General features: G+C 38.8%; 6 protein-coding genes and 2 long non-coding RNA genes across 19 annotated transcripts in view; 3 read left to right on the top strand and 5 right to left on the bottom strand.

Moving 5' to 3' along the window:
* The window catches only part of LRRC49 (leucine rich repeat containing 49), a 53,594-nt gene extending 26,517 nt beyond the window's left edge, over positions 1-27,077 (bottom strand). Inside the window, exons 1-9 of one of the 2 annotated variants that reach the window (XM_087743829.1) lie at positions 26,954-27,077; positions 25,965-26,027; positions 25,314-25,401; positions 24,191-24,388; positions 22,526-22,625; positions 21,287-21,490; positions 19,636-19,702; positions 9,561-9,704; positions 5,469-5,530 (exon numbers count right to left, since the gene is read on the bottom strand). In XM_087743829.1, coding sequence (XP_087599955.1) covers positions 5,469-5,530; positions 9,561-9,704; positions 19,636-19,702; positions 21,287-21,490; positions 22,526-22,625; positions 24,191-24,388; positions 25,314-25,401; positions 25,965-26,027; positions 26,954-27,007 — 980 coding nt within the window. In that variant the 5' untranslated portion in view covers positions 27,008-27,077. The remainder of the gene's footprint in view (positions 1-5,468; positions 5,531-9,560; positions 9,705-19,635; positions 19,703-21,286; positions 21,491-22,525; positions 22,626-24,190; positions 24,389-25,313; positions 25,402-25,964; positions 26,028-26,953) is intronic. The other variant, XM_087743830.1, reaches the window with a different exon arrangement.
* A 49-nt stretch (positions 27,078-27,126) lies between these two features.
* On the top strand, positions 27,127-29,662 carry LOC148050257 (uncharacterized). Of its 2 annotated transcripts, XR_015701599.1 has the most exons (3): positions 27,127-27,274; positions 27,407-27,615; positions 29,342-29,662. It is a non-coding gene; the product is annotated as an uncharacterized LOC148050257 (long non-coding RNA). The 2 variants fall into 2 exon arrangements; XR_015701598.1 differs by lacking the exon at positions 29,342-29,662 and having other exon boundaries at positions 27,407-27,898.
* Positions 29,663-29,825: 163 nt separating this feature from the next.
* Positions 29,826-38,208, top strand: LARP6 (La ribonucleoprotein 6, translational regulator). The gene is made up of 3 exons (XM_087745186.1): positions 29,826-30,073; positions 34,830-35,022; positions 36,157-38,208. Exons 1-3 carry the CDS (start codon positions 29,826-29,828, stop codon positions 37,225-37,227), a joined length of 1,512 nt encoding a protein of 503 aa, XP_087601312.1. The 3' UTR covers positions 37,228-38,208.
* A 2,332-nt stretch (positions 38,209-40,540) lies between these two features.
* MAPDA (N6-Methyl-AMP deaminase) lies at positions 40,541-50,393 on the bottom strand. 3 transcript variants are annotated; one of them, XM_087743542.1, is made up of 10 exons: positions 50,236-50,393; positions 48,349-48,479; positions 47,754-47,814; positions 46,886-46,973; positions 46,229-46,310; positions 45,317-45,443; positions 44,531-44,611; positions 43,401-43,539; positions 42,795-42,895; positions 40,541-41,466 (listed from the first exon to the last, which is right to left on the bottom strand). In XM_087743542.1, exons 1-10 carry the CDS (start codon positions 50,287-50,289, stop codon positions 41,275-41,277), a joined length of 1,056 nt encoding a protein of 351 aa, XP_087599668.1. In that variant the 5' UTR covers positions 50,290-50,393; the 3' UTR covers positions 40,541-41,274. The 3 variants fall into 3 exon arrangements, with proteins under 3 accessions (XP_087599668.1, XP_087599670.1, XP_087599671.1); XM_087743544.1 differs by lacking the exon at positions 50,236-50,393 and adding an exon at positions 49,935-50,102; XM_087743545.1 differs by lacking the exon at positions 50,236-50,393 and having other exon boundaries at positions 48,335-48,460.
* Positions 50,394-50,592: 199 nt separating this feature from the next.
* On the bottom strand, positions 50,593-56,877 carry TM2D3 (TM2 domain containing 3). Of its 2 annotated transcripts, none has more exons than XM_087743547.1 (6): positions 56,694-56,877; positions 55,453-55,548; positions 54,440-54,597; positions 53,706-53,880; positions 53,050-53,125; positions 50,593-51,758 (listed from the first exon to the last, which is right to left on the bottom strand). In XM_087743547.1, exons 1-6 carry the CDS (start codon positions 56,779-56,781, stop codon positions 51,593-51,595), a joined length of 759 nt encoding a protein of 252 aa, XP_087599673.1. In that variant the 5' UTR covers positions 56,782-56,877; the 3' UTR covers positions 50,593-51,592. The 2 variants fall into 2 exon arrangements, with proteins under 2 accessions (XP_087599673.1, XP_087599672.1); XM_087743546.1 differs by having other exon boundaries at positions 55,453-55,551; positions 56,694-56,874.
* Positions 56,878-58,545: 1,668 nt separating this feature from the next.
* On the bottom strand, positions 58,546-74,992 carry TARS3 (threonyl-tRNA synthetase 3). The gene is made up of 19 exons (XM_087743541.1): positions 74,727-74,992; positions 74,018-74,110; positions 73,040-73,230; positions 72,375-72,498; positions 71,140-71,261; positions 70,175-70,292; positions 69,470-69,534; positions 68,683-68,761; positions 67,317-67,463; positions 65,587-65,685; positions 64,513-64,679; positions 63,805-63,967; positions 62,781-62,918; positions 62,255-62,332; positions 62,055-62,155; positions 60,705-60,809; positions 59,813-59,885; positions 58,957-59,071; positions 58,546-58,841 (listed from the first exon to the last, which is right to left on the bottom strand). Exons 1-19 carry the CDS (start codon positions 74,970-74,972, stop codon positions 58,693-58,695), a joined length of 2,373 nt encoding a protein of 790 aa, XP_087599667.1. The 5' UTR covers positions 74,973-74,992; the 3' UTR covers positions 58,546-58,692.
* A 38,887-nt stretch (positions 74,993-113,879) lies between these two features.
* TJP1 (tight junction protein 1) lies at positions 113,880-279,697 on the top strand. 6 transcript variants are annotated; one of them, XM_087743535.1, is made up of 29 exons: positions 113,880-114,046; positions 123,289-123,421; positions 234,007-234,063; positions 240,992-241,116; positions 241,331-241,433; positions 242,882-243,161; positions 243,738-243,841; positions 244,598-244,766; positions 245,129-245,273; positions 251,611-251,747; positions 254,192-254,297; positions 255,133-255,283; positions 255,823-255,931; positions 256,578-256,797; positions 257,208-257,392; positions 257,531-257,626; positions 258,071-258,153; positions 259,196-259,406; positions 259,946-260,046; positions 261,228-261,581; positions 262,000-262,251; positions 263,031-263,930; positions 264,265-264,359; positions 264,874-265,098; positions 270,323-270,498; positions 271,232-271,673; positions 273,115-273,332; positions 274,643-274,726; positions 278,129-279,697. In XM_087743535.1, exons 1-29 carry the CDS (start codon positions 113,880-113,882, stop codon positions 278,221-278,223), a joined length of 5,523 nt encoding a protein of 1,840 aa, XP_087599661.1. In that variant the 3' UTR covers positions 278,224-279,697. The 6 variants fall into 6 exon arrangements, with proteins under 6 accessions (XP_087599661.1, XP_087599660.1, XP_009467971.2 ...); XM_087743534.1 differs by having other exon boundaries at positions 274,643-274,747; XM_009469696.2 differs by having other exon boundaries at positions 274,643-274,786.
* LOC148050256 (uncharacterized) lies at positions 173,653-204,156 on the bottom strand. 2 transcript variants are annotated; one of them, XR_015701290.1, is made up of 5 exons: positions 204,072-204,156; positions 184,380-184,614; positions 180,346-180,575; positions 177,045-177,147; positions 173,653-174,768 (listed from the first exon to the last, which is right to left on the bottom strand). It is a non-coding gene; the product is annotated as an uncharacterized LOC148050256 (long non-coding RNA). The 2 variants fall into 2 exon arrangements; XR_015701289.1 differs by lacking the exon at positions 184,380-184,614.
* Positions 279,698-288,358: the final 8,661 nt, after the last annotated feature.

Here is a 288,358-nt window from a genome sequence, read left to right as displayed (position 1 = left end):
CTGGCTGTGCCCCCTCCCAGCTGCTTGTGCACTTGGCAGAGCAGGGGAAGCTGAAAAGTCCTTGACTAGTGTGAGCACTACTTTGCAACAACTAAAACACCCATGTGTTATCAACATTATTCTCATACTAAATCCAAAACACAGCACTATACCAGCTATGAGGAAGAAAATTAACTGTATCCCAACCAAAATCAGGACACTACCTTTATCATTGGTATCACCCAAGTTTCAAAAAAGCATACAATAATCTGCTGAGGACTAACATTCAGCTGCAAAGGGCTTCAGGTCTACCAGAATGTCAGGTTTTAAAATCAGCTATCCCCGAAAGATTCTAGGCATTAGATAAAACAACTTCTGGAAAAACAACAAAAACAACAAAACGGATAAAATATAAAAATAGTATCACCAAGTAGCAATCAATCTCAACCAGCAGAAGAAAGGCCTGGATAACAGCATAAGAGATCAGGAGTAAAGAACAGAAATCACCCAATACAAATCTCAAAGAAACCAACACAACTAGCACAGCATGCAAGTAACTTCTACACAATATACCCAATGGATGCAGCAGAAAAATGACAGAGTGAAGTGGAAGATACTACTACCTTTCTGCTTAGTGTATTAAAACAACATAAAAACTGATGGAAAATGAACTATGTACAGATTCCAATGAAGGCAGTCAAGGTGCTTAGCGTATCTGAAGAATTGGGTGTTTTGTACATGTGGTTAAGATGACAAGTTTGATTATCATTTTCTGCTTCTTTTTGTGATTTGGTTTCCTTTCCATAAAACAGCTTGCGTAACCACATTTTTGGAAGATCAGGCTGACATATTACTTAAAATACATACTCACTATGTCCTGAAGATAAAAGATAACCTTCCCAAATGACACAGAAATTAGTAAAGCAAACTTGTAAACATGTTAGAATTAAAAAAAAAAAAAAAAAAAAAAAAGAAGATAACTACATTTCCATTGGGCTAGAATAGATTTTGCTTGACAAATATGAAAACTTTCTGGTCTTCAAAATGAGTTTCAAATAATGTAAATATATTTATTAAAAGCATTAAATATATTTACTCCAAGTACTTCCCACTAAACATTTAACCAAACAGTACTTCTGCCATTACACAGGATTTACCTATTTTTAATAAAACCAATCTCTTCGGGAAATGACAGAAAAGTTAAGTTTGCTAGTGTTTTCAAGACCTTCCACTTATACATACCACTGTGCTTTGAAATTCTCAGTACTTCAGCATACCAGAACCTTCATTCTGGAGCTAACACACATGTGCTTGCTTTATCTTGCTTTTAGCTGCTCAATTTTAGAGCAAAACAGTAGTGCAAAACAGCTATGTTTTCACACTTTTTTATACACATATGAAAAAGTTTTAGAATTTCAATGTAGAAAACTTAATATACTGTACTTGTCACACTGGCATCCCAATCCTAAGCCAAGCAAAGCTTTAATGTAATACACTTACCAAACAGACTGCATACTTTACAACCAAGCTTCTGTCTGCTTCCCAGCACGCACACTGCTGTGACAGAGCCAAGTGGTGACCACCCTACGGGAATCAGAGGCCATGTCTCAATGTTCTCTGTAGCCTCTGTTCACCACAAAGCAGTCTTTAACCTGCTCATGAAATACAAAGCAGCTGTGGATGATGCTGTTTCAGACTGCCTCAGTCAATCTTCATGAGTGGAATGTCTGCTTCTCTTTCCAAAAAAACCTTCTCCTGCAGGACTCCCACCAAACTATGTCAACCACCTCTCTTTCCCTGTCCTTCTTTCTTCCTAGATGAATTTATCTTTGCTAAAATTGTAGTTTCAGCAATGCAGAAAGAAGCTGTGAATTTGGGCTAAAGTATCAGTTTTCTGGAAATCTTTTCAAAATAGGTCAGTTTTACACTTTGTGTGCACGCTCAGAATCCTGCATCCAATTCTCCCCTCTGCCAGAGGGGATACAAACCCACTTCTGCTGCCTCATACAAGAACATGGCAATCACTAAGCATCAGAGTATTCTGGAGTGGTGTAAGCTCAACCGCCACCAGTTGAGACGCATTCACATTTACACATTTAGTAGGCAAGAACAGGACACAGGAACACTCGTCCTCTGTTCCAGCCTACTTGCTTAGGAAGACAGTAGTTCCTTCTCTACACATTTGCATGAATGACTTTTAAAGCATGTTCCATAAAGGGGAAAAACTCTGGAGAAGAGAAGGAAGGCAACATACTTGCTCGTCCGATAGAACACTCAAGAGGGAACTGTATGTTCAAAATATATTCAGTCAAAGAAGAACTTGGGTTTTCCCAGGTTTCTAACCACTAAACTACTGATGAAAACCGATGTTACCACAGTCAACCTTCCATTCCCCTTGTACTGCTCTCGTTCATGTATTTAACAGTGTATTTATAAATTTTCATTCTGCTAAGAATAGAAAGATATTTTCTTGTTTTTATTAGGCTAAGAACATTCCTTCTCTCAGGTTTCCAATTCAGCAACCAAACGAAGGAAAACAATTACGTGTCCTTTGAGCTTGTATCCAACTTTTTCCATATGGCTAGACAACCTGCCTTACTAAATGAAAAAGCCAACATAGTGCTGACCTGGACAGCAGTGTAACAGTGAAAATATGTATTTTGTTTCCAAGATTAAAAAAATGGTCTTCCCTGGTTTCACATTTTGAAATATGACGGATAACTCTCTTTCTGAATCTCAGTGGCATATCTTTCCTCAAGAAAGGTTTCTGTAATCTCTTCCCAGTACCACATGACAAATTTAAAATGGGATTTCTCTCCATTCTTTATAGCTAGTTCTAGAGATATATAGTATCTTCAGCCATCAGGTATGAATGCCTTCAGTTTGTAACTGCTAAATTTTTTTGGGCTGAAGCAAGAAGTAGGACTTCTTTTGTTTCAGATCAGCATCAACTTCTACAGCATTTGGTTTTACATTATATTATCTTGCCAATACATCTTTTTTTACTAAAAGCTCTGCAGAGAAGCAGCAGCATTTTGAGGCCTCCTCTGAAGCATGAGGGAAAAAGAATGTCAGTGATTAAACTCATGATAGATTCTCAGCCTTAAATAGTGACAATTTTTAAAAGGGATTCCCAAATCTTTTAGTGAAGTACTAATACATATATGTCACTGTTTCAATTTAAGACTCAAGAATTTTTGCTGACATACAAAAATAGGAAGCAGTAAAACTTTCCATGGGAGCACTGCCTCAAAAATGCTACCTTTTTTTAATGATCACAAATAAAACAGTTTAATGAACCTGTAACATAAATAAATCCATGTTTTGGCAATATACTTTGTTGTTTGTTTCCATTTGCAGGTTTTCTCTATGCACCTACAGATAATTAGAATATCTGTGTATCAATTTGTCTGAAGAAAAGTCAGTTTTATAGACACAGCTGTCTCTAGGAAAAATAACTTTAAAACTACCATTTGACACACAGTAAACCCAGGTAAGTGACTCAAAAACCACACAAAATCATTTAAAAGGGTCGTAGGAATGTTCAGATGTAGCACAGCAACTCACTAGTACTATGATTGCATATAACTTCTTTAGTCAGTTCAAACAGTATCAAGCCAAGTATCAGAACACAGATGGTCAACAGTATACTTTTATATTTAATCATTTTCTTGTTAGAAGACTTATCTACTACATAACTCAAAATTGGGAATTAATGGGGTTTTTAGCCTTCAAAACTGCTATATGCAATAGAAGGTTATTATTTAAAAAACCCAAGCTAAATGCGATCATCAAAAGCAATTTTTCATTAGTTTGGTTTAGAATAATGTCTAGCAAATAAAGAGTTAAACTGGTCCATCCACCTACCTACCCACATGTGTATACAAAATTTATAGAAGAGCAGTGTCTTTTGTTTGACGTTAAGATTTTAATTTTTATACCTATTCCAACTACATATTAAAACCAAATTATATATTTACATGAATGTTCTAAATAAGTATTTCTAGCTTACATGAAAACTAAGACTAGATTTATCAATAGCTCAACTGAAGTCCCAGTGAATAAATGACAACAATCATGATAAAGTACCAAGAAGCAAGCCACTGATGACAAAGTTTGAGAAATCTACTTTAAAACCTCACAGAAAAACATTTTTCCTTCTTTCAACACTGTAAAAATAACATGAATTTGCATAAAACAACATGAGAAAGGAGTCAGAAAGCTACACAAAATATACCAAGTATAGAAAAAGATACAGAAATTCTGCTGACTGCAGTGATGCTCCCTGATGGCAAGGGAGCCAGCTACTGCAGTCGCCTCATTGTTCTTGCCAAGCTAAGACATTTTTTAGAAAAACAGAAACAAAAGGCATGTTTCAATTCTGGAAATTATTCCAGAAAGGCAAAATGCTAAGCCCCTCTCTAGCAGATTAATTAAGGGAAAGGGATATTAAAGCTTCCTGCAGTTCATCGCTGATTTTTTTTTAAATGCTTAATACCCCTGAGTATTTAAGGGGATCTACTGCATTGGTACTTTAAGAACCTAAGGAACACAGACAAGTAGGTTGGAGCTGTCTGCAAAAAACATAATGCAGGTCAACTTAAAATGTTCAAGTAGCTATTACAAGAAAAGCTCATACTAAGTATAACATTTTACAGAGAAAGCAGATACCAAAAGAACAGCACAGTATTTCCACTAATTAGAGCATGAAGCATCCTTCCTCTATCCCACATCAAATTATTTGATTCTAAGCGAAGGTGGCTTGTGGTGATTAAGGGATTTAAAAAAAGGACATACGAAACTGAACATAATGCAGGCACTTTTTTTTTTTTTAAATATTGTCACTAGTATAAATGCAGACTCCAGAAATACAGGAATATGAAAAAGCATAGAAGACAAACATTTCTTTCTATTCATAACAAAATGCACTGAGTTACTTGAAACTATAGAAGCCCTGCTTTGAAAGTTGAGCTATTCTGCTTCTGCCATCTGGTTTGAAAGAGAAATAACCGTAAATATACCTTTCAGACTTTATTAATATATGGACAAGTAAAATACAAGCATGAAATAATCTAATCATCGTAAGCAGAACCTGACTCAGCAGTTTGTGTAACTCCATAAATGCAGTGACGATACAGTAAATATAGTATGTACCTTGTGTAATGTTGCTTTGATATCTAGTTTAACAGTAAAACAACATACTTAAAGCTATTTTTAATTTTGATCATCATTGTAAACAGTATATTTTTTAAATTAAAAATGTAAGTTTCTTGGTAGAATATTCATAGTACAACTACATTTAAATGCAAAGGGTTTCAAGAATTTTTATGTTTAAAGTAGAAAATACACAAAGGCTTGATTATGCTATCTGATATGTTAGGAAAAAAAAAAGTATCTGCACTCAGTGTTTGAATTTAAATTTTAATGAAATACAGCTCTAATAGGATACTTCAAATTACTGATAGGAAGCAAACTGCTATTTCCCTTACCTAGATATATTGTTGAAGCTGAGGAAGAGACGCTGGAGACAGGGCAAAGTATCCACATCTTTCTAGAAGGAAAGATAGAGGCATAAATTCAGTAGCTGAAAGTAGCTTTTGAACCTCTCTACTTTGCCTGATGAAATGCTTTCATTTCTATACGCTATAACCTTGCTGCAACATTGATTTCTGTTGAACGTGCAGCTCCATTTCTCCCTAGTGCAGACTGCAAGGGAGTGTTTCAGTGCAGATATCCACTCTGCAGAACAAGCTGCATCACTTGCAAAGCAAATGATGTTAAAGAAAAGAGGATAAGGCTGCTGCTGGTTTCTGAACAGGCTTTTGGGAAATAAGCCAAGGTGCTGTCTCAGCATTTAAGCTGCAGGATAAATACACTGCAAAAAAAAAAGTTTATTTTGCGACCACGCTGAAATAAGGTTTTTGAAGTGCAATATAGCAATGCCATTAGCACTACCGAACAGCAGTGACTCTTCTACCAGAGAATGATCTGAAGGACTCTGTCACCTTTACAATTAAAATTTATAAGAAGGAATTAGTTTCCAGAATGACTAATTGTGAATTTAATATATGCCTCTAAAGACCTTTGCAGAAAACCTCTAAATAGCAAACAGCTCAAATACTAGCAAGATGAAACATATCAAGTAAGATCAAACTTCATTTATGAAATACAAATCCATAATGGCCAGACAGCACAGTCTGCAGTGATTCATATACCATTCCGACTGCACACCTAACCCCTCAGTTATAAGTCTGCATCTCCTTATCCTACAAAGGAGCACACTCCAACTTGCAACCAGTGGACACAAACCTGTTACTTACAGCATGGGGAAGTGTCACAGGGCTCACTACTTTGATTTTAGCCACAAAATCAACTCTACAGCCCTTCCTCCCTCCATTTGAGTTGTGACATGTCTACATAGCATTCCAGAAACAAAAATAGTTCATTCTATCCGAACAGGTGAACACAAGGCAGCTCTAAACAAACTGTCTAGCTGCTATTAATGAAACACTAAATGTAAGCTAGCAAGCACTGCTAAGAGTCACAGCTCTGTATACAATAAGCAGGGCTTATTAGCTCAGGTCTGCAGTTGCAAAACTCCTGGTTCAGAGCTGTTCTGAACCCTCCCAGATCAGACCATGGAAAGACTGAGTTCACAACAGAATTACATCTGGACATCCCCTCTGTCCCTAAGACTACTTAGTGTGGATGCTTAAAGGGGTGGGTGCGCATGATACAGGTGGATATACACATGAAGACAGGCGTTATAGGGTTGTGCACAGTAACTCCTAGGCAGCAAGGATTTTAACTAATCAAAGAATTGTGCATTGGAGAATACAAAGTGATTTCCGCTGAAGACAAATTTCCATAACTAGCATAATACATCAGAAGTCTCACAGGTGTGATAGCAAACACCTTACGTAGGACAGAAAAAAAAGCCTCCAGCTACTTCAGTTTTGACACAGTCATATAGGGCAGTGGAGATACAGGGCAGGAGTTCTTTTGTGAAAAGATGGTGAACACCTTGACCAGTCCTCCTTCAGGTCTAAGGTCAAGCTGCAGATGACAAAACCCAAAATTATAAGCTTTTAATACCTCAAAGCAATCAGGCAGGTCCGTCTTTCAAAAAAAAAAAATACAGTTCACCTTCCTAACAGTGGACCCTAATTCACAACTGGATGAAAAGTAAATAGACATTCCATATGTGCTTTTAATGCCATACGAGACACTTCGTAAGCATTTAGTCTGTCTGTTTGCTGTTCTTCAGAACAGTCAGACTTCTTGAAGACACTTCCAATCCTATAAGAGATTATTCTGCTATAAACCAAGCCTCAGGACTGCCTTTTTAAATCCTACAGCTTTGGATAAACTACAGTTCATTCTTACAAAAATAACTACCTGTCATTCAAGGATTTCAGTCTCTAATGAATACCTCAAAGACAAAAAATGGTCCCCAAATTGCTAATCTAAGGCCAGTGGATTGTAAGAGATGATTATATGTTTAATTGCTCAAACTATAAATCTAGCTGGACAACTTGAATTACTCAATATAGTTAACTGCAACAAGTATGGAGTTCAGTATGGAACCTCATTTTGTTTGACAAAGGAGAATATTATCTTTCCTACACAAGAATAACACACTTGGTGCCAGTGTGTGTGTTTATGTGTGTGTGTGTGAAAAATAAGGAAGGTTCACAAAAAATGTACTGGAAGTTATTTAAATTATATTGATTTTATTTCACAATTTTGCAAGGGCAAACTTTTTACAATTGAGGTTAAATTCTTTCATTTAAAGCAATAATCAAGTTTAAAAAGCTTGATTCATGATAGTGTTGTCACAGTAACTGAGTAACTAAAACACTGTCCAAAAACTAAAACACAGAAACCAAATTCTTTCAATGAACTCAGAGTAAAAATTTTGCAGTTAAGTGCTACATCATAACTATATCATGATTAAAATGACACACATCCCTGCACAGTCAGTCAACCATAAGAAAACCTAAACCTCATCTTAAAGGAAATAAATCTAAACCCCCTTCTTCAACTACGCAAGTACTCCAGCAATAACAACAATATCTTGGATATTCTTTCCATAAAGTGACACATTTTTTTTCTATGTTTCTGGATTTTCAGTAATTTCATATTGCAGCAGATTCTGAATTTCAATACAAAAGCAGTGCAGCTTTCATTTTTTCAAAAAAATTAAAACAAATTTAAGTAAAGAAATACATGTACATGGTTGTGCACAGAGAAAAAGACAATACCTATCATTAAAGTAAGAAAAAGATTTTATTGTAGGAAGATGACATATTTACTTTAGGTTTCAGACAGTATGACGTGTCCAAGATATGACTTAATATGATTTAAGAGTCCTCTAGAGGAAGGAGAGTTAGTGTCATCCTTGCTAAAATTACCATCCAATTAACAACAACAACAAAAAAAACCACCACACACACAACACACCATTCCATTAGAATTTAACCAGGGTAAAAAAAACCCAAAAAAACCCAACAACAAACAAAACACCAAACAATTAGACAAAATAAAGTACTTCCCTGAACAGAACATCATCTTCTGAAACACTGTCCAGGAAAGACTAAAACACTGCGATACAGCCCAGAGCCCAAGCCTGTAACTTACTAATTTAAATTTCATGCTGACTCTCCGTTTGTGACAACAGAAAGCAAGGAGAAAGTACAAGCTACACCTGAGAGGAGTGAAAGGACAATAGCTACAAGCAAGGAAGAGAATTACAGGTAACATAACTGATGTAGGGGGAAGGTACAGTAACAGAATCAGCAATGAGCAAAAGTTTCTTGTTTTTGAAGTGTAAAAACAATTCATATGGCAAGTAACAGAAATTCGAGAAAGGAAAGGCTCAGCAGCAATAAATAATCAATCAGTTCCTCAGCCAAGAACTAAAAATATTTAGGGCCAGAAAAATATAGCTATTTAAGTAGATTTACTGTATTATTTTAAAAAGGGCTTGTTCAAATAATCTACTTGCCATACTTGAAGTACAACTCAAATCGCAAAGTGAAAAGCTTTATTTTTTAGAACAGAGAGACTTACAATGCTAAGTTAAAGCTTAAATCAGGAAATTCTGCTTTTAAGATCAATACTTATTTTCTCTGCATTTGCCCCAGAAATATTCATAAGGAGATGAAATTTAAAATGGTCTGAACTGCTTAGCTGAGCTACAGAGATTGAGAGGGTTTGTTTCTAGGAAACAAACTTGTATGGAAGAAAAGTATCTAAATTTGTATGTTAGAACCACAAAGCTTCTTCAGAATCTCCCTCCGCCCTCTCCCAGAGAGCCATCATGAGCTATCAAGATTTGAATCACTACAAGTGATCATATTTAAACAAAATAACACCAAAAAAAATTGCTGTTTGTTTCACCTTTATCTTGCAAAAGTAAGTATTGCAGCAGAACAACATAAGCAACACAAGACAGGAAAACACATGATTTCACAAATCTGAAATGCTGATATGGTTTAAACAAGTTACAGTAATAGTGCATTTTGTTAAAAAAAAAAAAAAGAAAAATATAAGAGAAAAAAAACAGTTTTGTTCCTTACTATAGCAGAGACTTGATTATGACGAAGGTTGAGCTCTGTGAGCGAATCCAGTCCATTAAGGTTTTCTACAATGGTTAGAAGGTTCCTGGCAAGGTTTAAGACTCTCAGTTCACTCAAATGACTGATGTTTTCTATTTTAGTAATCTGTGAAAGAGGTATAATTATAAACATGTATACTGTGTTTTATAGATATACAATAGATATATGTAGCACAAACATGTTCTTTAAAAAAGTATACGTGAACAATCAACTTAATACAACAGCGTGCTTCTTGTGTATTTTTCTAAACCATGATAATCATGTCGTAAATTGCTGAAAACAAGCTACACTCTGCTAGAGGTTAGGTACTAGTATTCACTTCACTAATACCTTTCTAGTCATACTGCAGTAAAAATCAGTCAACGCTTCGTTCCTTACCATCAGGAACTAGGTTACTTCAGCTGCGCTGTTCTGTAGCAGCAACCTCAAAAACACTATAAAACTAAGATGACACTGATGATATCATGGTATGCCAAAATGGGGAAATTTTGTGCACAGTTGATCCTTAATCTGTCTGCAAAGGCACTCAAACACACATCCAAATCTCCTGGTACCTATGCTACAAGAATATGCAGCATCCTATCTCCCTACCATCACAGAACTCTGCACCAATTTCCCTTCACGCCTCTTAAGCCAGTAGCAGCATTCACAGCTCTATCTACAGGAGCTCCACAGACAGACCTTCAGCAGGTCATGAGGGCAGGAACCTGCTGTGAGTCAGGGGCAAGGAGCAGCCACAGCCCTCTGGAGAAGAAAGCAATTATTCTGAAATTGGAACTTGTAAGGAGGTTTTATGAGCAGGTAATTGCTAGAATCAGTAAGACATACTCAAAAGAGGAAAGAAAGCAGCAGCATCCTTAGTTTGGATACACAGCACATTTGTTTGACAGTCCCCAGCACTTCTTCAGCAACTCATGGCTTCCTGTGATTAGAAAATGGAGGGATCAAACAAAGCGACTAAACTAAACAGCCAGCCATCCAAGGTTTGTTTTTATACTTAACACCCTATTTTAAAGATTCAGGTGATATTGGGGGAAAAAAAAAAAAAAAAAAAAAAATCAAAAGAGTAATAATAGCTACTGCCCCTTAATTTTGACTTCTAGACATGCAACTGTGTTTTACCAAGGCATTAATTATTGCTCTGTCGACATAATCTGGGTTCATTTTCTGCTGTTTGTATTTCTCAGTGATCCACTCCAGGATCTCTATCCAGATACTTATTTCTCATAGTGGTCTGGGATCTGTCCTCTAGTATTTATCCAGACTTTTATGCAGGACTTGCATACAGCAACCTATCACGGAGAAGATGAAGTATTCCCACTGCACAGGGCGGATATTCCTATCATATTCTTACTGAAACCCAGGCTGTATGGCAGAAAGAAGGCAGCAGGTTTTCCTATGGAAAAGGCTTCAGCCTTCCACCATGTGTGGCAGTGCATCCAAGGATACAGTGCACAAAGCTACTAACAAGTATAACGAACGCTGTTTCAATTGGAAAGATCATCTGCTGGGCCACTGTAAACTCCCTTCAACACCCTCTACTCAGGCAGACTATTCCTCCTCAAAGCTGCCAACAGCACTTAGATGCAGACAAGCAAGACAGCGACTGGTGTCACACACCTTCCCAGTGATAATGAACTTTCTGATGCTTTAGACCAGTACAAATCTGGCCATGCCAATTTCCAAAAAGTGTCTAGCAGCTCCTGGAATGGGAGAAGAGGTAAGGTAGCTGTTATTTAACAGTTTCAGAACATATAATGTGGTTGGTGATTTTCATATATATACACACACACATATGTACACATATATATGTATGTATATATCTGTAACTGACATATAACTTGAATATGCTGCTATAAAAAGTATTTTAGCATTTATTCCATTAAAAAGCATACAAAAATAGCAAAATAAAAATTAAATAACATAAAACCAACTTTTGATTCAACTGCTAATTAAACTATTATGCATCATCCATTTATTTGCATTATATACAGAAATTAAAAATTATCAGGATACAAAAATATTACAGGAAAAGGAACAGAGAATGCCACCATTTAGAGCAATATATTTAGACAGAAAGACTTGTAAAAGCAAAGCCAAGAGCAGATGGTTAGCATGAAGAGCACAGACCTCTGCAGATGTCTGCTTAGCTAGAATTACAGTGTGCCACAATGTAGAATATTAATCCTGGAATTTTACTGCTACTGCAAAGATAATGATTTCATCAGCAATATATAGAGATACTCTTTATCACTTTGCTAAGTTTTAAGATTAACTCTACCGGATTTTCTCTTTTTCAATTATGCATGCACGCATGAAGATACACCAGCTTTTAGTACATTCTATTAGGTGCGGATTAGATAACAAACCATTATCGCGTCGTTTTAGAGTATTAAAATAATATTTCTTCTACTAAAAATAAATCATATCTATGACTATTTTCTATTAATTATAAATAAAGAAAGATTATTATTAACCATTTTTAGTTGCTTTCTCAAATACAAAAGTCAAAGACTTGTAAATATCGAACAGAAACACTATTACATTTTCTTGTTTGCTTGGATGTTTGAATACTTAGCTATGAAACAGATTTATTTCAGAAAAGATTGTTATGCACCACATTAATTATTGATGAGTGATCAACTGCACAAAAGTTGCATCCTTTAACACACATTTCTGAGATTACTGAAAAGAAGTCCATGCCTGAAAAAAATCAAGTTGCATTTTTTTTTTTCCTTTTACTTACAATCCTTGAACTTTTGGCAAGGAAAGTGATTCAGAGAATTAAACAGAACACAAAAAAATAACTCTAATGACTTTTTAAAGTTTAAAGCGTTATAGAATAAATTTAATTCTAAAAGTTAGAATGAAATTCAAGTTCAACTTGACTCAACTTTAATGCATTAGCTCATTGGAAGACAAAGCCAACCCTACCTAAAATAAAAAGGTTTTAAAGAGATTTATATAGAACATATACCATTTATACTATTTACCTTGACAGCAACGATCAAGCCAACCATCAGTGGTCTCTCCATAGACTATTCAGAGTGCTTGGAAGCACACTATTTAGAAATTAAATGTTTAGTTCAAAGTAAAGTGTAAGTTGTAGTGCATTAAATATACTGTGCACACAATCATGTGCAAGGTCTCTGAATGATGTAGTGTTTATGTCCATATAAGCATATTAATAACCACAGAAACAGTCTCTACGTAAAAATTCAATTAAATGTTATTAAGATGCTGCATTTTCTTACTTTTTTTTTTTTACTGGGCTGTATTAAAAGCAAGAGCCTTACTAAATCATATAGGAAAACAGGCAAAGAGTAGTAATATCACCAGGGAATTCACATTTTGTTGTTTTTGTAAAGCGTAGGCATTGAGTGCAATATTTCACTAGGCATTACATTGATTTTCTTTTTTTAACCTTCTTTTGGATAGTTATTATTTGAAGGGATTTTCTTTAAGTAGTAACACATTTAAAAGCTTGATTTGGGAAAAAAGAAATCACACAAGGTTTATCATTAAGCACTGTGGAATACTATACCTCAAGATCTTCTAAAGCACATCCAGTTCCCAGTACATTTCTCACTTGGGTGGGAGAAGTCTCAAAGTTCAGACCAAACCGTATAATCCAAAAAACCCAGCACCCAAGTAAATAAAAATGTTTTCCCAAAAAGTGAACAAAAAGGAAATTTTCCTCCTCCTGTATTTCCTCACCTCCAACCTCTTGGAAACATTCCAGTCTTAGAAGTTTCACAATCTGCATTCCATCTATGGGACTGATTTACACCCCAGGAGGGAGGGAGGGAGGGACTAAGACTGAAACAGGAAACCAGCTTTCCTCTTAACTGCTACTACTCCATGAACATTAACAAAAAAAAATAATTTCTAGCTAGGCTTTAGCACTATTTTTGAAAGATAAGATTGATAATACTGATATTTTGGCCATAACCTATTTGAGTATTTATATTCTGCATCTATTGAGAGTGAGTGCTGAGATTTCTTACCTCATGTAGAGCTACTATGTATAATGAAAGAGTTAACATTTTTTTGTTAGTCTAATGCATTTCAAATACCTTTAATATAACTTGTACACAAGATTTAATTGTTCAGTGATCCTCTGGGATCACAGGTAACATAAGAGATACTGTGCATTATTAACAATAGCTTTGAACACCAAAAAAATTAAAACTATTGCAAGCACCTTAGAATATTCCTGTAGTGAATTAAACTACTGAACTAAGAATGAAAACTATTTGGTCAGATACTATGTAATGGATACTACACATAAGATATTTTAGTATTTTATTGTAACTATGTTCTATAACACACACAAACCATAAAGGGGAAAAATGGTAGTTGAAAGAATAATACTTTTTTCTTGCCAGATACGTGAGCACCTTCAACGTCCTCAGAAAGAACTGTGGAATATCACATTCACTTAGGAGTCAATCTGGTAAAATGACTTGGCAGAAGATATCAGGAGGATTTACTGGGTTTTGCTATAACCTGCTTCATTGAATTTTATGGCTTTTATTGAATGACATCAGAGAAGCCAAACCATGAAAAAAAAGGCTATAGAAAAGCTCTGTTCTGTATCATAACTCAGAAGTAGTAATACTACTGTAGCAATTTATATTCCATAGTCTATTGTTGCCAAGCAATATCATTTAAATGGTAGCATATTACTCATATGACTCTTCTCATCTACTGGAGTCTAACAAACATGTTAAAACACCTGGAATTGTCTGTCTGACTACAGAGGAAAGCTGATGATACCAGAATCACTGAATGCAAGTTAGCTCATATCTCAAGTAAACCATACTCAAGCAGCAACTATTCAGCTAATCCTCTACTGTGAGAAGACTGCTCACTAGATTTTCTCCCCTTAATAGAACTGTCTTTATTACCAAAAAAAAAAAAATTATGTGTCCTCATCTTCTATTAACTAAGACATGGCAACTTCAAAAGGCAAAACCCCCAGTCAAAACAGAGCTGCTATATACATTAATACAAAGAATAAAAAAAAGTTGTAAAATAGATTACTGTTCTAATACATATATAAATATGAACCACAGAGGACGTCTCTATAAACAGACAAATCAACAAGCTTGAAGAAAATTCAACTGTCTCATTTCTCAACAAATAAATCACCAAAATACTCTATACAGCCACTTGCAATCAACCTTTACTCTCAAGCAGTAACAGAATTGATGAATAGAAGCAATCAGTGCAAACTGCACAGAAAGTGCTCTCAAGACCAACAGATTCAATGCATAATTTCATCAAATGTGCGGGATTTATGAACATCAAAACCACAGGAACACTCCTGTCCTAACCCCAAATACAGAGTGCCATTCAATCAGTACTGTAGTAGAATGTTGATTCAGTGCACTACAGCTCAACCAACTGCCACATTCATCCAATAAAGAGGTTTTTCATGGTTTTACAGGGGACAATATTGCAATAAAGAATTGTTACTTTATTAGTATCCTCAAAATAATTCTTCTCTCTTATTGTTTTCTTCTTCTTCTATTTCCCCTACCACCAAAAAGGGAAAATAGGAAAAGGAAAGATAGTGAATTTAATCTGAAGTAACCCTAGCCAGAGAATCAGAGCATCAGTTGAGGTCAGAAGGGACCTCCGGAGATAGTCCTTTCCAACCCCCCAGCTCAAAGCAGGGTCAACTACAGCAGGCTGCCCAGGACCACGTCCAATCAGGCTTAGATCGCCTCCAGAGATGGAGATTCCACCACCTGTCTGGGCAACCTTCTCCAGTGTTCAGCCACCCTGACAATAACATTTTTCTTAAGTTTGAACAAGTTTTCCTTTTCAGTTCATGCTCAATGATTCTCGTCCTTTTGCTGGACACCACTGAGGTAAGTCTGGCTCCATCTTATTTAGACCCTCCCATCAGCTATTTACATACATAGATAAGAACTCCTTGAGGCTTCTCTTCTCCAGGCAAAGCAACTGTCAGCTCTCTCAGCCTCTCCTCGTATGAGAGATGCTCCAGTCCCTTCATCCCCTTTGTGCCTCTTCGCTGGACTCACTCCCCTAAGTTCATGTCTGTTTTGCACTGGGGAGCCTGAAGGATCACCTCCCACAACCTGCTAGCAACATTCTTCCTAACGTAGCCCAGGACACTGTTGTCCACCTTTGCCATACAGGCACACTGCTGGCACGTGGCCAGCCTGTTGTCCACTGGAGCCCCTACGTTCTTTACTACAAAGCTGCTTTTCAGCTGGTGAGCACCCAGCCCGGACTGGTGCGGGGCATTATTCCTCCCTAAGTGCAGGACTTTGCATTTCCCTTTCTTGAATTTAATGAGATTTCTCTCAGCCCATTTCTCCAACCTGTCAAGATGCCATTGAATGGCAGCACAAACATGTCATGTATAAAGCTCTCCTTCCAGTTTCTTGCATTGTTAACAATGCAGGTCATCAATGATGGTGTTAAAAAGTACTGACCTAGTATCAACCTCTAGGGTACAATGATAGTGACTGGCCTCTAGTTAGACTTTGTGTCACTGATCACAACCCTTTGAGCCTGGCAGTCCAGCCAGTTTTCATTTCACCTCACTGTCCATTATCTGGTCCTAATTTAATTTAATTTAAGTTTGTCTATAAAGACGTATTGGGACACAGTGTCAAATACCTTTCTAAATTCAAGATAAAAAACATCCATTGCGCTCTACTCATCCACTGCACTCGTCATTTTGTTGTAAAATACCATTTCCTACATGAATTCATGGTGACTACTCCTGGTTGCCTTCTTGCTGTAATATGTTTGGAAACAGTTTCCAGGACTATTTGTTCCATCACTTTCCCAGGGATTGAGGTGAGGCTGTCTTGTTTCATAGCATCTGACATATACTCATTTATATGTCATCCCTGTTTTAAGCCAATTACAGTCTACACAACAATTTGCTCATTGAGCAGACAGCATTCAGGCAAAACTTATATCCAAGTTTTAGCTTATCAATAGCTTTCCTGAAAGAATCTATTATTTCTTCCTGGAGAGTTTGGTATCAAACCCCCTTCTACTAACTTACCTACAATGACAGATTTTTGTAGTAAAGTTACAAATGTTTTCTTCAAAAACGTCTTTTTAAATTAATACAATCAAAAAATAAATACAAACCCAAGTGTGCAAGTCTGAGTAGTGCCTTTAACAGTATGAATTTTGCATTGTGGCCCAAGAATATCACATTAAGAAAATCTTGAAAATATTCATGGCAACAAGATATAGGTGACACCACAAAGACAGCTGTCTTTTCTAGAAAATAGCCTTGAAGTTTTGTGCTGGATCAAGAATATCTGTTTTCCATGTACATAGCATTAAATAATTTCTCACATCTGTAAGAAACACACAACTTTGAATGTAAAATGAAAACAGAAGTACCATAAAAGTATCCATAAGCATAAGAAATGGAGTATGACTGAAAAGATTGTAACATGAAGTAACCTATACAGCCTGTTTCACAGCTACTGGAAGTGAGCAACGGAAAATGATGCCCAGAGGAAATCTCATATTCACACAGCACATACAGATATTCATACTACACTAGGAGTCAATGACACTTTTGTACACCAAAAGTGAATTACATTTTTCCATCGTTATAAGAAAAGAAGACGTAAGTGATGCACACCACAAAAGTGCCGTTACACCTTTTACTTGAAATAAGAACCATCCTGATAAAGGAAAATTGATGCCCATTGCTGGTTCCAAACCGTAAAACTGACCAGATTTATTGTACAATTTTTTACTTTCCTGTGAGAACTGAGTCCAAGATAATGCCACAACCAATCTAAGGAAACAGATATATCAAGAGCTTGTTAAGATAAAGCAAATCCTGTTTTCTACTATTTTTCATTATGACTGACAATCAGGATATTCTGTTTCTGCATTCTTGATTCTAATTGCTCTGTACTGAATCAAAGAAAAAAAAATCACGTACATGTTAGAGACAGGACATTATATCAACAGAACAATGATCAGAATCCACTGTTTTGAACTATATACCACCACTTCATTTTTAATTCTACTGATCTGTTGAAGTGGTCGAAGTCTGTTCTTGGAAAATTTATGGTGTGGAAGAAATACCATTTAAGGTAGACTAGAAGGCTGCCATAAATAAAGATCCCACAAATCTAAGAAAAGTTAAAAGACAGAGCCCCCCCATTCATTATTAAATAAGCAAACAACAACCCCTCCCCCCCGACTTCAAAACAAGACACTAGTACACTAAGCTGATATGTCTTAAACTCATCATTTCTTCCTTTCTTCATTTCTTCCCTTACGCCTTCAAAAATAATTAATAATATGTACAGCAGATTGGTGTTTTAGTTTTGAATTCCTCAAAGACAGGAAAAAAAGAATGTTAATATGAAAACTTGCATATCTTTAAATGGAAAGGAATAGAAAGATAATTTATTAATGGAAGAGAAGTTCATAGTCTTTATTTGGTCTTTCCATGAAAAATACACTAAACCTACAAAAAAATGCCGAAAACAATTAATTCCATTTCCTAACATTTGTGCCCTTCACATGTACATTTATGATTAAAACTTTCCAAAAAACAAAAGCACTTATGATGGTCTAGAGATTTAATATTTAACTCCTGATACAGGATAATTTGTTGTGTTCTCTAGACCAAAGTAGGCCTATTATTATGACGTTGATCTAGCAGCAGCCAGCTGGGTACTATGACCAAAACTCCTAATAAAGTTCTAATTAATATAAAGGGAGTTGTACAGACACTTGAAGGAAAAAAAATAAAGAAAAAAAATTGGATCTATTTCACAATCATCAGTAAGAGTTGTGCATGACCTATGTTTCATTTCCATTAGTGATTCCTCCACTTGTGCTACAAAAGTGTGCTGACTGGCACAGCTACACGTCTAGTCTGCAAGTATTTTTATCAAAAACATACCCCCCCCCCCAAACTTAGAACAGCAATAAGAAAAGGATCATAACTACACAAACACTTAGCCATCTCCAAATATAGTCACTCTAAGACTCCAAGGGCAATGTCATTATCTGTTCCTATACTGCCCCTGTCACTGTACAACATGCATACTGGTGGACTAATTTTTTTCAAAGAAGCCACAAACTTATCACATCACATAAAACAATAAGTCATTATAGTGCTAGCTTGTCTTTTTCTTTTCCTAAAAAAAAAAAAAAAGCATTCCCATTCCCCACTGTCAAGCAATTATATAATAAAGAACACACACAGAGAGAAATCAGCAAGACGTCAAAACTGTCAGAACAGGAATCCAGAAAATTCACACATTGGTCTTATATAGGCACAATAACCATATGTTGTTTTAAACAGCTCAATTATGGAACATTTTGTATCATGTGTTTTAAATTTATTTTACAAAAGAATACTATATCTGGCTTGCCCGTAATACTCCATGCTGCTTCTGACATACCCGTTAAGCCAGAATCTTTCCTCTTATACGTACTACAGCTAAAACTTTATGCGCCACTTGAAACAGAAATGACTTCTTAGTCTCAAATTGGGGAAGTTGAATAGACATTAAGTGACTATTCAGAAGAACGAATCAGTCAAGAGCTTGGACCCATTCTGCTTTTTCCTGTACAAATTTAAGTCTTCTACAAATATGTAAGGGATCTTGTTTTGCAAGATCACCGATAGTAGAAACAACACAACAATCAATGGGACCTTAAATTCTTCTATGACTTCTAAGACTGTGTTACTTTAACTACACCACAACTACTTATGCTGGGTTACTATTCTGTAGGTGCGAGTGCTGTTATACTCTGTTGACTCAGCATTTCAATCTCTGTAACTTTCCAAAAGTACAATGCTGAAAGTGCAAGAGACTTGATACCAAGATTCAGAACAACTTCATACGGTCTTTTATTAATTTACTGATTTCTGTGACCTCAAGAGTTGCAAAATTTGCTACCGGTTCTCTTTCAAAAAGCAACAGTTTGGTAAAAGACACAGGAAATGCATGATGCCTACACAAGAAACGTAAATAATAAAGTTATTGTACTGTACCTGATTTCCATGAAGATCTAAAACATCGAGATTTTTTAGGTTCTCCAGATTTGAGATCTTCTTTATTCTGAAAGATTTCAATTATGACATAAATTATTTTTCATATTAGATAAGAAGTATCTTTCATTTTCCAGCTAATACAAAACTTAGCCATTTGTTCCTGCCTACCAAGAGTAACAGAAGAATAACAAAGTTCTGAACCATATTAAAAAAAAAAAAAGAATAAATGAATAAGTATGCCTTAGACTATCACTTTCCTTTCTGACTGTCAATAATGCAATAGCAGCAGTATGTACGTGGCTCTTCTAGGAAAATGAAAAGGGAAGGAATACTTGCACCACTAGAAAACAAAGTCAACTACCAAATAATCAAAAAAACATTATTACTGGCAAACGGCTAATTCCAAACCAGTTCAAAGACAGACTACAGTGACACAGGCTTTTGAGAGTTTGTTAGAAGAACACAGAATAAAAAAACCTGAAAGCCACAGACCCTGTCTAGACAATACAGATCTCTAGATCTGGCAGTATTTCTTCTCCTCCTGTACAACTTCACTGTCTTAAAACTTTTCTGTCCTATCCTATTTTCTCAGATTCCAAACCTTAGTTATCACATACTCAACAGCATCATCTACTGGCTGATGATATTAAACATCACGCGTATTACGCATTTGCTTTGAGAATAATCAAAGATCACATATAGATCAAGCTGGAAACAAGTTGCTAGCAACTGTGTCTGACTTGTAATCATTTATGAGTATGTCTTGTCCTAACTACCTACAAACCATACAGCACTCAATGTAGTTATGATTTGGAAAATAATTCTTTAAAGCACCTTAAAATTATCATTCCCACGCCCCAATATTTTGCTATAAACAAAACTACTTTATACAAGTGAGATTTTTAATATAAAAGCTATAAGCTCTAGTAACATACTGCCCTATTGAAAGTTGTCAGTTTTGAATACAGGCTGAGTTAGGAGATACATTCTTTGTCATGCGCACACAACTGAAGTTTGTTTACCAGTTCTTCCTTTACTGAATATAAAGCAAATAAGGAAACTGAACAAAACCAGAGCATAACCCTTAGATGTGTGAGCAATTCCACAGATACTTCTATTAAATTATTAGAATTAAAGGCTACAGGATTTGAACTGTATTTTTAAAAAAGTAATACAACTAGCAAGTTGTATCTCCCAACAGAATAGAATGTATAAATAAGCAATAAAATCCATGATTCATCTGTCTCATTTTTTTCCGAGCTAAATACAACAGGCAGAAATACTTTTTACAGGTTATAAAGAATCAATGAATACTTTATGTAATGTGAAAAGAGATTCCACCTGTCACACAAATCTAAGAACACATATTTAATAGCCGATCAGAACAGAAGATTAGATGGAAACACATAAAATACTTCAGAACTGTTGCTAAAATTTACGTAAGAAAGTAAGTTTCTGAAGAACATTACAAGCAAAAACTGTGTGTTTCCTCAGCGGGATCCCTAACACTTGACTAGTGTTAGGGTCCAGCTCACTGATCTCACAGCCAACATCACAATCTGAAAACTCTGTAAGTAACAGAAACAACAACAGATCACAGTTGTTACAGCATAAGGAAGTAAGGTGTTTAAGTTAGTCTTATTATTTTTACCTGTTCTTTCCCAACAAAAGGACTCTCAGGGATCTCAGAGTTGAAAGCCCACTTATTTCCTCTATCTGATTATCATATAAATCTAAGAAAACAAGATGCTGCAGATTAGAAATATTTTGGATCCGGGTTATAAAGTTATGTTGGAAATTCAAAAGGCGAAGATGATCTTCCCCATCAATAACTGGGCACACTGTGAGCTTTTGCCTGGAAGGAAAAAGAAACAAAACCAAAACACATGTAAGTAACAAATTGGTAATTCATCTTCCACTCACCTACTCTGATTGAACCAAGGAAAGCATATTATCTTGATTAAGGTAATATTAAGAGCTAATTAAGCTCTGTAAATAGGGCAGTAACTCCTATTAGCATGAAAATACAGCAGAAGTGCTTCCAAAATTCTCTGAAAGTCTGTCCTCTTAATCAGGGATGTGCTTGTTACATGGAAACTACATGGAAGTTTTGTGTTGTGACCATATTAAAATTTCAATAGACACAGCCTGCCAATTTTTTAATTTTTTCATCAGACACCACATAAGCAGCCTGTTTAGATCAGAATTCAAAGTATTCTACATCTATGCAATTTTTCTTTGGTTTATAGAATTTTACATTTGAAATATAAATACATGAAATAGTGTTAGTGTGAAAAGTAAAAGAGATAAGAAATTATGCTGGAAATGGTTATTCTTATTTTGGGATTATTCCAGAAGGAGTCCTACTGACCTGACAAAACTTTTTGGACTGTAAGAACCTTACTCCCAGAGAAGAAAAAAAAAAAAAAAAAACAAAACCACAACCAACAACAACAAGACACCACCTAAAAATTTAATGTTAAATGTCTTTCAGATAAAACTTTTTTCTGTGTCCTGGTTAAGGAAAAAAAAAAAAAAAAAACCACCAAAAACCAAAAACCACCATTCTACAGTCAATGCATCAGAGTAGAACTAATGGAGACATCGCCTCTTTCTATAGATTACTTGCATGACCTTGCATTCGACTCTTAAGCAAGCTCCTTACTTTACAATGAAAAGCCCTAATTGCCTTAGATGACTGCTGTATGGATATATTCATCACAAGGACACACAGAATTTCTCTATGGGACACAGTTCTTCTCTCAAAAACACACACATACAAAACCCAAACCATATCACTGACCACAGGCATTACTGGGTTACTCATCATTTTAGACCATCAGACACCAGAGTCGCAAGCTATGGTGCGTGTACTCCATAACCTTCTCACCTTTCCAGGGTAAGTCTATCAGAGTTCAGTATCTTTTCTTCAGCAGTACGTTGCAATACAGGAAATGTTATTGATGAACTACTCCCAAAATTCGTGTTATCTATCAGAAAATCATATGAACATATGAACTACTACTTTGTAAAATCATTTAACTACAGATAATAAAAGCAGATTTTTCTTTCTTATTAAAAGTAAAGAGTTACACAGTACATGAAAGTGCATTTTGCCTCCATTCAGTACTTTGAGTCCCAGTTTTCTTTCCTGCCATTTTTGTTTACATCTCTCCATATCCTCTTTCCAAAGTACATCCATTTGTTTTATTTCTGAGAGCTTTTTAACAAGTTTGTTTTAAGCAGATATTTTGTAGATGCTTTTGTTTTGATTAAAATCACCCAATTATGTTTTAAGGTAAGGTTGTATAATTGTTTCACAATTTCAGTATCTGAACTTAAAAAAGACATAATCTAACTTAAGATGAATTTAAAGACACAGATCAAGTAGATATTGATAGAACTAGAAACTAAAGCACTAGAACATTGAAACAGTCCCACTGAGCCACAAACAAATGCAAAGTAAATGCATGCAATACCTAGTAATCATTGGTATTATATTTCACTCCATTATCAAGAAAGAAACAGGCAGCACCTAAAACATATTTACAAAGCTATCCATCTTTACCCATTTTGTTAATATAAGGGGGAAGAGGGAGGATGACTAAAAATACCTGCAAAATAAATCAACAAACATGTCTCTGAGCTTTGGCTTATTTGGAAAATGATCGACTGAAAAATATTGGTCAAAAATAAATCATAGAATATTTAGGTTGGAAAAGACCTTTAAGATTGAGTCCAACCACAAAAATCATCGTGCATGCATGCTACCACAAGAATATAGGCTCAACTTCCACGTGTTTGCCCCCCTTTTTTTTTTTCTTCCTTCAAATAAATCAAATATGTTAACAGGAAAACCATTAATTCTTCAATAAACAAAGATCAGTTGCTCTACTACTACAGAGAATAAGTTCATTGTTGTCTAAAATATGCCATTAGAAGAGATACCTATATAAGTAAAACTGTTGTTCAATTTAGAATCTTTTCAGTGCTACTCTAACATTTTATCACTAGCTACTCTAACAAACCAGTATAACAACCAATATTCTCTATGTATTCTTCAAAGTGAAAAAAACTGTGAAGGAAAAAAAATAATCATTGAGACCAAAATTAATCAAATCACATTGTTGCAAAAGTCTTAAATTAGTTGCGTCTCAGGTTTTTAAGCCAATAAACATAAACCCAGAGACTTAAAAATCAGTCTGAAACATGACATGATGGTAGTACAGTGACTTTTTCCTTCTAACGCCATCCTCCTAAAGACATGCACGAATGATCCCTATTACTGCCCTTTTGTTAAAGAAAGGTGTATAAAAAGCCTATATTTAAATGCCTATATTACATTTTGCAAAATATTTCTAGTGGTTTACTGACAATATATCTGAATACCCAAAGGGAACAGCAGGCAACACTTGCTATTCAGTCATACATTCTGACAGCCAGAAGCAGCTCATCTTGCAGATCATCACTTTTCAATGAGACATCCTGTGAGGGGCGGGGGGCGGGGGAAGAGAGAGAGAGAGCGCGCGCTAACAAGAGAAGTTTTCACTGTTACCTGAAGCATGTGAACTAAGACTGTGGCTGCTTTGTCGGGATCTGGATTTTGTAGGTGTGTGAATAGAAGACTCGCCAAATCCTGATAAAGAACCTGTATTCTGCTTCAACTCCAAACCAGAAAGTTCTGTCAGACTGGATGGTACTGGAAGATATATCTGCTTATTACGCACCAAAGGACTTAATACTCTTTGGTCTCCTGTAGGGGGAACAAAACCAAACTGCAGACTTAAATTTACTCCATAAATTGCGTAATATGTCTAAACATCAATCCATTCTGAACAGCTGTTGGTCTTTATTTTTTACCAGAATGAATAAAAAATTGCCACAATAATTAAACTGATCTCCTATCCTAAGCAATCACTGTTTTTATATGACAGGCAAGAAGCAGCAGTGTGGCAAGAAGTGGTGTGTTTCAAGGGTCTTCCAGGCTTCACCACAGTTAGCAGTGATATCACCAAGTATCTTGCTTTTCAAAGCCAAAAGCACACAAGCACAATAGAATCACAGAATGCTTTGGGATGGAAGGGACCTTTAAAGGCCATCTAGTCCATCCCCCCTGCAATGGGCAGGGACATCCACAACCAGATCAGGTTGCTCAGAGCCCCATCCAGCCTGGCCTTGAATGTTTCCAAGGATGGGGCATCCACCACCTCTCTGGGCAACCCGTTCCAGTGTTTCACCCCCCTCATTATAAAAAATTTCTTCCTTATATCGAGTCTGAAATAGCAAAACTCTCTCTTCATATCAGGGTTCCAAATTAGAAACTAATTTTGTCTGAATACATTAAAATGTTAAACATCCAATAAAATGTTACAGTAGAGAACTGTGTGGCTTCTGAGGGAATGTATAATAGGGCACTTGATAGATTGTGGTTTTGTAGGTAGAAGAAAGGATGCTCTTCCACAGACAGAATGAGGGACAAAAAGCGATCAAAAAAGCCATCTGCGCTAGGCAGTAGAAGGATAGCAGTTTCAGGACATAATGCAGCAGTAATTACACTGAATTACTGTAGCCAATTAGGAAAAGCTGTCACTCTTACATATTCTAGTCATAATACAGTCTTTACTGTTTAGTTAATAGAGATACAAAAGATAAACAAACCAAACCCTGCTGAATATCACCTTGCTTTCCTGAATAGTTTTTTTCCAGGTCATGCTGAAGAAGCCTATTGTGGAAAGATGACTGCTCTTTATTTATCCTGAATTCAAACTGTAACACAATATTTAAAACAAACGTTAGAAGTTTTCAAATGCAAACAATGTCTTTACACAGACAAACACAACCTTAGTAACAACTACAGTTCTCAGGGAACTCTGCAAATGCTTTGAAAAAATAAAATAATTGCTCCAATAAAAAGAGTATTCATTCTATTAAGATCCTACAACTGAAAAGTTTCACTGTTGGAAACCAAAATGAAAATATGGAAGTTACCAGCACATTTATCTGCAGTTGACTAAATAAAGAAAAAAACCCCACCCTATAAGGAGTACCGCAATTACAGGAGAAAGAGAGGTACAGATGGAAGCATAAGAAATCATATACATATACACACTAAGTTTATGGCAGGCTATAGTACACCCCTGTGTTTTTACCTTATACATCTTTAATAGGATGAAATAAATTACCAAAAGACTACCAGATACATCAGATATTACATTAAAAGTCAATATATTACTACTGAAAAGGCAATTCCTATGTGAAAGCATACATATTTGGCTATACCATACAACTGCGTTACTTAATGTAACTATTAAAGAAAAAGTAATAATTACTGGTTTGCTTTTATCTGTTATTGATGAGGTCTGGATAACCAGCTGAAGACCACAATTATTAACCTGCAAGTTGGAAGAAAAAGAAATGAAATATTGCATTTTTCAAAAACACGTATCAATACAAAAAGTTGGATGTAACTTTTTTTTTAAACAATAAAGGTATTTTCAACAGCAAAAGCTGCCAAGAAAGGAACTATTTTGCAAAACTAAGAATACGCCACAGCACTAAGTAACACTAAATAATTTTTAGTTAAAAAAAAAAACACCACTGGTTTTAGTTTTAAAAATACACTGAAAGTGTGACTTTCATGGGGATGTTATCCTCATTATGAGGAAAAGAAAGTGCCTACATTTAAATATAAGAATTTTTTTTAAAAGCAAAACGTGCTGGTCTTTTAATTGGATTTAGATGACAAAACGTAGCACCTACCTGCTAAATAATGAAGCCATTTAACAGAAATATTTAACCAAATAGCTTATATATCCACTTCCCAGCAAATAACAGGAGGCATACAAATAACGTCAAGGAAGCTTCCACACGCCAGCCACGGCACAGAGAAGACCGAGCTCCCCTCGCCCGCTTTTGCCTGGCTGCCGCTCCCCTGGAAGCGCGAAGCGGCAGGGGCCGCCCTCCTCAGGGGCCTCCGCCAGCTGCGAGGCACCCACCGCGCAGGGCCCGCGCGCCGCCGCCCTCCTCCGCGCCCGCAGCCCCCACGCGGCCGGTCACACACAGCCTCAGGGGCCGGGGCCGCGCCCTCACAGACGCCGCGCCCTCACAGACGCCGCCACCCCACCCCGCCCCGCCCCGGTCCCGCCCTGCCGAGGAGCGGCGGGGCTCGGCGGGGCGCCCCGGCCCGGGAGCGGCACAGCGCGAGGGCGCCCGGCCGCGCAGCGAGGGCATACCGCCCGTCCTGCCGCCCCACCCCACGCCCCGAAGGCTGAGGAGAAGGGGCGGCTGCCGCCCGCCACCCCCCAGCGGCAGCACCTACCGGGCCGGGCGCGGCCCGAGGGCCCCTGCCGGGCCGGCACTTGCTGGGCACCATGTAAACCTGCTCCCTCGGGGCCGCCGAACACCTCACACCTCCGCGCCGGCCGCCGCCCCTGTCGGAAATCGCTCCGCTGTTACCGGGGCAACCGCCGCTTCCGGCCCGCTCCCGGCGAGCCTCGCTCGTGCCCCGCCTGCCGGCCGAGGCGGCGCCGAGCGGCGGGAGGCCGTGAGGGGATGCCGCCCCGTGCGGCCGCTCTGCCGTTCCCCGGTGCCTGCTCCGGCAGCCATGCTCGGCACCTGCTGCCCGGCGAGGCGGCCTCAGGTAGGGGGCCGGCGGTAGGGTTCGTGGAGGCGCGGGAGGGGGCCTCGCAAGTGCGCGGCTCTCCGCCCGCCCGCCTCCCCAGGAGTAGAAAGACACTAGTATGATTGTATTTTTCTGATTCCTAAATGCAAGTGACTACGCATGAAAAACCGTGAAAAGGCAAGAAGCTGGACGTAGCTTCCAGGTTCCTGTTCTGCTCAAGAAGCTGACTTGCAGGCACATAATTGTCACAAAATGGGACAACCTGACTGGGAGAGCTTGGGTGCAGCCGTGGTGCGCCGAGGGGCCCCCCTGTTGCCTGATCAGTACTTCGCTCTGGTGTCAGCTCTCGCTGCTGGCAGGTCAGTACCCGATAACCCCAAGCAGCGCTTGGAGCCCAGAAGCCCCACGGACGGGTAGTGGATGCTTTTAAACACACACATCAAGGACTCAGTAGCTAGAAAAGCAATGGCGTGACCGTTGTGGAAGGGCTGTGAATCGCCTCACGGTGTCTTCCCCACCCATACCCCGGGTTTAGCTTTGTGTATTGTCATTTTAGTTACCGTTTGCTGAAAGGCTGACAGAAAAATAATGTAATTATGGCTTACTTTGTGAGAAATATAAAATATGCATGTGGTTTTTTATGGTATGTAGACAATACTGCACCAACAATGAACACGCCAGAAGAAATCTGTGGAAGTTTTGCCCAGTTGAGGTTCATGGGATTATAATCCTAACTGGGTATCGGAAGCTCAGCTGAGATGCGAGTTCCCCTCTAAGGGGCTTGTCTACATTATTCATTTAGTTTTAAGTTCTCCCACGGTTATAAATACTGCTTCATCTCTGCTGGTAGTTAAGCATTATAGAATATTGCTATATCAAAAAAAAAGAAACATTAACCTGGTAATTTCAATGGAGATCTAATCAACACAGTGTTTGAAATGACATCAATCTTCATCTACACTAATTCTCTCAACATTAGTAACATATTTGTAGCAGACTAGATGATAATGATAGCAGGACTCTTCAAAGAAATGAGCTAAACATTGACAAGGCCAAAGGCCAATTCTGTGCAGCGACTGCTGGTAAAGCAAAAAAACGGATCGAGTGTCCTTCTCTATAAAATCAAGTTCACTTAACCTCGACAGGAGGAGTCATCAGATATAAACTGAAATGTCTCTCTCAAACATCATTTAGGTCCGCTGTGGCACAAAATAGTTCTTTATTCATACTGGTCCTGATCTTGTTCCTACCCAGGGAGGCAAACGACTTGCATGAACTCAAATACAAAATCAGACCCACAATCCCTGTACGTACTCTCTCCTAGGCGTATTTTGTGTTCACATTTCTGCTCCCACTGAAATCAATAGCGAAGTGATGCCCTACCCAAGACATTACACAATGCTGTTCCGTTAGCAGAGAAGTAGAGATTTGGTTAGTGATGCATGTGAGCGTATTTCATAAACAAAATATTTCATTGCTTAAGGCACGTTAAAAAAGAAGCCAAACCCACTGAGGCAGAGCGGTACTCCCGTTACGTGTTCATGCCAGCAAACCTGACTCATGAGGACTGTTCGTCACAGTGATGAGAACTGGCCCCTGAGTGCAGCCTCGCTTTTTGCCAATCCAAATTTTTAAGAAGAAAACATTGAAGCAATACAGTGGAGTACACTTCAGACAAATTGTACAGACAAAAACAAGGATGCCACAAATGAGGCGGGGACTTAAAGATCCTACCCCCTTTCAGCAGTTCAGGTTTGGATAGTATGGAAAGAAAGATCTTCCCTGACTGAAGAATGAATATTTACACAGTAGATTGAAATGCTTGAGATTCTAATCCTGAAAACATGAATGTTAATTTCACTTTAATAGCTGAAACAGTCCACTGAAATATAGTGCAATAGTCTCCAAGTTCAAAATAAATCAATGCATACGTGTTTCAGAAAAGGGGCCTCTGTATTTTAAGAAGTTCTTATGGGGGAATGTTTTTATTCTGTTTAAGTAGTGTACAGAATTATGGAGAAGTGCTCTACAAAAAATAACATATATCCAATCATATCCTCGTTCACTCGGTTTTCTTGTTTCCAGTTCTCATCCTCGGCATTTAAAACCGCACTTACCCCCGCGTAACCTTCCTGAATTCCTTGAAACGCAACGCTCAAGTCAGGAGGCAGCAGCGCAGCCCGGCGGCTGCACGAGGAGATGAGCGGCTGGGACGTTGCTCTTCGGCGAGGACCCAGTTGTCTTCTGTTGAAATAAAAGCACTCCCAGTTCAGTCGTTAACGGGGAAGAAACTTTAGCTGGCCGGCGGGCCCGGGGGCCTGCCGCCGGCCCCGCAGCGGGGCAGCGTCGCCGGAGGAGGGACGGACCCTCCCGCTGCCGCTGCCGCGCCGGGCCCCGCCCGGGGGAGTGGAGCTGGCGGCGCCGCCGCCGCAGCGGGAGAGCGGAGGAGCGGAAAGGAGGGGCGGCGGCGGCGGCGGCGGCGGGTGCCGCAGGCCGGGGCATCGCTGCTGTCGCGGCGGCGGCGGGCTGAGCCGGGCCGGCGGCACGGCGCGCTCTCCCGCCGAGCGCCATGGCCCAGCGGCAGCCGGACGCCCCTGGGGACCCCGAGGCGGCGGAGCCCGGGGCTGGGGCCGCCGGCCCGGAGCTGGCGGCGGGGAGCGGCCCCGTGCAGATCCGAGTGGCCGTCCAGGCGGCCGCGGAGGAGGAGGAGGAGGAGGAGGAGGAGGAGGAGGAGGAGGGCGGCGGCGCGCCGTGCCCGGCGGCGCGAGGCGGCGGCAGCTGCAGCGAGGAGGACTCGGGGCGGTGCGGGCGCTCCAGGTGAGCCGAGCGGCGGCGGAGGGGGGCGGCCCGGCGGCAGGGAAGGGGCCCCGGCCGGCGCCCGCCTCTCTCTGCGGGCCTGGCTGTGCGGGGCGAGGAGCGGGGCCGCCGCGGACACCCACGTAACGGTGCGGCCGCGGCTGATGCAACGCCGGCGGGGAGGGGTGGGAGACGCGGGAAGCCTTCCAGCGGGGACAGCCGGCAGCCGCCGCGGTGACTCCGCCCGGGCTGCGAGTCCCCCCGGGGGACGGCCGGGGCCGGGGCCGGGGCCGGGGCCAGGCTGCCTGCGGCTGCCCAGCGCGGCGGCGCGGGATGTGGCTTCCCCACAGCGAGAAGCGCCGGGCTGTGGTGCCCCCGACTTTTCCACTTCACTGCCTTTTACAGACAGGGGTTTAGGGTCGGTTGTTGTGGTGGGTTTTTTTTATTTTCCTGTTTGGTTTTTATTGCATAGAACTGTAGAGATTTTCTTGAGTAGAATTAAGACGTGGACAAGCAGACCTGTTCTATGCCTTTGGAAACAAGTTGACCAGACATGAAACCAAGGCCAGTTTAAATGCAGAAGAAACTACCACTTTATAATCTGCTCTACACTTCACTGTTTGATAATGCCTATAGTGTTGTCTGTATTTAATGATAAGTTGCAGGAATTATTACTGATGCCTGAAGTTGCTTTGCTGTCTGCCACAATCTCTTACTTGTAAAAGGAACGTCCAGGATTTTTGGGCCAGAAAACTGCGGAGAGACAAAGCACGCTAGTTGTAGTTCGTGTTGTGTTTCGTACTAAAGCTGAAGATGCAGTAATAAATTCAGTCCCATACAGATTAGGTACAGTAGCATGAAAGTCAGTGTTCTGTTTGAAGATCAATTGTTTCTAATCGACTCTCTAACACCATATCCTAGCGCTGACTCAGAATGAAGTGCAGTGCATTGTTTTAAATGACAGAGGGGTAATTGGGGAGGGGGCATTTTCTGCAGCTGCCAAAGTTGTCAACTCTGTACGGCAGAAGCAGGAAGCGAGCGTAGCTAGGCACAAGTAAAATGTTTAAACTGAGTCTACTTAGTCCTTCCACAATCATATGTCACTGTTGTATTTTTATAAATCAAATGCGTACAGCAGTCTACAGCGTTGCATTCCAATTACCGATTTCTTAAATTCAGCGTATTTTTTACATTTGTTTTCTTTACAATGTTACTTGTGTCAGAGCTTCTAGCCCTGGCTTAGACTAGAAAAAAGGGTGGTTGTTTTTTCAAGTTTTGTAACACATAATAGCTAACTCTTAAATGCCGCTTATTTAATCCTCTACAGTAGGTGCTACCTTCAGAAATGTTTGCTGACAGTGCTGATGTATATTCAGTTCTTGTGGAGGTTGCCTTTTTGTAAATGGCCTCTTCCTGATCCAGGAAAGGCCAGAGGTATTGCCATGGAGAGAACTATAAAGGCTCTGCATCAAAAGTAGGTGAGTGGAGTTCACACATGCTTTTGCCGTTTACGTGTAATCTTAGCTAAGGATTTACTTTTGGGAATGCAACATCTGATAGGAAACTATTTACCCAAGCATTTGGAAAATTGTCAGTGATGGTCTAAAACTTCTGGGAATGAGCCATTTCACTCTCCAGCTAAGCTAGCAGACAATTTAGATTTTTTCCCCTCAATTTCTAAGTTTTACAACTTAGGAAATGAAAAACATTTCCTCACGGTCAAGACACCCCAGTTCTTTGGGAGGTATCTGAGTATTTGTGACATTCAGTCCGCAGCCATTTAGCTGCCAGGTGCTTTAGGAAGATCTTCAGACTTGATAACAAACAAGTGGTTCTCCAAAGTAAAGCTACTTCTCGCTCAACTTAAGTTTATTTTGGATGCAGACAGATACAGGAAGAATCTGAGCTTGAACGGTGAACGTTTTTATGATGTCAGTCTAAAATGTAATGCTTCAGAATAGAAATTGAAATTTAATGATTGCTGCAGCCACACGTCCCGTTAGTAGGCACCCAGTATTGCATCCGCTAGTTTTTGGTAACAGACTTGCACTGCCTTTGAGTGATCGTACTGTTGGAACATCAACTTTGTGCTGTAAATTGTATTGCCACATAGTGCTTATTAATACAATACCTTATTCTTTTTGAGACTCAGCAAAAACTTGTCAAAAGGTTAGACTCTATCCAGACAATTTAATACAATGTTTGTGAGTTTCGATATTTAAAACCCAAAATCTATTCTCTATGCAGATACGTGTTTAGTTTCTCGTGTGACTAACAGCCAGATGAGTCACCACGTTAGAAGGTTGTTTTTCAGTCTATCCTAACTGTTTTGACAAGCATATCTGTCACAAAGCTCTGAATAGAGAAATAAGTAAATGAAAGTTGTGAATAACTACCAGGCTTTTTTTTTTTCAATGTTGACTGACATTGATTTATCAGCTACCTTTGTAGTAGAGTTGATACCTTAGAGGTACTACCAGTTGATCATTACTATCAATTAATATGGATCTAGTTACAAATTTCTGCACTTGCTGTAGGTAGAATTTCCATACAGTACTTAGTGACAGCTGTTGTCAAAGCCCTAAAGATCTTGTAAAAGCTGAACCATCTGCCAAATATAGAAATGGTGTGTAGTTCAGACTGTGACCAATATTTAATTTAGAGAGGTGAAATGAGACCTATTACACTCTGATTCAGTGTGTTAACACTGTAAGTAAGGATGGTACTGAACTTTGCAAACATGCAGTTCATTTTTATTTTTTTCCCAAGCATGATGCTCCATTTTCTTTGCATCCGAACCTTCCAAATACCTGCAAATGTCTGTACTAATAAATCCTCTAAAAAAAAAAATATATAAGCTCCATCCTGAATTGAAGGTAAGCTTTTCTTAGCAGAGTGTGGATATGTAAAAATGCTGAAATGTTCTAAGTTTCTCGTGCACACGCTAGTTCTGAATCGGTGGTGAATGAAAAATGAGAAGTAGTGGGGTAAGGGAATATCCTGAATGAAAAATAAACGCTTAACCTTGTTTTTTCTTCCTTCTGAAACCAGCACCTACAGCTGGCCATTAAATGTTCTTTACTATCTTAATCATAACTTCATCTATTATCCCTTAGTTCTGGCATTGTCAATTAACTTGAATTCTTCTTCTTGCTCTCTCACTCTTCTCATTCCTTTGGCCTGTACCCCATTAAGTGGCTAGGGAGATTTTAAGCGGGAGATGAGGATTGTGTGAGTGAGTATCCATGTATATCTGACACGTTGCCCTATCATCGGAAGAACCATAATAAGTAAATAAATTGTTAGCTTCAAAAAGGCAGGTCCCAGAGAACTGCCGTGACTTGTCACACCTGGGAGCATGTTCCCTGTGCAGAGCCCGTTGACCCGAACAGTATCTTCAGACGTACAGAGGCACCTGCCCAGGCAGCGCGTGGGCGGCATGCCGGTCAGCGTTAGGATCGCAGCCTGCAGTTTGTCTCCGGGACAAAACTGCCACAAGGCGAGGTGATTCAGTAGCCTGCAACCTCCCTGCCAGATTGCCCTCGGAGGACTCGAGTGTGATGCCTGCTCCCTTTTTAATGACTTCACAAGCTCTGCAAGCGTCATTTAAGACAATTTTGGGAAAATATGTGGCTCCTCCTTTTTTGTTGCTGAGGTACATGGGAGACCAAAGTAGTACATGATTTAAAGGATCTAGGGAGCTTAGTGGATGATTTTTTAATTTGTTTTGTTTTGTTTTGTTTTTTAACACAAACTTTCATGATGGTCCCACAGCAAGACTGCTAACAGCTTTAAAAAAATGGCTCTGGCTTAAGGTAGACTTATGCATTATCGTTCTTATAGCAACATCTGTGGCTGTAGTCTGTGGGTGAACTATTTGCCTCAATGCTAGATAACAATTTAAATGGTCGCTTGTATTTCAGCAACAAACATGTTGCTGTAACTGTACGTGGCAAGAAGTTTATCTCAAATCCATGGTTGCAATATCTTTTTTCTGGGATAGGATGCTCAGTAGTGCTCCAATTTGCAGAGGTACCTAGACAACGCGATGGAGGGGCAGAGAGGAAATGAGAATGACTTCTTGGCAACCTGCGTATGTGTGCGTACCCAGCTGTTCCTGAGGTGCATGAGCTGCCACTGCACCAAAGTCCTTAATCTGAGACGTACATAGAGTTTAAGCCCCTTGGTAAACTTCTAGTTAAGTTACTCTTGTCACTCTGGAAGTGACCTGTAAAAACTGCAATAGTCCTGCCAGTCTTTCTTACTCCCTGGATACTGGCTCCTGCATTCGCGCAGTGACGAGGCTTGAGAAATCATGATTGCGTCGTGTTCCAATATTCATTCACGGGTATGTGACACTACTCACGAAGCACATAAATGTCAAGCCTATGCTTGATAGCTTCGTACTGAAAAATAAAACACTGTCACTGGAGGAACTTTGTATAGCACCAAGTGCCCGTGCACCTGCCTTTCACATTTTGGTGTAGGATTTGAGTTGGCAGAGTGTTTTCAAGGTGCTAGTGTACATGTCTCATTGTTCTATGCTGAGATGAGCTTCTGGAATGAGCTCAGGAACTTGACTCCTTATGCTGACTGGAAAGCTTCATCCTCTGAGCTGGCCGCCTGCCTCAGATGGATAGGGCGATACCTGTTCAGTGCCTACATATAAAGTAAGTTGGAATCAGCATTACGGTTATGCCTTTTCATTTTGAAAGACTATTTGAATCCACTAATAGAAGATGAAGATCTGTTAGTAAATGATTTAACTGTTTTCCAGTGGTGGGGAAAATGATGATGACTCTGACCAGAACTGGAAGCCACCAGAAAATGACCTGATCCAGAAGTTAATAGCACAGATTGAATATTACTTCTCAGATGAGAACCTTGAGAAAGATGCCTTCCTTCTAAAGCACGTGAGAAGAAATAAGATGGGCTATGTCAGTGTTAAACTCCTCACTTCTTTTAAGAAGGTAAGCTAACTTTTTAAGACTTGAAGTGCCTTGTGTAAGCCTCATGAATCTAAAAACATTAGGAGAGATTAGATGAAAATAACTTATTTTATAGAGGCGGTTTTACAGTCTTCCTCTTTATGTACCTCTCTCGGGGGTTGATTCAGTTTTGATGTGATGGTTACATTTGTTCTCATCCAGAACTTCAATTACTGAACTCGTTCACGATTGGCTCGGGAACTCATAGGCTTTTAAGCAACTACACTTTTAAATTACCATTCTGGGAGAGAGTAGGGCATAGTAAATGGGACATTGGCTAAAATTCATTTCTAGATCAGCTACTCATGAGTAGCTAAGTAATCCTGGTAAAGTTACTTTCTTGTCTCGGAGAAGGGATGGTGAATCTGATCTTTGCAAATGTATGGAGATCCAAAAATTAAAGAGTAGTAGAAAGTATCTGGTAACTGAAGTCACTTAAAGGTGAGGTGGGTTTTATTCTTTTTTTTTTTTTTTAAACATTAGGAGCTCCTATGTAAATATGCGTATGTAACTGATTTCTAAAATTACGTTAGAAACACTTTGTCAAGTTTCTAAGTCTGACAGTTTTGCAGAGCTATTCAGTCTAGAAGTTCAAGCACTCCTAGTTTCTTCAGACCACTTCAAACATATTATACTGGTAACATAAAGTCTTTAAAACACTCCTTGGAAATGGAGAAGCTTGGGTTTTTTTTTTTAAACTAAGATTTTTATGGGAGGAAAAATCAGTTCAATAAAGTGAAGTCCTAAACTTGGCAAAACTACTTGTTTGGCAAATTTAACAAAATAAAAACTACGGAACAGGCATTTTGTCATGGTTCAGACCTAGATATGGAATGACTGAACATCACTTGAGCAGTCTTTAAGATAATGATTTTCAGTTTGAGATTTAGTGTCAGTTCCTATTTTCAGTAGATTCAACAGGACATGAGCTTTACAGGAGCTCACCGATGCCCATTATAGCAGGAAAACTGTTTACTTTTTCACTCAAGTCTGCTACATAAAACTTAAATCCAGGTTTCTGTTCGGAGGCTGGAGCCTGCAGCTGCCTTATGCTTTCTGTACGTAGTTTGAGTGGGTTTGATCAGTTGTGCTGCTTAAGCTGTGTCTGTCTTCAAGGTAAAACACCTTACCCGTGACTGGAGAACCACAGCCTATGCACTGAAGTACTCGGAGACTCTTGAGCTCAATGACGACAACAGAAAGGTTAGAAGAAGTACTCCAGTTCCAGTGTTTCCAAGTGAAAACCTCCCTACCAGGATGTTACTGGTGTATGATATCCACATGAGTTCTGAGCTGCAGGCTCTTAACAAACAACAAGAAAATGGATGTGTGCAAGAAAGGATAATGGAACATCTCCTCAAAGCCTTTGTAACTTTTGGTGTAATTTCATCAGTTCGTATTCTCAAGCCTGGTAGGGATCTACCACCCGATATCAGGAGGGTCAGCAATCGGTACACCCAACTGGGAACTCAGGAATGTGCAATTATAGAATTTGAAGAAGTAGATGCTGCCGTACGTGCTCATGACTTCATGTGTGCTGAAAAGAAAGAGACTGGCATGAAAGTTGTCCTAATAGGCATGAAACCTCCAAAGAAAAAAGTTCCTAAAGACAAGAACCGTGATGAAGATACCAGCAAGAGTCTTAAGAAGGCTAGATCCCTTAATAAGAGAGTTGAGGAACTTCAGTTTGTTGGTGATGAATCTTCAGCAAATAGCTCTTCTGACCCAGAGAGTAATCCTACGTCACCGTTGTCAGGACGCAAAAGTACTGCAACAAATACAAGTAATTTGAGCCCTGTCATTCACCCAACCAACCATTTGAGTCCTAACGTGTCACCCAGATCAAGTCCTTGGAACAGTCCATCTTCACTAAGAAAAGTAACCAAAAAGTCTCCGCTGGCTGAAGACAGCAAGCTTAACCCAAGCACTAGCCCTGAAATGCCAAGGAAATGTACAGATTATTCCTCGGATAGCAGTATCACTCCTTCTGGTAGCCCCTGGGTACAGAGAAGAAAAGCTCAAACTGTAACACAAGAGAAGAGTCCCATCAGTAGCCCCCTGTTAGCTCGGAAAATACAAAATGCAGATGGTCTGCCTGTAGGGGTGCTGCGGCTGCCTAAAGGCCCTGATGGCACTAAAGGATTCCACAGTGGATGGGAAAGAAGGAAGGCTACGAAGAACGAATAAATCATTCTTTAAAAACAATTTCACAAGTCAGTCAACTGCTTTTGTTTAAGCCTGGTGAAAAGCTGTCACAAGAGTGACTGAGTTAAGTCAGTATTTAATTTTTAAAGTTGTTTTTTATTCATATAGAGACTTTATCATTTGTATATTTGTATATTCACTTCACAGACTCACGGAATAGTTGAGGTTGGAAGGCATCTCTGGAGATGTCCAGTCCGCCTCCTTGGCTCGAGCAGGGTCCACTACAGCAGGTCACTTAGGGTTTTGAATATCTGCAAGGACAGAGACTCCCCAACCTGTCTGGGCAACGTGTTCCCATGTTCAACCATCCACACGGTAAAAAAGTGTTTCCTTACGTTCAGGTGGAATTCCCTGTTTGGGTTTGAGCCCCTTTTCCCATTATTGGGTATCACTGAGAAGGGCCTGGCTCCATCTTCTTCACTCCTTCCCATCAGATACTTAAAGACGTTGATGAGATCTGCCCCCTGAGCCTTCTCTTCCCCAGTCTGAACAGCCCCAGGTCCCGAAGCCTCTCCTATGAGAGATGCTCCAGTCTCTTAATCATCTTATGCACTTACCCAATGCAATGCCCTTATCTGCATTATTATTTCTTTAATGTATTAGTTTGAAACAGGCATATAAATCATTCATGTAACTAGATGATTTGCAGAGCTGTGATCCTGAAGAGCAGTGTGTAAATACTGAGGGTTTAGCGGTTGTGTTAGGATAGGCTGTGGTATGTTACCAGCCTAACCATAAGGAACAGAGGTTTTGAAGACTCTGTTTGTCTCAAAAGGAACTCTGAGAAACTTATGCTACAGTGAGCAGTTGCTCTCTGCTTGCATACGTCTCCAAAGACAATATTGTTTAGTAGGACCAAGGGGTGTATTTTCATGTGATGTGAATGAAGACGGAGCATTGAAGACTGTTCTGTGTGTGTTATCTCATATAATCAGATGGAAATAAACAAAACTATTAACTCGGGCTAGATTTATTTTGTTTACTTAAAGAATAAGTTGAGCTGCACCTGAATAGACACTTAAACCTCATCTTATACCATATGAAATTCTAGAAATAGTTACTCGGAATTTCCACCGCATTCAGGGGGAGAAAAACTGGTCCTCTGCCCTGTTACCGATGGTTACTTCAGTGGTGATGCTTCACTCTGACTGTATGTCACAGTCACTTTAATACAATATTATAAACTAAATAATGGTTATCTCACCGTTAAGTCTGAATTTAACAAGCAGGCTCAGCAAGAAGCACTTAAATTAAAAGTAACTATAATCCTCCCTGAAGCCAAATAAGGAACCCCTGTGGTTTTACTTATAAAAGTTATACTCCTGAAAAATAGCCCCGCGATAGTAAGAAGGTAAGGTTTCAGCTTCTAATGTGCACAACAAAGTTCCAATCAGATGATGATTCTTCATTCCAAAACTTTTCCCCATCCTTTCCAACTTTCATTTCCACGCTAAGCGTAACGCCTCTGCAGTGTAACTAACTGCAGTAACACACAGTTAGAAACCAATATACGGAACTCCCCCGGCTCTGTGTATCGTTCTTTAGCCACCCAAATACGTTCCTGGTTCTTTTACTTCACGCAAACGGAATCCTCCCAGTTACCTCCTGACTCCCGTTACCAGCGGAGTCACTATTAATACTGTTAAACGCAAAGGGGGGGGGGGGGGGGGATTAAATCAGCAGTGGATCTGCAAGTATCTAAGTGACAGGGTAAGTACACAGTCTTCAGAAGAGTGATTCCGTAACTCTAGATTACGTATAACAGCACTGCTTCGCTATGTATCCAGAACACTGTTGTTTCATTAACAATCGGGGAAGTTGGTTGTTTTTTTCATTACAAAACTACGCAGCATCCATGTGTCATCACGTACCACGCTGTTTGGGGGCAGTACTACAGCTGATGCAAGGCAGCATTTTGATGAAACACAGAAGTCAATTAAATGGAAATATTGAGAACTGTTAACAGTCCATAATGTTAAAAAGCTCAAAGACTGCTTGCAGGAAAAATAGGAAGTTGAAAATGGCAGCATTTACCAGGGCTACGCTCTCTGAATGAACACGCCTACACGTTACGTTCCACAGGTAAACCTTAAAAATCAAACTTACTTCTGTATGACACCAGCAGTTTGAAACTAAAAATCTCACCAGGCGCTAATTAGGAGTCTTTTTTTGCTTTGGAAAGTTTTAGACGCGACAGATAAAACGAACGCTGAGGATGACCCCTTAGTAAATAAACAGGAAGTCGACAGTTTTTCTTCACTGATAAACCAAATACTATGTTATTGAAGAGTTATTAGAAGACCATAACTTATAACACTATAGAAGCTTATTTTACAAGAGAATGCCATCTCACTTGCGCGTAGGCCCACTTGTCCTGAGACTAAGATATACGTAACTGTAACATTCCAGAAAGCTGCTCAGCCTGTCTTTGCAGACCTTTCCAATAAGAAAGGAGAAAGAATTTACTACATTTACTGCAATAATTATTTTTGTAGAAAGAAAATACAGACAAACTTTATCCAACAGCAAGCGATAATGCAACTTGATCAAACAATGAAAGATACCGTGATCAGTGAAACTATTTGGAAAGTAATTTAAAGTACCGTTTATAAGTAGAAAGTCAGCAGGAGGTCTTACTCCGAGTTCAGATAAGAATATGTAAAACCACAGTTCTGCTTCACATAATTTTCCCCGCCCCCCCATCTCCAAAAGTAATGCTTTCTGCTTGGAAAACATTCTGTGGAAGCCTCAGGTAGCCAGACAGACATGCCAACTTCTTTGCTATCCTGCCCCCTGCCTGCCTTTTTTTTTTTTTTTCCTCTTTTTTTTTATTTTCCCTTTTTGTTTCTTACTGCCACTTTGGAGCCAGAAGAACTGCTTTGTGCTCATTTCCCTAAAAAAGACCAAAATGGAAGTCATGAACAGCTTTTGTATCATTGTATTTATCATCAGTATTCCTTGTAGAGCCCAGAATGGTTGCTTGCTTAATCAATCAATGTGAAAATATTCCAGGTATGAAATACCCTCTCTCCGCATACTTCCTATGCTAGCTACCAATATCTAGTAGTAGATACTGTTGCACGTGTGTGTTCACGTGCATTTGGATATCTCGGTATGAAAACGCGCACGCGCAGAGACAGGCGGAGCGAACCCTTGTCGCTGCCGGAGCCAAGGAGCAGCCTCTGCTCCCAGAGCAGACAGCGGGTGCGCCCCGGGGGCTCCCCCTTACAAACCCTGCCGCAGGCTCCCCGCGCTTCGCCTCTGTGGAACTCACGCACACGCGCACTGGAAGTAGTGGTTTTGAAAACATGGAGACTGAGGCTATTTTTATTGCTTTTTTACAAGAAACAAGCAGCAATTGTAAAAAGCATTTTAAGAATTAGACCATTTCCCCCAAGTAGCTCACAATTTGCTGAGGCGTTCGAGATTCCTAACTCCGAATACTACGGGTGCCGAGTGCATCAGTAGGCACCACCGCATACGCTACACAATCCACAGCAGGCTTCAGTCCTACACGTACGCCAATAAAAACAGATGCAACATTTCCTTTGAGACAAATATTTCATTCTCCCTGAGTTTGTTTCTGTCTTCACATTCAATCAATTGCTCAAAACTTCTGCTTAAAAACAATACAAAACCCCAAATATACGCACCATACACACAAACTGCTTGGCGCAATGTTGCCAACGGAGGCATCTGAAACCTTAACAGTTGTGCCTTTATTTTGTTCTGACTCTCAAATGTTTGTATTATGATGACACATTTCAACTAAGTTTTTTTAAAAATTGTCGTATCAACTGGAGAGGAACGATGTGACGACACATTTGGGATCTTAGTGACTGGCTGACAGCCCTTCCCAACTGCGAAAGCACGCTAAGAGAGAATGCATTCCTGTCGTCTTCGTTTTGCACAGGCACTGTTTATGGGCTGCATTTATAAACCTGAAGTCTGAAAAAAGCCAGGGACTTCAGTAAAAAAATGCTTCTTAACTAAGCTAACACACCCGAGCTCTTTAGAACAACACTTCGATTAATCAAACAGAGTTGGCTTCAGTTTACACCACTGTTCCCTTAGCTTTGATTTTACTACACTTGAAGCAAAGATATAGTTGATTGATTCATAGGAAAGATCCCACATCTGTGATCGAGTCAGATTAAATGTTTCTGCAACCAGCTCGTATTCTTGCGACAGATCTGTTGCAAAGACGCCTTTATCATCAGTCTGGAGTTAAATTGAAAGAAAAGAAAAAAAGTTTAAATTAGTTCCGCTACATCAAAAAGGGGTTTTTCTACACATTACAAACCAGTTTTATCTTGCTGTTTCACACTTTATTCCATGGTTCTTTCATCTGTTGGTAATTATTTCATACTTTATTTGCCCTATTTTCACTAAAAAAACTCTTAAAGTGATGGCACAATTTATCAAGAAAATAGGATTTCCTGTTAAAATTGCTAGAAAGATGGCTATCAAATGCTGCACACATGCAAGCTATGTCAGTATATGTGCGTCTCCTTATTCCTCTCTTCCCTTTCCTCAGACCTGGGAACTAGAGCATACTCTGTGTTCTTGCATCTTCAGGGACGAAACTGTCTCACTCTCCGTACTTGGTGTCAACTAGAGTAATTTCTTGATACTGACTGAAGTACTGGGCTAGCATCAAAAACATGATCAAAAGCCACCTAAAGATTATTCATCCAAAAGGAGCAAGTTAGGATTATTTCAGGGTTAATGAGATTACCCATCTGCAACTCGGAGTCCTTGTGTCCCCACAGAGAAGAATGCTAACTATGTCCTGGTAAACATAAGACACTGTATTATCTCCTCCTTCTACTACTCTTGTTTTTATAGGCCTTTGTGGGTAAGCTGCTCTCTTACGTGACTTCATGGGTTATCTAGACTTTTCACAATTGAAAATCTCAGAAATAATCTCCAATCATGAATCAGTTTTCACCTAATACAAGAGAGTTCAAACGCAGTAATAAATACTTTATACAATAAAAGATTGACACTTACTTGAATAATAAGCACAACGCTCTAATATATATACGCACGCTTGAACAATGCTACAGATTACAGGGGTTAAACCAACAGGATGATAGTGAAATCCTGCCAATGCCGGCAAAAGTACTTGGCACCTCAACATTTAAGGACCTTAATTAGCTGTCAAGAGAACACAGGAACTCTCATCCAGCACGATAAATACCCAGGTAAGCACAAGCTGAAATGCAAGCATGGGACCAATACGTTTAAGAGAAATCTGTCAGTATGCAAACAGTTAAGAAGTTCATTGCATGCGTAGCTGATCATCTTACCTATACAGAAAAAAAGGTCTTGCTTTACGATAAAACCAAGACAAATACTAAAAATTCCCATTTGTATTACAAGCATTTCTCAAACAGAACATTAGGATTTCCTATCAGCAGATGATTTGCTGCAAGGTCAGAAATTGTTAGTAAGTCAGCTCTGATCCACAAAAGGAGATATACTTCTCCAGTTTCACACTAGTTTGGCTCTTTGCCTAAATACGTGGTTAAAATCAAAAAACTTACACAAAGCACTGCCGGGTGGCCCATGTTGTACCAGTATCCAAAATGGTGTTTGTCACAGGAAGGCACTGTCTGAGTTTTGATGTTTGATGTCATGCAAAGTTCTAAGGGAAAAAAAGAAGAAACAAGGATACATGTATCAAAACAAAAGACATGTTATGTTTTTGACACATTAACTGACTTCTTTCTGTTCCTGAATGAAAACTAAAATCAGCTATTGTTATTTCCTTGATTTTCTATGCTTCAAATATTCAGTAATGTGTTCTGAGGGAAGTTTGGTAATCAATTTCTTTTTAACTACTGGCTGGGTATAAAATTTAGGGAGCTTACAAACCAGACAGAGAAACACCACACAGCCTTGCACGGTAAGTGAAAGTTATGATTAGGTTTTGTTTTCATCTGAGACATCAGTTGTTGTCTGCTGCCACAAATACGTCAAATACACAAAAGCGTTACCAGTGTACCTTTACAGGCTGTTCTCTCACGTACACTGCCACGTTTTTCTAAGTCACCTCTGGTCAAAGACAAACCAGAGTTACTGGATCAGCAGTACAACGATATTCTGAAACCTAGAGATCGCCAAGTAACTTCCTTAACTTTTTTTCTTACCAATAGGTATATGATTCTGTCGAACAAGAGGCACTAACTCTTCTGAACCTGTTGTTGCAGAGTTGAGAAATGTTCCATGTCCAATTCTGTCAGGAGGCAGGCCCAGGAGAATTTTGGTCTCCTCTTCTTGATTTGGAATCTAGAGAGGATGTATTTTACATTTCGTCGAGGCAGCATAAAACAGCACATTAAATAATTACAATGGACTTCAAGTTCTATTTTCACAGAATATCTTATCCAAAAGAAAGTGTTAGTGAGACTATCTGCATTACTACCCTGTAAAGACAGAAGTAGTGCATGAAAGCGACTCTCAAGTTGGAATTACAAACCGAAGAAGCCATAATCCTAAACTGTTACGTAAAAACAGATAATTGCTATTTGCAGTTCTGAAGTACTTTCAGTTGGAGCCCTCAAATCAGCTTTGTATGCTTCAGTTTCAAAACGACCCTGTCAAGACAACCTTTAACACTTGTTTTACACAGGGATTAAAAAAAAGGGTGCATGAAGAACTTAGCCAAAACCAACCAACCAACCAACCAAAAGGAAACAAAACCAAAAGACCACCGAAGCATTAAGAAATACATTTTCAGAGAAGCATGCAGGAATATCCTGCAAAAGCCTCCTTAATGAAACAGAAACAAGTATAAATAGGCCTCTGACATCAGATATTATGCTTCATTTCCTGAAGAAATAAAAATATTTTCAGTATTTATCAGACTCATCAGAGTAAACTTCAGCCCTTTCTGCAGATCGTATGGAGAGGCCCAACTCTTTCCACTGATACAAGCAGAGCTAACAGAACTACTCGTGAAAACGGGCGAGTTTTACTATACGTGGCTTCTGATAAAATACCCGGAAGAAAACAGTGCGTCTCTTGGAATGTTACTCATTTTCAAATTCACACCTAACCCCCCCAATAGATACAGTACAGTAAGAAATAGCTTGCCAGTTCTGATTCAGAACAGATTGTTGAAGATTTCTCCTTGTTTTCTAATCTCTTGTCAAAACACCCCAAACCATTACTACTTTGGCCTGAGAAGTTCAAAAGGCATAGAAGTTAATTTTAGTTTCATCAAGGTTTTTATAAAATGGGAATTACAGAAAAGGACCAAAATAAAGCAAACTTTTACCTCTGAAAGATGCAACGCCAGCTTTAGACCTGCTTTTTTTGCTTCTGAAAGTGGTTCCAAAAAGTCTTGACCATGTCCTGCCTTGAAGACAGAAACACATCACCATTCTACAGCTTGCTTTACAAAACTCCTCCCGTTACAATAATTAAGAAGTCTAGCAGTATCAAAATACTTAATTCAAATACAGTTACACTGAATTGTTTCTCTTTTCCCATTACTTCAGTTTTGAATGCAGCAAGTCACATAATGTCCCGCTATATGGGCACAATTTAGACCAACTGGTCAAATGTCAGTAGTTCAGACGACGCCCAACGCTGACAAAGCCAATTGTCTTGATTTTGATATCCTTTCTACAACGATCACCTAGAGCTATTTCATTTCAACTTGACAGCTATCCTCAAACATTTTTGCTTTCTTAATATGTAATAAGCATTTGGTGTGTCTAAACAAAATTTAAACTAGTGGCAGCTTGCAATATTATTTAACTTGCCTCAGCCCAGTCAATCTGACTGGGACAATCTAGTAATGGACACTTCCCAGATAAACACTGCTTTTCAGTGGCTCTTTTTTCAGTGTCATATATTAATCTATTGATTTTTTGTTAGAGTGTCTGTCCCTTACAGCAACAGGGATTAACCTGGTATCAAGATTATGAGCAATCCATTCAAACTAGCAACAAACATCAGACAAAAACTTGTAACAACAGAGCATGATTAGAAGCGCTTGCTGTTACACAACATTATGTATTTCTCCTCAAGAACAGACCAAAACAAAACAAAAACTTACGGTGGGATCACCACTGAGGTCAAGTCCTACTACAACCCCATCAGTGGAAAGAAGGAACTCTTCAGCAAGTTTAACAGTCTGCTTCGCAACTGCCGGGCCACCTCTTCTATTTATGGCTATTAACAATCTAGGATAGAAACGTACGTATTAAGTTAAATACAAGCTGTAATATCAGGAGACCAATAAATCTGATACCAACAAAAATGGCACTTCACATCTTTCACAGCTGAGCATAAAACAGTATTTGTATAGGAAACTGTTCAAGGACTGAAGGTACTGGAGTGCAGAGGGACACAACTTAGATAAATCCGTTAGGCTGTGAAATGTGATAGCCACGGCGAGAGGGAGGGAAGGGAACAACACACTGCGCATTTGCTGCCTGCACTATAAGGCGAGCAACCTCTCGGAGGAGCACACGTGAAGAATGAGAGCTCTTCAGCATCCACAAATAAATCTAACAAGGGTTGCTACTGAGAGCGTAAGAGACAGGCAAGCAGACTGCCTCCCACAACCACTGACACCTTCTGAAACTTTCCTGCTGGTTAGGACCCCCTCTCCTTTACAGCAGGCTGCCTGTACAGCTACTCAAGCAAAATCTTTGCAATGAATCTAGGCTGTGAGAAAGGACTCTTTAATGCAATTTCCATCAAAAACACTGCTTTTCCTGAAAATGTTGCAGAGAATGGACAGTCTTAGAGCTGAAAAGCTTTACCCAGTTTCATTCTCTATCAGGAAAAAGGCAAGATAACAATCTGGGTTTCCATGTGAATTACCTGTTTCCGTTCCATGTAGTCTAGTTTAAGCACAATTTTCCTTCCTACAGTGATGGTTTGTAAACCTCTCTGCAAACCACGACCGAGCATCAGGCTACGCAAGACCTTGAAACAGAGGTACTCCATGGGCTTTATTTACCTTACATCTATATCCAAGCCTTCTTCTTTACACTGCTTTATACCCTCAAGTACAGTTTCAACATACATCCTTTTGGTCATACCTACAAACACATGTACACATTTGGAATAAACATATTTGAATTAATTTTATTGTGTTGCAGACCCAGCTCTAGCCTCCTAAGTTTCATTTTGCACCTTTGATTTTAGTCCATAGTCTTCTAATCTATACAGTTCTGTTTATAGCTTTACTTTCAAGCATACATTTGAATTAAGCCTCCTCCTAAGCATCTGGAAGAAAGACAATAACTTAGTGCCAACCAAAGAGTAGCAACAGGACTTCTCTTATGTGTTCCTATCAAACCACATCTAAAAGAAAATAAAAAACAAAGTAACAAAAAGAAATTATATCAGCTATTAAAAATATTAGCAGACTCAGATGTCATACTAAAGTGAATAACCCAAATTCTTGGGTAGTAGAGTTATAACCAACACATTTTTGTCCTCAAAAAATCTAAGAATAAAGTGACATGTTTTTACATGGTTAAATCTTTGCTTTTGTATTTAAGGTAGATTTTTATTGAACCAACTAAATTCGACTTTACTTGTTATTAACATAGTCTTAACTAAGTTTTATAGCACATCAGACTTACGAATTAAAAACCAGAACAGACTGTACCTGTGGACTTTTCTTCTCTAGGAGTGCTCCTCAGTTCCAGATACTTGACACCATCATCAGCAAATTCTTTAATAACATCTTTAGTTATCTGATCAAGAAGCAGCGTGTTCAACATCATGAAAGTAATGCTGGTAATTGGTTATATTTTCCTTTACAACTAAAAGACCCAGATATCTTTTGGCGTGAAACACTTGCAAAATTTTCAGGCCCTATGTGTTTTCAGCGCTCTCCACCTCTGGCAATACTGCCCCACAGAGGGTACCTTCAGTTCCCTCAGTGATACTAAAGAGAGTTAGGACAAATGAGAATTTCCTCATCTGAACAAGAATACCCCTCAACTGCTGCAGTCAAAACCCCTTTCACAGCTACCGTACCTTTCTGTAAGTTTAACAGGCTGCCTACAGGCCCCTTTACAGAAGGAAAGAAGATGACACTACACCACTTTCTGCTCCCTATTTTGATCACACAACAGTTCTCCTTGACGCTTTTGTAATCCGAGGTGAACAAAGGGCAACTCTAGTTCTGTAGTTTTGGTATGTAATGAACCACAGAAGAAACAGGAGACTACGGTAAATCGAAGCTTTGGTAACAATGAACAGACATCGCACTTTTCAGACATCATCAGCCCAAGCATGTCAGTGGTCATAACGACCACCATATTGGAAGCTCACTGCTTTCACAAAAATTAAATGTAGAAGTTATATAAAATCCTGTGTTTCTAAATTAATGTGTTTTACAATAATAATTCTGACCTCTGATTGAAGGGACCGTTGTTCATATTGTTACTTGGAATCCAATGCTGTTAATCCAACTAATTCTGACTGCGTGTATTGCTTGCTTGTTTTAAGTGAACTTTTAATTAACTTACCAGTAAAATATCTTCAGTCCTAGTGGTAATCTGATAGATGATCTGAAACATCTGAAAACATCTAAAATAAAAAGTTAAAAAATAAACTGGACAAATGTTGAACAGTAAAATGAGTACTCAAAAAAAAAAAAAAAGCTACACTTTGAAAACATGTACTCATTATGCTCGGTTAACCAGCTTGTAGCTTAAAGTACAAAGACCATCTAATGGCGATTTCTGATTTTAGATGCTAACGATGCATTTGCAACAGAAATTATCATTATTACCACAAAGCTTTTTGAAGCACAAAGGAAAACCTGAAGTTTCCAAAAAAGGAAACTATACGAGTCAATTTTCTCTGAAAAGCATATGCTACAAGTGAAAATTTTCAATCCTTTAAAAAGGGAATTAATCAACATGAGATTTCCATTTAGTCTGCAAACATCTAAGAAGTTATTCTATAGATACAAGTAGCAAAAAATCTGACAGATTGTACTGTAACTAAAACTTGAAAATGTATTTTCTGCAGTCAGTGTATAAGGCCGTACATTTCTCTGTTTTGAACTTCATTAAAAGACACTCGGTAAATGTTCATCACGCACAGGCATACACTCACTCATCTAAGGTTCTCTTCTTTCCTTTGTCAATCACAGTCATTCCATTCTGGATCTGAAGGTACGGCTTCTGGGCCATAAGTTTCTTCATAGTGGCAGAACTGATACAGCCGTTCAAATGAGCATGAAGTTCCTAGAGAAAAAATAAAATCCTATGGGTTTCTGTCTGGTGAAAAGGACGGCTTCCACATCTTGTTTGTGTTACTGTTCTTGTATCCTACATTACTGCTTCACTCTGAGTTTGAAAATAAGACAACAGTTGTCTCTGCGTTTGGCTAATAATTGTTTCCTGCAGCTTTTGCCCGCAGCGGTTCAACTGGGACTGTCCTCTTTGTGCCTTCTCCCTCGGCGGGCTGCTGCTAGCGCTGAGCTCCGGGGGAGCACAGCCGAATCTCCCGCTCACTGCCGGAGCGGCGCGATTCAAGGCGACGAGGAAGTGAACCGCCGCCTCAGCGTTAAGAAAAGTATAATAAGGATTCAAGAACTCTTTCCCCGTCCACTGCAAGTTAAATGTACGTGGACGTTGTTTGAAAATAGCAACATCTGTATATCCACTCACCTTTCTTTTTTTCATACTTTGAAGTTTTAACTCACACCAGAAATCCAACAAGACGCTACCTCTACCCATTAACAGCAACTGGAGTAATTGCCCTCCTTTGTCGGGGACTGCTTTCTGCCTGACGTTCTCTTGACAGCCCACCTTTGGGGTCCAAACCTGGGATCCTCAGCTCCATTCCTCACCTCACCTTTGCTCCTTCTGACCATCTCTTGGCTCCCAACGTACGGAACAGGTCCCGAGTGCCCTCCCAGCTCCTTCAAAACCTATCTGCAAAGCACCTGCTTTGTTACCCACCCCCTCGCCCCCCTGGGACGCATCCCTTCTCACTGGGAAAAGAAAAACCGGAGAAATATTTTTTCAAGCCTTTGACTGGAAAACATGTTGAAATTGTAACTCCTTCAAAATTTAATTATTTTGTGAAGTAGTATATTTCAGATTCCCATTTCAAAGTACTAAGTTGGCAAGCAGAGGAAAAGGGGCCAGATTATCTTAAACTGGGAAGGTGCACAACTCCAACGAACCAGCAGGAGCTATGGCTGCTTACCGCGTGGGGAAATCAAGCCAGGTACATACTACTACCACATTAAATTCTTCACAGTCTGACAAGTGAAATACCTCACAGAATTCAGTTAGACATCAAACATGAACCCTGAAAAACACCTTACAGAAAAGGAGCATGAGAATACAAGGATGGTGTGATTTGATGTGGTTTTGATTCTGCACCTGTGCCTTTACTGGATCAGCTCTCCGCCAGAGTACGTGCCATTTGCTGTTTTGCAAGTCCAGAACGGTCACACCGATAAAAATGCAGTAACACGTACCAAAGGATAGCACAGATACGCTAAAAGTAAGGCACACCCTTCGGGACGTGGTAAAAAAAGGGTTATCTGAGACAGACTTCTTGGGCTAGCCTCGGCGAAAAACAGGGCAAAAAAACCAAAACCAAACAAACAAAAAAGCTCAATTGATTTAATTGGAAGAGGACCAGACACGAAGAACCGCAAACGAGCTGGCCAGGCAAGCACCTACCGCATTTTCCTGTGGGATAAAGGACCTCAGAGAAAGTGCCCGTTCGATAAAAACTCTGAGAAAACGGCAGCTGTCTGTCTGTGTCCGTCTGTCCGCCCGCCCGCCAGCTCCTCAGCCTCAGCCCCCGCTCCCGCCCGAGGCCGCCGGCACCGCGGGCTCCCGCACCGGCGAGCAGCGCCCGGGGCCGCCCGGGCCCGCACACGCGGCACAGGCAGGGCCCCCCCCCGCCGCCGCCGGCTGCTTCACCGCCCCGCCGAGCCGAGCCGAGCCGAGCCGAGCCCCCGCCGCCCCCGCCGCTCACCACTTTGGGCAGCTGCCGGTAGAAGCGCAGCTCCCGCTCCCGCTCCGCCGCCATGACGGCGCCCGTGCCGGCGGAGGGCGGGCTGCGGCCGGGCGCACGGCGGAGGCACCGCCCGCCCCGGCCCGGCCCGGCCCCGCCCCGCCCCGAGGCTCGCGTTCCGCCCCCGGCGGCAGCCGGGCCCCGCTTCTGCGCGCCCCAGCCGGGGGCGGCACCGCCACGGGGCGAGCCCGCCCATGCGGGCGAGCAGCCGCCGCTCCCCCCGCCCCGCCCCGCGCCGCTCCCGCCGTCCCCCAGCGGCGCACGGACAGACGGGCGCAGCAGGAGCGAGGGCGAGGCCGTACGAGCCACCATGAGTAGTACTGAACTCCGTGAAAGCTTCAAGTACAAGTTTATTCAAGTGATAGGATTTTCCGAGTGACCGCACCTTAGTACGACACGAGCGACAGTGCAAGCCCAGCGGGAGGGGGCGGGCACGGCAAGAGGCCGCCGGGCCGGGAGGCGGGCAGCCACCCTCGGGGGCTTCGGTGAACTCCACGAAGTTACTCTTCCTAATGGCACTACAGCATGCTACGTTATCTTGTTACGAAGCCGTACGTGCATAAACGCATCGACTATATTGCCAACCCTTTTTTAAAATGAGCTTGGCAAGCTTACCAGCACAGGAATACGAGTTGTACCTTTGACTGATATGCAGGTCAAACCCAACCAAAATAAAGACATTCTGGAACAATCCCCAAACCTATTTCAGGTATTTCATATTTAGATTTTAGTGTTACCTGCAATCTAATTCTAAAAACCCCACCGTTTTAAGCCAACAAGTCACTACGCAAATGTTAGCTCTTGCTATATCCCGGAAGAGAAATGAATGTAATTAACATCCTAAAGCACGGTGATCTGCATACTGCTAGAGTAATTCAGGCAAATACATTATCCTCTCACAAACATGAAAAAAGAATATATTACTGACATATTTAGGTAAGTTAGCTTTCAAGTTAAATTCAAGCATACAAATATGAAGTAATCAACTCAATGTCCAAGTTAGTTTGCATCTCTTTGGTGCTTGACAGGTCATCCAAGTTCAAGCACAGTGCAGAATTTGGTTAGCTGTTCAACTTTTTTCATAGAAAAATCGCATGTCCATAGAAGGAAGAAAATGAATTTCAACTTACTCGGTGATCCACTCCTTTATTTTACCTTAGTTAAAGGCAAACTAAGTACAGATACTGTACATTAAAATATATGCACATAAAAAGAACAGTCGTTCTTCATTCTACCTTAAAGGCTCAAATCTCTACAGTCATCTATTTAAAGCCCTTTCCAAGCAACTACTCCCCTCTGAAAGGTCTTGCACCCACATTTAAATATAAAGAGAACCATCTGCAGGTCCCACATAGCCAACACCTATTAGCAGCACATCAATTAATGTCCATATGCCCAGTCCACCAAAGCTGAAGAGTTTTCCCAGACCTTCCCGCCACTGGCCCAAATAGAAACGATCGGCACCAAATCCACCAAGGGTGATGCTGTAAGAACAGAAACACGATTTGTTATTATTATTTTTAGATGAACTCAGTTTGGGTATGCATACACACTTCTTTCTGACATACCCACAAGGTGACGATAGTTTTGCTCTACATCAGTCAAGAAACTATACAGTTTTTGCACAAAAAGAGCCGACTGGGTTATTAAATGAGAACGCTTTTGATGAAGTAGCGCTATTTTGTAGCTAATTAATACTACCCAGAGACTTGACAGTTTTTCATTCATGACAAGCAATAAAAACCACAACTCTCACATTTATAAACGTATTTTGACTTTTCTAAGCTATCAGAAGCTAAAAAAACCCCAACAACCAAGCTATAGAAACAGACCCAAACGCTCTATTCAGCCCCACGCAGCAGTCAGGCAACAGCAGGTTTCTCCGGCTGGCGGCAGAGAGAACAACTCTTGCTATAAAGGAAAGTGTGTTACATCGCTTTCTTAATCAGAGTCTTATTGTATCTTTGGCTCCAGGAACAGAGAGTCTTACTACCTAATTGATCATATTAACCACTTTGGAAATATTAAAATTTAATGAAAAAGGTCTCACCTCCAAGAGAACTTCAGTTACTTTCAAATCGCTATTGTGGTGCTCTAGTGGCTTAACATTCCAAAAATAACCTAAATAGTTTCTTTCAATACTGCTACACTGGTCTCTTCCCTAATAATTTAAAATGCAAGAAACTCCATCTTAAGGCATTTCCAGCTGTTACAGTTGGGAAGGAAGCCATAACAAATGTTACGTATACCAAATAGCCAGCTCAGCGACATCTATCAAATTCAGAAACTGCTGCATTCATTTCAGATGCCAAAAAGTAATTTGGACAATTTTCAGCCCTCATTGTTTAAAACATATAAAAAACTAGGAGAAAAAAACCATAAATCTGCAGATTTTTTGAGCATTTCCACCTCATTTGATACCATACAGAATGAAAGCAAGCGTGCCCTCTCTACTCGGCAAATGGATCACTTTGTGAAGCCTAAGAATCACTGGCGTTTACTCTGAAGAAAGTACATTCCGTGCAGAAGCAGGGTAAATGTTTTCTCTCAAGCTCTATTTACTGAAGACAGCTAGTATCGCCGCATGAGAGATCTTTGGCCATCCTACACCTCCAAATTCTAAACTAGACTATATGAACTACTGGTTACTCAAGTACACCAGTAAAAAATACCAAGCAGAAAAACACACAAACTAAAGATTTTATAGACAATTAATTTACTTCTAATAATATTATCTATTTTAGCTTGATGTTATCTAATAGAGTTCTCATGTACCTTAGTGCCAAGGCAGTAGACCACTTATAACCTCCGGTCCAGTTGCAATACAGCATCTTAGGAAAGACACGATTACCTAAACATTAAAAAACATTCAAACCTTAATGTAACAAACAAAGAGCACATAATGAGTAAGAAAATGACAAGCAAGAAGATACTGCATTTCTCTAACAAGAGTCTAAAAGGGTTGACATTAATCGAAACAAACACCGTCAACACAAAAGCGTATATATACTCCATCAGTCTATGTCCCGCATCAGAAAACATGCAAGGTCACTGAAGAAATAGGGGAAAAATTAAACTAGTTGGGTGAAACCAGCATGAATTTTGTTTAATTACCCCACTGAGACATTTGATATTGATTCTATTAGTGGTGTCCAAATTAGTTTTATTCATAGAGGCTGACAAAAATGAAACAGATCTATTTTCTCTCATGTGAAGGTATACAACAGCATTAAAAGCCAATGTTTACAGTTACATGTCACTATTATGCTTAAAAATCAAAATGTAACTATAAAAATGTCAATAGATTAATCAAGGTGCAGGCTGTTACTGCAGTGGACATAAAGAATCGTTGTTTTGACCCATGACAAAAAATGTTCGGAAATTCTTTAGGAAAAAAGCTTCTTTACAGAATCTGTCTCAGCCCACCTTACCTAGACAATGAATATGATCCCGTACTGTACAAGTGGCATTATATCGTTGTCGTGGACAAGAAACCGTCATGCAGTTTGTAGAATTGGTACATACATAATCAGTTGTTGCAAGCTGCCAGCAAAACTGGCATGTCATGTTAATTGTAAAGTTCTCCTGCTCGTGGTTATTCTGATCCTATAAACGGACAGCATTATCACTTCACTAGTAATAAAAAAAATTCACAGTGTGCAGTACCAAATTACATTTAATGGAAAGACATTTTGGGAAAAATAACAATTACCCTCTTTGCTACTTCTATGTAATCAAGTAAAATAGAAAAATCAACATTAGAAAACAGACAGAGTTATTAATGCACAGTTTAACATTACTGCTTCCTCCAGTGTAGGGCTACTGCCAAAAGGAGGACTCGTTCAGTCTCACCTGTAAAGATCGGCTTGCAGCTCTGACAGATATTTAGCCTCCTCACTCTCAAAATGGTTCAGTTTTGATTGGTCAACAAATTGATTCAACTCAATTGCATGGCTGCATAACAAAAAGATCCAACGCCAGAAAGGGAAAACAGAGAAGGGTAGGTCTGCTTCTTCGGCAATGGCCTGCAGCTGAATGATTAACTACATCGCAGACCTGCAAACCTGCCTATGTAAGAACGCGGAAATCCATTTCTTATATTTTATGACAAGATGCCACAGTTTAATTAAATTAAATTTGGGTTTAAAAGTAACAGGTTACTTACAACACAATGAACATGCGGCTTGACTTTGCAATCAAAAGTGGCCGGCTTCCCATATACACAGGAATAGTTTGTGTTACATGTCATACAGTCTGGTGGCAATCTACTGCAAAGCCCGTTGCTAGGACATTTAGTCACATAAGGTGGAATTTCTGTACTTTCTGAAAGGTGAAACACGTGAATAAAATTAAGAAAGCGAATAAAAAAAGCTATATAAAGTATATATATACGTATGCTTTCTTTTATACATACGTATAGACACACACGCACCGACACTGCATAAAGGGCTTTCCTTCTACAGTGAGCGGCATTAGGAGTTTGTGTTGTGGGAACCACTGCGTCCGTCAAGTGAGCTACACGACGCAGCAGGGTACCCTGCAAGGGTCTCTCGGACGTCCTGACCAGGACAGCACAGCAGCACGCTTCAGGACAGCACCAGAACAGAGCTCAGCACGGATTAGTGCCGCCTCCGCCAGTATTTCTCAGCGGAAGTGATCAGTTTAGGTATAGAAGCAGGTTGACACACATAACCTACTTTTAGTTCAGATCTAATTGTTTACAGCTAGTTCAGCCATTGCTGTTTGTACGTGCACAGAATCACCTCTTAAATTACTAGCAAGAACAGCGTTTCAGCCAATCCTGACGCATCCCTTAGCTAAAAAAACTGTATTTATGTTGCACAGGGAACAGTAACAAGTTCCTGCAGAATGCTGGAGTCTTTCGAGAACTTCCACCATCCAGACAGGGTGCAAAACACGTGAACCACAACGGCAGTTTAACTGGTCGTCTTCTAGTTGTAAGATCTTACATGGACCAATTTTCTAACTACATAATCCAAACTAGTTGTTAAGGTCATTGAAGAGTAATTCATAATGTGTTATACTATAATGTGTTTTACCACTGTGAAAGCATGTACAGGTTTCTAAGACGTAATTCAAGAATTTTACTATTAAACTCAAGACACTGAGGAAAAAGGTCCACAGAAGAAAAACGAAAGAAACAACATAACATTGTACCTGCGGTTTTAAAATAGGGAGTATTTGTACTTGTTGAAGTTAGACTTTTTGCAAATGTAGACTGTGGCTGTGAATGCTTTGTGGTCATCAAAGATCCTGCTACAAGAAAAAAAGATATGGAGAAAGTGATATTTCTAGAATAAAATTAGTCTTCAGACACAGTTTGATTTCAGCACGCTGATGTGAAATTACAAGTGGAAAGTGTAATGAGAATAAAAAAAATTATAAGCATTTGTTTCCCTATTCTATAAATAGCAGGATGTTTACCTTAAATATTAAAATGAGCATTAGAATTAAATCTCTCCTCTTAGACAAGAAATCATGTTTATTTCAATTCAGTCATATTTTTTGATTCTTGAGAATTAAAAAACACTGCTCAGAAAGCAGATTTTACACTGTATTCGCTACTGAACAAAACCATTTAATCAAGCAACGCAGCTAGTTCTTTGACAGAAAGCCAGAGCAGAAGGACTGGCGGGCAACCGCGGCTGTATTTGGGCACGCACTTCGCGTTTGTCTCTGCGCAAATCCCACGATTCCAAGGACTGGGGCCGTGCAGAGCCGAGAGGCGGGCGGATCCGTGCCCGAGCGCGTAAGGCAGCGCACACGCACAGACACACAGACACACATCCCCCCCGAGCGGGCCGTGCCCGGCTGGAAGCAGGAACGCAGGTTCATCGCGCCTGCCTCCCCAGCTCCTCGCCAGGTCCGCTTTGGATCGCAGGCCGTTCAGGAGAAGGAGCGCGCACAGAAGACGCTACGTAAGCCCGGAGCAGCAGAGCAGCGGGTGAGCGCGGCCTAGCCCGTCTTTTGTCCTAGCACCGAGCATCTCAGCACGAAGCACCGGCGCTGCAGCGCACGACTGAACCCAGCCATGCCCCAAGCACCCGGTTCCCCCCCGCCCTGTGAGGGAAGCGGCAACGCTTCTTCCACAGAGCGAGGTGACGGCCACCTCCCCAGCCCGGCCGCTCAGAGGCCGGACCCGCCAGGGGCGCGCTCAGCCCCCGCCCCGGGGACCGGCTGCAGGCACCGGGGAGAGCGGCCCCCACCCGCAGGCGAGGCGCTGAGGCGCGGCCGCGCCTCCCCCGCCGAGCCGGGGGCTCGGAGCGCCCGGCCCGCCCGAGCCGGCCGCGGGGCCGCGGGCAGGCGGCCGCTCCCTCCCCTGCCCCCCCCTTCTCCCACCCCACCCGCCCCGCCTCGGCCTCGGGGAGCCCGGGCAAAGCGGCGGCGGCCGCGCTCACCGCGGCCGGAGAGGACGTAGAGCTGGGAGAGGAAGAGCGCGACGCCGCAGAGCCGCCGCAGGGCGCGCAGCCCCGCCAGCGCCGCCATCTTGCCCGCCGCCGTCCGCCGGCTCCGCCGCTGCCGGCCAGGGGCGGGGCGGGGAGGCGGGGAGCCCCGCGCGGGGCCCGGCCCCTCGGCAGACCCGGGGAGCGCGGGCGGGACCCCCGCCGCCGGCCGGCAGCGCCACGGGCGGACCGGGCCCCGGCCTGCCCGCCCCTGCGCCGGGCCCGCCCCGCTCCCCAGCCCCGCTAGCTGCGGCTGCCGGCTTTGCCGGCCGCCTGCGGCTTTCGAAACGTCACCCGTCACGGCGGCGCTCACCTCCTCAGCCGCGCTGCTTCCCCCCCCCCGTCCTGCTCCCCGCGCATTTCTCCCTGCAGCCCATTTTAATTTATGCTATTTTTATTAATTTATGTCCTTCAGTGACGTCTGTCATTGCTGCAGGTCATCTGAAAACTTAGATGGCGACAGCACAGACACAAGACTAACTTTTTACCATGCATGTGTTCGCAAAACCTAGAAATTCACTGTAAAAAAAAAAAACCCCGAAAGTGTTAATTCTGCAGTCTGAATACATCACGTGTATCGTGGAGGCTGTAGTCCATGAAAATACGGTATTTTATATATAAAATGTATTATTAATACTAAATACACATAAGAAGCACCCTCCACAGCACATGTTAATTCTGTAAAGTGGAACAGAAAGCTTTCCCAGCACTTGCTCCTGCAAATTTTTCTTTTTTTCTTTTCTTTTAAAAGCAGGGGATAATCAGTTGGTAAAAACAGATACACAAAACCAAACTAATACAAAACCAAAAATAGGCCTATTGAACACAAGCCTGTACAAGTGTGTCAGGCAGAAGGAAAACGCTAGCTTTGTATTTGTGTAACATTTCTGCACTAAATAGTATTTTGTTTCATTTCAGTGATATTTAAATCACAACTGCAGTTGTATAGCTTAGCATTAAATATGTTACTCAGTTACCTATCTAAGGCCTTGTAATGAAAAACGGTATTAAAAAAGTGAAAAAAATCATGGTAAAAATTAATCTCAAAAAATCTGATTCAATTGCCTGCAACAGTAACTTTAAAATCATTTATAAGCGTAAAGAAGTCAGATAAATATGGCGAATTTAAATTCCAACATGCTGTGTTCCAAAATGAAAATTGTCACCTGCACCTTTTCAGCGTTCTCAGTATCCCAAGCAAATACAGCAAATAAATTGTACACGGGAAGTTTTTTCAAAGGTGGATTTGTTTTAGAAAAAAGCCAAATCAACAGCAAACACAGGAAAAAATAAAACACTTTCCACACACAGATATGGTGAGTAATTCAACTTCATTCTTGGCAATCACCTTTACAGCAACCAATTATCACACCAACTCAATCAGTGCCTTGTTTCACTGAGACTTCCAACAAAGACACCAATGTATTTGTAGCCTGTGAACATAAATTCAGAAAGAATCAAGCTATTCCCTCCCCCCAAAAAAAAACCCTGACATAATCTGGAGTTAGAAAAAAACTAAACCAAAAATGCTCCTGATGCACCTAGCAACTGCCAAGCTTTGGACTCCAGGCGACGCCAGTTATGCAACGGCTGCGTGACTGAGGGAGCTGGGCAACCGCAGCAGCAGCCAGCGCAATTCCCAGCCTCCTGTTCCTTGACTTCCTGCAGCCCCGATTTACTTCCACAGCAAACACAACATATTTTAGCAGAGGTGTAGGACTTTTTAAATAAGCATTCTGCGACTCGCGCAGATTGGAATCCCATGGGATTGTTAAAGGAGTTGGCAGTTGCATCTGTCCCCTCATGCTATTCCTGGAGCACCAACATTGCTACGTTTGCTTATTTTGTGTATCCATTAACTGAAAATTCTCTCAGATGAGCATTACTGCTGTACAGGAGGAAAGAAACACCGTTTCACTCGGGCAGCTAGTAATTTTTTTTCCTAACAGCAACATCAGAATTCTTCTTCTGCATTTGGAATATGTGACCTCTTAAATTTCTTGAGTTTTTCGACAGCAGAAGACACCGAAATCTCTCCGTGAACTTTGTTGTCTCTTGTTCGCACATTGACAGCATGATTTGCTTTCTCCTTTTCTCCAACCACTGCAAGACACATCAAAAACAACGTTAAACTGATTACCTACCTTACAAAATGAGAGTCTAGACGCCCAACATTAAAACTTAAATAATATTCAGAAATGTAAGATGCTGTAATTACCTAGGATAAAGTTATACTGGGCCAGCTGTGCATTTCTAATTTTCTTGTTTAATGTGCAACTTTGATCTAGATCCACATCTGACATAAATCCTGCTTCAAAAAATTCACTGCAAACCTAAAAAAGAACACCACACCGAAAAACTGTGATTTAATATTACAGTGTATGTTCTACAACATAAATTTGTACATGCTGTAATCCCTGATCTCTTCCAATAATTAATTAATGTAGGTGCATAATTTTGCTCTTGTGAATCCTTGTAAGGAAGTCCATGAAGTTATTTGAAGAAAACTGCACACACACTTAAGGGCTTAGCAGGACTCCAGTTAGTAGAAAATACAAGGTAACATCCATATCAAATATTTGCTGATCTCCTCAGACAGCTACGCTGCTGAATGTCAAAAATGTTTCTTCAGTCTGAGAAAGGAGAAAGAGGAGAAGGAACAAAACCGCTTATGCTTGCATTAAAAGAAAAGCAGGGGAGAGGGGTAAACACAACCATGGTCAAATGTAATGTAGTCAAGAGTCTACATGCTGGGAAATGGAAGAAACCGGCTCTGCCCCTACTTTAAGCAGGTAATTCTGTAATGAAACATTAGTCAGTATATAAGGTTTGTCATCCAGAATGTTTTTTCCTTCAATAATTACTGAAGTATGTACATAGTAACAGAACCCAAAACACTTAAAGTTACATATCAATTTCTCAGGCTTTTACAAATTTTAGACTATATGGAAAAATTTACCCTCCCCCCCCCCCGCCTCCAAAATTATTAAAGCATTCATTCTTTGTTCTAGGACAAGTGCTTAAGGAGCTATTAAAATCACTTGCTACTATAAAAAGGAAGGCCCTACTCTCACCTGCCGGGCATACTCTTCAGAAGTAGGTCCCACAGGCACAACCATGACCTGCCGTGGAGACAGCCAGAACGGCCTGGCAAGCAGGACAAGAAAAATATGAAATACACGTGGATTTTACATTCACATTCATATCCATAGTCACGTCCCCCAATAATAATTTCTTTACTTTATAAAAATATTTATGTTAGCTAAGCATGTTGGATAATATGTTATCTTCCTCTTTTCAGGTTCACATAAAATAGCAAATAGATTGATTCCAGTAAAATTACATACACAGAACTTTGACCTTCTGTTCACTTCCTAGCTGACTTCACAATTTTAAACAGAAATGTATTTTTTCACATAATTTCCACTTTTATTTATAACTTTATAGTGAAAGGTGGACAGTCAGATAGGTGGCTGAAAGTAAGAATTAACTCTTCCTTAATACTTTAAATACATTAATAAAGAAATATCTTCAGAGCTTATTCAAGATGAAACAATACATCTTACAAGTTAAAAAAAATATTTGACATATTAGGACTAATTAATGTCTGTATAAATAATTGCTTTACATATGTCTAACATCTTCCCAGTACAAAAGCATGATTTTCAAGAAAGAAGGAACAAGAATAATGCAGCACATATACATTCAATTACAATTCTTATTTCTGCTTTATTGTATAATTTTCCCTGCAATCTCATGAAATTGAATTTCTAATAATGAACTATTAATAAAAGGATATCATACAACTCGGACCACAAAATTAGACTTCTTTTCTTGTAATCTTACCTACTAACTTTGAGAAAATTCTAGGGATATTATTTTGCATTATAATACATGGGACATTAGGGAGGATCTGTATTTTCTACATTGTTAAACATTTCTTAGAACTGCATTTGTGCCACATACCATTTTCCTCCATAATTTTCTGCTAGAATAGCTATCATTCTCTCCACAGATCCCAAAATAGCTCTGTGAATAATCACTGGCCTTTTCTTATCATCGCCATCCTTACTGAAAAAGAGTAAGTAAAGTTTTAAAAAAACAAAAAAATAAAAAAAAACCAAAAACCCAAAACCCAAACATCTCTTAGCTCACACACAGATAATCCTACTAATATTTTTAATTCTACTTTTCATGGAAAGACAAAACTTAGTTATTTATACTTACGCAAAAGCTATCATTTTTATTTAAAATGTACTTTCTTTAAGTCACCAGGGCTTTTAAAGGAATACTGAATAATCAGTGACTTAAAATAATCATGCCTCTAGCTAGTGGCACAGGCACACACTCGTAAGTTTGAAAAGATGCTCAACTGACTCAGCTCCATTTCTGTGCATTTTATGTTCTTCCTTGCTCTTTCTTTTCTGCTACGTCTTGCTTTTATTTTGTTGCACAGGATCTTACCTGCCTTCTCTGTTCATTTCTTGCCTTAAATTACAATCCTATGATTAAAAAAAAGCCAGCTGCTGTTCATAACAGAATTATCACCTACCAAAGAGCTATGACATCTACTGTAGAACATGCAGCAGGACCAAAAAATAACAAAGATTCTTATTCTATCTTCTCTATCAAACTCTTCATAATACACAAAAACAAACACAGCAAGAAAAATAACCCAGAAAATGTGTGTTCAAGTCAACATGGTACTAAGATTAATTAACTCAGTGGATAAATATCCCTCTTCCTAGCTGGAAGCCAAAGTGAGATTTTCATTAAAAACTGTTGACATTTGGTTTATGTTCATCAAAGTTAACTAACTTTATCTGATAAAAAAAATGAAGTACTTATTACAAACATACTAGCTCCTAAAGACATGTTTGAATTTGTATGCAGTGTCTTCAAAGGAGACACAGTGACTAGGCTGAAAATGAAAACTGACTCAACTGAGTTTTCCCTTAGCATTATATACGATCAGTTGTCTTCAGAACTGGCAGACAAGACCAATCATGAAATTTTCCTGCAATCAGTAGCATTTACAATTAAAGTGAGCTAACATTACATCGAGGAAATATCTTCAAGTTCGTGACTGTCCTCTACCAGGACCAAGTCTCTCTCCTCTCTGTCCTCTACTCTGTCCCTCAGCACGGATGTTTCCCCTCCTAACCAGGCTACTGATACACAGGCTAATCATTTGTTAAGTGAGCAACAGAGCATTAATGCATCTCAGTTTAATGGGAATTACAGATAATGAAAGTAAACAATTTAAAAAAAAAATATTTCATTTAAAAGAGGAAGATATTTAGCTTAACCACTCACCCAACATAAGTAAGATTAAATCGAATGGGTAGTTGGAAGTCAAGTTGGATTGTAGCACATTGATGGTACCTGCCAATAGCATCTTTGATTTTAATATCAATCTGTGAAGCAAAATAACACAATTACTAAATACAGTTTGCCTGCATTGTGTCTGTATTCTTGTCCATCCCAAAGGTGTATTAAAATGCTGATTCACTAACCTTAGGACCATAAAATGCTCCATCTCCTGGATTCAAACTCCATTGCTCTCCAAAGTTATTCAAGCTGTTCTGAAGTTGCTAATCATAAATATGAGAGAAAAATTAAAAAAGGTATAGCAGGACCTTTCATTACTGTAAGTCAAAGCATTTGCCTTTGAAATACAAAGGGAATCAACAGGCAGCACAACTCCTATTGTTCAAGCATTTAGTCATTTATGATAAATAATCTTGAAATAAGAGTGGTTCCTTGTACAAATGTTGTGATTAATTGGAAAAAAAGATTAATAAAAATCACATCAGTTCAAGATAGGGGGCTAAGTAAGAATCAGAAAGTTCTCATTTTATACAGAAACTTCACCTTTAACATGACGTTTTTCAACAAGCATTTCCACTAAAGACAATAATTGGCATCTGATTTAAGCAATTTCACTAATTTCACTATTCAACACGAAAGAACTTAGTTAAATATCCACCTCTGCAAATACAAATATTAAGGCGTTTGCTTGCTTACTTTTAAATGAATTACCTTTTCTGCATGATCCCAGATCTCTAACTCTCCTAGATAATTTTCTGGTCTTGTAGAAAGATGGAGTTGAAAGGTAAAACCAAAGACAGCGTAAACTGACTTCAAGAAATCAAGACAGCCTTTAATTTCTTCTTCAATCTTAAACATAAAGAAAATGTATTAGTTAAAGTTTACTTACATAAAAATGTAATTGGATTTACTGAATTCCTCATAATCAGAATATAAGAGTCCATTAAATAAAAAAAAAAAATTAAAATCACATGAAAATTACATCCTACAAACCCAAATCTACATAATAGGTGAAGAGAAAACTGAGGTGTTGTGGCTTCAAAGCATGGCAAGAAAAGGAATGTTCTTGTGGAGCCAAGTTGCATGAGTCAGACTTGGCAAGAGTACATTGCTTTATTCATATACCTCTACTAAAATCTATGGCATTACTGGCAAAATAAAGTATTTATTCAGCATTACTATGGAAAACAAAATGTGGTCAACAGCTTTTTTTCTTTGCAGGGGGAAATGGGAGATGCAAAAGATTTTACCTCTGGGGATTTAGTTGCACAATATATCTTTCTAAAGGGAAAAATTCTATACAGAAAATCTTATGTAATTCGCAATCAACAATGTCCCTCAAATAACACTGTTTTCTTCTTTTGATATAAGCATTTTTTAATTTCAGACAGAAAAATAAGTAATACAAACTATGGCACTGCTATTTGAGAAACTTATAACAGGGAAGCTAAGTTCAACAGGCTGTTGACTTAAGCAATATTGCAAAAGGTTAAGAAATATGGAATACCACATGACTAAGAAAGAAGCACCTAAACCTATCAAAAAACCACATCAAAAGCAGCATTATGCTACAAAGCAACACAATAGAAAAAGCCAGAGTTTAAGTACCTTGAGGATTTTTTCTTGTTTAATGTTGGTTTGCACTGGGAGGGAGGGGAAGGGGTTCTTTTTTTTTAGTTGACTGGTGGGGGGAGGCTTGTTGTTCGGTTTTTTGGGTTTGTTTTTTTTTTTTTACCTGTTCTATTGTGCAAAAGATGTGAGCATCGTCTTGTTGGAAGCGCCTTACACGAGTCAAGCCACTTAAAGTCCCAGAGAGTTCATTTCGGTGAAGAACTCCAAAATCTGCAAGTCTAAGAGGCATTTCCCTCCAGGATCGTGGACGATGGGCAAACATCAAGCTAGAAGGAACGTGAAAGAACCTTCCTTTTATCTTTCTTATAGAAGCTTTAAGACAACACAGAAACTAAAACAACATCAGTACAGACATTAACCACGTTTTTAAGTATTTATTCATTCAGGTTGTCTGCATCCTAAAAGGCAGGAGAACAGAAAAAGTGCAGCACTCAGAACGTATTGCTAAAGCCCACCTAGAAAAAACACTGAAAGTAACAATCAAGACTGGTTCATCTGTACCTTCTTTTGGTACACCACATCTGATGTCTATCTCTATCCAACATAATTTGTACTTACTAGTGGTACAGACTAGTATTAGCATGCACAAACCTAGCTCACTTAGTGCAGACTTACTGAAACATCCTCCTACAATAATTATATTTCGTCTGCTTTCGGACACAGTCAGGGGAGCTCTCTGGACACACTAGTTGATTAGTAGTCTATTGCAAACATACATGATAACAAGTATTAATACTCCCATTTATTTCCCCTCAGCCCCACAAAGGATAAATATAGTAAAATAAGAAGTTTTTCAGCTGAGAGTACAAACCAATGTCCTGGACAATTCATTGGTTTAAGGGCAAAAGTTTCCTTCTCGATCTCAAAAGAGAACATATTTTCACTGTAGTGCTGCCAGTGTCCTGAAGCTTCCCAGAGTTTACTGTTGAAGATGTTTGGAGACACGACTTCTGTAAAACCACGCTTGTGATATTCCTCCTATAAAACAAATTCAACATTTAAAATGTGACACGAGCTATTGACAAGCGTCCTGGTTTCAGCTGGGATAGAGTTGATTTTCTTCTTAGTAGCTGGTATAGCACGGTGTTTTGGATTTATTGTGAGAATAGTGTTGATAACTCATTGGTGTTTTAGTTGTTGCCAAGTAGTGTTTCTACTGGTCAAGGACTTTTCAGCTCCCCGTGCTCTGCCTGGTGCACAAGAAGCTGGGAGGGGGCACAGCCAGGACAGCTGACCTAGACTGGCCAAAGGGCTATTCCATATCATATGACATCATGCCCAGTATATAAACTGCGGGAGTTGGCTGGGGGGCAGCGATTGCTGCTCAGGGACGGGCTGGGCATCGGTCAGGGGGTGGTGAGCAACTGCACTGTGCATCACTTGTTTTGTATATTCTTTTACCATTATTTTTTTTTTTCTTCTGCTGTCCTATTACACTGCCTTTATCTCAACCCGTAGTTTGTTTGTTTTTTGGTTTGGTTGTTGTGTCCCCCCCCCCCCCCCCCGATTCTCTCCCCCATGCCACAGGGGTGGAGAGAAGGTGAGTGAGGGGCTGTGTGGTGCTTCGCTGCTGACTGGGGTTAAACCAAGACACAAGCAAAAGCCCGATTCTTCTTAACTGTGTTCTTATGATGGCGATGTAGTGGGACACTAAAGGACTACTGCACATGTAGGTTTTGCACAACTGGAAAAAGTCCAGGCCAATGCCTTACTCTGCCCTATTTTCAAAAAGGTTAGACCTGTATAATCGTAACGAAAATCTGGTATATGTTTACATACACAGATGTTTCTCTTTCTGGGGATAGCTCAGTGCTATAAATGGCCTATCACTTAAGATCAACAACTGATATTAAACTTGTTAGTAGTTACATTAGTATATACTCACTCGTATGAAATCCACAAGTGTGTTATAAAGAAAGGCACCTCTGGGGAGGAAAAAGCAGCTTCCAGGACTCAAATCATGAAAGAAGAAGAGTTCTTGCTCCTAGGTAAATTAAAACCAGAATGCTGTAACACCACTTCAGATAGAACTGCAGAACTGCAGAACTGCAGAACTGCAGAACTGCAGAACTGCAGAACTGCAGAACTGCAGAACTGCAGAACTGCAGAACTGCAGAACTGCAGAACTGCAGAACTGCAGAACTGCAGAACTGCAGAACTGCAGAACTGCAGAACTGCAGAACTGCAGAACTGCAGAACTGCACTTGCTTCACACATGTTGAGACTCTGTTCACAAAAATGAAATATTACAGCAACAAGATGATTTCCAGAAGTCTACAAGTTCTCAGCAACAGCAGTTAATTTTTCCGTAGTTCTTACTCTTAGAAGTCTGTAATAACACTGGAATTCCATTTGACTCTGTGACTATGTAAATATACATTTCTTCAAAATCCTGAAGCCTTAACCAATCTTTCCTTTAGTAACCAAAGCAGTTAATATAATAATAAACCCATCAGATCTGAGGGTTGATGGCTGAAGCTTGTGAGCCAGTCATTCTTTAATCAGAATTCTGCCTCAAAACCAGAAGCTCAGCAGTATGACTCTGATACATCTTTGGAGAACCTTAGCCTCTTCAGTATCATAGATATTAGATACATAGACACTAGATAAGTTGTTTGATTGATACTAGATAATTTGTTTTTGAAAAGGCATAGAAGTAACAATCAAATACTATACAAATATTCAAGACTTAATGAGTTAAGCATGAGCACTTCTGTAAAGATCATTTTTCTGCTTCTTTGTCGCTGTTTTCTGTAAATTTCTCATTGGCTCTTCCTCTTCCGAGTCACCCTCAGTTGTTCATCTTTGCTTATGAAGGCCCTTCACAGTCTCTTCTTTCACGTCTGCCAGTAAGTAGTGAGAGGTTCATGCCTGCATCCTCTTGGCCAATGATGCTGACCTTCACTTACATGAGTTTTTCAAATAAATGTCTCCCTGCTTTCACCTGTACTGCCCATTGTGCCTTTAAACATCCACAAAGCTTCTTGTCTTCTCTCAAATACCCTCCCTGTAACTCCACCTTCTCTACAGAACTATAGCAACGGTGACAACAATTAGGAGGCAGCATGTCAACATGACCGGTATTAGGTCACAGTCTTTCTCTGTGTCAATTTAACGTCTTTCAACTTACACTCAATTTAAGATTAAATCCATTAATTTAAATCTAGTAGAGGAATATATGAACAACATGCACAACAACAGCTGAAGTACTGCACGTACATACACTTAACTATTACCTTATTTATGCCTATAACAAAGAATGACCAAGCCATACTATTTATACAATTTTCAGTAATTTCTCTCTTGTATGAAAAATATAGTGGTTTAGGTAGGATCTGAAAAGACTCTACATTAAAAGGTTTAAGATACACTTCCCTACACTGAGGGACTACGCCATTACTTCTTCCCAACATTAGTTTAACATTTGTATATAAGTGACAAGTTGAATTTGTAGAATTAAAATTTTAAAATACGACACCAAGAAGTTCATAGAACTGACTCCCATTCAAAGTGTCAAAAAATGGAAGAAAAAAAAAATACCAAAACCAGACCAACAAAAGAGAATTAATTCCATTACAGAAGCGTAAAAGAGAAGTAGACCATGAAATAGTGTACCTTTCCAATTTTCCTATGGTCCCGGTTTCTGGCTTCTTCCTGGAATTTTTCCCATTCCTTCATCATTTTGTTATCAGGAAAGGATATTCCATATATTCTCTGCAGAGTTTCCATGTCAGATTTTCCCTCCCAATACGTAGAGGAATTCTGATGCACAAAACCCGTACTTTAAGACAATATTATATAATCTCAGGGAAAGGAGGAATAAACACTAATGCACTCAAATGTTGATTTTTTTTTTTCCCCCCCTTGGAAACAGAGTTACATGCAGTCATCCAGCATTTGTTTATAATACAAAGATACTTGCACTGCCTTTTAGTCAGCATACTAATGCAGAAGACAAATGAAAGTGCCTGGTCAAGTCATACTTTTATTTTACTTAGGTATCTTGTTTTAACTCACATTATGGCATGTTTTATTATCTCACATTATACCTTCTGAAAAAGCAGTACTTGTTTACATTCAAAGCATAATGCAGTAGGAAAACACAAAAGACAAAATGAAACTAACTCACTCTCACAGTTAAATCCTAGCTGTTTTAACAATCTAACATTTAATCCCTGGAACTCAGAGTTCCATAAATTTCAGTGAGGAAGCTAGCAAAAGCAACTACGATGAATGTTCCAAGGAGGTCAGTCTAGTAAGGTTGCCAAAATTAGCATTTGCAAGTAACTTAAACTACATCATAACCAGAGGCATCTGCAAACACTGTCTCTGGCTTTCCTGTAAGCAATGCCATTTTTAAACAGCAGCACTTGCAGATCTGCCAGGGTCTATTTTGCCTCCTGTACCTGAAAGATGCCATCTTACAAGGTCAAAATACTATTTTCTGACCCAATGAATATTTTGGATGTTCATTTACTGCAGAACAGAGCACACACACACAGAGCCCACATCTGACAGCTAGTACAGACTCAGACTAGGACATATGCACTACAAAGTGCAGTGCTGGTTGGAGATATTAGCGCAGTTCTGCCACGTTAGCTTAGGCACTGCACTTCTCTACTGTGCATGGTATAATTGGTTCCACAGCTAATCCAGTCACTACTAGCTTGAGTATTTTTGCAGTGCTCTTCATTATAGCCTAAGCATGCATGTTACTGCACCAATACTCTGATCAAAAAAGATGCTGTTAACTTTCACTGATGTACCATTGTGATGGTTAAGAATCAGTAAACCTTGGAAGCAGATGAATTATGAGTCTGTGGGAGCTAGGAAAGAAATTAAAGACTGTTTTCAGAGTAAGTAAAGAAAACAGTACAAAGGACCCTAGCATAATCACTTCAGGAGAAATAAATACATAAATATATCAATCAACTGACCCATTGTTTAATTAAGTTTTAATGCACAGTTAATTTAAGCTTACCTTAAATATTTTAAGGGCCTTAATTTTTCCAGTGTGTCTCACATGTGGACCCCTGCAGAGATCAATCAGTGGACCACATCTATACACCAAAAGAAAAAAAGCGTTTATTTCAAAACACTCCAACATGTTTAAATACACTCACTAGTGGCATACAAGTTAATGCTTGACATGTTTAAACATGCTAATAAGTGTACATATGCAACACTCAGCAAATTCAGTGCTTCTTAAATGTAATTGTGCCTTCTACCTGAAGCAGAATACTCACTCAGTAAATACTCAGCACACTTGATCCATTATCAAGAGCGTCGTAACACAATCAGCAATTCATATAGTTGCATATGTAAACTTTGTTAAAGTTGGCCAGGAAATTTCAAACTATGCACATCAAACAGAAAAAAATGTTTTTGCCATTTTCCAACTAACTAGTTTTATCCCTGCCTGGCAATTGAATAAACGGGTTCCTCACCCCACACTGAGCTAAGAGTTAGCTTTACCCATTATCCAGCGATTCAATGTCATGGGTGGTAACTTATTTTAATCTGCTTATTGAAGCCAGAGGGAATGAGTGAAAAGTGGATTTGCCATTTGTCCGCAAATTGAGACCTAATCTGTCCCAGCAGAGAAAGATCTGATTTTACATAAATAGCAATGTTAATTGCAAACTTAAGTCCCAATCACTCAAGTATTCAGAAGTTAGAATAAAAAAAAAAATTCTCCTCTCAATTTAAATGAAATATACCTAACTACAGAAATATTTCGTAATACCTTTTAACTTAATTTTCTTTACCTGTATATTGTGGTAGTTGGTGTGTCCACCTTCTCATTAAGGATACGACACTTAAACTTGTTATACTGTGTGGGGAAACATGAAAAATCAGAAACATCAACCAAATAGCTAATAAAATTCTATTTTAAAATTACATATTAATAATGCAAATGCATCAGTAAAAGACACTCACAACTGAAAAAAAAAAGTCACATCATCACATGTATGTATGCAAAAGTTCAACATCCTTTCAGAAGAGTTATAGAACAACAGGAGAAAGAGACAAAAATATCTTAATTTCCCTGAGGGTGTGTTAAGCATAGCGATTACCACCTGAACACCTCAAAGCACTTCTGAAAGGCAATTAAAACACAGTACAGTGAGACTGGTAACACTCACTGTATAAAACACAGGAATAGAGGACCAAGTTTTTTTTGACTTGTCTCTGCAAGTGAGCCAGAATGAATGTAAGCCTTTTGTGTACTAATTTCTTTGTCATCTTATTGAGTTCGAGGTGTTCTTGCAGAATAAGAAATTGGTTTTATTATTGCCTGAAAACATCACGAATACTTGAGAGGGATATGGAGAGGGGGAAAAGAATGTTGCTCTTTTTCTTTGTTTTACAAGACAGGTACTATTCTGATGAGTCAGTCACATGCAGTATTTCATAAAAGTTACATTTTAAAAAATGACTGCACCAGAATCACAGCTACTCCAAAGATTTACCTTAAACATGTCTAACAGGATCTCCTTTTTGACTTCCAGTCTTTCAAAAGCCTGTTTCTCTTTTATGATATTTTTACAGCGGTTCTCTAGTAGTGGGAGTTCAGTACTAGATACACATCTAAACAAAAAGACACAGGCAAAAGAAATATACATTAATTATTTTTATATTCCCATTTTTTAAGCGACCACTTTCTAGTGGTCTAATCTGAAAAGCATGGGATGTGTTGTTGTGATTTGTCACAGTATTTTCTTAGTTTCTTATAATCCACTGTACTTTCAGACACTAAACTCAAACACAAATGCTATCACCCTGAACAAACCCACTGCAATCACTTCTAGAACAGTCTTTGACATGTTTAAAAGTCTGGAAGATCCGTAGCTGAAAGTATATATGATTTAAGAAAAAAGAAAAAAAAAAAAAAAAAAAGCTCAACCCAGTTGCACAAGCTAGTTTATCAGCTGATGCAGATTCAGTGTTCTCCCTGACTACAGAAAGATAAACAAGGAAAAAACAGAATTGTAAAGCTGTGCACAAGGATTAGAAAAGTAGTAAACACCTATACGAGTCACATGCATACGTGCCGTTTCTACAAGTGACTATGGCACTTCGAAACCAAACTCCCATGATTCTTCAAGGAAACCGTCTCCTATATCTCCCTGGAACTTCAGAAAGTTTTATGCAAACACTCTACATTTTTTCACAGAACATTCAACAGCTGCAAGTCTTGTGGAGCAGGTGTCTGAACACTGCTCTTCAATTTAAATATACGCACACACTCAATATATATGTATACACAGATCAGTACTATGAAGAAGACTAACCTGATACACAATTTTACTTTTAACATGCAGAATACCAGATACACAATTTTACTTTTAACATGCGGAAACATGACTGAACAAAAATAATTCTAGTACTGAGCTTCAATATATTGTATTAAAATTCTCAGACGCTGAAATTTTACCTGTCTTCAGTGTACATGTCATAATAAAATCCGTTCTCAATTGGTGGCCCATAGCATAAGCAGCCCCCAAAATAACCTTCCATGGCCTCTCCAAGAATATGAGCACTTGAATGCCAATAAACCTGCAAATAAAGTCAGGTAAGCAAGTCATGGGGTCACTGGCATTGCGTAACTAAAAAGAAAAAAAACAAAACAGAGGTGCATCTGCAGATGGGAAATACACTGCAATCAATGCTGTTTACATTCTGTTAGAAGTATAACGATTTTCTGTTCTCATTTTGAAGTACGCTAAATGACTAATATAATGGCAGATGTAGCAATAAAGCCCCATCGTATTTCAGTCTGAAAGGTGATCATACCGCTGTATGATTCCATCACCTTAGTACTTATTGTACCTTGTTCATTTGTAAGTTAGTTTCCAGTCAGTTAAAAGGCCATGCAATACTAACCGCATCTAAAGCAATGTAGCCAATTAAGTTATCATTGTTCACATACAGTATATTTATTAACAGGACTGTAAACCACATTACCTGAAATGTCAGAAGAGGGGAGTCAACAACCCAGTAGATCAATATAAGTCTTACGTTCTAAGTCCCTATTAGTTCAGACCACTTCATAGCCACTGCTACAAGATAAAGCCTTTACAGGCTCCTGAAATGCCTCAAACAAGCTTAATCACATGAATAATTCTTTGGCAAAATGAAGTCTAACTCTAGTGCATAAAGATAAACATAGGCTTACGACTGAATCCCATAAAAAAAGATCTTGGGTGTGTCGCTAAGTATATTCATAGCTAAATTGACTAAGATATGCCTACTTAAGTTTCTAATAAACAGTGTCGGTACAAGGAGGTGTAGATTTCATTTATGACTCAAATCTGAGATTGGACAATTTTTAGAAAACTGTAAGACAACCTCACTGTTGCTTTCAGTGTCTGATCTTCAAACGCAGAGTCAAACCATAGAACATGCGTCTTAGAAGACATCAAACTATTTCAAGTTAGCATACAAATCAAGACATTCCGTATGATCTTGTTTGAGAAATAACCTGTTTATGTAAAAGAGAAGGGAAGGAAAGAACACTAAGATTTTATTCATCTATAGATTACAGGTACTTAGTATCTAATCTTTGTGGATTTTTTTTTTTAATTCAAGATTTTAAAAGCATAAGGCTGCAATCAATTTCACGTCATTAGTTCCTGTAATCAAGCAGAAAGCAGTCAGTGTTCTACTCACAGCTTTTGCTTCTTCATTATCAAACATAAGCAGCTCCAGAGTACAATCTCCCTCCAGTGGACGATCCAGGTCCCACAATTCACCATTCACTTTGGCTATGACTGCATTTGAAGCCAACACTTGACTAAAAAACACAAATGATGACAAAAGACCAAAATATTTAGGTTCAGATTTGCAAAAGTGCTTAGGTTTCTAAACCCTATGAGACCCCACCCATATCTCGTAGCACCTAAAGACCATTCATTTTTGTTTCTGTGGTCGTCTTAAACACTTTTGTACTTTTAAGGTACAGACCCTTAAGGTCTTAAAGTTTCATCCAACTGTTTTCAGTGCTGAGGATCTGGAGGAAAGACTGCTTCTAACAACAGTTTCTACTGTTATCTGGTAACTCACAAAACTTCATCTGTCTCTGTTAATTCCTAGCAGTCTCACTGGTTGTTATATTTTTTTAATTGGAAGCAAGCACTATGATCCCAGCACAGAACCTCAAGCATCACTCAGAACAGTAACTTTACCCAGCTGTTTCTTCTGCATCAAGCTGAAGTTTCGATGCTTTCCAAATAAACCAACTTGAGAGAGTCACCATCCACTGACCGTGACATATGACAAATGATAGTAACAGATTTATCCCTGCAAAAGTACAACTCCTTGAATCTGCAGGTTACCTAATTCCTACAGCTAATTGATGTGGCGTGGTTTTCCAAGATTCCCCTTCAGCCGTCTTTCCATCCGTCAGAGTAATTTTGATAGGTTTGCTCTGGTTGGCCGCTCTGTAAGCTAGCAAAGCATCATGTTCTTTTTTCAGTACTTCGTAAAGCTTCAGTCTGTCTTCTATGAAGCTTGGCTCAGACTGTAGCTGTAACAAATAAATTAAATCACACACATATATATTTGTGAGAGAAATGGAATACAAGGATTCACAGTGTTCATGCAATCCTAGAGGTCCCAAGTAAGACCAGATTTCACTGTACTAGAATTTATACTAATATGCAGTAAAGCATTTGTAAATGATTATACACAGGATAGTCCCATCCAACTTGCTGACTGTTTTACAGTGATTTTCCAATGCACCTTCATCAATCTGAGCCTAAATGGCTTTGTGAGTTTGACCTCAGAAAGCAGCCTATATTCCTGCCCCAGAATTTGTATTGGGCTGACATCCTAGAGAAGTCTGGATCACTCCAACAAGCCCTCACTTCTGCCAGTCCATTCAAAGCATCAGATTCAAATAAGAGAGCTCACGGAAAGCTTCCTTTAGTTTAGCATAAGGTGAATTATTAAGATCTATTGAACTACAGCTGGTGCTGCCAAGATCCTCTTTCAGTCATCATGCACGCTGTTTAACTATTCATGAACCATCGCTCTCTTTAGGAAGCACAGTATCCCGACCCTGATTTCCCCATACCCCAAATCCTTTTGTTACATAAAAAGTAGAGATCTAAGAATGTATAAGTAACCCTACTAATTACATGCAAGATGAAGCTCTTAGATAATGATTTTTGCTATATGCACGCTATAGCAAGCCTTCTTCCCAAAATCTGGAATTTCAAAATACAGCAAAGTATTTCAGATTTCAGCACCTTTTCTGAACCTAGCCAAACAATACTCCTTCTATTATTACGTGGTATAAAATAACCACTTACATCATTTCGATGTTGGTTCACAACTTCATTTTCTTTTTTCTTTTCCGCTTTATTCCGATTCACTGCAACAGCTGGACTTGCACTGGAGACTTTCTGAAAACAGTGATTATATGAAGGATACCCCTATGTCTTTAAGACTCTTCCCAGCAATCATTGAAAAAAACCAAACCAGATCAGTGCAATATTGGGCTACGAAGGCAATTACAGTCGAATACGAGATGTCCTTAGTAGAGAGGAAAGACTTCTCATGACACATCTAAATTGCGTCCCTTTGATGCTCAGCAGACACAGCAAAACCGCTCACCAAGCAAAATCTTGTCAACACAATTTCCCCAATTTTACTACTGCGACCATCACCGGCAAAATCACCCCAGCGAGACCCTGGGAGATTAAAACGGCCTAGTGAGCAATGAAAACAACTTTCGGTGGTCCGATAAACTTACTCCACCTTTGCGAAAAGGCAGGAACTACCGGGAGCAGCACTGCTCGGTGCTCCGGGCACACGAGAAGCGCGGAGAGAAACCGCGACAGGCTTCCGTCCCGCAGGCCACCGCCGACCCCGCTGGCCGGGGTCAGGCGTTCCGCCGCCGAGACCCTCCTGCCCCTTCCCTCCCCGCAGGGGCCCGGCCCACCCCAGGGCGATGCGGCCGCTCGCCCCCGCCGCCCTCCCCGCCAGGGGCCCCGGGGCCGTCCCCGCCGCGGGCGCTACCTCGCCGCCGGCCGGGGGCTCCGCCGGCGCTGCCCTGCCCAGCTCGGCCGCCAGGCTGCGGCGCAGGTGCAGGAGGCGGTAGCGCAGCTTCTCGTTCTCGGCCCTCAGCCGCTGCAGCTCGGGGCTGCAGCTCCCGGGGCAGCACGGCGCCTCCTGCTCCTTCAGTCGGCCGACCTCCGCCGTCAGCCAGCGCAGCTCCTGCTCCTGCCGCGACAGGCGCAGCGCCGCCAGCTCGGCGGCCGCCATCTTCCCCCGGCGGCAGCGGGCTGCCTCCGCCCTCCTGCGGCGCGACGCCCCCGGCCCGCTCCGCCTCCCCGGTCCCACCCCGCAGCCGCCGGGTCCGGCCCTGGCCCTGGCCGCCCCAGCGGAGGGGCTCAGGCCGCTCGCTGCGGCGGTGACCCCGCCCGGGCCCGGTGGGGCTTCAGGGGCCTTGCGGGAGGGTTAATTGTTCATTCTTCTACGTGGGTAAAGGCCTCCCTGTAGCCCTCGCTGCTGTGGCGGTAATAAAACACACCCGCCCATCTGCTCCGAGCCGTGAGCAACCGGGGAGTGTCGGTATCCACACTTCCATGTACCTCAAACTGAAAACCCCCATAAACAAGCAGCTGAATAAACTGGGGCTGCAGTGAAGAACCACATCACTAATTGTCAAAACCCTGATCATGCCATTTTGTGGAGAGCATGACAGGCACAAGTAGTTTGCAATAGGGAGAGGAAAAAACACATCAAAGTTTGCTTTATGTTCCCAACTGTCCAATTTAGCATCTGTGGAGCTCATTTGCTATTAAAATGCCAGAAAAGCAACAGTTAAACAATACTTAATATTGCAGTACGTACATACTTTCGAAGGACCTACATGTAACATCACCAATGTCTTGGTCCTTGAAAGGATTGTTCAAACAAAAAAGGAGGATAATTACCAGGTGCCCTGGAAAGACAGAGACATTGTCAGAACACGGAAAATATGGATGGCACGCCGCTGAACGCAGCCCCACAGCCCGCTTGTCAGCATAGGCCACAGGTGGCCCCCCCTCCACGTTGCTGAGGCCCAGCTCCAGGGCCTTGTCGGCCCCGGCACTCAGCTACGGCTGGTTTATTGTCCTTTCTCGCTGATCGCCAGCCATTAAACACATCCACCTGTGAGAGTTGCCTACAGCCACACTTCCTCCAAAACCCAGCTTGGATCCAGGCATTACAATGGGAACTGAGGTTTGCAGACAAGAGAGGCACATTGGAAAATGAATAAAAAGTGGCAAAAGCAAGCTGGGCAGAGGAATTAAACCCCAAAATACTGTCACATAAGCAATAGTGAGTCACATAAGCATAGTGAGATCTGTTGATCTCACTCCAGCCCAAGCCACCCTTCCCTGCCACTTCTGCACGTCCTGGTACAAGCTGGTCACTTACACCTCCTCCTCTGCAGGTCCACATAATCCATCAGGTTCACCTTTTTGCATAGTTTTCCATCGGGAGATAGGATTACGTGAACATTGTTTCAAAGAGGGCATTTTTCTTGCCTTTCCGCAAGATCCATTGCGCACGCTTTAAAAGAAGTAGTTTTAACATCCTGGTGTTGAGCCGAACAATTGTGCATCTCAGGGAGCCGCAGGGGCCAGCTGCACCCCACGGGACAGGGAGCCCAATGCCCCAGCGCAGCTGGCAGGACAGGGGCTGGCCAGCCAGGGCCCAGTGTCACAGCACTCAAACAAGGCAGGCAGGCCTGCGGAGGGCAGTCAGGACCAACCACCAGTCCAGACTGCCAGAAAAAGTTCATGGTGATGAGGCAGTTCTGAGGTCAAGCCAGGAAAGCAATCCACAGGTCCCATGGTGGCAACTGGGGCCAGCCACAGCAGTTACCAGGCAGGTCCATGGTGACATGGCAAAGTCAAACCAGGAAGCCAGCCCACAGGTCACAGTCCAGGGCAACAGGAGCCAGGGACAAGCGCATCTCTGATAAAGCTCAGGCAGGGACTTATGGTCCAGGGCTAAGCTTAAATGGAAGCCCTGGGCCCATGGACAGAGGTGTGGGTGGAGGTCCCAGGTGAGGTCAGTCAGGGCAATTAAGGCCAGTTAGTGCTCCCAGGGCCCTGACAGTCTGTGCTGCGGCCCCCGTCGCTATTCTCATTACGAAACAATGTCAATGTCAAGAAGTGCGGGTCAGACTGCATCCTTATTTCACTACAATGTCAAATAAACACTGCCAGAGCTTATTTCTAGTGGATGCTTCCAGTTTGACACCAATCCTTACGAGATTAGGCTGTCTGAACTAAAGAGCATCTTTGCACAAATTGCGGAACTTGGCACCAAAGTAAATCATTTGAAGAGGTTTGAGTTGCTAGGCAGTTAGGACCCAGAGCTTGGAAAGATTGTACATCTTCTATTGCACAGCCAGTCTGCATTCTATCATGTACGGGTCATTGCAGTTAAATCCCTCAGTTCCTTGACCCTGGGAAAACAATAGTTCTCCATCACAAATCCTTTATTTCCACCGTGTATTTTGAGGTATCCTTTTGTCTCAAATACTTCGTCATCTTCCATTTCTCTAGTTTCCTCCCTTGATTATACTTTTCATCCACTTCTCTGTTTTCAGTTTCTCAACACACACTTTCAAATTTTTGCCTTTACCCAACACTCAGATTTTGCAAGGTGTGGATTTTTATTAGAATTCCGGCAATTACTACATCAGAATTTTAGCATTTTATTCTCTAGCTTACACAACTGGAAATAACTACATGGTATGTGAGAAGGTAGAGAGTGAAGTTTTGTATTTGTCCACAATTTGATACGTTTCCTACGATGTCACCCATTTTTCTTTGTGGTTTTAAGATTTTATAAAAACATATTTTAGATTAAGAGGATATATTCTTTTACCAACAAAAATAATGGGGACATTTCTGGCTCAAAACATTGTACCTCTTTCGAAAAAAACCTGCAAATTATTCAGTGCATGGAGCCCAAAGACACTCCTATGCTGTATACTCACAAATTTCAAGCTGTCATTTATGTCTCCCGTTACCCTGGATGACCACTGTGGGTAGTACAATTCACTGTCTCTATTAACCATTTCATATCATACCAACTTTTCTTCTCATTTTCATTGCAGAGTACTGTTTTCTCTCTCATGAATGCCCAGAATTTTCTAACAAACAGCTTTGTAGTTAATTCTTTTAGTAATTCTGCCCCAGCAAAACTTTTAAATTTTTTTTTTAAAAACTAGTTTTGTTATGTAATGTGTATTGAGAATATCCCTCAGCAAATTGATACCTTTGTATGTTTTTCATTTGCACCAATTCTTCCTTACTTTTCTGAAGAGATGCATCTTACCAACACCTATGTCTATCATTTATTATAGCAAGGTTACTCTTCTTTGAGGATGGGCTGTCACGGGCAGAACTGCCGTGGACATGTGTAAAAACAAGATGTACTCTATAGCTTCCTTTAAAAATTCATTTCATGATTGATCTGACAGGTTACCTGGTTTTTTAACTTCTAAATTCACTACTGTGCAGAATTTAATGAATCCTCCATTTAGGATACTGATGACAATCAGTGTGATCAGCACAATAAAATAAACACAGATTTAATTCTGAGGTTATACTCTGAGAAATGTATTGAGGTTATATCCCCTGTATCTCATCTTTGGGCACTGTCTTATGAACCCCAAACCTGTAACTTTGGGCTTGCTGTAGCATTTATTGAAGTAATGGAAAATACTTACCATCAGAAGTCTTAGTGGCTGAGAAAGCTGATTCGTAAGATGCTGTCTAACATGTGGAGCACTAGGCTTTATCAGGATCTTTTACCTGCTGAGATATTGCGGCATTAATATTAGTAGAACTTCCGAGAGAGAAACAACTTGGAGAGAAAAAAAAACGCATGAGGTGTCATTGAGAATATGGAAAGAAGGGGTGTGTGTAGTATTTGTACTACCCCTATGGAGGTTCAAAAATCAAAGGGAATCTTAAGAATTAGGCTTACAAAGGAGCCCTTACTTTTAAAGGTTGCCTAGAAGATGTGCCAGGCCTTTCAGATAGGCTGGCTGCTTTCTCTGCCTACTGCATATTACCCTTGTTTAGCTGTACTACCTGACTAATAGGATAGCAGATGCCTTTCACCACCTATCTTCCCCCTAGTGGGTCATCTGTCCTGTGGTGTGTGATGCCATGCAACGCATAGGTAGCTCTACTTGAGTAGATTCAAGATGATTACAGAAACAGCACGAGAATCTCACTGCTGTGGTCAATAAGCCATAACATTCTAAACTGGGACCATTAATATGGCTTAAAATAACACTTAATTCCACTCGTCCTTACTCCAGATAATGGGTCACATACGAGGCTTGTTGTATCTACAAGCAACCACAAGGTGACAGGCAATGCTTCCAAACAATTCTGTGAAGCCTGGCTAGTTTATTGTTTGGATGGTGACATACACAATAAAATTCCTGAATTATTATATGGTCAGTGGTCAACTTTAATGCTGACTGATGAATGCTTGAAATTTCAGAAACAGAAGCAGCCTGGCAGGAGGATACAGTGGTTACATCTTAAGATCATAAGGACTAAAAATATGAAACTTGTTTTCCTAAAAGCTTGGCAAAATATTTTTGTCTGCTGCACAACAGGTAAAGTACCCTTAAGAAAACTGCAGATAAGGCTGCACGAGTGAGGCCATGGATGGCCTGTTACCATCAGTTGGAGGTAATGAAAATAATAGAAAAAATAGACTAAGAAACAGGAGGAGGAGGAGGCAGGAAGTACTCACAGCTTCTCTATACAGGGAATTTATGTTGACAGAAAGTATGAAAACAAGACCACAACGTCCACGTATTAAGCAGCGTTTGCATAAGGGAGGTTATATAATGTGTGATCCTCAACGAGTGATTATCGGTGGCAGAACACCTCCACTGGGATTGCAGTAATCTCCACTGTTAAACCTGGTCCGTGAAATGGATGCTATATGGTGTTTTATTTTGCTTGGACGCAACTTAAAGATCTAAACATGCAGAAATGTTGTTATTCTTAACAGTGACATATTTACCTTCACAAAAAAGGTCTTATTCTGTAACCTTTTCTTTACCTTTTGCATATAGGATTACAATATATTTACAGAAACATGCTTCCTAAATGTGTAATTCCATTGCATTGTAAAGCTAATATTTTATGAAAGAATAAGAAGTGGAGGGCATTTATACTGTGGTTTGGGTATGGCCTCTGAGGAATACCAAATTAAAGGGTACAGAGGACTCTTTATTTTATGTCCTGTACTAGCTTGTACAGATTATTTCAGTTTGATCAGCTGTCTTCTTGAATGAATGATTTTTTGCAAAGGAATATCTTTGAAGATCAGTTACAGAATTAAAAAGTAACAGTAACTAAGCAATTTTCAGTCTCATCATTACGGTTCAGAAGCTGTTAACAGTTGTAAAGGGCTAATTAGTGTAATGTAATCCTCTTAGGAGGCTGCAGGCACTGAGCTAGATTTCTTTAGAATTTGTATGTAGGCCTTCTTTATTGCATTAGAATTACAATAATTACAGACAGCAGTATGTATTTGCATTCTATCCATCCACGTTATGTTTACTTTGCATACTGAATACTGCACAATAAATGCAGAAGCAGAATTTTCTATTTTCTATTTAACTATCAAAATGTTTGGAAGAACAGCCAAATCTTGGTTTTATAACTGTGCAAAACCTACCAAAAGAGAAAATGAAAACAGGAATAAGTGGCTTTCTGAAATCCCAAGCAATCAGAGAGAGAAAATACTGGAAGAGCTGGATGTGAACAAAGTGCTGTCATATTTGGTTTACAAGAGAGTCTTTTCCTTGGAGGAATACAAAGACATTTGGTCTCAGGAGAGCTACAAGAAAAGAACTGAATATTTTTTAGATAAACTCTCTTTAAAAGGCCCAAGTGCTTTCTCTGCTTTTTATTCCATTTTGGAGGAGGTCTGTCCTAACTTACTGGCATGCTTTCTCCTTGGCTATGAAGGTAAGGTCACTGTCTGCTCTGAAATGCTTAAGTGTATATTGGTAATGTCTTGGAATCCTTTGACACTAATAGTTATTTGCTATAATTAGTGTTTACTTTCTCTCTTACACTAAACAAGAGAGAGTATTTGCCATCTTTATGGTTCTTTATTATACAAGAGAAAATAACAGGAAGGAAAAATTATTTTAAAAATATATGTTATTGTTATACTTTGAACATTTAAATTGATAGCAAAATACTGTATATTAACGTTGCTGCTACTACTGAATAAGAGTCAGGATAGGGAAAAGGATTCCTAAGTACTACTGATAATACTTAGCTCAGACATGTAACACTGATCTTTTACTTTCCTTCCCATTTCTGAAATATTTAAAAATAGATGGAGAAGTTCTGTTGTCATAGTGCCTGAGTGATCCTTTTCACATTTTTCTTCTAAGTCACATTATTTACTATACCTGTCTGTAAACAACTGCATGAAAAAGATTGCATTACTAAATATCAACGATACAATTGAAGTTAATCAAAATGTTATTTGGTCATCAGGCACTATTCATACCTATTTGAGAAACAATGTTTTACTAGATATTAGCAAAGATAATGTGAAAAAATACGTGCAGAGTGTTTACAATTATATCGTAGTGACCTATTTTTATTTTTTGTGTCTGTTATATTCCAAATTTGAGTCTTTCAAGTCAGCTAGAGTTTTCTCAGCAATGACTGCAGGGTTGTGCTGAAAGGTTATATACAGAATGTCCTTTTAGGATTTAATTAAAATAGTCATGTCTTTTACCAATCCATTCAGTAACAGGTTTAAACACCTTAGTATTACAACTATTTATAAATAAAAACCAGTAAGTCTGAGTACTGTAAGAATTTTAATACATTAAATAAAAAAAATTAAAATAAAAACCAATTTTGACCTTTAAAATAGCTGTAGTTGGTGTCCTCTCTTGAAAACCTGATTACTTTTAAAATTGACAGTTAAGAGAGCCAATTACTCAAGAAGGCAACAGATATTTTACCCTAATTTACTTATGAACAGATGCCCGTTTAATGTATCTTTTCAAGATCAATTTACAGTCCGGTTTTATGGCAGTTACAAGAAAATCAAAGGAGGTTCACAAATGTTATTGTGGATTTTAATGCATGTAGAATGTACTTCATGGACAACCATGTTATGAAAAGGCTACTTAGGGCCTCTTTACACTATCATTTTTTTTTTTAAAAAAGCATACAAATATAAATGAAATTGATTATAAATACATTATAAAGCCAGGTCTTTCAGAATACACATTTTGGAGTGAAGTTTTGGCTTCCTCTGAATTAACTGCAGAGACGGTGCAGGGAGATTTTTATTCTATACCACCTAAACATTTCATGCAGGGGCCTGTCACAGAACAGACTTAAATCTTCCGGTGGGTACAAGGTTTGGGGGGTAGTATTGTTACAACGGGTGATGGCCTCGGCAGCTGGGTGCAAGTCAAGGACTCTGTCTCCCTGACAACATCATAGTAGATACTGAGAAAAAAAGGAGAAAGCCATTGCTGCACATTTCCAAAAGAGTAAAGGATACTGTTGGAACAGCGTCCCCAATCCATTCTGTCTGTCTGTGCCTCGTGTAGGCAGAAAAATGCCTCGGGCCGCCTCAGCTCAGCCACTATTACACTCTTTCCTCCTTCCCCTCCCCCAGTAGCATACATCAAATGTGCAAAGCTAGTTTTAGAATCCGTTATTGCTAATAATAATCTACTAGATAGCAGGGAAAGAAAAACACATGCTATATATTCACATTAGTTCATGCACATAATCTGATTAAATTCACGCACTCATATGTTGCAGATTCAGTTAAATGGATTATGCACTGTGGATTTTCATGCATTGTGGATTTTTATAGATTGATTTCGATAAACCCTGTTACAAGGTACACAGAAAGGTATGATGAAAAAGAGCATTGTTTATTATTTCCATTAAAAGAATATTCTTCTCCACTCTATAAAAGCTGATTGATAGGACAAAGGAATCAAAATGGAAGGAATACTATCTAGATGAATGATGAGAAGTTGCTATGCCTGTGCTATGTGGCTTCAACACCCCAGCTAACATAGCAGTTGTGTGCCATCCCGTCCACTGTACTTGTTAAAGAGACTCTTTATGGCAGGCTGACTGAGCACACAGAATAGAATCAATCCCTGTTATTGATCAACTGCATGTACAGCAGGGGCCAATTTCTGTTTTCTGGACCTGCCCATGTTGGCAGATATGGGTATTTTAATGTGTTTCCGTTGTCTTCATGCCTTACAGAAAGAACCATTTGACAGGTACTGGAAATGCGGCAGGGTTCCAAGAGGCCACTTGGTCCCTGGACTAATGTAGTTCACTGCAAAAACTGTAAACTGTGCTAGTGAAGTGTGGCCAGTGAATGATGTACTGTCACTTGCACACAGTTGATTTAACACCGTTTTGAACCCTTCCATATCATTATTTCAAAGAATTACACCCACAGTAATTTAAGGGGTGTTATAACAGTATTCTTCAAGACACAAGTGACTTGATTCTTCTACTCTTCTCTTATAAAATTCTCATTATAGCATAAAGCAAAGCTCCTAGTGACTCCATGTGGAGAAACATTTGGTTGTTACTTGTCCATATTGTACAGTAGGAAATCAATTCTTCATTGGCCAGGCAGGAGTTTATATGGAATAAGAATTTCAGGTTTATTTCCAAAATTCCTATAAATTGTCTGACCTGTACCTCTCAAGTCTATTGGAAATATGAATATGGAAACAACTTTATCTATAAAAGGTCAAAAGAAATTATGTTTACCTAAAAGAGCCACTTACACAAATGCAACATCACAGAGAGAATTACATCAAGCTGTAGGTGTTATTTTGAACTATGTATCAGCTATTAGAGAAATTTCTTTATTGTTATCCAGACCGTCTGCATAGATGTTTCCCAGCGTTATCAGAGCAAACAAAACTGAGGGCTGTATCAGAGATGGAGCCACATGAAACCTGTCAGATGAGTGACCAGGAAGGAAGCCCTTCTGCTGAGGAGCGACTGAATCAATCATTCAACAAATACAGGTTAAAATTATCAGTGTCATGATGTCTTTAATGATCACAACATTTCCTGTCGCTTAGTTTCCATGTAAGTGAAGTACACCACTGATGCTTTCAAGAAGTTTTTCATTGGCATCTGATTTTACTTGGCATTTGTAAACTATGATTCTATTTTGTATAATGAACATCTTTTGATGCTGATGAGTGCTGGGGGTCACCTCTGGTGTCTACTACAGGTATTCAGTAGTGATGTAATGCACTGATGACACTGCTAGTTTTCAGTGTTCGAGGACTACGTATATACAGAGAAGTACATTTTACTCGTAAACTTTCTTGGAATGTGAGACACAACCTAAGTTAATATCACAGTTCCTGTTATTTTTATTTAATTTAAGAGGAATAGAATCTGAGGAAGACCTCTGTAAGAACAGCATGTAACTTGATAGATGCTGGGATACTGGGATTTAAGTCCCTGCTTCAGAGATTTGAACCTAAAAAGAGGACACAAACAAAACTTTGGAAAGTCCTAAAATGCTGCATTTTATGTAGATAGTATTCAGTTCAGGCATTTGCAGTTGTGTGTTTGGAATCATGTTTTGCTTGATTCAATAAGGAATCTGCCTGAGAGTAGACTGGAGCTCTCAATAGCTCATTAGCTGTTAAGAAATACAGTAGACAATTTACATATGTCCAGCTAAGATACACTTACAATCTGAGAAAAACGCTTGAAAAGTAGTTAAAAGCTGTACTGCTGCTTTGATGTGTCAGTAGCATATAAACAGTAAATTATGAAGCCTCAATATCTTTGCATGTCTAGGTTAGTTTTGTTAAGTTTCAGCTAGGGACTGGTTACACTAGCTTGTAGAACTGTAGTAAAACTTAATGACTGTGAAGTGGTTGAAAAAATTGTGGTCATAATAGGTTAAGTTCATCTTGAGTAGCAGTGAAACATGAAATGGTAGAATAGACAGACACTTGATACAATACAGTATGGGCCCAAATTGTACAGTATGGGCTGATCTATACCCACAACTATTTAAATCCCAGTCAGATCTCCTTTCTCCATATACATTCACAAGAGTTCCAGGAGACTCGCAGTCATTCATAATCTGAATATGTGCCATTTGGTTTTAAAAAGATTAATTCTGTAGCACTGGTCCTGTAACATCACAAGACAATTCACTTACGAAACCAAACCAATTAAGAAGTGCCTGCAGCTAAAGAACCACATTAGGGAAGTAGTAGACAAATATGGAAGCTTTCCTGAAGCTAGTCTATGCTGGAAATACTTGATAGCTCTAAAAAATCGACCAGGTATCACAAAACGTGACAGTATCAGTATTTGCAGAGTCAGGTACTCTCACTATAAGAACATTAAATACATTCCACCTGATAAGAAAGCATATGGTGTATCAGTCCTGCATATACCCTGGAAGAAGAAAAAAAGATGCTGGGGCTATGCTCTCCCGGCAGTGTATCGGTGGTAAGTGTGGAAGTTGATGTAGCCCCAGAAGTCACACAGCAAGAAGGGAACAGCCACCTCTATTGGAAACAGAGAACTCAATGAGAAGACAAACTGGTGTGCAATAGCACACAATTTACTTCAACACCAGTGTCCTGGGGAAAAAATGTACCTCGACACTAGGTTAAAAAAGCGCCAATCTTTCCCCACCTTCTGTTGTATGTTGACACTCATCTCCTCCATCCAAGAGAAGAATATAATAGGTAACTAGCTTATGCTAGTTTTTTCTTAAGTACCACACTTGTGTCAAACACCAGAAAGAAAATCTTACGCAATCAACGTGGTATTTGTGGAGAAGAGAGTCTCAAGTGCTTGTAACAATTCATGAAAATGACAACCCCACTTTTGAAGAAAACAATATAGCTGGAAACAATGCAAATGTGCCGCCCACATGTATCTTGCATAAATTCACACATTACTAACCACAGTTGCAGGGACCCGATCAACAAGGCAACCAATCAGAGACAGAAAGTACCATCCATAAATACAACAGTGCACAACTACAGGATGCATAAAGACAACTAGAAATATGTAGCAGTAGTTAGAAAAGAAGAGATGAACATAATGAGAAAATGGAAAATAACTTCACTGCCCTTTCCCCAATATTTGTAAATATTCTCAACCATTTGCAGAGTATTTTTTCCAATGCTAGAAAAATGTCAGACACACAGACACTCTAAGGACAAGAACTTCCTGTCTCTGAAGTAAATGACAAAATTCCAGACAATGTTAGTGGGAGCATCATGGTGAGCTAGAGTACTTTGATAATACAGATAATAATAGATGTTACACAATTACATAGCAATTGTAAGGCTATGTTTTTATATTTTTGTTTATACAAGTTATCAGAGTCTTACCACTGCAGAATAGATGGTACATATGGTTCCTTTTCATGTCTGGGAAGAGCAATATCACCTCAGTTCTAAACACTAAGATGGTCCTGTTAGTTAAGAGTCAACCAGCTATAGTCATTACAAAGTTCAGTCAGTAAAGCACCTTGGGCAAAAAGAAAACAAAATGAAAGATGCAAAAGGTGTGTGGATTCACACTCAATTTTAAAGGTGAGAGCCCTAATAAGGATACCGTGCTCTGCTTTCACAATTTCCCCTCTTGAGACAGCTCCAGCATCTCTGATGAATACAGTAAAAATGTGATCTTTAACACAAGTGAAACTGAGTAAGTTTGGGGTTTGCATATTGTGATTTGGTCTAGGACTTCACAGGGCAAGCAGCTTGTCTACAAACACCCTCACAAAGAAGCCAGACAGAAGTACCATATCGCATGTCTTCTACAAATCAATGTTAAGGACATGTTCTTGGTCTGGTTTTGGATCAGAAAACGTTGTCCCTGGTACTGTTTATTGTCCTCTCTGTACTCAGAATACCCTTTCCAGAAAGGACAATCCCTATTAGACAAGTGGATGGAATTATAGGTTGGGTCAGTAATTGCCTGAATATGACCTCAAATTAATTAGTACTGCTTTCAACACTTTTTTTTTTTTTTTTTTGCTACTTTCCTTTATCTCTCAAGCATCACTAGACATTTGATGCTGGCCCTGTGAAAATCATGCAGATAACAAAAAAGAAAATCGTTAATTATTTTCCTCAGGCTTTCTGTTTTCTCCTCCAACAACAGTTTTTATTCTCTTATTGATTGAGAACTAAAATGCTGAAGCAGACAACTCTCAGTAGCATTAATAGTACATATATGTGTTACTTTCCCATCTATTAAGATAGTGTCACAATGTCTGTCAAATAAATTATCAGAATAAGTAATACCCAAACTGTGAAAATCAGATACTGTTTTTGCAGTTGTTATAACACAGGCCATTTATTTTCACACTGCGAGCAACAACAAATTTTTGCATGCAGCTTTTCCATTTTCATGTAAATGGATTATGTTTGCGTGTATACATGCTTTATAGTGCATGTAATTAATTTGCATTTGAAGTCTGCTTTATGGATTTCCCATTATATTTAAAATTTTGGAATGGCTCAGTTCTATTGTAGAATATATCTTGCTGAATCTGTTGGAATTGTATTTTACAGCTCTTAAATAAATCAGTTTTCAACATTCGAAATTCAACATTTTGCACTGGGAAAAAAAGTGTGGCAAAGCTTCACTGCTTATTATAAGTCCTGTTGGAAATGAGAAAGTCACTGCTTTGCTTCAGATAATAAAAACCCATGTGTACAAATTGTGTAAACAGCATTTATTCAGGAAGAAGTGAAGAGCTAAGCCACAGCACCACATTTTTACAATTTATTTGGACAGCGATATACTGGCATCTGACACCTCTAAACATCATTATTAATTTAGGAATTAGAATGTTTATAGCATTTTGGCATGTGTTTTGTGTTCCTTCAGAAACTTGGGAAAAGGACAGAGATCAAAATCCAGAAAATTAAATTCATGCCTTAATCTCAGCACTGTTGTGGACAAAGACCCGATTATCTGACAAGGCACTATAGTCTAGCAGTCACGAAAGAATTACTTGTCTTTTTCTGTAAGATGGCAATCTGATGCTTTTAAATGTAAGTTTCTATTTAACTTCTTAATATTTCTTCATATAAACATCAGATTATCTATGCTGTATGGTAGGCTGAAAAGCTTATGGTCTGGCTAAGTAACTACAACATCTTGTTTTCTAACAATTAAAAAAACTGAGTTACAAAAAGTAAATTCACACTAAGACAGGATGATTGAGAAGGTGTTACAGTATCAGGCTTATTGAATGGCTGTAGTAAATTGGCCTTTTCTCATTTGCCATACTATTTGCAAAGTAATAGCTCAGAAGTGCCTTAAACTTTTTGCTTTAGAGATAGAACTTACTTTTCTTTGCAATGAATACTCAGTGAAATAGTAACTGAAAAAAGATCTCAAAAAAGCAATGTTGGATTTAAAACTGCAAGGACATTTTTTCTAGTATCTTCTGTCCTCCCCAACCAAAATCACAGGATTCAAAAAGCTATGTCTGAGAAGAAGCTGGGTGCACAAGCCAGGGCAATAAGTAGCCTTGTTATATTTAGATTTGCAAGGTTATCCAGTAAGTTACATACCTATTAAAAGTAGAAGGATGTTTTCTGCACCATAATAATAAACTCAAGCAGCAACTATGCAGGATTTGGCAGTTAATACTGAAAACTTAAGGTATGTCTCTGATAAAGTCCTGTTCAATTTGGCCAGTAGATGGTACTATATCACAGTTGTTAAAAAATCCCTTGGCTACCTAGTTGAAATTATTGCTGTGAATGATTACTTAGAATTGTAACAATATCATAACATTTAGTAGTGATGATTTGTTTGCCCAGTTTTCCTCGACATGATACACACACACACACAAATATAGAGGATACATATAAGAGGTTTAGAAGCATTTCTTGGTTTGATGCGTTAATATCACTTAATGAGTCTATGTTCCTTACCAACCCATACAATTGTAACTATGATATTTCAAAGGCATAGTGACAAATACTGCCTTTCCTTCATTGCATGTGGTAAACAAAATACTGTTTTGGAGTCTGTGCTCCCCAGATAGGAAGAAACGGCATCCAAACACAAGCCAGTGAAGAATACAAGCCCAAATTTGGAGATATGATAATTTTCACACGTAAGGAATTTGGAGATGGTTCCTTACTGACTTGGAAACATTCATTCCCACTTTCCCATATACAAACAACAAAATTAAGTGCATTGTAGTGGTAAATCAAGACCATGAAGTCCAAACCAAATAAAAAACAATAGCCATTTAAACGTTCAGGTTTTGTATGTTTTACTTACTGCTGCTGGTATACTCACTCACTTCCAACAGATCATATATGGTTCCTTTTTTTTGCATGCTATATCAAACCGAATCATATTTCCATGGACTTTCTATTTCTCTTTTACACAGTTTCCTCACTAAACTGCTGTATTGGGTCCTATGTTATTGGGTCACGAGGCTGTGTACTGTTAAACTTCCTTTGCTCTAAAATACTTTTGCTATGCCCTGATGCATTCCTTTGGCAAAGACTATTAGCATCCTACCTCCTACTAGAAGTTAGACTTCCAAAGTTTATTCTTTCTTACATGTGAGACCTTGTGTATCTGATCACATGAAGGGGGACATGTAACATGGGGGTTAATCACATGACAGGTAAAGGCCATAGGGCTGGACTGCATATAGAAAAAATCCCTTTCAAGAGGACTTCAGTGAATGCAGAGTCTTGGCAGAAAATGCACAGTCCTCCACTGCTGGGAAATGCTAAATAATCCACTCACTTCCTGACCAGTGTGTCCGGCACAGATGAACCAGAAGTCGCAGATCAGGTTGATTAGCCATATACACCACAATGAATACCACATTCCCCAGCACCATAATCATGCCCCCTCCCAAACCATGAACATGTGAGCATAGTGATAATACAGAGAGAAGTCATCAGTGGAATTCTGCAGGGAATTGATTCTTCTTAACAAACTCAAAAATTGTTTGGAAAAAGGTCTTAGCAGCGAGGTGGAAAAGTTTGCTGAGGATACACATTTATTCAATGTAGGAAGTGTGAGGGCTGAATGCATAAAACTGTAGATGGGCCTTAAGACTAAGTGACTGGGTAACAAAATGGCAGAGGAAATTTAGCGTAGATAAATGTGAAATGATGTACGTGGGCAAAAGTGTTCTTGGCTTTATGAATAAAGTGATGAGCTCTGAGCTGCCTGTTACCACTCAGAAGTGAAAGTTTGGGATTGTGACAGATAGTTTCATAAAAACATCAACTCAGTGCATGGAAGCAGTCCAAAAATGCAAATGTTTGGAATTGTTAGGAAAGGAAAAAAGAACAAAACAAAAATATAATTATGTCAGTCTACAATGCCACAGTTTGCTCACACCTGGAATACTGTGTGCTGTTCTGGTGCTTGCATCTTGAAAATGTTACATTAGATCTGGAAAAAGTTCAGAGAAAGGCAACAATGCATGGGACAGAATGGTTTCCATAAGAAAAATAATTGAGCAGGCTGGAATTCTTTGTTCCGGAAAAGAAATAGCTTATGGAAGGAGATAAAAACTGAAAAAAAGAGAATTAAAGGATCAGATATGCAGATATCAGATATGTATGGGAAACTAGGCTGAAGTAGGGTACACTGAACATGACAGCACCCATTGCTTCCAAAAGGTGTCCAAGGAGCTGTTAGGTCTTGCCTAGTTGTGCTTTGTTCAGCGACATAACAGGATAAGGAAACAGAAAATGGCTTCACAGTGAGTTGGATCCCCCTTGTCAAGCTTCCCCCTCTTCTTGGTGTGGTGAAAAGCCAGGCCAGGCTGGCAATAGCAGTAGGACATTGACAAGGAGGTCCTCCAAATTAGAGGGTCCTTAGATGCACCACTGCTCATTCATTTTTTGTTAGTAAGTAGTTTGTAAGATGAATGAAATCAACCAACCACTGAGCAGGCAGTTCAGAGTAACCAGAGGCTCCATCCAAAGAGAGAAATTAGGGCCACTGTACTGTTAGAACATGTATCAGAATGCACTAGCTAGCACTTTACAGAAACCACACTTCTAAATCCTAGTAAATACAGTAAGTCCATGCTGTATCAGGCAGGATTGTCATGTTGCTGTGATTCATTAACTTTATAATATTTAAACAAATGTGTAGGGAATCCGAAATAGACCCATTTCTAATGAGACGCCTTGAACTATGAACAGGAAATATCATCACTGAAATCCAGACACGACAGTCTTCAAACATAATTGTAATTTCTTACCTGTAATCATCTTTACTGATGTAGTAACTCTCTTCTAGAAATGTAAAGCAGCATTCCAGTCAACCCTCAGTGCTGACAATAACATGCAGTGTTTTTAAAAAGCAGGATTGATTGTACCCCATATTCTGTACAGAACAATTCTGTATGCACAAATTTATTCCCTTTATTCTGAAAGTAGGCTCACAGGCTTAAATGATACTACTCTCCTTCCTTCCCCCTCCCAAACTCCTATGTTTTGTCTGGGGAAAGAAGTTGGGAGGATAGGTGTTTCTGTAAAATAGCAGCTAGAAAGAAAAAAGCAGAGCCTGGTGCTCTCGTTTATTCTACCTCACACTTTCCTACTTCCAAGGATTATTTAGAGAAGTAGTTAGTCCTCAAAAGAGCTTCTAAGGATGTGCTTGGTATGGAAACACAGAGCTCCTTCATGAATGGTCATGTTTTTCTCCACATCTGAATGATTCAGAGTGGCATTGGAAATAGAAAACAAATCCTGCTCTCCTGATGAAATTTATGTGGGAAGAATCTATAAAAGAAAATTGTCATGGATTATGCACCTCCTCATAGAGGATATTCTGCAAGAGAGGATGTATTGAGCCAATGCAATCAAGGATCAAGAAAAGCAGGAACAGCCATTTCTTGCCAGCAATTACTGAGACAAAACCTTGACCAGCTTTCTCCAAACATCTGCTACTTGGCATGCCCAAGTCATTGCCAGTATTACTGCTGTGAGGGTGCCATCCCTAGTTTTGCATGTATTTTTAGTGCAAACATGTTTTGTAAATTAGGAGCTAATACAGCAGGTAATATGCATATGGAAAAGGTTTTATTCACATTATGTCTGATCCCAAATGCTTATTGAGGTTCAAGAGGATTAGATTTTGATGAACCAAGGGACTGCATTGTTGTGCTTCTTTACCACCTGATATTTTTATGACATGCATCGAAAATAAAAATTAGTGTTGACGTACCTAACAGTTGTTACCAGTTAGCTTGTGGCTTTTGGCATCACAGCAGTCATGTCAAGGTCAATTCGTCCAGTAGCATTGGCTTATTTGACAGGAAGCTGCTCATCTCAGTTTGGAACCTGGAACAGATAAGCCATGGCCATAGTCAGCAGTAGAAAGAAGTGTAAAAGAGAAATGAAGGATGAGAAAAGCAAATAAAGATGTCAGAACAACTGTCTTTCACAAGTCATTTTGGAGATTTCCATTTTAGAAATACCATAAAAAGTACTTTCCAGTCTGTTATTGGAATTTCTTGCAACTGTTGGCACATCAGCAGTTATCAGATACTGTATTTAATTGTATTGTAAGTACAGTACATCATAATAAAGACAAGACTGTGTCTTTAGTAGCCTGCTCAGCTCAGGGTAATAACCTGCAATATCATCTATATAAATTGTCACTTCTGTAAACTGCTACCATTGCTACACAAAATGTAAAATAAGACAAGTTCTAAGATATTATAGATAACTAAAAGGCACTTCTGACTAAAGTAGGAGTTGCTTATGTAAGCTAACTACACTTATACAGAAGTATTTTTTTTTCCATAAAAGATACCAACTGTGGTAACCATTACCATAGCAATGCATTATGCGTGCTTCCTGACACAATATCGTATGTCTCAAAATATCCAGAACCAAGTTATCTATTCTCGCTGGACTCTGCTTGCAACAAAACCAGAAAAAGGATGAAGGTAGCTTTTGGCCTTGAAAACGTTTTTTCTGATCTCTGAACTTCCCTAATTTCTGGCCTCTACAGTTAATCAGTTCAGCCTCAGACTACTCTTATTTTTGGCTATTCTTGGCTAGGAATGCCTAAAAGGTTGTTCTTTGTGTCAGAAAGAGTCAGGGTACAGCAGTAATCCAGCTAAATACCATACTCTGGGAGCTGTGATGGGGCTACTATATGCATATTAAGCCATCTCTTCACCATCCAGACAGCCTTTTTGCATTACATATGCTTCCCAGGTACACTTTGCAGTGTTACAGTAGCCCAAATACAGACAAGGGGATCGGGCCTTACAGCTTCCTGTCCATCCATCCATCCAACAACCCAGCCAGCCAGCCACCCACCAACCCAATGTTCTCCTCTTAAGATGATTCTTCCCTTCTGTAATAGTTTCCTCTTATAGAAGTGAGGGGGGTTGGTAAAGATTAATAAAATGGAAGTGTCAGTTTTGAGAAGGGGTATGTGTGAGAGGAGGTGGACTTGGTAGTATGCATACCCACTGTTACTGTGCTGATCAGTCACTTGGAATATGCATATATTCTTGCCATAACTTAATTTACATTTAAACCAGTCCTTGAGTAAGAGATCCTAACAAAATGACTGCATCTTAGTAAAAACCTCTCACAGAAGCATTCTGTCTTAAGGCTTGGCTGTACTTAGAAAGATTACCTCTCTGTAAATTTACATATTCTTTGCTACAGCTCCACCCCAACAGCACTGAATCATAAAATTGCCATAAAAATATTTCTTCTAAGAGTGCTGTTGGCGTATGCTCTGCTTGCACACTGAGGAAAAAAATGTATTAAACTGTATGTAATAACACCATTTAGATCTTTCTGTCATAGCAATACTTCCAAAAAGACACACTTAGATTGTAAACACTTCTAGGTTGGAATACACATTTATTAGTCTCACCTGGGAACTCCGGGCACTGAAATCACACAAATAACACTAGTAACAATATTACCAAGAAACAGATACTCAGTTTATGGAAAAAAAAATTATCATTGTTGTTGCTTTTGGTATCATTCACACTTTATATTGTACAGTGGTTTGGAAACTTTTGTGTTGGATATTGCATGAATAGTCATGTGAATCTCAGCACAAAGATTTTAGAGTTCTTGCAGTGAAAGTATATGTAGGTGTTTACTGTGCAAGCTAATGATTTCTCAAGAGGCAGAGCGCTGTATACACAACCATTTAAAGCAGCATTTCAATCAATTAAATTACATTTTTTTCACATCTTTTAATACTGAGCTATATAAGAAATTATACTATCCACAGATCTGCGAATAAGGCAAAGCATTAAACTTAGAATACTTTTTTATACAAATATATTGACCCTGATGCCCATTCTTCACTACACTTTTAAATCTAAGTGGAATGTTGAACACACAACATATACAAAACTACAGTACAGGCACTGCAGTCTTCAGGATGTTTTACAAAGCCAGAAGAAAACTGACAAATGCAGACACAGGATTATGAATTGATTTTAGAAGGGGTCAAATAATTTGTAACCACTGTCCAATCTCAAGATTCATTTAATGATTTTTGAGAAAGCTGTATGTTAGTCTACATTGGTGATGCAGCACTTGTACAGAAATGGCCCAAATGAATTTTCATTAATTGATCAAAGAGATTATTAACTTCTACTTGCACTTTTTTCTTTATGATGCATATGTCACAGCCATAAAAATGATCTTGAATGCTAAGATTCAAGACAGTTTCTTTTGACAATAGTCTGCCCCATAGCTTAAGTTTTAATGGTAAATACGGATGAAGACTTTCACCTCCTGTTTAACCTCATTTATTAACATAAGTAAGGATTTGGGAAAAAAGTCTTAGGGTAATAACATTCAAGTCTTGGTGTTTTATTAAAGAGTTTGGCATCAAAAGTACTGCTTCTATTTTAAAAGTCTTACTTTACTGAAGTAGTAACCATGATGGTTTTATTCATTGGTTTGTCGGTTCATTTATGGACACAGTTATAACTGAGATGAATGGCATTGCCTGCAAGTTAATTTGGCCTATTATCTTTATTTCTAAATTTATAGTTACCACAGGAGGAAAAAAAAAAGCACTTGCGAGTAATATAGAAAGCTCAGTAAGAACTGATGATTGGTGGTCTACAGCAGCCAAAAGAGCATACAAAATATTAGGGTGCAGAAAGAATATATTGGAAAACTCTGTAATACTGTTCACTGTTCTTTTACTCTATCAGAAAAGAAGAAATAAAGAATCAATAACAGTGAAATTAAAATTATTAGACAATATCTATTATTACTCTAATAAGCAAAGATATCTTTCTATCCGAGTTTGAAAAAAGGGACTGTTTGATTTAGACTAGAGAGTAGGAAAAGGCAAAAGGTAAGTAAGAGAGGATAGGAACTGAACTTTCAGAGAAGCTGTATCAAGAATCCCTTTTTACTTTTTGTCCTGAGACAAGAAAAAATGGAGCTTGGAAGAATAAAGAAGAACATTGAAACTAAGTATTATTTTTAATTCTTTTATCAAAATCATAAGTAATCTCTAGAATTCATTGCCACCAGACATGATCAAAATAAAAATTTAATGGGATTCAGAACTGGATTTTATTTTTGCATGGATAACATACACTTCTATAATCTCACTAACAGTAACTAATTTTCCTGCATATTGTAAACCCACGTCTAACAAAAGAGTGTTTAGAAGAAACATCTCCTAGGAAGAGTTTACTCTTACTAAAATCCAAAGATAAGGCAGCTGTGGTTAATACAGGTAGTGCACCCTATAGAGTCTATAGGGCTGGTGCAGGAAAATAAAATCTATCCTATTCTGCACCATCTGCACTGCTTTATGAGAAGATTAAAAACAACAAAAAAGAAGTTGGTAAAAAATGATGGCATATGAATGACCATAACCTACGCCATATTTGCCAAAATAACCCTGCAGCATCACCTGAAGAATTTCAGAATGCAGTGAATCCTCGTCTACTGGTTCTGCCTTCTATCAAGATTTATGTTCCACTGTGCCAACTAGTCCCATGGCTGTAGTAAGACACAATCAATCAGCTATTCCAGGAACAGTTTGGTCCTTTATGTGCACTGGTTCCTCTCTCTTCTTTTCTTCTCAAGGCTACTTTCTCAGCTCTAAATAAAAGGAGTAAAATAAAAGTACTGATTGGAAGTTTCAGTATGTTTCTTGAATTTATAATGTCCCTATAAATCATTGCTGTGATTTTGCATAGAAAATAAAAATACTTTGACTTTTTACCACATTATATTTAAAAATAATATAGTAAGGTTTAAATTAGCTATTTAATGTTAAAAAATAAACACTTTTTGTCCTAGCATTACTGAATAATATTTTTTTATGATTTAAATACCACAGAATATCTTAAATATGTTTTCTGATAGATCTGGGGCAGCAAATCCCTTCTGGACATTTATCTCTGAAATTACATTGAGAGGAATAAACAGCTGTCGGGAATATAAATGCTAACTCATCAGAATGCTGACTCAGTGCTGTAGAAATCAAAATATGTTCATACGCTGCAGAGGTAACATGTCATACACCAACTAGTCATATTTTATGTTGGACAACCATAAAACCAGTTGAACTAGAATGCTGGAACAAAACTAGGGAGTAGAAATCAAATTATAAATAGGGAAAATTTTAAGGTCCTTGTAAAGACCTGCCATATGACGGAAAAAGTAGTAAGCATCAAAGTCAGGATTTGTTAATCTGTCACCTTCAGTGGTAACAAACCTACTCTTTAACAAGGATTATCTCTTGAATCATCATGTGAGTAAAGGCCCACTTCTGCTTTCCTTGCAATTAATAGTATTTATAATTTTATGGAAGCAGGATTTAGCAATGAAGGAACTGGACAATCATTCTGCAATGCCATATTTATGCTAAGCATCCCATTAGAGACATTGGTCCCATTTTGTCACTAAATATGTGTTAAATGCTAGTGACTTTTTGTACTAAGATTTCTTAAGGGTAGAAATTTGTTGCAGAAGAAAATGATTGTGTTTTACTAAAATATCTGATGTTCTGCCAAGAGATGTGAGAAGATTTTTTTTTCAAGTAAGTTTCTTTCTGGTAATAAATTCTCTTAGGAAAATAACTGCTATCTAGGCATTATTTCAGGACTCTTTATCCAGACTAAATTTATCTTTGATACCTTGGGTCAACTATTTTGACTTCAGCTGAAGCTCTCTGCACTCTGTGGTGAAGATTTTGGCTCAGTCTGGAGTTTTGTCCAAGCAAATAATGATCTGGACTAATAGCTCACTGTATATTTTCTGGTGGAACAAATGACCTTACATTTAATGAATTTCTTGCTTAATATTCCAAAATTGTATATACATATGAATGTATGTGTATATATTCCTAAACCCATTTCTACAGTTGTTGATTTTCCCTTTCATATTTCTTTACCGATCTGCATCTAACTCCTGTGCCAGATACATCCCTTACAGAGTTCAACCTATATCTTATAAAAGGACAAGTGCCTAGTCCTCTGGATATAGGCTCTGCCATAGGTCCTGCAGCAATGTTGCAAAGGAATAATTTGCTTTTCAAAAGTATGACCCTGGGCATTACTCAGCAATGATGGCTGTCAAAGGGAAAGAGCAAAAGACAGCAAGAAAATTTCTTTTGAAATATGACATTAAAGCTAAAGATTCTTTCCACTGAAAAAAACCCACCCCTCTGCCAAAAAAGAATCTAAAAGCAGAAAATCTTAAGCACTTCATACAATGAAATCTTTCTAAAGATAAATGATTCTTAAAGAAATCAAAATATTCATAAAGACATACTAAAGCATAGAAGCATAGACTTCCATTTTTAATTTTGTAACCTCAAGATTAATTCCTTTATTCATTTCAACTCTTCAAGTGATGAGGATTTCTTAAGCCAGAATCTTTCCAGGCAGCAGAATTTCTCTGCTGGGCTCCTTGATCCTGTGGCATCTTTGTCATGACTTAAGTTATCACACCGTTTCACAAGGGAGCCCCAGGTTCTGCAAAATCCAATCTAGAGGCATTGTTTTATTGCCCTAGGTAAAGTAGTCTTGTTTCATAAACTGAATGAAATTTGCCCTGCACTGGCACGTTAGGCCTTCTGGTTCCAAATCATCCAGCTGTTACTAATTTGTTATGTAGCTAGTATCTCTTTGTGCTGTATGATCTATGAACAGCCAACCTTTCTGCATATTTTTAGACATCAACATGCTTAATAACCTATAACATTATAAAATACTCATGCCGATATTATAGAACAAGACTGCAACTTGGACCTACTTAAGGCTTACCATAGCTTATTGCATTTGGTTTGAGAAATTACTTAGTCGAGCATATTTCTGTATTTAGTCTTTGGACATATTTTGTTAAAAAACTGTGAAGCAACTTGTAGTTACTTTAAAATAACTACCATAATTTAAACTTTTGACTTGTGCTCAGTATCTTTTGTCTCTTCATTAAAAAAAAAAAAAGCTGTACCTCCCTCCATATTATTTTTTTTCTTTTTTCTTGCAATCATCTTATATGAGAAGATGTACCTCCCTCCATATAATTTTTTTTCTTTTTTCTTGCAATAATCTTACATAAGAAGAACAAAAGGAACTTTTTCTTATTATACTCCTAGATACAATATCTGTGATGTTGCCTCCTAAATTTCCTCGTTTATGAAAGATTTGGTGGTTTGGAAAGATGGTTATCTCACCCAGACTTTCACATCTGGCACCGAGATCAGCATAGACAGAAAGAATCTGAAGCAATTTAACGTCTTGCTCTAATTCCAACTTCTGTTGAACAGCCTTTCTTCAGCTGTTCTGCTTCCAAATTAGCTTAGGATTTCTTACGTCATGGTAATTCTAATCTTTCTAGTTAGGGACATGTTATCCAGTGGCAGCCCTGGGACAAGATTTTCACTTTAGCTGCATACATTCTTTCTGCAGAATTCAGAGAAAACGATGGGTTTATATGTTTATTTTGTATTAGCAACTTCATTTTCATTGATGTTGTAACTATAGATGGGATAGTGGATTATTTCTGAAATGGGATTTTTACCTTGAGTAGTCCTGCCAAATAAAACTTCATTTATCCAGACTTGGCCCATGGCTTCTGATTCTGTGATTTAGCTTTCTTGTTTGTATTAACAGTAAGCTTTGGATTTGCTATCGGTCTTAGTGGGACTTTGAAAGGCTCCTCTTCTCAGAGCTCTGACTGGATTATGCAATTCTCTTCCATCTTTCCTCCTGACTTTCTCCTGCCCCTTTAATTTACCTCTTGCAATCATGAAACTCTGAGAGTTTCATAAATTTTCCAGGTTTCCTAAACCTTCTGTTGTGAACATTCTGTCCTGAATTTCCCATTCTCTATATCAGGTTTATTCCCTATCCCTTTGACAACCTAGTCTCTCCTGGGAACATATATCTTGGGGAATTTTACCCTTCACAAGAGCAGTTAATGACAGTGTCTAGTCTCAGCTTCTGGCACTTCTGTTTGGGACTCTGGAGTATGCAGTAATGAAGCCTGATTAAGTATGGTTGGAGCTATGTGGTATTTCTGTATGATAAAAATAAAGATGGAGCATCGTTATTTGGGATTGGCTCCTCGAACAAATCTGGTGCCTTAGATCTTTCCTTCTTTAAAAGTGACTTGTCTTGAAATCCAGTGAGTCTTTTAAATAGAAAATGGGGTTGATTCTCACATAAGGTCTGACACTAAATTTTCTGTGATAGCTCTCTTTATATCCAGCAAACAAAACTCCATTTTAAATCAATGTAAACTCTCTGAGTAATAGGAATTTTAAGAGTGCCAGTGCCGCAGGATAATAAAAACCTGGCACAGAGACGTTGCTGTCATGGAGAACTGTTAGGTTGTTGCATTAACTAATAACAACAGATGAATTAATCTGTTTGCTTGCTTTTCTTTACTGCCAGCCTGGTAGACTGTGATTAAGTTCTCTATTGCTGGCCAGGTTGAGGGTTTTATTTTTGTCTTACTTGCTTATATGTCTATTTTTCTATTGCCAATACAATCCCCATTCTATTCTTAGGTCTCCATAGACATCTCCCTGTAAGTGTTACACTTGTGATAAAGAACAGTGTCAGAACAGCCACAGTCTCCCTTGGGAGGCATTTGCTCATTCTTTTTATCTGGATCACTTCTTAAAATCTTCAAAGACCAGCTGTACCTGGGTATTAATGCTCTTTCAGAACCATATGTTTCCTTTCTGCATAAAACCCATGTAAGGGGGACGCTTACATAAAAATCTTGCTGCAAATTATTTCCGCGTGCTCCTTCTGTAAGGGATAAAGGATAAGGAACAAGCAGGAACACATGATTTTAATTAACCCATGGAAGACATAAGAAATCCTATAGGATATTTAAACATGGGTAGACCTTTCTCTTGCCTTCCTTCAACACTCCCCCAAAGTAATGGTAAATACTGCCTGCAAATAACCTCTGTCTATTCAGCTAAGTAGATATATAGGCAGCTCTTCTAGAACTAGGCGCAGTTGGTTTTTGCTTGATGTGTTCCTCAGTTACAGAATGTATATGTTATAACTATGCTATCTGTTGCTACACACAGCATACAGACACATGATAGTTACCTGATAAAGGAAAATTAAATTACATACCCACCTATCCCACTCTGTGTCATTTTGAAACATATTCTCCATATGACTTTTGCCCATTGGCTTCCTCTACTTTACACACACAAATATACCATCATCATTAGTAGAGACATAGAAAAATAAAGGCAATATGCAGCAAGCAGGCACAAGAGGATAATTTAAATTCAATTTCGAAGCTGTCTGATTTCCTGAGTTTGTTCAACCCTTTAATATCGTTCTCCTGTTCTTTATGAGAATTTCCTTATAACTTTACCAATAGTTATTACTGAAACATAGGTAAGAGGATGTATATTCCTTCTACAAACAAATTTGAAAAAAGTAACAATATCTTTATAAACTACCTGTAAACCTCGTTCATATAAACAGAGCTCAATTATGCATGTTATTCATTATGCAATTATTCATAAGATTATGGAAAATTGGCATGTGCAAGCCAAGTGATGGAACTCCTCTTTTCTCTGGGTTGACAACGGTACATAAAAATAATTATATGTACCACAGTAACTAGTAGTGTCTGGTAAATACAATGAAGTTATAGAATGAAGGAATAATATCTGGGGAAGGGTGAGTTTGCTTCTTCCAGTGCTTGGCTATATGTCAAATGCATAGCACAATTTATGAGTAACTTCAGTGCTGCTGCTAAACAAACGGAAGACAGCATTGTCACTCTGTGTAGGTGATAGAAGATTAATTTAGTTGTTTCTAGAACACTTCCAACAGACTGCAAAGAAAAATTTAGCTTATGATCGCGGAGGGAGAAGCATCAAAAAAGGAAACACATCAAAAGCTAGCAACAAACTCTCTGAAAATGTCTCAAGATGTCTCAATGTTGGGTCTCCAGGAGAAGCTAAGATGAAATCTACAGGGCTTTTGTATGGGTCATTTCCTTACTAGCCTCTTTCTATTTAATGTTAGCCAGTAAATATGTGAAGAACAAGAACACATGTTCAAGGTGTCTTGATAAAAAATAGCAGAAATTACTCTCTTCTTGTTCCACCTAGTGAAGGCCAATTGAGTTCAAAGGGCAAATAGCTGGTTGCTAGAATAAAGCACACTAATGAAACACAGACCGAGGCAAAAGGTGATAAGAATATGTACTGTATGTTAGAAGTGGAATAATTTTTAAATAATGTTATATACCAGAGCAGAAATGTTTGTCATTGGTGCGTGTTAGGTGTGTTAACAGATAAACATTATTTGTACAGCAGTATGACAATGCAGTTGGAAAGAGAAAAGCAGTGTCTCTCAAACTGACATTCCTTGTATTGTAAAAGACCTATGGTAAAGAAAATGCAAATGAAATTTTAAGATTTTATGAAAGGTCAGATAACTCTTGTAGCCAACTCCCCCAGAAAGTCATCAGTCTCAAGGTTGGTGTTATTCACCATTATGTTCCTTCAGAGAGGCTCATATAAATTTGAAGATGACAGAAATGGGAATGAGATTCTATGCATTATATTTAATTTAATCATATTCACTCAGATTCTTAGCTGTGACCTTGAATTTGGTTATATTTGTAATATAACTCACCAGAGAGAAGCTGAGCTTCTGGAGTATCAGATTTGTCAAGAGATGTCAGATGTCTGCATCAAGCAGGATGAAAAGTAACTGAGAAATGACATTGGTACTATCCGGATTTTAAATCCATCAAAAGAATGAAATTCCTTGCAGCCAGAATACCATTGGGATGCTTATATAGATCTTTTCTTCCTTGCTACTGGACAACTCTATCCCACTGCTATGCTGGATGATTTTTCTTAGTGTGCTTTCCACCCATTGGGAATTGCTGGGACCAAAGTTGTGAAAGTTTGATTCTGGTAGAATAGCACTGTGTTGTCAACATTTACAGAAGCCAATGGGAACTGAAGGTATTTAGTAGAGCACGTGATCAGAGAAAAGGTGCAGCATAATGCTAAGACAGAGATGCTTTCAGAAGTTGCAGCAGAAGATATAATTTAAAAATAACACAGATTACTTAGAGATGTGTTCACATGAAAATACAGGAAGGCAGGAGCAGAGACTATTTTGGTTCTGTTCACAGTGTAGATACCACAGTAATAACACCTCATAAATGCCCAAGACAGATGGTGTGTATGTTCTTTGCATAATAAGATAACCAGAAACTTATCTATCGAAAGGAGTGAATCCAATACAGTATGACCCACCTTAATCTTTGGCTTCACATTCACAGGAAACCTTCCCTCTAAACAGCTGCAGAGCTTGTGATTTATTGTTGCTGTCACAATGATGTGCACAGATCACCAGGCTGAACGTGTTTTGCAGTGACTACTTGCAAGTGTTGGTATTTTTGCTTTGTTCCTACAACACTATGTCTTCTGTCTTCTACAAAGACCTGTGCATTTTCTTTTAGTGTCAGTGTACTCTGGTACACATTCAAACTGTCAGCGCTGCAAAAGGGTATCTCCAGCCACTGCGAGGTCACTCACAATAAGTGGAACATCATCGCGTTTGGCTACATGAGCAGAAATGAAGCTTGAGTTCATTATTTCCATTTGAATATTCACTGCCATTTATTTGTTCTGGTGTTTGGTCACTGCTTTATTCATTCTGTTTGTCACTAAGGTCCAGACAAAGTTTTGGAGGAGGAATATCACACTAGATTTGTGTGAGAAATCAGATGATTTTCTTCAGAGAAATGCTCTGAGCTTCTGTAGCATTTGTATCTTTCACTTGGCAGTGAGACCGATGAATATGTGCTCTAGCTGCTTGGACAGTTGGCTTGAAGATAAGTGCAGTGGGATTGAGAGTGTCCTTGCTCATTATCCATTAAGCAATGGTCTTTTTTATGTGTTCTGGTTTTCAAATCTCAGTAGTGGTGCAGATGGTTCTGAGGAAGAGTTTGCACTACTGCAATAAAATGAACAGATTTGCAGAGATGTTTAGGGTGCCAGGAGAGATCTCTATTTATGGCTCTTTTAGTTAATCTTCAATATTTGTCCTGTGTACGTTATTGAGGAATTTTCACAGAATCAAAAAGTAGGATTCTTTAACTAAAATGAAAATAATAAAAAACAGAGCTCTATTTTCATTTTTGTTGCATCCTCTCTTGCTGCTCCAAAGATTGGAAAGCCAATGAATAGCTCCCAAAAATACACAGTGCTGAGTAAGAACCAGACAGTTTCATAACTACTTGGGTGCTCTTCACATGCAGATGGTAGGTAAATTGCTTGGTTGGCAAAAGAGCAAGTGAGTGCTCAAACCTGCTAGTGTGTAATGAGAAAAAAAGGTTGTACGTTATACCAAGAAGAGTAATTACACTGTAACTGTTAACGTGGTATATGCTGGCATTGTAGCAGTGCAGATCACAGCATGACAGATCTCAGGACAGATACTATCCAGGTCAGCTCCAGGAAAACACTCATTAGAAATATTGCTTCCAACACTCACCAAAATGTATGGACTAAACTATGCTACCAGGCCCTCACATGGTATAAAATGGTGACTTCAGTGTGGCCTTGTTATTTTATGCCAGCACACCTGACACTCACAGGGTCTTGCTTTTTTCTTTGGATGCTCCAAGCAAAAACGTTAAATAATGAGGCAAACAAAGGGCAAGGACAGAGAGTGTATTAAAATATAACTTCATTTCATATCTTTTGCCGATTAATTTTTGGAACATGTTAGGAAGTAGAAATATTCCAGTATTAGAGAATACTAATGCGATGACCAATTTTAAGTTAGACAAATAAAATCTTGTACAACAGTATTGTACATAGTTGTGTTATTTTAATGTCTAAAAACAACCAAGGGAAGCTGAACTGATCAGAAAAATGCTATATAAACTGCCATAACAGCAAAAGGTGATTTAGGGCTATTTACCTTACCAGACAAAATCTTAGTAGTGCATTATTTACTTTACCTTATTCTTTTGCTTAAAACCAACCAACCAAAACACATCACATCCCACAAGCCAAACCCAAAACTTTGTGCTCTGTGTTAAGGGAAGTAAGTTGTTTAATTCTCCCCTTTTCCCCTTTTGCTATTCATGTGTTTTCTCCAGGATGTAAGGCCTTATGCAATTTGATAGTGTAACATCAGGAATGCCATAAAGGCAGTTTTATTTTTATACTGGGGCAATTAAAAAAAAAATTGGTCTACTCACAGCAAATTTGGAGCCAGATCATCTATGCCAAAAGTAGCAATAACTGCAGTGTATAAAAGAAGCTAGAATTGATTGTGTCTTCTCTGAAGCAGAGGACAGAAAATTGCTTATTCGTTATAAAAATCTGGTTTATACCAAGACTGTTGATCTGCACATGATTTTTTATCATTTATAACTAACTTACTGGAGTCTGGGAAAGTCTTGACACCAGTTAGTAAAAGAAGATAGAGGATTGTAAATCCCTTAGGTAGTCAATAAAGTAAAAAAATACATGGTTGATATTCTAAAATACCTGTATCTGGAATGAACAGATCTGTTCTTTATTTTGTATTAGATGGCCTTGAAGGAAACTAAAGAGAAAAAATGTTTAATGTCCATATTCCTGAAAAAATGTGATCCAGTTGTTGATTATTTTAATGACATATTTACAATTTTTATCACATTGTTTTATTAAAAATATTTTATATTCATTTTGAACAATATTTTCAAAGATGAACGTGAATTTGGGATACCCAGTCAGACATATAATATATTGTCTGAAGTTAGGCTCTCAGAAATTGAAACATCTTTTAAACTTTGGCTCAAGAGTTCCCTTAAGCTGATTTTTATCTCTCTCTTACATACATATATTTTTTATATATACCCCCCCCCCCCCCCCATACACACACACTTAATGGGAGGGCTTTATCTCCCTGGAATGTTACAAACGCTAGCCACGTCTGCTGTTTTCTTAAAATTAAAAATTCAGTGACTAAAAGACCGGATTTTGCAGACTCTTAACAGCATGAATAACTTTTGCTCTTGAAAATAGTCATACTGGATTTTTGAAAATTTTGTAGATGCAAACTGTAACCCACTACCGTATTTCGAACCTAACCAAATGTCTCCAGTAGAATAGGATACCATGTCACTAGGGCATGTGACACTAATTACTAATCACTAATTACTGATGAAAACAAAAGTGACATCGTAGGAACCAGTCCTTCAACCTGTTGTGTTCAAGCTGAGTCTTTCACCAGTTGTAGTCCTAGATACTCACAAAAATAGTTCCCTGCCGCATCAAAGCTTTTGTTATTAGGTTTAGCTATCATTTTTTGTTAGCTTTTCATTTTATAATTCCTACCTGCTAGGCTTACTATATGTAAGTTCTATGATCTATCAGGATGTTACAAGAGACAGGGATATAATAACAGTATAATCACTTGGGAAACATCTGCAATCTGCACCAAAATTTCAAGCAAGTTTCCCTACACAGGAATTACAGGAACATTTGGTATATATTGGTAGATGTTGAGCACTTATAGGCTTAAAACCATAAATTCAAATTTGATTCCTTCATCCACGTTGTAAAAGTCTTGTTTATCACTATTTTATCATTTATACTTTTTGTTTGAATTTTATCTTTTATTCAGACACAACAATGAAATGAGTAGCTTGTAGTCCTTTAGGTTTTTTTGTTTGTATTTAGTTCCACTTCTCTCTGTCCCAGACAAGTGTAATACTTGACTATTACTAACCCTTCTGGGTTGAATTGTTTGATTAAAGTTTTATCAAAAAAAACCCCAAACACACAACCCAAATCTGATTAAAATCAGGCTTAGTGTGATCTTAAAAAATTTGAATAATTAGCATAAACAATACCTCTGTAATGAGCTCCACTAACATTTTTGTGTTCTTTTCATAGTAGATTACTGTATACTTGCCTCTAATTATAGTAAATCCTATCACATTAATTTTCATTGTACTGGTAATCTGATTAAAATAGTATAGCGTTAACAGTCATATACATTGTAATGAGAACAGCTTTCTTCCTGAAAGTGAAAAATGGTTTTCATATTTGTAGTAAGTGTGCAAATATACAACTAGACATACAAAACAGTCTTCAACTAGGATTCTGAACAATTTCAATACGTTCATGAAACATCCAGCCAGCCTTCAGGCTTGATAACTCATGGATGTGGAAACATTCCTATCAGCATTTAATCAAAGATATTAATGAAGCTAAATAAGGGTCTGAATTACTACTAATTTATAAAATGAGGCATGCGTATAATTTTTGGCAGGAGAAGCTCCTTAAATTTTAGTAATACTCTCTCTCATTTTGATTTATTTACCCTGATGTATACAGCTACCATGCACAAAACTCACTATTTAACTAAAAAAATGGAAGGGGAATGTAAGGAAGTAGTCTTTCTAGACAACTGAGTACAGTCTTATGAATTGCTCCTCATTCCCAGTTTTTCATAGTAGTTCTATAACACGTCTATCACAACAGTTCAGATATACCTACTTTTTTCTCAGCCTCCAATATTCTAAATTTTTATTTTTCAGAATTGCACGCCCTGGCTTCAGGGAACCATCATTATCCCCTGCTTTTCACAACCTTCCTTTCTCTTTTAAATATTGTGTGCTTGGAGGCTTCCCCATCAGGCATAACATCTAAAAATGAAAGCTATTAGCGACTCTACATCCCAGAATGATAGCAAGGTCTGGTCACACCTCACCTCAGAGTTACATACTCTCACAGTTCTTACAATACGCAGTTAGCAAGACTTATTAATTAGATCTTTGTGTACTGAGATTGTGATGTGTTGCAGATGGCAGTGTATTTCTTAGAATCTTTTCTGGGAAGTGATGTTACTTACGCTTCTTTTTCTTTTGCATCTCACATTGAAATTGTATGCTTCGTGATTTCTTCCCTCCAGTAGTTTTCTACATGAATAAGCCGTATCAGAGAGCACTAACGGAATTCATGCATATGCTTACTTTTTTTCTACATTAAGCTTATTTTATCCTGTGAGAGGGTCATGCTTGTCAGGCATAATGTGATATTTGGATAATTTTGACTTAAGGTGTTTTTTCTTTTTTTTTTTTTTAAGAGTAAAATCTTAGAATTACAAGTTTGCAAGAAATGGGCAAATGTAAAAGTACTGCACAGTGGCAGTACAAGTCCACTTTGCTCTAGCCCGAATTCTTCACTTTAATAGTATTCTTATTTTTGCAGTAACCTAAAATTTGACAGTAATAGTATAAAGCAGCTCCACATCAGACCTGGTAGAACAGCACTAACACTATTTGTACAGGAAGCCATTACTAAATAGCCCTGACTGTAGTGAAACAGGGATAGTTGCTTGCAAGTTTCTTGTAAATATTTCAATTGCTTAATCTAGCAAACCTTTTCTTCTTGATAATCCATAGTCAAAAAAAAAGTTATTTATTCTGTGAAGACATTCTGCTGCTTCTGAGAAAACACGGTGAACATTCTTTCCTTCCAAAGCAAAATTATTTACCTCTTTTTATTTTGGCAGCTCAAATGAATGACCAGGACAAACTGTTTCAGAAAATGCAAGTTAGTTCTAAATGACTGTGTCAGTTTATTACCATACCCACTTAGACCCACAGTTTTCTGCCACCAGTCAAGCTAGCCTGTCATGAAGACACTTCAAAGAAATATGAAAACCTCTCCTTTTGTAGATGGTCAATTGTGCAGTAAAGTGTGACAGGAAAATTCCTCCGAGTGTTTTAGTTTGTTTTTCATGATGATACTGTATATATCTTTATAGATCTTCATGTAACATGGAGGTTATGGAAGAAACAGTAATAGACCAGAAAAAGGCCTTGCATTATACACAATAAATACATTAATGTGGGTATAGAAAAGCCCTAGTAGATCAGAAAAAGTCACAAAATTATGTATTGTAAATGCACACACACACACTTTTTTCTTACTTCTGAGAAGGGAGAAAATAACCCCTGGAGTCACTGCATCTGACATACTTGTAGATTCTAAGGAACTCTTTTGCCTTTGATAGGTATGATCCCTTTCTTTTTCTTTCTGGAAAGAAAATGGGAGATGTATGAAGCTTACACATGACAGATTGAAATGGCAAGAAAGTCTGTTTCAGTAGCTTTCTTGCCTGAAGGATCTGCATTAATGCCCTTAGTTAACATAAATCTTTATTAATATTATTATGATTATAATTGACTAACTGTACAAATTAACAGAATAAAATATTACTAACAACTACTGCAGAAAAAGAATGCTCTTTAGTAAACAGGAAGATTTAGATTAAGTTTGAGTAGAGATGGGGATCAGTCATTTAATGTCATGTTTTAATGTCAGTGTTGTATTGTATCAGTCTCTGGAATGTTGCCACTTTACCAACTGAACTGTGTAATAAAAAGTTCTCAAATCATATTAAATACCACAGAAGCATAGAATATGACATGTGTATCAGGATTTTTTTATCAATCATTGGAGTAAAAGTCAGCAAGGGAAACAGGTATGTCCTAGGAATAAACAAAATGTTAATCCTTCAGCATACACAGTAGCACAGTATTGAGAACTACATGGAATGGACAATGAAGTGTTATGAAAAGTCTCTGTTATGTGCAGAGTAAAGCTAAAATGAAGACTATTCTAAAATGCAAATATAAGATGCTATTTAATATGCCATAAAACCAGCAACAAGTTTATTTCATGTTTGCTTTAGTTCTAATACAATTTTGACAACCTAAAAATGAGTGCAATCAAAGGCTTAAAATGTGTCATTAAGGCCTCATCTACCCTCAAAAGTTGCTGATGCAGACATTACAGTACTAATAAAGATGCCATTTATTCTGGTAAGATTATTTTTTTCTTTTTGCCAGACAGTGTAGCTTATACATTTGCTGAACAAAATTATCTACATCAGCAAAAAAGAGTATTTTTGCTTGTTCACCAGCACAGCTATGCCAATTAGAGGTGTGGTTTCCTTTTCCTCACATTATTGCAGAAAAACTACATTATCTGAACTAACTTAAGCATAGACAAGACTTTTAAAAGTGCGTTTCTGCAACATCTCCAAAGAGTCTTTTGAGTCAGACCTAAATTTCTCCTCCTCCTGTGAGCTCAGTCAAGACTGAGTGATGCAGGTGAGAGATTGAAGAGGATGGCACCTGGTCACAATTGGCACTACAGGGATGTGTGATGAGCTAATGATAAAGGAAAGCAAGATAAGTTTCTGCAATCCCTGTTCTAGTGACAGGCTTACTGAAATCAAATCCAAAATCAGCAGAAGTAGACAATGCTGTAAAATCTTGCTTTGCACTACCTGGAATCTCATATATATTCTAACAATATTAAGACTGAAAAAATGAGAGGCACAATTTAGGATGAAAACAGCTTTACACAACAATTACACTCCCTTATTCTTAGCTGTTGATGGGAGCTCCCAATGTACGACTGCCTCAGTGGCACCCTCTAAGTTGCAGCCAGTCAGTCTCCTACTGCTGACAACAGCCTGCCCTCCACCTAAAAACACCACGGTATGGGCCAAGATCAGATCACACACACTGGCATTAAACACCACCTTCTCAGGGTCTATCCATCTATCTTCTCGATACATCACTGTCCTAGTATAAACATACTATCAGGAGTGGACTTTGGGCCAACCACACATCCATTCAAGTGCAGCAGTCATACATAATATTGTAACTGTTGGAAAGAGCAGCCTGTTCTTCTGAGCCAAGAACTGAGTCCTTGGGACAGGCTTGAGAAGAGGCAGGGGCATAGGGGACTGTAAGCAACAGATAGATTATAGAGTTTGTTCTGAGGTAAAGTCTGCAGTTAAGTCACCTAAGCAAATAAAATTAAGAAATTGGTATAGTTCTGCTTGGTTTTGTACTGAAAAAAACTATGAAACAACTATATCAACCTGAAGGAATCTAACAGGAGTTAAATTGTTTTTTAAATGCACGCTAGGTTCAAAAAAATGTAAGCCGCTTTCAGCTTTCTTTAGTGAAGGAGAGTTTATCTTGTCAGACAGAATGAGTTTGCATTGAGAACAGCAAATACGATCAGACTGTGTCTCTTGCAGGGATATCTACTGCATAAATTTTGGATTTAGCTCAGCTAATGGGTCCACACAGGCCTCAAAGCTAACAGTGGGATGTCCAGATGCTTACCCTAATCTAGAAACTGCTGATTGACTCCTGTTAAAAATAGGCTGTTCATCTGAAAGGCAAGAAAGACAGGATCTTTTTACTCTTTCAGCTTTATAAAACATAGGTGCTTAAAGTAAGATGTTCTGAAAGGCCATATATAATGAAGCAGCACTAAGAAGGAACAGGTATGAGAGAAACAGAAATAATGCCAATTAAAACCAGAGGATAAACTTTCTTCATTAATATCCAGTTTTTGGCTCTGTAATGCACATCAAGAAGTATGGAAGATTATATATAAAATGTACAAAACAAGTTAATTTGTTAGCACCAGATTGATAGAGTATAATAATTGAAAACTATAGAGCTAAATCTGGAACAACTGTAATTATTTTGCAAATTTAAATAGATTTAGGAATTTCTATTGAATTAAGAATAGGAATCACATTACAGACTTTTAAAGAAGTTGAATAAAGATTTGAATATACAGCCAGGCTCCATCGTAAGTCTTTATGCAAGGTATTGTTGGCACATTTCTTAACTCTTTTTTATATAGATACTTAAAATAAATTTACATCCCAAACCTGCTACTGTAAAAATCAAAAGCAATGTTTTGGGACTCACAACAGAGTGGTGACCTTTACAAGGTAAAGAACTCCGAAAACTTACCTGCTTCTTCCAGGTTTATCAGCTTTCAAATGAACTCTGCTTCACGTGTATCCTTAGATTGTCTTATCTACCACTACAACCAGATTAAGACTAGATTTTTCTTTCAAGAATTTCTATACGAGATACGAATAACATGTATTTTTCTAACAGGTGCAACATTCAAATTAAAATGTGACATTCAAACTAATACAGTCTCATCATTCTTTTAGTCAGCATTTCCTACCATTTCAAGGTGTAAATGATTTTCTTAATAGGATTGCACAAGTGTAAATGAATAATTCAATTATAACATAGCTAGCATTCTACTAATCATAGTGAGAATAAAATCCAGCCCACACTTACTCTCTTATAACTTGTGTGGGCAACAAGCATTTTTTAAGTCAGCTAATGATGACTAGATACACAGAAGGAGAAAGCAATGTGTTGGTTTTACAGTTTTTGTTTTTAAGGCAAAGTAAGATCTCTACAGGTTTCCAAACTGATTTGATGTTCTGTCTATAGAAGATACAGGCTTTCCAGTTAGTATACTACTAGCATTGTTTAAGTACGAAAATTAATTCCCCCTCCTTAACCTTCCTAATCATTTCAAGTTAACCATCCCTCATTGCTTTTAATGCTTGATCTCTCCAAAGACAAAGAACCCATTAACAGTATTTGAGAGCTGTAGATGTGCAGGCTTATACTGGGCATCGAGTTGGCATTTGAATTTTTAAATTGCTTACGACACAGAATTTCAGGACATTTGTATTCATCTTAGATTTCTTGGCTGAAAATACAAAGCCATCCATCTCATTAACTATAGTAATACAACTATTATGTTTCTAATTAAAATCTGTTGTGCTTATAAGATATTTATCTTCTCTGCTTCCTCCATAATGAACGGGCCTAGGTAGAATGTAGCCTAGTACAGTCTTGAGGTATATATTACATATAAAAAAAGAGGAAAAATAATTACTAAACTGCTCATCTCTCTCTGAACAATGCTGTTCACAATATTTTTCCTAGCTGACAGTGCCACCTTAGGACCTCATCTCTGGGTAAGTATTACAATTCATATTATTTACATTACAGCGTCTTAATGAAAAGTTGTCACTTCAGCATGGATTTGTTCATATCTGCATTCTGCAAAATATCTACACACTTAAACAGGGTATCTCTAGCCAAAGTATTTCCCACCACTATTGATCAACGTGTCAGCTAAGCGTTACCCTTCACCTCAGGTATGTTTGCACTGAGGAGGGCCTCTGATCGTATTGTATCGTGTTTTAGAATTACTTCCAAAAGCATTTGTCGAACGCCACTGTCTTCTGCCGCTCTTAGTGCGGAGCTTGAGAAGGACGAGACAAAACAGATTAAAGTTGTAATGGTAACTGTGTCACACCTAAGGCCACTACACAGCTATTTTTGCTGAAGTATCCAGAAGGTGAGCACCCCTCTGAAAACATTTAATACTTTTAGTGTGACTTAATCACCATCTGATTTTCAAACACTTTAGTTGCTTTCCTCACATGGAAAAAAAAGGGGCGGGGGGGGGGAGGTTTGCCTTCTCTTCCCTGTGACCTCGCTAGGTTTTGTCGAGGCGACCCCCCGTGCTCGGGGCGGCGCAGGGGGCAGTGCCGCGGCGGGAGCTGCCCTCCCGCCGTCCCCACCCCGCCTGGCCGGGGGGAGGCTTGGCGGGAAGCGCCGCTTCTGCTGCAGCGCTGTCCCGCCGAGTCGCCCGCCTCAGCACCTCACCCTCGCCTCACCATTACCTTCACCTTCTTCCTTAAGGCACCGTTACCTCACCTCACCCCCACCCTCCTGCTGACCCTCCTGCTCACCTTCGCCCTCACCGCCTCCGCAGGGCCGCCCCGGCAGGTGCTGAGGCGCTGCCTCTGCAGCTCGGTTACCGGTAGCCCACAACCGACATTGTTAGCTGGGAGGAGAGAGGGGCGCAGATGATTAAAATAACATGGGGCTATTCCAGGCGCTAATGGGATTAGAGACAAGGCCAGCGAGGCAGCGGGGAGAGGGCACCGCTGCGCGACAGCCGGGCTGCGGCATGGCGCCCCTCTGATGGCGGGAGGGCAGAGCAGCAGCTGCGCCACATGGGCGGGGGCGGGATACCCCAGGTAACTGGGGAGGGGAGCGGGGCGGGAGCGCCCCGGTAGCGGACAGACATAACGGGGGAGGCCCGCTTGCCCAGGGGGGAAGGGGAGGAGCGGCCCGGGCTGTGGGGCGAGGGGGCAGTGGGGGAGGCCGAGGCCCCACCGAGGGCCTAGCGAGGGGAGGAGGGCGGTCGCCAGGAGATAGCCCAGGTGAGGAGGAGGCAAAACGGGGGGCGAGCGGCCTGGTCAGGGGCAGGCGCGGGGAGCGCGGCAGGGCGCGGAGGAGGGGGAGCCCCGCGGCGAGGCGGAGGGGCGGCGGGGGAGAGGGAAGGCGCGGCACCAGTCGGGGGGAAGAGCGCCAGGTGCGGGGGGCTGAGAGAAAGGGAGTGCGACAGCGGGAGGAGGAGGAGAGGAGCGTGGGCCCGGGGGAGGGCAGAGCGCGGCGGGAGGCGCAGGAGAGCGTCAGCTGGAGCGGGGACAGCGGGAGCGCGGCGGGAGGCGGAGGAGGAGAGCGTCAGCTGGGGGCAGAGATAGAGGGAGTGCGGCAGGAGGAGGAGGAGGAGGAGAGCGTGAGCCGGGGGGGCAGAGAGAGAGGGAGCGCGGCAGGAGGAGGAGGGGAAGAAGCGCGACGCAGGGACGGCAGATGCCTGGAAATAAAAATTTGATGATTGCATGCAGCGGCTGGAGAGACTCTGTCGGTGGCGGCGGCGGGGACGAGGCAGGGACAGGGGGGGCGACGGCAAAATGAAGTATCAGAAATACCTGACTGTCTTGCAGATGGCCATAGGGGTGACCGCCTCCAACAGGGGCAGTCTGATGCCCTTAAAGAGGAAGCTGTGGTGAGTAGGCACAAACGGGGCCGGCGGCACTGCGGGCCGGGCCGGGCCGGGGACGCTGCGCCTGGCCGAGCGCGGGCCGCGGCGGGACGGGCGGGCGGGGCGGCGGCGGGCTGCCCTCGGCGTGAGGGGCGCCGTGCCGAGAGCCGGCCGGGGCGCAGGGCGAGAGCGGGCCTGCGGCTGCCGGCGGGCATCTCCGGGGCAGAAAGTTCCCCGCCGATTCACCGCCAGTCGTGTGGAAAACGCCGGGAGGAGGCGGCGGCGGTGCGGTGGTGCCGGAGGAGCTGTCCGCGCCTCGCCCGCCCGCCCGCCCTCGGGCCCGCCGGCGGACAGCGGGCTCGGCGCTTTCCGCGGCTGGAAGCATGGTTCCCGCTCATAAGCACTCACGGGTGCTGTCGTACGCTTTCAGGGAGACCCACTGTCGGAGGCTTGTCAGAGCACGGCAATGGCAGCTTCAGCTGAGGGGCGCGGGAGTAGCCGGAGCAGGGTCTGCCGCCTGCGCGACAGCCCGAAGTGGTGCCTCCGACTGTAGCGCATTCCCCTCCCCGCCCCTGGCTGTGCAGAGACCTGGGGTCTGAATTTCCCAGCCCCTGCTTCTGCTGACAGGTGTATTTAGAACATGGGAGAAGGGAGATACAAGTCGAATAGGTTAGCGAGCGACAGAGGTAGTACAGTTCATGTATGGTCATTTTCATTTAAAGCCTCCTTTTCCCCTGACTTACTTCCACTGCTTTTGTGCTTGCTGATTGTGTGCTGAACTGATTTTTCTGGATGAATCAACAATATGTTATGAAAAATGCATTAAAGTATAATGGTGTAATGTGGGTGAGTAGGGCACCGGCAAGCATATGGCGCTGCAATACCCAGTCACTCATGGACTTGTAAGAGCCCACTGTTAGCTCGATTGAAGCAGTGGGATGTGTGTCGTCATCAGGAGAAATTATAAGGAGAAAGTCTGTGAACTTGTGAAGTCAGATTTCCTGGGAGGAAAATATCAAGAACAAATTTATATGCTGAGAATTTCTTATCTATAAAAGACCAACAGTGATATTTAGGTGGTAATGGTCATATGGTTTTCTTTCACTGTACTTACATGTTCCTAGTGAAGGCAAGTGTCACAGAAGGCATGACAGGTCATTTTAATTAAAAATAGGTAGTTCACAAATTTTCATTTATTTTCATGTCAGTAGTTGTAATAAAAATGGCCCCTACATGAATTGTAGAATGTGGGTTTTTTTTTTTACCTTTTGTTTCTTTTTTTTCCCACATTGTCAGGTAGTGCAGACAGTGTCAAGGAAATACATCACTTGAAGAAACATAATGTGGAACTAGTAAGCTTTCCGTCATTAATTCCAAATCCTGCTATTCCTTGCAGATAACATAATTTGGCAAATCTATTCATCCTAACTGTAACGTACAAAATCAGATGTAGTCTTAGACAAAAATATGTTGTCATACAGATAAGGTTTATTAAATTTAATCAAAGGTTTTTATAGTGTATTCTGTGGTTTGGTTTTGATTATATAAGTTACATAAAGCGCACTGTACCTATTTTGTTCTCCCCAAATGCCACTCCTGTCTGTGTGCAGCAGTGTATGTATTGGTGCCTTACTTCTTAAAAGAAGTTTAATTAAGGGTAATATAATGATACCAATTTTTCTATTTCATATTTCCTTTGTCTCCTTGGAAACGTTTTCTTTGCTGGCATGTTACAGTGAAGCTATCTATATTTGCATACTTTAAAAGTAAGTCTGAAAGGACCTGATTCTATTCCTACTTTGTCTTCAGTTGGAATTAGATCAGCTTTATATTGCCTAGTTTCATGGTGAGATTCTGTGCTTCCTGAGGTATAGCAGAACAATATAGTGGATCCCCACTAATACATACTATAAGCATTGCATTTCATAACATTTGTAACTTGACATCATGTTGCTGCAGTGCAATGCTGTGTGAAGATTTAGTTGACTAAGAGTGTTAGGGAAGAATAATTTTTTTTTTTTTTATTTTAGAGGCATTATGAATTACTTGAGCATTTGCAAGCCTGTCTCTGGGATATTCTTATTAATAGGCGACATGCTATTATGTAGTCACATTTCCTTTGAGAACTTTAATAGCATTAGGCATTATCTGTATGGATAGAATTTATGCTTGTGGATGAAATACTATTTCCTGATGCATTTAGAGAAATGCTTAAGGATACTCTGTCATGTTAATTTTTTCTTAACTGTGCATAGTCTGTATCGAATAATGCATTAAGAAAATCTGAATATTAGAGAGAAGAGTATGTTGCTGTTACTAAAATCAATGCAATATTAGTGTATGTCTCCAACACGTAAAACAAAAGTGTATTCCAATACTGTATCACTGGAAATCTCAAAAATACCTAAAGAAAATGTATAAATCAAATCAGAGGATGCTTTTTATTTACTTATTTGTAAAAACTTACACCATTCTGTTTAACTGACCAGATTAATAAATTCTTTGATGTGTTAATACATATTGTAAGTGGAAGCAAAGACATAATTTAATAAAAAAGGGTTAAAATACTCATATTTTTGTTGGTGGAGATAATCCACCTGAATCCTACTGAAAGAAAATGAAAAAGGTAGCAGCAATGTTTTATTTCTTGATAGAGCATCTGTCACTCCAATTTTCTCCCGCTTCCCCCCCCAAAATGTAAGTCCTATTCTGTGATGCATGGAAGCAGAGCTACAAATTAAAACAAAAAAGATGGACACCGATGTCTCATGATGGGTTAAGAATAAATTGGTATAAGCCAGCTGGGAGTAAAACAGACAACTGAACAAACAGAAGGAAGCTATGCCACAGGCTTGCAGTGGGAAGTGGTGGAGCCAGAAACTTACTTGTGTTTAATGTGGAGTTGATCATTTTAGGATGAGCTTTGCGTGGGGCAGTAGAGTTTTGGACTTGGTGATGGAGGAAGTTGCTGGAGTCGCGAACTGCTGATTCAGACCCTTTCCCGTGTTTGTGTGGCGTTGTAATCTAATATGTGGGAACCTAAATGAGATGAGTAGGATGCTTTTAATTGTCTTGCTGGGGGAAGAGTATTTGGACACAAAACCTACCACCATAATGCTGCTAGTACAGGTAGAGTGCAGCAGGGACTAACAATTGCTAAGGTGCTCAGGAAAAACTAACTGCTGACCTGGGAGCACCTTAAAACAGTAAATTTACATAAATATTTACTGAAATCCCAATATGTGCAATCTGAATGCTTTTACAATAGAGAAATACTAAATCACATAATTAAGGTGAACTACACAAGTCGACCATAATTTCTTGTCACACTGAATATTATGTTTCTCTGCTGCAAGGAGAAGGAGTAGGCAAAACCAAAACAAGAACAGGATATTCTAGCAACTCTTAATAATTCTTCTCACTAATATTCCCTTCTCTTTCTTACAGCATTTGTCTCTGCTTTGAAAGGCTCCTTCTGCTTTGGCTTACTCCTGCTATGCTCCCCTTGCTGCAAGGGAGCGCAGAGTCATGAAATAAGACAAAAAGCTCAATTAGTGGTGTTTTAATTGTGAAGAATATTATGGAAACGGCTGAGGGTATTCCATATTTACATTTCCTGCATCTTTTAAGAATGATTGGCAGTTGTCTGAGGCAATCTAGGTTACAGAAAAGAATGCAGATGCCATGCACTACAGAATTTGAATTTTGACAGGATCTAATTCCCCTGTTTGGTGCTATTGTCAAAAGAATGTGCGATATAGAAGCCTGGATGTTAAATGATAGCTGCTTCTTGTAAGATATTGCACAGGCACATTTATTTTCAAGCATAGGAGTCAACTTATTTGAAATCAGTGAGGAGTAACCTGCATGTCTGGAATTAAACACCAGTCTAAAAGCTTTGTTGACTCAGAGTCTTTGCGTTCAGGCTGGGGCTTGGATGTAGAAGTCCAGGCTTATAATGAAGGATGCCTGTTTTATCATTAGGATCATCCCTAGGGAGAAAAGTGCCATTGTTTGTTTATGTTCTAAGTAGAGTCATATTTAGAATAATCAAATAATGGAAAATGTCACTTTAGTATAGGAGAAAGAAAGTGTCAAAGATTGAACCTCTTGGGTGTCTCTACAGAACTATATGGAAAAATACAGATCACCCGAATGGATGTTTTCCATTTTTTATTACTGGCTCCTGTTAATATTTGTTTGAAATGGGGATAACAATTTCAGTTTAGCCCATTGTAAGGATTTAGTCATGTTGCAAATTAATTAATACATTTTTTTTTCCTGATGAAGGCAGGATACTGTGCTTAGAAGTGAAGATATTTGCAGAGGTGCACAAGAATTTAGCATAGCAGCTGGCTGCTCAGTGTCACTAGTCATTGTTTCAAATTTGCCTTTTTTTCCAAACAAATATTAATATTGAGCAACTATAACTGTTAGGTCTTCCAGTCTGATCAGTGGGAGTAAGTTTCAGCTTTTCCACCCTTATGTTTGAGCCAGAAGGCATACTGATGACATTCAGCTAAGTCCAGCTGATGTCCTCAATTTCTGTAGTATTGAGGAAGCCTGTCTTCTAGTGGAGGGACATGAAATTATAGAAATTCTATATATCTTGCCACTGAGATCTGTGTAACTACTAGAGGTAGAAGTTTCTAAGAAGTTTGAGTTATGTGTTGTGAACCCATTTATAATAATAATTTGCTAGAAGTACCTAAATGCTTTTTTTATAAGATAGGCAGGCAACTTGCAGTATATGAAAAGTGTAATAATTATGTCACCATTATAAGTCTTGTTGAGGCTACATAGTTGTCAAAAACTTGTCCTCTCTGCATGAACTCTAGCATTAATACTACACTTGGAAAACAAATACAGAAAATGTGTCATCTCAAGATTTGTTTTTTAAGTATTCTGATGTTGTCTTTTATAAAATTCTTCAGAACTCTAATCACTGAACAAGAAGAGAATTTTTTACATTCTTAAAAGATGCTGAATCTAACTGGTCTGTCTATAAAATAACATGACATTAGTTACTAAACTTACTAAATTAGTTACTAAATTACTAAATTTCAGACAAAATTTAACTACAAAAACCATGTTGGTTAATACTGAAGGTTGTTATAAATAGTAATTATATGCAAGTAGAATATAAATACAGGCTTTATTAATAAAAATGTTATGTTATATATGTTCCATCTAATTATTTTATGATGTGTATTAAGTTGTTAGCCCTTGATGTGATGCTGCACCTTGAAGTCACTGTTGCATAGTATTTTGTTAGGGTAGCATGTTTGTCAGTGGAATACAGATACTGAAAGTTTAAGGTTTTTGCTTATTTTACAAACTAGAGAAATAATTTAGAGTCACGGTTATGTAATGTGATATATGATCAGGAACCAGTCAAGGTCAATGAAACTGTTGTAAGAATTGTGGATAATAAATAAGGGCCTCGGGCTCCAGATGGGATTTACAAAATGGTTCAATTTTACTCGACTAAAATTTCCAAAAGTTAATGAATTGGGGTGCCTTAATTTAGGATTCCCATGATGAGCCATGGGAAAAGTGTTACATTTCCATTAGGAAAGTGTTACATTTCCAGAATATTAAACGCATTCTTTGAACAGCAACAGCACATTTCAAACAAGGTATCCAGAATTGTTCACTCCCTTCAAAGATCTTGATGCTATATTCTACTTTTTAAAGCTCTAGACTGCCTTGAACATATTCTTAGGCTTTGATTCAAGAGTACTTGCCTTGAAGTAGTTGATGAGCTGCAGAGATTTTAAGAGGGCTCTTACAAATCTTTCTGCTTTAACCTGTGATAATTCCTCTATACCCCTGATGCATGTACTAAACCCAGTGACTTAGCAATTCACTTATTAATTTTCTATTAATTAAACAATACAAATAAAAGATCAAAGGAGATAATCAGATGTAGTAAATTTCATGAATAATTAATGTTTTTAAACTTAAGGTTCAGATGCCAGAACCATAGAATTTTGCTTTATAGTTTTAGTGTTCATTTAAAAAGAATAAACTTTCTCTGATTACAATGAACACTTTGAGAGCACAATGCAAAATTCAAAAGTGAGAAGGATTTTAAAAAGCTGTTTTTCAGATTTTTTTAATAATGTAGTTTCAAATCAAACTCTTACTTTGGACCTTTTCTCATGAATTTGGACTTGCTGAAACTGACACTCGTGTTTATCTTGCAACTTTATAGACTTAACTTTTGAGTTGTATTCCTTGTGGAAGTTTCTAGTACTTGAAAGAGGTCCTGTTGTAGTACTGCACGAGTGTTGCTGGAAATGGATTCTTGAGAGTTTCATTGCTGCATCCAGCATTCTGAGAAGACGGGGTGAAATAGATCCAAGACTGTCTCAGGTCTGCTATTGCTTCTCTTTGCTAAAACTGCAGGAGTAGCAGAGGCACTGGGGAAGCTGATATTTAATTTCTTTGCACTGACCCCAAAGTTTCCTCATCAACCATAGAATCAAACCCCAATGATTCTGTAAATATGGATAGTTTGCCTCATACCCTTCCTTTGGTGCACAATACAGTGCAAAGCTTCCAGATTCCCAGTAGTGATATTGATTGGATTTTTCTTTGGTTGGTTAAATAATACTTTATTTTCTTGTAAAGACACCTAGGAATTAGTTATTTTATAAAGGATTGAAGGGAATCTTTCAATTGTGATATTTCTTCCCATAAAATTATATTGTGAAAGTTAAATGTGATTTTTAAAAGCGTTTTTCTGAATCTCAGACGCTAACGAGTAAGAGCTATAATTCATTCTCCCACAGAATGAAATGATGGATGGATTCCAGAGGCAGCAAGTTCATTTTTTTCAGGTGGCTTTAAAGAGTGGAGCTCCCAAGTGGAGGGGCCTTCAAAAGATATTATTAGTTTAGTTCTTTGTTAAAATTACATACCTTTGATTAGCCCGCTATTTTTACTTATTTTTCTTTTGCATAAGGTTTTTCTTATTTTATTTTTTTTGTAAAGGCTTCTCAGTATCGGAAAACATTAAAAGACTTGCAACTTAAAATGCACATTTATAGGTAGGGCCCTAGAATAAGTGGTTTGAAATATAGTTTAAAATTAAGAAAAGCCCAATGCAGCTTACAGCTGTTTAAAAAAATTTTCTGTTAAGTATAAGGAAGAAGTCTAATGCACCAAGCATTTAATTTGCTGGAGGTGCACCTGAAGATTTATTGACCCAAGTGATAAGTAATGAAATAGGCAGCCCTCAAAGATTTTCTGGAGAGAGAATAAATACAGACCTCTAACTGTACTGAAACAATGGATCTCTGTGGGTTTCAACGGCTGCATTTGACATGGACTCAGAATATCTATAGTTACGTACATTTGGATTAACTTTATCAGAGATGTTTGGAGAGCTCGGTAGCAGAAGATACATTCATATAATAGAAATGTACTATCACCATAGATGTCACTCTCTGTGCAACAAGAGTTGAGACTGAGCCATTGTCTGTCTTTGGAAATTTGTCCTGGTAATTTTTTAAGACATTTTAGCAGGGAATCTGTGGCATTTTTGCAGTTTCTGTTCTGTGAACAAATATGTTACTGTAGTAGTCAGGCATGTTTCTCAGAATTTAATCCATATATGATTATACCAAAAAATCTAGTGCAGTTTCAGCAGGAAGTTTATAATGTAATTAAAATGTCTGAGTATTACAGTTATGTTTTCAGTTAGAAATTTTTATTTATCTTTGCAGTTAAAAGTTGGCAGTAAATTAACCCAAGGGGAAAAAAGCATCTAAAACAAATTACTATATTATCAAGAGAACTTACAGCAAGCTGTTCCTGCATGTGTACATGTGCATGTGTAAAACCCAAAAAACTCTGGCGTCTGAAAACAAAATATTGATTTGGTAATCACAGTAATTCAACAAAAAATGAAGGGCTTTATCTTTATAAATTGAATAAGGGACTTGAAAATTTCGATCTGCTTTCGTTTTCAGATTTGATTATTGCAACTTTTTCTTCTCCCTAGCCTCCTATGAACATGCATTTGGACCTTTTATCCTGGCCGTGAAGCTGTGTAGACCTAAGGGTCTCACCAATCAAACAACTGTATTCAGCCTGTGGCTATTGTATTTTTGTACTTTGAATTTTGTATTTCAAGTGTTAACATGGCCCACTCTATGCAATGTCCTTTTTTGGTGATATGTATAAGATATGTCCACCTTTCTTTTTTTTTCGTATGTATATACCAAAGCCGGTAATTCTAAGTGAAAGAACCTAAAACACGTACTTAAATATCTTTTGTGAGAGTAATCTTAATGGTTACAGAGCAAAACACTGAACTGCTCTCCACAGTCTTGGGAAATGCAAAAAAGATACATACTTTTTCTCATTTAAGCTCGTTTTTGAAGTCTTTTATGCCTGCAGTTGAGAAATTATATGAAATGTGTAAATCTGCACATTAAGAATTTTACGTTCTTAGGTGATTCTTGGTGAGCGTATTTGCTGGAATGCAGTTTTCCTTTTTCTAATGTGGTGTCAGACTGACTAGAGACTGTTTTGCATTTAAAATATTGATCTCACAGGCCTTAATACATTTGGTTAATTGTTAACGCCACTTACTTCTACTCATTAGCAACTTCCAACAAGCTCCTTGAAATATGGATTGCTTGCTCAAAATACTTTAGTTATGGACTCCCCTTAGGACTATGTGCAGACTACAATGTGATGAAAGACCTTATAAAGTGTAGTTCCTTAATATATTACCTCTATAACCTTAACAGATCCTATTCATTTCATTATTGCTCATTGTTATTCATTGCTAGAATAGCTGGAGTACCATTAGCACTCAAACTGGAAAAGGTCGAAAGCCAAATACTGCCAGGCTCCTACTGATTTAACTGACAGCCATCAGCATGTATCACAGGACTCAGTTTTTCCTTGAATGAATAGAGAAAAATATTACTTTTAATTTTTCAGAAGTTAAATATATTTTTCTGTAATCTGACTTTTTTATGATACTTCTCACTTTTGTACAAAAATGATGACTACAGATGTTTTTGACTAAATCTGCAAGCAGTGGTGGACTTGACAGGAGCTAGATTTCTACATACTTTTGTGGTCTTATTTTGGCACTTATTGATTGAAAACTAAAGCTTGGAATGGCATTCCTTCTTTGTGTAGCATGGCAATGTTTTTTCCTTTGTAAATTTTTTACTTAAAGCAAATGTATTCAATAAAAACATACATTCTTTGTCTGATATGTGGCTTTTTTTGTTTGGCAGGGTAACTCCATCTTCTGAAAATCCCAATGGTGCTACCTGTAGTGTAAGTCAGGGAAAGCCGTCTTTAAGAAGAATAAAAGGGAGAATACACAGAAGCAAAAGTCTTGATAGTATTGATTTCTGTGAATTCACTGTAAGTACCATATCTTTTACACTTATCCTATATGAAGTTATGAGAATCTTGCTAATAAAGCAGTTGTCCCTCCTGCATTGGGCTGATCTCTTTGTCAGAGTTAGAAAAGGTATTGTACTTAATGGCGTTGTAATTGCAGGTCTACGCTGCCAAATGTTAAGAACAGTGATGACGCTTATATAATTAGTTATGCATAACTATGTTTTGCTTCTTCAGCAACCATTAGATATAAATTTTGATGTCAGATTTTAATATTGCCGCTTGCATAAGATGAAGAAATTAACTGGAAAGGGAGTAAATATGAAAAATGAAATATGTTTTCAAATTCTGTTTTTATATTTAGATTTTGGAAGTTGCATTTAAAGTAAAATAGATTATTTTTTTACAAAACCCACAAAATTATTTTAGTTCTATGTGGCTGTAGTAGAGTACTAGAAAGAGAGATAAGTGTTCCTAAAAGATGTGTGTGCTTATAGCACTTAAAAGCTAGTATCACAGATGATGTCTTACTACAGTTAATCAGTACTGGTATATATGTATTTTCTGCTCTTTGGTTACGGTGTAGATATGTTTGTCTTATAGTTTCAGAAAATTCAATGTGATCATGGTTTCAAAGAATTTGTATAGGTGATGCTTTAGAGATTTAGCTGAATTGAGAGAGAAAACTGGAATAGTTTTTTACACGACTTTTAATTCAGGAGAAGTTGTTTACATTCAAGTAATGGAAGAAAACAGATTGTTAGTATGAAAGAGTATGGGACATAGATTTCCAAGTAGATTTCCTGCTCTTTATACTGTTTACAAAATATTAGAATTAGTCCTAAACACAATATGTTTTAAAAAATTCTTTACTGAAAAACCATTAAAAGCTACACCTCTCAACTAACTGGGGGGAATTTGGCCAAATTATATTCTGATAAATTAATATCATGTAGTTTTGAAATACTAAAATACTGTCAAAGAATATGTTAAATTATCAACTGGTTATTAAGCAGGAGGATGAAAGAGGTAGATAGGAAATACATGTTTTCATTAAAATGTGCAAATCAATAGTGATGTGGGGATATTGTCTGGCATTAGATGGTAATATCAACAATGTAACTGAAATGTTCAGATGCAATTTGGGGAAACATCTTTAAAGCAAAACAATGGTTTGAGTGTGTTGTATCGTTTGGTGTGATGGTTTTTACAGATGATGCCAATAGCATAATTGGTATTATTTTCTCAGGACTGTTTTGTTTCTAATTATCAAGTCTTGTAGTGCTATCTTTGGGACAGAGAGCTTGTTGTTTGCTGCTTGAGGAAGTAATGAAATTAGTAGCGAGGATTTGAGATTTAGTGTATCGTATAGTGTCCAGATACATCTAGCAGTGTGGGTACTGCAAAGCCAAGTCCTGTAGCTGGGGAAACACGTGTGCAGTGAGCCTGTGCTCAGTTCCATGCTGTCAGTAACTCGCACTGCCTAATTTAAAGCTAGTTTTGGTGTGTCTATGCAAACTGTTGTCACAGCAGTGATATTGGTGTAATCATTACCTTACTGAAGGTTAAAAATTCCCTTAGGGAATGAGATTACTGAAACAATAATTTTAGCTTGTGCTATATGAGTCTTCATCTGTGTGGTCCTATTAAGGAGTTTTATCTAAATCTATCTCTACTCTTGGGGCCTTCAAAGAAAAAGAAATTATAGCCAACGGTAAAAAGAATATCTTGCATGCCATAGAACCTTTGCAAAGAGATTTGAGACAGATATTAACGAGGCATATCTGTATCTGTAGCATATGAATGTGTGGAGTACGTATATGCATAAATTCATACATTAATAGCTAAGTATTGATAATTAGGATCAGGAAAGGAAGCTCACTTTTTATTCTGAGGTCCCGTGTTAAAGGATGATCCAAGTTTAAATAGCTAAGCACACAAATCAGAGTTATAAATATGGATTTTCTTGCTGCTACATAATTTAGAATCACACTGAAATATTTCTTGATATTGTATAACGGTGCTTTTATTGTTTTTAAAATTGTGATTAAAAATAGATCTAAAGAAATAATTGAGGAAATTAGTATGCCTAAATCTTTCCTGAGTGCTCCCAGATGTGAATATTTTTCATATTAAGCATTTTTTCTAGTAAGAAAGCTCAGGCACTGGCAGATAGAATAAAATTGAAAATAAAAGATTTAGTAGAACTGAGAAATTCTTTTACACAATGAGGGGAAAGAGCTTTTTAAGACTTTCTCTTGACACCTGTTTTATGCTGCAGTATATCCATTTTATGTACAATAAAGATGAGAAGTTTCATATTTAAATATGTGGATAACTTAGATGCTGACAAACTCAAAGTAAATTGAGCATCCAGTGAACTGTTGGTTTTCTTCATCATGTAATGAGCTTGAGATCCATTAATAATTCTGAATGTTACTGGATTTCACTTTAACATAAGTAATGCCTATATGCATCCCAAACTGATCTTTTTTGTAAATCTTTTGTTCCCTATCAGTAAGCACATTCTTACTGAGGGCAAATCCTAACAGCAGAAAGACATAAAAAATAAGTTATGCTTTCTTTTCTCCAAGCGTGAAGAATTGTGTTCCCTGTGGGAAAGTTCTGGATTTCCGTGCAATATGCACATACAAAAATTCAATACACAAAAATACTGTATTTACTACTTTACTGTGACTTCAGCTATGGCAGGGGATAAGTTGCAGGAACTGCATTAAGCTGGGAGGCTTATTAAAAAACAGGGTTATTCTTTGCAAGGGAGGGGATAACCAGCGAAGAGCCTATTGCATGTGTAAAATTTTGGCAGAGGCCAAAGAGTGACTTGGAGGGAATACCACGGGCACCTTCAGAGGGTTGTCTGAGACATGATGCTGCCAAGTTTCTTGTTTACCACAGTTAATAAAATCTGAAGCTTGTGATATTAATGTCTTTTAGTTATACCTGTAGCTGTTTAATATGGATGATATACCTAACAATGCTAGAGAGGTCTTTGCCTATAAAACCGTGTCACTGGCTGGCCTGCTGCTGCAGTGACTTATTGCAAGCCTCAGGTATTTGTGAGAGACTGTCAAAGCACACAACTTCTGGCTGGTGCATTGCATACCTGTGTTACCATCCCATAGCTGGCTCACACTGTAGTATCCTTAATATCCTTTTAGGAGATATAAATTCTCACTGATTACAAGTGGTGGGAGTCTGCAGGATTGCTTACAAAATCTGGATTTTATTTCTTGGTAATACCTCTGCTGTCCTATGTGGACGATACTGGGGTTTGTAATAGTGATACCTCTCGTTACGATTTTGCTAAGACAGCAAGTGAGAAGATAAAGGGGTGAAATAATGTTAAGTCACAGGGTGATAGTACAGCAACTCCCTTAAAATGTGTATCAGTCTTCAAGTTCTTTCATCCTTTTTCTTTTCTTTATCCTCTGCATGTATTAGTGCTACCACTTAGTTAAATTAGGACCTGTTCCCACAAACTAAGTAAAACCTGTTTTATTGCCCTTCAGTTCTTCTTTAAGGAGCGTCATTGTGCTATGCTTCCCCAGATACTAGCTCTTGAAATACTCAGTTTTACTAGTACGTATTAAAAAAAAAAAAATATCTGTTTTTTTTGTTGAATGTTGGTAAATGGTTATCTGCAACCCAGAAATGTTGCAGAACTACTCCACAATGCAGAAGACTTGGGAGAAAAGAGAAAGAATATGATTATCAGCTCTCAGAAAGATGTGGAATACATACTACCTTGTAGAATGAGCTTGTCTTACTAATGTTCATTACATCCATATTTTAATGTTTATTACACTGAAACAAACTCTGGCTTTGCACAAGCAATCCTGTATAGCAGTAGCACTTCTGAGTCCCAATTTATCAACGTGGATTTTGTTGTACTAGGCATTGTGCAAACACAAAGTGTTTACTCCCAAGGACCTTACAATCTATTTATAACAAAGGTAAGATGTGACTAACCTTTGATTCTTTAACTGCATATGGCTCTCAAGCTGTTCAAGTGCTGCACCGGTGCTAGGGCTTCTGAAGGTCATGTTGGGATGCCAGTGCATTCTGGGACTGCCCTACGTGATAGAGCACTGGGGCTGCTGGGGAGTTGTCATCCTCGTTTGTGCGTAACCTACCTTGGGAGTCTATATGGCAGCTCCGAGGTGTATGAATGGATCTTGTGGGTGCTGACCATATGTCATTTTGTGTGTGGCTCATAGCATTACAAACATTGACCACCCCTACAATGCGTAGATGCAGAGAAATTGTTCCCTTCTTTTCCTGTGAGACAGTGACGATGTTTTGTGGGAATGACAGCAAGGGAGACTTTGTTGAAAGCATTTGTAAGGAGCTTATGAACTGTAATGGTGATGGAATGTCTACGGTATCTTCTTTTTCATTTCTAGTATTGTGACTCCTTGATTGCACTTGAGAAATTACTAAAATCAGCACCTTGAAAACTATATGTTTGAAGGAATATGGACATAACACTTTTCCTGCTAAAATCAGCCCTTGTGGAAGAAGGAGCTCTCCTCAGAAACCAGAGCACTGCAGTTATTTACAATATGAACAAGTCCAGTTCTGCATATTTTCTGGAGGCAGCTGGTGCTAGCCTGCTCTCAATAAACATGCACACAGCAAGTTTTCAGTTAACCTACAGTCATAGTGAAGCAGCTAATCTCCAGTGTACTTCTATTTGCATCGGGGTAGAATTTCAAGGAATAATTTTGCAAAATGTTATAGAAATGTGGAGTCCTCCCCCCCCCAGTTTTCCATTCTTTTCTAGTCTTACCTTTTTCAGATGCATTGTTTTGTCTCTTCTCGCCATGTACTGACAATGAAGTGAATTTGGCTAGAATCACTGTGTACTACTGCTTTAGAGGTCAGTGGATGTCAGTGTGCAAAATACAAAAGTACCACAGTAGGGTGGGAGATGACCCAAAAGAGGAGAAGAGAGAGACAACTAAGTACAAAGGGCAGTCTGAATAAAGCACTGTGGAATGCACGACAAAATGCAATAGGCGACAAAGGAAGTGGTAATCAAAAGTGAGAATTAGCTAACGCGTGATTGCCTTTTTTAGATAGGGGATGCACATGTTCACCTAGAACATTAATTTTTAATTCACTGTAGTAAGTAGTATGCCATTGAATGGGTAGGATATCTTGTATGCTTCCTTGCAGAGGAGATGTAGAAACTCTCTATTTCTCTCTGTGCTTGCCTGCTCTCATTAGCAGGATGGGGTGATTGACCTCGCGTGCTCTCTGTGGGGATATGCGTGTGCCCAGCATGCTCTGTGTGCAAGCAGGTCTGTGTGCACCAGAGTGCTCTGAGAGCAGCTGTGAGTGAGAGTACATTATTTGGCTGCAGCCGTTGTTACTAGGAGTTTCACCTGCTTTATAATTTGTAATAAAGTTTCAAGGCTGTTTAGAGGCTTTAGTGATTAACTGTCATGGATGTTTGTGATGACATCCTCATTTCACTTCTCCAGTCTCTTTGGTAGATTTTTAAAGTATACGGCAGGCTGAAGAATCAATTTGTTGTTTGAAATGTCCTTACCCAGTACATTGGGTAATTGTTGCTGTGATTAGCCCCGCTCCTCCCAGTGAAAAAAATCTAGTGATCAAAACAGGATGCTGTGCTATACTGCTTAACTAGTTTGTAGGGCATTTTGCTGAGCAAGGCCATCTAGTTTGTACTGAAGAGCATGGATTTATTGCAGTTCCTATTTTATTTAGTCTAACTCAAACTCATCTTCCCTTTGAAGCATCTTATAAATCGCTTCTGAGGTGGTAGATATTATTCTATAGTTTGGGTTTTTTTTAATAAAATTGTTCTGGTTTTATACTTTCATTTGTCTTGATTTTTTTTTTTTTCTGCTGAGTATTTTAATTTGAGTATGTGTCTGTAGAACTAGTAAAATGATAAATGAATAATAGCACAAATGATATGTATCAGAGTTATTTGTTAGGATGGAGAGATAAGAACACTGACATTCTTTAAAAAGTCCTGCAGGTATTTTGATCATCTCTGTAGATGTGGAAGGCAGAATTTGTTAGCACAGCTGGAGTCTTGTGGATGCCCTTAATTTGTTACTGTTCAGAGAAGTGTGGTTGTTATGCAGCTGTTTCTGAGAACTAAATCCTCTATAGTGGCTTAGACTTGCTTCACACTATCGTTGTTGTACTGTGACTCTATTATTATAATAATTTCATCTAGTGGTGGATATATGAACACAGCACTGACCTTATACAGCAGAGCCAGTTTTGGCCAGTTTGTTTTACCTAAGATAGTTCAAATGCTAAAAAAAAAAAAAAAATTGTTTTATTTAACCAATTAACACATTTTACAGTTAATGAAATGAACGTACGTCTTTTGTATTTCATGGGTGAAGTACATAGAAAACAATGCAGAAAAATACATATTACTGGTTTTAACACATATAGTTAATAGTTTTAAATACAGAGGGTTTTTTGTTAAAAAAAAAAAAGAAAATTTAATTGGAACAACTTCTGAAATATAATACTGATAGAAAGAGAAAAAGCTGCAGGCTTTTGAATCAAGATTACAGCTCCTCTGGGAAAGAGGGGTATATTTTCAGCATTGTTTATTCTGTCATCTTGCTTTTTATTTAAAAACAAATCCAAAGTTTTATAGAAGAACTATTCTAAATGTCAAGGCAAAGTATTAAGTCTCCAGCATAATACTAGGTGAAGCTTATGCAGCCTTAAGATTAACCTAAGGATGTTAACCATAAATGAACAAGTAATTTCATTTGCTAAATTTTAAATTGTGATTGACCTTGATTTGTGTTTCTGAATTGATTCAGACTGATTGATTTATGGTTCTGAATAACTTCAGCACTCCAGTTTAAATCTACCAAGGATATTAACTCCATAATAGTCATTATGCCAGCGACTGGATTTACATTTAATTTTAATTAGAAATATATTTTTGAGTGAGTGTATTTTTTAGGTTATTTTTGTTTCTTCTCAGAATGGCATTATGAATTGGGGCAGATGGAGCTATACGGAAATACTCTTTGGCATTTGTTAGAGTAATACCTGGTTGATTACTTCAACACCATCATACTTTGCGTACGATTGTGACTTGTCAGGTCTCTCATTTCTTAAGAAAATGTCGAAAGATACGTAGGCCATTATGAGTTTGTCTTTAAATCATAATATCAAATGGCTTTTGTGTGGTTGTGTAGGATGCTAGTGTAATGTATTCAGTCTCAGTATTACAGTGCACATGCAGTTACCTTCCAGTGAACTGAAGCCCGAAGCAGGATGAAGGTCCAATTGTTTGTCCTTCAACTAGCCCAGGGATCCAGGGAAGCAGAGAGGTGACTGAGAATGACCATTGTCTCTGTTTTTGAGGTACCAGTGTGAGCTCCCTTGAATGTCTTGATTTCTGAACTGGATTCTGTATGCATCCACATGATGATCAACGTTGCATTAATTTGATGGGATGACTCAGGGAAAAGAATAGCATTCATATAAGTATAAGCTTCTTTAGGTAAATGCTAATCTAACTTTTTTTTTTTCCTGAAAATCAAGGTTTCTTGATACAGATTAGATACCTCAACGTTTCGTTAGGCATTACATATATATGTAGTAAATAATTGTTTCCATCCAAAAGGATTTATGTGAGTGAATCTAAACTGTATTTGAGTCTAAGTGCATTTATCTTTTATGCCAGAAATTCTTCAGTGGTTTATTTCTAGAGTAGAAGTTAAGATCATACTGCTCAATCTATTTTCCTGTTATTGATAGATTTTATTTGTTTGACCTTTCTCCACTGTTGTGCTCAGAGAGGCCAGACTGGTTATACATGAGGAAACAAAGACTGCAACAATTTCGTTGCAGGCTCTCAGCCTTGTGCTTAAAGATAGCAAATAACAGGAGCGTCAGTATGAATGGCTTTTCAAATATATCACTAGAATGTATATGCCGAGAATTCTAGTAGCATGTCTGTTTCAATATTTTTATTAGGTTGTTGGTTTTTGGGTTGGATTTTTTGGGTGGGTTGTTTGTTTGTTTGTTTTTGCCAATTTTTTTGGCCTTAGCAGAACAGTTTCCCCCTGGAAACTAGAATTTTTTGAGTGATTAATTCTAACGGTCTTTACAATTTGGTTTTTATTATTAAAAAAAAAAAGTGTTGTTTTTGTTAGCAAAAGCTGCTGGGAATTTTCTGTCATGAAATATGTGTCTAAATGCGGGCACCATTGGCCAGTCTGCAAAGATATAATGATTACACGGAAATAATAATGATCCTATAATGCAAGTACAGTCAGCTTCAGAATGCAGTGTTTGGTGGGGGCAGAAATTTTTCTTGCTACTTTTTCCATCGAAAAAATGGAAATGTTTCCCATGACCTTCAGGCACTTAGTTTCTGTTACTGTCTCAGAAACAGGATCCCTTGGTCCGTGCCTGGCAATACTGCAGGAACCCTTCTGGTTAAGGACGGGAATATTAGTATTTCCCACACACTTAAGACTTGTTTGTGCACTGAAGCGAACAGAAGAATATTTTCTTCCTGAAATACAGGAATTGATCTATGTGAAAAATCAGAGTATCTTCATAACTTACACACAAAGACAATAGCCGCAGTTATAATTAAGGTCCTCAGATTGTCTAGAGTTTTTAAGCAATGAGCCTTTCACTAAGAGGGATTCTCTTAAAGTGCCCGTCTGTTGGTATTCTTACCAAGCAGCATTTTGGTCAGACAGGCCAGCTTGGTATGGAGGGACTTCTGGAGTTTTCCTGAGGAACAGGTACAGATTTATTTGTAAACGATGCAGATTGCAAATGTTGCAGTCATATTCAGTTTTGTTTTGATAAGCCCGAAGATGCACTTAGTCGAATACTAAAGGAGACACTGAGAGGCAAGCTGAGCAAGATCTTGAAATACATTTGGCCTCATTAGAAGGTCTTTGAAATTATTTTTTTCTTAAGTTACGATAGAAGAAATATTAATCAAAGTATTTTATAACTGTGACTTAGATACTCCAGTCAGAATTGCTACAAGAACACTCTCAAAGTGGGTATTTCACAGCACTGGGTTATATTTCTTTCTTTACAGTTTGAAGAAGGTCTTTTTAGTTATACAGAGAGGTGAGAAGATAGTGTGAGTTCCTAAACAGCTGCAGAATACCTCTTTTTAAACTCAGCCATGCTCAAGGTTATCTGCCACTATCCAGATGCTGTTGTGCATATCTGTCTATATAAATTAAAAAAAAATATAAAATATAAAAAAAATAAGTATACATGTATTTTGTATATATACACACATGCATGCAGATTGCATTTAATATACAAAATTTTACTGGTTAGGGTCACTTTTTGTCAGCATGTTCTCTACATAAATTTTAGAGTTTTGTTGACTAAACTCTGCCTGTCAAATTATACTGTCTCTGCCAGTAGCAAGCATCTCCAAGAGCAGGGCCTGACCCTAAACAGGCAGTCCTTCAACAGTTGTAAAATGTCATTGTCACCCTGTCAAGGTCTGCTTTTACCAGCTTTTTTGTTTGCTCTCTAAAAGTCCTGGTGGGTGCTCAGGAACGTGTCATTTATCACTCAAGTAAAATATTGGGTTTTTAAACATTCTTCACCATCCCAAATAATTCTCCGTCTAGCCCTTTCCCCATCTTTGCCAACCGAATGGCTGAGGAGTGTGCCCAGGCAGGGAACAAAGGAATTTGCCTTTAGCAGATGGTTTATTTTAAGAGGATGCACCAGCACTAATGTAGAAGAATTGACAGGATACTCTCAGCAGTCAAAAAAGATTTTGAAATATGGGCTGTAGCATAAGGTTTTGCTGCAGTCACTGGAAAAGTATTAAAAAGAAAGAAAATGTTGTTAAAATAATGGAAATATAATTCTATGCATTGAAAGCTGAAAATGAAGTACATTCCACCCAATACCTAAGTCTTCAACCTAAATGCAGACTAAAATAAAAAAGATTGATTGTAAGCACCTTGGAATTCAGACTGCATGAATTTGCAAAAATGTCGTAGCAAACTTCTAGGAGAATGATGGGGTTTTTTAGTCCAAAGAAATTTGTTATTTTTGAAGTCTGGGGCTGTGAATGGAAAACAAATTGTTTATAGACTGAAAAAAAGAGTTAGAATGCATTAATGGAATAGGGCAGTTAGCGTGGGCTGGCTCATCATTCTTGCGGCAACAGAGACGCTTTTAGTTTGCAGAGATTCTGATTTCTTTTGGCACAGATGTCCTTTTTGTCCTCTGGCACAGTTTTCCTTGATTTTTCAAAGAAATATTGGATGTTTGTTGCCCGTCTATATCTAAGAGCAGCTTGCTTCTCCCACTGGTATAATATGCCTTTGCTTATTGCTCTGCAGTATTCCGTGAGGGAGTGTACAGGACTGGATAACCTCTAAAGAGCAGCTGCCTTTGGATATTTGGCACTGTTATTAGCAATATACTATTGGGATCACAGGCTCCTGTAATAAATTTAGCAATCTTGGCTGCACTATCGTTATGCTTATCTAGCACCCCTCAGAGCTAGAGAATTTGAAAAGTACATATCCTATTCTCACTGTGGTGAATGCCACTGCATGAATAGGAAGCAAATAATAAGTGTTTGTATTTTTATGAAGATTTGACATTTCACTTTTGATATCTACTGACTTCCTCCAACTGTATACTGTGTTGCCTTTCATTGCCCTTAGCGACAACCCGGGGGAAGGGGGCTGAAAGGTTATTAATGGCAAAGAAGGGGAAAAATCAGCAAAGAGAAGATATGTTCTTGGAGCTGCCCAAATGTTCAGAAACTAGAGTGCTTTCTGAACCTGCTCTGAAGGTAAGTTAGGAATAGACAATACTCAAGTCTGAGCGATACGCTTTTCAGTGAGGTTTCCTGCAGTTCTTCAGATAAAGGGAAAATTATAATAAAGTCTCCTACTCCAGTGTAACATGGCGATCATACAACATAACCTAACTAATAACAGAGTTCATTTTCTCCCCCTCTTAGGCCAGTGCGTCTTACTCTTTGACCTGACTGATGACTGTAGAATATGATGATTGTTAATTCACGCACATCGAAGTTGGATGCTGCCTGAAGTGGTCAGGCAGCACTTCAGCTGCACTTTTTTAGGCGTATTTTTTACATGTGGACACTAAAACACTGCTTTGTGAAATCATGATTCATTTACTCTAACAAGATAGGGATGTGAGCTCCAAATGAACAATCCCTCAAGACCTGCGTGAAAGCTTTTCACAATTTATAACTGGATACGCAGTCTATATTCTTTTATTCTGAAACGTGTGATCCCTGTGAAACTTGGTTGACCAAATTAGCCAAGTTCGACTTACTTGGTTATCTACCAGTGTTTGCATAACCAGAGAAATACCTAGCTTTTCCTTTCTCTATCTAGAAGGTAATGTAGGGGTGGCCTCAATCAGGCTTTTTCACGTTGCACCACCTTACTAAAAGATCTTTCCAGTAACTGCATGCAGTGTTTCCTCTACGTTCACTGGCAACAGTTTTGGGCAGTGTAGCAAAATAGCTTTGGATACCTGGATGATTACTACCAAATCAGGTAGTCACAAAGCAATAGCAGTCCAGGGATGCAAGCACCCAGAGCTGACTTGCCTTGATTTCTCCGCTTAGTAGCAATTCTTCTGTATGTTCACAGGCAAACTAGAATGAGTTCAGACACATGCCCAGAAATGTGATGCATTAAACCAAAAGTTTTGTAGCCAGTACTTTGTAATCTCATATTTGCATTATTAGTCTCCTCTGAAGTGTCTGTTTCAAGGATTCAGATTGGTTGCTGTGCATTCTGTGAGGGAATCTTGGGGCTTTAAGATGGGTGCATGAAGAAATACAATTTGGGATGGAAAACAGACAATTGTTTAGAATGAGTGCAAACCCAGGAAGGTAATGGATGAGTCAGGAGGATTTGTTGGACTTGATCCCAAACACCTAAAATTCCCTGACAGGAGCTTCATTTTTTCTTCTACCACTGCAAACTTTTCCATTTAAGATAGTACTTAGAATGGTGCCTGCACTCTCTGAAGCGCTCACAAAAGTGGTAACACACAATTTGCAGTGTTACACAGCTTCTGCTGATACACATTGTCTTGTGAAGATATACCGGTATGGGCAGCCTTTGCAAGTGTAAGTTACCAGCAAAGCATTTTAAGTAGCTCCCTGCCAGCAGAAATCTTTCTTATAAACTTTCTGATTCTGCTGATAATCTGGGATTTTCAATATGGAGATTGTGTTCTTTTCAGACCGTGCCTTTAAAAAGGATCTTCAATAAATAGATGGGACTAACACACTATGCAGGTTTGGGATGAGGCATTAGGTATCCTTGTCTAGATCATACTTCATGACTTCCAAAAAGACCAGCTGAAGATCTGCAGTCATATTTTGTCCCTTAAAGATTTTCCTTACTCAGGGGTTGCAGTGGCTTTTACATTAACGTTTGCACAGCTTGTCTTCTGTTTCTTGCTTTCATCTTCAGCTTTCGTCGTTCTTATTATTTATATTACAGTAGTACTTAGAGCACCCTGTTAGCATCAGAGTCCCATTGTACCAGAAGAAGATTAAATTCTCTAAGCATCAAATATATTAAAATGTGTTAAAAAAACACTAGTGCAGATATATCAATTAAAACTAATAAGATACAGACGGCTTATCACCATAGTGGTAGTTTGGGTTCCCCTAATTTTATCTGAAGCAAGGCAGTGCATGTAGCTCTTGAAGTGTTTGCTCTTCTACCTCTTCACTTCCATGCCTACATCCTAAAATATGAAATATTCAGCAAACTGGGCTGGATTTGTCCTGAAGTCACTTTTTGTCAGGGCTGTAGTTACTCTGGTGTTAAAACATGGACACCCATGCTGCCTCTTCTGTGGCTACTCTACTTAAAAGTGGAAGTGGACACTCAGTATCCCATCAATGGGGAAAACCACATATAAGGCTATTGGAATGGAGCTCATTGAAATGAGGCGTTGTTGGCAGACCAGAATGAGCAGGATAAATGTGGGATTGAACAAAACAAATGTGCTGTAGGGGAACACATGGGAGGAAACTCAACCAGTGCATTTTCACCCAAAGGACAATCTGGAATGTCTGTTTAAAGGCCGTATGTTCTTAGTAGAAATATCATTGAGGAAACACCTTGAGTGAAATAAAGTATATTTGAGAGGAAGGGGACCGAGAGTAATAGCTGTTTTTAAAATATTTGCTTTTTGAAAAAAGAGAAAAATTCTTCTGAGAATATTAGTTATCATTTTGTTGATGGTTCATAATGTGATATTAGAGGAGAGAGCATTCTACTTTAAGATTATTGCAGGAATCCTAAGTCTCAGACAACACTGTGTTCACTTGTAGTGGTGCAGAGAAAGCAAACAAATTTCAGCAGAACATCTGAGCATAAAGTGGCTACCTCTTTAATGCAACTGTTCCTGTTTTCTGGGGTGCAGAGAAGTGTTCTCAGACAGTTCCTTGCTGATGAGGAACAAGATGACCAAGGGAAGAATGAGACCCATTAATTGATAGTTTTTATGCTCCCTGACTAATGGATGAACCTGATCTTGGTAGTGCTTTAGGATGCCACCTAACTAAAGATGATAATTGCATCTAAACATTACCTGTGGAGATGCTCAACATTAGTAAGAGTTGTCATCTTAGCAACTATTTTTATTAGATATACTTGGGGGGGGAAATCATTCTTGTACCAGAAAAATTTCTGATTGATGAGGTGCTAAGGAGCATAGGGAAAAATACCAACATGTGTGTTGGAATTCTACCAAAGTTTACCTGGCATTGAGAGGAATGTGCTATGTAAACTGTCGTGTAGGCTAAAGTCAGAAGTGGGCAGTAATTACCTTGCTGCTTACAAGTAGAAGCCTGAAGAAGTACAAAAATTCCCGGTCTTCTAGTCTAGTCAAGATTTCTCTGTGTGCCACCTTTCCTGCAGATGAATTAGGTGATTTCTAATTGTACTGAGAAGGAAAAACAATCTTTGCCTTATAAAAATGATAAAATGAATGCAGGGATGTATACCTAATTGAAGGGGCTTTTAACCAAATGGAATGGAGTCTAAAAACTAACAGAATCTTCCTCTTTGTCAACACAGTGCATTTTCGTAGTCATTTTGGAAAAACACCAGTAGGGTGCATAGTTGGGCTGCACAGTGGCATGGTGTTGCCATTTACTGTAGCTTTAGTCCAACCTTTTTGATGTATGTGGTGTGGATTTTTGAAGTTCTTCGTGGGGAAGATTTTCCTTGATCCCCTCCCTTGTAACAGTGGGAACAGTTTTAGAATTTGGTTATAGTATATACTAAAAGCTCAAATAAGAAAGGACAAAAAAATTGTCAGACCTGAAAAAATGTGAAAGGAACCCAAACACCCAAACCCTATGCCTTTTAAGTTACTTATGACTAACAGTTTTGACTGACTGAATTTGGCAGCATTTGTGGTATTTTGGGTATATTTGTGGAAGCCCACAATAGTGGGTTTTGTCATCCTTTGTATTCAATAATTCAACACAGATTTTAGTCTTTTAAACCATTAGAGTCCTTTTGAGATCTTTTGGGGAGTGAGAGTTAGCTTTGAATTACTTGAAAAGTATTACTAGATAGATTATGTAAAGAAAGTGTTATCTCCTTTGGAGGTTTTCTATCCTTTAATCAGGGGCAGAAGGTCTGGGAGCAGGGCCAGAAGTAAGAAATTGGCAGGGACTGTGCCTCCTATAGAAGAGGGAAGGAAATTTGGAGTCTAAACCTGAGCAGACAAGGGGATGGAGGAGAATAGGCCAAAAACAGGGTGTGCAGCTTTGAAGAGAAGGGGCAGAAGCAGTGGGAAGTAAGGCACACTGACAGCAGCTGCTTGACCAAACCAGACTGTACCATCTCTTTCACAGCTGGAGCCAACCTGCATGTGGTCTTAAAGTTGCAGTCACCTGCCCTTGTCCTGTCCTTAGGGACAGCACTCTGCGGAGCTGTGTCCCCACATCATCATCTTGCTTCTGCCCCCTCAGGAGCAGGTCTCTTGGGACAGGGTGGCGGGCGGACAGCCCTACAGCTGTCACCCTCAGTGCTGGTGCTGGGAAGGGCCTGTCGCAAGCCTCTGACAGACCCTCTGCACTGCTCTGGGCCCTTTACGTAACATCAGGGGGCTGGAAGAAATTGAGGGTTTCAGCCTTGTTTTGGGTGAAGAAGAATCATCTAATCTAGCTGCTAGGACGAGTCAGCAGAAATAACTAAATATGTGCAAGATTTTAAATGTTTGGTATGAGGGTGAATCAGCTGCAAAGCTTGGCAGGGTCCAAGTACCTGAACCCCAGTAAACTATGTTTTTATTAAATTAGAATAAATTACAGAAATTAAAGTTTTGACAAAGATTTTAGAGAAATTATTCTGACAGTCAAAGGATGGACAGCCGTCTAAGCCTGCTCTCTACTCTTTGATTAAACTAATTAAAATGCATTTGAATATAAGGTAAATTTAATCTTTAAAGAAGATAATAAAGAATTATATAGTAATATTGTCTTATATTAAAGATGCTTTATGAAATCAGATTATGTCAAATAAAAAACCCCAAACAGTCATTTTTTTAGAATATCAGAGCTCAGATGGTTCAGATATTTCAAGATCTAAAGAGTAGTGTTGAAAGGATATCAAAGATAAGGTAGTGTTAAACTCCTATAGACTGATTCTCAGAGCTGTGTAGCTTTTCTCCAAAAACTAGCCACTGAAATTTAGTTAGAGGTAAAGCTGTTTGAATATTGGCAGAGCAGTACCATAAGTAATATAGCTGCAGTTATTTTAAGTGCAGGTGATCTGTCCTGGGCAAATCTCTTGCTGTGAAGGTAAAGAATTTAAACACAATGCACAATTTTCCAATTTTCTCCTTTTTGAAACATTTTAAAATTTACTCTGTAAATATGCTAGATTAATTTTCAGTAAACAATTCCTTCATGACCCATAGGGACAGTTTTTGCAACTTGCTCACTCACACTTTGCTTAGCTATGATTTTCAGTTTATGCAATTCATCAAACTAATGAACTTGCAAAGCAAATAAATAATATTATGTTGCAATTAAGCCCTCTTGACTTTGCTTTTCAACCTTTTTGGATGTTTGAGTATTTTTTCTTCAAAAGGCATGTAAAAAAATCCTGTAACTGCTTTTGGAGGGCCATCCCAAGCCTACTGTCCTGCTAAGAACCACCAATATCACAGTCTGTGAGGGATCATGTCACGTAGGTTACACAGCATATCACATCTGTTGTTGCTTCCACAATCTCCCACTGAAGGCAGTTGATCCATACCCTACGATCCTACAGTAGTGGTGCTTAGTGGTTTATGCACTAGATGACACTTTCTTGTGACTAATCTTGTTACACTTTTAGTGACAAGCGAAACTTAAGAACTTTTGACAATTCCTTCACCGTGCAGCTTTGACAGCTGGAATTAAGTGTCTAAATTAGGCTAGCCATCTTTTCACAACTGTGTGTAGGCTAAATTTAAATATGATGTACATGGTATTGCTATGTCAATTTGAATGCAAGGAAGAAATGAAGTTTTAAGCAGGAAAAGCAGCTAGAAGAATTGATGGCCAAACTATATCTTATCTGATACCACCTGTAACTTTGCCGGCTTATCTGCCTGTGTAAGACAGATGAACATTAAATAAGATATACAGACCTCACAAATATAGCTTGACGCTGAACCCTATTAAAAAGTTTTTGAGAGAATGCTTTTACCACAAATGAATGCCTATGCGCACGATAGGAAATTTATTGTATCACAAATAATCTACTCACAGTAAAGAAGTAGCATCTGAGAAGTTAATAGAATTTGTTAGTATATGGTCAAGCATTTTTATAAAAAAAGTAGGAATATTTTCATGGGGAAGCCTACTGGAGTTGTCTTAGTGAGGGCCTCTTGCTTTTCTTCTCTTATACTGCTGCATTTTCTCCCATTCTCCAAATCTTGTGCTAATTAGCCTCCTACCTGCTTTTTCCCAATGCCAGTTCTCACTGTCTCACACCATGTTCAGTGCCTGAATCCCCTTCCTTCTGTCTTGTGCTGGCTGAAATCCATCTCTCTGCATGCTAAATATGTTAATTAATTTTCTCATACACTGGGCCGATACATAAACTCATTTTATCTCATCACACATATTGGTCATGTAGTTTCTTACAGAATACATGTACTTTCATATATGTTCTGTAATAACATGGGAAAATGAACTTAAGAGGCCATATCTCCAAATATATACTTCTCCATCATCCCTAGAAACTGAAAGCATCTGTCAACCAGAAATGCGTCATGAAACAGTCCACCTCTGGTTGCATCTCTGCTTTCCCTGTCCATTTTCAATGCAGTCATGATTTTCTCTTTGAAAATGGAGGAATGTGCAGGGAAGGGAAAGCTATAATGGTAGTGAGCAGAGTGATAATATTCTAAATTAGAACTGCTCTACTACAAAGTACATTGCAGTACAGAACAGTAGAAAGAATTTGTACAGAACGCTACATTGCATTTGGGGTTACAAAGCCTATGTAAGGGATCATTAGCAAATGACCGCTTTGTCCCTAAGGAACGGTACAATCTCTGCGAACTATTAAATACTCTATTTACATAGTCTTAATATCAGTGAGGGTAGCAAATGATAACAAACATACTGATTACACTAGCACAGCTTCCTGTCTGTGAGAACAGCTAGAAACAGATGCTGGAGATGTTTCAAGTAAGCATAGGTATAAAAATCTTTCTCCTAAATAACTCCATGTTGCTTTTATTTCAAAAGAAATTAGCTTAGGCCTTAAGCCAAAGTTTTAATATCCTTTTCAAAACTGTTGACAATGTTTGTGTGCTCTTGAGATGCAAATACCTTCTCTCTGTTGTATAAACAGAGAAGAGACAAAGTTTCTACCCTGAAAACTTCCTCTGGTAACGAGTTCTGTAGTTTAACAAAATTTTTTAAATGTTGTTCTTTTTATGATTTTTTTTTTACTGGTTTTAGAAAGTTCAGGTATTAATTTGTTAAATCTTCTTTCTTGTCTGAGACAAAAATCTAATCTTTGTACCCATTGTGAGAACACACCAGTTTGTCCAGTTGCAGTCTTTTCTCTTTCTTCCTAAGAGATTTTTCTATGCAATTTTGTATCTTTCCTCTGGTTCTGTGGTTCCCTTTTTAGAAGGAATGACACGTAAACGTAGAATTCAGGTGAAGACCCATTATTGATTCCTTGAGGAAATTACAGTGTTTTCAGTGCTATTCTCCATCCAGTTCGCTGTGTATCTTAACACTGTGTTACCTTTTTTTGGCACAATGATCAGATGTTTCTGCTGAGCTTTCTACACTTAAATCAATGGTCAGAAAATGTATTTGGTTCGATGCAATTAATTTAGAAATTTAGAACTCTCATAATTTTTTTTTTTTTTTAGTTTGCATTACTTGGTTTTTTTGAGCATTAAGTTTTATTTGTTTTTATGTTGCCTGTTCAGCTTGGTTGTTCAGGATTTCTGAAACTTTTCATAGCATTTTTGATTCTGACTTGTCAGTTGTTTTATGTCATCTGCATGTATTTTTTGATTTACTACTCATTATTGTTCCTAGGAGATTTAGTCAGAAGTAGGAGCAACTATTTGCCATAGTGAAAATCAACCATTTATTTTTATTCTTCACTTTATAGCCAGGTTTTGACCCAATATGATAATTTTATATTGGGCCAAAATGTGCATCACACATTAAGGGTGAGTATTTAGCAAGAGATCTAAAACATTCCTATGCTACCTCAGCACAAGAAGATACTTCTGTGAAAAGCACAGGTTGCACAACAAGTTTTAATTATCTTGGCTAGCTTCAAGTTTTTTCATGTTTTAAAAGATTCCGTTGTATATTCATTCAATATGCCAAGGAACAATATATTGCAATATTTTTTGTTAGCACTCAGAAAACGTGTAACCCTGTGAATGCACTTTACAAACACAGGTGCATCCAGAACCAAAGTGAGGCATCTTGCTCAATAAGGACCTTTCACCATCTCACTGGTTTTATTTCAGCTGCTCTACCGCTTACCTCCTTGCTTCAACAGAAAGGAGACTGCAGATAATAATATAAGTGCAGAGTGAAATGAAAAAAAAAACATTAATTGAATGGAAATCCTTTAGTTCAATTTTGTCAATGCCTACTTCTAATCTTACTTTGCTATTTTTGTCTTTTTATTGCCATATAGTGTTCAGACCTAATTAGTGCTATCTTGCTTCACTTTTAGTAGCTTTTCTTTAAATCCATTAATACTCTAAATGGGATTACTCTTTCTGATGTCCAAGAATCAGAAGGGAATCCTCAGAAGTGGATTGTTACAATTTAAAAATCAGGGTGTTGCTTCAACTAATAAAAAATGTGAGTTCTTGGTGATCATACCTCCCTCACAGATGTGAACAGAGGGGTGTCTGTTGAAAAGATCTGGCACGGAGGTTAGAGAGCAGAGAATTAAGCTTTTATGCATCCTCCCTTTTTCATCCTTGTCCTTTGGAACGTGCTTTTGTGGAGGTGTGTTCTCAGGCATTTGCAAAAGAGAACGCAGTAGGGTAACTGTATGGGTAACTAGATTTTCACAGATTTCTTAGGGTATACCACATCTGCAGGCACAACTCGGGACTTACGGTGCAGAGCACTGCCATGTGGTTTGGTGGGAGGAATGCGGTATAGCCACAGTAAAGGTTCTCTTACCCTGAGTGGGTTCACAGGTTTGCTGGTGCTTTCAAGTAGATCTAGCTTGAAACCTCTATTTATTCTGAGTACATCTTTGATACAATCATAAAAGTAATAAGAAGATGGTCAGTTATTGTTTTAAATGGCTGGGTTACAGGAAATCCTTGAAACAGCCTACGTTTTTAAAGATTCATGTTTTAATTGGGCCAGTTGGCTTTGCTTTCACCAACTTTTTGCAACGTGACAAGCAGCAGATAGTAGGACTGGGAAAGACCAGCAAATTTAGAAACACAAAGCTGCTGACTTGCAGTTACTGTTTACTAGCAGGAAGGGGTTTATCCCATTACTTTTCCCTTGAGGTCTAAGCCCAGCCCACACACATACCAGAATATTTAAATATGTATAGAAACTATTTTCAAACCCTTTTGAATCAAGTTTTTTCTCGCCCCAGCTGGCTTCACATCTATGTCTTGGCCTCTGTTGGGTTCCCGTGTTGAACTTGTAATTCTTTCATTAGTTCTTCTTTAAGGAAAACTAAATCTGCTGACACAAAGAATTTTGTCCGTTGGATGAGTAAATCTTCTTTAAATGTTAAATTATGTTCCAGGTACATAATGCTTAGTATCACTTCAAGGCTTAAGTTCACATTGTATGCTGGAATGCATCAGAATGTTGTATAGCATGAGTCATGAGGAAACCTGCAGACTATCTTTGAAAAAATTAGTTATACTGTGTCTCTTATTCTGAACTGTAGATCTGAGAATGTTTTAAACAAGGTTGAGTTGTCTAAAACGATTAATGAAAGAAAACCAGGGACCTAGAACTGGAAGATAAGAGTCATTTCTGTGGCAAATAATTCAGAGGAACTTCTGGATATTCTCTGGAAGTTTTTTAACCTTTGTCTTGTATCTCCATAGAATCTAAGATTCCCGAAAACACTGGTGGTTTCACCAAATAGATGTACTCATCTTGGGTTTTGAGCCAAATCCCCTGCCTCTAGATTGAGAGTTCTGCAACTGACTGTTGAAATTCGTTTGACTAATTCTTTCTTATAAGGACTGGAAGGTGTGATAATAATTCAGTTTGGACCAGAAGCATGCTCAAGGTTAAGGATGTAGGTAGCTCATTGAAGTATGAGGTACCATCACAGACAAATATCATCTTCTTTGGAATCTTCTGTTTCAGAAAACAAAGTATTTTCTTTCCTCACGTTGAATTCTGTTTTATGTTTAGGAGTGTAAAGATCTCTGTGATGTTTTGTAGAGAGGACAGAATATGTAACATCATATGGCGATGGGGATATAATAGTTACATAGTGGGTCTTTCTACACTGATACATATTACCAAAATTGTTACCATTAAAGTTTAAATATTTGGGTTTGTTATTCATTGTTAAACAACACTCCATGGACACTGCAGGGGCACCTTTCTGGTACATTTAGAGAACTGAAAGGAAGGGCAGCTTTAAAAATAGTAGGATGGGAGCACAGCTGGGTTGGATGGTGACCAAGCATCTCAGAAGCCCTTTAGTGACTCGCTGTCTCAGCTGTCTCGGCACTCCGATTCCTGAGCAGCCGCTCTCCAGGACAGCCACACTGCTGGCCCTGTGATGTATCAGAGCTGACTTGAGCTGCTTCAGAACTCTATGTAGCTCAAGAGCCACATGTTGGTCCCTCTGGCATAGATTGTTCAAGTTTGTTATGTCTTATGGTTGTTGGATATGCCGTATGGTTTGTTATCCCACTGCGTTATGTAGGTATTACAAGGCAAGAAGCATATCCTTGTGATAGTCCCTGTGAAAGAATTCATACGAGTATGAAATACCGATACTTCACATTTTACTGAAAATCTTTTCATGTGTCACTTTGATTCTACGATGAAACTTGTTATCTGAAGTTCAACTTCAGTTCTTAATAGGCATTGAGCTTTGAGTGATGAATTAACATGACTGACTTTGTGTCATTTGTTTCCAAACCAGTTTTTAAAATCGGAATTTATTTTTTATGTCTCTGCTATGTGTAAGGTATTAGACCTTTACTGTTTTTATTTTATATCATATTACACCTTTCTTCTTTCACTATAACAGAAAAATCTGTGAAAGCATGAATCTTATATTCCTTGTTCGTCTGTTTAGTGCTTTGATTACATCATATATTTTAGCATGTACAGAAGACACAAGCACTGAATACTTTTCTGATTGTGAATGTCTTTTTGCCTACTGCCATCACAATTGCCTCATGTGCACTTTTTTAGTTGATGCTGATTCTTACTGACCTTAATCCCTCTTCTGAAGAGAAATGCCTGTCGAACCTTGTAATACTGTCAAAAAGCATGAAGTTCAGCGAATCATAGCCTAGTGATGGAAAAGTCCTGTTAGGTCATCCAGTCCATCTGTTGCCAGCACAAGATTCTCCACAGGGATACTCTGTAATGCTCTGCCTACTCGAGAATGGTCTGTAGTTCTTCAGCTGGAAACCCAGAGATTGATCCGTTGTACGTATAGATGTCCCATTGCAACATTTCTCCTCTGTATTTCCTTAAACTTTGACCTGGAGACCATTCAGGTAGTAACTGATTGTCGATCCAGGGCATCTACATGTGCATGTGGCTGTGGTGTATCATATCCAAAAGGCCTGAATGAATACTGGCAAAATCACAAAACATTACCAATGTCTAAAGGGACACATGACTGAGCAGACTAGCATCCTATTTCTGCGCTGTCGGCAATTCTTGCCAGGAAGCTGAGTATCAGTGACTATGTTTTTTGGTTTAATAGTATGGCAGCTGTCTTCTTAAGTATCTCAATACTGTATTGGGTAGAATTTTGAGCTTAGCAAAGCTGTATGTTTCTTTCAGGTTACCTGACCTATAGAGTAGTAGGTAAAGCTGTACATCTTACAATAGAAAGTCATTTGTGATACTGGAGGATCTTAAGCAAACGATTATGGATTGATGTTCCTGGAAAGCGATCTTGCTGACAGTAGTCTCAAGTGAACTCTACATATACACCTCAGAGTCTGTTTATTTAAAATAAATGTAACATATACCTATTAAAAGTTGAGAGATTCTCAGGAGGAATCCTGGTTCATTGACATGGTCCTGGGGCATAAGGCCTCTCCTCTGCTACAGACTGTGTTGAGCAGAGGCTGGGTTTTGGAGCTTTTAATTTTGGAGGCCTTTATATGTGTATTTGTAATGGTCTTATTTGAACTAAAAAAGTGTTTCTCAAGGAATAGCCCATGACTGATATAGGGTTCGGAGTTCAGTATATTCTTTGGGGAGGTATGGAACAGTCTATCTAAACCGTACAGCCAGTCATTATATGTTTAATTTGTAAACTGTATGTTGTAACTGTATACTAGCCAGTCATGTTGCAAGCTGTAAGGACAGTGGCTGCCTTGAATTACTATGCATCTAATTAATCCTTAAAATAACTGGCTTTTCCAATGTAGGGAGAAGCTTTAAAGGGATATCTACAATATCGTTTTTTTCTGTAGTGGTTTGATTTAACTACTTAGTACAATGTAGGAAAACTAGTGCTTTAAAAGCTTAGAATTTATGATAGAACATATAATGTACCTTTTAAAATTGTGTTTAGTCTCAAGGTGTGCATTTTCCTGTTACAAAAAAGGCGAAATTTTAATATTTTTGTACTAGCTAGTCTAAAAGTGAAAATAAAAAGTTCATGAACTTAGAAGTTAGTTTAATTGTGCCAAAGGGAAAAATAGACAACTTTGAAACATTACTTTTATTCTCCAAACATCTTCTGAGAAGACCATGTCTACCTCACTTTGTATCATCAAACTAATCTTTTGATGAGAACTACCTCTTATTAGGTCCTGCAGGACTGAATTCTTTGAGTTGCTGAACGCTAATCAGCATAGATCATAAACAGATTGTAAAAAGGTGATTCATACTGAAGGTAAATTTTTAACTCTTTGTAAGGAAATGCTTACAATGGAGTAAAGACAACTATTGAAAATACCTCTTTTCATAGATACATGGTGAAACCTATGTATGCAGTCCTCTTGTGAATTTTTGGCTGCATTGTGCTACATGAAGTATCAGTTCTATGATTATATCAATATGACAGGTTCTAGTCACAAAATCCTTAATAAAGTTGATATTTGAAATTGAAATGTAAAATTCCATATGGAAAAAAGTATCATGATATGCAGAGCTAAGAGCAGAATCGAGGCTAAGAGATGGTCTTGCAAATGTAAACTGCTGTATTGTAAGAAGTATGGAAATATATGTAGATACAGAAATCTGGGTTTTCTTAAAATATTAACTTCATATGTATCATTCTCATCAGCAGAAGAAAAAGAAAGATTAGATGAAAAAATATGCTTCAGTTTGAGCAGTCATCATTGTTACAGAAAATTTTCTTTTTTCTCGCAGCTAGGATTTGAATTTACTGTCCATATGAAAAGTGGTAAAAATGGATAGGGTTTTAAAAACTCAAGTCCTTAGTTTATGAAGTACTCTTAAAACTTTGAGAGCAAAGTAGTTATTTGAAACAAAAATGTCATGTAATTTATGAAGTTAATGGAAGCAAAACTTTCGACATTCCTTAAATTTTAATCCCTCTGTAGTGCATGTGATTTCATGTGATCTCTCACCCTCTGAGAAACTGCTTCATTATCTTGCATAACAGTTTGGCAGGTCTCCATCTTTGCTCTGCTGAATAAAGGAATAGTGTTTCTACAGAAACAAGTTTTGAGAATTTGCAAGATGGAGAAGGAGCTCCAGGTTTAAAATCCAGTTCTTAAATAACCACTTGTTAGAAGCCAAGCTTTTTTACTGTAGTCATGTTGCTGTTAATATTATAATAGAGTTATTTTTGTAGGAGCTGAATTTTGCAAAAATTTTTTGCAAGGTATTTAGAAGCTGTTTTCACTCCTAAAATAACAAGCTGTTACTATTTTCCTCTGTCTTTAAAATCAATGCTTTTAATGTTGGTTTAATTATATTTTGTAGTTTTCAATTGGTAGCTTCATTCTGATCTCTTTTCTAATTTGTGCCAGTATAAACAGGATCAGAAACAGATACCTGGTATCATGACAATTTTATTCCTTTGTAGAATTACAGCTTTCTTTTTTACCCAACGAAAGATACTGTTCATATTTTATTACCTAACCTCTGTTTCTACAGGTTTTTTTTAGCCCACAAACAGTCACATTTAGGACACAGCATTTTGGGCGGAAAAATCTATATTGAAGACACACAAAAACTCCGGACCCATAAATTTCACTTCAAAATTTCTTTCACGTACAAAGAATTCCCAGAGAGTGGCCGAACTTTAGTGGTTTCTCTTTGTAGGAGAGGAAGGCTGCACAAACTGACTCTGTGTGTCTCTTTGCTATGCGAGTGATCTGAGCTCAGTGTCCAGGGTGTTAAGAAGCTACAGAGATTCACTGTCTGCAGATCACATGTAGAAGGTTGCACTGGGCTGTTGTTGGACCGAGAGGTCCAACATGTGTTGGAAAAATTCTGTGCAAGGGCCTGATGCTTCCCATGGCATTGGAAATTTGGAAAGACTCTGTGAAAAATCACAAGGAAAGACGCAATTTCTATTCAGTTGCTATTGGGATATGCAGGTAGCACTCTATGCTTTGCTTACTGTTCGTTTTTTCTTCTACAGGGACAAGTTTAGCCAAATACAGTTCAGAAGTTCAATTAATGTCCTGTTATTGATAATTGTAATTCTTAAATGCCAGATTTTAAAAGAAGTGTGTCCAGTTTATGCAGCATCTCCAAACCTGTGCTGTGACTCTTGTTACTGTTGGGATCCAGTCGTAACACTGGTAAAAAAACCACTGCACATTCTTTAGGTCTGAAAAAAGCAAGGCGCTTGGCTAAAGATTGTTGTGTATGGGTTCATGCCTCTATTCATCCATGTGTGTGTGCATGCATGGAAACGAGAGGTCTGATGGATTGGCTCAAAATGCCAATTTGAAAATATTTATTTTACTAGTAAACAAATCAATAGCAATCACTAAAGGTTTCATTAGATTAATAATTTACACTCATGTAATGCGATTGATTTAGTTATTGTGGATGCACTTGAAATCGTTTCAGCTGCACTTATATAGTTCTAACTTAATTTAATGAATTAATGGATGGATCTAATTCCTCAGAGTGTTATTGAAATTGATTTAAATGTGTCTACACTAAACTGGATATGAAAGTAGTTTAATTAACTTAGAACACTACAGCAAAATAACTCACACATACAACTGTAGCTGATACGTCTGTCTACACTGTCTCTGAAGTGCTGTTGTATCAATTCCAGTTACAGTACTTTTTCAAACTTAGTGCATAACCAAAGGAGCGGACAGCTTCTTTCGTTCCACAGACGTCCTACCCAAAACATTATCAAATAGATTTTAAAAAACAATCAGAGACATTCCTACTCTGATTCGCTGTGTTCTGGTGTAGAAATTCTGGCCAAGGTGTGAGTGCTACACTGATGACAGCAATTGTTCACTAAGGAGTCAATCCATTCATCTGAAATAACTGTATTCACTATTGATCCAGTAAGTTTAGCCACCTGCATAGGTTTTTTGCTGTCTATGAAGTAATCAACACACAGAACATTCTTCAATTATTGCTGCATTAGCTGCAGAGTTGGAAATTTCATCTGCCTCTTGGAAATGGAAATTTAAATCTTGAGAGAAATTAGGAGATTTGTACTCCTAATTTAACACTTGATTCCTTTGTTCTGCTAGACTATCACAGTAAATGAGTAGTTCCTGCCATGAAATAGGGTAGAAATAAAAGCCAGTGAACATTAGCACAAGAAGGTAGGGAGGAGGTTTGTCTCTGTCACAGGAGATGGAGAAACAAGCCCCCTTAAAATGTATGTGAGTAGTGTGTTTCTTTGCTACAGCAAAGGGATGAGCTTGCTTATAGTACTGTTGATGAACTGGTGGTGTCCTTAGGATACCAAGGAAATTTCTGTCAAGTAACAGTATCTAAACTTGCCAAGATACAAGTGAAGTACTGGTAGTAAGACTGGTCTTTTAAACCAAGATAATTTGCCATTGGCTAAAAATAAAGTTTATAGATATGACAGAATGAGCCCTGGTGGAAAAACACGCCATTGGGGCCCACAAAGGCTGTAAACGTTTTATGATATATGCCAACTCCATTTAGATTTTCTTTTTAAAAAAAGAGAGGACAAGTGGATGTAGCAGACTGATGTAACATTTGATTTACACTTTATGTAAAATAAGGGGTTTTGTGATGGACATGTTTAAGGGTATATACTGCCCACTTTAAACAAGTAGTTCTGACACATTTAAAAGATGTCACACTTGTCCTCTGAGAAAAGGTACATGGCTGTAAACAGTAAAACTAAAATTTAGCTTATGCATATGTCACATATTAGTACAACTATAGAACCACCAAATGGAAATCTAAAAAGTTTCATAAATTTTGTGTGTTTATTTTATTTTGTGTTGTCTGAGTCCAAGTGTGTGTTTTCCACTGCAATGTTTTTTCCCGAGTAAAATCACTAGGGAACAAGGTACAGATAGTTTTGAAATGCACCCCATTTAGATGAGTTTGGGGTGAGGTATAAAGCATGTTAAGCTAGTTAAGGAAGTAAACGTACTCTATTATTGTTTATTTTCAGCAGTGAAATATACCCCATGGAAGAGATTCTTTTACATTTGTGGGAGCAGTTAGACTAGTGCTTAGTGAGCTTTTCTACTTCTGTTTCTACCTTTGATCTGTTTTTAATTGTCCCACTTCTTATATTTATCACTAACGTACATGGACTAAAAAATTAAAATTCTTGCCAAAAGGCAAGATGCCACCCTTAAAAGTAGCTTCTGTTGGATCTGTCAGTTGATAATGTAAGTGATGCATGATTTTTTTCTAGGTCATTTGAGCATATGAGGCAAAGATCTGGCTGACGGCGCGCCTGGTATCTTTTGTCCTATGACATTTTATCAGCGAAAAGATTTCCTTCTTAATTTGTCTGAGGTTGAGTGAAATATTCAGGAAGTACAAGGCATGAGATGTGTATATGGCATATTGAGGAAAAAAGATTTTTAAAAAAGCAAGAAGATATCAAGGGCTAAGAAAGTCTTTTTTGAAATGAGACAGTATGGAGAAACAGACTCTAAAGTTAGATAGGTAATAAAATAACGCTCACAGCAATAACACTGAAACTTTGAGAAGTGATTAAACAGACTGAAAAACTGAAAGACCCACTTTTCAAAAAGCAGCCCTGATCATAACTGCGTGGAGAAAAGATAGGGACTAACTTAAAAGCAAGCAGGGGAGAAAAAAGTGATCTTTCTCTATTGCACGTTTGACTTTAGTTGAGCAGTGCAAAGTATCTTTTGAAAACATGCTAGAAAGTACGTCCTTGCAGCACGCCTTTATCCATCTTAAATGTACAAACCCGATAGAAATCCCATTTAAAAACAATTATATGGAAGGCTGTCCTTAAGTAGAACCATTATGCAAACCAAGAAATACCACAGATTCCTGGCATTCTCATTCTGTTAGTACTGCAGTTGGTCACTCCAGGCTTTGTTAGGGAGCAAGGGGAGCTGGGCAGGGCTGTATTTCAATCTGTGATGTACTTGCAAGACTTTCCATATCAAGAAAACTGCACGGCAAAAAATTTCTCCACCAGGAACGGCTCTTAGGACGGCGAAATTGTTGTTACCAGCGTGCCAAAACGAATCCTGGTAGGGAAAAGTAAACAAATCCAGCAAAAGTAGAAAGGTGACTTTTTTTGCTTTCCTTTTATTATTCCCACAGGGAAGGGTGGAGTCACAGGGAATAATAGTACATGTTTCCTCTAACATTTAGAGACAAGGTGATTCCACTAGCAGAGTAAATATCCTATGTCCCATTAATGTCTTGCAGTTTGTATTTCAGAGTCATTTCAGAAGTAGAAACTCTTCGCTGAATTTTAAGTCATAGCATGTCTCTCTATGATCTTTCTATAAGAGAATAAATAGCAGGGAGTTCAGTTACAAAAACTATTTTATAATCTTTAGATTCTGATTGAGATTTTTAATTTTAATTTTAAAGTTTTAAAGCAAATAATAAAAGGGATGTTGTGGCTTAATTTAATCACAGTTATGATCTCTGGACACCCTTGTAAAAATAAATAAGACTTACTTGAAATATAAAGGACCTGTCCACTTATTTATACATCTGACACCTAAGACCATCTTCCAGGATTAGCAGTTTCACTTAACACTGCCAATTTTGTGTTTTGGTTTTCATTGTAATTGCCTGCAGATAGTTTAATACCACCATGTCTACTGGCCTATGCCAAAATCCCTCTGGCTGTCAGTGAGATTCTGTGGGTATCGTGGATCCAGGTATTTGAATCTTTAGTGTAAAAATCAATTTCAAAGATATGAAAATGCAAAGGGCCAAATTAAACTTCCATAAATTTTGGTAGAACTCGAGGAGTCTTACAAGAGAGTTTGATCAGTATCTGTAAGAATGACCTGGCAATATAGTCACAATTCTACAGGCAAGTGGGAAAAACATGTTGTGCTAATAATGGCAATTTTCTTTCAGTCTGCTCAAAATACATCCGTAAGTTAGAAGAGGTCAAGCAAAATATTTTAGTGGTGTCTCTTTTTTTTCCTCATTATTTTAATCTCTTGAGTTGAAGCCCTATTTCAGTTTGCAGACACCTCCCCACTGTTCTGTATTCACACAAAAGAATAGAGGTTTTTAGAGATGGATTTGCTTACTCCCACAATGATGGTCTGTCATGAAGTATTATGCTTTCCTATCTTATATAGAAACCATAATGTACATTCCTGTCATACAAAACATGGCAGGTTATATATGTTAGGTAAACATTTTTAACATTTTCTAAAATTATATGCCTTTGTTTCAGCATGCTTATTTTTAAATGTAAAATGTAGGAGACAGAGCTTCTGCACTCCTTATTTGATTTTTGGGAACCACTTTCTACATCATATGGTTATTTCAGAGGAGATTTCAAAGTACCGCGTCAGAACAGGCCTACCATGCACTGCAGTTAGTGGAAAGAAAAATTAGCTAGTATCTGCAGCATTCTTTCAAAGCATTTTTCCTACAATTTATCTTTCAGTTGACTGCTCCTCTTGTGGAATTATTCTGTAGTTTTAATTGAGGAAGAATAAGAAATAATACCACTCTGTTCATATAGTGGCTCATTTGCTGTGCAGACGCAACATTTGAAGCCTTGCCAGTTGGTTTGCCACTGGAGGAAAAAGTTATGATCTAGACTGTAGCACACTTTCTGAAAGTGCCTTCATTACTTACCAGTCAGTCATCTTTATCTTGAATAAAGATACCTACAGATGGTGAGTATATAATCTTCTCCTTCCGCCCAAGTATCAGTAGTCCAAGAAAAACTACATCAAAATCTGCATTAGGTACAGCAATTGAGAAAGCAAGCTCTCTTGCTGTTTGTATGAAACAAATTTCTTGTGCCGATAGTAAAGTCTTTCTTCGGAGACTGAAAATTAGCTATATGTTAAGGAAAAACGCTGCTGAAACTGAGTGGTACAGTGCCATCTAGCAATTTCCAGCTTAGTGGTGTTTACTGTTATTAGCAGCGGTAGCATTGAGAGACCTCAGCTGGTGATAGTATCTAATTGTGCAAAGAGCTCTAATTGTATCTATAGTAAGAGGCAGTTCCTGCCCTGAAGAGTTTAGACAGTTAAATATAAAAGATGGGCAAAGCGAAGGAAGGAAACATGCAAATAGTTGTCCACCAGGGCAACGAGAGAACTAGGAATGGCATCCATCCAGGATGCCACCGGACCTACAAGCCAGTGGTCTGTACACTGAATGAGAGTGCCTTAGAAAAAAAAATTTAAAAAAAAAAAAAAAGTTGAAGGAGTAAACCTGTTCTTTTATTTTGAGAGGGTCAATACACAAAAATAGATTTTCCTAGCTATTTCTTGTAGACAGCTTGAAGTAGAACGTCTCTGGCCTTCCAAAGGCACCCCCTAGATTTAATTCCTGATGATTTATGTGTGTCCTATGGAATAGATATTAATATATATTTAAAAAGCACTGTCCAGAGCGGACAGTGTTTGGATTGATCTTTTCTGGAACATTAGAAAAAGCCTCCAGATGGCAGAATAACTGCTTCAGTGTATATACAGTAGATGGGGATATAGTTTTATCCCTTACTACAAAACATTCCTGTTTTCAAATTGGTATCTGATAGAGTAACTGATTTTTTTGAAAGCAATTTTGATCGGAGCCTGTGGGAAATTACACAGTTTAAGTAATATTTGCTTGTTATGTTCAGGGTGCTGACTGAGTACTTTACCTTTGTTCTACTCTTAAATGACTAAAAGTCAGAATCAAACTTATTTATATGTGGAGTGGCTTAAAAGATTTTACTAGCAGTACAATGAAGGTGGATATACTAGGAGTATGTGGGATGTTTCCAGGTTGTGTTTCACATTCCATTTATTACAGCCCAGCGCAGCAATAGTGGTAGGAAAGCGTCAAAATTAAACAGAACGTGTAGCAAATTCTGTTTTGGCACTTCTCTTTTACTTAGTGCACTGTAATTGCCAAAGAAAATTAACTCTCCCCTCCCTTCAGAAATGTCCCTTGTTTAATGTCTCTTCAATAAATTTGTGTGGAATCATAAATTGGATACAGAATTTGTCATGTATGCCATCTTCATGTGTTTTGACGCTTCTCATGCCTAGCATCTGTCTCAGCTTCTTCAAGACACATCTCTGGAGAATGCATAATCTCTTTCTATATTTTCAAGATTTCTCATTCATTATCCAATAATATAGACTTATATTTCAATAGAGAAGGTTATACCATGAAATTATTTCAAATTTCTTCTAATGCAATTTTGCTGCTGGAAGCAGCAGGAAAGAAAGAGAATTTTGTAACTCTCCAAGTCCTTACAGATCATCAACATATATGCTGCAGGTAAGTGATAGTCCATCTGCCACAAAATGAGGGCATTGATGCCATTTTGGCATCTTCATTTTGGCTTCTTCGTTTGTGGAGAGGCAGCAGATAGATGGATGCATCCCTCCAGTATTGCTTCCGAGTCCTGCATGATGGTAAATGATTTCTAAAACAGCATTTTCATAAATAAAACATGAAATACTCTTGAAGGGTGCTTGTCCAGAGTTCTGCCTTGTTTAAGTACAGGATTTGCTTTGAGAGACATTTTGACACATCTGGATGCACAGCATGTTAGCTGAAGGCAAACAGACATTGCAGTGATAAGGGACAGCTGGGTCCTGCTGGCTCAGCACACTGGAGGCTTGCACTAAAATGCTGACACTGCATCGTGACCGCGGTTCCCAGGTGATCACTCCATTGCCTGTGACATTAGAAATCAGCAGAAAGTCGGCTGAGAAATCATTCATGCAAACTCAGAGTGAGAGAAAGCAAAAGAGAAACCACAGGTGACTCTCTGGAGAAGAGGCAAATGGGTAAGTTTCTCCATTGCAGAAGTTTGGTCCAGTTCATTCCATTCCTCAAATAAAGTTAGAGGTAAGTTCAGATTCAGGTGTATACATTCTGTCAATCGCTATGCCTTGACGTCAAGAAATATGAAAAAATACACAATAAATTTTATTTACATTCACATAACCTGTATATATGCGTAGGACTTTTTTCACGTTAGCTCTCATTCTCTCTATCCATTTTTATCTTTTTGCTGATTCCAAGGGGATCAGGGGAGGGAACACATAAACTTCCACGTGGCTTATAGCCATTATTTATCATCTCAGTATGCAAACACCTCCAGTAGTTTTTTTCGTTGGTAGAAAGAAAAATTTGGAACACTTGAGCAACTGAAATCTTTATATAGTTTTTTTTCCTTTACCATAGGTTTTATAGTTTGGCAAGTAAAAGTTGAAATAAGTGCAGAAAGGCAGAAATGTTCATAAATATTTTTTAGGTTAATGGCATATTACATTTAGTTAGAGAACTAAAGCAATTCTAGAGGGTTTTTATTTATTCAGAATTGTAAGCATAGAGTTAGGCCCTGGGACCTTGTGCTTGTAAATAGTTTGCAAACCAACAGTAAATATGATTGAAAAGCGTTAATTCCTGCATTAATTTCAAAAGGGCATGTATGGTTGCTCAAAATATCCACAAAAATGTTGTTAAAATGAGAAATCATATTCTGAGACAAACACTTTTCTCTGTTATATATATCTGGACCAAAATAGGTAAAGTGTGTACAAATTGAAGTTTGCCCATAGCATTTTTTTATGTTTAACCTAAATTAGATGCCTGATCTGCCAAAGTACGCCTTTAACAATTCAAAATGAAAAGCTCTAAAGTGTAGGTCTCTCTTGAAAAAATAAGACTTTGCCAAAGGAAGGCTGCTATTGTGTGCTGCTGTACAGAGAGGTGCAAGATAAATCTACAGTATATAATATCTCAAAATAAAAAGTAAAACTCATTAAATAGTACATAGTTTAAAAAACTAAAAACCAGTGACAGTATACTGTTTCTTTTGTGATTTGTTCGTAGAAATAGTGTTGAATAGTGGACATGCTCTATTAATATTAAGTATATGATATATTGCTATATAAATGAGATTAACCATGTAAATCTCCTTATCTGTCACTATTTGGAAGTTATAAATGAGATAATTGGGAAGAAAACATGAAAAACCTTTTAAACTATTTTGAAATGTATTTGCTTAGAAAATATTGTTGCTGATGCAGAACAGGAGAGGTAATTATTCTGCTTGGAATTCTTGAATATTTATTTTAAGGCTTAAATTTAAAATGTAAAAGGCAGACATTTTAGTTATTATTATATGGATTTTAACTTGGCTTTAGTCATGATCATAAGCACAAATGACAGATGCAGAGAGGGCTACAGGATTTTAGCAAAGGATAAAGGGCAATTCAGAACAGGAGGGGAATGAGTTAAACTGTGTTTAGATAAGTTGGATGTATTCAAGTTGGCAGTTCCTGATGGAATTAATCCTAGACTACTTACGGAAGTAGCTGAAGCACTCTCTGAAGCATTAGCAATTATCTTTGAAAACCCATGGAGGATGAGGAGGAGAGGTCCCAGTGGTCTGGAGATGCACGTAATACAGTATGTCTCCTTGAACAGGAGGAAAAGAAGAGCTAAGAAATCATAGACAAAGGAGCTTCACTAGTATCAGCAAGATACTAGACCAAATCGTTTAACAACCAGTTTATAGTCTCTTGAGGATAGTAAGGTGGTAAAAACTTTCAATGTACCTTTGCGATGTACAAATTATATCGAGCCAAGTTCCTTACTTTTTTCAATAGTTAAGTACTTTGGTAAGGGAGAGGAAGTCAAAGTGGTGTTATGTATCTGACATTAGCAAGACTTTGAACGCAACTCCATATAATGTTCTGATTAGCAATCTAATGAGGTAAAAATAGAAATCCACTGTAAAACTGTTCAAAACAACATGCTCAGTATGCTGCTATCAGTGGTTTGCTGTCAGAAAGGGTAACCAGTTTGGATGGGGTTCAGCAAGTGTTCATCCTTCTATCCCTATAAGGACAGTTTTCATGCATAGTTTGTATGAGGGAGCAGAGAGTACGCTTATGAAACATCTGGATCATAACAACCTGAAACTGCTTCTAAATCCCTTGAGGGGCAGGTTGGAATTTGGAATTATCTTGATTAATTGAAGAAATGGTCTGAGATCAATAAGACATAATTCAGTAAATTCAAAAGCAGGTGAAGATAAATCAGATGCAAAACATAAAATGAAGAATAACTGGTTGGCAGCAATAATGCAAAGGATGAATGGGGAATTGTGGAGGACTGCAAACTGAGTATGTCAATGCTGTGATGCTGCTGCAAAAAAAAGCAAACATTGTTCTGAAATATATTCATAGGATCGTCAATATCAGATGTATTAGCGAGACCTCCTCTGAGGCCAGGAGTAATTTGTTCACTTTTTGGCTCTGCCCTTAGGAAGAAAACAGATAACTTAGTGTACAGAAGAAAGCAGCGAATGTGGTATGTTTAGAAAAATTTGCCAAATGGGGTTTGCTAAACCTAGAAAAGGGAAGAAAAGAATAAATATCAGTTTTCAAATAGGTAGAAAGTTGTTCAAGCATAAACAGCAACTACTGTTGCCCAGGACCACTGGCTGTAGGATCAGAGATATAGTGTGCTTTGTTTGCAGCAAAAGTGACAGACACAGGTCAGCGCAAAATCCATCAATCCATCATTTTGTCTTCAATCCCCTTCCTATCACATTTAAGCGAAGTCATGAACTGTGGTTTGTGCTGAGGTACGTGCGCACAGACCGTGTTTTGGAGATCTTTGAAAACAAGTCTGAAAAACACCTGTAGAAGATTTAGTTCTATTTATCTTGACTCTCTGGGAGAGAATGGGCTACATCATACAGAACATTTTAATGAGATAAGGGTTGGATTTTGCTCTACAGCCTTACCTGATTTGTACTGTACAGTCTTGCCAGGTCATTTGCTGTGATCTGGTAAGGGATATGTGGCCCCAGCAAAGACGATGATGGGGAGGGCAGCACCTCCAGAACAATCCCTGTGACTCACAGCTTGTTCCTGATGACTCCTTGGGAAAAAAGGAATGGACCTTGGCCTGGGTGAATTGTCCTTCAGGCTGTCAGTCAAGCCCTACTGGGCTAGATGATCTCCTGACATCTCTTGCAGCTGCTAATTGTGTGATTCTCTGATTATTTAAATGTCATTTTCTGTGGTCAGGCTTACAGGCTAAAGCAGCAAGTTCTGTTTAGACTTTTCACTTTATGGTTTGTTGACTAAAAGAACCATTCTGGTCTGTTGGTTTACTGTGGGTGAGAAACATGTAGCTAGTCAGTACTTGGTAGGGAAAAAGAGTATTTCTTCAGCATCCAGGTTAAAATAATTTTTCATTTGTGTGTTCATATGTTTCCCTGAAACAGAAAATGCATTTTTAAATTTGGAGAAGTTTACAATACAAATAAAAATACTTTTAAATATTGATACAGTTGATGAGATAAAAGTATGTGAAATATGAATCTATATGGTAAGCTAATTAAATCTCTTACATACATGTTTTCCATATTATTAAAAAAACGCCAAATGTTGCATCTTAAGGCAAATTGTGACCATACCCAATAATTTTTAATGGTTGACTTACAGTAATGTCTAAAATCAGTGTTTTGCTAATAACACTTAACAGGCTGTTATATACAGAAAGGTGTCACTTACGAGCTGGACTCTATAATCATCCTGAATGTTCAGTTTCTCTCATGCTAGTTCGGTACTAGAAGGACTGGTTACTCAGCTGGTGTATCCTGGCGAGGGTCTCCCTACATGAAAACAGATGCGCTGATTTAGACTGAGAATCTTCGGTGCGGCCTGCAATAGATGCCTTGAGTTCCTGCAGTAAGCTTTTGGTAACAGCTAAACACATTTTAATTCCTCAGGACCAATCTACATGGGTTAGCTGCATTCCTGTGTGTTCAGAATCCAAGCAGATGTATAGATAAGATGTATAGGGCAAGCTTATCTTTGATTGCTGGTTTTTTTCAGTATGCTGGACTGAAATATGTGAGTTGAACTCCCTCATGTGAATGATGCGAGTATCATGAATTCCCTGTCTAGTTATATTACAGAAATATTCCTTGTTACTGTAGTGGCAAGCAGGCATTTCAGGCAAGGAGTAGAAATCTTTTCCTAAAAGTGACATTAAAGCATTTTTTTATTGCCTACTGTTTTACAGTAAACAAGATGATAGGATGTTTGTATTCAAAGTTCCAGCCTAGAATATTTTGAGGAGGGGGAGAACATCATTAGAGGTCACAGGTTGAGAAGCTGGGTGATGCTCTTAGTGAATGACTGCATTAGAGTACATGGAAATACTGCGTCTCTCTGGGATAATATGCTTTCCTCGGTCATGTACTATTTAAAGTAAAAGGGCTTTTAGTTTCGTGTAGGCAGAGCAATTAGGATTCCCTCAGGGGGAGGTATATAGTTATTTTGGAAGAAAAGAAGCATCATCCAGAAGTTTTTTAACATGCTCAGCTAATTTTCTCAGTGTTGAGAGAGTTTACCGTTTTTTGTTGTGTATTCTTTAATACCAGGTATTTCTGGTTCCTGTCTCAAGTATTCTTCTAAGGGGTCAAAAATCCTACAGAAATGGAGGCAATGTCTTGCACTATAATATTAAAAGCATTGATAATAGTAGCAAAGAAGCTATGTAGCTAGTAGAATATAATAACAGAAATATCTTAATTTATGCATGTTGGGGTATGGGGAAGCTCTTTCCCTTTCACTGACATCTTACGGTTTGGTTCAAAGTTGAGTTCCAGCAGTGGGAGAAATTTGTTGTTAGTGAAATGTTAAGGTGCTTATTTTGTTATTGATGAAAAAAAGATCATGATAAGCAAAAATATTTCCTGGAAAAAGGTAGAATATAAAAAAATAGAAGTTCAGTGGACTTTCTCTCTCAAATGACGTACTTGAAGTGCTGTTGTAGACGATAGTTGCCTGATATGTATTTGTTTCTGGAGTATTACATATTTCTCAATTTAAATAGTAAGGGTGAAACAGTGCCCAAGGATATGGAGTCTTGGAAACTGCAGTACACAAGATCCCTGAGCTGAAATTAATCCTCATACTCAGGCCAGCGTGAGGTTTGACGTATGCCCTCGTGATGGATGTCCAGCCCGTTGGCGAGTGGAGTGCCTAGAAGTCCCTCCTCGTATCTGACCCCTGCTTCATGGCCTGGCCGTCTCTGCAGGGTGTTCCACCGCCTGCTCCACTGCGGGTTAGTAAGAAGCAGGGTGGATCCTCAGCGTGGGAGGTCAGTGGTCTGTCACGGGTGGCCCCATTTCCTGGCCTTTTGTCCTGCCGTGCTTCCACCAGCTCCATGAATGAGCCCCGCTGTGACTTCCAGCGGCACTTTGAAATACAGGCTCTGGGGTGTGTTTCTGTGCCAGAGAACAGAGCAATTTTGTGCAAATTCTTGAGCAAATCCTATGCAGCTGACTCTGGTAAACTGTAACTGCATTCTGGATTGCTCTAGAAACCAGATTAGTAGTCTGTGGTGGTGTCTGTGGGTACAAAATGGAGCTGCCACATCAGCTGAGGAAGCAACTGTTTCCTGGGCTGGAGTCTGTTGATCCTCATACTCGTGTAATACTGTGCCACCGCCAACAAATGTAGCAGTACTTCTGAACTGTAAACAAACATGAACATGAATGTCCTAGAGGAAGAAAAGAGGATATGTTCATGGTTTCCTACTGCATTTGCAGAGCCAGAAAGAGGTTTGCAGTAATAAGACACGAACTTCAAAAGACACTAAAAAGATGCATGTGTGTCGTCAATAAAATCTGCATAGCTACTTCTGTTGATTGCACTGAGAAATCTCAGAGAGAACTAATCTAAGTAGCAGAGTAATCTAAGTATCCCTGTGGTAAGAACTCACTTAAATAAGTCTGCCTAATTCTATTTTATTTTCATTTCACCTGGGCAGATATCTCTGATTACTCTGTCCCATGCTATGCTTTCCTTCGTGTCTTTGTACTTGCTTTCTGCTGTGAGACTGCAGTTCGGCCCGTCTTTGCCTATGTTAGCAGCAACGTCGGAATCCATCCTTTTACAAAAATCAATTGAGCCAGCTCCTGTTCTCTGCAGTGGTTGTGTAACTTGAGATACTGCGTTATCTACTAGACAAGAATAGCTGGCAGGGGGCTTGGTGTGCTTAAGTGGGTCCCAGTAACTCTAAGGGAGGAGCTAGTGGCCAAGCTGGGAAAGAATATGACTGACTAGAAATGAGGAAGAAGGTTATACTCTGTAGAAGAAATTTGGAAGATGACAGAGCCAAATGTCTGGAATGCTGAAGTGGAGAGAAAATCAAGTAGGCACCTTTCTAGTGACCACAAGCCCCCAGCTGTCAGAAGCGCACTGCATACTCCCCCATTGCTTCCCCATGGTGACAGATGTCCTACTTTTGCAATTCAAAAATGCGGTCATGCTCACTTTTGAGTTATACAAGGAAAAACCACAAAAATCACTTCACCCATCACTGGAAAGAAGCTACCTCTAGGCTGCAACATTGTCACTGTTTAATGGTGCGGGACAACTGTATAGAGCACTTATGACTTCAGGAAAATGTTAAGCATAAGATAGCTATTCATTTTTTAAAAATGACCAGGCTGCTAACACTCCAGCGTTGCATGCATGGAAACACAGACACGTATGCATTGCTTTTTCATGGCCACACATTTTCAAGGCATTTTATCCTTTATCTGATTGAAAACAGTACCTTACTGCCCTATCCTATGTTGACCTGGGGAAAAAACTGACTTACTAGATCATTACTGTGAGCATTTCTAATAACACCTGCACTTCTCCCTGCTGGCCTTTTATAAAAATAGATAGCCAAGCTAATCCTGGGTTAAAGGAAACGGTGAACTACTTTTCCAACAGCTCTGATTGCAAAAATATATTTGCTTTGATTTATGAAAATTTAAAATCTTTTGGGCATAAGGGATCAAACTTTGTGCATACTTAGTAGCATTTTTTTGCATTATTTATGTCTTCAACTGCAAACAATAGCAGCAGCATTTATACTTGGGAAATAAATTGTGCAGTTGAACATGGCCCGAGTTAGTTGTCTGCAGAATAAACTTTCTCCACTCTGAAGGAGGTAAAAATACTGTAACAAAAGAAGTTCTGAGAAAATATTTGAACAGAGAAAAGTACATAGGAGTGGCAGACCAATCCTGGAAAACAGTGCGGTACTATTTTCTAGCGATACACCAAAAAAATTGGCAAACATTCAGGTATTGTGGCTTGAACTTGGGTGGGAATGGTATTTTAATATAACTGCCTTTTCCACTTACATAAAAAGTAGCAAATACTCGATGTTATGAAAGGAAGAGATGGATCTAACCCTCCCAGTTCATTGAACAAAGTGAAAAGCGTTAGACCTCCTTTAGTTGTTTTCATTCTGCATAACAAGTATCAATTCACATATTTGGAAATAATTAATCTGTCCATCATGCACAAACATTTTTATTGTTAGATCAAGTGTCCCAGTACAGAAGTAGCAGAAAATTTAGTTGGGCTCCTCTCCTCCTCCTCTTTCTTCATGGCATAATCCCACATTTCTATTTCCCCATCCCACACAGTTCCACAGACATATGTGGCTTTCTGGACCTTAAAAATCTGAAGGCTTCGGTGACTTTGCCATAGGCCAACATTTTTGGAAATGCCCAATTGCTACACTTGCTTTCCATTTCCTGTGTAAGTAATGTAAAATTGCTGCTCTGCCCCTTCCTCCAAATTCTCTTGAGGTTAAACGCTGTACAAGGTTTCCTGCAATCCTAGTAGCAAGGTCTTTGCACAGGGCCTGGTGGGAGAAGGAACAGTTTTGCAGATGACATTTACGGGATGAGATGATGGCACGTGTTTAGGACTAAATGGGGTTGTCAAACACTAATTGATTCACATGTCAACCTCTTGCTATGTGTGTAAGGTGGATATGGAGAATTATAGCTTGCAACTTGTCTAGCGCAAAGTTTGTTTCCAGTGTTTGGATATTCTCGCTAGTTGTCTCTCTGCATTGTACATACTGTAATAGACTAAGACCAGCAAAATACTTGTTTTTAGAGGTTTAAGTTTTGATATGCATTTGAAGATGAATAGTGTTAGAAATCTTGGTCGTTGCTTCTGTCAAAGTAAACGTGTCTATATAATGCAATGGAATATTTCACTGTAAGTGCTGTCAGGGCAAATTGTCTTTTGGAATTTCTGGTAAAGGTTTGATTAGGACAGCTAGAGTTGAGATTCCTTTCTGGGTAGATGCTGTACTTGAATGACCTTAGAGGAGGAGAAAAAATCCTGCCTTGAAATGTTCTAAATGTATGAACAGGAAATGCATACTTTTCACTCTAATTCCTTCAATGAACTTAATATAAAAATAACCTGCCATTGCTGTAAGGTTCATGGTGCAGAGAATTTTCGCTGGAGTTGGGCTGACTTTGACAATTCTCTTTCATCCTCTTTCTCTCAGGCCACGTGGTGTTTCTCATAGCAGAGTGGGCTCAGACTGTGTTTAGAAATGCAAAGCTGTGTGGATGCACATGTGCATGTGAAAGCAGGAATGTTTATTTTCCAAGTAATTGAAATACATGAGAGAATAAAAGTGCATTTTTTAGTATGTAGTTGCCTCTGCTATGGCAAGTTGATCCTTAGTACCTAAATAACAAACATGCTTCTTGGGAAAACGGGAAGTATAATTATCCTACATATCTTGGGCTCCTGTCTTGGTTCAAAACCATCCTGACTGTCCCTCAAACCTTCCTCCAGAGTGCTCCCAGCTTCTTTTGGTTATCGCTGCAGTGCCACACAGTAACTGAGAAGTCACCCAGAAGCTGTTCCAACCACCTTCAGAAAGGCTCTTGTATATATTACAGTCAGCAAATTAAAAAAAAAAAAAATCATCAGATTCTGCTATATTATCACTTACATATCTGCAAAATGCTTTCTCAGTGCTTTGGCATGTATGGCATGAAGAAAGATGAGCTGTTACACTTTTTATTTCCTGAACATTTCTTTATGAAGACTTCTTCTACTATAGGATTACAAGCTGGCAGAATAATGCCTGACAGGAATTGATAGAGAATTGCAACATGAATCCCTGCAGGGCACACTGGGGCAAGTTTGTTATAGGAACAGTCTTCCTCTGTTTACATGAACAAAAGCTGGTTTTGACAGTTGCACTGATCAGCAGCTTTGGGAGTGTGTGAACTCACTGTTATTCTGCGTGGCTTTTTCTACAGTTTGCTCTATGGTAGCAACAATCTCTCTTTTTACACTGTTCTCTTTCAGAGTGTTCTCACCCTGATTCTCACTGCTATGCACTGCTTTCCAATGCAAAGCTTATAGAGAGAGTATCACTGATCAAATTAAACTTAATTTGCCTTGTACATTGATTTATAAATGAGAGCAAGTGAAGAACATGAATATTGGGGAAAAAGCGTGTGGTGATTGTAGCTTGGTTTTCATATACTTTCCACTGAGATTTATTTCCACAATTATTAGGTAACATTCCATTTAAAATGAAGTTATGCTCTGACTGAAAGCAGCTTACACCTATGTTAGTGCTGATACAGGTACAATTCCATTGGCACCTTCTGTTAGGGCTAAATTTCAAACACAGTGTCATCATCATCCTTGCGTAGGGAAAGTGACCTGTTTCACTCATAAAGCTCCTCAAAATTCAGCCAGGCTGATTAATCTGTACATGCTATCTCATATTGAAAGAATGCATTTTATTTTCCAGAGATTTTGGTTTAGGATTCTGCAGAGACACAGTGTAGCACCTCTGTTTAAAAATGACGCTGCATTTATTGTGCTCACGGTATTCATGGGAGTCACATGCAAACGAGAGAAGAGTCATTAATTTTTACACGGTGCTTTCTTTCTGCTGAGCCCACCAGAAGAGTCCTGTTCCGTAGCAGTGCTCCGTGGGGCTCCCGCACCTCGGAGGACAGGAGCGCAGCATCTCCTCAGCTCGGGTCTGCCGTGCGCTCTCTAGCTGGTGGTAGAATTCACGTGATGGTTTCCGACCCAGCGTAGATGAAAGTGTTTTCTTTCTGAGAGTTAAATGGTGAGCATACAGATTACTTTGTGATTATTATTGTGCAGTCATGACAGTATGTTGACTCATGACACAGGAATATAGCAATGGAAGATCTCATGGTGGTTTTACACTGGTTTAATTCCGCTGGTATCAGTGGAGTCATTTTTGATTTACGCCAACATGAACATAGTTTGACTGAGGCGCAGTGAGAAGGCAGACCGAGTTGTGAATTTTGCATTGCCAATGACATCATCAGAAAGATTCTGGTTCTTTATCCATTTTGCAGAATTACTCGAATCATCCTGACTTACCTGAACTCAGAGTAGAAATGCTTTTTGATACATGATATCTCAACTGGCTGTGTAGATAAGAATGTAGAGAGGAGCGGGGTTTTTTCTTTGATACTTTGATTTTAAAAACATCTGCAAGATTCTTTAAACATACAGGTACTGCTTCATTGCATATTTCCTGTTAGTCATCTCGCAGTTGTGCTGTAGCACTGGACCTAAAGAAACATAATAGCAACTGTAGGCGATTTTTCTTCCCTTTCCTTTTTTCCCTTTTCCTTTCTGTTCCTTTCTGTTCCTTTTCATTCCTTTCTCCTCAATTTAGGGTGTGACTGTACAGAAAATTATCCTCTCTGACAGACAGAAAACAGAATTCCGTGACAACAAAAAAATGCAAGGCTGCTGTAGCTATCCCTGGTTTGTATTATAAAAATAATAATTTTCCTAACCATATGCTGGGAAAATTTGCATCAAAATTAATGGGAAGTGCAACAGCATTTTCCATGGTAGTATGGTCAAACTTCAAGTCCAAATTAAAAAGGACTCTAATCTATCATTCAGCTTCTTGTTATTTGCTTTTCCTGCTACACCCACTTCCGCCACTTGGAATTATGATTAAACAAAGAAGCAGCAGAATCAGTTGTGGCCAGAGAGTCTTGTGTGCCCCTTCTTTTGCCTTGACTTCCTCTAATTTGTTGCTGGCAGTCTCTGTGAGAACAATTGTAATAGAAGTGGCTTCAGGTTACCATTTCTTTGAAAAATTTCTGATGCTTCTAAAACTCTTTGTTGCAAGGGCAAAACATGTGAAGTAAGTCCAGCTTCTATTCTGCAAGTGCTGTGATTTTGAACAACTCGGCTGTGCGGAGAGGGAGAAAGAGGTGCAGCCAGGGAACTGACAGTTCAATTCACAAGACTGAATTCACAAGCTTTATCTCCCAAAGACGGGTGACCAGTGCGTCCAAGTGAATGTTTAGACTCCCTTTCTGCACGACATTTCTTTTCATGTCCATTGTACAGTCATCTACAACACGCACATCATCTTTCACAATAAAGCTATAAATTCACTTCTCCAACAGGTCTTTGTGGAAGAAGAGTTTTACTCTTTTCCTAGTACCTGTTGTAAAGCTAGTTTGAATAGGTAGTACGGTCATAAATGATATTGTAATTTCCAGGTAACTTCCACAGGGCTGCGAAGTACATGTTAGGTGGTCCTTCTATCCATCTACTCCAGTCTCAGTTCACTCCCCAGACTGCAGAGCTGGAGAGATGAAGGAGACAACAGAGGAGTGTTCCATTCAGCCAGTGTTGTCCTGCCTCTGGATCTACAGGCGCAATCCAACCCAAAGCATTTTTCAGACTCAGCAGCGATTTCTTACAAAGGACCGGAAATCGCACACATCAGAGAGTCGTGTGCTCAAAAGAAAGAAATGCACTTTGTAAAATGGTAGAGGATGCAAACAGCAGACACTATTATAAAACAGTAATCCCTGGGCAACATGAATTAATGTCTTCTGAAGGTTCACTTCACTGGGGGGAAAGTAGCTTTGGTCTTTGTTGAAAAGCCATTTAAATGTAGTATCATAGCATTGTCACTGATGAGAACTCCAAGGACTAAATGGCAAGAAGGCTAAAAACTAGAACCTGATTCATGGTGGTTGTGAGACTGATACGCATTCATTACATCATCAGGTGAGCAAGCAGTTCAGTATGGAATTAGCCTTTTTGTGTACAGAAACAGATGTATCTGCAAACGCTAGTTTAGGAAGCTATTTCGAAAATGTGATTAAAGGGCAAAGAGGAAATCATACCCCTTTATGAACGGTCTGTTGATAGTTTCATATCTCTAAAGTCTTTCTTCTTTTCTGCTGAGCTAATTAGGATTTCATATAACCTAGTGTCATCATTTAACTTATAGGATATTCATTCTCTTTAGAGAATTATGCTATTGAAGCATGTTCTAATCAGCCAGTATTAGTCCTATTGTGTTGAGTATTAGCAGTAGAATATGTGTGGGGTTTGGGGCGTGTGAAAAGGAGTCAGACTTTAAATGCCAAACCAGACCAAGAGCTATTCTTCTGGTACACACAACCAGGGATTTATCAACACTGCTGTTTCTTTCAGATTGTGCATATGACTCTTTTATACTTAACTATAAATAGAAAAGACACGCAAACACTGGTATAACCTTAGTATGTTTTTAATACATATTTAAATTATCTGGCATTGCTTAGGGACTTCAAATTCCTCATTATATATACAAAGAAAATGAGTGAATAGTTTTGTAAGTCACACAAATTATACAACTTAGTTCAAAATCAGGTTTTAAGGTATTTACTCAATTACTTACAAATCGTATAAGTTCTGACAAGTCTATGAAAAATACTGTGGGGACATAGTTTTTAAAAAGTTCAGACTATTATTTGATTTTTTAAAAATTGATAATATATACCTCATTTAGCATTGCTTAGGTGCATATGAAAGTGTTAATGTGTGCAGGTTACCATGGACCTGGTTAAAGCTGCATTAGTTAGAATTCAAGTTTATATTACTTTCAAAACCTATCCATTTGGGCTGAAATATTCCATTCATTTTGTTGCCTAAAATTTATGTTTTGGAAAGGCTAAGCAAGACTCTGGGGATTTGTTTACTTACTTTGTTTGAGGGCATTATGCATTCTCTTATTTGAACAATACTTAAACTAAATCATAAACTGAAATATCACCTGTAAATAATCCTTTCCAAATGAGAGAGCTTGCCTGATCTGTGAGCAGGTGGAATCTGACTTCGAAGTGTTTGCAGCAGAGTTTTTTCTTTATTTTGCTGAGCTCATTGTGCACCCAGGAAAGGATGCCCTATATACACACATATCCTAATTAACTTCGCAGTGAGCTGCCTGGCCAGCCAAGGTCAAGGTGGGGCGCTCTTAAAACTGTGTAAGATCATTTATCCAGACTTCTGAGCAAATAGAAGAGAGAATCCTTTCCTGCAGCATGGCTGTATTCGTAATACATGCAGTTAAATTAATTTTCACTTAATAATGATGGTATTTATCCAGTGAGATATTGCAACAAAATTGCTAATAATATAGCAGAATTGGAAGAGAGAATGTACTTTAATTCTAAATATCTGCAAGAGGCAGTAGGATTTGATCATGTTGTTATTTAGACAGGTGTTAACTACTGTGCAGGACTCCACAGATACAGAGCAATAAGATAGTTTCTGCTCAAAGATCCTACAACTTAAGCAAAAGACGAGAGGCAAGTGATGATACAGAAGGGGCAGCATGGGGAAACAAGGAGACAGCATGGTTCAGTATGAGAGGAATGCTCTCAATACACCTTCTACCAAATTTTTGTGGACAAAGGAGAATTTAAGAAGAGTTTTACTGCAGGGAGCTCTTTTCAAGAATGAAGAAGGTACAAAAATGCTGATGTGGAAACTTAATGAGCCTTAATAGAGGCTGACATTTTTGCCAAATCAGAGATGAGAGCTGCTGTTTCAGTGTTCAGAGAGATCTGATTGATAGGTAGATTGAGCAGGCGTTCATGTAAGGGAAGGACATGAAGACTGTGGAAATAAGGCAAACTTTTTACTATTCCTTTACTTAGAGCGTGTTGCATATATTTCAGACAATACTATATTTTGTATTTTTTGAAAATGCTTTATAGTACTTTTAATTGAACAGACAAAAACCTCAATAACTAGAAAAGCAAATTATGTCAGTTCAGGATTCAGTTAAACCTGGCATTTGTAAAGCATTCTCACTTACAAAGACTGCTTTGAGTAGCGTGTAATAGCAGAGCTACACAGATCTTAGCATAGATGAAAGAGGTTATTCCACTGGGAGTATCAGATTTAAACTAGTCACCTCTGGTTTGGCTTTTGAAATATGACAAGAGAATCAATGATTGCTGCTGTCTGGGGAAGCCTTTGGCTTACTAACAGTCTAGATATTAACAATTTTGAAGTCTCTTCATACCAAGGGACTATTAAGATGAAGCAGTAGCTTTAAATTAAGTACCATCATTCCTTCAATTTATCCTGAAGGAGAGAAGTAATTAGGCTTGTTTATCTGAGAGGAATGAAAGATCAAATTACAGGGAATGCCCCTAAACTGACCTCGTGACTAAGTTGAGTTTACCAGAGACTTAATCTTTTTCAGCATTTTAGCTCCCATTCTTTTCAAGCATGTTCCCTCTTGCAGTTTAAACTGAAAAATGCCAAACCACGAACTAAATTTGTGTATTTTCCTGTTAGCAAAGTCAATGATCCCATGCTTCAGAAATCATACATCCTCTTTTTCTTTTACAAAGGTTGATACAATATTGTAGCAAAGATTTGAACCTTAAGTGTTATATAAAATAAAGGCAGCAACCTTTTTTTTGTTAGTAGGGTGATATTCCTCTGACTCTTCAGTTTCAGCTACCTCCTCATTCTTTTCCTGCTTACTCCAGGTGAAAGTAACACCTTGCTCTGACAGCCAAATCCATGAAACTGCAAAAATGAGGATTTCGGGGCTCTAACGGATTAATTCCCAAATAGTAGAGTGTCAATATAGTTGTCTTTTTAGCACATTGCTACCTTTTACCTTGCCACAGGTGATGCATTGAATTGAAGAATTTTGGATGCCTTGTGTATAGGCCTTGCTAGCACCTTCGGACAAACTTTAGGATCTATATCAACTCCTAGCAATATGGTTCACGGGCAACTCTGCTGCATTTAGTGCTAATGGGCACCAATGAGAAGGAAAGCAGAAGAAATTCTAAGGCCTTGGAAGTTATTAATACTGAAAAAACCTTGTAAAATGATTTTTTTAAAAAGAGGGTTTCTGATTTCTCTACTGGCTCTTTTTATACCCGTTGTTAAGTTTACTAAGTAACTAATTTCATTGATCTTTAAGAATAAAATTCACAAAGCCATTTAAAGAAACTGCTATGATAGCTTTTCCACATTTCCCTGATGAATATTTCACACTTCCATTAGATTTCTTCTGCTTCTATTTCTAGTTAGGGCATGCAACTCATTCCATATTTAAAGACCATTCGGTAGCATAGCTTCAAGCCAAGCAGTGGCCCTGTTTGAGATGAAATAGCTTTGTTGAAAGCTAATTCTGTCTTTACTGTATGGTGTCAGGCTTTAAAGGAAGATCATCTAAATGTGAGGAAGTATAAGCTAGGTGAAGGCATTAAGTGTAAAAAACACAGTTTTTTATTTCTGATTTTGTCACCTTCTGTGCAGCTTGTCCAAATGGTTTGATCTCTCTCAAATTTTTTTCGTTTCCTTCCTGTTTAGATGGTGGGCCGTTTGGGGCAAGCTTGATTCTTACTATGTTATTAGATGTTTCAATAGTATAAATGCAAATAGCTTTATTGGTCCAGGTGTCATGTGAGAGATAGGTGTATTTGAGTAGCTGCATTGATGGCTCTCCCCTTCGGCAGAATAAGTTGGTAATTGTGAAATGCGTTGTGTTTTACATGTTGTATGCAGTAATTTACACACATGTGCATGGGGACAAAATGGACTCACTTTTTCATCTATATGAGGAAAAGCACAAGAGAGGAGAATCTGGATATCAGTCTGTAGAAGGGAAAATGCTATTTCACTTAGATGTTAGTGCAGTATGTCCAGCTTCTTCAGATTTCTCTGCCGAGCTTCTCTCTTAGCTCTTCCCCAGGCAGACCCTGAAAACTGGCATTCCTCTTTTCTCTCCGACTGAAGGGGTTTTATGTGTCTCTTTTTGTTTATGCTTCCCAGCTGGCAAAATAGGACAGATTGTAGGATCCTCCAAGTTAATAGTCTTTTGGATATGTGCAAAGTATTCCTACCTGGGGGTCCTGATGTGGCTTCCTGCTTGTTCTTCCAGCAATTCACGTTAAATGATCTTGGTATAGAATTAATGCCTAGCTATCCCGGTTAAGTTAAGCAGACTTCAGTTACATTATATTTCCATATTCTGACATTAATATACAGTCACATCTCACCTATCACAGCTATCTTACATTACTGATGAGTCAATCAGTCACATACACTAAGCAGGTTTCTTTGTAGCATAACAGGAGAATTTAAGGAATTGTAACATTACGCAACTTCTTTGTAAATTCTTGTATTGTTTCATATTGGACTGTGGGGCTGCTGGAAGTCAAGAATAATATTGAACACTGTACATGGGCCTGTGTAACATTCCTTTGAAGCCTGCTCAGGTAACACCTGCAGTGACGTTTCAGGCATCTGTGCAGGTATATAGATACCCATGTAGCTATTTTAGTATATTTTTGGGAAATGCTAATAATCAGTGAGAATTCAGTCCAACTCCATGGAATTAAGAAAGTGCTTGATTACTAAAGAGAAAGTTCCAAGTTATGTAAACTTATTTTATGCAGTGTGACTGCAAGTCTCACACATTTCTTTTTTGTTAAATCATGACATTTGGAATTGAACAGTCTGAGAGGGAGAGAACATCTTCAGCATACAAGAAACTGTTGTCTTCGTGGGTTTCTGACTCTTCCACTTAATGTGCTTTTCAGTTTTTTTAGAGGATTTTGTCATTGACTTTAATTGATACATTTTCACAAATGCTGTAATTTAACATCGTAATTAATGTTTTTCAAGTGCTTGGGAAACATAAACTGTTGTATCAGTGTAAAATTATTACTAAGGGCAATGAAATCAACATTATATGATGATTAATATTTATTGTAGAAATGCTCTCTTGCTAGCGGTTGAACATAAGAGGGAAAATAATGTGGAACTGAAGAGAGCTGAAGAGCTCTGGTCCTTATCAGAAGGTGGGTTTTGCCGGCAGTGCTGTAGTTAGTTTTCTAAGCTTATATAATCATACACAAAACTGTCGCTCGCCTGCAGTCCCTGGAGAACTTCTCTGAGGCCAACCTTTGTGCCCGTATTAGCAGCCTGCGCCTCTCACGGAAGCTTCTGAGGTTCATAGTGTAAAGTAATACTGACTTCCTCCAATACTGATACTAGAAATTTATTTAGGCTAGAGATATCTGGTGGAATTTGAAGATGCTAAAAAACAGGTACGGCTTGACATCAGACTTAGTTGTAAAACTGTAGCTTAATATCCATACAGGAAGATGTTGTAACAGGCTATTTTGAACTTCCTCCTAGAGTCTTGGATTGAGATCCTCCAAACATTTAGCATATTTAGTACTCAGTAACAAAAGTCGCAGATTTGGTTTTAGCATAATTATACACAAAAAATTCACTATCTGTCCTTAGAATGAGACATTTACTATGCATAGAAAACCTGGGAAAGAGTGGGCTTTTGGGGAAGGGGAGATGAAATCAGCTGTTAAGAAGTGCTGATGAAGTGTTTGATGTATGTTTGATGTCAGCAGACCGTGGTTCCCCTCGGCAGGTATTCTCATGAAAAATGCTTCCCTCTTTACTGTTCCTGGAGCAGATTGAATAAACACAGATAAACAAAAATGGGCTCTTGGATGGGTTAAGGACATGTCTTAAGAACTGTTTGAAAACAAATCCTCTTCATTGGAAAGCTTTGTAGTTTGTTGCAGAAAGCGACTGTGCAGAAGAGTTAGCCGTTTCTTAAATAGTCATTTATTTTGGTGACATTTCCTGGTTTGTTTTTGTTTTTTTTTTAAGCAGGAAAAGCAGTTAAAACACAGTCCTAGAAAGCAGTGAGCTTTATTTATATATTTGTAAGCCTTTTTATGTGTTCTGTCTTGAGAATGCATAATCAGTAAGACACAGTTATATTATGACCACAGAACGATTTTTATTCACAAATTAAATAGCAAGTGTGAAAAACATGGAAATCAAGAGAAAAAAAGAGTAAAGACTACAAACTAGATGCTTATTTGTGCATCAGTACTGAAGGAGAGTCATACGTGGTGCTAGAACATGTGTTGCATCCTGTGGCTGCTGCTAAGCCATGGTGTGGTGGCACGGAGCCAAATATGTCAGTTTTTCACCACCTCACTGTTTCTTAATCAATAGGGAATCCCTAGTTTACTTGCTAAGAAAGATCTCACCTTCCTTTTCAATTAATGGCAAAGGGGTGGAGTTGGAGCTGAACAGAATATGATGTTACCTAACATTGTACGTCCTCAAGGCTGTCAGTGTATACATACATGTTAACAGATTTAATGTTTCTATGAATTTCACCCAGAATGAATGTTTCATTTTGTGGCAATAATTACATAATGTTATAAAAATCCATCATTTAAACCCTAAGCTGTCAACTCCGTGATTTTCATACAAATTCAGAAGTTAGTTTGTTATGTGGCGTACAAAGACAGTTTTGTTTTAGACACAGTATGTCCTCTTAGCTGGAGAGGATGGCCTGCCAAGAAATGAAATAAAGAGGAAGATGCATGTGGTGCTGAGGAGGTGAGTAGGAGTCCTATAAAATGTGTAACTTTGTTACGTTTAAGATTTTTTAACACAATCAAAAATAATCCTTCACTCTCTGTGTAAGGCAAGAACAGAGTATGCGTTTCATTATTGCAAACCCAGATTCTGCGGCAAGCTAAGATTTATGCACATCAAAACATACAAAGATGTCTGTCCTGGCATTCCTTAAAGCCAGCCAAAAAAGTGTTTTGTATGGGAGTCAGGGTGTGGCATTTCAGCAGAAGTTCAAGAGTCAGATCCATCCCACAGTCATACAGAAACGCCTTGGTCTAGTCAAGGGAACAGTCCGTCCAGATCCATGAAGCACTACACGGTGCTCCGAGCAGCCGTGGTCTTGTGTTGGAGGCGAGATGCACAACGCCAGTTGCTAGCTGGAATGCAAATCCTTTTTAGCAGTGACTTACATGGTCCCTGGGAGTTTAGTCCACAATTTAATGACAGTTTATCTAAATGTCATTTGCATACAGTTCGAAAGTTAGTTTATTATGTGGCATAAAAACCTAGCTTTGTTTTGGAAACTGTATGTCCTTTTAGCTAGCGAGAACGCTCTGCCAGGAACTAGCATGGGAAACCAGGGAAAACTGGTGAAGTGTACCAGAGCAAACTGGAGAGTGGTGATAGAATATTACCTCCAGTCCAAACCCATTTTATATGCTGGGTCACTGTTGAGTCACAGCAATGATTTTGAGCCAATTTAGAATCAGCTTTCTTCTAAATCTATGTGGCAGGCTGGAACCAGAAGGAAGTGAACATTTTCAAGAAGAATTTCCATGAATGTGTGTATCTATATATAGATGATTTTTAAAAGATCACTTTAGTGAGTAAATTTCTAGAACCATATTAGAGCAAAAGTTGCATTGATGGAAACTTTTTGATGGGAATAAAAGTTAAAATCTGATTAGTGAATTGATTCCTTAATTTGCTTGAATGTAACTTACTTCACTGCTATAGACAGCTCGGATTAAGGCCAAACTGCAAATGGAACTGGTGTTGATAAGTCTCATTACCATCAATAGCATCATCTCCAATTGGAGAGTGATAGTTATAGCACTAATATAAACAGTAAAACTGATCACACCACAACTTTGGATCCTGTCCTGCTCTTACTGAATTCTAGGGCAACGCTCCTATTGGCTTCAGTAGCAGCAGGAACAGCTCCAACTGAATTATTTGACAAGAAGATTTTTCCTTAACTCTGTACTGGCTAAGCTAGGTAGGCAAATTGTTAAAAACGCTGATACATAATCCAGAAATCTTCACAGTTGAACAATGCTGATTTATGCACTGTCTGCTGGTGATAACAATTTATTAGCAAGAGGATATTTGCTCTATCACGAAAAATTATGCGTCTTTCAAGCAAGGTTTTGTCCTCAGTTTTCTCTTTTCCTGATAGTCTTTGAAATTTGTAACCTTAAAACCACACCTAATGTTGAATTACTGTTATTTATTCAAATAATGGAGACGTTAAATTCACTTTTTTTTACAGACTATTTATAGTTTTTCAGAAGAGTACTTAGAAGGGATATTTTTCAATTACAGCATTTATGTGTTGCCATTAGGAGAGTTTCAGGCAAAAATACTATGTTTTTGCCTTTTTCGTATCAAGACTATGAAAGCAACCTGTTTTATGTATCTTTGGAGCCTGTAACAACATAAAAATGTCTGTAAATGATACCTCCTAGATTTCTAGTGTATATATTGAATATATTTCATACCACTGTTTCGTATTTGCAATAAAATTCACTTGTTTGGATGTCATGTACCACTCTGTGGAGAATGCTATACGTTAGCACCTGCCAGGATATTCATGACCCCCATGCAAGAGTACGGGAGGCAAGTGAGCTGTGCTGCTTCCAGATGATCTGAAATACTGTGTTTATAGTGGCTGCGTGCTGTACCTTCATGGCTGGTGCTGTGGAGAGGTATTTAAGGGTGTGGGCCACAAGTTTATGGCTCTTGCTCCCTGGCCCAGCAAAGGACCTGCGCACATAGTTAGGCAGAAGTTATTTCTGGCTTTAGTTAGAACAGATTGCATACGGGGACCTATTTTGGCTAGCACACAAATAAACTTATTGTTGACTTTCCAAAGTATGTTTGCTCCCACTTGAAGCTGGATTTTACTTTTAAATTTAAAGGTAGAAATGTCAGACTTTTGATGAGGAACTTTATTTTATCTGTGATTTGATGCTGTACAGTACAAAATTGACTCCACATCATCTGTATACAGATAAAGTAATTTTTCTCTGATACCAGTTAAAATGTCAGTTCTCATTCTACGTCTCGTTCATTATTTATTAGCACTGGATTATATCCTTTGCAGCAGAAACAAGTGAAACCTGTGGTAGGGTTCCTGAATAGGAGAATTCTTCTGTCCTTCAGTTTTGTTTGCAGTCATGTATGCACGTGTAGGTTTTTACTTCAATTTGTCTCAGTTTTGGAAAAGAGCTGAATTTTTTTTTTTAATTGACCCTAGAAGAGTGTATAAAACAAAAATATTCTCCAAAATTTGACAGCTGAAAAAAATATTCTCCTTGAGCAGGAGAAAAACTGATCTGTAATTTTCTGTGAGTTAGTGTCTGAATGCCCTGCACCTTTTACTGCCATATCTTTCCCCATAAAGATAGCCTCTAAATTGTTGACTACTCACAGCCACCTTGTCTTCAATACTCTTCACCGTTTTGATCTACTGTCAGTTGGGTAGAGATAGCAGGTAGGCAAGCGGATAAAACAAGTTTGTTTTCCTTGGAAACCTAGAAAAATGATGAACAGACACTTTCGTATTTTGAACAAGACGACTGATTAATATAATCAGCATTGCCAGTCCCATTTGGCAGTAGCTTGTTTAAATATCATCAACAAAGCGTATTTTAAATGAGCTTGTAAGAGGAAGCAATGTAGTCATGTTGTCATCATTTCACTGGAGGCTGTTAGTAGGCAGGAGATACATTTGTCAGATCTTGCTTTTACTTCATCTGGAAAGATCAGTTTGGCATGATAATCAATTAACATTCCGTCTTTCCAGTGTCCTTCCAGGTTGCAGTTCTGTTCTCTTTGTCAACAAAACATGTGAATGACGTTTTAATTTGTTATAAATATGTGTGTGCAGGTTTTCCTTAGTAAACTGAGAGTTGGCAGTGGCAGTCAAAAGTATATTTTAAGATGAGATAAAAAAAGGTTAACTGTACTTTGATGACAGAAGAAATAGCCCTTCAGTACTGTTTACCTTTTTTTATTTCCATTAATCTTCTTCCTAGAACTTGCTGCTTCTAAGCACAAGATCATTTTAATATTAAAAATAAAATTTTTAGATGAATGTAAAGGTTGTGATGTAAACTGTTAATAGGTTTAAGGAATTATAAAAACAAAATTCCACTTTGAGCTGTTTACCAGAATGAAGGTATGTTTGTGGTATTGTTGATATCTGGTATTTATTCTGCTCAAGCTAAAAAAAAAAAACCAACCAAAACAGTGTAAGCTTTTTGCTAGAGGGTATTTCTTAAATATTACTGTTACCATGGATAATGCAAGTTGACAGGATCTATAGTTGAGGGGCAAGTCATACGGCGTCTGCATTCAGGGGTTATATTTTGGTAGGCAGAGGACAGGTTTGAAACACTTCAGCAGAATGATGAAGTTTTTACTGCTTTCAGATACAGGTTCGTGCCAGGCATGTACACAACCATCGATACATCCCAACTAGGCGGGTGTCTTTGACGTACAGTGTAAAAAAAAAATGGTCATTATAAAGGCAAACTGCATTTGAAATGACATCAGGTATTAGAGCAAAAACTTCTCCAGAAGCATCGTTTGAGGAACGTGTGTTTGTGTGTGAACAGAGGAAAATTCTGCATGGTGAAGGTGACTGATGGCAGTGTTTAATTTCAAGACCAGACACAAATGATTTCTAGGCTCTGTGAACTGTTTTTGAGGTCTGATAGAGCGGAATAATGTTCACACATGGTTTAGCCACATTTCCAGTCTGGCAAATCTATGTTAGAAATTTTTCTGTTGGTCTGCGTCTGAATGTTGTTCTGCAACTGTTTTTGAACTTTCGTATGGGCGGGGCACTGAGCTGTAGCCAAGGACACCTGGTTTTCCCTTTTTAATCATGGAATTAGCTCTAGTGTAAGGAATTAAAAACTGTAGCCTCCAGTGAAGTTGGGAGCCTATCAGGGAAAGTGTGGTGGAGACATTTGTGTATTGTATTGCCAGCTGTTAAAGCTAGAAGCTCTTTGCGGCCTTGCTCTGTTGAAAGCAGGGATTTGGTCTACAGGGACTGCACAGTCAGTCTGTCCAGAGCAGCGTGAGCAAGATGCCACCGTTATCAAATACCTTAGTCCAGGCTCAAGTTGTTTAGATACATGTGAACTGAGCTTTCTGTTCCTGATTTCCAAACTGCCTTTCCTAAAACAGTACAGGCCTTCTCCACCCTGCTTCTCATCCTCAGAGTTCAGTTCATTGCGTAAATTTACCCTTTGTTCTGCTCAAGTGATCTTGGAGATGACTGCAACATAACAGGGCAAGCTGAGTCCTAAAATTAGCTGAAGGTAACTGGGTAGAGAAGTTCAGAATAGGGGAGTGTAACACAAGAAGAGGGTGACTATGAAGTATAATAAGGAATGGAAAAGAAAGGGGAAAACAATTAGGAATATGTTGATTTAAGGGAGAAAGTGTGAAGAGCAAAGCCAAAACTGACGGTGGAGCATTCTGCCAAATTTTTCCTGCTCACGAAGCCAGCCCCCAGACAACATGGAGCCAGTAATTATTCAACTGCTAAATGGGAGGTAAAGTCCATTTTTTGAAGGCTGAAGGAGAGAGCTCTACCTTCAAAATAATTTGCAAGCAATGTTGCAAGTAGTGTACCTGTGACTAAAAAATGTATCACAGAGCATAATATTAACACACCTAGAAAAACAGGAATTTCAGTTAGGATGGACTGGGAACCCAAGTGGATTTCTTAGCTAGTTTACACAAGTGAAAAATACCCCAGTGTGTAATACTGGCACAGGATCACAGTTTGCAAGGAGTATTGTGTTCTCCTGCTCTTCATATCTGTGATGTAGAACCATCGGGAGAGGTTCTAAATACAAGCACAGCTTTGTGGACGGGAATTTTCTTGGGGTACATTGTAGTGGTGGTTTTTAACTGCTTTCCTTCATTTTCTTGAGTGAGGAGACTCTATACTTGTAGAGTTTCTCATGTCTGACTAATTTTAAGAACTGCAGTAGACCGTGTATTATGCCTGTGCTTAAATAAAACATCAGCTAAATCTTTGTGCAATCTAATTGGGGAGAAGTTGGGGAAAGATTGCTGATTATTCTTTAATACCCTAATAAAACCTTTTGGCATAACTGTGGCTTCTAGTTTCACTCAATTAAATGAACAAGTCCTGAGCATGCACAAAGACCTGTATTAAACTTGCAGATAGACCTGAGGAGAAATTAAAGGCAATGAAATGAGACTAGCTACTGCCAACAAGGAATTAAAACTGAAATATAATAAAACCCACAACCTGTCAGACTTTTTTTTTTTTAATCAGGCATCTTAAATGGGGTAGTATCTGCTCCTTTTATTTTTCTTCCCCTCCTGCCTCTTCTTGCAGTATTTTGGCGCAGTATTTTATACGGATCACGTGCCAGGCACTTATGTGCCTTCTGCACTTGCTCAGATTCTCCACCTCCGAGGGGACACGGACCAATGTTGGTCCTGAATGGGGGGTGGTGGTGGTGGTGAGGAGCTGGAAGGAGCAGGCAAGGGCTGGCAGCATTCCTCGGGGAGAAGGGGGCTGTTTTCTCTGCACATGCCCTTCTCCTGGTAAAAGGTACTGCGCCAGGGCCTGGTGTGGCGGGTGCTCACATAGGGCACAGCGAGTTGCCCCTGTGAAACGACCAGTGTCTGTGCAGATGCTGACCCGTTCCGAGCTCCCGCAGGGCCTTGTCAATGCTCACCATTGCCTGTGATCTGTAGAAATTCTGTATTCGGTTTTCCATCATTTCAAGAACATCAAGTCTCGCAGCTCCTGTCTTCCCACACCTGTAGTAGCTCTTTGAATTTGGAGCCCCACTTTCGCATTTCATCAATTAATGTTAGTGATTGCTCACTTATGTTTTCTTCCGCAGCAAAGTGGGTATGTTCACACTCCTGGGCACAATGGGTGGCCCTTCAGATGTTGAAGTGCCTGCAAAGAAAAAAAAAAAAATTATCCATTAATGAGGAAATGGAGGCAATGAATTTCTCCTATGCTATTTCTGTACCTCAGTGCTTGCAAGGTTTGTAATTTCTGATCTGCAGTCTCTCCCATCTGTGAGTTTTTCTGTCTGGGAGTAGCAGGTGACAAATAGAGAGTTTACAGCTGAGAACACCCAGGCAAGTTTTCTTTATTATTAAAGTTTAATAACTTTAAATGGATGTGGAGTTTTATATAGCCCTGGCCTAGTGAGGCTGGAGAAGGGCAAGGTGATTCCTAACAGACCATATGTTACCATCTTGGGTTTCATGATTGTTTCCAGGGTAAAGAGCACATAAGAGACAATTTTACTGTTCTGAGTAAATGAGATGCTGTTCTGTGTCCAGAAGACAGTTTCTTTAGCCTTTCCAAAGGAGATTTTAAGTACTGTGATGGCGGTACAGTAAAGTAAGCGGCAGAAACAACGATGTGCAAGAACAATGTTTCTATTACCATCTAACCTAATCAGTCAGCTAAAATTCCAGTTGTATAACTAAATTTCAAGCGTTACGTTTACAGGGAGACTTGGGAAAGTAGGAGAAGGCCCAGAGAAATACTGATAAGAGGTTGTTACGAGTGCTTGTTTGACTAGTAACTACAAAGCGATCTCTTCAGTGGCAAGAAGTTCACTCCCTCCCAGAAGAACAAAAATTATCTGGTAGGAAATTCATCATTGCAGAAATCTGGATGAGTTTTGTATGCTGAAGGGGAGCTTAGCACAGCAGCCTACAGATCCTTAAGACATTTCCCAGGGGAAAAGGATTAACAAGGACAACACTGACATCTGATAGCTTTTGACTGTTGGATGTTGATAAATGTTAATCATTGATGAAGCTTCCATGAAAAATCAAAGTTTTACTTTTCTATGAAACTTACAAGATGCAAATCTATAAATATAGTAATTTTATAAGTTGTGTAATGCTTTATTATTCATATAGCATATAACATAATAGCATATAATTCATATAGCGTATAACATAAAACGAATCCTAAAGGATTAGTTATACTGTGAAACTTTTGGTGTTTGTCTCATGCATATGTTTTCCCTCTTAGGGAAACTGTGAAAAGCATGAAAGTGGAAACAGAGGAGGTACAGAGAGTACTCTGTAAAGGGGAGAAGGCTACCGAGCAAATCCTTTTCTTACAGGCAATACTGCATTGCCACAATTCATTAAATGCCCAAGTGCAGGGGAACCAGGATTCTTCCTGGCTGTGCATTTAGCCACCCTGCAGGAAAGCGCTGTCTCTTTATAATAAAACTTGCATTTCCCCTGCCTGCCCCTGCCTGCTGGCGGCATTTCTCCTGTGAAGAGCATCCCTGGGGAAACCAGCTTTAGTGCTCAGAGTGAACAAGTCATCAGGCGAAGGCATGGAGCCTTGTGGTAGTGTTGCTTCATCTCTTTGATACACACCTTAGTTGGTGCTATAATAATTCCCTTGCTCCCATGCTCAGAATTACAGTGTCTGAAGAATTCCTTCCAGATATTCATCAAAATATGAGTGTGTTCGTCCCACTAGCAGCAAATCTGAGTCACGCCTTCAGCGTGGCCGAGAAAGAGTTAGTCAACGGTCTGAAGCCAGAAAGTACATGCTGAAGTCTGGAGTAGTGCGAGAAAAAGGTTGAACAGTAGGCAGGAGGATCTGAAGTGCCATTCAGCATCTTGGTGGAAGGGTGTAGGACGTGGCTCATAGGACAGAGGAATAGGAAGCTGTGGGATTGCCCCTGGATTGTCTGAAGCTGATGTTCTTCATTCACGGCTACGTGGCAGCCACCATGACATGTCAGTGTGGAGAGCTGAGGGATGGCTGCAGTGAATACAGATCAAGACCTGGCGAACTGAGGCTGTATTTGCCTTGTGAGATAACGTATGGATAGAAAAGTAAAAAGGGGAAGAAGTGAGGTGGAAACTGTGGAAACCTGGCAGTGTGAACATGTCTTCATACTGAAAGCACTGCAAGGCGGGAACTTGTTTACCTATAAATCCACTAAGACTGACTACGTGTAAGTGCCGTGGACCCCTGGTACTGCAGTTTGGTAGAAGCAGCAACCTTTCCAGGATTTCTTTCTGTTCTCTAGGCAAACTGTTTTGCTAGTCTTTCCTCAGTCCGCCTACTACGCTGCCATCCTTCACGTGATCCAGTCACTTCCCCACTTCTCTCTGACCTATTTTTGCCATTAGGAGAATGCAGTTGGTTAATAATGGCATGTTTGGGGAGAAAATGGGAATAATGTCTTGATCTTGAACTCCTGCTTGTGTATCTATATTAGTAACTCATGGATAAATAGACGTTGAGTACTTCAGTTAGGCATTCTTCCCCTTCCTTCCACCTTCTGTTTCTCTTCAGGTTTTAATCTCTGTGGGTTAGAAGATGCCAGCAGACCCATGGGGATTGTCAGAAACTAATAATAATTAAAATTCCTTGCTATAAAAAGCAGCGCACACTGTTTGAGCTGAAAACACCAGAACACTTTCCAAGAATTCCAGCATATTAAATTCTGCTGTGACATTTGACTTATCGCATGGTAATTTTTTTTTTCTGCTTCAGCGCAGTGTAATGACACTGCGTCCCAGTTTTGTAAATAAGTTCCCACACAAATTCTTCATGACATCGCGTGTGGGAGTTCACATAATCAAAAAGGAATGTTCCCCTCGTCTTCATGTTTCTTTACAAACCTGTCTCCATCATTTAAACCAATGTCAAATTTTCTTTAAAGGCAGGTGTCTACCTGCCTGAGCTACTAGATTTGTGCTTGGTTGCCTGTATTAATGTTCAGAAGTGCTGTATTCTTAATTGACCTCATTGATAAGCAGATTAAAAAAAAAAAAAAAGGAAAACCTTTTGCAATATTCAACAGTATAATCCAGTTGCTGTAGTCAATTGGACTGGCTAATTCAGGGTGCTTTGGTGGCAACTGCAACCTCAGAACTGGCTTAACTAGTTACATAGGGATTCCCCAACTGGCATGTTGACATAAAAGCAGCACAGCTACCTTCATCACCGGGCTCTGGCTGAGCTTCAGATCGCAGAGGTGGAAAGGAGAAAGCAAGACTTCAGCTCAGGTCTGTTCTCTTGAGTCTGTACTCTGTCGGATCCTATGGAACTCTGTTAAGGTCCTTACCACTGTAGTTAAAGTTGTGCTGATCGGTTTCTGAGTGATGCTGGAGACTAAAGTTCAGGAGCAAAATGGGTAATTTAAATCCACTTTCCCCACTATCACTGATCTGTTGACACTAACCCTTTATTGTAGCTATGAATTTATTTTTACATGCCCAGGGCTCTATAACCAAAATCTGCAGCACTGGACTAACGTAAGAGCAACTCTTTTTAGTTTCTCACTCATGTACAGGACAGGAAATCTATCCCTTTTTAGTGATCCCTGTTTGGTTAATGAGCACTTCTTTTATATTTGTAAAAAATTGTTGATACTTTGATATTAGCTTCACAAAAGGAGAGCTGTGTTGAAATAAAGACGTTCCATCGACTACGTGGTTCCCTTGCAGTGCTGCAGCCTCATCAGGGATTGCGTTCCACTCCAAAACTGCCCGCCTCGTTCACAGAGCCCAGGCTCTGGCCAAACTGGAATTGTTTGGCACTCACACGTGAGCACATTTCCAGAACAAGATCAAATATTCTGGTGTCTGACTGTTGCTCTTGCACCAAGGCACAGTGGAGATGTGTGGGAACATATTGCCAATTTGGATTTGAATTATAATTTGATTATCAGTTACTGCCTTAGCAGTGTCAGACACTCACATTCAGTTTCTGTGTTGTAGTTGTTCTGTCTGTTCCACCTGCACTCTGAAGCAGTTTTGTTACGGTCGCTCAGAAAAATGTTCCAGTAAGTTTCTTCTGAGGTGGAAGTACGATACTGCTGTTGCTGAGATTGATCTGGGCTACGCACGCAGCTGTAGCTGGAAGGAGTGGCGGGCACTGCAGTTGTCTCTTTGTCTGCCTAGGATACCGACACCTGAATTTCCTTGTTAGGAGTCTAAAGAAAAAAATTAAATTATGAAGCTTTGCATTGAAGTGAAATATGTTTAGAAGCAAACAGAAAATGTTTAAAGAAAATAGGTATTCATGTGTCCTGAATGCTTAGTTGCGGTACCAGTGGGAACTTTTTTTTTCTTTTTTGTTATTTTTTGTTGCGGGGAATTCTGCATAACACATTAAATATTTCGAGGTTAAAAGGTGGTGGGATCTCATTATTCACCCCATATTCTCTTAGTATCAAAAGCCATACAATTTTCTTTGTATTCCTTGATATTTTTTGACCCATGTCTCTTGTTATTAATTTTTTGAAAAGTTATTTTATTACATCTTGTCATAAGAAAAGACAAAAATAAAGCGTTTATCTATTTAGCCCAATGGAAAGAGAAAGAGAATGGAAAACAAAGACAGAAGGGTCATTCTCAGCAATTAGACACCTCTTTCTCCAGTAACAAAGTAATTGCCAATTATACAAGTGAATTCAGATCAACGGTAACAGTATTTTCAGAGCCTTGACCACACCACAAAATAACCTTTTATTTTCTGTGGGCATGTCCTTCGTAATCCTGTTGCATTTTAGATTATCATATTTAATGGAAGTTCTGACATTTTCATGTGCTGGCTAACACATCAATATTTGTTCTGCTTTTCTACTTTTTTGGATGCATATATGCTCTATGTAAAATTAAAACAAGGAGACATGCTAATGTTTCTTTTGTATTGTCTGTTCAGCTTTGAATACTGCACAGCGCACTATAAGGTGCTGTGACATATCAATTACTTATAAATGACTTATGTGGTTCTGGTATTACAGTAGGAGTCATGTGGAAAATGCCATGACCATCTGCAGAGTGGAAATCTGGAAACACTGTAATACCATATACATCATCCATTCATTCCACATGGCAGTGAAATCAGTCTGAAGAACAGTACTGTTTGGCTATACAGTGATCGAGGCTGATGATAGAAATAGATTTGAAGAGTGTCTCCTGTGCATGGCTAAAAGTATCTGTATATTAGTCGTATTCTAAGGAAAATAACAGGGTAGTCACAAACAAAGCAGAAGTGACAATCGACAGGGCAGCAGCTGATTTTCTTCAAGACCACAGCATCGTCACAAGCAGCAGACACGCAGAAGGATGTGGAAGCATGGCATTCCCAATGCAGCACCCCATTGCCAGCCTGGGTCTCCAGCACTTTTCCAGTGCCTTGGCCTCTGTTCAGGTTTAGCTTACATAGAGTTCTATTTTTCAGGCTACAAGTGTAATTCTTATAGCCCTTTCTGCTTCTGACAGTCAATCAGTCAAAGAAATACATTGTCTTATTGAGGGGTAAGGGTTGATTCTATTTTTCACTTAGCTCAACTGTGAGTCTAGTTTCCTCCCGTCCTCCGGTCTGCTGCAGTGACATGGAGAATTTCAGAGGACTTGCGAGAGTCCAGGAGAGAATTCCCATGATACGCTTGATGTTAGGAGGCCCATGTTTTTCCCACTGCAGTTGCCACTGCAGGAGGTCCACTGAGGACATGACGAAGTATGCTTGTAGCATTCTGCTAATTTACACAAGCAACTGTCGTAACCCTAGGCATGGACAGAGTTCAGGCCATACAGATATGACTTAAAGTCATTTTTGCCTTCCCCTGGGCTGCACCTTCCAGAAGAAATGAAGTGCATTAGCTGCCCAAGGAAATACAGACAGATAAAAACTTAACTTCAGTTATCCAGGGTCACCTGGCGAGCAGGGGACTGGAATGGAAGGGCAGCTTTGAAATTCTTTCATTCTGCTCCTGCACTTGGTGAACAAACGCCTCCTATTCTTCCACAGAGCTACTGTAATGCTCTCCTTGTTACTACATTGCCTGCATAACCAGCTGCTGCCTCTTACCTTTATTTTCAGCTGTTACCTCCTTTAAAAGACATCTAAAAATGAGGTAAACGGCATCCTGATCATTTTCTCCTTTCAGATAATTGGTGTGGTTACGGTGCCACTGCAAACTGGGAAGAGGGACACTGGCAACAGATGGGAGGCCTCACTTGGAGCGATAGGAGGAAAGATAGGTAGATACAGGGCACTGTTGTAACTCCGTGACTCTTAACTTGTTTAGATGAGGATCTTACTGTGTGTAAAGAATGACACAACCCGTTCCTCTGAAAAAGCACAAGGACCCCTGGTTTAGAATAGAATTTATTTTTAAATGGAGGCCTTCCCAAAATATCTTTGTTTTGCTCTGGGATTATTGCCAAAAATATGTTTTTGTCACGTTTTGTAAATGTACCTGCATCTTTAGATAACATTATTTTTGTTGTTGCTCGAAGCTACTTATAAAAAGAAACAGAAAGAAAGAGGTATAAACTCTATCAAAGTAAGCGCAGGCAGTTTCCTAGCAAGTACAAAAGGAAAATGACTGAGATGGTGAAAGAGAAGCTGGATTTGTAATGCAGCAAAAATTACTATGCTGCAAAATTCATTGCAGCATGTGAGTTTGTGATAGTGGAGAAATGTAATTGAAATGCTCATCTTCAGGTTCAGGTGAAAAGAAGTTTACAGGCATCACATAAAGTTAGGAAGTGATTCAGTAGGTTAAAGGCAGTCAAGAGTTCGAGATTGCTGAAGCAGCACAAATGAGAGAGCAACTCCTGTCTGGGGATCAGAAGCACCAGAGAGAACAAGGCTGAAAGTAGATTGAGCAGAGAGGGACATCCGTGTTTAAAATCAAAGTTGCAAAGTAAAGGATGTCAGTGAAGTATTATCAAGACATTTCAAATTCTGTTTGGAGATAGATAAAATTGTGAATGCAGCAAAGAAATATTTCGTGTAATAAATAGCATTTATATAACATATCCATCACAAGACCTTGAAGTAGTTTACAAAGGCACTTACATATTTTATTTTTACTTTATAGGTGACCGAACTGAGCAAATGAAGTGACTTTAGCAGATACACAGAAAGCCAGTAGCACAGCCAAACTATTGATCAAGAGCCACTACGTACAGCAGTCTAAATGTAAAGATGCTAGAATATGCTCTTTCATGTAAGGTAGCTGCTCATCTCACAGCTGACATTTCTGTGTAACTAAACCACAAAAATGCTAGACTGCGGTATTATCATCCCTGCGTTACCCTAGTTCAAAGCATCACAAAACTATTTCTAAGCACTGGAAACTGATGTCAAATGTTTATCAAGATAGCTTGCGATTTCTCTTTGCATTTTGTCTGCATTTCACAGCATATTATAAGTGGCCTGTCAGTAAAAAATAGAGTCAGTCTTGCCAGCAACAGAAAGCAAAGAAGGAAGCGGTGGTAGTTGGCTCCCAGCAATGTTCTCTTGGGAACAAGTCTGAACTGAGGCAGCTTTAGGGCTCTTTAGTTAAATTAGAGTTTTCCTTCAGTCCTCTACATGATGGGGTTGTTCTTTTAAGGACACCACCATTTTGCAAACATCTAAAAAACATGAAATACGCTCTTAGGAAACAAGCATCTTGTTGCACTGCCTAGGTTATAGTAGATACCAGTTCACAATACACCAAGAAAATACCTCTCAGTACTGTATGAAAGAGAGCAGAAACATTCCATAAAACACTTGAGGAAAACTGTCTCTGGCTGATAAATTTTTATCTTTAAGGAACAAAAATCTTGGGGGACGTGACAAAGAGCCACAGATATCTTACAAGGAACAAAAGACAGTTGTGGCCATCCCTGTTACTGGGGTTGCGAGGCAGAGCTGGAATGCTGCTGTGCGTGTCAGTCCTCTCTGCTGCCTACTGTTTCATAGCATTACAGGGGGCTGAGTTTTAGAGACTGTTTACATGATTATTTCAGCTGTTTGAGGCTTTTTCCAGAAAACTCATCTTGTGTCCGTATTTTGTTTTAAGTTACCTGCCACTTTTATTACTGTACTGGATTCAGTTCGATCTGTGGATTAAGTTTACGTAGATGAAAGTAGACCTTGGTACATTCCAGTCCCCAAAACAACTGTTTCCCACCTTCCAGGCTCTCATTTTAGCATCACCTTTTTGCTGATTCTCCTGTATTCCCTAGTCATTATATCTCTGAGAGGTGCAACGGCTTCTTTGTAGTCATTATCATGACACCAGAGTGGCTTAACAGTGCTTCTTCCATGTGGCTTGTCACAACTGGAAACTGGTGCTGATTGTCCTGGATGAACTGGATGAGAGGATGAATAGATAATCATAGAAATTATCAAGTTTGGCACCGTGATTTATTGCCTTCCAGTAGTGCTCAGTCCCACAACCCTTGGTGCTACAATCTCACATGTGGTGGACTGAAGAGATCTCTGAGCAGGAGGATGCGGACTTATTTGGAAAGGCCCCAATGTGGAGTGGCCACAGCAAAAGGAAGCAAAAGTGGTTTAATCGTAGGATAATCATGCCCTGGTGACTCACTGATCATGGGTGGATTGCTGTGCTTGCACATCCAGAATCCACCAGGAGCTTTAAGTGTGGACAGGCTTTGGCAAGAAACTGAAAAGTGTACAAGTGTGTGTGCAAACAGAGAGTCCTTTTTTCTGTAACTTAGCAAAAGAGTTGTCTCCTTGGATGCCTGATCATGAGGATGGCAGTACTCTCACGGTTTTGCTCAAAGCTGTAAGCAACCTTCAGTAATGTGGAGAGTCAGAAAATATGCCAGACTTATCTAGTGGCCCTTAAGGAAAATTACTCACTGGAGCCATTTATACCAGCTTATATTTGCAAGGAAAAAAAAAAACCAAACATATTTTGGTCTAGCATTATGGATCTCAAATTCATAAAGGCAAAAACACTGAAAGTGTTTATGTTTGCGTATTGAGTGGTGCTTAAAGGAGATAAATTATCAACAATAATTTGCTGAAAAAATCTAAGTGTAGATAAGGTGGAAGTAAAAACAGTTGCATCTTAGTTGATAATTTTCTAGCTTCTCTTTTTCGGTTCCTGACTCCAGCAGTCATTTTACTAAGTTTTGTATGTAAATTATTTTGTTTTCACATGAGCTTTTAAAGACAGGAGAAATTCTCATATAGATGCCTGCAGAGCTGACCTGCTTTTTATAACTCTTACGGTATCTCTTCAAGAAAAGAATAAGGAAAAAAAAAAGTAAAAGCACACTGTTTGCCAGATGGCAGTAATGTCTGCTGTTAGACAGTAGAAAGGGGGGAAAAAAGGTATAATAAAGCTCACTGCTATTATTTAAGAAGCTTGAAAAAGTGACCTCCACTGAAGGTGGAAAATACTTTAGGAAGCTAGGTAGGGGGGTTGAAAATGTGCAGAACATAAAATTAATATTCTGTTGTAAAAACAAGCTAATACAGAGGTGAAAACCCTGGGAAATCCTAATTTTCACTTGGAAGAAGCAGTAATCGTAGGATTGTGGAAGAATTCAGGTTAGAAAGGACCTAATGAGGGCTCCAGCCTCCTCTCAAAGCAGGGCCAGCTATGAGGCCAGACCAGGTTGTGCAGGGCTGTAGGGGGTCTGATCTTGAAAACCTCCAAGGGTAGAGATGACACAGCTGTAATGCTGAAGGAGAAATTGAGGTGATAATATGAACAAATTAAAAATCATTTTGTGCTTTGCAGTGTAATATAGCTTTCAAAAAAGCCCAGACTGTCTGCACTGTATCTGCAAAAACTATACTATGGAAGAAAGTGACAACAGGTGGCCTTTTCTGGAAGAACAACCTGTCAAATTCCCATACTTTGCCAGTACATAATAAGCTACCTTGCCAAAGTAACAAGCACTTTCAGGCACTCAATCAGGAGAGAAAAAATGACATGAAAATGTTAACGATTGAATGTGCAGGTTGCATGAGTTTTTGAGAATGGCTACCAATATTTGGCTTAATTTTGTCTTTTTCAGTTACAATTTTACAGCAGTACTGTGTATTTATGTACCACCAGTTAATTTCTAAAGCACACAAAAAGCTTCTTCAAGTTACTAATTTGGCCATATAGCCCCCACTGATGTTTTACCGATGTACGGAGAAGTTAAGTGATTAACCCAAGGTCACCGACCATGCCTGTGGCAGCTGGGTGGTAAAACCTAGGTGTCTGTGCTGTTTGTCTCTCAGCGGTCCTCCTCCACGAGGAAGAGGTGACAATACTAAGGTCATACAAGAGAATTCTCTGTGAACTATGAATACTTTCTTCTAAAAAGGTCCCAGAAAATGCTTGAAAAAGGAATGTTGAAAAGCAGTATGCTTCATGCTATATATTTTACACTTTTTTTTCTTCAGATATATAACATAGCAAAAATGAAGAGCCTAGTAAATGATCTCCATATAAAGAAACCCAAAAACTGGAAAAGAAAAAGACTGACTTTGAGGCCATTTACAGAGCTGGAGGGATGTGAGGCTAGTGCGGTCCAGAATTTAACATCTGTATCCTGCTGCTGCTAAAATATGGGTGTAGTCACAGTTGTTTGCCCTTTCGTTGCAAAGTGGAGGTTAATAAACATCCCTGACAATAGAAGCAGGTATGATTTAATCACAGCTGTTACCACAGACAGGACTGTGCCAGTTATGTTTGCATTGCATTTATATTTACAGAAACATGTTTGTTCAGAAGAAAATTATCTGTCTGTGAATCTATGCTTACATCAAAGTATGTCTATTAAATACTTCTTCCATATAACAGAGAATGGCAATGGAAAGATAACATCGCAAATTAAATATTTGTTTAAAATGTTGAAATAAATGTTAGAAACAGAAAAAACGGTCAATTTCTGGAGCATCTTATTAAATATGTTTTCATAATCAGTACCGATTATGAAATCAGTACAGACCTCTCCCAGAGAGGAGAAAGGGCAGAGGGCTGTTTCCACGATAACTATCAGATTGCTTATGAAGGTTACTATAATATTTGTCTTGCCCGTTCCATGCTTTGCTATGCAGTCAGAAACAGATTTCTGTGTTTTCAAGAGCTGTTCGAGCATAATTAGAGGCTCAAAATGAGTTGAAATCTCAGCTGGCGGCCTAGCAATTTGTTTTCATGCTGCAAGTCATTCAAGATTTATATATGCATAACTTTTTGATGGAGTAAGGGGATATCCTCAATCCAAGTACTCTCTTATACCTCTATTTTTATGCAAGATATAATGCACTCAGTGTCCAGCTGCGTGCTGTCTTCTGCCCCTTAATGTGGCAGAATCTTAGTAGCTGCTGTGCTTCTGTCTCTCTGAGGCAAAGGCTGCAATATAATTGTAATAATGTTATATAATGGTGCATTTGTTTCATTTGTAATACATTGCAGCAACAGGGTCATTTCTAAAAATATTAGCAATGCAGGGAGTCAGACTGCTCTGGAGTCTGAAGAAGGTTTCCGTGGCAGAAGCTCTGCCTGGGGGAAGAGGGCTGTGGCGTGCAGATGGAGCATGGCTAAGAGAGCGGAGCAGGTCAGAGCGGGTGTGCGGGGAAGGTGCCTCCAGAGGAAGTGCACTGACTCACTGCGTCCTCTAACCAGCTCTTTTGGGAGGGTTTTGGTGGAGTCCTTTGCCAGAGGTGGAAGCTGCCTTTTCCCCAGTCGACGCAGACTGGGGGTGAACACCAGAACTGTCACCCTCTGTCTTTCAGGTGACTCCCCCCCGACAGTGCAGCAGGACTGTTTGTTTAAGGGGCTGCAGCCCACGGCTGACTGCACACACTGAAGAAACAAAGAAATTACTCCCGAACAACTTCAGATGCATGACTTTTTAAAGCATCTCTGTTTCCTTATATTCAAAGAGCCTTTTAATAAGGGAGTGCTTACGTTGGCTGAATTAATTTCAGTTTCAAATACAAGAACATGCTGGTGCTGTAGAATGCTATTTTTTGTACTGTCTAAAGAATAGTATGAATACTCGTAAAGCAGATTGTACCCAGGTGTACTCCTCACTGAGACGGTTCCTTTCTCTGTCCCTGGCTGCCACGCAGTAGTGTATTGGTGGAGCGCTGGCCATCTTCACTGTTGACACATGGCACAGATTTTGGAAGGGGAGTTGGAGGAGGGTAAGCCTGTATTTGCCTTTTCAGTGCAGGCAGGAAGACAGAAAATAATTGTTTTAATTAAAAATCAAGAAGTTTATCTGCATATATAACACATGCCTTTGGGAGACCTCAGTCAACTTACCCTTGAGACCACTAGAATTATTTTTGCAGTGTCATGAAAAAGGCTGTGATGTAGATATCCTTCAGTTACACAATCTAATCTGTTCACTTAGAAACAAAATACTAATTTTAAAATGAAATATGATACATAATGAAATTTTAATTTAAAAAGTTGTAATTCATATAACAATGCTCACGTGCTCACCATCCAGCTCGAGTCATGACATTAAATCCTGTTTTGATAAGATCTCATTACTTGCGTTGTAGCATTATCAAGTACTAACACAATGACACATTCTGAAGACGCATTCACCTTACTGCTCTTCTGCCTCTCACTAGCAGGTTGTACAAGATGGGGCTTGTGCTGCTGGAGGGAGGCATCACCCTTGCCTCCAGGCCTTTCATGGGTAAAGCTGACCCTGCGTATTTATGAGCAAAGATTTTGCAAAGCTCAGAATTTATTTGTTGTTTTTAATATGAGGGCAACAACTGCTATATTATCCCGTGCCTTTGCAGATATAATAAACATCGTACATGATTTGTAATCCTTGTTGAATATGCTTATGTAGGTAGAGATCATTTCACTGATTTCCCCAAATGATCTAAGCATTCAGTGATTACCCCTCTAATTTAATTCTGTGCCAAGAATAATGAGTGAGTTAACTGCTCATGATGTAGCTCTGGCCGGGGAACAGAGGAGGTTTCATGTGAGTTATGGCAACTCCTCTGGTGTTCATGGGGGAAAAAGGCCTCCACCTCCCCTTCTCCCCTCTTCCGTGTAAATCTCTGTCAGCCACCATTGCTGCCTCCAGATTACAGGGCTTTTAAAGAGAAACAATTAATTATCTTCATAATCAGTTTGTCAGGGCCATTAAGGGCTGTTAGTGCAGCCAGGGCCCTGACACAGTTATAGCAACAGAAAGAACTAGGCTGGAAAGAAAAATTAGTCCATACTGGACTAAGTGTATAATAAAGGTGTTTATTCTAGTAAAATGTTTTTGGATGCTTTCTGTGGTGACTTAGGGGCTAGGCTTGCTCTGTTTTTTGCATGGTCTTGGCATATATTGTTCAGAAAACAGAGATACCCAGTTGTGAAAATAGACTACGGCTACCCTCATAGAAACATTTAGAAGTAGTATGAAGTCTATTTGTCCAGCAGCACATGTCTAAAAAGCAGCGGTGCGTGCATTTGACGTGCTGCGAAATGTCAGTATGACACATAGCCAGGAAGTAGTCACAGGGCTTATTTCAACCTCCGTATTTATAATTGGGTCTTCGGCAGACAAAAAAAAAGTCTGTTTTGAGGGCTGCTCCTTCTAATGAAAAGCTTTTGAAAAGTATGGGAAAATAAGTCTAAATAAAGTATCTGTGGAATACCTTCTTCAAAACACTTGTTACATTTATCATAGGAAGCTGTATAAATCACTTCAGTATCAAACATCTTGTTGTCAATCATAATATTTACTCATCTTAATGGAAGAAGTAAGAGTGTTACGTGACTCATGAAAGTTCTCACACTTGGCAAAATTGGCTTCTCCAGTTTGGAAAAGGCTTTCAGAAAGACTTGCTAGTTAGGGAGCAAGATTTATGGGGAAAAGCTGTATCTTTTATTAGATCAAAGTATAGCATTGGAAATAATGGGCAAGCTTTCAGGCAAAGGGATCGAGGGACTGAAAACAGCCACACTGACTGGGCTTTGCAGGGAAGCTTGCTTTAATGCTTGTCTTTGCTTTACCTGCTCTGAAAACAAGAAGCATTTCAGTCCCTCGACTCTGGCTTTAGCACTTTTCACAAGTATTAAAATCTCACACATTTAAAAAAAGATATGGCAGTTACAGTTTTTCAGCTTGCACACTGGATTGAACTGACAGATGTGTAAAGAAAAGATTTAGCTAATGAAATTGATATAATGTGCACTTCTCTGTGAAGCCTATGCTACCTAAAAACATAGAAATGTAAGATGTGAGAAACACTCATCCAAGCGTGGTAAATACAGCACCTGCCCTGTTAGCTTTACACTGTAAATATTTTTGCTTTGAATCTTTCTGTACTGTCTGTATACATTTAGCTAGATTAAAGCATCGTTCCGATTGAGCCTCTTGGCATCACTGTAATATAGGTTGTGGCATGTGGTCCTATACAACAAGGAAGGTTTCTCTGGTAATGCAGCAGAGTCAGGAAAATTTCTGACTGCCTGTTTCTCAGATTTAAAGTTGGAGTTGAAGTAAATATACACCCTTAGCCACATATGCGTATCTTCTGAAATGCTAATGTTTCCTGAGTAAGCGAATGCACAACCAGTTTTAACGAGCAGCGCTAAGCTAAGCTCAGAATCGAGCCCCCCCCTTCCTGGAGACAGATGCCACCTGTGAGTTTCTCTGACAAACTTCTGGTTTGGCACATGTAACTCAGTTTACAGATCTGTTTGCAGTATAAATACCTAGAGAGCTGGACTGAATCTAATCAACTGAGAGAAATAAGTGAGGCTGGGACTTTGTATCGGTATAAGCGGTGTGGTGACTCATTAAAAATATTCTCATTTAGTACTTCACATCTTTTTGAACCTCTTGTTTACTGTGTTAAACATATCCAGTATTACTCTGTGATCAAAACTTGATTTTGTAAAACTTGAACTAAAATTGTATTTAGATATTTCTAAAAAATACCTTATTGAAAGTGTATTGCAGGTTGCAGTTAATGGAACCAAGTGTAAAAAGCATGCATGTTTTCTGAGGGCTTTGGAGTGATTTAGTGACATCTGGTTTCACTGAGTCTATATACAGCCAATACTATATAAATCGCCAAACTAAAAAAATGTGCATCTAAGGATTTCCTGCACGTGCATGGTGGCATATCTTACAGGACGACTTGAAAAATGTAATGCCATTATCCAAGGAGTGAAGCAAGCAGCCTTACCTCAGATGAGGTATGGGTGCCTTACCTCTGTAAGGCAGAGGATGCCTTTTGTCCACAAGTTTGGACATCTGCAGCTGAGGAGATCTATGTGCTTGAAGTGTGGGTAAATGATATGTAAGTGTAGATACATAATCATGTTATCTTTGCCAGTAAACCCAGCTTAAAAGTCCCCATTTTTGGCCAATGATTCCTGCCTCTGTGCTACAGGGGTAATTTTTTAACCAGTATCACTTTAGTTAACCCCATACAGAGTCAGCTTGATGCAGCTGTGGTGGTGGTGACACAGTGCAAGAGCAGAAACGAGTCGTCAAGTAACATTAGAAGAATGCGGGGCTTCCATCACGTTAATGTATATTGCCCACTGATTGCATGTGCTGTGACATACCGAAGCCCAAAAGCCAACCCGTGACGTGTTTTTTCTTTCCTGACAACAGCAGATCAGGAAATAATGCAATATCCTTCCACGCTAAGCATTTTCTATTCTATTATCCTCTCTTGTATTTTGCCATCTTGAAACTGTTACATAAAGTGAAAACTTTTAAACTTACTTTAAAAACTTGTAATGAGTTTTATTTGTATAATTAAAAAGATTAATATTAACCACACTATAACAGTTACAGATGAAGTGTTCCACCAGGGCATACTGCAAAGCCACATGTTGTCCCTGGGAGCTAAATTTTGCTGTTGATTGCAGACACAGCTAAAATAGAATATGTAATATCACGGATAACCAGATGTCTCCTTAGTTGCTACAGACTAAGAGTGACTGAAAAGCACTCTTAACTTTAAGATGGGAAGTATGTGATGCTCAATAAATTTGTCTTAAATAAGATCTGTTGAGGATGGAGGCTGAATTATTAAAACATGAAGTTAAAACTCATAAAACTATCTTCTACTGTAGTATTTTATAGCAAAGTAATATTTGATACATTCATGTCTCAAGCTTAATATATTTTTTGAATGATGATGGTTTTGAAAGGGAGCCCCAACAAAACCATCGCAGACCAGTGGTGACACCACTGTGCAATATAATCATCCAATAATGTATAGTTAAGAAAGCTGCAGGGGGTGCAAATAAGATAACCTGAGTTTCTTCCACTGACACAAACAGTGATCTTTTTAAAGTGCTTTTCTTTTAACTGTTTTTAATATCTGGAGGTAGAAACAAAAGCAAATACTAAGGTGGAAAGGGTTCATAACCCTATGGGCATCACCATCAGGAGCTTAATCCCCTTACTTACCTCCTCTAAACCTTACTGAAGTCACTCTTATAAAGCAGGTGCTATTAGGACAGAGCTACCAACTAAGGTAAAGATTACACTGGAATTACTGGGTGTAATCTGGTGTTCCTACTTTTAAGTACATCGTTAGTCCCTTGACTTGATGGACTTGTGCATGTGAATTTTAAAAGAATAAATGGAGTCTTGTAGCAGTTGGAATAAGAAAGGCTAGAGGATAAAAATAAATCTTGAGATTCTAGAAGTCAAAAGCTGAGTGGCAATAAAAACGGATTACAGTCGATAAATGTTAGTAATTTAAGCTTCTACATTTTTGCAATTACGCAATAAAGTCTTTCTTATATGAAGAATTAAGAAGCAAACAAGCTCACACTTTTGTGGTGTATCTATAAACTTTGTTAGCAGTGTAAACAGTTTTCAATATATGTTTTTGTGTTGAATATAACAATTTTCAGTACATATTTTCATGTTCTAGATGCATGCCCTTCTCATTAACAAAAATGAGTCACAATAATTTCCTGCGGTACTCATCGCAACTGCAGTATTTGTGCTGAAGAAACTGGAGAAGTGATCTCACGTTTCAGAACTGTCTGGGCTGGAAAACCACACCTCTGCAACCCCCTTTCCTCCCCAGCTTCATTCCTCCTTATACATGGGGATTTCTGTTTGGGTTTCGGAGAACAGTTTTGTCACTTTGTATCTTGTGCAAGGGTTCCTGGAAAATTTCTGGTTTTGAATACAGAGTTGTTTGCCAGCAAGGTAATTAAATCAATCAATTTTATTAAGCTGTCCCCGGGCTGCCTTTCCAAAATATGTACGGTTTGTAAGTAACAAAGACCTTTATCCTGATGTGCGTTCGTTCTTCGCTTTTACTTATCAAAGTTACCTGTGCAGTTAATCTGTGGTACATGTTGCTTGTTGTCTGGGCAAGCATTTTTAAGAATGAACATTTTAAGAATGAACCTTCTTTAAGAAAGCATTTTAAGAATGAACATCAGAGAGCATTTTAAGTCATGCTCTCTGAAAGCAAAATACGAAAAATAAGAATTCTAGATCAGTGGAGCATGTGTGGCACTTGTCTGTGGTCTGCTTATCGAACTGGAACCACATCAGCAGTGAATGTACACCTGCTTAAGTTTCACAGCTGTCTTTGATTATTTTTACTGTCCCCTCTCTACCAAATAAGCTTGGAGAAAGTAGAACCATTCAGAATATCTGACATTTTGACATCCAGTGGCTACTTATAGTGAAACATTTTGTAAAATCAGCCTTGATCAGCTGCAGTGCATTTAAATATACAGTCCCGTTCACAAAGCGTCTGTCTGAGATGGGTAGCAGAATAGTTTTACATAACATTTCTGTTATAAATTAGCTCTGCTGTCATGAACCGAGACTAAAACTCACGGATAACATTTTCTTCAACAGTGGTCTCAGATTTTGTCACTACACATAATTACACAGATGACAAAGATTCTCTAAGACGTGGTCCAAACCAAGGAGACAAGGGTTTCTTTTTATAAAGATATCCCAAAATAATAACCAAAGAGACTACTCTGCAGCTCTACAGTGATAAATTCTTTAAGTATTTTAAGGCTGAAAATAATCTTGCTTTGCTGCTGCAACCTACTTTTAATTCTATTTGTACACTTGCCATTTGCTTAAAAATTGAAGTGATATTCTGACTGAACAGAAGAACCTTGCACTGTGTTAAACCTAATACTTTTTTTTAAGGTGTTAAACAAGAAATAACAAGGGGTTTAGAACAGCAGGAGTTTAAGACAGGCTGACTGGCAAAACAGGTTGGGTTTATTCCCATTCAGGGCATATCCAGCCTCTGGTGTGTTCTTGAGGTGTGTGCTTTAACCTGTTAATGAGAGGTAAAGTACAGATGTTTGGGATTTTGTCTTTGTCTAACAGTTCCAATATGTGAGAGGCAATGAGTTATTGGAAGACTCTGTTCACTGTATATTGAGCAATTATGTGCAGTCGTTTTAGAAGAGGCACCTGCAGTGCTACACAGCCTTTTAAAGAGGAAGTAGATATAGGAAGCAAGCTTTAATTGCGTGGAAGTGGGAGGAAGATAAGAATCATTACTAGACATCATTACTGCATTAATTTATTCCTTAGGGACCTGATTCAGCAAGACACTGAAATTCTGTGTAACTTTAAGGACGTGAATTTCCCACAGCTTTCTTTAGACCACTTTCTTCTTTCTTGAGGTGGAAACAGATACTTTCTTCTCTTGTGGTTTACATGGTGAATTCTGACTTTCTCTTCCCCTTTTTTCTTTGTTCCTGAAATGCTGAGATCAGGTGGCAATTACAAATACAGGACGTACAATATCCACTCAACTGCTTGACATCATTGATAATATATAGGCATATTTATAGCTAAGTATCCCAAGACTACCTCATAGGGCAGCAAAACCATCTGATATCTCTGGAAGATCTTATATGAATTGTTCTCTTTCCGAGCCACACACACCACAAAACCCACCGGAAGTTGTCTCTGTAGCGGCTGCGGTTCTGCAGTTTCCTCTTTTGCCGTCTTTAAGCGGTCAAAACATTTCTTAAAAAGTTAAGTCAACACAAAGTAGAGAATAGACTTCCTGTTCTTGCAGTGTAACAGATAGACAGACGTACCTTCAGTTAGAAAGAAGGATTCACACATCTGATTGCCCTTCTGTGTCCTTTGAATCAATTTAGGGTTATGGTTTGAAATATACTGATTAAATAGTAGTTTTATTTTTAGGTTTCCTACCAAGAAAAAATAATAGTACTTTTTTTAGACATCTCCCAGTAGCAGTTATTTAAAGGATGAGTAAAGCACTTGCTTTTCTTCAGCAATTTTTAGGACAATTTTCTCTCTAAGGATGAGGAAGCCATCCCATTTTCAGGACCTAAAAGAGCAGTATCAGGAATATGATTTAAACTTCTAATCCTTCAGTTAACAGATGGGACTTGGTATATATCTGTATCTGACTGAATCTACTATATATATAGGGCATATATACACATAAACACTGACATGTATATATTTCTCACTATATATTGATATGTGTGTATATGTATACGTAGACATTTGCTGCGTGTTTTTTTTAAACCTTTTTAAAGGGAATACATGAATACACTGGAATCCCAACAGTCTTAAAAAAATGTAACTTGCTCATTTCAGAGATTAATTTTGTAATACTTTATTAAGAATTTTTAAAAAAAGTTAAATAGGAGTATCATTCAAGGTTTCTTTCACTTAATATAATTATTTTAGGTTGATTCGACCAACATTTGATGAACTTTTGATTTGGCATTTTCAGTACTATTGATCGTAGCTTTGCTTGTGAGCAATTTGTTAGTGAAGATATGAAGAAGTTCTCCTGAAGGAAGAATTTGAAAGGACAGAAATGTGGTCCTGCTATTGCTTTGTTTAAAAACAAGCAAAAACATTTGTTAAAATTATTTGTATCTACCAACAAATATATGCATTTTACCAATGCTAATAGAATAAGATGGCATTTCTAGCTCCTCTAATTCATATCAAGAGTAGAGATGGAGTTTTAAACAACTGTTGGAAGGAAGGAGAAGGGAGATGGGGAGGGAGGGATGGAAAGGAAGGAACAAAGGAAAAAACAGGAAAAAGAGATTGAGAGAAAAGAAGGAAGGAAAGGAAGGAAGAAAGAAAGAAAGAAAAGAATCCCATTAGTCTCTGTGGGCCAAAAGAGTTATGTGTGTTCTCCCAGACTGGCGAGAGATCGTCTGTGATCATTTTATGTCCACTGCCAGATGTTTCAAACCCCTAGATAGAAGTCCTTCCTTGTTAAATAGTCTCCTTCCTTGTCAAATTCAGTGTATGGATTGACGGCATTTTCTCATCCAGTGTAAGACGAGGCAAAAATGGCACCTCCATCTTTGCTGGAACTTTCTTTCCTTAATATTTTTCTTTCACCTCTTTATTTGTTCCCCATCGTTCTCCCAATACCCAAATAACTGCTTTTCTTTGCCATGGTCCTTCTCCCTTATTTTAGGGATCCATCTCCACCTCTCTGTGTTTGCATGCCTGTGGTCCTCTTTCATTCCCCTGCCTCATCTTCTTTTACGGTCTTTAATCTTTGTTCCCAGCCTGGCCTCCTCCCCAGCCTGCAAGCATTGCCCACCCTCCCCAGAACTATGCTTATTCAAGGTGGGGGGCAGATGAAAAGGAGGGATTATTTTACCCTACTCTTTATCAGGTCACCCTCCTCTGAGTTTCTTTTTGTGCGTCTCCACACCTTGAAATCTTCCCCCTCCTTCCTGTTGTGATCTCAGCCTTTCCTTCCTGCCTCCTCTGGTGAATACTCGTAGACTCTGGCAATGAAGCATGTGGGCATAAAAAATGTCACATTCCGCCTTCTGCATGTGTAGATAGATTAAAACAAACAAATAAAAAATGTGCAGTAGTGTTTTCATGGGAGGGGCCAGAAGAGGAGCTTTGGCAGAAGGCTGTGCTGCTACGTAGGAAAACTCCCATGGGGACGAGCCCCTCCTGAGCTCAGCACAGCCGCTGTGCCTCTGCAGGAAAAGGGGAGTGAAGCCACGGTATTCGGGTACTCTGGGAGCAGCCAGGTGCCAGAAAGTTGGGACGGTGCTGACGAAAGCAAGAGGTTACTGCAGCTTTGAGGCTGTCCTAGTATCTACTAGAGAGAGGGCTGGCACCGTTTGCTCCGAGGGAGAAGGTCCCAGTAGGCTTGCTCTGGCCTGCAGTGCCGCGTTCTCCGCGCCGTGGCGGAGGAGTTGGCCCTTCCCCCCTGATTTCGGACTGCTGCCTTGGGAATTTGCTTCAGCTATTTCCTGGAATATGAATTTGTTTATTTTCAAAGGAGAACAAACGTAAAACTCATACAGTAGCTTTGGGTAGGGTGTTTCTTTGTAGAGGAGTGACTTGGATCGTCAAATTATTGCCTCTTTTTAAGAATGTAAGTACTTATGATGATTGCATGGAGCACGAAAGCAGCTGGTAGCACACAAAAAGTACAACTGCAAGAAAGTTGTGGCCCCGTTACCATGCCTTTTACTGTCATCTGTGCCTCCTGAAATGTTTGCAAAGCGAGTGCAAAATACTCCAATTTTGGTCTGGGATTTTTTCTCACCTACTCCCCTTTCATTGGTAGCTGATGTATCTGATGAGTCATGGAACTTTTGCTCTAGTCTAATATTTCAAGAGTAAATTAATCAACATCATAAACTATGGGCCATAGTGATGTGGCTAATACACAGAGCATGCCATCTTTTCACTGAGGTTCGAAGCACTTTAGCGGGAGATTCCTTTGGAAGTGGTTTGATTAACTTATGACTTGGTCCTACAAAATTTGGGAGTATGCACTCAGCTTTCTGTGGCACGAGCCGTCCCGTTGCAGTAAAGCGAGAGCGTGCTCGAGTCACAGCTCCAGCTCCTTTTTCAGATGGAGCCTCATCCTGCATGGGTTAGGCACCCACCTCCCAAAAGTAAGATAACATCTTTAAAAAGCCTTTTCCTAAATGGAAAAAAAATGTTTGCACTTTTTCTCATAGTGCTTAAATAAATACTTACTTTGTAAAAGACGCTAAAAATCCTTTGCCTAAAATACTTGAAAAAGTTTATTTTTTAAAGCCACAGGCAGCAGTTCACGGTGCTATAGGAAATGCTAAGGCTATGTAGTCACCACCTGAAACCAAATCAAATCTCCCAAGTTGTTTTCTTCTCGTGTCTTTGTTGCGTTTATATCAAGAACAAAATGTACAATTAGGAACTTGAGAGCTGATGCCCCGCCCCTTCAAACAATAGGCAAACGCAGAAGCAGGTTCGAGCCCTCACTGATGGACATCCCAGGTCTGCGCTCACTTGCGCGGGGGCGGGAACGCGTCGCCCCAAGCGTTTGCGGGCCGGAGCGCGGCGCGGCGGGCCGGTGCTAGCCCTGCTCCGCCCTTCCTGCCCCAGCCGCCACGGCGCTGCCAGGGGAGCGACGGCGCGGGCGGCCCCGCGCTGCCCGCACCAGCCGCCTCCCGCCGGGGCGCGCCTCTCCGCCCGGCGGCGGCGGCGCTCTGGGCTCGGCGGCGGGGCCGGGGTGCGGCGGCCCCCGGCCGCTCGGCTCCCTGCGTTCAAACCGCCCCCCGCGCTCCCATAGGCTGCGGTGGAGCCGGCAGCCGCTCGGCCCCCGCCGCCGGTGCCCGCCGCCCCGACCATCGCGCGGGGGAGCCCGGCGCCGGGCGAGGCCCGCGGGCGCCCCCGCGCCGCGCGGGGCCGGCGGGGCCGGGGGCGGCGGGACCGGGGGCGGCCGCTCCGCCGCCGCCGCCGCTGGGGTGGCGCCCGGGTCCGGCGGGGGGGCGGGCGGAGGGGCGGCGGCGGGGCGGGGCGCCCCCCCCGCGGGCGGGATGGGATGGGCCGTGCCGGCAGTCAGACATGTCAGTGGCTGCGCGGGGGGAAAGGCACGCGGCGGCCGGGCTGGGGGGAGGCGCGCGGCGCGGCCGCTGAGGGGACGGGCGGGCCGAGGGCAGCGGTGCCGCTCCCGCCCTCCGCGCCCCGGCGGCGGCACCCCGGGCGGGCTCGGCGGGCCCCGGCGGCGGGGTGCCAGGCGCCGCCGGCCGCGGGAAAGAGACCGGGCTTTTATCAAACTTGAGCCCCCGCTCCCCTTCCTCTTTCTTCCTCCCTCCTCCCCCGTCCCCGCCCCTTCCCCGCCGCCCTCCTCTTCCTCCTCCCCCCGCGCCCTGGGATGTTTATTCGGGCAGCTGCGTGAGGCGCGGGCGGCGGCGAGTTTCTCTCCCCCGGCCTGAGTAGTTGCAGGCGCGCACACACTCGCCCCACTCCGGGGGAGAGAAGGAAACAAAATGTCTGCCAGGGCCGCGGCGGCTTCCAGTAAGGTAAGGCTCAGCCCCGGGGCGGCGGCGCTCCATCCCCGCTCTAATCCCTGCCGTCCCCCCGGCGCGGTTTTGGCGGCGCCGCCGTGTAGCCGCTTGCCGCGCCGGGGAGCCTGTGCCCCGCCGAGCCCGTGCCCCGCCGGCCGCGGCTTCCCTCGCCCGCCCCGGGGGCGCGGGCAGCCGCGGGGCCGCTCGGCCTGAGGGGGTGGGCGAGGCGGGCCGGAGCCTCCCAGCCGCCTGCCCCGGCCGCCCGGCGAGCCTCCCGCCTGCCGGCCGCGCCGAGCGAGCGCGCAGGTGGCCCGCAGCCCCCCGGGGCCGCTGCCCCGCCGGCCGCCTCCCGCGGCGCTCCCCGCCCGCCCGCCTACCTGTTGGACGTGCGGCGGCGCCCGGCTGGCGGGCGGGGAGCGCCGCGGGCGCTGGGCCCCAGCGGCGGGACGGGTCCGCGCCGACCCTGGGCGCGCTCCCGGGAGGCGGGCCCTGCCCGGGCGGGGGCGGCCCAGGCCCCCGGGAGAAGCCCCCGGTGGCGGCCGGAGCGCGCTCCCGCCGGCTGTGGGGCAGGGGCGTGTGGGCGCGCGCTGCCTGCGCGCTGGGGCAGGCCGTGCCCTTTTGTTCCAGGCTGAAGAGTCGGATAGCAATTAGGAGAGGTTCAACCGGGAGAGTCCAGTACTGCAGGATTTTTCTGCAGCCGCTGAATCGGTCGGGGATGATTATTGCTGACATACGGTAAACAGCTTTGGGGCGGCAGTAATCCTTCAGAAACTTTTGCCGGTCCTCCACCTGATCCGTAGGTGTTTATGGTGCAGGTGCACGTTGCGGGGTGTGTACTCTGACCTCCCCTAGCACTGCCGCGGCGGTGAGTAATGCTGAATGTCCCCGAGGGAAATAGGTGGAGTTAGCAGCGCTCAACAGGTTATTTTTCCTTCGTGTGTTATTAAAGGTTTGCTTTGAAACTAGTTTTAATTTAAATTTCGAACTAATTTTTAGCTGTGACTCCTGAGTAGCTGCCCTGGCTTCAGCATGGCAAGTTCCTATCGTGCGTTAGCTGGTGTTGCTGGAACTCGGCTTGGTGGTGTTTGCTCTCGAGTGAAACTATGTGGTTTCGGTCTGATGTTACTTACTGGTATGCGCTTACTCACAAGTGACATTCTGCAGGCTGAAGCAAAATACACACCTTACCGTGTTACTACTGGAAAACTTAAGACTACTTGAAATACTAAGTTAATGGTAAACTTAGTAGTTGTAAGATATTGTTAGCTGTGGCGATTTTATCGACTCTGAAGTCTTAATTTTACTTTCAAGGTGTATTCAAGGCAACTTCAGCTTCCAGAGTGGGATTTAAAAAGCTTAAATGCCAGTGTTGACCTGCTGAGTTGCATGCTCCTTTCTAAGTATGGGTTTAGAGATCTTTTATTACATTTTAACATATATGTGCACACAGTTCAACAATAAATGCATACGATTGGAGAAGTAACTTATTTTGGGTAATACTTCAAACTGGTGGTGTCACCTGGCTACAGAGACTGATAAAGCATGCTTTTTTTTCCCCCCTGTTCGAATGCATTTGTAGTAGCAACAAACCGGACTTGAAGATAAATGTTGTCTTTGCTCCTAAAAAGAATAGTGTTGTGTTAGAGTTCTGCCACGTGAGGAATTGTGAGGAATTGCATCAGCTTAAATTTTGCAGATTTTCACTTGTATAAAATTGGGGTGCAAGGCTCCCACTTCCAGTTCAAAATACTCTCTTAAAATGTAGCTATTCTGTGAGGCTGTGGAAAAATATTGCCTTTTAAATACAGAAGTATTATCTATTTTGACTGTAGGCTTGTGTACAGACTGGTGTAAAATAGAAAGCTGTATCCTACTGTAGCAGTTATTTGAAACTTCTTCCAGATCATGGTCATATCAGATTGGCCCTTCGAGCAGGTATACATGTATACAATATCAGCCAGAGTAATAGTACTGAAAGGTATGTAAATTTAAGGATGCTGCAAACTATAGTCTGCCTCGGATTTAACTCTTCACTGGTATACTTTCATATTTTATAAAAATCATGTGTTTGAAATAACATATCTCTTTCTCAGGAAAAAAAAATATAAGTTCTGTAACTTGTTCAGTGTAAATTCTTACAGTCTGTCATAGCCTCTTATCAAAGTTATTTCTTACCTTTTTGATTGTGATCACAGAAATGTTTTTAGAGACTAGAATCTTATGCATACAGTTCGTATGAATTTTCTTATCAAAACAGAAATGCTTTCAGTAGATGGGTAGTGTTATTTCTACCTCAGCCATGAATTCCTGGGCTACTGTTCATATACTTTTAAATATTTTAGAAATACTAGAACATTGGAGGACTTCTGTATTCAAGTTTCAGATCTGGTTTCCTTCAGTTACCCCTTTGGACATGGTATCTGTTTTCTCATTTTTGGATTGTAATGCATTAAAAAAAACCCTCTGTGAATGGTTTTCTCTTAATAGTTATTTAACATACTTTTTAGCCTTGTGGGCCTTGTGTCCATGTCCATATTTATCTTGGCAAACCTGACCAGAAGAGAACTAAAAAAAAAATTTTTTTTATTAGCTGAATAATTCTTTTTTGTACATGTGGGAATCTTGGCTGGTTTGATTGATTATGTTATGCCCTATTAACAACAGTCTTTATACTACCTTCCACTGCCCTTCAGTTTTGGTTACTTAACTTTTTCCCTGCTATGCTATAAAGGAATGTGTTTTTATTAAGGTTTTAAACGCTTGCTGTAGCTGTTGGTAGTATACAATGGAAAACGGTGAGAGAAATGAAATCTTGCTTGCAGTCTAATCTAGTGGTGGCTGTGATTGCAAAATGTAAGGGGCCTAATCTCTTCTGATGTCTTTTTGAACAATACTAATGGATGCTGTGGGAATGACTGTGTCAGGGTATTAGTAATGAGATGTAAAGCTTTCCACCTTTAAGCTGAGAGTTCAAATATAGTCCACATTGGTTTAAAAAAAAATACAAATGCTTTTAAGTAGTAAATTTGGGACAGGACTTCTTGAATTCTTGAGCCTTTTTGAATGCTGAACCGGAGTTTTTGAGGCTTCCTTCTAGTTTTAAATACGTGCATAAAGAATATTTCCCAGTCTTTCACCTCAGTTCTGTAATTAATTGGATTTTGGTTGTTCTGTCTTTCTAGCTCCAGGCACATATCTATTATCTACCACTTCAATCAGAAGCTGAGAACTTGATCACGTTAACAGTTCAAGACTTGCTGATTGCAAGGACTCTTTGGTTTCCTCTGCTAGAGGGAATGACCAATAGTTTTCATAAATGTGGGTTAGCGTTCTAGCCCAAATCCTACTTGGAGACACCAGTGTATTTGTTTCTTGTAGAGAATATATACGCAAGCTTTTAAAGTGTTTTCTAATATGCTGTAATCTATGAGGTAGCTAGGTTTGGAACAGTATTTTGTTTTTCCCATTTAAGTCTGCATGAATGCTATAATGTTAGATCAACTGTCAGGTTGTTGGGGAGATTCTTCAACTATAACAACAAAGAAGAAATAAATACATAGCAAATGGATACAGGAAAGTAACAGTGGGGATTTGGTTTAACATCAGAACCTACTTTCTACATGGAAAAAAGATGACTGCATTTTATTTTGATAGTGTTCCCGTAAGTTGTGTTTGGACCTTGGGAAATACTTATTTTAATGTTTTGTTCTCAAAGAAGAAATTGTCTATATAACTTATATTTTGGGCTTGGATTTTCTTGAATTCTTTGACTGTTACAGTTATGACTATAGGCAACTTCAGCTACCAAATGATAGTTTAGGTGTATTTTTCAGTATGAGTTTTGTTGTCATGTGAGAAGAGCCGTGAGCTCCACACACTCTGCAGGTCATTATGAAGTATATTCTGCAGTTTGCTCCTGGTTCAACATGCAGTGCAAAGATTACTGTAATGTAAACAGAGCTTGAAATCTGACTGTGCCTGGGAGCTGGTTCCACCTTTATAGAGTGGAAAATCAGTCAGAGCTTATCAGTGACCAGCTAGCTAATCTTTGTTTCAAGGAAAACGTCTAGAAATGGGTTATTGTACGTCATCGGTATTTTAATGTGCATGTTGTGCTACTTCTTATGTACTATGAAGGCAGATATTGGGCTTCTGTCTATGCAAAAAAAGGCTCAAAACATGGTATTTTGAATTGGTGCTTGAAGTCAAGAGCAGTCATTAAGCTCGAGTATATGTCTGCGTTGCCACTACAATGTACCACCATGGTCAAAACTTTCTGGTATGAGGACTCACGAAAATACTTGATAACAAGTCCTCAGCATAAGATACTGTGTTGAAAACAGAACTGTAACTAGTAACTGTAACTATTCAAGCTGTGAATTATGCTAAATACTTTGGTTTTTTTACTTGAAATGCTGTGCAAAAGTATTGTCCCTCTCGGGTCAAAGTATTCATCCAAAAACTTCATATCAGTCGGTGAAGTTCTGACCAAGGACCCAACTGTTCACTCATTTTGTTACAGGCCATGCCAATAAGCTTCCAGTATGAAATAGGATCCCCTCTTCTATTTTGTTCTCCTGTCCTCTATAGCTAGCGGAAAGGTGATGTCTTGTGTATATCGGGGGGGCAGGGAAGAAGTCAGATTACAGTCACAGTGTGGGGAGAGTAAAGCCATATGTGTCTATGTCAAAATTAATAGTCCCAATGTTTGGTTTATTAACACTGTGTCAAAATCTGAGTATCTGAGTTAAGGGATAGTATTTGAAGTAAAGGCTTATTGTTAAGTTTATAGGATGTCTGAAGTTATGTAATCTGTACAGTAAACTATCCTCTGGTTAAGAAAGCCATTCGTAGTTTATATCCCCCCAATTTTTCCTGGTTATCATAGTACAAATGCAACAAAAATTAATGTCAAACTATGCTCAGTGTTTTCTCAGGCAAATATACTGCTAATGACTTCTTCACTGAATGTACTGATTAAGCAAACAGCCGTAGGGAAGTCTTAAAATGAATTCTGTGATTCTGTGCAGTGTATTTATGCTGAGTCAAAAAAATCCTGAAATGAAAACATTGTCTTGTCTTATAATTATGCTATTTTAGGGACAGATTATTCAAATATGCACCCTACACTCATAAGTAGTAGGGGTGCCCTTATTTCAAGGGGCTGTGATGTGCTTCAAATCTGAGATCCTCAGATCGGTCTGAGAAAATGAACACGTTCATCTGAATGCTGTAAGGTCCTGTGTGGGTCCCTTGGATCCTGCAGAGTGACAAGCGCTGCTGAGGCCACAGGTGTGATGTCTTGTCCAGGGACAGTGGTGTCTGCTTGGTTATCCATGGGATTTTCCTGCTGTGGTATATCCTTAGATAACTTCTTAAGCCACGAGCCCTGTGGGCTGTTTGAGCTGTGTATGTGGACTACTGCAGGGTTGGAGAACTGCCGCAGTGTGTGCAGGACTGGGCACTTTGCTCATGTTTGCTATTCCTAACTTTGTAGGATCTTCAGTAGCTCTTTAGAGTTGTTTCCTGCCTTTGCACATCAGGATTTATTTAGACACTTGGAAAAATTAAATATATTGTAGCTGCTAAAAATTTAAATATTGGCTTTATGTTAAAATAGTATTTATTTTCTCAAGGGTATTTGGTAATCTCTAACAGGATTCTTGTTTCCTAATCCATTATAAACAGATGTTCTACCCTTTTGTGGTGGGGGAGGGCAGCCTCAATTCAGTAAGATGATAGCAGTAGGGAGTGTTGACTGGAGAAGTTCATGTTCTTATGAGAAGTGGGCAAGCATACCCTTTTTGGTCTGCATAACTCATCATAAGGTGTTTTGTTAGTTTTCCATAGCGGAGGAAGCAATAACAGAACTTGGTACTGCTCTGATAGTCTTTTTGTCTCCTCACTGCACCCCTGCATATGCAAAGTACTGATACGCTAAAAATAGAAATTGAGCAAAAGTAGGCAGTTTCTTTGATTTGTAGTTCCAAGCCTTTTCCCTTATTATCTTTTGGACTGCTGTTGCTACGGTATTACTGACTTGGTTATATTCATTATGAAGTTGGATAATAACAAAATACAATAACAGAAATTACAAAGAAGTAACTTGTGGCTGAAGAGACACTGCTCGGTTTCTCAAATAGAGTTAATTAAAGGGAAGTAATAACCTTAAATTATAACTAGAAGCAGTAACGTAATGAAACAAGACATATTGTGAAATTTGAATAATGATGTCAGTTTTTGTGTTACTTAAATTACAAGTAGTGGTGCCATGAGTTTGCAAAAGGACTGACCTGGCACACGTTGCTATAAAATGATTTAAAAAAAACAAATCTAGAAGTCTTAAAAAATAAAAAAAAGCAAAAGGAGGAATATTTACAGTTGCTTTCAGCTTCACTGAAAATATAATAGGCTTAAATTATGCCATCTAAAGATTCATTGTTTCTAATAGAAAGTAACAACTGGAATTACTGTAACTGTAAAACTTTCGGAGAAGTAACTTTAAAAGGTGCTACTGTACAGTGTGGTATCAAATAATTAGTCAGTTGTAACTAATATGGGATCAGGATAGTACCTGGGGCTAAGTATGCCAAGTATTGTTTATCTGAACAAATTCCAAGACTCAAATAAATCTGTAATTCATGTTCATTTTAGATGGCTGGCTTCCCCAGAATTAAATCTGGGAGAAGGCCAGATCATGTTAACCCTCTCAGCACAGGTTGCTTGTTTAAAAACTTCATCTTACTCGACCCAGCATTGTTCCGATATGTTATTTGGAAAAATACTCCTTTGCCCATGAATGCCTCCATGAAGTAGTTTTCCAGCATAGTGTTAGGTGGAAAAGGTGCAGGCTTTTCCTGTAAATCTGGACTCCCTGAAATAGTATTTGAAGTGGGTATTAAGATCTTGAAGCCAAGCTTGAAGGCATGACTTCCTGACAAAAGAACTTGTGTTTCCTTCAAAACTGAAATTAAGTTGTGGAAAGCGTTTGGCCATTGCATACAGGATAAGGCCCTATGTTAATAACCTAGCTATGTAGGAATGGAGACACTGGAGGGTAATCTCGTATGAGAGAACTAAATGGACTTGCATTTTGTTTGGGTTTTACCTCCTATGGATAATGAAGACTGGATTAATGCTCCTAAACCAGGGAGCCTTTAGCTAGGAAATACAAGAAAGGTCTACAGGTTTATAAAAAACATATTAATGGTTTGAACCAAGAACATGTTTCATCTGAATCGGATACAGTGCTGTAGAAGTACCCTGTAGTATGCCAGCTTATCTTTTCCATTCTTGCTCGTATAGTTTATTGTAGTTTGTGTATTGTTGGTAGTTAGATGGTAAATGCCCCCTGGAGCTGCCCAGGAAACTGCTGAGTTTCAAATTAGGGGATCTAAGTGTTTGAATACCCTGTCAGTATGCAACCCTGAATATTTAGTCTAGTATTTAGTCTACTATATTCATCTTGCAGCTGCTGACCCCTGTATTTTGCATTTCTTAGGTGCAGTAGTGGCAGTTAGACTGAAAAATAAGTATTACTTATCTGTAAGGTGGTAAGTGGGCCATGAAATGTCATCATCTTGTGGGTGGTTAGGAAGCTTCTTGACCACATACCACTAGCTTTATCAGAATTCTAAGTTTTTTGTTTATATTGCAGTCAGCAGCAGTTCTGCAAATCTTAAGTAAGTATAGTATAAACCTTTGTACTGTTATTTTCTGAAGTGAACGGCAGAGGCACTGTATCACTGCAAAGTTTTTGTTGTCTGTCCTGTCTCTTCCTGCCCCAGTTCTTCTGATATGATGCGTCTTGGCGGAGTATTCTCTTTACCACTCGATATTTCTTAAACATATCTGAAAATGTTTGCATCAGTGGGCTCTTCATGGAGGTGCCAAGAGTGCATCAGATGAAGTTAGTCTTTACAAGCAAGGAGGATTCAGAAATTAATAAATAGCAGACATGTTCCAGGCTGCTGCAGGAGAGTATTGTCTCTGAAGAATCAAGAGGAGGAAGTTGGAATAGCTAGGTCTATGCAATACTCTGAATTCCATCATCTTCTGAATGAAAGGTTGGCATCTGGTTTCTCAAATGAACTTTCACCAGGGGGAGGCCAAAGATCTGTCTTTGGTTATGTTTTCATTGTATTTGCTTACCTTTCCTGGATTTTTGTGTAAGCTTCTGTTGGCTGAGCCAAAAGTGAGAGCTATGATGGGAGGAAAGGAACTACAGAACGAAAACAGTTAGAGAGGAAAATACTAAGTGATATTTGAGGGGGAAGAGAATGAAAGGAAAGAGGGAGCCAAAGGCAAGCGGACAGTTTTTAATCCTGAGTCAAGTACCTATTCTTCCTCTTTTCTTGCCTTCACCCTCCCCAGCAAAGGAACAAAAACCTTAGCACAAAAGCTGAGGTGTCTGGACTCTCCAAATAATTATTGTGAAACCTTCTATTGTATGACTAAGCCTTACTCACAGAATTGTCTCATCAAGGCTAACTGCATAGTTGTATTTAAAGATTACTATTTAAAAAAAAAGGGTTATATTATCAGACCTAACCTCTGACAGAGCCATAATAAAAATGTAGATGTTTTGCTCAAGTTGCAGGAGTATTTTCTTGTGGCTCTCATGTGAGCTCATTTGCTTATTCCTGTTTTCTGTAAGAGAGGGCTGAAGGCAGTGGGGAGAGGAAAAGAAAATGATAAAAGCTCTTCTAAATGCTAAATCAAATAAAGGACAGTTTGAAGGACACAAGGATTCTATAGGGAAATTCTAGATAATAAGACCTTCCATAGCAAGCTGGAAGTATTTCAAAACCTGGAAGAATGCAAACTTTAGATGAGAAATAATCAGAAGCCGTGAACAAAACACGCTGAAATGCACCTACTACTTATCCTTTCTTGTACTGCATTTGGAAATAATGGAAATCATCACACACACTAATCTGGGTGTTCTTCTTCAGTTATAGTATTTATCTGAACGTATTCCCAGATAAATGGGAAAGGGCAGAATCTTGATAATTTGGCAAGCTACATCCTCTTAAATGCGTATCTATATTCTTTGTAAGTCTTCTATAGATAGCCAACAAAGCAAGCATCATCTGAAAGTCTTTGATCTTACTGGCTTAACTGTTCATGTAGATAGGACCTGAATTACAGGTGGAATAAAATGAAGAGCTCACCTTTCTGAGAATACTCTGCTATTTCAGGGAGAGGAGACGCTGACCTGAAGGCTCCCAGTTGTGCAAAGAGTGGTAGTTTGAATTGGTTCGAAAGATAGTAACAATCCCTGTGAAATGGAAAACTATTCCTATAAATTATATGTTCTGACTTAAGGAAAGTCCTCCTCTCCTCTTCTCTAGCTAAAACAGTCTATTTAAGGAAGGGGGTTGTTCAGAATTACTTGCTTTTACAATATGCCTTTCTCTTCCAGCTGAGAGGGAACGCCACCCCAGTGGTCTAAAGGTGCAACCCCTCCCACCCCCAAAACTGTGAATACTGGCAGTATTTTTCATGTTAAGAATATGGACAAAGAAGAATCATGTCTGTCAGCTTCCTCAAGTGTCCTGGGGTTTCTGCCCTTCGGATACTGGGGAGGAGCTGGGGTGGGGGGGCAGATGCATGCTGAGAAGAGCTGCAGTTAGGATTGAAAACTAATGTTCGTTCCCCCTCACAACAAGAAGAGAATAAAAGTTAGGAAATGGCTGTCCAGCCAATACAAACTGCACTTCCCCTTGGGAGAGGGGAATCGGTGTTCCAAGAAACATCTCTCAGATAGTGCGCTAGTCCTAGTTTCTCTGCTGGTGTGCTATTCCCAAGAACCCGTTCCATTCTTTATCAAGTGGGGTTTTTTCCAGTTAAATTTTCCATCTGAAATATGAGATTATGTAACCAATACACACCTTGGTCAAAATGAAATTTTGTAATTTTTGTCTGATTTCATAGCTGCCTGTCCTGCCTGTTAAGAGGAATTTGGGGGCTGGAAGTTGAAATATACCTTAAGCGTATGTTTGGATTTCAAGTTTTGAGGAACTCTCTTTGCCTTTCAGGGTATATAAAGTCAGAGATTATTCATTTGAAGTAAACCAATGCTAATGTAAAAAGTTTTCTTACTTGTGTTTATCTGTAGTCAGTAAATGCCTCTTTATCTTGGGAAGATGTGTAAACAATAGTAAGAAGCCAGAGGTTGAGAGTTGCTGAGATCATTTCTCCTTCAGAATGACCAGTGGTGGTGTGCTTTTTTTTTTTTTTTTTTTTTTTCCTTCCGGCATTATGAGGATACCTTTTAAGTCAGTTGGATTATTGATAATGCTAGGGCTATCTTTTTGGCTGTAAACTTAGTTTGGTTGACAACAACGTGAGATTTATGTCCTGTACTTCAGATTGTGCTAGCATCTTAGTTAAAAATGCAAACAGGCAGGAGATGACTTATAAACTTGAATGTGATATTTCTGCAGCGTGCATTTTGCTAGCCTGGACGTATTACATTGACTATCTCCCATTAAAAAAACCAAACATGCCTTAAGTAGTTACTGATGATAATATTTTAAACAAAAGCAAGCAGTCAGAGAAATGTTGTATGGGCTTTTTCCCTTCTCCACGATTGAATTAAAATCGGGACTTTTTATGATGTTCTTTGTATTTGTCCTTGTTTTTACTCCCTTCTGTGTGGATGAAGAATGCTTGAAGTCACCTAGAGTGAAGTAGTAGAAATAGATCTGTTAGTGAGATAGTGGTAGAGTAAGCAGACACTGGTCTTCTGTGCAGCGAAAGGGCTACACAGGACAGGGTGAAGTAAACTATGTGGCGAGCTGCAAATACAGATACTGAGCCTTGTTCCATGAGCCTTGTGATCAGGTTGGTGTGCTATATGCTGTGGTGTATGACAGGCGAGAAGCACATGAATCAAATAGTGAGTTGAAATAGTTTGAATCTTACTACAATCCTGATTAGGCTGTTGGCAACTAAATACTAAGTTTTTAATCTTGTGAGGTAGACTGAGGGATCCAATTTTTCTTTTCTGTTTCTAGAAGAATCTTTGAATAAAGTCAATGACTGGCCTTGCTGTGCTATGGGGAAATTGCTTGGGTTGTTTATAGCTGACAGTAATCATTTCTTTTCTCTTACGGAAAGTACCATTTTTCAAATGGAACTGGATGCTTAGTATGAAACTAGATTTTGTTTGCTCTACCTTTTAACTTCCAGAACAGGACCTTTTAATTTACTCAGTAGTTTGAGTCTTTCTGTATTTAAAAATCAGTTTTACAGAAAAAACTGTAAACATTTTGGAACACTTGTTAGAGAAATTAAAAAAAACCTCAAAGATATTTATACTTGATAAAATACTATAAACAGTGTTACAAAACTTCCCTCTATCAGAAAAGCAGATTTTTTTTCCCCATGTTTTGATGTTCCATTATTTCTTATTTGTACGTTAGTCCATATTTCCTGGATATACTTACAGTGTAGAGGTTAATATGTAGCTGACCAAAACATAATACCTAAAATCTGTCTTTACTGTCCTAGCCCTTCAAGCAATGTAATTATGTTGCTTCCAAGCGATAAGCCAAGGCAATTTACAGATTACTGGAATGCTTGAAAACACTGACCTTTCAGGTCACTCTGAGCACTCCTATTATGCAGAGATTGCTGTGGCACTGTTGTAATGTGCTGGCCTGTCACATGCTGACTAACTTGCAGAAAGCTTTGATGCAGCTGTTTTAAAAATGCTTTTGCTGACTGATAGGCACTTAGGCTACTGACTGTGAACAAAGCTGGCTCTCATTCCATGCTTTTAGCCCCCATTTTCTATAACAACACGTCTCCCCTGCTGACTACACACACAGTTCTTATCTGGGCCCAATTGTTGACTTGTCTCCATTTAAATTGTATTTGTGTTAATTTTGACTTCAAAAATAGTCTTGTGTGCGAGAGATTTGGTTTGTGTGGTTTATTCAGAGCTGCTGCAAACAAGCAGCCTTGAAAAGTTGATGTGGTGGCTTTAAAGAGTGGGTGGATTAGGGGGGAGAAAGTGTGTGTGACTGGGCAAAGCAGGGGAGGGAAGGGATTAAAAAAACAATGGTCCTTTATTGATGATGACCAATACAGTGGAAAGTAGTTTCCTGAAATGTAGCATATATCGTATAGAAGTTTGAGATCTAATGTCTTTTCTTGAATTGGTACAAAGAATAGGAAGAAGCTGATAAGTAAGTGTTTCTTTTGAGTATGTCATGCTTAATGGGCATCATACATGGTAACTATAATGCCAGTACTTTCTTGAGCATTAGAAGCAGGACTAGAACATGAATAAAAATTAAACTGACTTCATTTTTTGTTTAATCTCTTTACTTTTATTTGATTTTATTAATAGTTTTTAGGTCAGGTAGTGCCTGACTTGCAAGGATCATAGGAAGAGGAAAAATAAGTTCAAATGTATAAAATCTTTAATTCCAGTAGCCTGACTAGAATGTTACAAGGATAAAGTGGTTTTTGCTTTCCAAAGACACTTACAGAGAATCCATATTCTCACTGAAAATAAGGTGCTGGATGTTTCCAGGAAGTGGATGTTTAATCCAAGTAAGCCTGTACAATAAGAAGCATAATAGCCCATTACATATGAAGGGCAAAGTTTATCAATTCACAATTTAACGTTTGACTCCAGGGAATATATTTATATTTAATATAATCTATTGGTTACTTGTACCTCAGATTCTAAGCTTGTTTGCATTCAGTGTGTTTGGATCAAAAACTAAGCATCTTTGTTGTATTCTGCTGAGAGGTGGAAAACAAAGTAGTAACATTTGATTGATATTGTATATGTGTATCATGCGTGAAGCTTTATATAATTCTAAGACTGAACTTCTGTTTTGCAGCATGGCATCATCGCTTTGTCTGGGGGGAGTGTGATTACAGGTATTCACCTGTGTTTACTGCATTTCCAGTAACTGCAAAATATGCACAACCCGTGCCTAAAATCTCTTGAAGCAGTAGTGCATATTCAGGGATAAGCAGCTGGTGTATTTAAAATTGCTTTTGCTATTTGGCTAAATAGTATACAGTGACAGTGATAAATTTGAAGTTGTAAAAGAATGTAATATATTTTTCCTGCTACAGTAATGCAGTGAAGAGAACAGAATGAGTAATGAATTTACAGCAGGAACCTAACTGAACAGTGTAACTCCATAGTGAGTATTTTCCTCCTCTTCTGGGTAAAAGAAGTCTGCACTCTTTGTAGTGATTGGTAGGGCAAGAAAGTTTGTTCTTTTTATATATTAAAATTAACTTTTTGTAGCTGCACTTCAATTTACATAGAGGGAAAATATTTTCCATGGCTTGATTCAACATTTGTTAATCTGGATCAGCTTAAATGGCACAGTTGGGAAAAAAAGATGCATTACTACACCTGTTGATAACATTACAGTATCTTTTAGAGGATTAAATTCCAAAAGGAATGACTTCTGAAGGTGAACCTACAAAAATTAGTGGAAAAGATGCAACTAAATCCATACATTGATACAAGAAGTACAAATGTAGATATTGTCACTGCACTTAATTTTCTCTTAAATTATTAGAACTTGCATGACTATGAAGGTACAAATATTAAATCAGTCAAGCTTTGGAAGCACCTGTTTTTTACAGTAAGTTTTCTTTTGCTGTTCCGTTCTGATTTTAGTGAAAAAAGACTGTACTACAACTGTCTTTCCTGGAAGTACTGTTTCATTTCTCATTGCTTCTTTCTGACCAACTTTTTCACTCTTTCATCCTTACCTATTTAGTCTTCAGGATTTTTTCCAAAGAATACTCTGCATTAAATGGTTTCTCTGCAAACTGTGGCCTTCTGATGGTATTTTCCATTGAACTGACTCATCAGACAGATTTCTCTGGTGTACTGAAGCTGAACTCTTGAGGTTTCTTACTCATTTAGGAAAGATGTTCCTTTTAAAAAAAGGCAGGCTGATTTTGCAGGTTTGTAGGTGATTCGGTTGCTTCCTTCTCCCCCCACCATCCTCAGCATCTGGTTCTTGTTGATATGTAACTTGATAGTTTTTTGGGGCAACAGTTGAATGAACTGTAGCTGTAACCTAGGATAAACAGGTCATTGGCCAAAATTATACAGGCATTTTAGCTGTTAACCAACAGCTTATCCAGTTTCTTCTCCAGCTGGTTGGATAAACAGCTAGAATGTCATTCATGCTTTTTCATTTTAAAAAATGTGCTGAGTAAATGAAAAAGACATCTGCCCATTAAGCACAGATGGGAAATACTTGCTAAGAGGTAGGTTCGATGGGTAGCATGTCTGAGTAGTTATGTATCGACTTTTATTTTTAGTCTTTGTTTTCAGAGTTCCTTTTCTGAAATACTCTACGTGCTTGTCATCATCTTCACCATAGCTTGGCTAGCAATCAAGGATTATTCTTTATGAAATGATGATTACCTAGGGAGAAAGAGCAGCTTCTCATAAGTCTGTCTCGTAAGCATGTAGCGTCTCTGCTTGTGTTACTTATTGCATAGTTGATTCTTATTTCAAAGTTGAGTTGAAGCCATGACACCCACTGTTGCTTTATGGACATGGCTTTATGTAGGGATTAGTTTGGGATTCTTCATGTGTTTTATCTATGCAAAACCAGAGCAACATACTTGAACATAATTCATTCTTTTTGTTTGTGTGTTTATAAAAAGTATCAAACTGACTGCTATAGAAAATAATTTCACTGATGTGCCTCTGTATTAATACCTAAGTTGATAGCTTCATAGGCTCAGAATGAAGGTAGCTTTTCAGGCCTGTACGGATAGGGAGACCACCAATAGTTTAACTGTAATGACAGTTCTCCTGAAAATGCCATGACGTTCTCTTGCTATTCAGCCTGCCAACAGAACGTTTTCAGTGTTAGTTACAGTGATGATATGTCTAGATTTTCCTTGTGAGACGTTCTTGATGGGTGTCACGCTGTTGCCTGTATTTACTGGGTTTTATTTGTAGCTTTCTTTAATACCTCAGTAAGTTTTGTTTTTGTTTTGGTTTTTTTTCTGGTGAGTGCTTGTAGAGTATGCAAACTTTCTTCTTCCTCTTCTCAATTTTGAAAACAAGGCTACGAAGGTAATTGAAGCTCATTTAATTATGAGCATTACTTTAGATCGTGTTGGATGCTTTCTTGACTGATACAAATGGCTTATGCTAAATGTTCTTTTAACTTGTGCTGGAGTAGACTAATTTTTTTGGTGGCGGGGGGAAGAGCCCCTTAAATGTATTATGGAAGAAAAGCAAAGCGAGACTACTAAAAAGCAAAAATGCTTTGTCATTCAGTCAGCTGTACCATTCTATCAGACTTGTTTAGGCTGACTTCCAAGTGCAAACTTCAGATACTACAATTGTGTGTGTTTCGATGCTTATCACTTGCTTACACGAGAAGCTCAGATTTCATCTTGGAAAAAGTGTGTACCCAGTTCCAGTAGCAGTAGGAAAAAAAAAAAATCTTGAAAATGTGGTTGTGTTGTATCCTAAAAATAAAGACAATATAAGTCTAAAATACTGTTTTTGAAAATTATTTCAAAGTAATACTAATGTTTGTGTTCAATTATACTGATGCAGTGATGTGCACTATGTAGGTATGTGGGACTATAGATTATTTGAAATAATGACATTAAGCTATCCTGTACCTAATGCTTTGCAACAGCCTTCCCTCCAGTTTGGAGGAAGAAGTTAAACCCTGCAGAAACTTCTCGTGCTTTCATGAAGTGTTGCAGTGCCATTGGTCTCAGTATTTAAGTATATTAAGTATATGCATCAATGATCTGTACTATCGATATGATAATGCATGTGTTGTCTTTGATCTTTTGAGAGTAAATAGGCTTGGGAGCACTGACTGCAAAGTTGACAGTGCACTGTCAAGGAAAAATGGCACCAGTATGATGATACGTATGTGCAAGCTGATAGTTGGTACATGCTCATAGAACGTTAATGTGATCAATTTATGATGTATTTGTCCGGATTGGGCAGCTAAAATATGTCCTAGTTTGCTGTGTAGATGCAAGATGTAAAGCAGAGGTAGAATGGGAAAAGAGCTTTTAAGTACTTTTTAAAGCTTTTCTTAATCTTTTAAGTAATTTTTTCTGTATTGCCTTGTAACAACTTAAAGTTATTTAAAAAACAGTCATGCAGTAATTCTAAAGCTATGTTGCTGATGTATCCAAGGCCCAGAAAAGACCATGTGTTGTCACAAAAATGACCACCTGGGTCCTTGACTTGCAGACGGCAATGACACACCTGATGTTTGGGCTGCTGGTGGTGAGGAACATCCAAGGGCAAGAGTGTGGTACAAAAACCAAAAATGGAGTGAAGTTCTGCTCTTGAAAGAACTTAAGTTTAGCTGTGAAATTAAATTACTATGTTTTGATGTGCACCTTCCTCCTCAAGGGTCAAGGGGCTGGCTCAAGTAGGGCAAGAGTGTGGAAGCACTTTTGCCGTTGATTACTTTTTTTTTTTTTTTTTTGTGGAACAGATTGGAGCTAATATGCAGCAATGTGAAGAAATAGATGCAGAGGGGGAAAATGCAGCTAAGTGGGATTTCTGTTATCTTTCTTCCTTGCTTCTTTTTGAACTTTGTCACTCTTCAAGTGAATTTGTTCTCTTTTGTCAACTAAAGCTTTAACTTGCTTTAGAACGTGAAGCTTAGAGACAAGGTAACAGATGGGGAGAGACTTAAACTTATACAGTAGTAATTTTCCCTGGTCTGTAACCTCTTGTTATTTTCTTAGAATATATGACATTCAGAATGTAGAAGTTCAATGGAGCTGCTTTCTGTACCGCAAGGAGTGCTGGAGTAATAAAGGGGTGAGGTAAAGGTTGTGTAAACTTGAGCGAATTTTCAGCTTGCAAACTGGAGTGTCAGGTTATACTTCTGACTCTTGCAGTTTTTAAGTTGAAGTACAATTGGAACAACTTTCAAAAAGGGAGAAGTTTGCCCTCGTTTAAGGGCTTTGGGTTTGCAAGGTCTTGTTTTTTTAAATGTGGTTCCAGGTAGTTAGAAGATTCAGTTCTGGTAGAAACACAATGCATATTTTAAAATAGCCCTGATCGTTTCTGCCCACATAGTTTTCTCGCCTATTTGGCGTTCCAGAGTGGTGATGAATGGACATGATGCGGTTTTGGTCAAGAATATAATCCTGTATCCTTGATATACTTGAAATTGTGGGAGGAGAAGTTAGTGTCGTGTGGTTAAAGCTGCTGGTGAGGCAGTTTGTTCCACTTAAATAGGTTTATTTTTAATTGCTGATGTAAATACAAAAGTAGCTTTGTAACCATTTTTAAGGTTAACCTTTGGCTTTCTGGGTGTGGTTTTTTTTTTTTCCTTTGATGGAACTGTGCTTTTAGTTATACTCTGGCTTTTTTTAATCACCTTAAATGTTCAGTTGGGGAAGTAGAACGTGAAGTTTAAACTACAGAAGAAAGGCCTTGAAGCTATTTGATCTGAGAGATTGTAATTTTTGGTAATTCCTTACTTACAAAGCTTTCTAAATTTGCATACTAAGTTTTACGTAAAATTCAGTGTTAGTTCACCTACAATAGTCAAATAATTGAAAGTCTACCAAATGGCTCCTCATGAGAAGAGGGCATTTTATTGGTTTTGAAGTGTGCTGTTTTCCTTTGTATGCATAAAAGCAACACGCTGTTAGGAAGTTCTGATCTGGTCAACCATTAATGCTCTTGAGCATGTTAGTTAATTCCCTTGTCCCTTCCCCTGCTTTGATGTGCAAACAGGAAAGAAAAAATCCTAGCTGTATGTCTGTAGGGTGGGATGGGAAAAGGCATGATGGTTATGTAAATCTGAATACCTACAGAGTTTAATTTGAAGCCTGTGGAAAGCCTCTTGTCCAGTAATTACTCTGTCATTTTGTTCTGGTGACTGTAGCCAATGTCTCTTCTACCCTGGCTTCAGAAGGGAAAGGAAGGAGGTTGGGTGTTGTCTGCTGACTCAGTGAGTGAGAAATGGCTAGGGTAATTCTTCAGCCTGGGATTCATGGGAATTCATAGTCAGTTGGAGTGGGGGTATGGATGCAGCCTCCAAAAGAGAAAATCCAAACCCAAAAAATCCAGAGCATGCTGTTTTAAAAAGGCTTGCTTTTCTTAGCTTAAGTTTAATATAAGGTGATTTGAATCCAACTTTTCTTAAGAGGTCTGCAAATTGGAAGAGGTTGTGAATCACTGGTGTAGTGAAAGGCAATGGTGGGATTGCTGCCAGTAGGAAATCAAAGAGGAGGATTGTAATCAAGGCAGCTGTTGGTGCTGGGCGGTATCTCAGGCTTGCTTCTATTGCCTCTTGTCTGGTGTTGGCTCCCCAATGGAGCTGGTTTCATTGCTGTTTTTAAGAAGATGAGGAGTTATGATGGGAGTAAAAAGATGTTTCTGGCTTGTTTTGGGTGGCAGGGGCGTCCCTGTTGCTGCTGCATGTCCTTTTAAGGGAAGGGAAAGCAAAGTGTGGAAATGTCTTGCTGATTCTTCCTTGCTTGCTGATTCTTCTGGAGGTGCTGCTATTTTCTCTTGCGCTTGTTAGTGGCCGTGGCTCCTGAAGAGAAGGAAGCAGATAACTTGGAAAAAGGGAAAGGATAATAAATTGGAAGGTGTGCGTATTTTCTGTAAAACACATTTGTGAGTCTTACTTTGGTAACAATGAATCTTCTTTTGCCTTCTGAAAAGAAACATCTGTATCTTTCAGATATCTAATAGTATAGCCAGGATTAAGCTTAAAAAAAAACAAAAAAACAAATAAAAAACCCCCAAAAAGCCAAACAAACAAAAAAAGCCAAAAATGGCACTCTATAACTGGCTGTGAAAAGGCAATTGTTTGTTACCCACTAAAGCACCTAGGGTTATGAAAGTGATTGCATGTATGTTGTTATATGGGTGATGTTTCTACGTTCATAGTCAATGAATAACCCACCAGAAAAGACTTCTATTTTTATTTTGTTAGCTTCTCTTCTTGCCTGCTCCTTTTCCACCTCAAGAAAGCCATCACCAATGCCAGACTGATACCTTGATTCAGTTCAGAGTAGCTTTGGAAATAAAGGAGGTACTTTGCCCTGAAGATGAGAGTAGCCTTAAACTTAGGCTTTTGCTGCTCCTTAACCCTTTGTATTGTCAAGCAGCTGAAGGTGCTATTTTAAGGTTTATACTTGTTCTGACAAGAGAGTTTGCTTAAAGTCCTCTGGCTGCTACGCTTTGCCTCTGCAAAACTGTTGGACACCTGCTCAGTTCGTTCACACAATTACTGAAATAACCCATCCTTTTTCTTAGACCCCACTCACTCCTTTCCACCAGTCTTGTGAACCTGAACTTTCACAATCACTTCAATTTTTCTTAGTAGTGGATAATTTTAATCAAGTTATATTGCGTAGACACTAAACAAAAGGGTACAAGGCACTGATGAAAATGAAGCAGTTAAATGAGCTGTAGGAATAGGCTCCCTGGGATGTGGGAGTTCATCTGTAGATCTGTAGGCTACTGAATGCAATGTAGTGGCTTGGTATAAAAAAGGAAGGGACTCCTGTCTCCTCTCTCCTCCTGCACTATATTGTTCAGAATTTAAATACTGGTAGTATTGGCTAATATTTCTTAACATAATTTTTTTCATTCTACATCTTCAACTTAGAACATTACCTGGTTTTGAGTTCTGTCAGTGCTACGTTGTTCTGTTTTGTAATTGGATGTAAGGACAATTGTAGCATGCTAATTTTTTTTCTTCATCACTTAGTTAATAGCTAATGTGTTAGCTTTAGAAAGGAAGTTTTTCAGGAAGAAAATCCTGGAGCAGACACATGTTGTGCATGTAAGTAGGGAGACTGGGAGACAATTGTTGTGAAGTGTCAAAGCGTACTAGATTGTGCCTGCTTAAACAGATGCCTCTTCCCTTCTTCAAGGTACGTGTTTTGGAAAACTAGGTAAATGAGTGCTCCATTTCATGGTGAAGTAATAACAATGTCTAGTTTTGTAATAGGATGAGGATAGTCCTTTCTGCTGAAGAAAAATGATGTGCTTTCCGTTTCCCATACTTGCCTGATAAGAAAGTTCAGGAATGTTTTCCTTGCTGATAGCTGAATAAGCCTTTCAGACACATTAACATTAATCACTACTGTAGTGTTTGTTACCTTGTCCTCCCATCCAAATTTCATGTCTGCCTCTGACCAGCAGGGTATTGCAATGCTGCTCTAATTCTCATTCCTTCTCTCCAGTTGACTCCTTGTACTTTTTTTCTTCCTCTCTCAACTTAAAAGCACTGCACTTAAAAAACTGAACAGACAAAATAAACCCACCAAAACAAAAACCTGTTGTGTTCCCTGTTACACACGTCTAACCACACTGTTACTATAGACTCCTTACTCCAAACTCACTAAACTTCCTAACCAAAGAAGTTACTCTTTTTCAAAGAGCTGTAATATTTAACATTATTCATCATCTCATCCTCTTTGAACTTCTGCATTTCTGTATCCTTGGCTTCTAACTTGCTTCCTTTGAATGTGTAAAGTTAATGTGAGCTTAGAGTTGTAATGTGTTCTGCAGATGCTGTAGCAGCCATGTGACTGCTAAAATTGAATCTTCTTAACTGACAGTTACCCAAATTGCGGGTGGGGAGAAAAGCCATTGTGTGTGTGTGTGTGTTTGTTTGTTCAGGGTAGGGAAGGACACTTAACCCCAAATTTCTTACTAAGAGTGGTTGGTTGAGATTCAGAGGAAGAAATTTTGTACCTATAAAAAGGAAAAAAAAATCTGACTAGACAAAGTGATATATTTCTTCATACTGAGATTCGGGGGGAAAGTATCAGGAAAAAAACCTCATGGAGTTCTGCAGCTACAAAAGTAGTTGTCAACTGCTTCTATCAGGCAAAAGGCAGTGTGTGTTTGTTCAGAGTTCCTGCATTTCAGATCTTAATTTCAGAAGAATTTGGTAAATTAGCCATAAAATGTATTGTTTTGTTGTGGCTCTGTGGGCTTTAAAAAACAAAAAAAACCCAAACAAAACCCCCCAAACATTTTAAGGCGAAATTAACCTATGTGTGCTGCTGGTTTATTGTCAAGGTGGGGGATGGCAAGGCCATAATTCTGCATCTGTAACCTGAACTGTCATGCAAGGCTCGTATTTGGTCTGATTGATATTTGAAAGCTCTGAGAGTATCTTGGGAAAAACAACCCTGCTCTGTCTTAGTGGGATACTGTTGCCTATCCAAAGGCTCTTGTTTGGCAGATCTTCTGAGTATAACAATCTAAAATTGACACGGTGCAGTGCTTGGTAACTAGGTTATGATTTTTCTGGATTAGAAACAAGGTAAGAGGCATTCTGGCTTAGTGAGGTGCTTGAATGCTTTGACTGCTGCTAACTTCATGTTGGTAATTTTTTGGTTGCTGTATCTTATACATGTGTGTGTTTTTTGGCTTTGTATTTTTTAATTAAAAAGCAATGATCAGGTATATAAGCCTGATGTAGGTTTCTTATGTAAAACTAATACAGTATGATTTTTGTTTTCTGTGCTACTGCTACTGTGCTCCTCTCCTCCTCCCCCAAGGGGAAAAACAAACTGGAAGAACTCCAACCAATGTTCTTAACTGAGTGATAAAACAGTAACACCGGGCTGTGTATAAGAGCAGGGATTGGAGGCTTTGTCTGCAGTTGGATGATTGAATTTGGTTTCAGGAATGTGCTGGAAATGTGACTTACACAGAATCACAGAGTAATTAAAGTTGGAAGGGACTCTAGAGATCAGCTAGTCCAACCCTCTCCTTAAAGCAGTTCTTACTAAATCTGGTTTGTAGAATAATTGCAGAACAGCGAGGTCAGAAGGGAGCTCTGGAGATCATCTAGTCCAGCCCCATGCTCAAAGCAGTGTCAGCAACAGCAGGTTGCCCAAGATCTTGCCCAGTTGAGTCTTGAACACTCCAAGGATGGAGATTCCACAGCCTTCCTGGGCAGCCTGCACTGCTGTTTGACCACCCCAGAGGTTTTAAAACAAACCAACCAAGCTGGTAATATCTGATTGGAATTTCCCATTCCAGATTGTGTCAGTTGCTGTGGACACCTAATGAGCTTCACTTGTATACTTCAATATAGCTCATTTTACTTTGATGTGAGGCTGTAGTTTGAACTTTTATGTTAATAGGGCTGGCTTACAAACTGTGCCCCTTGCAGCTGCTGTCAGTGGAGTCAAGATGAACTGATGGGGAACTGATGCAGGTAGAAACGACCACATACGTAAGCGTAACACTTGCACAAGTGTAATATGAGGGAGAGGGGTATTTTTGTGGATGAAAACTAGTGGGAGGGCAGCGTGTGCTACTTAAGCTGTTACTTGCACTAAAAGAAGCGCTTTCCAAGTTGCGTCCTGAGATTTAAAGAATTCAAATATCATGTTGAATTCCTTTAAGATCTTGTTTTTGAAATTATTTGAAAAAAAATCAGATCTGAGCTAAAGTTGATCTTTAAATAAAGAGAAGATAAATACTTTGAAGTACATATTAAAAACTGTACTCTTGTTTTGGAATCTCTGTCCTCATAATACTGACCTAGGTCAGTATAGTAGAGAAATGACTTAAAATGAAACCAAAAGCAAAGTGCAAGCTATCTGTGCTTCCCTTTGGCAACATCACTTGGGGGGGGAGAGAGAAACATGGCTTACCACTTCGGTTTTTAGCCTTTCTGTTCTGTTGTGATTTTGGTTCCGTTTTGCTAGCATACTGGCCTGGAGTAGTGATCTGTGAAATGCTGCTTGCCAGTGCTTTGGAATTTGTGATCCTACATGATTTTACTGCCAGCTGGAAAGCAAAATGGAAAGAAGCAAAGCAGACAAGGATCCCAAATTCTGAAGTACAGTTTTCCCACGCCTTAGAGATCACGAAGCTAGTAGGCTTTGCTTAGCTGCTGGCTGATACTGTTACCAGGGTGTTTGAGTGGTACTCTTCATCTGAAGTAACTTGACCTAAGATCATTTGAGATGTATCTGCATTTGGGTCTTACATTCTGGTTTGTTTTGCCTTCTTATTCCTGAGTGTCAGCCTTCTGCCATTCAGGGATAATGGTATTCACTAGACCTGTATCATAAAAGCTTCTATAAATACTCAGATTTAACTGGATCTATAATCCAGTATTTAATTATTTCACTAAAATGCAATATCCCCCCAAATTTCTGCATACTGTTCTTGTTTAGGGCTTTTTTGGAAGGAGGGTCTACCATTTTTTGTATTGAGCAGCAGCAAAAATGACAAAAAGGTTTTATGACCCTGGGAGATAAGAGTTGTCTGTAATGTGTGAGGCTTGGACTTGAGAGGCCATTCTGGAAAAGTGAGTCATGCTAAAAAAGAAGCTGGGTATTACATGGGATGAGTTAAATACTGAGCTACTTTTTTTTAGTTTGGAGAGAATAGTACTCAGAAGTCTGAGCAAAAATGTCTTGCACAAAAATTCATCAGGAAAACTAGAGGGGACTTTTTAGATACATGCAGTATCTGTGTGTTCAAAATGCAGCAAGTAATCTTAGGAATTTTGGAGCAGGAAGCAGTGGAAATTGTATTTAGTAAGGTAGTATCCCATGGAGCAGCATGTGGTTGTGGAAGGATAGGGAGAATTGAGCAGAATGGTGAAACAGCCTAGCTATTATTAAAAATATATATAAATAAATAAAGTTTAGTCCTAGTTTTTCTTCTCAAGGTTGCTCTTAATGATGTAAAGATGACTTCTGTTGTCCAGACAGTAGGTATGTGCTATTGTAGTAGGGACTTTGTACTTCTAGATTGATCTAAGTAAAATTAAATTCCTTTTATTAACATGCAGTGTTGAGAATTCTGTATGTCTTTTTTTAATTGGATTGCACATTGTCATCTGAAGACCAGCTTTAATAATGGTGTCTTTTTTAATACAGGCTTTTCATGAAGGTGCCTGTTGAATAGAGACAAGGGTTTGGGAGGAGTAGAACTCTTGACTAGAGCTTAGGATCCATGCAATGTATGAAATAGCCCCCCCCCTAAAACCCAAACAAACAAAAAAACCCCCAAAAACAAACAAACAAACAAAACCAAAAAGTGATGTGCACTGCTTTACTTTTAGGTGTTTAGTACATCTGCTTGAGAGAATAAAGTTAGTATTTCTGTTTCCAAACTAGATAGTCAATGTCACATGGATGTACATTCAGACAGAAGACGAGACTAAAGACTAGCTTCTTAGCTTCAGTGATGAATGAGAATTTTTTTTATACAGATCTCGCAAGAGAATGCTTTAGTGGGTGTTTTCTCCTCCACTTAGCATTGCTGTGTAAAAGAGATAAACAAATAGCATTAGGTGCATGTTGTTTGTCTCTGCAACAGTCCCTGAGCTGCTCTGTCTGATCTCTCTTGAGTCTTTTCTCAAAAATACATTCAGGGAAACAGTCTTCCCTCCTTGCAAAGAGTGATGATCAAGTAAAAAACCAAGGATATAGGCTGCTTGCAAAGTCTAGTACAGAGATACCACAGTTCTGAGGGCAAACAGCCAGTTTTAGCAGTGTGCAGTTTGCTGCATTTATCCTGCCTCAGAGTACCCTCAGGTTTGGCTACGCTTGCTCTAGTAGTTGGCTTCCAGTATTTGAAACAGCTCAAATATCTCTAAGGTGCTCTGTAGAGTAGATGTGGTGCATTGGTACGTGGTACAAAGACTATGTAAGACAAAGCTCTCATTTCAGTAGATAAAATCGGTCTGGTAATAGGATTCTGTCCTAATTGCACTAATTGCAGGGGAACAACTGTTAATAAAATAGATTTTTTTTTTTTTTTTTAAAGTCAGCTGAGGGCTTTTGTGATAAGACAATTGGATGCAATCTGCTGGAATTTAAGGTGGCTGTAGTTTGACCAGGCAAGGACAAAGGAGAGTGTCTGCAGGAAGTCTTCCTGGTCCATGCTGGAAACAACATGCTGCTCCAACTGAGTGCTGAAAGATGCTCTGTGTAGGAAAATGACCTCTTCATTCCCTGCTCTGGGCTTGCTGAGGAAGATTCAGTTTTCTTTTCTGAACTTCCTCAGGAAGATGTTTGTTTTGGATATTGACTTTGATTTTTTTTTTTTTTTGAGTCAATAAATATCACCCCCTAGATACCCAACGAACCTGCAGAAATTCTTCTAACAGTTGCAAATGCTGATTGTTACAATAAGCACTTTTAATTCTTGTTCCCACGAGTGCAATCAAAATGTATTGATTCTGCATTTAACCTTTAAAACTTTGAATTTCGGTAGCATCCTACTGCTGAAGTGGACTTCCCCAAGAATAACTGAGAATTAATTTTAGAAGCCAAATAGAAATGCAGCAAGATAGATAAGGCGTATGAATGTCTGGTGTGTCCTTCTGAAGAGATTGACTCTAAATATAAACTTATTTCCTTCTTTTGATACAGCCCCTTACCAGTTCTTCTTTCTCTCTCTTTTTTTTTTTTCCTTTCTTTCTCTCCATGTCTTGAATGAGAAAACTGTCTCTCAAGGTTGTTATGATCTTATCAGGACAACTAGGAATGTTTTTAGATGTTGGCATTTTGTTGGAAGTAAGGTATACACAAAAGCTACAACATGAGGCTGCAAGCTTAGAGCAAAGATAGTATTCTTTGTATGGTTGAGTTTGTGATCTGGTCATTCGATTTCTTGTAGTTTGCTTGCTGTGGTTGAAAGGGTTAGAGCAGGGACTTGGATCCATCACAGATAGCTTTCCTCTCTATTGTGTTTTGCGGAGAATGGAAACAATGTGCCCCCTGAGGTAGCAGAAATAGTTGCTGCATTTTATTGTCTGCAGGACAGCTGTCAGTGCTGATCTGCAAAACCCAGGTTTGTAAAGATACTGAAAGTGCTTTACTGCTTCCCATGGTAGGTTACTCTTGTGTTGGCCAGAGGAAAATCTACCTGTTCTAAGGTAGATACCTAAATATGATTTTCTGTGAAAACGTAATAGTCTCATCGTTAGTGAGAAATGTATGGAAATATGTAACAACAGTGGATATTTAATGCTTATTGTTTATTTATAGGAAATTACTGTTGACTTTTACAAAGAAATAAGGTGATGGAAATCTCCTTTGACCTCATGTCAAAACCTGATCATAATTGAGCAAAAAAATTGCTTAAAAACTAACTTGTCATTATTGACACAGTTAACTTATGAAAAGCAGTTCAGTTAAAACAAGAAAGATAATTCCCCTAGTAAGTCCCCCCTAGACTTGCAAAGAAACATTGGGAAACAATTCTGGCTTTGATTTCAAGAATATGTAGGAGCTTTGGCCTTAGTCCGAGCTCTTCCTGTAGGTGTAGAAGTTTAAAGAAGTGTTATCCTGCAAGAAACTTTACCTAAGGAACCCTGCATTATTTTAGGTGTAAAGTACTACTTTCTGTGGCTGTTGGTTGAGTCTTTCCAAGCGTGAACTTGAATTGTCTTCTCAAGCCTATGGGTGGCTCCAGTGCTGCTGCTGCTAACAGCTTTTCCAACTGCAGTAGAGGTAAACTGAGCAATGCTATTTGCAAGCATGACAGCATTGCTCAAACTGGTAGTCAACAAGACTTTTTTTTCCTTCACGATGCTTGAAGGAAAAATCTTGATGCATAAGTACAGGATTAATCCGTTGGGGAAATTTAATCTTATGTATGTGTGCATGTGCCCGGACACGTGTGAAGGTAAAAAGTTGTATGAGTAAAAGACATGTTTTTAAAAAAGAAAAATAAGTCCAGCCTTTGAGAAGCAGGAAAGAAATGTGGTGAGAAGGGGAACAAAAAATGTTTGTTGTTGTTTGAAGGACCCTTTGAAAGGGAGCTTTCTGGAAAGATGTTAACTTTGGTATGTTTATATCTCAGGGCAATTTCAAAGATAAAAAGGTTGAACAAGATTTGATACTGCCAAGATTCTGAGCAAATGATAAGTTGCATTACTTCCATATTGATGAATTGCAACTTCATGTATGACTTTATCCTTTAAATAATAATAATAATTAAAAAAAAAACCAAAACCAAACAACCACCACAAACACATCCACTTGTGATATACAGAGCTGGGAATGCTACTAATTGTCTGTATAAGAGTGTTTAAGATGAGCTTAAGGACACTCTTCATTTTAACAAAGCATAAACATAAAATAAGTCTCTTTTTCTAATACAAGTCATGATACCATCATTCTCTTTCTATTCTTAATACCTGTAGAAAAACATAGATAATATAGACATAGTATCTGGAGTTTGCAAAGTTCAAATGCTGTCAGTTGTCCACTTGCATTTCAAAGACACTTAATGGTCTCTGTTAAGTTACTCTAACCCTAGACTGTAGCATCTTGGTATTCTCATATATTCCTAGTTTCTGGGGTGTTAGGCTGCATGTATTTCTCTGTTCCTGCTGAGTCACCTTGATTTCCCCTAAATCAGTGGTGGGTAACATTTGGGGTACCAGGCTTGGCACCAGCAGTCAGCAGGGCTGGCACCATCACTGTAGACCTACGTTGTCTGCCCCCACCCCTTAATTACAACCAGTGTTTGCCATTTCTAGAGACTTGGGAATTAAGTCCTTAAAAGATTCCTGAAATTCAAATGTTGCATGAAAAATGAGTATGATCTAAGAGCAGCATCACAACAGGGACCTCAGCTGATGGTAGCACAAGCTAGTTCTTTTGCCTCATTTGTCAGTGCTTAGTAGGATGAGTACCTTCACAGGTCTTCATCAAACTTCTCAGTCTTTTTTGAGTGAATGCAATTCTTTATAGATGAGAAACTAACTCACATAAGCAGTTTGTGTCAAAGCCAACAACTCACCTCAGGCTGCCTTTGAACTGCTTTCACTGTTCTTGATTGGACTGTTTGGGCATGCAGAAAGAATGAAGATAACATATTACTTGGTTTGCTGTCTAACTAATGGATATTTGATGTTTCTAAGTCTTGTGAATTTGAAATGAATGTCTTAGTAAGATCTCGGGGAGGTGATAGCAATACATGATAGAGGAGATGGTGTGAGCAAGAAAGTGGAGAAGAACAAGCAAAGAAAGTGGAGAGACTGAGCTTCTGCAGAAAGGAAAAAGGCATTAAAAATGGCAACCCCTGTCAGTAGACTGAGCAGTGAGCACCCTGTCCAGTTTTAGAAAGGCTGGTGAGTTTATGTGGATGTTTTGGTTTTTTTTTTCTGGGGGTTGTCTTGGTTTTTTGTGAGGTAGTAAGTCTTCTCACAGTTCTCAGAAGCATGCTACATAGGTCATTTCCATTTTTCTTAGTAATTGCTTGGCTGTTTTTGTTGTTTTATCCTGCTCTGACTCTGGGATTGCTAGTTCTCCCAGATCCAGTGGGAGTGGTGCTTAGCTGGTTAAACTGGGTTTTATCAGTCTTTGCCAGAACCAGTTGTGTTTGCACTGTGTTCTCTACCAGGCTCCAATGGTGAGGCACAAGAACTCCATTGAAATCTGGTACCTTGTTAGCCAAGTGGCTCAAACTGTGCTGTGCAAAAGTGCCTCTGACTGCCGATGGAGTGTTGTTCCTGTGCGGCATTGCCAGGACAAATGCAATAAATGAGACAGGTTAACTTCTTTGTTGATAATTGCAGATAGAAATGAGGCAGCCTATTTAAATTAAAATGTGAATTGTGACTTTGCAGTCCTTTATTGGATTCCTGTTGCACCTTTTTCTGAACAGGAGCCTACTTAAAGCTTTTTCTTTTAGAAGTTTACTTGCAGAGGTAATTCTTCACTTGTTGATGAGATGTTTAGCCTGAGAAGCTCTTGCCAAAACTAAGACAGAATGAGAGCATCAGAAATAGGGAAGAAAATCAGTATTCATTAACTGTTTAGCAAGCAAAATGTTCTGTTTTGTTTCAAAGATGGCTTTGTGTGTGTAAATTGTTAGTATTTTAATGTATATTTGGTCTACTTTTTAAAAGCTGGAGACAAATAATCTAATTCTGGGGTAGAGTAGAAGCAATTTGTAATGCAAAGGAGTAACATTTGGTACTGAATGGAGGGGAAAAAAAAGCTGTTTGAATGAAATATATCCCAATTAAGTTGCACCAGCACTTTCAGGAGAAGTGAACCCTGAAAGAGAAATGAGCAGTAATGTAGCACATCCTAACAGCTGAAATTAGAGCACAAAATGTGGAGGAAAAAAACCCCACAGCTTTTTGGGATCATGAGAAGAACTCACTTTTTAAACCTAGTTGTAAATTCTGATGTTACAAAATTGGATAAAGTTTTCAGAGGTGTTGAATGTGAGAGTAAACACTACTGCTGCTGTTCTCTGTTATAATACAGGACTGGATTAAAAGCTAGGAGTACTTTTTGTAGTGGCTGAGTTACTCTAACTGAAACAAATTAAGAGTAAAGTAGATTTTCAAAAAACCAACACTCCCCTATTGTAGAGATGTTCGTGTTCTGATTCTGTTCTTTAGTTAGTGGATTGCTTGCTTATGAGAGGGGAGGGTGTGGAGCAAAAAACATGGGGCACTCTGGAAAGATAGAAGATGTAGCAGCAGGATAGCAGGAGACTTCATGCTGTTCACTATGTGTCTCCTGCTGCCTGTATGCCTGTTTTCAAGCCTTTGGCTCTGCTAGTTTTTCCTCCCTCACACCATCTTCCCCTTTCCAAACGTTTGCTTGTCGTGGCACGTTAAGTAGTGCAAGTGTCTGCTCTTTTAAGCAGAAATGCAGGTATGTAAATATTGTCACAATGTTACTGTTTAATCTAGTTCCCTTAGAGAGGACCTCCTTTATTTCTGCAGTGCAGTAGCACTGTTCACCAAAGAAATTAGTCTATGCTAAACAGTGGAGTCTGTTAGAAGTGACCTGTATGCATAATACAGTAGCACAGGTACTGTAATCTATAGCTGGGTGTTGATGAATTGGTGTTAATCTGCATACAGTTAGAACAAGCAAAAGGAGGATGTTCACAAGAGTATGAAGTATGTAAGTTAGAATACAAATACAGCTGATGACAGTGGGAAACTGAAAGTGGGCCTTGGACCAGCTTTATTTACTGTACGCTTAATGAGCAGCAAAGAGACCCTACATCATAAATGCTTCTTGTAGTCCTTAAACTTCTTTGTAACTTGAAGTTCTGAAATATATAATGATTGGAAATCTATTTTGCCTATTCTTCCGCCTGCCTTCCTTCCCTAGGAGCACAGGAAGTTCAGATGTGACATATAAAGACAGGAAATGTGTAAGAAATGAGCCAGCCCTACTTCTCTGTAGCTATTCAATATGAATATTAATGTTACTTTTGAGTGTAAGTTGCTACTTGTGGTATTATGTAGTTGTTTAGTTAGTTATTCACTGTCAATAGCTGTACTAATCTTTGGGTTTTCTCTTCCTTAGAGCACAACAATGGAAGAAACAGCTATATGGGAACAACACACAGTGACTCTTCACAGGGTAAGTTCATACAATTGGTTGTGTGTGCCTAATGCAGGATACTGGTAGCTTTTGAAAACAATAGGAAAAAGCCAGATGTCAGGAAGTAAAAGAAAAGGAAACTGTCATATTCCTTTGTTTAAATTTAGATGTGTTGTAAAAGTTCTATTTGATAGTAGCTCTATTTGTTTGTTGGGTTTCAGAGATAAGCCTGCCTACAAATAACCATGCCAGAAACAAAGCTGTAGGTTACTTCTCTATGTAACTGAAAGTAGTTAGAAAGCTAAGTGTTCATTAACGGTTGTGCCATAACTGTACTTAAATGTTTTAAAACTTTATTTGCAGGGGCATAAAACAATGTAGTTAAGTAAAACAAAGGTGTTCAAAACTACCTTAGTTGCTTGCCACTTTCTTAAATTAGTGATTTTGGGTGGTCCGAATGTGCACCTTACACAAACGAATGTGTACTAGGAATCTGTGAATAGAAAGACAGCTTTTACATTTAGACTCGCCCTTCTCTTATTTGAGTTACTCTTAAATTGATTTCTGATGTAGCTATTGTGAAGCTGTGCAAGAGAGGCGATAAGGAATGAATTGTTTAGGGGAAGTCAGAACAAGGTGGGATGCCATTTCTGGTAGCAGCTTAGTATTAAAGCGACCATGGAATCATGGCTGAAATAGCTATATTTATTCCAACAAAAGGGAGATGCACAAGACTTTTCTCAAGGGAGAAAGTTATATCATTTGCCTTCAGTTCTTCAGCATAGAATCAAGGCATTTTAGAATTGTAGCACTGATCAGGTGAATGGACCTTTGTGACTAAAAATGTGTACAAATAGATCAGCTGGTCAGATAAAATGTTAATTCTCTATACAAACCTATTATCTGTTGATTCTAATGAGTTTAATGTTGTTGATTCAAAATAACCATTTGAGTACCTACCCTCTTAAGAAGAGAGCAGTTACGCTCAGTTTGACCAGAAGGCTGTCTAACAAAGTACCCTGTCTCTAACTGCAACCATGTGTTGAAAGAAAAGTATAGTGGTATTTATCTAGGCTACTCTTCAAGCTTCCAACAAGTTCTTGAGCAAGAAGTATTATTTCTGTATATAATTGCCCTTTATGTTTTCTTCTTGAAGCTGTCCAGTCACCCCTGGAACCTGTGTAGACCTAAAGTTCTTTACTCGTATTACTGATTAAATCAGTACTGTCTTATATTCAAAAACAAACAAAAAATGCTATAGCTATACAAGATTGGCTAGTAGACTTGGTGATAGCTTAGTTTCTCTTGAAGGGGATATTTTTCTGGTTAAGTGGACCAGTAGCTTCATAGAATCATAAAGGTTGGAAAGGACCTCTGAGATCATTGAGTCCAACCGTTAACCTAACTGCCAGGTCCACCTCTAAACCATGTACCTAAGCACCATGTCCGCACATTTTTGAACACTTCCAGGGACTGTGATTGCACCACTTCCCTGGCAGTCTGTTCTAATGCCTAACCACTCTCTCCATGAAGAATTTTTTCCTAATATCCAATCTAAATCTCCCCTGGCACAACTTGAGGCCATTTCCTCTCATCCTATCGCTTGTTACTAGGGAGAAGAGACCGACCCCCACCTCACTACAACCTCCTTTCAGGTAGCTGTAGAGAGCAATAAGGTCTCCCCTCAGCCTCCTCTTCTCCAGGCTAAGCAACCCCAGCTCCCTCAGCCGCTCCTCATAAGACTTGTGCTCTAGACCCTTCACCACCTTCATTGCCCTCCTCTGGACACCCTCCAGCACCTCAATGTCCTTCTTGGAGGGAGGGGCCCAAAACCGAACACAGTACTCGAGGTGCGGCCTCACCAGTGCCGAGTACAGGGGCACCATCACCTCCCTGGTCCTGCTGGCCACACTATTCCTGATACAAGCCAGGATGCCATTGGCCCTCTTGGCCACCTGAGCACGCTGCTGGCTCATGTTCAGGTGGCTGTCAACCAACACCCCCAGGTCCTTTTCTGCCAGGCAGCTCTCCAGCCACTCCTCCCCAAGCCTGTAGCGAAACCTGAAAATGATGAGTTCAGTCAGTGTGCAAAGGAATAATGAAATGCTGCAATATGGTGTTGCCTTGAACACATTTTGAAATAATAGGTAGGAACTAGAAATCATGTCTTTGGTTGTGCTTGCAGCATAGTCTGAAGTCCTGGTATAGTATAGAAGTGAAAATGTGATTTGATTATAACTTTGATTATGACATTTTATGTGCCAAACTTCTGCCAACTGTACTGGTTTAACTGTTCTGTTAGCTGAATAAGTATCTCTCATTTAGATATTGAAGGCTGATGACATGTGTCGTTAATAATTCTGATAGCATTAATTTAGCCAATTAAAAATGAACAAACCATGTTTTCTGTCTGCCAGATAACAAAACCAAAACTCTTATGCTAATGTTAAGCAAGTTGGTGCTTAGAATTTATCCTTAGTGCTGGGAAGAAGATTGAGGAGAGCGCCTGCGTATTTGGTTGTGGGGTCTTTGATTTTGCTTTTTATTTGTGACATTCTCACAGTGTTAGATCATCAAGTAAATGAGGTTACTTCAGTTTAGTCAGGAGTGAAATGCATCCAGATATCGGTTATCCTCAAAGATATCTAGAAGTTAATAGAATTGGACTAGACTCGAAATGCCACTCTGAGTGGATGTGGAATATTTTCTGTGTGAGTTTCTCTGTTCCACTTGGCTGATGTACAGAACTGCTAGAGACCATCTACTTGTCAGCCACACAAAAAACATTTTGAAGAACTGAACTTGCTTTCTCTAGTGAGGCACGCTAAAGTCCCTCTGATTTTGGCTTGGCTGAGGGCAGTAAGGTGGCTGTGAATGATGGAATAAATGACACTTAACGTGCTGAATTTCTACAGGGTAGATGCAGGTCAGGCTTCACATTATACTGGCTTCCTCTTTTATTGGTACACCTGTGAAACTCTTGGGATTCACCAAACTTTTGTAGGTTCTGTCAGTATTTGCCTTCAGAAATGAGCCTAGACAAGTCATGGGAAGAACCTGATCCAGAATAAATTTGTTCAAAACCTTAGCAAGTGCCCCCTGGGAGAGGCAGAGAAGTCTGGAGTTGGTGTCAGTCTAGATCAGCTCTTGTCTCTTCACAAGTACCTGCTTAATGGCAAGCACATCTGTTGTCCCTCCAAGTGCCCCAAAGAAACTATGTAACCGTGGTTTCTTTTTCCATTTTAATTTGTTTTTATTAATGGCATTTGATCAAACTTAGTTAATAAGTAAGGACCACTAACATCTATTATAATGACCAGCCTTAAAAATAGGGGGGAAATGCAAGTAGTTTGTTAGCTGGCACATGTGTATATTAGCAAAGATACACAGAATATTCTTGACTACATTTATTCCTGTTTTGAGACTCATTTTTGTCCTGTTGGTAATTCCAGCACTGCTGATTTTACTTTGTTTTAAGTCTGTGCTGTTCTCTACTGTAACACCATTGCTCCTGTGTATGGCAGAGTAGGATTCCTTTAACTCTCCTTGGGCTTCATAAAGGTAGCCAAAACTGTAAAAACAAAAAGCAGTTTTGGTAGTAATCATCAAATTTCAGGAAAGTAGATATCATTTGTATGCAATTTCTTTCTGAAGAAAAAAAAAAAGCCGCATTAGTGTGTACTATATAAGGTATTCTATCTGTGTAGTCGACTGATTAGCTTCTTTAACATGTCAGTGTCTGAGGTATTAAACATTTTAAAAATGTTTCTGCTTTGTTTTAGGGGGCAGTTACTGATTTATAAACCAATTAATGGCAGTTCAGAAGTGTTGTTACATAGCTTGAAAAGATACGTGTTTTCTTTTTTGAATGTGTTTTGATTCTGTAATGGCCCTTTAAAAAGGGAATAGTATGATATACAAACTTTGGAAGATGAGCCTTACAAAAGAGAAGGGAGTGCTTTACCTAGGGAGTTCTTATTGAAGAATGCAGCTTTGCTCAGTTCTTTTGAAGGGTGTCTTTCTATGACCTTTACTTTCCAGAGATGTCATTACAAATTAGGGACAGAGTATACTTAATCCCTGTAGCTGCAGTATAGATGTGTCAGTTCAGGCACTTTGATTTGGTTCAAACATAGGATTTTTTTTAGTCCGTCTGCTTTAGATATCTTAGAAAATCTGGAATGGCATATAAGCAGTCTGACCGTGCTGTGATTTAATGCAGTAGTTGACTAATCACAGCACTATTGTCAAAAGACTTATTAGAAACTTTTTTGGGGGAGGAGAGGCTTGAACTTCTAACCAACGCTTTCTGTTCCCTTTCTTTACTACCCTTCTAACTTCCTGGACTGCTACTTAGCTCTTAAGAGATTGAGCCAGTCTCAAGTTCAGTTAAAACCTATCAGGTAGCTACAGTTTATCTTTTATTGAGAAACCTTCTGTTTTTATATACTTAACTGTCAAAGACTTTAAGGAGGAACCATGTACTTTGTATATTATGTGGGTTTCTTCATACTTGGAACTCAAGTTCTGTGTGTCTGTGTTAGATGTGGCTCCTCCCCCAAAGAACAGAAAGCAGGTATGTACATACTTTCCTGCTTCTCCTATGCTGCCTTACTGTGGGAGAGCAAAATAGTACAGTTGTGTGTTTTTTTTTCTTGTGTTGTCACTGCAACATCTGACAGGTGAATTTGTGATGTGGCAGATTTGTTTTACCATGCAATTTTAGTTAAGATACATATTTCTTGTATAATCTGTACTGATCAACATCTTGCTATTTCCAGACATGTCTAGGAGCTAGACTCAGTTTTCTGAGGGTAGTTCAGTTTATTGTTTATCTCAAGATGATGGTAGGCAGCAGGATAAAATGAAAAGTAGTAAGATCAGGTTTACTGGAAAGTTTCTTATTTGAGCTCTTAAATTTTGAGAAAGATTTAGGGTTTGATTTGAACTTTCTAATTTGGAGTATTTCTTAAGACTTTGATTTATGTTATTGGAGAGCCTTTATCTGACTTGTGGTCTTTTTTGACTGCTGTCTGTATATGAGACTGCATTGTTTTGGCACTTCTTGAAAAGAACATTAAAGTGTGAAATGAGTCGCTTTAATACTGGTGATTTGGTTTGCAAATCTACTCTAATAAAATAGAATGGCAAGCAGCAAGATAAGGTTTGCAGTGAGTTTCTGCATATCTGCTGGCCTTAGCCTGATGATTGTATTTCTTTCCATGAGTGGAGAACTATGAGAAATTTTTTTGTTGTTGTTTATGGTGTAAGGAAAGATAAAGAACATCTAAATGAAGTTTGACATAAATGTCTTTGTTATCTCTCTTCTCCCTTTCCTTCCCCACCCAAATATAGTGCAGACTGAATTCTGTTTTAGAGTAATGGAAAATGAAAGATGAAGCAGTGGCATGAGAACAGGGAAATATTACTGTTTTGAAAGGGGGTTTTGTTACATATTTTCATAGGCTATTATATAGTCTCTTTGTCAACTGTTTGAAAAATAAAACTCAAGGAAAACCTCAGCTCTGGTCATAAGTAGTCATTATGATCCTTTAGACTGTCCTCCTGCATGGCACAGGGATTCGCTTAGTAATTCTTGAATCCCAGACATGATTTCTGGTTGATCTGGCTGGAATGTGTCTTGAAAAGATGTCCAGTCTTCCTTTAATGAATTTAAATGAGTGTAAAAGAAGCAGTAAGGTGTACCCCTCCCCACTCCCCCACACCTGTTTGACCAACTTATTTCCTTCATACCTGGCGACAGTATTTGCTAACTGTTGAAATCAATTTCTGAACAGTGAATCTCCAAAGCTTTGGTTTAATACTGTAGGTCCTATTCACTGCTTTCAGGCTAAATCCAGACCATCTTTTTATGACCTCTGTTTTGGGGGGGAAGTAGGAAACGGGTTTTTTGAGCAGTAATTACTGTCCAAAAAGCTGAATGTCATGTGTCTTACAGCCAGATGCAGACTGCCATGTTGCTTCTGCTGTCACTGTAAGGTTATGAAACCCATTGCTAAAGCTGGGTCATGTTTGTCGAAAAGTCTGAAAAAGAAAGGAATAAGTCTGCCAGCATGGAGTGTATGCTGTGTGAAATGGAGAGGAGGAATTGACTGAAACCTCGTCTTTTCATCCAGTGACTGTATTTACATAGTTGAAAATTTCAAAATAAATTCTTGAGGAAAATACAGGATTTAAATGGTAATATCCTTCTGACAGTGTTTTCTGGGCAATGATGGAAGAGCTAGATAGTTTGCAAATCAGTTATATTTAGAAAGTTTATTCCCCTCCCTCACTGCTTCCAGGCAGAAATGTAAGCATCATTGTTTTATCTTGAAATATCTAACGGGAATAACTTTTCAGAGGCATTGACCTTGCTGTAGTGGCAGGTCACCCTAGAGCGAAAAGATTGAAGCAAATTACTTTTGTTAAGATGCAGATGATTTGCAAGTGCTGACAAGGTTTTGATGTATTTAATGGTACAAGTCATCTTGGTATTATTCCGAAGAACTGAGCCTGCAGTAATACTACTGTGTGCTGCGATCCTGTCGGTTCCTGAGCTACGCGAGGTCAAGCTGGGTAAATACCATAATGTGAAACCTCAAAGAAAGTGTTGCAGGAGGTGATACGGGTTTGAATTGTGGTATGGTATGTTGGGCTTACTGAAGATTGAGGTCTTACTGATGACCACCTGAGGCCCAGGCCATAAAAACGCACGTGGGAACTCTAATATTTTGCTCTTGGGAGAGATTGGGTAGTTAGTCTGAAACTCTGCCTTCTAAAGGTGTGGTTTGTTTATTTTTGTCTTCTGTTCTTGGATTGCATAGCATTGCATGGCTCTTTGATACTTCTTTCATACAAAAAGCCATGTTCATCTCATAGGACCTTTTTGTGTTTGACACAGGAATGTGAATTGTGACCATGTAAATATTAGAAAGTAAAAAATATTTTTCTTGTTACATTATAGGCCCCTGGATTTGGATTTGGTATTGCAATATCTGGAGGAAGAGATAATCCTCACTTTCAGAGTGGTGAGACCTCAATAGTTATTTCAGATGTGCTGAAAGGAGGGCCAGCAGAAGGATTGCTACAGTAAGTGCTAAACTATACCTGGATTCTGATTTCGTGGGCATTCATCTTTGTCAGTGGTAGCTTAATTTCCTAATTGTTTTGCTCTCAAGGTATCTCTCTGTAACTGTTTGTATAGTAGGTTTATAATACAGGTAGTTTGTTCAGGGACACCCATTCCCCAGTATTTTCCCCTTGGCATAAAGTATTTATACTGTGCATTATGTTTTTCATTTAGAGAAAATGACCGTGTTGCAATGGTTAACGGAGTTTCAATGGATAATGTCGAGCATGCATTTGCTGTTCAACAGTTGAGGAAAAGTGGGAAGAATGCCAAAATTGTAAGTGAATTTCTCTAAGATTTAAGCTTACTTAAATTCCGTAGAGCAAAAGTGAAATGGTGTAATGTCTGCTATGAAATACATGCATGATGCAAGGTACTTGAATAATACCTGTATGATGCTTCAGGTTTAAGTGATGATCATGACATGTTTATCATGTGGGTCACTCAAAATTTTTTTTTAAAAGGTGAATGATGATGTTTGGGTGGTGTGGCACTGGATACTTCAGACTCCTTTTCTTTATGGTAGAGTTGTTCTCAGTTTGCCAAAAGCTCAATTCTCAGCTTTGTTTAATATTTCTTTGCTTTCTTGAGTGCATTTTTATCAAGTTTTTCAAAGGCTGGTGTATGCTGAAGGACTTTGCCCACTGTTCAGGCACTAACATAGTTCTTTTTATGCTCAGTAAACAGTTTGCCAAAATAAAGTATAATTACCTTAATTCCTATAATTTTGTAGGCTTATTCAAAGTGGTTGGTTTTTGAACTTTGCAAAACAGAACAGGTCATCACTAAAGGGTAGTAATCCGGCTTTCTGTAGAAGTTTGAGATTTATGTTACAAAAAATAGAACACAAATGCACAATGTTTAATGATTTCTTAATTCAGGAAAACAGGCTTCTGGGGCTTGTAGAAAAGCTTTTGTGCTGACAGATTCCTAGTGCTCTTGTGTGCTTTAATACAGCTGCAAAAAATTGTCTTCTGCATTGCATTTGTAGATTTAGCAATTCTTTGAAGCTTACACAAAACAAAATGTGTGGCAAGCTGTGCAGAGCTTTTGGTATCTTAAGTATTTGGTGTGTAGATTCATGCAGAGAAAAGTAATTAACGAAAACTTTGTAACTTGGTTCTGTTCTGTAACACATAGCAAATAAACCTCTAAACAGGGTTGGGTCTTATTCTGGAAACAGCTGTCTACGTTACTGCAAACCAACTCTGAACTTTCAGTGGGAATGTTCCCCTTCCTCTGTGGCTTGCATAAACATTGCTTTGGAAGATTGGGAGGCTTCAAACTTGAGGGGAATTACTGTCAATAACACACTGAGTATACAATAGATCACATGTTAGCAAAAGAAGTTTTTAGCAGTGCCAGTAACTGATTTGTGGGTTTAAGCAAAGAGAGAGGGCATTCAAATATGCAGCTCTGTGAAGACAGAATATTGCGTTATGCTATGATGGCTGTTATCCTTCTGCCACTTTTGCAGAACCAATAAAGGACTAAAACAACTAGAAAAACAAACATACCTCTCCCCTCAAAAACAGGTTTCTAGTAATCTGTATTAATGAATCTCCTGTATTAATTGGATGGAATTTTATAATGAGGATGGAAGAACTCAGAGCATTCACAAATACATCTGTATGTTTTGAGTACTGGGATTAGCTTGGCTTCTGACATTTAGTAACACCATTAGCATTACACAGCCAGAGGCTGATATCTAGTGTTTGGTTGTAGACTATCCGAAGGATGAAGAAAATTCAGATTCCAGTGGCTCGACCAGAACCTGAACCAGTGTCTGAAAATGAGGACGATAGCTATGATGAAGAGATACACGATCCAAGAAGCAGCCGCAGTGGTCCAAGTGCCAACAGAAGGCATGAGAAGAGCTGGGTAAGAGATCGAAGTGCTAGCAGAGAGAGGAGCTTATCACCGAGATCAGACAGAAGGTCGGTTACTTCCAGTCAGCCTGCAAAACCTACCAAAGTAACACTGGTGAAATCGAGGAAAAATGAAGGTAACTTGTGTGTAATTCTCTTGCTGAGACTTCTGTCGGTTTTTAAAGGCCAGCTGCTTCAGTTAATGTTGTGTTAAGGGCTTCATGGACTGTGTGAACAGTGCTGTTAACAGTTTGTTTGCCTATATTACCAGTAGTAAAAACTGCTATTGTATTTCTCGTGGTATTTTTCATATTCCAAAATACATATGCTTAATTAAGGGCAAAGTATTATGTAGTGTAAACAAATCCCAACTATGCATCTGACATCTGGTAGTCAGTGGCTACATACCTTCCATATACTTTAGTTGAGTCTTCAGTGTCTGTCTTGTTTGAAAGAGAAGATTGTAGGTAGCATCGAAATTAAGCTGTTGAAGAACAGCTGTGATTACAGGCAGAGTTAAAAAGAAATTGATATAATGGTAAATCCATAGTGCAATTCCACTACAGCCCTTTGTGTCAAGTTCGCTCTCCTCTTTGTGTTTCCAGTGTAAATGTTGTTGTGTAAAGCAGTGTTGTAAATCTTCAGATACCTCCCTCCTTTTTTTACTGTAACTTCATCAGTTTTCTTTTTTCTTCTATTACTGTTATATAAAGAGTATGGTCTACGGTTGGCAAGCCACATATTTGTGAAAGAAATATCACAGGATAGCCTGGCAGCAAGAGATGGCAATATTCAGGAAGGAGATGTTGTACTTAAGGTATAGTAAATGGTGATGGTGTTTGTTCAAAGGGAAAACTCATTGATAGAACTGTTCTTAGAATTAGCTATCTCTTAATAGCATAGTTATTGTTAGTAGAAGATGTATTTCTTTTTTATTAAATTACCTCAAAGATCAATAAATTTAAGTATAAATCAACCACTCTAAGGAAAGGAAAATTTATAAAGCCTTCCTGTTTTTGGTATTATTCCACAGGTGTTACTTAGACTAATAGTGCCTACTGTAAATGCATAATTGAAAACATTTGGGATGGTACAAGACTTTGGCCCTACGTGCTTAGTTATACAATATAGTGTTGTGGAATTGTGCTGTTGAGCAACACTAGAACTTGCCTTCAGGTTAAATTTTGATTTTTCTGGAAATAAATATACCCAGGGATTTTTAATTCATAATAACAATTTTTATTTCAAGGTAACTGCTGTAAATGTGTTGGTGCAGAAGAACATACCATTCCTTACTCTGCTGAGTATAGCAGTGCTGGTTCAAAAAACATAACTAATATTTTTAAAATTTTGTATTAGTGGTAGAGGCTTTGTCTTTGAAAGATGAAAATAATTTTCTATACTATGTGTTATAGTTTGGATGAGCCCAATAGCCTTCCATTGTATTGTAGTAATTTGATAAATATCTCTAGCTATTTCTAAATATCATCAGACAGAAAACCACTGTCTTTACTGGAGACTCGCTATTTTTTTTCAGTAAGTTTATATCTGCTCTTTTCTTACTCTATTCCAGATAAATGGCACAGTGACGGAAAATATGTCCTTAGCAGATGCAAAAACACTAATAGAAAGGTCAAAAGGCAAGTTGAAGATGGTTGTTCAGCGAGATGAACGAGCTACACTGTTGAATGTCCCTGATCTTTCTGACAGTATTCATTCTGCTAATGCTTCAGAAAGAGATGGTGAGTATAAATAAACTTGATTTCCAAAGGGAGAGAAGAATTCCCTGTGTTGTGAAGATGTGAAATACCTAAGTGGGATGAGAGGGTGGGGAGGAGAAGAGTTAGGAGTAAGATTGCCATGTGGGTAAATTCTTGTTTGAATGGGATTGAAATCCACACCTTCAAAAACAGTGGAGAAAACGATACAGTTCCTGTTCTTGCAATTGTTCTTTCAGGAGTATTAAGTTTAGTTGTTTTGAAATAATAAACGTAGATTTAACATCTTCATAAAAATTTTCTACAAAAGCTTATTTCCATTTGAGCAGGTCATGCCACCATTTTAATTACAATCATTTCATGAAAAAACAACTTTTATTTAACAGACATTTCAGAAATTCAGTCGCTGGCATCAGACCATTCCAACCGATCACATGACAGGCCCCGCCGCAGTCGTTCACGATCTCCTGACCAGAGGTCAGAGCCTTCAGACCATTCCAGACATTCTCCACAGCAGCCCAGCAACGGCAGGTGATGGCAGCATTGTATTATTTTTAAATCAACTATTTAATGTGACATATAAGTTGTAGGAGTGCTTGGGTTTATACAGTGTGACAAATGTGATGCAGAGCTATGGTAGCAGTAGTATGGCATTCTTTCTCTCAAGAGATGCAGCTGATAATGATCCAAATTCTCTTAGTCTTCGGGAGAAACTGAGCCTTTAACTTCAGTGTTACCCCTTTTTTAAGCGTAATCTTAGAGCATGATTGTATGAATGACAATGTAAGTTTGATAGTGATATGTTATTGAAGCATATGTAATGATACTTTGGTTTTAGAAAGCAGTTAGCTGCAAGGATATTTGAGATGACTAGTAGCACAGTTCCTATTGAATGTCCAACCTGGGTAAACTTGTTGAAATCTTGCTTTATTTGGGCATAGTCTTTTTATTTTCCTCACCAGCCTTCTTTAAAAGTTATCTCATGCTTCTGAATACGTTTGATTCCTCCAAAATAAGGTGTATTGCACAGCAGATATAGCTTTTGGAATGTAGTTTTTAATATTTGAACTTGGTAGTGGGACATTCATGATAATTCTGAAGTAAGTCTGATTTTTATATGAATTCAGAGAGAAGTAATTTGTTGTATGGTTTGGAATTTTTTCTTCTACCATGTGAAACTTTAGTCTTGAATAACATAAATCTGTCCTGTTTTGCATTTCCACAGTTTGTTGGAGATGGACGTTTCAATTCATTGAAATAGAATTTCAATGTTGGATTTTAGATTCTAGTAAATGTTTGTAAGAGAAAAGTTTGCCTTCTGAGTGCTCATAGACAATGGAGCAAAAGTTAGAATTGATTTGCTGCAAATTCCAAATTCAGAGCCTGTATTTGAAGATTTTTAGATGTTATCAAAAATTCTGAAAAACAAATTGCAGCTGGCTGTTCCATAAAACTAAGATATGCCTGATTTGGTTATTAATAACGCTTTGTTTGCCCAAGCGGAAAATAACACACCTTCAAGGTTTTTGGAGTCTTTTGAGGGTTAATAAAACTGCAAGACAAGACTTACCTGCATGTACGCCTGGTTGGGGGTTATGGATTACAGACACTTTTGCTTCTCTTCCATGTATGTTGTTTGGAGGGACCACAAGGCGTGAAAGTTTGTTTTCAAGTAGGGACCCTGTATTAGTGGGAAAAACTTAAAAGCAGGGTCCCATATGCAGGGATTTGATTGTGAAAGTTATGAGGTCTCTGTCAGACTTAGAACTTTTATTTCTTGACACGCATTTCTAATGCAGTGTGAAAAGGGCTTGTGGAGGGAGGAAAAAAAAAAATCCATCAAAATTGAAACTATGACTGACTTACCCTAGCGTTAGTGCTTTCCTGTCCTATTACAGTGGTTTAGGTAGATGGTCACTTCCTCCCTATGGACTACACTGTCAGAAGAATTAAATCCTTCCTGAGAAGGAACTTTGAAGTTATCTCAACTCTGAATGCATCCGCTATTATCTACTTTATGAACAAGAGCTACCTTGGCATGGATTGACTTCCTGTTGGTCATGTCCCTTTCAAGATCAGAAAATCTGGGCCCTGAGCCACATAAAGAAAAATATGTTAAAAGCAGCTTCTTTTTGTAGTGGTTATTTGTGCAAGTTCAAATCTGCTGTAAGATCAAATTAGTTGCAACTGCTTCATTTTTTAAAATTCAGTGGAAAATCTGGAGGAGGGGAAAAAACTTGAGAACAACAAGCTAAGGAAGAAAAGGTGCAAAAAATTTCCAAACTGAGCTTAAGGAGGACATTAAAAATGTATTGAAGATAACAAGTCTTTATTTAGACCCTGTTCTGCCAAGTGTTTGTATGTTAATGAGGAGAGAAATTCCAGGGGAATCCTTAGTCCTTTCATCCAAACTTAACTATAGACCGACACTTTTAGGTGTGCACTAGAGGACAGAAATCTGCCAACAGACTTGCTTCAGTATTGCTCTGGGGTCTGACAGGGTCTTCAATGTTGTCTGTCTTTCAGTATTCCACACTGGTATGTACACCACTGTGCCTGTGGTTTTCCTGGATATAGAATTTCCATAACAATTGCTATTTGAACGTTCTGTCAAAGCATTAAATAGCACTTGTAGTTTTCTTTAGTCCAGAGGAAGCTTACAGATGTCTCTCGAACACTCTTTCTAAAACTCAGATTCTAGAACATGTTCTTAATTTACTAATAAAAAGGACTAATTACATTTGTATGGTTTTTTCACTCATGGAGGATTGCAAATTATCCATAGTCAGTCTTAAAAAGAATCCAGAGAATGAGTCTTACAAATCTCCAGATACAGATAAATACTCATAGCCCTGGAAACTTGCAAAATTTATAGCTAGCTGTTACTGAATTAGGTACTAAGTGAAATATAAGATATAAATATGTCCTGGCTTTGAGGAGGAGCTCTCTGAGCAGATCATGTTTTAAAGGTTAAGTATAGTTTTAAAAGAGACATATAATTTTAAAGATATGCAGAACAACAACTGTTTAGGCAGAGGAAAAATGCATCTTAAATATAGAACGTCACATAATATAAGGCAACTTTGTATAATCTGTTATGTAATCTGTTAAGAGGTCTCTGCACCCTAAGTTGAAGAGTACTTGGGGGGAAGTATCATTATATACTCTTTCTTACCTGTCTGGTCTTAGTGCTGGCAGTAACAAGCTGTTGAGCTAGGTAAGCTTTTGGTGCGGCCCATCCTGAAAAGTGGCATTTACAGCCAGGTGCTGGCAAGCCTGCCACATTAGGTTTAGGATGAGAGGAAATGTTTAGGACAAGAGGAAACGGCCTCAAGCTGCGCCAGGGGAAGTTTAGGTTAGATATTAGGAAAAACTTTTTCACCGAAAAGGTGGTCGAGCACTGGAACAGGCTGCCCAGGGAAGTGGCTGAGTCCCCATCCCTGGAGGTATTTAAAGGACGGATAGACGTGGTGCTCGAGGACATGGTTTAGTGATGGACTTGGCAGTGACAGGTTAACGGTTGGACTCGGTGATCTTCAGGGTCTTTTCCAACCTTAACGATTCTATGATTCTGTGATTACGTCTCTGGACTGCCCTTTACCAATTGAAAGAACTCGCACTTGAGAACTCTCTCTCCTATGCTGTGTTCTTCACCTGCGTACTGGAATAGCAAAAACGTTTTCTGGTATGTTTAACACTTCAGCTTCAGCAACAAAGATGTGGTAGCTTGAAGAAATCCCTGTAGAGGTCGTCATAATTTCTGGAAGGATGAGGTTGACTTCCGTAATACAGTTGTCAATTTGTATATATAGCATGAGAGATTTGTTGTTCTGTCCATTTTCAAAAAAAGCTGAAAAACTGGAATACAGGACAAAAATCAACCCTATTTAGAATGTACTTAGGAAGATGTCTCTTGGCTCTTAATGTCCTCTCATGCTAAGCAGTTTGCGATGTGCTAAAAAGACACTTGGAAAGAGCCTGCATGTTCATTTTTCTGAAAACTTTTTCTGTGCAAACAAACATTCCAACTGTGTGTTGCAGACAGTCTTTTTTTGTTCTGAAGTAATTGACACAGTTGATGGCAGTAGTGTGTAGCTGACTGCATTTTGTGACTGAAGGTTATTTAAAAGTGCTTCTGTTAGGCATACTTTAAAAAAAAGTGGGGGGGAGGAAGTGAGTTAGAGGGCCCTGACACAGCACAGATGTTAAACAATAGTGTCAGTGCACGCAGTGAACAACACTTTTGTCTCTTGGGGAGTGCAGCTGTCGGTTTTTAACAAGTTTCCATCACCTAGAACCAGCGACAGCATCAAGTTGTTTCCTGTATCATCTTGCAATGTGAAATATTCGATGCTTACTGGACAATTTAAGCAAAATCCAGAAAAATTCTACTCCTCTTCTGATTTTGCCTTTTTGTTCTGTCACAATTGTGTTTCTATCAGCTTTTTCCCATTTAAACTTTGTTGTCTTACGTAGAGTAGAACTGACCTTTTGCAGGCATTTTAGTTGGCAGGGTGTATTTGCCTACATGCATAGCAATAGCCTAGTTTAGCAGCATATTGCTTCAGATATTTTCCTGACTCTATTTTGTGCTGTGCTCTCAGTGTCTGTATTTTAGTTACTGTTCTGGAGAGCTGTTTTCTTCCATATTTATGCTCCTTTTTGATCTATACAGGTATAACAGCAGCATAAAATTACAGAGGTTTTGGACTATGTGGAGAGGAAATGTAGAATGAACTTTGTCCTCGTGTACTCGCAGCGGTATTTTTGGCCTTATTTTTAAAGCAAAACAGAGATACTACTATTTTGGAATAATGCTCCTGTTAAGTGTTAGGGATCATAGGGAAATTTACTGTAATATCTCTAACTAGTGTTCATTACCCAAAAATCTTTGGACAGGGAGGGGAATTAGTTGTAGGTTACACTAGTACAGGACTTTTTTTGTTTATAAGACACTTAGTATGCATTTAAACAGCTAAATGTATGTGTCTGTTTTTAACAAGCCAGGAACTATTTTCAAAGGAATGAGGAGTCCAGTCATATTTTAGCCTAGTGATGGAAGTAAAATACATAAGCTTTTAGCTTATGCACTTAATTTTATGTACAAATGAAAATATGCTGGAAATCTGAAAGAGGAATAAGAAAATTTTTATTGGTGAAGTTTGGGAACAAAGTAGAAGAATAAATACTTACTCTTCATTTTGCTAGATATAATGGTTTTAGCATCATTTTAATCAACTCTGGAAGCCCCAAAAAGGGGTTTATCTAAATAAAAAGGACACTAATAAGGATTTTAAAAATTAGGCTGCTGTACTTTGTTTTTACCAATGACTTATAACAAGATGATTGTTTACAATGCAAGGGTGCCTGTGTCTTCCCAGATTGTTGTGATGATTACAGTATTTTTCTGTATTCTTTTTTTTTTTAGCTGCCTTCAGGCACATAGTTTTAGAAATGGCAGAAGAAAGTACTGAAAAGTCTTGGCTGAATAGCTAAGCTTTGTTTCTGATGTTTGACTTCACGTTGCTTCAGGAAAGCACATTCTGCTTGTATTTAGATGCTTACTATTTCTTTTATTCTTTCTTACACATCTTGGATGAGTAGATTTGCTGGGATCTGTTTTCCTAAGTCATGCTTCCAACTCTTGAAGTATCGGTTCTGATTAAAATAAACAGTCTTTAGTCTGTATAATGGATTTTGGTTTTGATACATTTGTACTTTATGGAAAGTGATACTCATTATTGCTTAGTAGCACCATCTAGCTGTTGGTAGTGAAAAACTCCCCCCCCCCCCCCCGACCTCTCCTTTATGAGAGGAGATGGACTTGCACCTACTGACCAAGACGTTGTTATCTTTAAGGAGGTACCTTTTTTCCCCCCTCCTTGGCAATTAAGTCTGATAGTATATAAAAAGCTGTGATTTGTTTGTGTCTGTCTTCTCTCAAATACTTTTTATATCCTCGCTTATTTCAACATACAGCATATGTTCTGTTCAGTTCTGCTATGCTACAGCTGGTAGCTATACCTCTCTATAACAATATAAAAAATATCTGATCTTCTGAGCTAAATGAGTAGAAACTATGTTCTTTTGAGCTTTAGTTGCTCTCATCATTTAAAGAACAAGAGATATTTTTTCTTTTGTAACTTGTCATATATGCCTTTGTTTTACACAGTAAGCGCGTATAGGAAATGCATAAGAGGCAGCAAGTTGTCTTTTTACTAAAGTACATGGATGAGTGTATGAGAAGTACTCTTGTCTTTGTAATAGCTGTGGATTGAAGGCCTCATCCTCTCTGAAGACTGAGAAATCAGGGGCATGTTTATGTTCTACCTTTTTATCTTTGCAAAGCCCTACCAAGAGCCACACTGGCAGCACTTGTGTTCCATGGCAGCTGCCACACAAAAGAGCAGCTAAATTAGCTTGATCACAGCAAAGCCTAAGAATTAAGTTTAAAAATCCATGATTTCTATAGGGAGGGGTGAGGAATAAAAACATTGTAACTGCTCTCCCCTTCTTCCCTTTGGTTCTCGGTTTCTTATGTAGCTTTCAATATACAGCATGTGTATGACTTTTCTGTTTGAAGCAGAGAGCAGTCTGTTTCACCATGTCCTTCCTCTTTCTAAATAGCCATATGTAGAGAAGTCCTTTATTAACATGAATTTAGGGACAAAATGCTTGGATTTAGAAATTGTAAAAGTTTATTAATAATGTGATAGTCTAAGAACAAAGCCTTGTTAAGTAGCAATTGGTAATTCCTTACCCACCAGACCTGAACTTTGTGAATGAAGGGATTTATTCTTTAGTCTTAGTAGACCAAGGTCATAGAAACAATTCTGTATGCAGAGTGGAATTTTTTTTTCTAATGTAGTCTTCGAAGCAGAGAAGATGAGAGAATAACTAAACCAGGAGCTGTCTCTACACCTGTAAAGAATGCAGATGATATTTCTAAAACTATGGAAGAGGTGGCAGTCGAAAGAACTGAAAAACAAACTCCACCGCTCCCAGGTAAAAACATTAAAATATATTAATTATGCATGTTGTTGAGATGGATGACCAATAAGGACTTTATGCCATGATGTATTTGTGGAATGATTTTCAAAGTATTAAAACAGACCAAGTCCTCATTATTTTTATTTCTGAATACAAACGGTCTTTGTAATCATAACCCCATTTATATCTTAGCATTTTGGTCCTGAAAACCTAAGCTGTGGGGTCTGCCCGTTATATAGGAGTCAAACTTCAGTGTTTAGAGCTGTATCTATAGGTGATGGTTGTAAAGAGTTTTGTCCTGATTTCTCAAGCAAGGTTAAAATTCATCCTTTCTTTTCTGAGAGTCAAGCAGTAGACTAGTTCTTACAGGTTACTGTAGCAAACTATATTTAAACAAGGATGTAGTTAAGCCTGTTCAGAACTACTGTTCCCAAGACGGAACTCAAAACACTCTGAAATGCTTTGTTACTGTAGCACTTACTAACTACAGTCATGGACCAAGAAGGCATTTTTAACAAGTGCAGTACAACTAATAAAACCAGAACGAAATCTCATTCCCTTTTTCCCAAAAGGGAAGGATAAGCTAAATGGCAGCAGACAAAAGCCAGTTGGTGTAAAAAAGAAAAAACATAAGACAATATGGTGACAGGACACTGTTCTGGGCAGGCTGACTTACAAGATTTTTGTTTACAGAATGAGGTACTTTAGCAAAATTATAAGTGGAGAAAGAGGATCTGTGCAGATGGTTTAGAGGGAGCTGTTCTTGAAAGGCTGGGTAGAATGAGAAAAAGCACATTCAAGCTTGAAAGTATTTGAAGACTTAAGAGATGAGCAGTGACACTTCTACACGCAGTATTTAGTAGCTCAGTAAAGAACTGGAAAAGTTATGATGTTGATAGGCTCTGAAAGATCTTGAAAATGAGAACAGTAGGTTTTCTGATGCAGCAGCCATTATTAAAAAGATTGTCATAGGAGGTGACCTTTTGCAGGTTTTATGAAAAGATGCAAATGAAGTAAGTTTATATTTGCCAAGATAGAAAAAGGATGTGGTAGTAAGATTAGATGAATTCTGTATTTCTATAAGATATTGAAGATTAATAATTGGCATAATACAAAGCCAGCCAGGATAGGAGACCCTTGAGATGGTTCTTAATCCAAAGTAATGTACTAATAATTGGTTTGAGGGACTGGCAAGCAAGTAATAAGTACTGTGGGGATTTTGTTGGTTAGTGGGGAAGAAGAAATGTTCTGTTCTTGGGTGAATGGGAAGAGGTATATGGAAATATTTAGTTTGGATGGGAGGACATTTAGGCTAGTACATAAAGATAATATTTCAATTGGTGTCTGCAGATAAAATTAACTAGCCATAATATATAGTCTGAGATAAAAAGGTGCAATAAAGGGCATAATCCTTCAACAGCCTCACAGAAAGCTCTAGGGAAATGAGGATCTTTCAAAGACTAGTGAATATGTGGTTAGAAAAGTAGTTGGCAGATTCTGTGTCAGTTTGCTGCTTAGACTAAGGGCAAGACAACTGTCATTGTTGATTGTGTCGAAGGAGGGTGGAAGGAGAGTATTTGTTCAGAGGGATCATCAGAGACTTAGGCTAGGAAAGGGTCATTAAAGACTTAAAGGAAAATGCTATGTTAAGCATGGTATGGTAAGGACAACAGTCACATTAGAAAAGGCATTAATACCAAGCTGTTGTCTGAAATTCCCGATTTCAAACTAGTCTGTTCAGTGATTTGAAAGGAAGACAGCACAGTTGTTGGGAATATCAGTAATATAGACTAGTTTGAAATCAACTTTTTTCAAGTGTGTAGAGATAAGCCTTAAATACAAATTCTTCTAACATGACCAACCGCATAGCCAAGAAGAGCCCCTATTAGTGTTTATTACTGCGGGAAGACCACAATGGTGGTTTCCTCTCAGTGACTCCAGAGAATCTATGCAGCAGAGCCATAGTAAGTGCTTATCTTTAAGAACCACCAACTGGACCAAAGTAAGCGTTCAAATCTGCTGACCTCAGGGCATGCAGCAGTAGTTCGAATGTTTGTGATATTTTTCGTTGCGAAAATTGAATTCTTGAGGGAAGAGAGCTGATGGAAAATTAACAAGTTATGTCAGATGATAAATCAAGGTGAGAAACAGCAGGGTTGAAAGTGGTCTTGTGAGCATGAAGTCTTCTAGTTCTTGTAGTTTTATGGTGTTCAGAGTACTTAATGAAGTACAAAGGAAGTTTTGGGATTTTTACTGAAGTAATAATTAGGCCAGTAATCACGCTGCTTTGAATGGCATGGTGAGGGTGTCTTCCGTTGTTGTAAGTTTCTAATATTTCATGTTTAAGTGGGGTAGAGGAGGCTACTGAAGAAGTCATTAAGCTCTTAATTAAGTTAAGCTTTGCCGTCTCATCTTCAAATGTCCATTTGGTCATTTAATATCTTTTGATATTTTAATAGAACCAAAGCCAGTGTATGCACAAGGAGGTCAGCCAGATGTGGATTTACCAGTCAGTCCATCTGATGGTCCTTTACCCAATTCAACCCATGAAGATGGAATGCTTCGGTAATGTAACTCTAAACTCTATTGGAATCTGCCTGGTCCTTGAGCAAACGAAGCTTTTATCCAAGGTGATGAATAACCTGTATAAATCATCTGATGTAAAGTCTAATATGCTGTCCTGACACTTTGGTGCAGAAATATTAGGATGAAGACTTTAGATTTATTCCTGAGCCTTGTTGGCACTTACATTGTATAATATACCATTTTAAAGTCTAGTAATTTTCTATGGAAATGAGCAGTTACAATGATCAACTGGTGAAAAGAATTTCCTGTGTTTATCTCTCCCTGGGCACCCCCACCCCTCCTGCCCTGTCCCCATCTCCAGAGAGAGAAGAGATACTGTAGCATATTCTTTTCCTTTCATAATAATTGGAGAGCAATGAATAAAGGTCACTGCAAAAATGTGCAAAGTCGTGACGTGCAAATGAGTCTACTTTCAATTGGGATCTCCTTTATGGACATTAGTGTACATGAGAATAGATTCTAGTTTGATTTCGTCTTAATCTCTTTAGAGCCAAAATAGATCTATATGCCAGCACAGCTCTTTAAAAGGAGGAACATTTTTGGAATAGAGTGTCAAAGTGCCTCACTTAAATCACTGTACGAGTCTAAGACAAACAAACCCCACTAAACAAGTAAATACAAGTGGTTTTTTTTGAAGTGCTGCTAATGAGTGTGTTGTAATGCTGCAGCTGATAAGCAGTTAATGGTACGCATAGCATAATATCCTCTAATTGAAATAATAGGCAAATTAGTTCTTTGCATGTGTTCAGTCTCAAATTTACCAGGATATTTTATGCTATTACACCTCTAAATGGAATATTTTCTAAATCTCTAGGCCAAGCATGAAACTGGTAAAATTCAGAAAAGGAGATAGTGTGGGCTTGCGACTAGCAGGTGGCAATGATGTTGGAATATTTGTAGCTGGTGTTCTGGAAGACAGCCCTGCAGCGAAAGAAGGATTAGAGGAAGGGGACCAGATTCTCAGGGTATGTCAAAAACAATAACAGTACAAATGTTCTGTTGTACCAAAGTAGGTTTTCTTTCTGTAGTAGTATTGCCTTTGAGGTTCATACAGGTTTTTTTTCTGTATGTACTTATTAGATGACTTAATAGCAGCAAAATCTCCTGTTACGGTACTGTTGCTAGGAAGGTTAGTAAGTTTTACATCCAATTTCTTAGACTAATTCAGTTGATAAAGTTGTTTGGGTATTTTAACTGTTGAGTCACTAAATTGTCAGAGGGCTCTGTATGTTACTGATGTTTGTAGGTGCTCCATAATATTGATCTAAAGAATACAAAATTAACAGCTACCTATTATTCTGGAAGCTATGCTTTTATCAAGAAATAAAGCGGGACTATTTAGAGGTACAAGAGACATCTAGAGATGCATACACCTGGTGTGTAGGTATGAAACTGAATTTTAAAAAAATCTTAGCAGTAAGTTGATTTAGATTTCCCATTGTATAGTTAAATCTCTGTTATAATGTCATATGCTGAATCAAACTGATTCCTTCATTGATACCAGGTAAATAATGTAGACTTCACAAATATCATCAGAGAAGAAGCTGTCCTTTTTTTGCTTGACCTTCCTAAAGGTGAAGAAGTAACCATTTTGGCACAGAAGAAAAAAGACGGTAAATATTTGTATATCGTGAGCAATGTAGTAGACTGCTTGGAAGAACATAAAAAGTATAGTGAATGATGTCTAACTTCTGGCTTGTGGGAGATTAGCACCGTATGAAGACTAAGTTCTTTTGGCTTTGGAATAGGTTACTAGTACAGATAGACTACAGATGGATATTGTAACAGTACACCCCCCCACCCCCAAACAAAACCTCCAAAACAACCCCAAAAAAACCTAAACAAAAAACAAACAAACAAACAAAAATAACCCCTAGCATCTGACAAAAGTATTGGCGTTAAACCTTGGGAGAGCAGGAGAGTCTGTTGTTATGTTGTTGAAGATGAGCAATTGCACTGATTTGCGTGCACACACAAACTTCTTCCCCAGTGAGATTAATTCCTTCCAGGGGAACTGAATTAAGCTTTCACTAGCACCAAATTTTTGACTGTGAAAGTTGAATTTATGTTGGTAGTTTGCTATTAATAGTTATGCTGCTTAAAATAGAGCAGCTCTGAGATATTAAGGCTTCTTGTTTTAAATATACAGTTTTACTTCAAGGAGAATTAATGTGAGGCACTGCTTTGAGTAACTCTTGTGAGCATTAGGACATCACTTGAACTTACATAACACTTTATATTTTGGTGTTCTTTTTTCAGTTTATCGTCGTATTGTTGAGTCTGATGTAGGGGATTCTTTCTATATCAGAACTCATTTTGAATATGAAAAGGAATCTCCTTATGGACTAAGTTTCAACAAAGGTGAAGTGTTCCGGGTGGTGGACACTCTGTACAATGGCAAACTGGGTTCGTGGCTTGCAATTCGAATTGGCAAGAATCATAAGGAAGTTGAGAGAGGTATCATACCCAACAAAAACAGGTATGATCTTAAATTGCTGGTTTAAAACTACAATTTTAAATTCTGCATCTGTACAATGAATGATTGGACTTGTTTGCAGGATGCTAGTTTATAGAGCTGGTTCTGTCAGAAAAAGTGACAGTGTTAAAACAAATTGTAGTTAGTTATCTGATTTATGGATTTGCTTTTGACTCTTGGATAGTCCACAAAAAAACCTTAAACTTTCTTTTCAATACAAGAGACAAGGCTATGTAAAGCTTTAGAAATGTGATATCAGCCTCAGTAGTTCAGTCTTGTACTTTCTAATACAGAAACAATGAAATCTTGATTCAGCAGGTGGTAGTGTTTTCTGGAAGTATAAGCTTGCTAGTCAAGCATTACTTCAGGAGCTGATTTCCTCGATAACTGGTTGGGATTTGTTGTCATCTTAGAGCTGAGCAACTAGCTAGCGTACAGTACACGCTTCCAAAGACAGCAGGAGGAGATCGAGCGGATTTTTGGAGATTCCGAGGTTTGCGTAGCTCAAAAAGAAATCTCAGAAAAAGCAGAGAAGATCTTTCTGCCCAACCTGTTCAGACAAAGTTTCCTGCCTATGAAAGAGTTGTTCTTCGGGAAGGTATGGCTTTATTCTTACTGTTGCAGGTTAACAGGTTTGCGTAGTTTGCTTTGCATTAGCCTGTGTATTTAAGAGTATCTTGCATTTGTTTTAAGTAGTCAATATATTTTGACTTTTTTTTTTCCCCTTCAATTCTAGCTGGGTTTCTCAGACCTGTAACCATTTTTGGTCCAATAGCTGATGTTGCGCGGGAGAAACTTGCTAGAGAAGAACCAGATATCTTTCAAATTGCAAGTAAGTGTGAGATCAGGGTTTTTGCAGTTATGAAATAGTCAACTTCCTTTTGCTAGATTGTTTCTACTTTATTACTTTAGCTGTTCATATGTTTAACAAGATGTTGACAGTGTAAAGGAACAGGCTATAAATGTAAGCTCTTTCACAGTTTGGTTGCTGATAATTCTGTGAAGGTAGAAGTAATATTAGTTCTATTTATAGTCATCTCAAATTTCATTTTAATTCAGTACCCTATTATCCTATTTCTAAGCGCATTTCTAAAGATGTAGTGATTGTTATGGCCCAATTGGTGGGTAGTTTTTTGTGTATCCTTTTGAAGTAGAAGGAGTGTCTTCAATCTGAATTGACAATTTGAGCTATGAAATGGTTTGTTTTATCTTAATGAGGGAACGTAGAATATGTTGTAAACTTACAACAGATTTTTTACTGTGTCCTCTTTACCAGAAAGTGAACCAAGAGATGCTGGTACTGACCAACGTAGTTCTGGCATTATTCGTCTTCACACTATAAAACAGATAATTGATAGAGTAAGTCTTTTATTGTCACTGTACTTTTAACACAAGAAGAGTAAAACTGGTATCATCAAGTAAAGTTTTGGGTGTTTTAAATGTAGAAGAATAACTAACGAGTGTGTTTGCTTTAAAAATAACTTTGTCATCTTTCTATTGGTTAATGGAGGAAAAAAAAAACCACCCCTTTCCTTATCCATATTAATAACTGCAGCCTAGAAGTAATTCTAGGCTTTGTTCCAGGGGGTGTTGTCCTCTTGCCACTAAGGCTGTTTTAAGCTGTTTCCTCTTTCACTTAAAGCCATGGTGTGACATTACCGCTAGAAATTGTTAATTTATTTATTGGGTTGTTAGTCTTCCCCCACCCCAAATTAATAACTTGACATCATTTTTTTGTGCAAGGACTAGGGGAAGGGGTCCTTCAATCTCGCTTCCTTAATATCCTTAAAACTTCTGACATTAGTTCATGATGTGAGGCTCTACTCCTCACCTTTTTATTTCCTTACTTAAAAACAAACTGCAAGCCTTTCAGATGCCCAAGTAGTGTGTGGGGGGAAGTTATTCTTGCAGCAAAGTGGGGATACTGTATGCTGTGTTCTTGAAATAAATCTTGCACTGGATGAAAGCTGACCAAGTTCTTGCATTCAGAGTGATTTTGATTTTTTTTTTTTGTTAAAGGAAGATGGAGGTGTGTAATGAGACTAGGTCTTGTGTTTCAATCTTTCCTTTTTTTCTATTAGCAGAATACTGATAGGAAACTGCTTAGTTTAGTGCCTGCTTAGTCTGAGGAGAATTTTTTTTGAAATAGGTAGTTAAATGTTAAAAAGCTCATAGTTACGCAGTCAGTCCTACAGTTCAAAATATATATGCCTATGTAGCCTGGTATTGGAATTGGTTTGGTTTCTATTATTCAAATAGGAAAAGAATTTAAATCAATACTTTGAAACAATGAACTCTGTAAAGGTAATACAAAACAAATTTGTGGAGGATGTTTAAAAAAAAAATAAATCCAGTATATAAGTGATTCACTTTCTTGCCTCTGTCCTTTTTATCACAACAGGACAAACATGCTTTATTAGATGTCACTCCTAATGCAGTGGACCGTCTGAATTATGCCCAGTGGTATCCTATTGTAGTATTCCTAAATCCTGATTCGAAGCAGGGTGTAAAGACTATGAGAATGAGGTTGTGCCCAGAATCACGAAAAAGTGCCAGAAAGCTGTACGAAAGAGCTCACAAGCTACGCAAAAACAATCACCATCTCTTTACAAGTAAGTAATTAGATATACTGGAATAGTATTTCTGAGAGGGAGGGGGAGGTGAGATGAGAGTAACTTCTTCCTCCAGACTTTTCTGCAAATGGACTAAGTCAAGCAGTTGTTGACTTGTTCAGGCTCCCCCATTCAATAACCAATAGTTCATTGATGTGCATCGTTTGCACGTGACTGCACAAATGTAAAGTGATCGGAAGCATCAAAATTGCATTTCTAATGGATGTGGTGGCTTTGCAGGATCATCAGCCAAAATCAGACATTTGAATAAATATGAAGATGATGTAATTTTATTTTTTAGTCCGGCTAAACTGAAGCCTCGCTTTATTCTAAGCTACCGTTAACTCAGTATTTGCTATAGGATAAAATGTCCCAAACCACGTCAGGCCTTAAGGTTGCTTTGTGTACTAATATTTACATTACTATTTAAATCTCATAGTTTTAACCTACCAGTTTATATTGCTTTTATTACTGGTGGTACAGATCCTTCTCATAGTTTTGCAGAAATCGTAAGTCAAACTAACCCGCTGTACTTCTAGCTACCATTAACTTGAATTCAATGAATGAAGGATGGTATGGAGCTCTAAAGGAAGCGATTCAGCAACAACAGAACCAACTAGTGTGGGTTTCAGAAGGAAAGGTAAGAAATAATATGTTTGGGGAGAAGTGACAATACTGTATTTATGAGAGGTTTTTTGTTCTTTCATTCCTTTTGGTATTACAGGTATAGGCAGATACTTGTGGAATGAAGTTTGTTTTCCTTTTTTCCTCTGCATTTTAACCATCATTTGAAGATCTAAAGTAGTAATGCCTCATGGCTGTGTGAACTGCTCAACACTGATTTTTCACTGTATTAGTGCAGTTATTCTGTTAATGCCTGTACAGTTGTCCTTGTGCATGTAGCAGTGTAGTAAGTTGAGAGCATTTGCCCATTGCTGCTGTTAACTGGAGGATATACTACTGCTTTGAAGACTTTGTGGGGATTGGATGCTTTTTCATGAAAGGACTTCTGGCTCTTCTGCTGCATTGGTGCTAGGGGCTGGGATTGCCTGGTGATGAATTATTTTTTCATTAATATAAAATCAGGTGGCATATTCATGTTCTTTCTGAGAATTGTGTTCTCTCAGTTGTGAGAACACAGATATAAAATCACAAGTTAGTATTCAGTATTCCCCACTAAAACTTCACTTGCCTTCTCAAGCTGCATGTTACAGTATGCACATTAGATTCATCCTCTTGAAGAACTAATAGCAAGTAAAGTGCCAACTACAAGTAAGCAAATGATGAATCAGCCATTGCTACATGTTTCTTAATATTTGGATCATCTATTTCTGTTCATATTGAGCTCCTTTCACCTCCTTATATCTGCCTTCAAGTTAATGATTCCAATATCGTAATATCGCTTTAAAGTGCAACTTTATATCTTTCCAAACACTTTGATTTCCGTGGACACTATGCACTATCCCCTCCCTTACACTGACAGTCATCTGACCCCTTCGTAAAATGATTCAAAGAGCTAGACTGCAGAAAAGGCTTTTAGGTGTAAGCTTAACATCTTCAACGACTGAAACACGATTTCTCCTCCACTGCGATATTCAGAACTGTTGAATTCTCATACTGTTGCTGTGCTGCTGGATTTGGAATATAACTAACTTTTTTAACTACCAGACTTTCTGTTGTGGTTCTGAACAAGATAGATGCATTCCATTTGTTCAGTTCTTAATTATTCAGAAAAATATTTCATAGCTTTACACTACAAGGAAAAGGGCATTCTTTAAAAGGTACTTCAATGAACATGTACTCTTATTTTGTTTGATACAGGCCGATGGTGCTACAAGTGATGACCTTGATTTACATGATGACCGCCTTTCTTACCTCTCAGCTCCTGGTAGTGAATATTCTATGTACAGCACAGATAGCAGACACACATCTGATTATGAAGACACAGATACAGAAGGGGGTGCTTATACTGATCAAGAACTGGATGAAACTCTGAATGATGAGGTTGGGACTCCTCCTGAATCTGCTATTACACGTTCTTCTGAACCTGTTAGAGAGGATTCTTCTGGAATGCATCATGAAACTCAAACTTACCCTACTTATGCATCTCAAGCTCAGCCACAGCCAAATCTCAGAATAGATTCTTCAGGATTTAAAACAACTACTTCTCAGCCGGTAAGAAAATAATTTTATACACTGACCGCTATACATTTACTTCAGGTTGCAAGTTCTCTTGAACAAGAAATCTGTGTTTATAGTCTGCTTGCTAGTATTGTAAGTGCATACAAGAATCTGTCAACAGCAACAATGATATGTTATAATGAATTGGAGGATCAGCTTGCCCTGCCTGTTTTAGTGACTCATTCTGACAGGAGGGGGATTGAAGTACCATTCTACTTCGATTAAATGTTTTGCTTTTTTAATCTTCAACATAATGAATTTCTGGAAGTGCTAGTGCATGATACTTGCAGTACATTTCATTCTACATCTAGCTGCATTGATCAAAGCATCACTTAAATTACTTTAATATAAATCAAAAAGTCATACAGTGATTCAATAGCGGTATATTTAAAATATTTTAAACACTTCACAGAAAGCAGAAGCCTCACCTGCAGTCCCTTACCTTTCCCCGTCGCCTGAATCAAACCCTGCAACCTCATCAACCTCTGCAGTAAATGCTAATGTAAACCTAACTAATGTCAGACTGGAGGAGCCTACCGCTGCTCCTTACAACTCTTACCAACCACAAGTGGGCCCCTTAAGAACATCAAGTACTGAGGGAGCTCATATAGTCCTAAGAGATCAAGAGCCATCATCCTTATCGCCGCATATAGATCCAGCAAAGGTACCTGTGCCACATTGTTGCGCTGATTTCCTGCTATACATCAAGCTAGCACATGATCTTTTTGTTTTGCCCTTACTTGGAGAGTTTCTTCTAATTTTTTTTCCTATAAGCGATCATGCAGGTTACAAAAAAGAATTGCTAAGCATCATCTAATGTTTTGTGTGCATGGCTTCAAACTATATACTTTTCACTTCTCAAAGATGACATTTAAAAAAAAAGGCTGCATTCTGTATTTTGATTTTACTTTACATGCGACTTTTTTTTAGCTTGTCAATGTTCTGCTGTTTACTAATGAGGCCTTAAGAAAAATCTTGTTTCCCTAAAATGACACTAGATCTGTATATACTTTAAATCATGCTAAATCCTTGATCATGAAGATTAATCCAATTTGTTAGGTGACTTTATATACTTCCCTAGTAATGCTAAAGCTAACTTAAATGTGTAAAATCAATTTACTTCCACTCTTCCCACCCACTGCAAAACAGTGTGTGTTCTCCCCTACCCCGCCCCAACACCACACCCTAAAGATGAGAGACTATTATTTTTGTCTTTCCCTTTTAATCTAGTTATGTGTGTTTGCTTAAAAATAGGACTGGAAGGGATCTCTTGAATCACCATGTTCAGCTTCCTGTGATTGCAAACAACTGCATCAAATTAATCCGCTTTTAAACAAAATTAAAGCCAATATTTAAAACTTAAGTTTGTTTAAAATACTACATTTCAAATGCAGCTGCGGTTACTCTTCATTTTAACTGAAAAGTATGCCTCTCTCTTAACAGGTATACCGAAAGGATCCGTATATTAATGAAGAAGCATCCAGACAAAGCTATGTCTTAAAACAGCCAGCAATTAATCACCCAGTACAGAGACAGGAAAGAGACCCAAATCTGATCTATGAATCCCAGGCTCAGTATGCAGAAAAACAACCGAGTAGGGACTATGAACAGTCAACATATAGGTATGATTCTACAAACTATGTAGATCAATTTTCTCGTGGTTATGACCCTCGCCTACATTATGATGACCGTGTGCCTCCCTATGAGGAGCACTGGGCATATTATGATGAAAAACAGCCCTACAACCAAACAAGAACAGCTTACGAAAACCAGCCTCCTAGGGATCTTGATTCTAGACAAAATATAGAAGAGAGCACAGAACGCAGCTATTACCCAGCACAACCTCGTTTTGAGGAACCCCCTCCAATGAGCTATGATGGCAGACCTCGCTATGAGCATGCACCCAAAAACTTCAGCTTACCACAAGTGCGATACGAAGATCAACATACTGTTGGATATGACACGCATGGTAGATACAAACAAGAAGCTCAGCCATACCAGCCAGCCATATCTCGATCTCCTGAACCGAAGCAGTACTTTGATCCACATATAAGGGGCTATGAACAAGGTCCTCCTCAGGCTTATAATGCTAAAGCTGGACAATATGAGCCTTCTCATAGCACTTCAGGTGTTTCTCTTCCTCCTCCCCCTTCATCACAAACCAAACAAGAAGTTTTGCCTTCTAACAGTAAACCACTGCCTACACCGCCATCTCTAGCAGAGGAAGAAGAAGATCCAGCCATGAAACCACAGTCTGTGCGAAGTAGGGTTAAGATATTTGAAAGAAGACGATCACCATCTTTGGAAAAAATGAAGGACCCAAGTGATACATCGGCTGTCAAGGTAAGTCGTTTAAGGTTTTTAATTCCTGCTTTTCGGTAATGAGACTACATTGCAAGAAGTAAAATATTGTCTTGGAAAGAAAGCTTTACTGCCTGTGCAATAGCCTCTTAGCAACCTAACTGCAGTATGTTTTAAAAGCAGAAGCTGAAAACTTTTGTGAAAACACTGAAGGGGATCTTGCCATGCTGAACACTCCTCCAATTCATCTTTCACTAGTATTTCATTCTGTTTTTCCTCTTGGGGGAAGGGGGAGCAGTCTTAGTTTTCTTAAGCAAAGTGCTGTATCTGTCTAAATGTTAGAGTCTCAGAGAATATGCTGTGCTTTTCTTTACAGCCTCCAGAACTAGCACCTAAGCCTGCACTCACAACTGTGAGTGGTCCAAAACCAACTTCTCAAAGCCAGTATGAACACGACAAAACAACTTACAGGTAGATGCATAACTGATTAATTAAATTTAGTTTTCAATATGGGATTAGAATATTCAGAAAACACATCTTAGTGGTTCAAACTGGAAACTGCAGAGTGGAGAGTTGGAGTGTGTCGGTGATTTCTGTGTCAATAAGGCAGGGCATAAAGTCAGTTCTTATGGACATGATTGCTGGGAGGTGGGGGAAGGGCACAATATGGGATTTTGGCATTTTTGAGGAAGAAACTTAGCCAGTATCTCCATCTTACTTTTTTCTATGTCTAATGGAGATAATTAGAAAGTAAAACAAAAGGGAAAAGGTAATGTAGAAGGGAAATAAGGATTTTCTTTCTTTATGCTGTGTCACAGCTATGTAATTTCCATGCAATATAGGTTAAAAAGGCAAGGTGTGCAATTGTAAGAATTACATTTTGGTTGCTTTATTACTAGCTAGGTTATAAAATAGAACTTTAATTCAGGTACTTAATGCTTGTTCAACTGTGCAAGGCAACTCTTATGTTGTTATTCTTCGTTAGGGCCCCAGAACCACAGAGACCTCAAGTGAAGCCGCCTGAAGATATTGTGCGTTCAAATCATTATGACCCTGAAGAAGATGAAGAGTATTATCGAAAGCAGCTCTCATACTTTGATCGCAGGAGTTTTGAAAATAAGCCATCTGCGCAGGTTCCTGCCAGCCATCATTCTGAGCCCACTAAACCAATACATTCACAGAATCAGCTGAATTTCACAAATTACTCTAAGTAAGTTTGGGGGATTTCCTTTTTTAATTTGAAAAAGGAGGGAGGCATATAGGACTAAAACAGAAAATCTGCCTCTGTCAGTGGAATTCCAGGGGTTCATGGTATCTAGTTGAAATTATTTTGTATTCACTAAGTCAATTTCTCTGTTAAGATGTAGCTTTAGTTTGAAACACATAACTGTATAACTTTTTATTTTGATAAATGAAATGACTAATTTTTGTGGGTTTCAGGACCTTCAACATGTTACTTCTTTTGCTTACCACTTACTAACAGAATGTAACAAAGTATTTCCTTAGTCTGTCTAATACATGAGTGCTTAAACATCTTTTCAAAGCAAAGGGTTTGGCTTATTTCAGTTCTGCATGCGTTTATTCTGCAGGCAGGCTTGTACACGTTAGCCATGTTTGACATTAGGAAACTGAGCCTTCAGGGAATATTGCTGAGGCCAGAATTTAATCTGTTGATGGAAACATCTGTTTCCTGTATTGTTCTGCTTCCTTGATTTGGAACATTTTGATACAGGAATTGTGTGAAAGCTCATGCAAAGATTTGGCTCAGGTAAAGAACTGGCTATCTTGGAGGAGGATACTTACGCAAACTTTTTGAATACTCTCCACAGTTACCTAAATTTCCAAAATTCGTTTTGATTCAAACCATAACAATGTGTTTGTAACTGTTACTGTGAAAAGCTCTCTTGGCTTGCTGCACGCAGGCCGAAAATCAGGTATTTTTGAAGGCTTTTGTTGCATTCCTGCTTGAAATCTGGACTATTCAGGTCAAGCTGAAAATCTGGCAACCTTAATGTAAATGAGATCTTTAGAGTGAAATAATGGACTAGCTTGCTGAAGTTTTATAGTGTTTAAGTGTATGTGCAAGCTGTCTTTCACGTACTTGATATACTGTGTTCTGGTGCTTGTCTTAAAGGATTTGAGCTAGGACCCAGGAATCCTGTTCTTATTTGTATAATATTGTCTATCACATCCAGTGTCTTCCTCTGTGAACTGAGAATATTGAAATCTTTCTAAAAGCTTGGTAGGTTTTAAAGGATTCACTTTTTTTCTAATCAAGAAGTCTACATATGGTAACTATTTCTTATTTTACTTTTTTATATGCTAAGGAAGGGAGTGCGTATAGTAATCTGTAACTAGTTCTGATTCTCAGTCAAGGATGTTCTTTATCCTTCCTTTTCACTTGCCCTGTGTCTTCTGATGGAGAGATGGGAGCATCTGTCCTGATCCTTGGGCATCATGGGAAGAGACCTAAAAAAAGTCTTGACTGGCCTCATAATGCATTGCAGTAGCTTTCAGAATTATGTTCCCACATGCAAAAAACAATGTTACCCATAGATGGTCCATTGTGATCTGTAGGCAAGGACTGTGTGGCTATCGTAAACGCAAGTAATGCTTTGGGAGAAATGTTGTAAGCTTTCATCGAGTAATTCTGAAGATTGTAAAATTCTTCAGATAGTGTGTTGTAAGCCTTCTTTGTACATTTGTTATCCTCTGCAGTGCTGTCACACACACTGAAAAACATGAGAAATACACAACTATTGAATTTTTGCTGCAGAACAGCTAATACTTAACAGAGATTGTTCCATACTTCTACCTACCAGTTCTGTCTGACATGACACTTCCATTCTTTGGCTGCTCAGTTCTGGTTTTGTTTTGATTGTGAGTTAGTGTATAACTTGAGGACTTGTACTTACGGGAAGGTGACATGTTACTGCCACAGTGGAATAAGATAACACTGTTTTTAAGGCTGATAGTTTCATATGTCAGGGGACAAAAATATGTTGCTTTTTTTTTTTCTTTATGAAAGAATGTAACCCTTAACAGAAAGGGACAGACATGGGAAAGAAAATTTACCCAGGGTAGTCCAGTGCAAATAGACAAAGACTAAAATATTAATGGAAGTAAGTGGAAAGAGATAAACAAGAACACTGCTCAATTGGACAGTACTGCCTCTAGAAGCATACTGCGATGTCCTTGTGTGGAAACACAAAACAATTGCTGTCTTGAGAAAGCATTCGTATTTAGGACTCTCCTTTCACCAGCTTCCAGTTTGTACCCTGTTACTTGCTTGTTATTCATCTTTTTTTCCCACTGAATTTATATGGTAATTGCTATTCTGTGAATAAACTCTTCTAAAAATAAACAGGACTAAATTTGGATGATACAGGAACTGTTGATTATGCAAGCTTTTGCTCCTGCATAATCCATATGATGTATTCTGGGTATGGAGGACAGATTTTATTTATTCACAAGCAATAGTTACAACTTTTTCAGTTTTAAATATTAATGTTAAACATTAAGTTATGTAAGTTCTTTGCCACTGACTAAGTATTGTGAAAGTATGTATTCTTCCCATCGTGTGTACGAATTTGTTTACTCTTTTAATTTGTTGGGGTTTTTATTTGCATCGTTTAGGAAGTGTATGCCATTACTAAAGCTGCTTTGTATGGGTAATGCCATATCTGCATGTTAGTTGTCAGTAACTGTAGAATAAGGGATAGTTTCTCTTTATGTGAGAAAATAGGAGAACTTGTAAATGGACTTGTTTCAGTGGCTCTAGTTAGAGCAATTTATGATGCTACTATCCCTGTGGCTTAGAGTAGTGGATTTGTTCCTGCTTGGTTCAACCTGCATTAGTTTGACATGCTTCAGAATGAGGTAGCTTATCTAAATTTTGTATTGAGTAGGGTTAAGGGTAATCGCATGATCAGTTACAGCCTCATCTGAGGAGGCAGTAAGGAACAGTCTTGTGTTAACTTCTTAAACTGCTCTGGCTGAGCTCTTACGTGTCTGTTACAGAGTTGGAGCTTTTTGAATGGGAACTGAAGATCAGCAATGCAGTCTAAGTTTTCTGTTGTACGCTGAGGTTTATAACCTGTTGCACACTGGTTCATTCTAGTGGTTCATTTCTGCTTCGTTTCAAATTTGAGTAGCAGTTCTGTAACAAAAAATAAGTGGGAAACGACTTAGAAAACAGCATGTCAGTAATTAGAGGAACTTCACTTATCCACACACAAGTTGTAAGCCAGCATTTTGTTGTGGACCACTTCCATTGCATACAGGTTCTGAACAATGTGGTTGAGATTGTGGCTGACCCTTGGTCAGGAGCCTGTGACAGAAGAATGTGCTTCATATTAAGCACAACTTTGTGCTGGTTGTGTTTCTGTTGTCACAGCTTTCTCTTCTGCTCTCTCCATCAAAATGTACTACCTTCCCCATTTTTTCATTCCTCAGAAAGCTGGCAAGCAGTTCTGATCAGGTGTGGAGTGTGGTGGGTTTTTTCTGCAGGCTTTTGCAGTGCTGCTCTCCCCTGCTTAATATCCCCTCTGGGAAGCAGCAATTTCGGGGGGGGCAGTTTTCTGAGAAAGTAGCTACTACCCACCTGGAATAAAGACAACAGTGAGTGAGCATGCAGTAATAATGCCTGTTGTTGGATGAATGGCTTTATATAAAATCAGTGGGAACGGAGGCTTGTACAACAGATCTAAAATGATCTTTTTTTTGCAACACCATTTTTAGAGGTACATTCATACAGATGCTGCGTAGCTCACTGAGCATCACATTCATGTGGTCATCAAGCAGACTTTTTCAAAAGTTGATCAGTCCTTTCCTTGGTTTCCTAACATACTCCTCTGAAGCAGTAAGACTGTTGGTGTCTAAAATCATTGTCTGTTACATTTTTATGAGCATACAGAAAGTGAAGGGACGAGGGAAAGCTGTCCTAATGTAAAATGTATTTTCTTGCAACATATAAGCATGATAAGTGTTAAAAATCAAGGGGAAGTCATCTGTATACTTATGGTTTTCTGTCTCTCCTAGTATTCATAAACAGTTGTTCTAAGATGTCCTTTTAGGAATTCTTGAACACAATCAGAAGCATTTTATGGTGTGGGTTCCGCTATTGGATGAGATGGTAGTGCTGTAGAAACATTTGCTATGAATGCACCCTCAGTACCTGATCTGCAATACAAAACCATCATCAATCTGTGTATGTTAAGACTGAAGAAATTAATGCAAAGTGGACCATAAGTGAGAGATTGTTAGAATACGGGATTTGCATTTTGTTCGCTTTTTTGAATATATTGAATAACTTTTTTATACAGATTGTAACAAATGGCTTAGTGTAATCCTGTTCTTACTTTCAATATCTGTCAATTTGCTATCTTGACCGCCTCCTAATTCACTGACAAAGTCTCATAGTAAATATAGTAGGTGATCATTGTACATATGCATATGGTAAAGGTCTTACCAGAAACATCACGGTTAAAAGTAGTGTTTCTTTGTTTCAACAACCTTGTCATGTGAGAACTGCTAGGACTAACAAAAAGTGTGAAGAAATAATATGCTTAAGATAGAATGACTGTTTTCTTTCATTCTTCTATTGCTGTTTGCTTTGCCATCACCTAGATTTCTTGGCTCTTACACTAGCTATGACTACTTGAAAAGGAACATCAAGTGGTAAGACTGTTGTTGATGTGAGGATGTTTTCAGGTGTCCTCTCGCTGTTACATTTCATCACAGGCATTATGTGCACAAATTCTGAAAGTAAGTGCAATATATTATAGTCAAAAATTACATGTATTTGAAATCCATCATTTCCTGAAATAAACTTTTGGAGAAATATTTCTAGTATAAGAAAAACGTTTTGAAAATAAGATTTTAAAGTTATCTACACTATGCACATAAAGCTAGTGAAGCTTAAGCTGATTACATTTCTAATTGAGATGGCATTGTTCAAATACTAGGTGTATTTAGAAAAGTTGTACTAGAATCCATTCTCCTATTGGCTAATTATGCTTTTCAAAAACAATCCACTCACCCCCCCCAAAACGTGGATTTATATTTTTATTTTGAAGATGTGTTAAATTAGAGAATACTTTTTTGTCGAAATTACCGCAAATGAAATTGAAAAATTAAGATCTTGTAGGCAATTATGCAAATACACCTGAAATGTCATCTGCCTTTTGTTTGCCATGGTTTGTGTTACTAATCTTCTTCTAAAGATTCAATGTTGTCTTAATCTCTTGTGCTTATCAATAAATGTTTTTATACTTGAGACAGGATGTTAAAGAAAATCGTGTTTTAATGTTTATAGGAAGAGGTGGAAATCAGGTGGTGATAGAAGAAAAAAAAAAAGTGGTGAATGCAGGAGCTCAGAGCCCTGAGGAGACTGAACAGTCAAATGTGTGTTTTTTTTCCTTTTATTTCAACAGGGGGAAACCAACTGATACTGAACCAATGGATAGGCCTATTGGTGAAAAACGCTATGAGCCAATCCCTCAAGTTACAACTCCTCCTCCTGCTCCTTCAGTCCAGTATACACAACCTCAGTCGATTAATAGTCCTGTCCTGTCTCTCCCAGCACATCACAAGCCTGCACTTTCTGAAGGTGAGCAGTTGGAAAGCTAACCTGTCTCAGTGGTAACAAGTATTACTTGCCAGGTGCTTGTGTGGTTGCTTCAGCATGTCTACACTGGTGACTGTGTTGTTCTCTAACTGAAACTTGGAATAATTAGTGAAAATAGCTTTTTACTATAGTGAGATTGAATTTTGTGAAATGATTTGGTGATCCTGTCTGAAACCGTAACTTACAGGTGTTAATAGTCACTATAACTGTCTTTTCCATATTTAGTGGTCTCAGCAAAGATGAAGTAAAATTTCCAGTACTTAAAAAATATACCTCTTTTTATGCCTTGGACCAGAATTCTTTAGGCATGAGTAACAGTTGTAGGCTTCTAAAAACAGAAGAAAAAGTTGTTTTCAGTTTCACATTGAGAGGATTGCCCAGTTCAACTGAATTTTTCAGTTTGTGCAAGTGCATAATAGTATTTCAATACTTTTTTCCTCTTTTTTTTTTTTTTTTTCTTGGGTTCATGGTATAAATCAGTCTAACCTTTTTATTGAAAGGTCATACCATGGTATCTAATGTTGTTAAAGGAAACATTGGATAACTTGCCTGAACATACAAAATATAACAGGAGGACAGATGATCTAAGAGAGCTAAGCTGAACTTGTATATAGTAGATTAAGAATTGACTAAAATGTATTCTTATGCCATAGTGTATGTGAGTAGAAATTTCTGATGGTTACTATGGGTTCTTGTATTTTTATTCGTGTTGCAGTTAACTCTGTGTCTGACCCTCCTCCACCTCAGAATAAGCCAGCAATTTTCAGATCCTCTAGAGAGGACACTGTGCAGTCCACTTTTTATCCTCAGAAAAGCTTCCCTGACAAAGGCCCTGTTAATGGAACTGAACAGATTCAGAAGACAGTCACTCCTTCTTACAACCGCTTTACAACAAAACCTTACACTAGTGCTGCAAGGCCCTTTGAGCGCAAGTTTGAAAGTCCTAAATTCAACCATAATCTCTTGCCAAATGAAGCTCAACATAAACCAGAGTTGCCATCAAAATCTCCAAATTCTCCTCAACCAATTTTGAAAGCACACAGCTCATCGCAGCCTCCCGAGTTTGATAGTGGAATGGATACCTTTGCTGTACAGGTCGACAAGCCTAAATATCAACCAAATAATGTTAATGCTGTGCCTAAAGCCATTCCTGTAAGGTAAGCTGCTGTTTTTTTCTTTCCATTAGTACTTCTATAGGAGCTCATCTGTGAAACCTGTGAAAAAATACAGCTCTTCTTTTTTTTTTTTTTTTTTTTCTTCTTCTGTACTTCCAATTTCTGTTGATATTATAGTTGAAAGAAATTCTGCCAAAGGGCATTGAAGAGCATTTGGATAGATACTTAAAGTTTGTCCTATGTCCCTGTATCATCTTGCATCCTCTTATTAGAAAGTGGCATGGCTTTTATTTCCTGTTTCTCATACTATAATTATAAATCTTCTGGTAGAGAGTAATCATTTGTCCTCTCAATTTGTTTCTAGAAGATGTAATTAATTTCTAAGGATAGCTGTTCCATCAAATTGTGTTCATTCTGTGTGCTTAGAGAGAGACCTCATGGTACATGTCCGTAAGGGATATTTTAAAAATACTTGTAAAAAGAGGAAGTCACTTTAGCAGTTTCATATTGATTCTCTTTGCTATGAGACAAAGCAACAACTTCTTAAAAGTAGCTTGTGCTTGCCTAATATGCTTTAACTATAAGAACTATTGCAAGAGCAACAGATAGTATTACAATCTTAAGCTATTTGCTGGCTTGTTAAATTCTTTTCACTAGTATTTGCAGAACAGTGTTTTATTATTCTTTGATTTCAACATAATAATGTATGAACCAGACTTGAAATCTTGCTTGATGTTTCAGTAACTCAGAAATTTAATAGACTAATCAATCCTATTTGTTCTTAAGCACCTGAGAAATTTTTTTATGCTATATAGTTTTGTAGACTGCTAGAAATTTTGAAATTACTGGTTCTTTGAATGAAATTCTTTAGAAATTGATCTGGAATCTACTCAAACTACTTATCTGATAATGTTATATGCTTCTCTTTAGTTATATCCTGGCACCCTGGAAAAAATTGTGTGGTTTTTGTTTTTTACGGGCTTTGTTTTCAATGTATATCTGAATAGCAGAGTTCAGTGTGGCTCGTGTAAGAATTATTACTCCTTATGTTATTAGTCACAATGGAGTTGTGGGAGGAAAAATAAACTTTCAGTCTTAATTACATTTGGTTTTACTAAGCTGAAGTGTGTAGCCGGGGCAAGCTCTTCCTGTAGAATCCCAGAAGCAGGCATTTGAAAACACAAGATTCAGATGGTACATATTGTCCAAATTCTTGCTTTAACTACTTTCTGAACGTTTTCAGAATTTGTGGGCTTTGCTGGGGGGGCAGGTTGTGAAAATGTTCCCTTCTCGTGGCAGAACTTGAACTACTTTCATCTTAGTTGTCCTGCACAATCGAGTGTGGGACACATTTAATGCTTTCCTAAAATCAGTGCTAGCCTACTCTAGGCTGTGCTCTGCTTAAATGTTAGAGGAAAATATGCCACTGACTTACAGGAAGAAAATATTGATAAAACTGCTAAGCGCTCTCTCTTATATTCAGCCCTTCAGCACTCGAGGATGAGGAGGAAGAAGACGGACACACTGTTGTTGCCACAGCAAGAGGTGTATTTAACAGCAATGGTGGTGTATTGAGCTCCATAGAGACTGGAGTTAGTATTATTATACCACAAGGAGCCATTCCAGAGGGAATAGAGCAAGAAATATATTTCAAAGTCTGCAGAGACAACAGTATACTTCCACCTTTGGACAAGGAGAAAGGTAAAAGCTGGCACTGTACACTGTTCCGTTATTTCATACAATTCTAACAGAAGCAAAATAGAATATGAAAATACTTTAATATGCTTCAATATATGACCTATATTTCTGTATAAAGATACAGAGTATACATCTCACAAGAAGTATAAGGGAAACAATATTCTGCTTAATATTGAAAGTTGTAAGCAAGATGGAGGCCCTGAATTATAACTTGAGAATATTTAGTTTGTAGACTTAAGTACTGATTTAAAACTTAGCTAGTACACTAAAGGAAGGTTCTAAATTCTTTTTTAAGAATCTTTGAAATTGTAGATTCCCTCACAAAGTGCAGGGATTTATTCTAGGCGTTCTTATTAGAAATATTTCTCCATCTCACAATTAGGACCAAAAGAATTATAAAGCGCATGATTTAAACTAATTTGACTTGAGTTAAATATTTGGAATTTACTTCAATGCTTGAAAATACTCAGCATTTTAATTTTTTTCAATTTCTCTAAAGAAAACAGCTTCAGTTTAAAACAGTATTTTAAGTTTTATATAAAGAAAAGTATATTCCTAACTGACTTATTAATAAGGGTTGAGTAGTGTATCTTAGTTGAGCAATTTTTTCATAGTAAGTCTCTTTCATGCCACTAGTCCGGTGTACATGCATTTTCTGACCTGCCAGATTCCTAATTTCCTCAAGTCAAGAAACTAAAGCGGTTAGTTTCATAAATTTGCAGTTAAGGCATTACTTGCAATCTGCAGTTACTTTGAATCTTTACGAACCAGACATAGCTTCTTCCTCAGCTGAAGAATCTTACATTAACAGTTGGAGTTTTAAACTAAAAATAGAGGCTACGTGTTTGTATGCTTTATCTTTTGACTGTTAGAATAAGGGTCATAGGCTCTTAAGCTGCTGAAGGCTTCATTCAGTCCAGTATGCCATAAATCTATACAAGCAGAACATCACAGCTGTAGTGCAAAGAGAAGCATGAACAAGGCTGCTTACAGATTTGAGGATTTGTTTCTTTTGATGCACCTACTTAGAAATTAGTGGGGGAAAAAAAAAATCACAACATGATTTCATCATCAGACTTGTTTATCCTTTTTCATTTTGAGATTGTGATATGGTCCATTGAAAAGTCACTTGACTGCTCCAAAAGAGACTAGAGAAATGATCTTGCTAAGTGCTGTTCTTTACTGACCGGTCAAAATGTTCATATTTTTTTTCTAAAACTAAGTGGCTGAGCATCTCTGTAATGTAACTATGTAATAGTTTGAACCTATGTCAAGAAGCACCAGTAACAGATTTTTCTTTCTCTTAACTATAGGTGAAACACTTCTTAGCCCCTTGGTAATGTGCGGGCCTCATGGACTCAAATTCCTGAAACCAGTGGAGCTGCGCCTGCCACATTGTGCGTCTATGACCCCTGATGGTTGGTCTTTTGCTCTAAAATCCTCCGACTCCTCGTCGGGTATGCTGTCCTCCCTCTGTCCTTTTGGGGCTTTTGGGTGCTATCGTATAATTTAAGTTAATTTGGCTAAAGGTGATGCTGTGTAATATAAAGAACTCGATCATTGTATTTGTGTCAAACTCTCCCATTTCACTTTCATTACAAATGTCTTTCTTACATTTACTCATGGTGCAAATTCATAGCTAAAACCATGATAGCAGAAAAAGAGTAATATCTCTAGTTTACTAAATATTATCGTATTTTTCTATTCTGTCTTCTTTCTTGAGGACTGCTACAGCTGAATACACTTGAAATGATAGTCGCACTAAAATTGAGAGGAAATGATTATGTACCTCTGATTGGCCTTTGTAACATAACTGGTGTTTGTCTGTTGCTTAATTAACCATATAGGACTCTGGCAACTCTTAACAATCTGCATGCTCATAAGTCATGATTTAACACTTGTTAACTGTTTCCATGTGTGCAAGTTGATGCTAACAATTGGCTCATTTAAGAAAACTATAGTGTTCAGTAAAAGCATTTACAATTCATTCTAATGTAGCTGGATTTTCCACAAGACTCTTCTTGCTTGCTTCTGCCTATTTCTCCTCTACCGCCTTTTACCCAGAAGTTTCTGGTTGATAGTAAAAGTTGCAACTAGGTTGCAATTTTATTTACCTGTTCATTTTTACCTCACTGTGGCTTTCTGGGATGAGGGGGAGAATGTATTGGCTGAAATTGTCAGTGAGGAGCCTAATTGAGAATTCTGGGCAAGTTTCAAGCAATTTCATGAAATGGCTGTGAGGTTACAGAGATTTAAAAAGGTATGTTTGCACATCTGGGGAAAAAGTCTTAAGCTTTTATTCAGCTACCTTCAAAACTTATGGTGGAAGGTTCAAACCATTTAAGTGTATGTATGATCTAAGTAATGACTGAACGATGTACTTCTGTATACAGCATTTAAGCCACCATGTATGCATATCTTCCGTCACTAATGTATCTATCACTATCAACACCAAAGCACTGATGCTTTGAAAGATTAAAGCATCAATCCCCTTGATGGGGATTCAATAACCTAGAGGTATTAATGGCAATAATTTTTAGTTGTTTTTTTATAAGCTATTATACGCATGTGTTGCATGCATCTATTTAACAATGTATGTATACATGGCAGTATTAAAACACAGACTCATAAATGATAGAGTCCCAAAAGATACGACAACTATGTACAAAAATGACACACCACTTCCTTTGTAACTAATAGCACCTGTTCATGAACTTACTTGAAGTGAAGGGAGAGGACTCAAATGACCTAAACAATAACTGAAGTTACTGAGACATTTTTCTCCCTTTCCAAAGTGGGATATGTGTGTGTGCGCGCATGTGTGGGTGAGAGCAAGAGCAAGAGCGTGTATATTTAAACTCTAACACTTTCTGTACTGTAAATATAACACCACATTCTGTTAATCTGAAATGGGATGTATATCATAACATTGCTCTTTTGAGACAAACTTTAAAATTAGGCAATTCTGTCTTATGATATGTAAGTAGACCATACTGTGTCTTAAATAAATAATTGTTTTCTCTCTTTCTAAATTAGTTGGTTATGGGACTCTGATTTTTGAGGTGGCTTTATAATAACAGTTTATACAATTCTGTTTTTTTTTCTCTCTTCAGTCGTCTGCTCTACCTCATCTTTTCTCAATGTATGCATGTTCTGTCCTAAAAGCAACATTCATTTGCACTTACTAACATCCTTTCTGCCACATTTAAGCCTCATATATTGATATTTTACTGTTAAACTCCTTCAAAAGCTTGAATGATTCCGGTATTAAAACTGACTGGGGAAAAAACTGCCTTTTGTGGCCACACCTATCAGAATGTATTAGTAAAAAAATACTGAAGGATCTTCCCCCCCGCCCCCCCCCCAAAAAAAAAAGCAGTTGTATTTACATACATGTATGGGAAAAACATCCTCAACAGCTAGAGATTGCACTGGCTACAGTCTAGTCCTTGCTATGTATTTAGGAAGAAAGGTTGGGGAAAAGTCTGCCATTGTCTCACGTGCAAGACTAGGACCTGGTTGTCCTCCAGTCCTGTTTTACACTTCTAATATATTTGGTCATGTAAGTTTTGAATGGAATTCCCTGCATCTATAAAATGAAAAATCCTCCAGCATTATTAAGCTTCTTGACTGAAATAAGTAGTCTCAGCTGGTTGCAGTAAAGTTGTTTGCATTCTCTAACTATACACAGGCCACTTCTATTCTTTGTCCCCACATCAGATGTTGCCATCACTCAGTGCATTGTGTACCTCATTTTGTTTTCACGAGTTCTTCAAGAAAATTACGTGGAATTTACATCAATCTCATTTAATACAGAGGTCTCGGGTGTTTGCAGTCTGTGTGACTGGGTTCTCTAACTAGTTGCACATTTCTCAAGGCAGATCTGTTTTGGCCAAGGTATTTAATGTCATTTATCTGGAAGGCTTAAGAGAACTTCATTGCATCTTTCACTGTTCTGCTGTAGTGGGATGATGATGCTTTTTGTATATAGTGGCAGCCTTTAGTAGTGGTTTTAGGTGGCTAAATGACGAATACTTTCTCTAGTTGAAGGAGACAATTGACTGTGCAGATGGAATGTAACCTTTGTCTGGTGAGATGGCAGCTGATGACTTTCCCTTATAACAGAAAGTTACACAGGACCTTTGACCACGAGTAGATAAGATCTATTGTAAAGATTTTAAAGTATGTACCAGTTGACTAGAATCCCTTTTAGAGTGTCAGTATTTCAGGTTTTTAAACAAGTGTAGTGGATGTAGCTGCAAAATGACTACAACTTGTCTACAATAATTTTCAAAATAGAAAATAAAACTACCAGTGCCAGTGTGTCGTAGTGTTTAGTTACAACATAACTTACGATTTGACTCATCTGTGTTCAGAACTGTTCCAAGAAACTTCAAGTGCATCCTACCCAGCTTAGCTTTTAAAATGTCCTTCCCCCCCCGCCCCCCCTGGCAATTTAAGAAAGAGCCAGTGACTACCTGCTTCACTGTTAAGACTTCTCAAATGGAAAGCACTATGTTGGCGCTGTAGAGTAGAATGAATTATATGTAACAATTTCTGAGTGCCACAGCATCTGTTTTGAATAACTGATCTATCCTACATTATATGAAAATAAAGGGTTAATTTTTTTATTAATAACATACAAACTGCAGGTTTAAAAAACAAACAAACAAAAAAACCCCACAACCACAGGTGTTGATTCAGAACTTAAAAGCTCCTGTCCAAAAGCTTGGTTGTTTCAAGATGTACACTGTTTGACAGCAGATACTAAACACCAGCATTGTGTTTTCCTCCCACAGGTGACCCCAAAACCTGGCAGAACAAGTCTCTTCCCGGGGATCCAAACTATCTTGTTGGAGCAAACTGTGTCTCAGTCCTAATTGACCACTTCTAAATATTAAGTTAGCTGACTGAGTAAATAATGTGAAACTGAGATGGACCTTACATATAAACTGAACCACTCTATCAAGTATTAACTGTTCTATAAGTGATAATGGATCTTAGTGTTTAAGCATCTTGCTTTAACTAACAATGGTTTAGCAAGTACACTCTTTGAACCATGGTCACAATACATGCCACAAGCAGGGAGTGTACAGTGGGAACAAGGTAGGGTTTTTGCAGGTTCTGTATGCTTTGGTTTGTTGGTTGTTCTTTTGTGGTTTTTTGTTTTGTTTCCTTTTTTTTTTTTAAGGACACTATTACTATTTCATTGTTTAAAATCTGAAAGTACCAATGGAATTATATTCAGAGGAACTGAATTTGGTTCATACTCCACTGGCGAAAACACAGAATTTGGCCTGCATTTTTACGACTGTGTGTTTGTAACTCACAAGACTACGTTTTGGTCTCTAGTTTTTAAATGACTTCTGGTGTACATGTCCAATGAAACGGCAGTCAACTTGGGGTAGCACAGTTTAGATGTTTTCCTCTGCTGAGAGGCTAATGCAACCACATCTACTTACTGTATATGGAAACATTGTCATGAGAACAGGGGGGAGGGGGAAAAGCATGTGGGATGACTATGGTTCAGTTGCCTCTGTGGATTTGTAAATTAACCACATTATTACAGACCTATTAACCAGCAGGGATGCCTTACCCTCATGTTTTTAATAGTCTTAGCTCTCATAGTTCTCTGTATTAAGTTTGTATGGCTTTTGTGCTTACCTAGATAATATATCATGAGAGACTGGGGAAAGAGGTAAAAAAAAAAAACTTGAGTTTGGTTTAGAGAATGAGTATTGTTTGTGTTCATCAGCCAGAAGAGAACCAGAAGAAAATGATGGTATGTTTTCTGCTATGCATTTGAAAATTTATAGATGTTATAGACTGCTTGTATATAATGCGTGCATACCACTTTTGTTCTTGGTTTGTAAATTAACTTTTATAAGCTTTACCTTTTTATATATATAAATATATATAAAACCAAACAAAGTTTCTTAAGGATATCTTTGTATTCTCATACCTTTTGAGCCTTGAACTTTGACACCTGCAGCAATAAAGCAGCATTTCTACAATATACGAACAAGGACGTTTTTTAAAAATGCACAAAGTTGTTACCTTTTTAAGTGCTGCATTTAAAGAATATGACTCGGAATTCTCTACTTTGATTAAATTCTTGAAAAGTATCCCTACTGTAATTTGTCATAAGGATGCTGTACTATGTGCCCTGAAATGTATTTTTTTACTAATAGACAATTTATTACGGCACAATGGCACTACTACTGTTTAAATAATATACCACTGCATTCTGTTAATGAGTTATTAGCTATTCAGGTGTGGCTGATTTTTTTCTCTGCAGTTATTAAAATTACACGTTTCTAAATATACAGAATAAAACTGTTTTTAAAATAATAAAGGAGATTGTAGTACCTTATTGTTTCTGAAATGCATTTATGTGAACATGACAAAATCAATTTTTATTTTTTTCCTATGTAAGTAGACTGCTGGATTCTGCCGTATGTTCATACATGAAGCAGAGCTCCTCTGTGGAGTCAGGTGGAGTTGTCTACAGCAGGGCTTCTAATGATGAACTCCAGTGTGGATCCATTGGAAATACTAATACAAATAGAAGTGGTAGACTTGTCCCTTGAATCACTATGTTGGTGCTAGTTTACTTATTGTACCTACTCTTCCAAGTTCATTGGTAGTGTTCTAGCATGTAGATTTACGCGAAGTCTAGTTATACAATTTTAAAGATATTCCTACAAAATCCCATTATCAGGCCTCTTTGGAGCACTCAGTGGCTAACAAGTAAGCTGCTATTATTCCATAAGAGAAAATAAATTCTACAAGTTATTTTTAAGTAATGTTGGGTAACAGCACATAACCCTGATGTTTCCTTTCTGTATTTTTACTGACCAGTTAATTTGTTGCTCAGGCATGAGTTGCCCTAGAAGATGCGTTCACTACTATTACTACTATTCCTCATGGCTTATCTCAACTCTAAGAACAGGCAGAAAATGTGAACAGCAAAAAAACTGTTCATGTTGGGATGGCATTTTTTCATTTGTCTTAGTGATAATATATTGGTGGTATTTTTTTGAATCAGCAGAAAGGAAGGTTTCAAAATGGCATGCAAAGCATCATGGGCAAAATTCTAATGCTAAAATTTAAGTGTTCTTTTCTAGTTCAGATCTTAGTAAGAAGTGTGTGAAACACTGCAAAAGGGGTCAGTCAGCTGGACTTGAGGAACCCTGGAGTTACACTGCATGTACTATTTGGAATGGTGTCACTTGTGTCTTGGACATCCTGCGTCTAGCATGCTGTAAGGTGTAACTGTCCTGAGTTGCTTTTACTGTAGTGATCCAGATAATCTTTCTGCTCTTCTTTCAAAGAATGCAGGGCCATGTCTTTCTATCAAAATGAAAAAAAGTGACAGCTTTTGCTCTGCTGTCATTTCATAAATGAAATGAGAAAGTTGATGCTCTTCAAAAAATATGGCAATTCTCTACTGCTAAGCAGCCTGTCAACAGAATTGTCTTTTGCTGTCTACCTGTAGGAATGTTTATCGAAGTGGCTCATTTAAACCACATGCATGTTTTCCTTGTTGTTAAATCCCAATGCTTTCAGGTTAAAACATGGCCATTGAGAATAACTGGGCTAAAATAACACATTTTCTTTTTTTAAAATACCAGTGTTTTTGAAATCTTTATCCTTGCAAGAGATTACGTTCCTTACATATTTTGTATAGGCTAGGAGGTAAGTTCACATGTAATGTTTTAATTTACTGTAGTTCTCTATTCACTATTCAATGTAAACTTCAAAAACTGCATCTCCCAATTCTTCCTGTTTGTCTCAGCGATGTACTGGCCAGCTTTAGCCCTGCAAATTGTACAGAAGTTTTAATAATGTAAATCTCAAGTCTTGTGCTCGTTTCTAAACAAAGGGCTTCGATGGTGGAAACAGATACTCAATGGATACAGAATGTTCATGTCTCTGACTTAGATTCTTAGTAAAAATCTTCTTATTTTTTAAAATTTTTTTCAAGGAAAGTAGTAATGGGTATTAAACTACTCATACACAAACAAGTTATGGTTGTAAAAGTACTCTTCTGTTCCTGCCAACCTGGGTTAGGTGAAGCAAATCAGCAGTGTTTAGGGTCTGGTTGAAGATTCTCTGCTGTAATGTAAAGTGGACCAGATGACAGAAATCAAAGCCATACAGGTTTGGAGAATAAAAGTTGTTAAGCACATCTGAAAAATGTTTTCTTAGTATCTAAGTCACTTGTGAGGAAAGCATTTGTAGAATCCTTAACAAGGGCTAGTGGTGGTCTGTTACGTACGGGGTTCTCTGGTGACTAAGCTCCATCCATTGGCAAGATCAAATGAATGGGTAAAGTTATTTTTTCATTTCATCCAAATGACCTGTGCATTATGACCCTGTGAGCAAGCATCTGAGAATAAATACACTCAATATTAGTGAAAGTATATGAACCTGGCTATTTGTGCACACACATGTAGACATGAATGTTGTTTATTAGATTTTTCTATTAGCTTAAATAATGTGGACTGCTCGGCTCTATGCCAAACAGTTGTCATTCCAGTGACACTAAAATAATTGTTCTATCACTGAATTTGGCTTGAAACACAGTTTTGACAAAGATGAAAGGATGTTTTGGTGGGAAGCAATGGTGCTATCCTAGTTACCTTAATTAAACTTGAAATATCTACAGATCAGTTCAAATTGCTGTGGAACGGAGTTTTTACAGCTGTCTGTCAGTGACTTTCAGTAGTAATGGTTCTTACTGTGTCAGATGCAGAGAACAGGTCCAAAACAGCACTTCCATATCTAAAAGTGCAATCGTCCTATTTTGTTACTGCAGGAGTAATAAAGGAGATGAAAAGTGAAGAAAAACACTTAGTTTTACATGCTGCTGTGTGACTAGAATTGCCACCATGTGAACTTGCGGAGAAGAGCAGAAAGCACAATTCATGCGCAGAATGACAAGAACAAATTTTAGGCTAACTTTGTCAGTTGTTAATTCACTAATGCTGATTCTGAAATTGCTCTGATCCGCTCTGTGACAATGTATATTAAGTTTCCCATTGAAGTTTATTATGCAGCACTAACTGCCTATCGCTCCTAATCTCCGGCATTGACAACGTGACAGTGGAAGAGTGGAGACAAATGCAAAATGTCTGACTATTCCCTCGGCCCGGAGAGGCTGCCAGTAAGGCGGGTTTGCTGTCTGTCACTGTTGCTGGTTGCTGACAAGGGAATAACTATGGTTTGTGTTATGCATCTGGACCTTGCCAGATCATCCATTCTGTGTATCTCATCAAAGCAGTAAAAGATGTTACGCTTCTGCACGAGGAAATCAGGTGCTCTGCTTATGGTTAGAGGTCTATACTGAGTTTTATGTGTACATCTTGGGGGGTTTTCTTGGTTTTGGTTTGGTTTGGGTTTTTTTTTTTGTATTGTGGCTTGCTCTCTGAAGAACTTTCTAGTCGGGAGTACTTCGGAAGCTCCAGTAGCTTCCTCTGGTTTTGGATTATAAATGCCAGTGTCCGGTATCACTACAGACCATTATCAAACCAGGAGCGTCATGTGTTTTCATTGTCTGCAACAGCTTGCTCTATATTGTGGTGGTCTCTTGCATTTCTGACCTGATGTCATGTATGTCTATTCTGAGTTTATTGGGGGGGCAGGCGGCACGGGGGCAGCCAGATGGACGGATGACAGACACGAGGGATGGGACTTCTGCTCACCTGGGGACAACTGAAATAAAAGAACTGTGATTAGGGGGGGGAGTCTCAGGTTTAACAGTTTCTGTAAAACATTCGTGCTGCTGCAGTTCTCCGTATTCAGGAGTGTGTTACTTTTCTCAGCATGACAAAATTTGCTGAGCGTTGTTGCTAAGGATGTGATAGCAGGCAAGAGCTCTTAGGATAAGTAAAGGCTGGGGAGGGGGGAGTTGGACAGATACACAAACTGCTGGGATTGCTTTAGCTTTACTCACATTATTTGAATAGACTTGAAAAACTTGCATAACACCTGAAAATAAGTCCTCTTCAATACAGTTGAACACTATTTACCTCTCTGTGTGCACAATGTGTCTATTGCAGCAAATCGTTCCCTCTAGAGAAACCTGCAATTCACCACTTGTTATCCTAGTGCTAACTAGTGCCATGTTCTAAGAGTCCTTTTTATTGACTTTAATAGCAATTAGCTAGACAACTGAAAAAATAGATTCCTAAGGAAATAAATAGTAGTCTATTAGTGACTACTGATATTATCTTTTTTCTTGGGTGTTGAGTGCCTATTCAATTTTCTTTAAAAATAATTGAACAAAAACCCCTGTTACTTAAATAGTCAGCTAATGTACCTTGTCTTTACAGTATTCTGCAGCACTTGTCCATTTTATACAAAAGTTGCTGAGTATGGTAGATATGATAGGCTGTGAAAACACTATATATAAATTTCAGCCTGTTAAGATGTTAAAAACAAGCGATGTCTTCCCAGAGAAACTACCACCTACTTCTACCCTTTCAACTTTCGGGCTTAGAATTTGGGGGAAGATCGAAGTGAGAAACAGGCTGTAGAATATAAGGAAAATGAGATCCGGCATTCAGTTTGGTAGGTGCTTTTGTATCTTGGCATTGGATAACTTACCATTACTTGTCATTGGATTACTGGATTGGATTGGCAGTGGAGATACTTAATCAAACCTATAGCACGCACTTAAAAATAAGTCTACATAAATTTAACAGTATTGCCAAAGACTCTTAAGTGATTTTGAAGTAATCTTGCCAGAGTGGAAACCTGGCATTGAAAATTCTTCTTTGCAGAAAGAAGATGACAAGAAACTTCTTTGCTAGAAGTATTCATAATACAGAGCTTGATCATGAACTTCCAATATAGATGATGTAACAGTGAAGCTGGATGCAGTGATTTCCTTCCTAATTATACTTACTTTTGTCCTTACGGAATTAATGACCAAATATTTCAAGTTTACCACATTGCAGAATAAAAAGGTAAGGTAGAATTAACTAAATTGGCAATAAAGGAATGTACATATTTGATTACTGAAGTAGATGTTGGTAAAGCAGTACCTCAGGGAAGTCAGCTTAGTGACCAGGAAATAGTTGCCTTAATTTTAAGGTTTGTATTAACTGTTTTCTGCTTATCTTGGCTAAAAGCTGTGGAAAGGCGCAAGATGTATGTAGATGCAAACCTTACTATGTAGTATATAATGCTATGAAATTAGCTACATAACTGATAACCTGCTGCCCCTGTAGAACAGTTGGAGCCTGTGCCAGAAGGAAGAGTTGCAGCCCTCTTCCCTGAACTTCGCTGGCAGCTGCCCTGGTGCTGCCAGCATCAGCACCACTTTTTTTTATTTCTACCAGCAACACACTGAAGTTACTTCTAGCACTTCAGATGTCTGCTGAGACTGCAGGCATGATGAGAGCAGGCTTATATGTCTTTGACTTTTTAATTTAAAAAAAAAAAAAAAACAAACATTTTCATGTTTCCAGGCAGTCTTGAAAAGGTAATTCAGACATAAACTGTTGCAGTAATATCTACACAGCTATGTCAGTCTCCCCAACATAAGAAAGCTTACTTATCTGATCTGGTCTTCCTAGTCCTACATCCTTATGTGGTACTCTGCTAGTAAAGAAGCCTGTGGGTTTTGTTTATTTTCAAGAGACTAGAAACTTTTGTTCTCTGGTTTGGTGGCATACAAATGTAATTCCCATTGTTTAATGGGCATGGATGGCACAGAGTTGTGGCCTGTGATAGTAACAGCTGCCCAGTCTTAAACCATGCCAGTAAGCGAGGAAAGCAGTTCCTCACAAAATAAGCTGAAAATTATCACAAAGCAGAAGAGCCCATAAATACGGCTGGTGCTGCTGCAGTGTTCTATTTAACACCACCCTCAAACCTCCCCACCCTCACCCCCCCCCCCCCAAAAAAAACCAAACCAAAACAAAAAAAACCAAACAAACAAAAAAACCCCACAAAAAACCAAACCAACAACAACACAAACCGCCACCACTAGCAAAACTTGCTGATGATGTGTTTTTTGACAAATTTCTGTACAGGATGCAAAGATTTCTAGTCCCCAGTGAATGTGAGGGAGACTAGCATCAGTCTATCAGCAAGGAGTTTGGACTTTGCCTCTTTACAGCATGAGAATAGGTGGTGAGCAAGCACGGAGGTATGACTTCATGCTTCCTTATTACATTTTATTTAAATTAACAGCAAGCACTGCTCTGACATACCCATAACTCTTGTCATGTTTTTTGTTTTGATTGGATAGTTAGAAGTTTGCTGATGACCTTGCTACTCTGGTCTGTAGGCAGTAGCTTTTTAAAGTATAGCAGTGGCAGTTAGCGAGATCTGAGGCCAACACACTTTGTACTACTTTGTGTGCGGATTTCAAAGCACTTAACAATTCTGAAGGAATTAAGTGCCTCTCTTGCTTTCTAGGTGTGATCCTATTTTTTTTAATATGAAAAATGCAAAGCAACTATCTCTGACTTCTTAGGGATGAAGCCATATATAGAGAATACACCATGCTCCCATGCAAAAATACCTGCGTGGTATTGTGTTTAGGCCAAAATGCGACAGAAATGGAAATAAGAGGAGTGTAAGTTCTTGTTGTGTACGTTGGTGCTCTGTTTCAATCCTCTTTTAAGAGAAAAAGGAATTGTTCTAGCATGGGCAACTAGTTCTACAGTGGCAGAAGCTGTCAGGGAGGACAACTCTGAAAACCCCTCAAGGAAACAGAAAATTGATCTGGATGTAAATAAGTAAAGCTTACTGGAATTAACCTTCAGATGTAAAACCTAGCAAACTAATCTACCTATCCAGTGTATCCTGTAAGTCTGCTTTTGTGTATATACGCAGACACACCTGCCTCCACTGTAAAGTCAGCTTTGCTGATAGCAATGGAGGTGTGTTTCCATGCATAAGTCTTGCTCACCTCCGTAGGATCCATTGGACGGTCTGCGTTGGTCAGAATGCATATCTGCAACAGAAGTTGGTAAGCTTTGATCTTTTACTGGATTTTCACAGAAATTAGGAATAGTTTTACCATATGGTCCTGAGCGTTGTTTATCATGTCATAATAATGCGCGTGTAATTGGGCTGCTCCTGGTAAAGAACAAAAACAAAGGTAATCGCCTGTCTTTGGAACAAAAGCATCTCTTAAAATAAGAGGCTTGCTTTTTCTTACCATGAAAGAAAGAATATATAATTAAAAATATTTCAATTAAAAGTGAGATCAGCCATTTGTGTTAGATTCCCTTTGTCAGGCAAAGGCTTCTCCTGTGCAATGAGAGCTCTCCAGCAGAGCTCCTATGCAGTGCAAGTGTCACGGAGATCTGTTAATACAAAGTCATGCTTAACTTCCGACAGCCTCTTATCAACCCTTTCGATTTATCGGGCTTGTTGCTGGCAAGTGTTACTGGTTCTTCTGCAGCCTGAACAGTTGCAGCAGTCTTTTTATGAGCTTGCATGTGTGTGAAAATAACAGCCGGGCACTAGGGGGAGAGTCTTGCCTGAGAAACGGCAAACTGCTTTCCAGCAGGGGAGGTGTCGCGCAAGGCGGTATGTTTATACCGGGTTCCAAAGGGTGCTCCTTAAATGCTGCGTTCCTTCCTTGCTTTATTCATTCTCCAGAAGTTTTCACATCAGGCTATAGCAGTGTCGAATAAATATTCAGACTTACTAACAAACAGCGCGTTGTGTAACTGATGTTTTCAAATGCATATGGCCGTTGTTAGAATGCTGCAGTCCTGCCCAAATTTGCATTCTCTAAGCCTCGGGAATCTGTTAGAGGCTGGTGTCAAGCACTGACCAGCCAAGCCTGGGGCTTACCTGTAAGGACAGCTGTGCACAACTGGGTACAGCTGGGCACCACCCTGCACTTCTGCAGAGATCCGAGTTCCTAAAGCTCATGTCTGCAGACAGCTGTACTTTGCACAGATATGGACGCAAATTCATGCTTCAGAGCACTGAGCTCCAGATAATTGCTCTTCTGTTTTATAAGAAAAATTACATAAATACAGAACTTCAAATGTCTTAGCTGTGATTTAAAACTAGCATCGTAGTTCCTAAGCAAGAAGCGTGTTGTTATAAAAGGTAGCTAAGAGGAAGATATCCGTAGTATTAATTTAGTCATCAAAAAGCCTAGCTTGGCCTTCACTTGTGTGGCATTAGGGAGCCCAGAGCTGCTTGTACAGCTGAAGGTTGTCCACGGTCGCTTTAGTTGTAAAGGACAGTTGCACTGGCAGAAGTGGTCCTTTATCATGTTCCTTCCGCAAGGGGGGTTGGCTTAATTTTTTGCTGCCTCTTTCAGAAAACAGTGGTTGCTTGAAGGCTGCTTTTGTGGTTACAAAACAGATGTTCTTATTTAGTCAGCTATGAAAGCAAAGGAAGAGGCAGTGGAATAGGAATCTAAAATTAACTGTGGTGATTGCGTTTGTGCCATCTCACTCAGCTTCGGCACAGTGTTTTCCGCCTTTGTCATTTATCCGGGACTCTGGGTTTTCTTTACGGACTGATAAACTGACGGGGGAAATGCCCGAATGATGCTCTAATGTAATTTACCCAGCAAGAGATTATGAACTTTTATAGGCTTTTGTAGTCTGCAGTTAATTCATTTTTCCTGTTCTCTTTGCATGAACTGTTATCTCTTCTGAACAAAACTGCAAACAAGCCTTAGGAAAGAATTCAGTGTAGAACAGAGTAATTTCCTAAAGAACAGACTATGTAAACTGTACTGCTAGGTTGTTTTTTTTACTGTCTTAAATGTTTTTTCAGAACAATATGATGTCTGTATGACAATACAACTTTTTTTATAGTCTAAATGGTGTAATCTGGATCAAATTCTAAAATAGAAGAATTTTTTTGTTTTGCAAAATTGTTTTTCTTTCAGGAGAAGATGACCTTTGATGTTTGTGCCATGGGAATACGTTCTGTAAAATTATTTTGTTTGTTCTACAGAAATAAAGATGTTCTTGATAAGGTCCCCACTGTAGAGCTGTGATCAAATATAAGCATTTTAGAGGAGTAGTTGAAAT

Source organism: Nipponia nippon, unplaced genomic scaffold (genome assembly GCF_047370975.1).
Source record: "Nipponia nippon isolate SJK-2023a ecotype South Korea unplaced genomic scaffold, ASM4737097v1 scaffold_9, whole genome shotgun sequence".
In the NCBI taxonomy this organism is placed as follows: domain Eukaryota; kingdom Metazoa; phylum Chordata; class Aves; order Pelecaniformes; family Threskiornithidae; genus Nipponia; species Nipponia nippon.
This window is presented reverse-complemented; position numbering and strand designations above follow the sequence as displayed.

Coding starts and splice junctions, on each gene's coding strand:
- LARP6 (XM_087745186.1), top strand. CDS start 29,826: ATGGCCCAGCGGCAGCCGGACGCCCCTGGGGACCCCGAGGCGGCGGAG. Junction 30,074..34,829: donor GGGCGGTGCGGGCGCTCCAG/GTGAGCCGAGCG, acceptor ACTGTTTTCCAG/TGGTGGGGAAAATGATGATG. Junction 35,023..36,156: donor TCCTCACTTCTTTTAAGAAG/GTAAGCTAACTT, acceptor TCTGTCTTCAAG/GTAAAACACCTTACCCGTGA.
- MAPDA (XM_087743542.1), bottom strand. CDS start 50,289: ATGGCGGCGGAGCGGGAGCGGGAGCTGCGCTTCTACCGGCAGCTGCCC. Junction 47,815..48,348: donor AAGAAGAGAACCTTAGATGA/GTGAGTGTATGC, acceptor TTTTTATTTTAG/ATGTTTTCAGATGTTTCAGA. Junction 43,540..44,530: donor TGGCGTTGCATCTTTCAGAG/GTAAAAGTTTGC, acceptor CATCCTCTCTAG/ATTCCAAATCAAGAAGAGGA.
- TM2D3 (XM_087743546.1), bottom strand. CDS start 56,781: ATGGCGGCGCTGGCGGGGCTGCGCGCCCTGCGGCGGCTCTGCGGCGTC. Junction 54,598..55,452: donor TCCCTATTTTAAAACCGCAG/GTACAATGTTAT, acceptor TTCACCTTTCAG/AAAGTACAGAAATTCCACCT. Junction 53,881..54,439: donor AGCCGCATGTTCATTGTGTT/GTAAGTAACCTG, acceptor GTCCGTTTATAG/GATCAGAATAACCACGAGCA.
- TARS3 (XM_087743541.1), bottom strand. CDS start 74,972: ATGGCGGCCGCCGAGCTGGCGGCGCTGCGCCTGTCGCGGCAGGAGCAG. Junction 59,886..60,704: donor GAAAATTATGGAGGAAAATG/GTATGTGGCACA, acceptor CCTGCTTGCCAG/GCCGTTCTGGCTGTCTCCAC. Junction 59,072..59,812: donor CTGAAGAGTATGCCCGGCAG/GTGAGAGTAGGG, acceptor GTTCTTTTTTAG/GTTTGCAGTGAATTTTTTGA.
- TJP1 (XM_009469696.2), top strand. CDS start 113,880: ATGCAGCGGCTGGAGAGACTCTGTCGGTGGCGGCGGCGGGGACGAGGC. Junction 251,748..254,191: donor ACAAACTCCACCGCTCCCAG/GTAAAAACATTA, acceptor ATATTTTAATAG/AACCAAAGCCAGTGTATGCA. Junction 274,787..278,128: donor ATCCTCCGACTCCTCGTCGG/GTATGCTGTCCT, acceptor TTCCTCCCACAG/GTGACCCCAAAACCTGGCAG.